This window comes from Balaenoptera musculus, chromosome 15 (assembly GCF_009873245.2).
Source record: "Balaenoptera musculus isolate JJ_BM4_2016_0621 chromosome 15, mBalMus1.pri.v3, whole genome shotgun sequence".
Taxonomy (NCBI): domain Eukaryota; kingdom Metazoa; phylum Chordata; class Mammalia; order Artiodactyla; family Balaenopteridae; genus Balaenoptera; species Balaenoptera musculus.
In genome coordinates, this window is record NC_045799.1 from 13152956 (window position 1) to 13364154 (window position 211199).

The 211199-nt window shown below is 47.5% G+C and overlaps 1 protein-coding gene across 6 annotated transcripts; it reads left to right on the plus strand.

Moving 5' to 3' along the window:
* The first annotated feature begins 60305 nt into the window (after window positions 1-60305).
* On the plus strand, window positions 60306-208943 carry SULF2 (sulfatase 2). Of its 6 annotated transcripts, none has more exons than XM_036825481.1 (21): window positions 60307-60884; window positions 90910-91185; window positions 106333-106572; window positions 158312-158463; window positions 170603-170772; window positions 175447-175597; window positions 176839-177014; window positions 181190-181318; window positions 182755-182811; window positions 184017-184146; window positions 186074-186266; window positions 201861-202077; window positions 202204-202300; window positions 202765-202859; window positions 203798-203857; window positions 204267-204436; window positions 204639-204781; window positions 205861-205984; window positions 206691-206724; window positions 206966-207019; window positions 207983-208943. In XM_036825481.1, exons 2-21 carry the CDS (start codon window positions 91011-91013, stop codon window positions 208011-208013), a joined length of 2598 nt encoding a protein of 865 aa, XP_036681376.1. In that variant the 5' UTR covers window positions 60307-60884; window positions 90910-91010; the 3' UTR covers window positions 208014-208943. The 6 variants fall into 6 exon arrangements, with proteins under 6 accessions (XP_036681379.1, XP_036681376.1, XP_036681377.1 ...); XM_036825482.1 differs by lacking the exon at window positions 60307-60884 and adding an exon at window positions 60978-61089; XM_036825480.1 differs by lacking the exon at window positions 60307-60884 and adding an exon at window positions 61494-61595.
* The last annotated feature ends 2256 nt before the right edge of the window (window positions 208944-211199 follow it).

Sequence of the window (211199 nt, forward strand, 5' to 3'; positions counted from 1 at the left end):
GGGGAAGAGGAGGACAAGAGTCCCTCAGGATGATGCAACCTCAGAAAGGAGCATCTAAAATACAGTCAGACCCACCACCTTCAACTGCCAGCAAACCGGCTCTGCCTGCTCAGTCTGCTTTCACACACGGCGTCCACTGCCTTCCCAGACTCTTGTCACCTGGATCTCAAGAGACCCCAGACCCCAGGAGGTGTCAGATCTGCCACATCTGTTTGACTGTTTGATCAAGAGCCTCCTTGTTCCCCTTGCTCCAGTTTGTTCATGTCACACTTGACACGTCTCAGGCCCTGAATGCATATTTTCCTGAAGGAATGACAGAAACTTTGTTTCGGGAAGGGGCTGCTGGATTTTGACTTCGGAGTGAGAATCACCTTCAATAATCAAGAGATCTTCCGTTTTAATTCATTCATCGAAGATATTTTTTCTTTCTGAGATGTTGATTTGGTCCCTTTCTCAGTTTCTTTGTCCACGTGGGAAGCAGACAGCGAATTGCGTGAATGTGAAGTCATTAGCAGAGCTGCTGTGATTGGCTAATTTGCTTCTCTCTCTCCCGGAGCACAATCAGGGAGTGTCTTCACAGGATGCTGGTTATGCTGGTGAGCGTGTCCTTTCCTTCCATGGCTGCGGGTGGCCTGGAGCGGGGGCGGGGCCGGGGAAGGGTGGAGCATATCCCCACCGTTCACCCCAAACAAAACAGCCTAATTCTCATGCACCAGCCACTACACTGTAATACAGTAGGAAGCAGAGACCTGCGTGAGTCCTAACAGTCTTAGGAGCTTTTCAAATGGAGGAGGAAGCATCTTAGTTTTCCTGGACTTGCCCTCTGGGCCCAAGGTTTAGCCTAGGTGAGAGGTCAAGGTGTCTTTACCGATGTTTTAGCCTAAAGGACGCAATTCTTCCTGCTACAAAGCCTAAAGGACGCAATTCTTCCTGCTACAAAGCTTTCTTTTAAAAAACAATAAACCATGGTCAGGATTTTAGAAATCTCTATGTTCATATAACCTTTGGCCCTCTCTTCTTATGACTAATTGGTTTAATCGTATTTCTTTACTGGACATCATCATCTGAGATGACCAGTTTTTATTTTGTGGCCAAGGGACAGGTTTTTGACTTCTCTAAGCCTCAATTTTCTGGTCTTTTAAAGGTTATTGTTAGAAGCAGATGAATAATGTAGACGGATCTATCGGAGGGCCTGCCTCAGATGTGCTGGTCAATAAATTCCTGCCTTCCATCCTTCCTGCCTTCCTTCCATCTCTCCTTCATTCCATCCTTTTTTTTCCTTCCCTCTCTCCCTCTTTGCCTTACTGTCGTTCTCCTGAATGATAGGGAAACAATTGCTCTTCAAATCCGTCTAGACCTATCCTTTGGTTGGTAAAAGCAAACGGTGTGTGATTCCTCATGTCACACAGAGGCAGCTGCGATAGGAGCTATTTTTACAGGGCAGGCAGAGTGCCAAAGGCTTGTCCCCAACCACAATTCCTGTTCTCTGTCTGATTTGTTTGATTTGATTTTATTTTCCCCAACTTATTATTCTGAAAGATGTCAAAGCTCCAGAAAAGTTTCAAGAGTAGCACAATGGACACCCACATATCATACCCTCTTTATCTCAGTCACCAGCTGGTAACACTGTGCCATGCTTCCTTCAGTCTCTGTGTGTATTATTTATAATATGTGTCTGGATTTTCTTTCCTTTTTTTTTTTTGCCTAAATCATTTGAGAGTATGGTACAAACAACACGGTATTTCATGCCCAAACACTTCAGTGTAGATGTCATTAAAAAAATGATCTCCTGCAAAGTGTCTAATTATTTTTACCCTCATAATATTTAATGTTGATGCAGAAATATAGTTTAATATACAGTCCAAATTTAGAGCTTTTTACCTTAATTCTGTAATCCTATAAACAACTGTACCTTGCCTTTGGTAGTCATGACTCATCTCCTAGAACAATGAACCCTCCTTTCTTGTCTTTCATGATTTTGACATTTTTAAAAGATTTTTGTCTTGTACCAGAAAGCTAGGAAGTACTCAAAGGAGGATGGGGATAAATCAAGGAAACAGAAGCTGGAATAAAGGGGCTCCTGAAACAGCGCATAAAACATGGACCAGCTTAAACTGGTTTTGCCTCCTTAAGTAGGTTGATTGATTAATCAAACCTTGAGTTATTTTACAGAGACAGCACTGCGCATGTGCAAGATAGGAACCCATGTCTCCAGGATGACCCCAGAACCAAGAATCTTCAGTCTACAGAACTCAAAGAATAGAAATGTTGCCACCTGAGCCATTTACAAAGTAAGAAGTCCTTCAATAAGGAAAATCTGGCTTCCAGCAGCATGAGTAGCTTATACAGATTGATTCAAGACTAGCGAATCAGCTTCCAAGTTTGAAATTCCCCTAAACCCTTAAATTTCCCCCTGAACCCAGGATCACAGAGATATTTGAGAGTCTTGCTTTCCGTTTCCTTGCTAGTCAATCTCATAAAAAAAACTTTATTTTCCCAAAAGCTGGTGCCATAGTATTGGCTTCTATGTGTGTCGGGCAGCAAGCCGTTGCTCGGTAACAATTTTGGCAACAATTTTGGCAGGTCTTGTGACTACCTGCCCAAGGCACTATAGCCCCCAGCAGAGTGTGCGCCACTCACCAACCCTGAGTGGTCAATGATACTGAATTTGTCTAGAGGGTTGGCTTTTAGGTTCCTGCCTCCCCCACCTCCGCAGTACTCCAGGCTCCTTGGTGCTACTTTCAATTTTGAGAGAAGAAACAGCTCCTGCATCAAAGGTCTTTTGGGTGAGTAACCTCGTTAAAATGTGCCTGTGCCTAAGTTATTTAATAACCTCATCAGGATTGTGGGTTAGAGGCCCACCTTGGGGAGATTTTGTTCAAGTTAGAGGTCAAAACTTTGGGTTGGATTCCCAAGGCTAGGATCGTGGGTCAGTAGGCCCATCCCAAGAGAGACTATATGAAGGGTTTAGCTGCTGAGATATTCAAACCCTGGGTTAGACTCCCAGGCCTTTGGGGTTTTTGTCTAGGTTATCTACGTCTGATTGTTTTATTTGGTAGGAATTGGCTAATTGTGGTTAACTATTGGATGACAGCAGCAAAACTTTATTGAATCTGCTTTGTGTCATTTTGCTCTGGTCATCCTGAGAGAAAAACTTTCCAAAATGGGGAACGTCAACAGTACACCTTCTACTTTAACAGGAAGAGGAAAAAAGGAAGAAAAACGTGATTGTACCAGTCAATCTAAGGAATAGAGTAGCCACATTAAAAATAAATAGGAAGAAAAAAAAAGAAGGTACAATCTGTTTGCAGGACATATATTAAGTTAACCTTAAAAATGCATTACAATATACATTAGGTGCAGACAAATACTGTTTGATTCCACTTATACCAGGTACCGAGAATAGTCAAATTTATAGAGTCAGAAAGTACATTGGTAGATGCCAGGTACCAGGGGTGGCGAGGGGGAATGGGGAGTCAGCGTTTAATGGGGACAGAGTTTCAGTTCAGGAAGGTGAAAAATTCGGGAGATGGATGATGGTGAGAGTTGCACAACAATATGAATGTACTTAGTGCCACTGAACTGTACAGATAAATATGGTTAAAATAGTATGTTTTACATTATGTGACTTTTACCACAATAAAAAACATTTTAAAAAATAAATAAATGGGAAATAGAAGTAGAATCAGTGAAATGGGAGCTAGGAGAAATCCTCTATTTCCAAATGCGTGGTCAGCACGGATTAAAAAGCACAGCTGTGTGTCTTTAGAGTGATTTAACGAAAGGCAGAGATTAGAGAGAAACAAGACAGGTGGGGCAATGTTATTAGATGAACAGGTATTTAAGAAGGTTGTAATTAAGGCAGTAACAGGCCAGATTTTATGTAATTACTTGCAGTTTAAATAAGAAATATGGTAGTCAAACTTGGCCTACATTTAGGCAACTGTAAAGCAAAGCAAGAAGTCTTCCAAAATGCAAAGAAAACTTGGTAAGAATTTTAGTGGACTTGCTGAAAATAGCCCTTAAATGTTATACATCTAGAAAGTGGCCTGAGAAGGTCAAAGTGTTTTGAAGATGGAGATTATGTTTCTAATGCAGGTAGTATCTAACAATCATTTGGATATAGGACTCTATCAGCAAACTTGTGCTTTGTTCTGTTTGTACGTGTCCTTGCTGGTAACAACATGGTGGTTCTAGCTACGTGCTTTTATTCTGTAAATCTTAACATATTAAGTTCTTGGTGTTTTATGTGACTTCCTACTCTATATGGTATACTGGAGTTATGAAAAAGAAAATGGTTCTTTTGTAACACTGCCTAGTCCCAATGTCAGCTGGAGTTTGGGGGAAAATGGCCTGAAAATGGTTCTTGGAGTTACAATACTATTTTCCAATTAAATTTCTTTTGCAAAAGAGGAGAAAGGGGACAGAATTGATTTTTATCCCCATTTCTTGCAAGGGAAGATCCTTTATACAATTGGACACATTTTGGTTTTTCCTCACTGAGAATTTTAACCCTCTTTTATATGAGCCAAACTGGCAGGGAGTTAGCATTGAACTGCTTTTAGGGGTGTGTGTGTATATATATTAAAGGGGAAATCTTGCCAAGAGGGACACACATTGGTGGTGCTAAAGGCCATGGGCTCTATGGAGGCCTTGGGCTGAGTATATTCTACCTGGAAATTGCCCAGACATCTAGATTAGCTTGTCTGTGATCTCTGCTGGAGAGGCAAATGTTTTGGTCCTCTACCAGGAGGACCAAATTGATTAAAGAAGATCAACTTGCTCAGAAAGGAAGTGAAGGTTTGGGTATTTCAACCTCTATACTCTTGAATTCCTCTCTCAAGCTCAGCTGAGTCTAAGACTCCTCACTTTATTTTTCAAGGTGATGCAGTCACCTCTTCTACCCTCCTCCTCTTGGGGTAAGTTTTTCCAGGTGGCAAGTGAGAGTCTGGACTCTCATAGGCCCCTCTGCAATAAGCAAGCCTGCCTTAAGTACATGGGGGAAACTATTAGGAACCTCTGACCACATTGGCTACATTGGTAAATTGGCTCTTCATCTTGGAACTGCTGGGATAGATTCCTTGGCAGTTGGGTAACATGTGTGACTTTCAGGCCATGGTTCTCGACAACCATGTCTAATGGAAAGCTTCTCAGTGTTCCCTAAGTGAATCCTCAGACCCAAGCTGGTCTTCTTGGAGACTGTCCATTCTCCTTGGGGCTCCTACAGGGAATTCTTACAGCCAAGTTGTGAATAGTCGCTACTACATTTGCTTGCTTCTTTCCAGAAACCTAACTAGGAGATGGAATTGGTTCCAAAATCCTAAGTTTCTTGCTCTCACACCTCTTGAGGCTGTTTGATTTCCCCCTGCATTTGGGGGGAGTGAGGGAAGGCCATTTTCTAGAGACTTGCAATCCACAGACTATTCTCAGCTCTTGGGTTTGAAACCTAGGATCCTGACTAAGCCTTTGACCTAGGGGTTGCTAGCTCATGCTTTCTCCGAACCTCCATTCTCTGAGTGGCCAGCTAACCCCTCAGAACAAGCGCCAAGGTAGAAAGCACTTGAGGCGGAAGCGCGGGTGCTTCCTATAAGGGAATAAAATGTGCTCTGAGACATAGATTGGCAAACCCTGGTGCTTTCCTTCAGCTCCTATGAATTCAAGGGTTTTCCAGGTGACGCCAACTTTGCTGCATCACATGGGCAGTGAGTTTCTGGGAAGACTGCTGGTTGACATTGGGCCCAATTCATGAAGGCGAGGAAGAGACCCATGCTAAAGGCGGCTGTTCAGGCACTTCCGTGGTTTTGCTGGCCAAGAAGTAAATTCTCTTGAGCGCTGCAATGCAGGAAACCCACTCATCCAACTGCAAAGCTCAGACTCCACTAAGGGTGTGTTTTTCTTCAGAGGATGGACTCCCACAGAGAGAACTCCTGGCTGTCCTACCATCAGCTCCGCCTTGCACTGTGGTTATCCCTTTTCTAAGATCAAGAGAAGGCAGGTACAAGTAGTGGGCTTACAACGTTCGACCTCAACTTGTGTAAATTATTTTGGATGTTTTTCAGCAGCAAAATGAAACTGGCTCTTCATCAGAATAAGAATTTGCAGAAGGCACGTAGATCTATGGTTCAGGGGGAAGACCCTCAGAAAGAGCCTGGCTTCCCTGAGTCAGAGCCTAATGATCTCAACTTATTACATCTGGCTCCTCGTTGGGTGCCTCCTGCGGTTCCCCTACCGTGTGAAGGGGGATCCCTGCGAGTAGCTGAGGCTTCCAACAGCCCTATTCAGGCCACAGGTCCAGCCCGAGCCCTGAGCCCTTCCTTACCAGACAGGCAAAAGGGACCCGTCTCCCCTCCCCATACTGGCTGGGGTACTCAATTTAACCCAGGGAGCCCTCTGCCTCAAGCGGGGCAATATCTTTTGAGACCAATGCCTGCAGGTCTAGATAGTCAAGGTCAACCCAGGGGATTTGTATGTGTGCACTCCCCCTTTTCTACCTCTGAATCTACATAACTGGAAAAAAAAAAAAACATGTTTAAAGCACAGCTTTCTATATGTGCCCGAATGCCCTATTCCTTTGTTGGGGTAATACCTAACAAAATTAAATGACTTTTTCACCAGGGAAAAGTAGGCATTAAAGTACTCGCGGATCAAGCCTATGCTCTCTAAGCTGCGCTATTACAGTTGGGAGATGAGCCTCAACCGCAAGTCCCTAAAATTCTAGAAAAGGTACAGAGGCCAGGAAGAACCAAGACGGCTGACTGACCCAACAGTGGTAAAACTCCATCCAGGCACCAAAGCTCCAAATTTAAAGCAATAGCCTTTAAAGAGGCATGTAAAGAAAGGTATAAAGCCTCTGATAACCACATTTCTTAAATGCCAGTTAATCCAATCAGGTCAATCCCCATGTAACATTCCAATCCTGCCCGTACAAAATCCCGGACTGGAGATAATCGTTGTACACAGGATTTGAGAGCCATTAGCCAAATTGTAGAAGATATACATCCAGGGGTACCAAATCCTTACTCTTCGCTTACAGCTTTATCTGGAAAGTTTTGCTGATTTATAGTTCTGGACTTAAAAGATACCTTTTACTGTAAACCCTTAAGTCCTGAGTCTCAGGAACTATTTGCCTTTGAATGGAACGATCCAGAGACTAATATAAAACAATCTTTTTGGATGGGACTCCCACAGGCATTTAAGAATGCCCCCATCATCTTCAGGGGAAGCATTAGCCAAGGACTAAAGTTATCTCCAATTAAATTAGGGAGTCTTACTCTGATAAACTAATTGCTAGTAAAACTAAGGAAGCTTCAGACCAAAATATAATCCTCACTTTAAAGTTTCTGGCAGACCAGGGGTATAAAGTCTCCAAGGGAAAAAGCACAAATTTCTCAACCAAATGTAAACTATCCAGGATTTGGGTTATCAAAAGGACAAACTTACTGGTGGATCAAAAGGAAGCATTAGCTAGGGTGACTGTACCCACCACCAGAAGGCAATTGCGAGGATTCATAGGAATGGCTGGGTCTTGTTGTATTTGGATTCCTAACTTTGGACTCGTGGCTAAACCACTATGTGAGGCCCTTAAAGGAAATGACAGTGAGCCAACAAGCTGGATGGCAACATGCCATAAGGCGTTCAATATAATCAAAAAGGCAAATAATTGGAGTCTAGTCTAGCAGACCTGACCTGACTGATCAACCTGTAGAAAATCTACATATGGAAATGTTTATGAAAGGGAGCAGTTTCACGGATTGGGGACTTTAAGGCCAGGGATGCAATAGTAACTCATCAGGACGTTCTAGAAGCAGAAGCCCTCCCTCCAGTTATGTCTGCCCACAAGGCAGAGCACAGAGCCCTCACAAGAGCCCTGCACCTTGGAGCTGAGAAAAAGGTTATCATTTATACTGCTGCTAAGTATGCCTTCTCTGCCATGTATGCTCACGGGGCCGTATGGAAAGAGATCTGATATCAGGAAGGAAAGAAAAACACGCAGAGGAGATAACTAACCTTATTAGACTGTTATAATGCCAGAGGAAGTAGCTATAGTACATTGCCCAAGCCACCTAAAGACTGATAGTTATATAGCTAAAGGAAATTGGCTGATCAGACTGCAAAACAGGTGGCCAGAACCAAAACCCAGATCCTAAGGCCCTAGCTTTCATCCCAAGTGTGGATCTATCCCTGTTTAAGCCTCAGTATTCAGAAGTGTACTCCACAGACGGCAGACAGATGGGGGATTTCATGCTGACTGTCAACTTCAACGGTGAAAAGTACCAAACGACCAAAGAAGACTGGATTTATAAGATGTATAATAAACCGGGACTCGTGCTTATGCTCAAGCATTTAGCGGAAAGAATTACTACTCATCTGTATCAAGGAACCGTTCTTGGGAGGGATGCAACCTTACACTGGCTACAAAAGTTTATTGCTGGCCCACAAATGCAAAGGACCATCCAAAAGGTAGTACAAAATAGAGACAATCCTAAAACTGGGCCACCCCCAATAATCAAAGCGGTGTAAACCCGAGGGAAAAAAAACAGGAGATTGGTAAATACTTTACTGTTACACCATGAGCCACAGGAAGTTAGATATCTGCTTGTATTTGTGGCCATCTTTGCAGGTTGAGTCAAAGCTTTTCCATGCTGGATGGAGAAGGCTTCCAAGGGAACAGAGGCCTTACTAAGAGAAATCATCCCTTGTTTTGGGTTGTCTCCTTCAATTCAAAGTGACAGAGGAGCTTTTGTGGCCAAGGTACTCAAGGGGTGTCTGGGACACTCAGAATATAATGGAAGTGACATGTGTCATGGAGACCTCAGTCTACAGGAAAGACTGAAAAGATGGATCATATCTTACAGACAGTTGCCTAAATGTCAAGAAACCAACTTAACTTGGGATAAGGTCTTACCAGTTGCCCTGCTTAGAGTAAGAGCAACCCCTAGAAACAAACTCTAATTGAGCCCTTATGCAATGTTATATAGGAGACCCTAACTTAAGAGTAAGTAGTAGTGCAGTCTCGAATGATCATATTCTAAAAGAATTATTGTGACATGTTTGCATGGATTCCCAAAGAATAAGGTCTGTTTTTGAAGGACTGTTACAATTAGGCATCATAGTTCTGTGTATCTTAGTGTTAATCCTGTACTCATCAAATCTTGTACTTGGCTGTCTCCTACATTTAAAAAGCGTTCCCGCACTTGCATGATGATTGCCCAAGACCTAAGAGTTCAGGGTGGGACTCACAAATATTTACAATTACGTGCAAAACAACTTCATTTCTCTTATAAAAAGCCATACCTCCGGGACTTCCCTGGTGGCACAGTGGTTAAGAATCCGCCTGCCAATGCAGGGGACACGGGTTCGAGCCCTGGTCCGGGAAGATCCCACATGCCGTGGAGCAACTAAGCCCGTGTGCCACAACTACTGAGCCTGTGCTCTAGAGCCCACAAGCCACAACAACTGAAGGCTGCGTGCCACAACTACTGAAGCCCAGGTGCCTAGAGCCTAAGCCACCACAATGAGAAGCCGACACACTGCAACAAAGAGAACGCCTGCTCACCACAACTAGAGAAAGCCCGTGCACAGCAATGAAGACCCAATGCAGCCAAAAATAAATAAATAAAATAAATAAGTGTATTCTTTTTAAAAAATCCATGCCTCTAATCAGCAGGAAGCAGCTAGAGAAGTCATAGCCCTTATTTCCCTCAAGATTGAGGACTATACAAAGAAAAAGGGATTGAAACGGCTCATAAAACATTGACCAGCTTAAACTGGTTTTGCCTCCTTAAATAGGTTGATTAATCAAACTTTGAGTTATTTTACAGAGACAGCACTCTGCACATGTAACACAGGAATCCATGTCTCCAGGATGACCCCCAAACCAAGAATCTTCAGTCTGCAAAACTCAATAGAAATGTTGCCACCAGAGCCCTTTAGGAAGCAAGAAATCCTTCAATGAGGAAAATCTAGCTTCCAGCAGCACGAGTAATTTATATGGACTGATTTAAGACCAGCCAATCACCTTCCAAGTTTGAAATTCCCCTAACCCCTTAAATTTCACCCTGAGTCAGAGACAGAATTGAGCCTTGCCTCCTGTCTCCTTGCTGGTTGAACAAGCAGTAAAGCTCTTTCCTTTCTCAAAAGCCAGTGCCATAGTACTGGCTTCCATGTGTGTCTGGCAGTGAGCCCTTGCTGGGTAACACTCCCACTGGTGGCCAAATTTAGGAATATTTGCACATAAAACAATTATAGTAATGGATGTGAATCCATGGAGTAAAAAAATCCTGTCCATAGTGATCTGAAAATAGTGATTAGGAGAAGAGACCCTTCTCCTTCATGGAGGAAGGCCAGCTAATAAATGTACAAGGGTTGAAAGAGGTAGAAAATCATTATTTGCAACTATCAGTGTAATCAACCTTAGTGCAGACCATCAGTGAACCCCAAAACCATTGTGGGAAAGATTTGGGGAAATCCTTGGAGAGCCACAGGATCCCAAAGTATCATGTTACTTAAAAATTACAAAGGGAAAAGGATCACCTGAAACAAATCTGGCAAACACCACCTTTGCCAAGGACTCAAACCTGACATCCCAATGACAGATGAACAGACATTATGAGCCTCCCTCCCTGAGATGGGCTCGACAGAGCCTCCCTCTGCAGAAATCCCAGCCTTAATCTATCAGGAAACACTCACCCATTCTGTGGGACGTCCTACAGGCCAGTGGGCCGGCTCCTGTCTGACCTCACCTGGGCGGTCAACAGACACTCCCTGCTTTGAGCTCTGCCTCGTGCCAGGCCCTGTGCTGGTGCTGGAGATGCAGAGACGGAACCTTGTCCTTCAAGGATGGAGACGATTCTCAGGAGTCTGTGTCCGTGGGGTCTCAGGCATTTGGATGACCTTGAAGTGATTTCTAGATGACTGCAACTTCTCCACCAAAAGGAAGAAAGAAAAATACATATATTTGTTGTTTTCTTCTCCGGATCAAACCAGATGGGCTGGTTTCAGAATAATCTGTCACTAGAGAGGCGCACTCAGGAGAAATTTGTGGGCTCTTGGTCACCCCATCAAGCGAGATGGCTGGGGTAATTGGGACTATTACCATCACGGCTGCCATCAGGATCTGTGGCTGTGACATCATCAAAGGGCATCAGCCAAGCACCCGCTGGAACAGGAGCTTTTATCAGTGGGTCCGAGCCCCTCTGCAACGCCGCTGCTGTTGAGAAAGCAGACTTGGCCACAAATGGTGGCAGCTTCAGAACCAGCCAAGAAAGCAACGGGAGTAAGGTCTGCAAAATGACAGAGTCAGATCATTCAGTCTAGAACTGGGGATTTTTAAGGATTCTAAATATGGAGCTCAGCAGCCAAAGAGGTAGATGTCTAAGCCTTCACTCATTCCTTCTGCACATATGTCAGGAGGACCAGCTATGTGCCAGGCACAGCTGAGGTCCCTGGAGATGCAGCAGAGAACAGAACAGATAAAGACCCCAGCTCCAGGAGCTCATGATCTACAGAGGGAGACAGTCAACAACGAGTGACAGCCCAGGACAGTGAGCGCAGCACACAGCGGTGCTGCATGTCCCCTCCTTCCTCGCCATCTGCGTATACTGTTTCCTTTAGCTAGGATGCCCTTCCAGCATCTCTGCATGTCCAAATCCAACTCATCCTTCAAGGACAATTTAGCCTGCTCTTCTCACCCCTAGGATCCCCCATCACCACTTCCCAGTGAGCTTCCCAGCTGAAAATAAAATCTTTTCTCCGAACAACCAGAGAAGTCCCCTGGTATCTCTCTCCTCTCTTGTAGATTATAGTTGATTTGTGTAAAAGAGTCCTTGTCATCCAAATCGTTATCAACTGAGTCCCCAGAGTTATTACAAAGTTGTATAGAGCAACGAAGCCATCACAGTCCAAAAGTGCCCGCTCATGAACTGACCACTTATCAAACCTCAAGTCCACCCCTGCCAGTTGACACCAGCACGTCTCCCCCGTATCAGCCACAGCCATGTCCTCACAGGCCAGTGGCTCTGAGGATGACACAAAAACATCTGCCTACATAATGTAAGTAAATGAGCGCCAATTTCAAAGTGCAAAAGCAAATTTGCAAAGGCTGCAGCCTTACATGAATTTCATGAGTGTTGGTGAGAACAGCTTGTGAAGCCATGGATACATGGCAACAGGGCAGTTAGACCAGTTAACAATGCACCAGCCCATGAGTGCTTTCCAAGAGAGTTATTTGTGTTATGAAAGAATTAAGAGTCCTTTGGGGAAATCAATCAGCCCTGAAATATTTTGCAAAACTAAACTTCCTTTGTTCAAACTGACCATGAGATGTGAGGTGCAGGAAGGTTACAGGAAAATGGCACCTCCCAAATCAGTACTTCATCCTCTGTTCTAAGTATCAGTGGATGGTTGCAATTAAAGCATCAGTTTTGTTAAGTGTAAGAAAATATACTTCCTTTAAAACTTTCCATTTGACTTTTGAAGTTGAAGTCTGAATCACACACTCCTTCCCCTCATTTATTTTGAATTTTGGAGTCCCTGTCTTCAGTAAATTCACTTGAAGGGAATATTTTTCCTGGTTGACAAGGACCTCCCATGCTTATCTCCTATTCCACCAAAAAATACTGAACATAGAATGGACATTGTTCTTCAACCTGGAACATAGTGGATGCCAAGTAATGTGAAATGGACAAAAAAACCAACCTGAAGCATTCCAGTTCGCTCTGCTTACTCAAGCTGGTTAAAGAGAAGAAAGTTCATACCCAAGATTTACCATCCTGTGGAGAAAACAGAATTCAGGGCTCTGGCAGGGCTGCTTCTCTGGCTGAGCCCCCAAAAACTACCAGGAAACATAAGAGGACAGTTTGAATCCCTTGGAGGCTGAACTGTTTAATAAACGATGCCAGCAAAACAGGTTTCCCCCATGCAAGAGAATTAAAGTTAAATGGATCCCATCTCACGCCTCACACAAAGTTAAATTCTAATGAGTTAAAGATTTCATTGTAAAAAGTAAAAAATCTTAAAAGAAAAACTAGGATAACGCAAGTTACAATATAGAATCTGTAAAGGAGAACTTACAAATCAAGAATGGGAATCCAGAAGGTAGAAAAGAAAAAGACATATTTGAATAATAAATTTTTGGTTTTTTGTTTATTTTGTTTTTGTGGCTGCACCACGTGTCTTACAGGATCTTAGTTCCCCGACCATAGATGGAACCCATGCCCCCTGCAGTGGAAACGCAGAGTCCTAACCACTGGACAACCAGGGAATTCCCTTGAATAATAAATTTTGTACATCATATTATATAATCTACATATAAACTATACGTCTCAACTTATGTGCGAAGCAAATAATAAAGGATTAATTTCTGTAGTCTACAGGGCACTCTTAAGTTAATCAGAGAAAGGGGCAAGCTTTTTTGAAGTATAATTGCATGCAATAAAAGGCACCAATTTTAAGTGAAAATTTTGAGTTTTGACAAGTGAATGCAGTTATGCAACCACCATGACAATCGTGATATAGAACATCCCATTACCCCAAAAAAGATCCCCCCTGCCCTTTTACAATCAATCTCTTCCCCCTACTACTAGACTCAGGAAGCCATTACTCTTTGTCACTTTGATTTTGAGTTTTATAGAAATGCATGTAAATGGAATCATACAGTATATAGTTTTTGTATCTGGCTTCTTCACTTAGTACCTGTTAATGCGCATTTGTGTGTTTCAATTTGGGGTTATTATGAATAAAGCTGCTGTGAACATTTGATGACCAATCATTATGTGGACGTATGTTTTCATTTCTTTTGGATAAATACTGAGGAGTGAGAATTGAAGTCAAACGATATGTGTGTGTTTAGCTTTATAAGAAACTGAAACTATTTTTACATGGCAACAATACCATTCGAATTACCACCAGAACTGTAGGAGTGTTCCACATGCTCTTGCCCACGCTTGGTCTTGTCAATCTTTCTCACTTTAGCAATATAATTGGGTGCGTAGTGGTATCACATAGTGATTTTTGCTTTGCATCAACAAAGATGTTAAGCATCTTTTCATGTGCTTAGTCCCATTCATATATCATCTGTGGTGAAATGTCTGTTCAGATCTTTTGCCCTTTTATTATCAGGTGGTTTAGCATCTCAATATTGAGTTGGCCCCCATAGTTTCCACCATCTAATGTGACTTCCATTATAATGTCACACTGCATGGCAAAAGGGACTTTTATTTTAATTGTATTGGAGTAAGTTGTTACAATGTTGTGTTAGTTTTAGGTGTACAGCAAAGTGATTCAGTTATACATATACATATATTCATTCTTTTTTAGATTCTTTTCTCATATAGGTTATCACAGAATACTGAGTAGAGTTCCCTGTGCTATATAGTAGGTCCTTGTTGGTTATCTATCTTATATATAGTAGTGTGTGTATGTTCATCCCAAGCTCCTGATTTATCCTTCCCCCCAACATTTCCCCTTTGGTAACGATAAGTTTGTTTTCAATATCTGTAAGTCTTTTTCTGTTTTGTAAATAAGTTCATTTGTATCATTTTTTAAAATTAGATTCCACATGAGTGATATCATATGTTTGTCTTTGTCTGACTTACTTCAATTAGTATGATAATCTCTAGGTCCAAATTGCTGTAAATGGCATTATTTCATTCTTTTTTTAACGTCTGAGTAATATTCCATTGTATATATGCACCACGTCTTTTTTATCCATTCCTCTGTCGATGGACATTTAGGTTGCTTCCGTGTCTTGGCTATTGTAAATAGTGCTGCCGTGAACATAGGGATGCATGTATCTTTTCAGATTATGGTTTTCTCCGGACAAATGCCCAGGAGTGGGATTGCTGGATCATATGGTAGCTCTATTTTTAATTTTTTAAGGAACCTCCATACTGTTCTCCATAGTGGTTGTACCAATTTACACTCCCACCAGCAGTATAGGAGAGTTCCCTTTTCTCCATACCCTCTCCAGCACTTATTATTTGTAGACTTCTTGGTGATGGCCATTCTGACCAGTGTTAGGTGGTACCTCACTGTAGTTTTGATTTGCATTTCTCTGATAATTAGTAATGTTGACCATCTTTTCATGTAAAAGGGACTTTATAGATGTAATTAAGCTTACTAATCAGCTGACCTTAAAGGAGGGAGGTTGTCCTGGGTTATCCAGGTCGGTCCAACGTAATTACATGAGCCCTGAAAAGCAGAAGACGAAGGCATGGAGAGGCAAGCACGAGGAGGACCTCACCCACCACTGCCCGCTTGATGATGGTAAAGACCACATGCAAAGCATGAGGGGGAAATGAGTTCTGCCAGCAACACATGAACTTGAAAGAGGATCCCGAGTTCCAGATGAGAATCACAGCATCCGTCGATACCTAGATTATAGCTGGTACGACCTTTCACAGAGAACCCAACCACACCATGCTGGACTCCTGACTTCCAGAACTATGAGATCATAAATAGCTGTTGTTTTAAGCCATTGAATTAGTGGTAATTTATTTATTTATTTATTTATTTATTTTTAAATTAAGCTTCTTCCATTTTATTTTATTTTATTTATGTATTTATTTTTTAAATTTATTTATTTATTTTGGCTGCATTGGGTCTTTGTTGCTGCGCACGGGGCTTTCTCTAGTTGCAGTTAGCGGGGTCTACTCTTCATTGCGGTGCGCGGGCTTCTCATTGCAGTGGCTTCTCTTGTTGCATGCAGAGCACAGGCTCTAGGTGCGCGGGCTTCAGTAGTTGTGGCATGCGGGCTCAATAGTTGTGGTTCTCAGGCTCTAGAGAGCAGTCTCAGTAGTTGCGGCGCATGGGCTTAGTTGCTCCGAGGCATGTGGGATCTTCCCAGACCAGGGCTCGAACCCATGTCCCCTGCATTGGCAGGCAGATTCTTAACCACTGCGTCACCAGGGAAGCCCAAAATTAGTGGTAATTTATTAAATTACCGTCTCTCTACTAAAAGCAAAAAAACTCACAAAAGTTAAATTAAGAGATCCATATGTTTCAAGAAAAAACATAAGTTCACTTGTGTGTGTGGAATTGAAGGATTTACTGTGTATTTACTAAGCAAACAAAACGCACTTGTGTGAAAAACTACAGCCCACCCGCCATCTTCACACACACCTCCCGCCCGGCCCCAGAGGCATGTGAATGTGCGACTCCAGTTTCCAGAGTCTCTGGACACTAAATTCTCCTCTTCTCCGCGCTCATGATGAGACCAGGAATCTTGAGGCCCTTCATTCAGGGAAACCTACTCACAGGTTCCAAAAGACATCATCCCAGTGGGAGCCAAGTCTCTATTTGGAGGTGTTCTCTTCCATTCTTTGTTGCTTTTTCCTTCTTGGACCCAGGCAGCAACTCAAGCCTGCTTGCTTCCCCAACATGATAACACAAACAGCCTGCTTCCCAAACGAGAGAGGCACATGCTAGCTTAATTACAGTGAGGGAGACTCAGTTGCTATTGAAACAGTCGAGTGATAGACAAAACCCTTCATTTGGGAGGAAAATTAGTTGTACACAAACAGGAACACATTTCATCTTGAATTAAAAGCTGCGACACTCCCTTGGCAGAGAACTCTGGCTATTTCTTTTCTTTTCTGCATTCCGCCTCCTCCTCCCATGAGGGATTTTCTTGGCAATGGGCCGGGCTTTGAGGCCCCACGAGGGTCCCTCCTGTAATGTCCCTTCATCGGGCCGGCCGTTCTCTTGCCTTTGTCGAAGCTTCAGTTGCCCCAGCCCACCTGGAGCGGGACCCTCCCTCCCAGCCCTGTCCCTTCCTGTGCCCAGTCCCCTCCCCGCAGCCCCTGAAGAGTAAAAACTGTCAAGCCAGGGACAGCTGCTCCGCCCCAGGGCCCGGCTCCTGGAGGTGAACGAAGGGTTAAACGTGATGAATAACAGTGTGAGCAAAGGCGCAACGCGGGGAAAGTGCTCGCTTTAGCCCAAACTCCCAGATCGATGGAGAGGGCCACAAATAACGAAATCATCCGTCTTCCACCCACTAAAGAGGAGTCCGCTGCGGCCAGCTGGAAAAGGGCAGTGAGAAACGTCCCGCCTCCTCCCTGCAGTGATTCGTGCTCTGGGATGTCCCTGCTCCCGCTGGCCAGCTAATCCCCGGGCACCTGGGGACCGTGCCCAGCGGACGCCCCCCAGAGGTCTTCCCTGGGGAGGAGAGGGGTGGCCAACAGCCTAGCCCCACCCACAGGGGCCGGGTGGTCCCTGACCCCATAACCTGCTAACTCACTTATAGAGGGAAGGGAGGGTCTCAGGTCCCTCTGACCATGGGAAGATGTGTACCTGTGACAAGACCCACTCCACCAGAAGCATTCCCATCTCCTATCTGCTCCAAGCCCAGCATGAGTCACCGCACAGGACAAGGTAAAAATCTCAGCCTCCAAAATACGATACCCCGACCCAACCTGCGCTCTCCACCTCCATGACCATTGTCTGCTCCAGACCAGCATCAACTCCATCATTTCTCCAGCCTCTGAGTTCTCCCTGCTTGTGCCTTTGCGCTGCTCTTCACCCACTGCTGCTGCGGGGCTCCTGCCAGAACGTCAATCACATCGCATCCCTCCTTTACCAAAACACTCCTCCAGCTCCCAGCTCCCTGGAAGGAAAAGCCCTTGCCATCTCAACCCCCATCACCTCTCTGACCTCATCCCCGCATCTTCCCCTCACCCACCCGTTCCAGCCACCCTGGACTCAGGTTACTTGCTTTTCTTCAAACAAGCAAAGAACTCTTGTTGTTCAACAGAACAAATATTCAGTCTGTGTCATCCTCCTGAGAGAAAAGTAGCTGGTACAGCGTTTCCCAAATGCAGTACATGCATCTCCAAAGATGATTCGGATGCTTCTCAGATGAATATGCTTTTTTTTCCAACAGTGTAAGAGTGTTCAATGTGTATTAGACCATGACGTGTATGAATAAAAAGTTTAAGTGGATAGATTTAAAGATAAATAATAGAAGAGATGGTATAATGCAAATGATAAAAATCATGAAGGTAGCTTCGGGATGCCTGAAGTTTGGGAAACTCTGTTGCAGGAGAAAATTCAAAAGTCTGGGAACCTGTGGGCTTGGATACACACCCTCCCTCTGCCACTTGCTGGCCACACTGAATGGCTTCCTTGGACCTCCAGCCCCTCATCTGTAACACTAAGAGGTTGCAAAAGCTCTGTGGTTCCTTCCCCTACAAGTCCCAAGACTGAGGATGGTTGGGTCATGGATTCCAGAGGCAGTGCCTGGACCAGGGTGCCCCACTGTTGGTGCTGCTGAGACCTCCTGGGGGTGGCCCTGGAAGTGTCCTTTCCACACCTGGTCCGCAGCCCTCCCTGTGCCTGAGAACATCCCATGGAGCTGTCCCTTGAATCCCTGTTTGTGTTGAGGTGAGCGTCTGTCACTTGCAGCCAAATGGCCTTCATGGATTTAAGTGGCTCCAGGCTCTCACATCTTCCTGGATCATTATCCAGAACAAGTCCCTCCAGCCTTGCCAGCTGCACTTTTGCATGTCTTCTTTCTCCTTCTGGGATCCCCTTCCTCCTTTTTCCACCTTCCCCGTCCAGTTCAGCCCACATGTCTGCTCCTCTCTGGAGACCTCCTTGACCTCCCTTCTCTGGACCACATGGCATCTGCAATCCTGGACGGGCACACCTGAGCAACTCTGCCCAGCGAGGCTCTGCTTCCCCACGGAACTGACCGACTACAACTGCAGTCTGGGTGCTGTCACTGCGCCCAGCCAGGGGCTGGGGGCACGAGGCTCCTCCCTCCGTTGATGGGGGAGGCTAGACAACCTACGTTGGTTTACTCATCCCAAGACGCTCCATCTTCCTGTGTTACCATCCTGTCTCCCTGCTGACGCAGACGGTCTTCAGATTTGTAACAAAGAGTCTGGCCGGTTCCCAGCACATAAATAGCCAGAGGACAACTTCAGTGATTCACGTTCCATATTAAAGCACACATCTTATGGGTCAGAGGATGAACATCAGATGGGTGTGGGTCACACTCTAAGCTTTGTTTTTCATCTTTAGAACATTCTAAAGAATGCCTGGAAGCTTAAAGTATCTGCCAATATACTCAATTGCAAATTGATCATAGTTAATAAATTCTTATGTTTTGAGCACATCTCCATAGGAACTGTGTAGAATGACCTTGGATTTGTTCTTGATTCCTCTCTCTCACAGCATTTTCAACTGAGCAGCAAACACACCTCCTCACTGGTCCCCCTGTCTCCATCTCGCCCCCTACAGACCACTTTGCATATGGCAGCCACAGGGATCCTGTGAAAACCTCTGGAGCAGGTCCCTTCTCTGCTCAAAACCCCCAATGGCTCCAGTTCCAGTCACCCCCCCAGACTCCTCACAGTGGCCCACAAGTCCCTACACCTGGTCTGGAGTCTTTCTCATTTTCCGAATGTATCACCAGCCTCGCTGCTCACCGCTTACCCTGCCCAGGCTCACCGGCTCCTTTGTGACTATCTTCCTCACCCTCACGTCCACTCAGGTCCTGTCCTGGCTGGTCCACTGACCCCAGATGTCCCCACGACTGACTCCTTAGCTCAGCTGTGGCTTCACACAGTGGCCTTTCCTGACTGCCTTCTTGGGGTGACCCTCTGTTATTCACTCTCCCCTTATGCCATGTGCTGGTTACTTTCTCCTTGCTTTCCAGCCTCTCCACATGCCGCTGGGCCCCAGGAAACTGATCTCTAGGGACTGCCTAAAGACTCAGGGAAACAAAACAGACATTTACATGAGGCAGAGTCTGCAGAGGTTTGAGATGTAATATGACCCATCGGGTGGAGTTTTTTATAGAGATTTTTTTTTTCACTTTGACGTGAACAGACATAAACCCTCTTCTTCATCTGAATTTTCCAGACTGAGAAGGGGACAGGTGTAATTCTTAATTCCCCCACATGTAATCAGGGGCCCCTGTGAGGAAATGAAAGTTCCCTTATGTGTCGGTGAATGAAGTGGTTGCTAAGCCATTATTCAACCTGCACAGGCCGAGGGAATGCCTGACGTCCCTTGCTGTCTGCCTGTCCCATCTTGACAAACGTAAACCAACAAGCAATGGCTTGATAAGAGCATAATGATCATCATCGTTTCAGTTTAAAAAAAAAGCATGACGGGTATAGTCAGGCTTTTAGTAGGAGAAGAAAAACGTGGGAATGGCGGTGGGCAGGGAAGTACGGACAGAATGCGAAACTAAGGCAAGGGACAGGGGAAGATGGGAAGCCTCAAGCAGAGCCGAGGATGGGGGCGGGTTGGTGATGGGGTCTTGGACGCTGGACCAGTGACAAGGAAATGCAAAGCTGCCGACAGATTTAAGATTGCCTGTGCTGGGAGACACACGAAGCATTTTTCAAGGATATAGAGAACAAGAGATCATTAAACTAAGTTACCAGGGCTTCCAAGAGACAGTGGGACTAATTTAATGAGAGAGGCCCCAACACTGCAAAAATCTAAATTAATTCTTTGCTCGGCTGTCCACAGGGGAGGATGAGAAAGCGGTTACCTTCAGAAACGGTAATCCATTTTCTTACTGAGGCAGAATAGAGAGAAAGAGAAAGAGGAAGGGAGGGGAAAGAAGCAGCTGGGATGATGGGATGTGGGGTTTATTGTCCTTGATGTCATGGTGGGAGTTTCTCTGACACAGATAAACTTTAATACCATCTCAGACCCGTCCCTTGAGCCCTCACCGGCCCCCTCCACAGGTCCCAGCCCATTCAGGGCTTCCAGGAAGCAGCTCCCAGGCCACAGTGGCCATCCTGGGACCTGTGAGTCCTTTGTCCCCACTGTTGGTCGACTGTCCCTCTAATCATGAGAGCTGAGCTCCTGCTTCAGTTGCACAACTCTCTGGGCAGCTTTTCTTCCGGTGGTTAAAACAAATATCTCAATCTTTTCCAGATTTCCAGTATAACATTCTGTGATTTGGAGTATTGGTTGCCCAGCGGGGTGGAATCAAGATGAAAACTGCGACCTGAAAACACCAGGTTCATTTCCGGAAATCCGGTATGTAAAAATCTGCACATAGGATACTCATGTGAAACAGCTGGGAGAGACTGAGGCTCTTTGGGATCCAACCTCGCTTATGTTGAAGATGATGATGTGCCCCCTCCCCCCAAGAGTGTATCCTGATGGCCTTTGTTTACTGGTGATGCTGTCTCGTGACCTGAGGACTGGCTGCAGGTGTGCCCACCTCACCTCATGATGATTCGTCAAGATTGCATTTGTGATCTGGGTACTTTTCTCATGTAGGTTATACTCCAATAAATGTTTACACCCAGTGAGATTTTGATTGAGGAAGACAAAGACATTTATTAAAGGTGAGACACCAACCCCCCAAGGGTGTTTGAGCCAATCAGACAGAAACCACTCTTGGCCTTCTCCCAAGGGGATTTGCTCCAGCCCCTAATGCTCCAAGATTCCATACTTGGCTCTCCTCTCGCCTTCCTGCCTTGTCATGTCCCATCAAGGGCAGTTGGACCGTCAAGGTCCTCCAGGGACCTGGCTGGGCTGGTCCTTCCCATCCCACAGTTCCCTGCAGCCCTCCCTGTACTTGCTCTGGGAAACTCCTTTCCCGTCATGGAGAATCCAGACAGGCTTGTCCTGGCCACTCCACCTGCGTCCCCTGGACAGTATACAAGTTCATCGCGGACCCCACCAAATCACCAATGTCTTTAGTTATGATGGGGCTTTAGGAAGATGAATCCACCCTCTCACAATTTCATTTCTGGTTCGTGCATCCCAGAGGCAGGACAGAGCTGGCACCCAAACTCTCCGTCATAGTTCAGAAAAGGACAAGAGATGCTTAGAGCCCAGGAGAAGGAGGAGGGAGGGGCCATACAGATTCTCTAACTCAGCTTCTAGTTTCCCCTGCCTCGGGCCTCTTCCCTTCCTGCAGTTAGAGCCATCTCCGCTCCAGACACATCACTCTCCTACCTCAAAGCCTTCCAGCTCCTGAAATGGAAAAATACTTTCCGTAACCTGTGTTCTCACATCGCTAGCTCCCCTCAAAACCTCGTCTTCTAGACCCAACCGCCTGCATATTTGATTTGGGTTCTCATCTTTATTAATTCCCTCTCCCAGTTTATCTTCATTTACTTTATTCTTCCTCCCTACCCTTTTTTTTTTTTTAATTATTAGATGAAGAAGGTTAGTAGCTTTATTTATTTATTTATTCATTTATTTTTGGTTGTGTTGGGTCTTCGTTTCTGTGCGAGGGCTTTCTCTAGTTGCGGCAAGTGGGGGCCACTCCTCATCGCGGTGTGCGGGCCTCTCATTATCGCGGCCTCTCTTGTTGCGGAGCACAGGCTCCAGACGCGCAGGCTCAGTAGTTGTGGCTCACGGGCCTAGTTGCTCCGCGGCATGTGGGATCTTCCCAGACCAGGGCTCGAACCCATGTCCCCTGCATTGGCAGGCAGATTCTCAACCACTGCGCCCCCAGGGAAGCCCCCTACCCTATTTGTTAAGCATGAAGTGCCTTTCCCATTGCTCTTTCCTCTGGAAGAATGCAAGTGTTTAAAAACAAGAATTTTCTTCCAAGTCCAGCTTAGCCATTTCCTCAGGCCTGGGTGTGAACTCTTCTCTTTTTCATTCTTTCCTACAAATGTTTTAGTTTTGATTTCTACTTTGATCTGGGAGTTATTCGGGAGCGGATTCTCTCCAATAAAATGCACCCACTTTAAGCGTCTGGCTCAGTGAGTTTGGACAAATGTGTCCGCTGGGGTAAACATCACCACAATCAAAACATAGAACACTTCCAGCCTGAATATCTTTTTATGGTTTGCTTTAATGTTGTTTGATTATGATCAGAGCATAACCTGTAAAAAGTCTTTATTTTTTAAATTTCGTTAAGGTTTCCTTTGTACCCAAAGAAACAACAGCAAAAAAAAAAAAAAAAGGAATGATTAGGAAAAAATATTTAAATATCAAATATTCTGTCCCTGGCGATCTGTCCCTAGATCATCTTCACTCTGCTCCTAAGGCAGTCGAGTCATCCTTTTATTAAGCCATAATCATGCTGCAGTGTTGCAAGGCCTTTCTGTGTCTACCCAACCCCCTTCGCTAGAGATGAGCTCCCTGAAGGTCAGGGCCACATCATCACTGAGCCCCTAGGGCTACAATGGGACTCAGTGTGATAAAGATGCTTGATCAATAATCATACCTAGAGTTGAATTAAGTACACCTTTCCTGTGTCCTGGAGAACTCACCTGGGTGGAAGGTGGTTTAGGGACCCCCAATCACTACCCCAGGCCCTCTATCTCCAGTGGCTAATTTATGTTAAAATATCACCCCTGTTCTTTAGAGAGCCTGAATAATTGAGGGAAATCATTCTAACACACACCTATTGACTTCTCTGCCCTGACCCAGGGGCTTGAAATAAGTAAATCATTGAAACCATCACATCCTGCCTGTTTCAGGGAAGGCATTGATAGAAGGGGTATCAGTGGATTCGATCATGGCAGCAGCAGGTGGGCAGGGAGAGGTCCCTGGCCCAGGCATCAGTGCGGTCCTCAGGGCTTGGTGAGGTCTCAGAAATCCAGCCCAGGGTACTTCACAGGGAGTGGCAGGTGCTGCTGCAGCCTGTCGTTGCATCCTTTCCCTGAGCTGGCCAAGGGGAGACTGACACGTGGGCTCAGGAAATGAGATTCAAAGTCTCCACTTATCCCTCAGCTCAGCCTCTTGGGGATGCAGTGGGCACCTGCTGGAGAGGGGTGTCTGGGAGCTGGGAGGGAGAGGCGGGTGACAATCTGGGGATGGCACATGGGTCGGATGTGGCCCCATCTGGCTGGAGGTCTCCATCCTCTTCCTCTCCCAGGGCCACCTGGACTTCAGCAGCACCCGCCTGAGCCCTCCACGCCCTGGCTTTGCAGCCCTCGCATGGCTTACCCATTGCCACCCTCAGAACTCTTGACCCTGGCCTCCAGGCCCCTCCTGCAGCCTCCTCTGCCCTCTCTCTGCACTGCCTTCTCTCTGCTGCCCATTTGGGCTCCTCCCTTTTCTCCGGTCTGGGCAATGCTGTTCCCCCTGCCCGGAAGGCTCTTCTTCTGCCCCTCCCAACCCCCTCTGTCCAGCTCAAGGTCTCCCAAATGGCAAACGTGAGATGATTCGATAGAGCCAGTGCACGCGGCATCCAGTAACACTGAATCCTATCATGATTCTTCTTTCCTTTTTCCAGTTACCACAAAGACAATATCTTGATTTGGTGCTTTAGCACCTCTCTAAGCCTTGCTCATCATCCTTTGAAACAAAGAAAGAACAGGCCCCGGCTTCGTGCAGAATGCAGCCCCTCTGTTTAGGTGTATTGTTTTTATTTCTATGGTTACCATCCTCTTGCAGCAAGACATGCTGGTTTTCCATTTACACTGCTGATAGAGTTTTCCTTTCAAATAAAAGTTTCCTAGTAAAAACAAAAATAGATTTAATTAAAGAAAAATATTAAACAAAGGATTATTCTGGTGGTGTGTGGATGTGGGGAAAATGGAGACAGTGGCCTTTGAATGAATAAAACTGGGTAAACAGTTTGGGGGGGCAAAATGGGTGAAGGTGGTTAAGAGGTACAAACTTCCAGTTAACAGATAAATAAGTCCCGGGGATGTAATGTACAGCATGGTGACTATAGTTAACAATACTGTATTGTATATTTGAAAGTTGCTAAGAGTAGATCCTAAAACTTCTCAACACAAGAAAAAAATTTTTGTAAATATGTGTGGTGATGGATGTTAACTTATCGTGGTGATCATTTTATAATATATACAAATATCAAACCATTATGTTACACACCTAATACAATGTTATCGTCAATTACATCTCAATAAAAATAAAATAGAGAAAGCAGTGAGCAATGGCTAGGAGCTTGGACAGGGTGAGACAGCCCTGGGCAAATCCCAACTCCATCACTTACCATCAAGGCCCTTCTCCTGACCTCTCCTTAGCTTCCTCATCTGTAAAATGGGAAAACAGACCCCACCTCATAGGGGCTCTTGTGCAGAATAATGAGAGAATGTAGGAAAGCCACAGGCCCAATGCCTGACATAGAGCACACAGTCCAGATATGGCCACGATAATTATCACGAGTGTTGATGGGAAGAAAACACATCTCTTACCAGCTGGGATGAGTTCTGCTCAGAGGAGAGGAACTTTCATAGTGCGGGGAAATAATCTGAAGGTGTGGACTGTGTGGTCCTAAGGTTGGAAGGAGTCCACAGAGCAATAGCTGAGAAGCTACACAAGGGATGTGAGCAGCATGGGGCGGGGGGCAGTAGCAGGGTCCAGAAGAAGCCATGGAAGGGACTGCAGTGTTGCTAAGCAACACATCCTGATGCTGGAGTTGGCAGAAATGCAAAGGGACCGAGACATCAATAAAATCAGCTTCCTCTGTGCTGCTCCAGAATCATGAATAAAATGTGCCCATCACAGCTGCCATCGGGATACGGAATCTGGGAAGGTAAAAAACAAGAAGGAGTCCATGCCATGTGGAAGATGGACCCCTGCAGAAGTGGGAAGGGCAATGCTGAGATGCAGAGAGGAGAATAGTAGCTCAGTGGAGGGTGGAAATGAGAGTGGGAGGAGCAAGAGATACTTCAGCTCGGTGAATGGCAGAAATCTTGAGGATGGCGTCCTTGCACTTCCCCTAAACGCAGGATTTGAGCACATCTACCAGCCAACACCTGGGTTACAATGAGATTCTGTCGTCCTTTCAAGGCAGAATTGTTTGTGACCCTAACAAATTTGCTGTGAAAATAACAGGTGCAGGTAAGATACGCTTGGGTCCCCAGGCCAAGGGTAAACAGCCAAGCCTCTTTGTTAAACTTTTTTTTCCACTTAGCTGAGCCGATAAATCCCCCTTGGCCTTTGAATACTTGAGGTTGAATTTCCAGTTACTTAGCAGAAGAAAGAATTCTAATTTATAGAAAACAGAGGCATAATTACTCTCCCATTTTACAGGTGAGGAAACTGAAGCTCCACCTCCTTCTATCTCTTTACTCTGATTTCTGAGGCTGTAGCCATCCTCCTTACCTGAGACATTCCTCCTCTGTTCTCTCTCAGCCAATGGAAAGAGAAAGAGACGATGCTCACACCCCATTGGCTACTTTTTGTCACAAGGGAGTCTGGGAAATGTAGTTTTTCTTCTAGGCAGCCAGATTCCTGGCTTTTATGAGAGACCTGAGAGGGATGGGGGTGGGGGGGGGACACCCCACAGCCTCTGCTGCAGCTCAGCTTCCCTTGCCCTGTCCCCCACCAGGACAGATGGGAGACAGATGACCCTCAAGCCCGACACCAGTGTGACAAGGCATCTTGATCACAATGGCCTGGCTGGGTCGTTCCTGCAGGAGGACAGCACTCGATCTGGGCCGGGTCATGCATTCTGCAAACAACAGGCCAGAAGGGGAAAGGCAGGGAGCAAAGAAGAGCACCACCCGCAAAGGACTTCGCCCCCTTCCTGGGACTCCAGGGGAGTCCAGGTCTTCCCTCCATGCAGCTGGCTCCGTCCCACATCAGACACCAGAGACGGATCCTGAGCTGAGGGGACCCTCCCTTCCCCCACCCAGGGCAGTCACTCTCTGCATTGGGCTGGAAACTCCACCCTTTGGACGAGATGCTAATTATAGTTCCCTGTGTGCCCTCTGTCACCTGCTAAAAATAGGCTGTCTTGTGTTTTCATCTCCACAGGTGCAGCTGAGTTTGGGGAAATAACGACGATTTTAGCACTGGTGCAAGTAGATGACTGACTCCCGGACTCAGGGAACCAGGTCTGTCTGTGCGGGAACTTGTTTACAGGAGTAAGACCCATGGCAGCGGGCCAATCAGAAGAGGTTCTGCAACCCCACGGGCTCAGCGGGGGGTGAGTGATGGTGGGAGGACAGTGCTCCTGGGTCAGCCTCGCACGTGGAGGTGGCCTGCAGAGCTGGGGGCATCAGCGATCGGCTGCCGAGGCTGAGAGTCATTTGTCATCCAGGCAGGAGGGAGGCAGTTAAAGCAGGGCCCTGGCAGTGCACGGGGGCCCCAAATCCCTGATGAAGGCCAGGAAACAGGGATGTTGGAATGAGATGGGGAGGGGGTCCTGAAGGCGATAGAGGTGTGGGGGGAGGGGGGAAAGGGGATTGAGAAGTTTCATCCATTCATTCACTTATTTATCTGACACATATTTATTGAGTCCTACTGCGTGCCAGGCTCTCTGCTAGGTGCTGGGTTGAAAGGGACAGATAGGATCCCTCATTCATTTATTAATTTAATAGTCCAACAAACACATACTGAACCAGACACTGCCCTGGGGATACAACAATGAACAAAATCCCTTCCCTCCTGGAGCTAAAATTCTACTGGGGGTGGGGTGGGGTCCAATACCCTCTTCCCCCAAAAGCAAATGGATATCATGAAATATCATGATCCAGCGATTTTAGCAAAGGAAAACACCCACTTCCCAGGAGACCAGAGCCCACCAGGCGCTAAGAAAGGGGGTGGGAGTTGGAGGAACAGGTGTAGCCTTTATGACAAGGAACCTTCTTCTCGGTCTTCAGGGGAATGCAGTGTTGGCTGCAGCCTGAGAGAGGGACCCATGGCTCCAGGGCCCCAAGTTCCCCTCAGATGAGCCCCTCCCAGCACCCGGGGAGATGCCCCAGACAAAGAAAACTCCCCCACTGGCCCACCAGGCCCCTGTGTGCAGCAAAGCCCCGAAGCCAGAAGAGTCTCAGCACAGGACGTGGGCTTCTGAGGGTCTGACCCAGGATGTATGACATTGTGAATGCAGCAGAAGAGGAGGATCCCACAGTTATAAATTCCTCAGAATTTCAAGGAGGACCCAGCTCTCCTGCCAGCTCAGTGTCGGGGAGCTACTGCTGGGCTCTATGTGGTCGGAAGGGTTTGCCAGGCTGTGTAGACACACCGTGTGTAGACACTGCAGTGTCCAGACTGCAGGATTCCGCTCAGCAAAGAGCGCCCAGGTACAGAGTTCACCTGAATATTTAATGGCCTGGTCCCTGGAAACTGTGTTTCCATCTTTACTGCTCCAGGACTGAATCACCGCCAAGCTCCTCCTGTCCCTGGCAGGCATTTCTGTGAGCAGGTCGGAGACAAGCCTTAGGAAGCTGCTCCAGCCCAGTGGGGGTGGGGCTGTCTCCACGGCACAGAATGGGGCTCAGGTTCAGCTACTCTCTGGCCCCCTGGGAGGGGCCATCGTTGCTGTCATCTCTGGTTTTACGGTCTCACGAGAGAGATGAGAAACCTCTCAATCCAGGAATAACAGCTCAAAGCCCCTCGCTCTCCCCGCTGCAGGTGGGTCCCAGCGTGTAGCATGAACTTGATTGCAGTCCATCTCGGGTCATAAAGCTACGGACCCTGCTCATTCTCCCCTGGAGGCGAGGGCCCAGACCCCGCCCGCCGGCTCTGCAGCCCCGCTGTGCAGGCACTGGGGACTCAGGGTTTGCCTATTCTTAGCAGGGGCAGTGGATGAGACAGGAGCAGAGAGCGGGAGGTCACAGAAGGGGCGGATGGAGTCTGGAAAAGAGGAAACACCTGGGTGAAGTATTTCCATGTTGCCTTTTTGGAGGCCAGATGTTGGAATGCCAAGAAATGTGACCTACAAAGGTCACAGAGTGAAACCGTTCCTGAATGTCTTCTGTGCAGGAAGACAGCACATCACAACAGTTAGCTTCCCGAGAGCACGGCCTCTGGAGGAGGACTCTCTGGGTCCAAATCCCAGCCAGTCACACCACTTACTAGCTGTGTGACCTCGGGCAAGTTATGTAACCTCTCTGTGCCTCAGTTTCCTCACCTGAAAAACGAGGATAATGAGAGTCCCTGTTGCATAGGATCATGGGACAGATTAGAGCAGAAAGTAGCAATGAAGTGCTCAGCAGGGCCTGCCCATAGGACGCAGGGCTTAAAATGTTAGATGACATCATCGTCACCATCACCATCATCATCACAATTGCATTTGATGACACTCTGGTGACCTTCATTCCTGGCCTTATCAGCTCCATGTGGTTTTTTGCTGGGACCAGTTCCATCCCCTGGTTCAGACCTTTATCCTGTAGAATAGCAGGCTGAGAAGGATGCTCTGAGGTCACCCCCCTCATCGCCATCACCATCAACAGCCTCAGACGTCACTGAGCCCACGGCAGATGCTAGCCCATCGTCCCTCAGATGGCGGCACTCTACAGTTTGCAGAGCACGTGATTTCTCATTCACCTTCCCAGCGTCCGCTGATCCTGGACGCACAGAGATTCCTTGGTAAATGTTTATTGAATGAACTGATCAAAGTTGAGACTGAGGCACCGGCAGATGTAGGCTCCCAGGCTCCTGGTGATGCTTCTTTCTCTCTAGAGCTTTCTTCTCTGCCTGCCCATAAAAGATCTTCGTCCAACTAGGTCGATCCTGTGCTGTCCTCTGTAATTGTTTGGAGTGGCTGGAGTTGGTCATCTTAGAGGGGCTGCATCACAGTGGTCCAGCACTGGGACAGGCAAGAAGCATGACGTTATCATCATGGACATTCATAATAATAACACCATCACATTTACAACCTGCTTTACAGACTTCAAGGAATTAAGCATCCATCGCCCTTGAAAGAGAAAGATAAACACTTAGCCAGAAAGAGAGGGAGGAAGGAGAGATTTAAGAATGAGCCAGGGATGCATTTTCCAGCATTCAGTGAGAACACGTGTTTCTTCCTGGTCTCAAGATCAAAGAGGATACCCAGAGGACAAAAGCACTCGAGAAAGACTATGCTTTATCCTGAAGATTAGCCCACAACAGAGAGTCAGGGAATCTGTAGTAATGGAGGCGTTGGGATTTTTTTTTTTTTTTAATTAAGAAGCAGGAGGACAGAGAGCAGCGGGCCGCGAGGCCAGAGCTTTGGAAGGTGCGTCTGCGTCTGGCCGCCTGGCAGCAGCTCAGGGTGGGTGCACCCCGGGGAGCCAGCCCGCCGTTCCTCCCCACAGCCCTTTCTGCTCTCGGCTTAAGGATAAGCAACCTTTTCTGGCTTGTCTCTCGAGAGCTATTGGAAGCAAAGCCACCAATTACAGGCTAAATCTCCAAGCATCCCTACAGAAATCTCTCTTCCTAAACCCAAAGCCCTGATTCTGGGGCAGCCTCTTGACCAGACTCATCCGTGAGCCTGATTAGCGATCCGCTGACGACAATGGGCTGACCTCACAGGCACTTACAGCATGGGGCCTGGGTCCTGAGCGCTCCTGTGCATTAACTCGCTTAATCCTCACCTGGACGCAGTCACACGGCCCCATCGGGAGCCTCAGGTCACAGGGGCAGAGTCAGGCTGGGCAGGGCTGACACCCCCTGGGGCCCGTGGCTGCAGGGCTACAGAGCGGGAGTCCCAGCCCGCAGCACTGACCCTGGACCGCCGGCCGAGCACTGACTGTGTCCTCGCTGGTGGAAGAGGGGCTTCAGTGACAGCCCCAGACACCAGTATTGCTCCCGATGCCTCTTTCCAGGAAAAGGTCCTTCTCTCCTGAGACAGTGAATCCAGTGCAACTGGACCCTGAAGGAGACTTTCCTGGAGGACTTGGAATTTTTGCTGAAGTCCCAAAGCTAGAGGCGTTGGAACCCACTCATTCTAAAGAGGGTTCTGGAAACATCCATGGGAGCCGGTGACCACCACCCACACGTGAGAGAAGAGGGACATATAGAAGGAGAGTCCCAGGAGGGAACTCACAACAGGTGAATTTGAACAGCTCAGATTGTTGTGAGATTGAACGTTGACATATCCTGCGCTGGACTCCTTAGTTCTTAAAAGATGCACCTGTTCTTAGGGCTGAGCGAGTCTGAGAGGCTTCAAGATCTACCCAAGATGTCAACCAGGGCACAAGAGAGGAACCATAGAGTCTTAGGGGGCTCAGGCTGCTGTAACGAATTACCATAGACTGGGCAGCTTCAACAACAAACATTTATTTCTCACAGTTCTGGAGGCTGGGAAGTCCAAGATCAAGGTGCTGGCCAATTCGGCTCCTGGTGAGCACCCACTTGCTGGCTGGTAGACAAGCCACCTTCTCGCTGTCCCCTCACATGGCAGAGCAGGGAGAACAGGAGCAAGCTCTCTTGTTACAGGAGTCTCTTCTTATAAGGGCACTAATCCCACCCTGAGGGCTCCACCCTCATGACCTCATTGCTTCCCAAAGGCCCCACCTCCTAATACCCTCACATTGGGATTAAGGCTTCAACATATGAAGCGAGTGATGGACACACATGACATCCATCACATGGCACACAGTTAAAGCCACCAAAGGAAGCATGCACTCCATTCAATGAGTATTTCTGCTTTAGGATGACAACCCAGGAGTCCCAGAAAATCAGCCCTGGTCTCCTTGAAAGCCTTCAGGTTAGAGAGACTGATGAAATCCCCAAGGTAAGTTATAATTGGTTTATTCCACTTGTAACCAGAGCACCATGTCCAGGACACCAGCAGTGTCGGGGGGGAGGGGGGAAGGTGAAAGCCTGGGGTGATGTCAGGTAGCTCGGGACTCGAGTCCTCCTTGTGCCTGGACTCCCTGTCTGAGGGACCCTCAGCACATTGTTCTCCCTTCCTGAGCCGCAGTTTCTCCCATCTCTAACATGGGAATCATCATACCTGCCCTGACCCCCAAGGGTGGCTGTAAAACCCAGGAGGAGCCCTCTTATTCAGAACAACTAGGACCATCAGAGGGTCCACTAGTAAAACTAAATTGACTAAAGTGAGGAATTTTTTAGAAAGGTACAGTCACATCCTTACACAGGTTAACAGAAAACACATACGTGTCCATTAATTAGTGAAGATTTTCACAACAGAGACAATGAGTTGGTTTTTTTTAAACATCTTTATTGGAGTATAATTGCTTTACAATGGTGTGTTAGTTTCTGCTTTATAACAAAGTGAATCAGTTATACACATACATATGTTCCCATATCTCTTCCCTCTTGCATCTCCCTCCCTCCCGCCCTCCCTATCCCACCCCTCTAGGTGGTCAGAAAACACAGAGCTGATCGCCCTGTGTTATGTGGTTGCTTCCCACAGAGCTGATCTCCCTGTGCTATGCGGTTGCTTCCCACTAGCTATCTGTTTTACGTTTAGTAGTGAATATATGTCCATGCCATTCTCTTTGTCACATCTTACCCTTCCCCCTCCCCATATCCTCAAGTCCATTCTCTAGTAGGTCTGTGTCTTTATTCCCGTCTTGCCACTAGGTTCTTCATGACCCTTTTTTTTTTTCCCTTAGATTCCATATATATGTGTTAGCATAGAGAGACAATGAGTTTTAATGTGAGTCTGCTGTTGGAGTCTCCCATTGTCTCCTTTCTTTCATATCATCATACAGTGTTCAGTTTTAGTTTCTTGATAGCGGGATCACGACTTAAAGATGCTTGCAAAGCAATCTGAGTGCAGAATCTTCTAGACCAGAAGAAGGTGAACCACATATGTAATTTTTAAATTTCTAGTAGCCACATTTGAAAAAAAAACTTTAAAAAAACAGATGACGTTAATTTTAATGATGTATTTTATTTAACCAAACATATCTGAAACATTATCAGTTCAACATATCATAAATATAAAAATCAAGATATTTGACATGTTTTTCATATAAATCTTCAAAATCTGGTGTGTATTTTACACTCAGTGCCTCTCTATGTTTATCAGAGACAGTTGATCTGCATTTAGATTTCAGGAAATTTAAAGTTGAAAAAGTAGATTCATATAAAGAACTTGTCCCAAATACATTGAAAAGTTTTTCAGTAACTGAATCACGTATCTGTCTTTAATCATGTGAATCGATTACAATGAAACAAAATCAAAACCTGTTTTTCAGCCACTCCAGCCACATGTCAAGTGCTCCATAGCCACGTATGGCAAGTGACTATTTTATTAGGCAGTGCACTGCTAGTGGTATTATATCTCATCTATTTTTCCAATCTATACTTAAGCTTTTTTCCCTCATCAAATCTTTCTCAACAATTCAACTTGGTTTGCATAGAAGCAGCTTCTCCCTCTCCTTTTGTATTCCTAGTTATCCATTTGCTATATTTATTTAAGCTATGTAATTACAATCTCAGGTACATCTGGACTGAACAGGTTTGGGAACAAAAACAATGACTTTCAGTAAACAGGCAACTCAGTGTGCGTTTCAGACAGGAGCCGATGGCCCCAAGCTGTAGGCTTATCCACATACATGTTTACAGAGGAATGGCGAGCTTCAGATAAACAGGTGAGTCAGGTAAGAGAGGTTGGATAAGAGAGGTCCTGCTCTGCATTTAAAGCCCTACATGCCATGAATGGATTGCAAAAAGTGCTCAAAACTACTGCTTATTATTATTATTGTTAAATTATGATTGTTGTTATCTCTGCTAGTATAAAAGCCCAACAATCCACCAATGCCCTGCTCAGATGACTACCCAACCAATATCCTTTCCCGCATTCCTCTTTTCAAACACAAGCCCAACTTTGCCTTTTTTTCTGTTTTGGGTTTTTTTTTTTAACTGCAGTTTTACTGAGGTGTAATTCACACACCAAACAACTCACCTATTTAAATCGAGACATGCTGATGGTGGCCCAACTTTGCCTTGGTGGCCACCTGTGCCCGTGCAGCCCCTCGGCTCAGGGGATGCTGACCGGATCCTCTGCTCCAGGGTCACCCCTATTAGTCAACGGTAATTAGTCTACAGCCATCCCCTAGAGATTGTTAGTGGTCCAAGGTGGGCACATGGCCCAACATGGCCAGTTGTATCAGAGAGAAGAGTGTATATCCCACACTCCAAGGAGAGGTTTCTCTCTCAATGCCGGTAAACCTTGACAAGGAGACACGTGGTCCCAGTTGCCGATGGCTGTTATCTCGTGACCAAGAGGGGAATTGACTTAAGTATGAAACCAGAACCGCGGCTGGCAAAGCAGAGAGGCTAGTGGTGGCGTATAGCCGCTGAATCCCTGGATTCAGCTGCTGGACCCACCCTGAAGTCCTCCTGACTGGTAGCCTCCCTTACAGGAGATAAATTCCTTTGCGGTGTAAATCAGATTCATTACGGATTTCAGTTACATGCTGGCAAATGCAAGTAAATGGACACACCATCCCTTCCAAAAAGCCTACTCTGACCCCCCAGCACCCAGCAATCCCTCCCCCTTCTGAACCTCAGGAACTTTCTCACTGCACTAACCCACTCCACCCTGTGTGCTATTTATGTCCCCCACCAGGCATGAACCTGCTGAGAAAAAGATCTGATTCATCTCTCTCCCCTCCTTAGCCCAGGGCTCTGCACTTAGTAGGTGCTTTGTAAATTTTATTGCACAAATAAACGTATATTTGTATTGCAGTTGCTTTAGAAAGCCAGATAGAAGGGTGAAAGCACTGCTTTGTTTTTTGTTTTTAAGAAACTCATCACTGAGATGTAAACTGTTCCGTTAGACAACGCTGCAGTACTTTGATGCCAGTAAAGACAGGTTTTAAGATGTTTTATTGTATTGGGACAAACTGCACATCCATAAAAGCTTCATCCGTCTTTTTCTCAGTTGATGGCATTTAAAGACTCAGTAATTTCCTTCCTACAACTGATATCCCTCTTTAACATTCAAACTCCCTTTAACAGATGTAGCACTTTCCAACCAACCCATCTGGACAGGTGGCAGGCACGCTAAATCTCCTCCGTGCGTCTGGGGCATTCTGGGCACTAATGGAATGTTCATCCATTTATTCTTTAACTGTGGGGGCTGCCCGTCCTTAGGGGGAATGAACCCCAGCCATTAGAATAAAATGCAGGCTGAGTCTTTAAAAGAGAAAGTCAGAAGTGCCCTGGAAACTTTAGAGATGGTATTTCAGGAGGGCAATGTTGGTTCCAGGTTAAATCCAAGGTTACTGTTCCAGGGCCCTCCTGCAGATGGGCAGAGGCCACAGGGACCAAGGGTGAGGACACCCTCAGCATCAGGGCCCAAGGTGCAGATTTCCAATGCCCCCATTTCCACCCAAGCTGGTCATTCCCGTAGTAAAAGGCAACTCCATCCTTCCAGGCGATCAGGCCAAATCTTGAGGTTGGTCTTAATGCTTCTCTTCCTCTTGTTCCCCCACATCCAATCTAACAACCAATCCTTTTGGCTTTACCTTTAAACTATGGCTGGAATTTGATCAACTCCCACCTCCACCACGAATGGTCCGAGCAGTCATCCTCTCTCACTGGACTGTTGCAGTTGCCTCCTCACTGGTCTCCCTGCATTGACTCTCGCCACCACCCCCCCCCCACCCCGGCAGTTCATCCTCCACAGGCAGTCAGAGGAATCCTTTCAAATAACATGTCAAAACCTACAAAGTCCTCTGCACAAAACTCTCAAATCACATTCCATGACCCTTAAAATGTGACACAAATTTCTTTGCCATGGTCTAGAAAGCCATATCTAATCTCAGCTGTGGCTCTTCTCCCCCTTGCTCCCTCATGCCAGGCACACTCCCACCACAGGGCCTTTGCACATGTTGTTCCCTCTGTCTGTAACATTCTTCCTCCAGATGTGCACATGGAAGACACTCTTCATTCCTCAGGCCTCTGCCCAAATGGCACACCTCAGAGGGGACTTCCAGGACCTCCAGTCTAAAGTAGCCCCCCAAGACCTCTCTATCCCAATACCTTGTCTGATTTAATAGCATCTATTACTACCTAGAATAACACACAGTTAAATATGTATATGTACATGTGTATAAGTGTGTGTGCATGTATGTGTGCACACATATATATGTTTATAAGATTGTACTTGTGGGGGGGAGACCTTCAAGATGGAAGAGGAGTGGGACGTGGAGATCACCTTCCTCCTCACAAATACATCAAAAATACATCTGCATGTGGAACAACTCCTACAGAACACCCACTGAATGCCAGCAGAAGACGTCAGACTTCCCAAAAGGCAAGAAACTGCCCATGTACCTGGGTAGGGCAAAAGAAAAAAGAAAAAACAGAGACAAAAGAATAGGGATGGGACCTGCACCTCTGGGAGGGAGCTGTGAAGGAGGAAAAGTTTCCACACACTAGGAAGCCCCTTCACTGGCAGAGACAGGGGTGGTGGGTGGAAGCTTCGGAGCCACGGAGGAGAGCGCAGCAACAGGGGTGCGGAGGGCAAAGCGGAGAGATTCCCGCACGGAGGAGCGGCGCCGAGCAGCACTCACCAGCCCGAGAGGCTTGTCTGCTCACCTGCCGGGGCGGGCGGGGGCTGGGAGCTGAGGCTCAGGCTTCTCAGGTCAGATCCCAGGGAGAGGACTGGGGTTGGCTGCGTGATCACAGCCTGAAGGGGGCTAGTGCGCCACAGCTAGCCGGGAGGGAGTCCGGGAAAAAGTCTGGACCTGCAGAAGAGGCAAGAGACCATTGTTTCCAGGTGCGCGAGGAGAGGGGTTTCAGAGCGCCGCCTAAACGAGTTCCAGAGACAGGCGCGAGCCACGGCTATCAGCGTGGACCCCAGAGACGGGCATAAGATGCTAAGGCTGCTGCTGCAGCCACCAAGAAGCCTGTGTGCGAGCACAGGTCACTCTCCACACCTCCCCTCCTGGGAGCCTGTGCAGCCCACCACGGCCAGGGTCCCGTGATCCGGGGACAACTTCCCCAGGGGAACACATAGCGTGCCTCAGGCTGTTACAACGTCACGCCGGCCTCTGCCGCTGCAGGCTCGCCCCACATCCGTACCCCTCCCTCCCCCCGCCTGAGTGAGCCAGAGCCCCGTCACCAGCCACTGCTTTAACCCCCTCCTGTCTGGGCGGGGAACAGATGCCTGAGGACAACCTACATGCAGAGGCGGGGCCAAATCCAAAGCTGAACCCCAGGAGCTGTGCAAACAAAGAAGAGAAAGGGAAATTTCTCCCAGCAGCCTCAGGAGCAGCAGATTAAATCCCCACAATCAACCTGATGTACCCTGCATCTGTGGAATACCTGAATAGACAACAAATCATCCCAAAATTGAGGCGGTGGACTTTAGGAGCAACTGTAGACTTGGGGTCTGCTGTCTGCAACTGATTTCTTTCTGATATTTATGTTTATCTTAGTTTAGTTTTTAGTGCTTCTTATCATTGGTGGATTTCTTTATTGGTTTGGTTGCTCTCTTATTTTTTTTAATTACTTTTTTTTATGTTAATAATTTTTTTAATTTTTTATTTATTTATTTTTCTTTCTTTTTTTCTCCCTTCTGAGCCGCGTGGCTGACAGGGTCTTGGTGCTCTGGCCTGGTGTCAGGCCTGAGCCTCTGAGGTGGGAGAGCTGAGTTCAGGACACTGGACCACCAGAGACCTCCCAGCCCCACATAATATCAATCGGCGAGAGCTCTCCCAGAGATCTCTGTCTCAACGCTAAGACCCAGCTCCACCCAACAGCCAGCAAGCTCTAGTGCTGGATGCCCCATGCCAAACAACAAGCAAGACAGGAACACGACCCCACCCATTAGCAGAGAGGCTGCCTAAAATCATACTAAGTTCACAGACACCCCAAAACACACCACCGGACACAGCCCTGCCCACCAGAAAGACAAGATCCAGCCCCACCCGCCAGAACACAGGCACCAGTCCCCTCTACCAGGAAGCCTACACAAGCCACTGAACCAATCTCATCCACTGGGGGCAGACACCAAAAACAATGGGAACTACGAACATGCAGCCTGTGAAAAGGAGACCCCAAACACAGTAAGTTAAACAAAATAAGAAGACAGAGAAATATGCAGCAGATGAAGGAGCAAGGTGAAAACCTACCAGACCAAACAAATGAAGAGGAAATAGCCAGTCTACCTGAAAAAGAATTCAGAGTAATGATAGTAAAGATGATCCAAAATCTTGGAAATAGAATGGAGAAAATACAAGAAACGTTTAACAAGGACCTAGAAGAACTAAAGAGCAAACAAACAATGATGAACAACACAATAAATGAAATTAAAAATTCTCTAGAAGGAATCAATACCAGAATAACTGAGACAGAAGAACGGGTAAGTGACCTGGAAGATAAAATAGTGGAAATAACTACTGCAGAGCAGAATAAAAAAGAATGAAAAGAATTGAGGACAGTCTCAGAGACCACTGGGACAACATTAAATGCAGCAACATTCAAATTATAGGGGTCCCAGAGAAGAAGAGAAAAACAAAGGGTCTGAGAAAATATTTGAAGAGATTATAGTTGAAAACTTCCCTAACATGGGAAAGGAAATAAGCAATCAAGTCCAGGAAGCACAGAGAGCCCCACACAGGATAAATCCAAGGAGAAACATGCCAAGACACATATTAATCAAACTATCAAAAAATTAAATACAAAGAAAAAATTTTAAAAGCAGCAAGGGAAAAACAACATATAACATACAAGGGAATCCCCATAAGGTTAACAACTGATCTTTCAGCAGAAACTCTGCAAGCCAGAAGGGAGTGGCAAGACATATTTAAAGTGATGAAAGGGAAAAACCTACAACAAAGATTACTCTACTGGCAAGGATCTCATTCAGATTCAATGGAGAAATTAAAACCTTTACAGATAAGCAAAAGTTAAGAGAATTCAGCACCAGCAAACCAGCTTTACAACAAATGCTAAAGGAACTTCTCTAGGCAGGAAACACAAGAGAAGGAAAAGACCTACAAAAACAAACCCAAGGGCTTCCCTGGTGGTGAGGTGGTTAAGAATCCGCCTGCCAATGCAGGGGACACAGGTTCAAGCCCTGGTCCAGGAAGATCCCACATGCCATGGAGCAACTACGCCCGTGTACCACAACTACTGAGCCTGCGCTCTAGAGCCCACGTGCCACAACTACTGAGCCCACGTGCCACAGCTACTGAAGCCTGCACACCTAGAGCCCGTGCTCCGCAACAAGAGAAGCTGCCGCAATGAGAAACCCGCGCACCGCAATGAAGAGTAGCCCCCACTTGACACAGCTAAAGAAAACCCGTGCGCAGCAACGAAGGCCTAATGCAGCCAAAAATAAATAAATAAATAAATAAATTTTTTTTTAAAAAACAACACAAGTAAGAAAATGGTAATAGGAACATACATATTTATAATTACCTTAAATATAAATGGATTAAATGCTCCAACCAAAAGACACAGACTGGCTGAATGCATACAAAAACAAGACCCATATATATGCTGTCTACAAGAGACCCACTTCAGACCTAGAGACACGTACAGACTGAAAGTGAGGGGATGGAAAAAGATATTCCATGCAATGGAAATCAAAAGAAAGCTGGAGTAGCAATTCTCATATTAGACAAAATTGACTTTAAATAGAGACTATTACAAGAGACAAAAGAGGACACTACATAATGATCAAGGGATCAATCCAAGAAGAAGATATAACAATTGTAAATATTTATGCACCCAACATAGGAGCACCTCAATACGTAAGGCAAATGCTAACAGTCATAAAAGGCAAAATCGACAGTAACACAATAATAGTAGGGGACTTTTAACACCCCACCAATGGACAGATCATCCAGAATGAAAATAAATAAAGAAACACAAGCTTTAAATGACACATTAGGCAAGATGGATTTAATTGATATTTATAGGACATTCCATCAAAAACAACAGAATACACTTTCTTCTCAAGTGCTCATGGAACATTCTCCAGGATAGATCATATCTTGGATCACAAATCAAGCCTTGGTAAATTTAAGAAAATTGAAATCATGTTAAGTATCTTTTCCAACCACAACGCTATAAGACTAGATATCAATTACAGGAAAACAACTGTAAAAAATGCAAACACATGGAGGCTAAACAATACACTACTAAATAACCAAGAGATCACTGAAGAAATCAAAGAGGAAATCAAAAAATATCTAGAAACAAATGACAATGAAAACATGATGGCCCAAAACCTATGGGAAGCAGCAAAAGCAGTTCTAAGAGGAAAATTTATAGCAATACAATCCTACCTCAAGAAACAAGAAAAATCTCAAATAAACAACCTAAACTTACACCTAAAGCAATTAGAGAAAGAAGAACGAAAAAACCCCAAAGTTAGCAGAAGGAAGGAAATCATAAAGATCAGATCAGAAATAAATGAAAAAGAAATGAAGGAAACGATAGCAAAGATCAATAAGACTAAAAGCTGGTTCTTTGAGAAGATAAACAAAATTGATAAACCATTAGCCAGACTCATCAAGAAAAAAAGGGAGAAGACTCAAATCAACAGAATTAGAAATGAAAAAGAAGAATTAACAACTGACACTGCAGAAATAGAAAGGAACATGAGAGATTACTACAAGCAACTGCATGCCAATAAAATGGACAACCTGGAAGAAACAAACAAATTCTTAGAAAAGCACAACCTTCCAAGACTGAACCAGGAAGAAATAGAAAATACAAACAGACCAATCACAAGCACTGAAATTGAAACTGTGATTAAAAATCTTCCAACAAAGAAAAGCCCAGGACCAGATGGCTTCACAGGCAAATTCTATCAAACATTTAGTGAAGAGCTAACACCTATCCTTCTCAAACTCTTCCAAAATATAGCAGAGGGAGGAACACTCCCAAACTCATTCTATGAGGCCACCATCGCCCTGATACCAAAACCAGACAAAACTGTCACAAAAAAAGAAAACTACAGGCCAATACCACTGATGAACATAGATGCAAAAATCCTCAGCAAAATACTAGCAAACAGAATCCAACAGCACATTAAAAGGATCATACACCATGATCAAGTGGGGTTTATCCCAGGAATGCAAGGATTCTTCACTATACGCAAATCAATCAATGTGATACACCATATTAACAAATTGAAGGAGAGAAACCATACGATCATCTCAGTAGATGCAGAGAAAGCTATTGACAAAATTCAACACCCATTTATGATAAAAACCCTCCAGAAAATAGGCATAGAGAGAACTTTCCTCAACATAATAAAGGCCATATATGACAAACCCACAGCCAACATCGTTCTTAATGGTGAAAAACTGAAACCATTTCCTCTAAGATCAGGAACAAGACAAGGTTGCCCACCCTCACCACTATTATTCAACATAGTTTTGGAAGTTTTAGCCACAGCGGTCAGAAAAGAAAAAGAAATAAAAGGAATCTAAATCAGAAAAGAAGTAAAACTGTCACTGTTTGCAGATGACATGATACTATACACAGAGAATCCTAAAGATGCTACGAGAAAACTACTACAGCTAATCAATGAATTTGGTAAAGTAGCAGGATACAAAATTAATGCACAGAAATCTCTTGCATTCCCATACACTAATGATGAAAAATCTGAGAGAGAAATTAAGGAAATACTCCCATTTACCATTGCAACAAAAAGAATAACATACCTAGGGATAAACCTACCTAAGGAGACAAAAGACCTGTATGTAGAAAACTATAAGACACTGATGAAAGAAATTAAAAACGATACAAACAGATGGAGAGATATACCATGTTCTTGGATTGGAAGAATCAACATTGTGAAAATGACTATACCCAAAGCAATCTACAGATTCAGTGCAACCCCTATCAAATTACCAATGGCATTTTTCACAGAACTAGAACAAAAGATTTCACAATTTGTATGGAAACACAAAAGACTGACCCAGAATAGCCAAGGCAATCTTGAGAAAGAAAAACGGAGCTGGAGGAATCAGGCTCCCTGACTTCAGACTCTACTACAAAGCTACAGTAATCAAGACAGTATGGTACTGGCACAAAAACAGAAATATAGATCAATGGAACAGGATAGAAAGCCCAGAGATAAACCCATGCACATATGGTCACCTTATTTTTGATAAACGATATCTTTATCTTTTGAGAAAGAATATACAATGGAGAAAAGACAGCCTCTTCAATAAGTGGTGCTGGGAAAACTGGACAGCTATATGTAAAAGAATGAAATTAGAACACTTCCTAACACCATACACAAAAATAAACTCAAAATGGATTAAAGACCTAAATGTAAGGCCAGAAACTACAAAACTCTTAGAGGAAAATATAGGCAGAACACTCTATGACATAAATCACAGCAAGATCCTTTTTGACCCACCTCCTAGAGAAATGGAAATAAAAACAAAAATAAACAAATGAGACCTAATGAAACTTAAAAGCTTTTGTACAACAAAGGAAACCATAAACAAGATGAAAAGACAACCCTCAGAATAGGAGAAAATATTTGCAAATGAAACAACTGACAAAGGATTAATCTCCAAAATTTACAAGCAGCTCATGCAGCTCAATATCAAAAAAACAGACAACCCAATCCAAAAATGGGCAGAAGACCTAAATAGATGTTTCTCAAAAGAAGATATACAGATTGCCAACAGACACATGAAATGATGCTCAATATCACTAATCATTAGAAAAATGCAAATCAAAACTGCAATGAGGTATCACCCCACAGCAGTCAGAATGGCCATCATCAAAAAATCTACAAACAATAAATGCTGGAGAGGGTGTGGAGAAAAGGGAACCCTCTTACACTGTTGGTGGGAATGTAAATTGATACAGCCACTATGGAGAACAGTATAGAGGTTCCTTAAACAACTAAAAATAGAACTACCATATGACCCAGCATTCCTACTACTGGGCATATACCCTGAGAAAACCATAATTCAAAAGGAGTCATGTACCACAATGTTCATTGCAGCTCTATTTACAATAGCCAGGACATGGAAGCAACCTAAGTGTCCATCGACAGTTGAATGGATAAAGAAGACGTGGCACATATATACAATGGAATATTACTCAGCCATAACAAGAAATGAAATTGAGTTATTTTTAGTGAGGTGGATGGACCTAGAATCTGTCATACAGAGTGAAGTAAGTCAGAAAGAGAAAAACAAATACCGTATGCTAACACATATATATGGAATCTAAAAAAAAAGTGGTTCTGATGAACCTAGGGGCAGGACAGGAATAAAGACGCAGCTTTAGGGAATGGACTTGAGGACATAGGGAGGCGGAAGGGTAAGCTGGGACGAAGTGAGAGAGTGGCATGGACATATATAAACTACCAAATCTAAAATAGATAGCTAGTGGGAAGCAGCCACATAGCACAGGGAGATCAGCTCGGTGCTTTGTGACCACCTAGAAGGGTGGGACAGGGAGGGTGGGAGGGAGACGCAAGAGGGAGGGGATATGGTGATATATGTATACATAGAGCTGATTCACTTTGTTATACAGCAGAAACTAACACAACATTGTAAAGCAGCTATACTCCAACAAAGATGTTAAAAAAAAAAAAAGATTGTACTTGTGTTGGGGGGTGTGCCTTACTGTTCACTGTCCCCTCTCCCCCCTCCACTGGACTGTCAGCTCTGTGAGAACTGGGCCTTGGTTTGTTTCATTCACAGCTGTCTGCCTGGTGCCTGGCACACAAGAGTCGCTCAGTGAAGAGCTGTTGAATGAATGAACGGGATGCATGAATGATGGACTCTTCTGAGAGCACTGCCTCCACGGAGAGCTCGGGGGAGACCGACAGGAGCTGGCCTGGCCCAGAGCATCTGACCCCGGCACTGGACCCCTTGTCCAGCGTCCCTGCAGGAGGAGTCTCTAAGGGCCTGGGCTCCGCTTATGTTTGTGACTTCTCAGCACAAAGGATCGCTCTGCAATTATGTAGCCACGGGGATCATTGTGGAAGCCAGAGCCCAGCCCGGCCTCGCTGAATGCGCTTTCCTAGAACAAAGAATCTCAGATCGGCGGGTCTGCTCTCCAGAGATCCAATTCCTGGAGACTCACCACTGCAGCCCCACTGTCCACCAGGACACAGCCGGACAGTCAGGGGCATGTGGAGAGCTTGATGAACCTGAGATTCCATCTCAGGCCACCCACACTCCAAGTAAGGAAACTGCAGGCCAACAAGGAGACGTAACTGAACACAGACTCAGGGTGCTGGGACAGACCTGGCCAAGACCACCTTCCTCCCAGGTCAGGGCTCCTTCCTGATGGAAGTTTCTGGGAGCCTTGGCCCTAAGCCCTTCCCTCACTACTCCTGGTGAGTCAGTAGGACAGGATTACTAGAGCCCAACTTGGCAAATGAGGAAACTGAGGCACGGCCAAGGCAAGTGACTCACCTTTCTTCAAAGGGTTCATTACCAAGGGGTGATTACAGGTGGTTACAGTGTGGGCCTGAGCCAGCAGCCTGGGCTGGGTCCTGGCTCAGCCACTTTCAAGCTGAGAAATTGCTAACCTCTGTGTGCCTCAGTTTTTCCATCTGTAAAATGGGTAATAAGCATAACTGACCTGTGGCTTTTTATGAGCGTGAGGAAACCCAGGCATCACCACGGGGAGGACCCAACTCTGGAACCAGATGGCAGGTCAACCCACCAGCCCCTCCACCCGCTCCCTCTAAGACCCCGGTTGCGTCACAAATCACCGTCTGCAGATGGAAACGATGGCAGCACCTCCGCACAGGGTTCTTGTGAAGATTAATTAGGATTTGTAGGGGGTTTTTTTTTATTATTTTATAAAATTTTCTTGCAGTGCCTCCACAGAGCAAGCACAAAGTAAGTATTTGTTAAATAAATACATTCATAGAGTGCTTGAAAAGTACTCTGTGAAGTTTAGCTGCTCTGATTTTTACTGACAATGTAAGACCAGACCCGGAAGCCGCCCTAACCGATCCACTCCCTCGCGTTCACATCACGCCCCTGGGCCCCCGTGTCCAGGCTCCTCTGTCCACCTGGACCGTCTCTCCTCTGAGGCCACCTCTGCTCTCTCTGTTCCCATCTCCCCACCCCCGATCTCCTCAAGACCCTCTCTCCCCCTCACACATACACACTCTCACACACACGCACACACATGCATGCACATGCACAGCCCCTGAGATGCACGCAGACCTCAGCTTTCGCCGTGAGGGTCTGAATCCCAGGCACCTCCCCAAACTCTGCCCCTGGCCTCCTCCAGGCTCCCACCTGCCCACCTGCCCAGCTCAGGAGCAGCCATGCCTGCCAGTACATGCGAGGGGAACCTGCTGGGACCCGCTCCTCCACTCAGGACAAAGGGGCTGGACGCGGTCCTCACACGTCCCCCTCCTGCCCACCCCAGCTCTGTCCCCTTCACAGCAACATAACTCTGGGCAGCGCTGTCACCCCATGACGGGCGCCCGGCAGCCATGGCCACCAACACAGGTTGTTCTCTGGTCTCACCTGGGACTGGAAACAAGAATGCCATGGGCTCCACGTGGTCACAGATAGGAAGAGCTCAGAGAGGCGAGCCCCACGTGGACGGCCTGAGCAGGGAGATCAACACCCAGCTGTGGGGGGGCACGGTTACACCCCATGATTATCCATCCTTGGCTGAGCGCCCTGGTTGTCCAGAGACCCAAGGATGTCAAGGGGACACAGAGGACACAGCTGTGGTCACTCTTTTCCCTCTTTCACTCGCTTATCAGCCGACCAGAGAGAAGCAGTCTCTGTTCTCACCACACGCCTGGCCGGTAGGGGACCCACCTGTCACCAGTCAACACACGCGGCTGGATGAAATAATCCTGGGGGAGGCGACTCCAGCAGGAAGCACTGAGCTCCAAGGTGGAGCAGAGTCAGGGGTCCCAGGGCAGGGGTCTGGGAGGAGGGATGTGGAGCTGGGCATTGAAAAGAGGAAGGAGGTAGGGGCTGCGGTGGTGGGAACAGCTTAGACCTTGACGGAGACAAGAACATACTTGGTGGGAGCGAGAAGGGGGTTTCGGTGGACGGAGGGCCAGTGAGAAATGAGAGTCGGATCCGCAGAGGCGGCTGGACACCAGAAGGTAGGGCCTGAGACAGCCATGCAGTGGGGACCTTATGCCTCGGGCCAGTGCCCCCCTTGCTCCAGCCACAACCTGCCACCTGTCTGAGGCAGCGCAACGTGTGTTGTACTTAATGTTCTCTTAAATCAGATGTCTTAATTACATAAATTTATTTTAACAGCAAACCTTATATACTCGACTTACTTGGAAAAATAAATTAGAACCCAGAGCAACATTATAAATTGTAGTGAGGTCCAATTGCACAGGTAGGCTTGAAGCCCAAGGCTGGCTTGGCTCTCTCTTGGTTCAAAAGAGAGATGATCAAGTGTGAGAAAGAAGTTAAGACATATTAGCACGAAGTGAGACTTTTCAGCTTGAGGGAAAGGAGGATTTGAAAAGACCAACTTTCTAACTGTGTGTCTCCATGTTATGTCAGGAAGGTCTGAGTCACTTGGTAAACGTCACCTGTCATCACCCCCCGGGGGGGAGCAGGCACTGTCTGTGCCCTGCGTGTTGCCCTGGAACCCTCCGATGGGCTCAGACCACTTCCAACCGCTGATATCTGCTTCTCGATGCCTAAAGGTGTTTATCCACAACCTCAGCAGATCACTTTGCCTACACGGGGCAGATCGAAGGTGCCAGAGGACTGACACTCCCTCCAGCAACCCCCAAGAATGGCATGCAGGAGTTTGGGGCTCCCTCGATCCTGGGGTAACTTGTCCAGCTGGGAGACTCCATCTCCCAGACTTTCTCCCTGGGGTTGCACTCCAGCCATCCTCTGTACCAGCAGGCTTAATAACTCAGCCCAAATTGTCATCCTCCCTTCCCTCTCTCACTTCCTGCTCCCAGCCAGTGTTTCCTGGAATCACCTCCCCAGTAAACAACTTGCTCATGAATTCTTATCTCAGAGTCTGTACCCGGAACATCCCAAACTAAGGGAGTGATCATCAGTGACAGTTGTCCCACCCCTGCCACCCAGTGTCAGACCTGGAATCTGAGAGACTCAGTCCAAAGAGACCCAGAAGACAGCTTGGCTCTTACAACTGGATGTGAAATCAACTCAAGGAGAAACCTGCATGGTAATTGACTCTGGGAGGGGCTGGATTTTTCTTCGAAATGTTTTCATGTGGCATTGATTACTGAGAGTGAAACTAGAATGGGGTCAATCAGATCAGCAGCTGGAAAAACTCACGCTGTCTCTGCCCTGAAACATGGGTTTGGATGGTGCCAGGGCATGCATGAGGAGCCCAGTCGGGCCCCACTGCTGTGGTCAGAGGTGATACTGGAGGAGATCAGAAGGGGTGGCCACCCGCCCTTGGCAGGCATTTAAGAAGGGCGATCGCCAGGAACTTGCAGTGGATTAGGCTGGGGGGAGGAGGTTGAGGAAGAGGGTGATTTCTGACTTATAATGAATGGTATTGTCAGTCACCCCAAAGACAAGCATGGCAGGAGGAGCTGGTTCAGGGAGGGAGGTCACGGGTTCAGACTCAGACATGTTGAACTTGAGCTGCCGTCCAGAGATCCAGGTGAAGGTGTCAAGAAGTCTGCTGGATATATGGTATCAGAACCCAGAGAAGAGGCAAGAGCAACCGGGACCGCCTGCCAGCAGATGTGAGGGAGAGGGTGGATTTTAAGAGGTGTGTGGGGGTGGGGTGGGTGTTATTTTCTTCTTTAATTTTTATAGCTACTTTTATTTTTATTTATTTATTTATTTTTTGGCTGTGCTGTGTCTTCAGTTCGTGCGAGGGCTTTCTCTAGTTGCGGCAAGTGGGGGCCACTCTTCATCGCGGTGCGGGGACCGCTCTTCATCGCGGTGCGCGGGCCTTTCACTATCGCGGCCCCTCCCATTGCGGGGCACAGGCTCCAGACGCGCAGGCTCAGTAGTTGTGGCTCACGGGCCCAGCTGCTCCGCGGCATGTGGGATCTTCCCAGACCAGGGCTCGAACCCGTGTCCCCTGCATTGACAGGCAGATTCTCAACCACTGCGCCACCAGGGAAGCCCTATTTTCTTCTTAATTGTGGTAAAATACAACATAAAACTTACCGTCTTAACTGTCCATCAATAGACACTTGGCTTGCTTCCACCTTTTGGCTATTGTGAATAATGCTGCTATAAATATGGGTGTACAAACACCACTTTGAGACCCTCTTTTCAATTCTTTGGGGCATATACCCAGAAGTAGAATTGCTGGATCATGTGAATTCTATTTTTAATTTTTTGAGGAACCCCCATACTATTTTCTGTGGCAGCTGCACCATTTTACATCCCTACCAACAGGGCACAGACGTTCCAGTTTCTCCACATCTTTACCAACACGTTATTTTCTGGGTTTTTTGACACTAGCCATCCTAATGGGTGTGAGGTAGTAAAGAGCTGTTAAATTACAGATGTGGAAAAGGCACAGAGGAAGAAAGGGACTTGAGCAACGTTATAAGGCAGGGATACCTTCATGGCAGTACTTAGATTATCATCAGCCTCGCGAACCTGGATCTGCTGGGGATGCTCTTGGCTACAAGCTGCAATGCCGTGAGGGCAACACTGCCCTCTTCTTCATACGAGGCCCCAAGTGGTTGGGCAGTTCAGGCTCTTTTCTGCTCTGCCATCCTGAGCCGATCGATGACATCGCCTCCTCCTGGCCATGCGATGCCTCTCTCTCTCTCTCTCTCTCTCTTAACACCAGGCATACGTACAGACACCACCACCTCCAGAGCAAAGGAATGGGGCGTGAGGCAGGAGCTCCACCTTCTAAGACTCCGACCTTTTGAAGAGAAAGAAAACTATTTCCCCAAAGCCCCCAGCAGATACCTCCTTACATCTCATGGGCAAGAACTGGCCATGTGCCACGCGTTAAGACTGACTGGGCGAGTGTAAAACAAAGATTGCTGGCTCCACCCCCCGGAGCTTCTGATTCAGTAGGTCTAGGGTGGAGCCGAAGAATTTGCATGTCTAACGAGTTCCCTGGTGATGCAGATGGTGCTGATTCAGGGACCACACTCCGAGAACACCCCAGCTTAACACAATCCTGAGCCACCCCTTGAGTGGGGTATATTGCCACCCAAACAAGATCAAGTTTCTATTGGCAAGGGAAAAGAAGAAGCAGAAGAGGGTAAGAACCACGATGTTCTGCCACAAGGGCTCTGTCAAACTTGGTGTTGTATATTTTTCACCTACTAGACTCTAAGCCGCTGGGAGCTGGAGTCATGAAAATCATCTTTTGGGTCCTGGGGTCTGTGACTTAGTTACTGAGCCTTAGTAGCAAATTTAAACAGATTTGTTAAATGAATGAATAAAGGAGCATCTCACCGAAGCCGCGCAAGGCAGCTGTGTGCTCTGATAACCCTGATCAAAGCACCTTCCTCAGCAGCTCCAAGGCACAGGGCCAGCCCCTCCCACACCAGGCTCAGCCATATGGCTTCCCCCAAAGCAGCTCACATGGCTTCCCTCTCAATATCCAGGCTGAGGCAGACAGCCTATGGCCTTCAGTCCCAAATAGAGCCTGTTAATGGCTCACAGGCCTATGGTCCCTTTTCGAGGCAAAGAACAAAGCCCTCAACCTACTTACGGTCTTTTTTTTTTTTCATTCTGCTTAAAAGATATAATTATTACACATGTATGGGTATCAAACTTCTGAAATGTTAAATACTTTGTTATTGAAAAGAGCAGACATTTCACTTACATAGAGGCTTTTCTTTTGGTATGTTTTGCTTGTAAACTGAAGGACATAAGATTTTTAAATGCTAGGGAATACATTTTAGTCCATTTCAAATATTAGAACAAGTATGTGAATGCTTTAGAAAAGTGCTCTCTATTTTGACAGATAAATGATAACTTACACAAAGTACTGAAAATGAAAGCAAAAATCCCTTTTAAAGAAGCAAATTCTTTTAAACATCTTTATTGGAGTATAATTGCTTTACAATGGTGTGTTAGTTTCTGCTTTATAACAAAGTGAATCAGCTATACATATACATATATCCCCATATCTCCTCCCTCTTGCGTGTCCCTCCCACCCTCCCTATCCCACCCCTCTAGGTGCTCACAAAGCACCAAGCTGATCTCCCTGTGCTATGCGGCTGCTTCCCACTAGCTATCTATTTTACATTTGGTACTGTATATATGTCCATACCACTCTCTCACTTCGTCCCAGCTTACCCTTCTGCCTCCCTATGTCCTCAAGTCCATTCTCTACGTCAGCATCTTTATTCCTGTCCTGCCCCTAGGTTCTTCAGATCCTTTTTTTTTTTTTTTAGATTCCATATATATGTGTTAGCATATGGTATTTGTTTTTCTCTTTTTGACTTACTTCACTCTGTATGACAGACTCTAGGTCCATCCACCTCACTACAAATAACTCAATTTCATTTATGGCTGAGTAATATTCCATTGTATATATGTGTCACATCTTCTTTATCCATTCATCTGTCAATGGACACTTAGGTTGCTTCCATGTCCTGGCTATTGTAAATAGAGCTGCAGTGAACATTGTGGTACATGACTCTTTTTGAATTATGGTTTTCTCAGGGTATATGCCCAGTAGTGGGATTGCTGGGTCATATGGTAATTCTATTTTTAGTTTTTTAAAGAACCTCTATACTGTTCTCCATAGTGGCTGTATCAATTTACATTCCCACCAACAGTGCAAGAGGGTTCCCTTTTCTCCACACCCTCTCCAGCATTTATTGTTTGTAGATTTTTTGATGATGGCCATTCTGACTGCTGTGGGGTGATACCTCATCGCAGTTTTGATTTGCATTTTTCTAATGATTAGTGATATTGAGCATCATTTCATGTGTCTGTTGGCAATCTGTATATCTTCCTTTGAGAAATGTCTATTTAGGTCTTCTGCCCATTTTTGGATTGGGTTGTCTGTTTTTTTGATATTGAGCTGTATGAGCTGCTTGTAAATTTTGGAGATTAATCCTTTGTCAGTTGTTTCATTTGCAAATATTTTCTCCTATTCTGAGGGTTGTCTTTTCATCTTGTTTATGTTTTCCTTTGCTGTGCAAAAGCTTTTAAGTTTCATTAGGTCTCATTTGTTTATTTTTGTTTTTATTTCCATTTATCTAGGAGGTGGGTCAAAAAGGATCTTGCTGTGATTTATGTCATGGAGTGTTCTGCCTATGTTTTCCTCTAAGAGTTTTATAGTGTCTGGCCTTATATTTAGGTCTTTAATCCATTTTGAGTTTATTTTTGTGTATGGTGTTAGAAAGTGTTCTAATTTCATTCTTTTACATGTAGCTGTCCAGTTTTCCCAGCACCACTTATTGAAGAGGCTGTCTTTTCTCCATTGTATATTCTTTATCAAAAGATAAAGATATCCTTTATCAAAAATAAGGTGACCATATGTGCATGGGTTTATCTCTGGGCTTTCTATCCTGTTCCATTGATCTATAATTCCGTTTTTGTGCCAGTACCATACTGTCTTGGTTGCTGTAGTTTTGTAGTATAGTCTGAAGTCAGGGAGCCTGATTCCTCCAGCTCCGTTTTTCTTTCTCAAGTTTGCTTTGGCTATTCGGGGTCTTTTGTGTTTCCATACAAATTGTGAAATTTTTTGTTCTAGTTCTGTGAAAAATGCCATTGGTAGTTTGATAGGGATTGCATTGAATCTGTAGATTGCTTTGGGTAGTATAGTCATTTTCACAATGTTGATTCTTCCAATCCAAGAACATGGCATATTTCTCCATCTGTTTGTATCATCTTTAATTTCTTTTATCAATGCCTTATAGTTTCCTGCATACAGGTCTTCACTTACTGTCTAAACAGAAAGCACCTATTGCCCAGCTTATGATTCCTTATGAGCCCCAGTGAATGCAGCTATACTCAGACCATACAGATTCCTTATCCACAGTTTGCTGATGTGGAACAAGATCAAGGAAGAAGAGAACTGTCCTGCATAGAGTTTATCCCTTGATTCCAGCTCACATTCACATTTTAACATTTGAATGATAATCATGGAGGGAGTGAAGTGGGGTGAGATTTTGGTGCCCATTTAACAGATGAGCAAACAGAGGCTCAAGGTCATGCAACAGGAAGTCAGAATCAGAGCCCAAGTCTTCTGACCTGGGGCACCCAGATGAATTTTACATGATCTGGCTGTTCACAAATGGACGAAATGTAAGTAGTTTCCTGCTTCAATCAGGACTCAGTGAGCAAAGGTGCAGAGCCTGTCCTGTGACTGCACTGGCCACACGAAATTGGTTAATTTGTGGCTGAGGCCCCAGGCCAGCATTAGGGCATCCAGATGGCTGGGGTCTGGAGAACTCTGTGCCATTTTCCATCTAATCCTGCCTTTGGAGGTTTGGTGAAGGTTCTGGAGTCTGAGCTCCCTGAGACCTTGGACAAGTCACTTCCCCTCTCTGATCCTTGGTTCCCTAACTATAAGGAGGAGGATTAAATGAGAGGCATTGAGCACTCAGCCCACCTGCTGGCATGCTACAGGTGGAGCAGGTGTTTGTCTTTTTTGGCCATCCAATTCCCTCTCTCCATTTTGCTAACATCCCACAAACGAGTCCTGCCTTCCCAAGCCAACTGCAGAAACTCCAATTCCCGCACCTCTTTGTGGCTGGGATACGGTCACATGGCCCACACTCTCTCTACCAATCAGACACACCCGTGGGGGACAAAAATTCAGAATGGTTCTTTGTGGGGTGGCCGCTGTGCCCAAGGGATCTGAGCTTCTAGAAAATACTGTGGCAAGGCTATCAGTTCTTCTGGGGCCTCAGCAGTGGCTGGGACTTCCAAGTCTGGGCCCAATTTCATCAGGACAGACACGGCAGCCTTGGTGTGTTACCAAAGCAGCTCCCACGGTGTGGTTGAAGTCTTTTCCTGCTGCCTAGCTTGCAGACCGCATTCTGACACTCCCCTCAACCTACACGAGGATCTGGGAACACTTAATATCTTTCAACAAATCCCTTTCTTGCTTTAACTGGCCAAAGTGGGTCTATTGTTTGCAGCCGAGCCCAGACAGCGTTCTCTAAATGGCAGGTATTATACTCCGAAGTCCTCCCTCCAAGGTGAAGAGGACGGAGGATAAACCAGCTCTTCGCAGAGGCCTCTGCTTGCAGTCTTGGTCGGCAGCCCAGCCCTGGTGGGCGCTAGCGCCTGCCAGAGCCTCAGACGACTGGATACCAACACAAACAGATGAGTCACCAGCAGCAAGCACAGGGTGTCGATAAACTTGAGTGCCAAGTGGCAGAGATTCTGCCTGGCCGGGGCAGGGGACGGCGCTGCGGCTAGAAGGAGGCACCTCTCAGGGCAGAGCGGCAGGCAAGGTCCTGATGGAAGGAAGGTAAGGGGACACTTTGGGGGTCCCTGGACACTGAGCTGGACGGAGCTGGTCCAGCTGCGCTGCAGAGTCCTCCCAGGCTCAGGGAGCTGCACCAAGATGGAAAGAGCAGGACCCCTGGGTCCTTTCCTCTCCTCTGTTTTTGCCCCTCGTGTGTCCTCGGGGATGGTGCTTCACCCCCCGGCAACAGTGACCACAGTGGGCCTGGCTCTGGGCCAAGCAGGGGGTCCTGCAGGCTCCTCCACACCCACCCCTGTTCCCAGCCACCATTCCCCCCTCCTAACTTCCAGGGGAGGTATGATGTGTGGACTGGGGAGTGGACACAGGCCTCTCCTTCCAGGTGGAAATGTGGAGTGTCCCCCACTCCACTCCCCACCGCCAGTGCTACCTGCGGCCCAGGTGGACCTTTCTAGACCAAGGTCTGGGCTTCCACCGAACCATCTCAGCAGCCCAGCCTCCATCCACACCCACCCCATCCTCCCCACAACCATAACTGCTCCTGTGGCTGTTCATTTACATTCATTTTTTTAAATTTTTATTTTATATTGGAGTATAGTTGATTTACAATGTTGTGTTAGTTTTAGGTGTACAGCAAAGTGATTCTGTTATACATATACCTATTCATTTACATTCTTTTAAATTAAGTACATTCATTATTTCAGTGTCAGCCAGGTGCCTCAGCACTCTCTGGGCCACCTTATGCCACTCTCCTCTGGTTCCCAAGACCCCACCCCTGAGCAGGGCTCTCAGCCTGGCCGCAGGTGAGAATCACCTGGAGGGCTTTAAAATGACCCATGCCCATGAGGGATCCTATTATGAGAGGTGATGAGAAAATTCTAGAACTGGATTATGGTGATGGTTGCACAACTCTGGAGATTTAGTGGTACACTCAAAATGGATGAATTTTATGGTATGTGAATTATACCTCTGTAAAGTTTGTTTTTTTAAAAAAAATACCCATGTCTTTTCCTGATTTCCTAACTCATTTGTTATTGCAACTTTAGCTGAAAAACATGTATTTACCTATGTTCCCCTGCATATTAGACATCCAGCACTGAATACTCTTTGTAAAAAATGTACAGGCCAGTGATAAGGTAAAATTCATAACAGAGCCTACCTACCCGAGGGGAGTTGGTGGGGGGGACCCACTGAGTCAGAGCCTAGCCCACTGGGTTCACTCTCCTCCAGCAGGGAGAGGGGTCTCCTTTTGTCCCCTCCTCCCCGGGTTCCCATGCCCCCATCCTGTGTGAGCCTCCAAGGGCTGGTCTCAAGGGTGAGAGTCAAAATATTTAACCATGGGCCAGGACCATCAGCCCAGATGCCCACTGTAAACAATCAGGGCCTTTTTTCAGGCCAAATGTTGACCTGGCTGGCCTCTCACAGGGCAGCATGTGGCCCATGGTGCATCAGCCCTCCCAAGAAGTTTTCCCCAGGGCTTTCTGTTTGGAGACCGGTTCTATGTGAGCCTGTGAGTGGCCAATGGAGCTTAAAATCATGGGGCCTCTTATAAGTACACAAGGAAGGTTGGTTGTTATGTGCTGGGCACTGTTCTAAGCACCTTGTAGATAAACTCATTAATAACTCACAACAACCCTAGGAAGCAGAGATGATCATCATTATCCCCATTTGGCAGAGGAGTTTAAAAAGGGACAGAGGCCCATAGTAACACAGAGCTGGTGAGTGGTAGCACTGTGGTTGAGCCCCTATGGATTTGTCTCTACACACTGGTATCCCAATGCTTCTATTTACCACTTCTTCTGTTTGAAAACATCACACACAGGGATATTCACTCCTTCATTTAACAGATATCTACTGAATATCGACTGTGTGCTAGACACTGTTCTAGGCACTGGAGCTACAACAGTGAGCAAACCAGACACAGCCCCTGCTCTCCCACAGCTAGTGTAGGGTGGAGGTGGGGAGCAGGGAATAGACCATGGTCACAGACACAAAATAAATACAGAATTTCATACAGTGGCATGCTATAGGAAGACAATAAAATGGGGAGGGAAGATGGAGAGTGAGGGAGATCAGGGAACACCTTTAGGTGAAACAGGAGAGAACTCTCAGGGAGGTGACATTTAAGCTGAGATCTGAATGATGACAAGGAGATGATAGAGCAAAATCTGGGGAAAGAGTATTCCAGGCAGAGGGCACAGCAAGTGCAAAGGCCCTGAGGCAGGCAAAGGTTTAAGGAACAAAGAGAAAGAAACCCTTGGGGCTCCATTAATGTGAGCAAGCCGGGGAGTGATTATGGAATTACTGTCCATTTCCTTAGGTGTGATAATGATGGGGAGGTCATCTGAAAGAACAGTTTATTCTTAGGAGATGCCCACTCAAGTCCTGAGCGGTGATTTGCCATGATGTCCTCAACTTCCTTTCAAAGCATTCAGCAACGTATCAGGGCACGTGGCAAAATGTTAACAACCGTTGATTCCAGGTGGCGGGTATAGCATATCCACTGTACTATTCTTTCAATTTTTCATTTGAAATTTTCATAATAAAGAGAGAAGTAAGTGAGCAGAGAAAGATGTTGGGAGGTGGCCAGGGTTGGGACCATGTAGATCTTGTGGTCCTGCTCAGGAATTTGGATTTTCATCTAAGCGGAAGGGATTTTAAGCCTGGGAGTGGCATGAGCTGGTTTGCTTTGGCATCACAGCAGCTGCCTTGGATTTTCACAGTCAGGTTTTGCAGATGATAGAGGAGTCTCTCTAGAGGCCCATGGTAGCACATTTCTGATTCTTTTTTTTTCTTTTTAATAAATTTATTTATTTATTTACTTTTGGCTGCGTTGGGTCTTTGTTGCTGTGCGTGGGCTTTCTCTAGTTGTGGCGAGCGGGAGCTACTCTTCATTGCGGTGCACGGGCTTCTCTTGCTGCAGAGCATGGGCTCTAGGTGCGCAGGCTTCAGTAGTGGTGGCACGTGGGCTCAATAGCTGTGGCTCGCGGGCTCTAGAGCGCAGGCTCAGTAGTTGTGGCGCACGGGCTTAGTTGCTCTGCGGCATGTGGGATCTTCCCGGGCCAGGGCTCGAACCCATGTCCCACATTTCCGATTCTGATTCAACAAACACTCCCAGCCAGGCATCGTGCGTGCATTTACCTTCATTAATCTCACTTAGACCACATGAAAACCTGCAATGTCCTCAGTATTATTCTCGTTCTTAAAATGAGGAAACTGAGACCCGAGGTGATCTCAGTGGGGGCAGAGTCCAGGTTAGTTAGAACTTCAGCCCTGGGGCAGCGCTGAGGCATTATTTCACTTTTCCTAAATCAGCCACTAGCATTAATCATAATTGATAAATTGATTAATTACAATCAAAGTTCCAAAGTGATTTTTCTAGAAAGCAATTGGAAAAAGGAGGTGTGCTGTCACAGAGAGAGACTAAATTGAATTGCACTTATGGTCAAATGGACCCAGCTTTTCCCCTTTAGAAAACCATGGTCCACCACAGACGCACAAGCTCTGCCTTGTCCAAGGAGATCTGCAGCTGTGTTGCCTGGGGCTGCAGTACTCATTTTAATACACAATTACACGAGGACTAACACTGTTTGTGTGTCTGTTTCATCCCATCACAACTTACATGAAATTCACGTATTTAATCTTTCTTGATCACTTATCCAAAAGAGAACTATTGGTGTATTGTTAAGCAACCAGACAAATCATCACTGTTATCTGTGTTCTTAACTGGAGGCAGCCTGTCTTTCATTAGCAAGAATTCAGAATAAACATCATTGCTCTTTGAGATCACTCATATGCAGCCCCCAGGAGACTGCAATTATACCCGTTCATAAATCTCCTACCTCCCAATCTAACCCTTGATTCATGAATGTGCACTTTTAGGCGTCGGGCGTTAGAATAAATTAGACTATACAATTACGTGTAATTAAGGAGGGAAATGGGTACCTCATTGCAAAGATGAGCCCTGTTTTGCTGAAGTAAAGCATGTCTGTGTGAGCTGCCAGCCCAGGGAGGCAGCATGAAATATACAATTAATGTTCTTTTGACTTAATGGGAGTTGATGGTGCTGTTTTTCATTATCACAGTATCTCAAGAAATGTAAACAGTGTTTCTCTAATGCAATTGCAGTTCTACAGACGAGACAGCTTGGGTCTAAGTGAAAACTCAGCAGAATTAACCGCAAATTCTCCATGTTATGGATGATGCTGGGATTTGTATTTGAAACCCCATGCAAAACTGTCCCCACTGAGGAGCTGAGAAGTTGGATCCCAACTCCCCGGGGGTGACTCTGCCGCCTCTTCGGCTTTGTAGAAGCAAATTACAGCCAAACTTGTGTGGATTCTTGAAGCCACCTGTGCCCCACTTCGGAGGCTCACTCACATTCCCAAGCCTCCCCTCTGCGGCCCTGTTTCTACTCTCAACGTTTCTCCTTGACACGCAAATTTGTTCGAGAGAGTTAAAACTCGATTTTTACAATCTCATAAAATCCCATCTACTCCAACCCAAATGCAGCCAGAAGCGCTTGGACAATCAGATTGAGTTCCAGCCTCTTGATGGAGATAAACACACGGCAGGAATGATTTTTTTTTTTTTTAATTGTTGCATAGGAGTCCCAGAAATAGAAGAGCATTCTGGCTGAGCCAGGTCGATAGAACCAGACGGGCGTTCTGCACAAAGGGAACACATGGGAGGAGGAAAGGGGACTTGTGGGTGTCAAGGGAAAGGTCCCCTGAGGTTAAACCAACAAGGAGGTGGGGAGTGGCATGAGAAGCCTGAAAAGCCCGATTATCCAACCAGGACCAGGACGATCACGGCGAGAGATGCCACCAGAGTGAGGAGGGACACGGAGGAGAAAGGCCGTCCCAGATGGTGTGGTTGGAGACCAGCAGGGGCTGCAGAATCAGGAGGTGGAAGGACCTGAGACTTACACTGAGGCCCCACCCAGGTCCCCGCCCAGTCATGGCTGAGTGACTTCCCAGGCTGGTGGGCATCTGAGCCTCTGAGGCCCCTCGTGTCTCCCAGGCAGACCCTGAGCTCCCAAATGGGGCCAGGAGTCCCCACCTGCCTGGAGGGAACATGGAAAACTTAGGCCGAGGCCTCGGACCGAGAGGACCATGGGTTTGCTGAGAATTATAGGACATAGAACGTGGCCGGCGGGCACTTTGCAGACCTGTGAGTGTCTGAGCTGGCGAGTGAAGTCCTGACCTGAAGCCCGATCCACGGCATCTGCCTACAATGGACACACGTACGTGGCTGCACACATACACGGGCATGTGTACACACACATGAAGAGGCACTCATACACAAGATCCATCTCCTTCCTAATAAAGGATAAGGGGTAAGTCACAGGCATCACCATGTTTGGTCTTTGAACAGCAACAGCGGAAAGAATAAATATCCAAAAAAGATAATCAAATGACACCATCTCAGCCCCACCTATAGCCCCACAAAGGCGATTGTGAGCTGCCCCTCCACTACTGGGGTTCCCTGATGAGGAGACAAGGATGGAGGAGAAAACTGCAGGCACAGACCATTTAGGGAAGGGAGAGCCGTTCATCAAGATGTGAGGCTTACCTCTTCACCATCACCGACGAAAAATGGTGGGACACCCCCCCCCCACAACCTTTTGGCCTCATCTTTGCGGAAGGGACACATTTGCTGCAGAGCCTCTGTTACCGTGCTATCCGGGAGAAGTATAAAGCTGGCTATGTATGTAACTTGTTTTCTTTTTCTTTTTTTTTTTTTTTTTGTTTTGGCCGCACCCTGCAGCATATGGGATCTTAGGTCCCCAACCAGGGATCCCCAACCAGTCCTCATGAATGTGAGGCCTGAAGGAAGGCAGTGTGTTTTTGAACTTGTTTTCAGTGGAATTCCCCTCTACCTCTGCAATATTCTCCAGAACCCAACATAACAAGTAGGCAAAAGGCAGATCTCACTTCCCTCGTCCACCCCAGGCCCCTGAGACACCCCCATGGGGCTCTGAGGTCCCAGTTAGAAAATTGCTGCCACAGGGAAAACATGTCCCAAAGCCAGGCACAGCTTCAAGTGGGTCAAAATCCCATTTGTCAACTTTGTGACCTTGATTAAGACCCTTTACCTTTCTGAGCATCAGTTTTCTTGAAAGATGAAGAGGATTACATGAGGTAACCTGGTGAAAACACTCGGCCGTGGACCACAGAACCTACTAGAGCTACACTGTCCAATATGGGGTTCCCTAGCCCCATGTGGTTGGTCTGAATTGAGAGCTGCTGTAAGTGTAAAATCCATACTGGATTCCAAAGACTTAGTAAGAAAAAAGAATGTAAGATATCTCATTAATAATTTGTATATTGATTATATGTTGAAGTGATAATATTTTGGATATACTAGGTTAAATAAACTATTATTAAAGTTAATTTCACCTGTTGCTTTTTTTTTTTCCAAGGCAGCTACCAGAAAATGTTAAATTACATACATAGCTAGGACTTCCCCGGTGGTCCAGTGGTCCAGACTGCCTTCCAATGCAGGAGGTGTGGGTTCCATCCCTGGTTGGGGAACTAAGATCCCACATGCCACAGGGTGCGGCCAAAACAAAAAAAAAAAAGGAAAAAACTTACATACTTAGCCGGCTTTATACTTCTCCCCGATAGCACGGTAATAGAGGCTCTGCAGCAAATGTGACCCTTCTGCAAAGATGAGGCCGAAAGGGTAGGGGTCCCCACTACTTTTCATTGCTGATGGTGAAGAGGTAAGCCTCACATTTTGATTCAAGGCAAAAAGAGGGCAGAGGATCAGCAACCTCAGTGGTCCCAAAAGGTGGGCACCAGAATCTGATTTGGAAAAGCAAGTTCCAGGTTTTTCTGATTTACTTAGACTGTAAATTGATCTGGGGTAGCTAAGGGAGATTATGGCGGGGAGAGCCTAGAGCCCCCAAAGGAGTCAGGACACTCAATTTGAATTTCCGATAAACAATGAAGAATTTTTTAGTATAAGTATATCCTCATGGACCTTCTGTATTTTTATTTACTAAATATGACAACCCCAGCTAGCATGAAAGACAACTGCGGCAGAGAAAGGAGATGCTGTGTTGGAAAGTAACAATGGCCTGGGATTTAAAACAACATAACTCTGAAGCCAAATGTGTTGGGTTCAAATCCTGGGTCCACTACTTACAATTGTGTAATATTGGTATAATAATACCTCGTAAGAGTGTTACCAGGTTTACCTCAGTTACTACTGCCTGCAAGTATACCTATCTACAGCTGAGTCTTTTTTCCCTTAGCAGCTCAGCTGGGCTTTCTGCAGCTACTAGTCGGTTCTCTACCGGCTCATTGCCCATCCCTGTCAGCCCGGTCCCCCTCTGGCCTCTTCTGCGACGCTGGGGACAGTGGAAAGCGCGGTAGACAGCACCACCTTGAGTCGAATTCCTCCCCTTTCGGAGGAAGCCACTTTCTCCTCCTTTCTTTCCTATTCCCGGACCATTTCTGGGCAACGGCAGCTATTTTCACGTGAGCTCAATTAATGTCTCGGGGAGATTCCTGGGAGCGTGGGCAGTTCACCCTGCGATCCAGCCGCGGGTCACGGCTCGAGCCGGCGTCTCCAAAAGCTAACGTGTGTGGTTCGAGGCGAGCGCGGGGCTTTCAGCGCAGACTGTCGGGTGTTTGCAGGCCGGGGCGAGCCCTTGTGAAAGCAGATAAAAGAAAACATTTATTAACGTGTCATTACGAGGGGAGCGCCCGGCCGGGACTGTCGCACGTCCCGAGGAACGCTTGGCTCCTTCCAGCTCAGAGGGAGGAGAAAAAGAAAGCGGAAAAGAGGCAAGGATTCTTTCTCTTCGCTTCCAGCCAAGTGGACCTGATCGATGGCCCTCCTGACTTTATTGCAATATTTGAGTTATTAGAGATGCCCTCCTCGTGTGTGTGTGTGTCAACACACACACACCCCCTCGCACGCACGGCTCCGGCCCGCGTCCCTCCCTCATTTCCAGCTCCTGGGCGAATCCCACAGCTGTTTCAACTCTCCGCCGAGGGCGAGCTGGAGCGAGTGTGTGTCGGGTGAGTGTGCGTCTGTGGCCCGGCGAGGGTGCGCGCTCGGCGCCGGGAGCGCGGCCAGCGGGGTCCCGAGGCATCAGGAGGCAGAGGGCTGCTCGGACCCCCGCTCTCCGCCGTTGCGCCGTCCGGGGCCGGACTTCGGGGCCGGGGCCGGACGCCGGGGACAGCAGGGCCGGGCCGTCCGGGCCGCCCGTCCTTCCAGCCAGAGGTAAAGAGCTCGCGCGCGCTGGGGCACCGGGAGGGCGCCGCGGCGGGGGCCCCCGCTGCTGCTGGCCCGCCGCTCCCCTCCTCGGCGCGCGCTCGCCTCCCCCGCGCGGAGCTGGGCTGCAGGCAGGCAGTCGGGGGGCCGGGCCGCACGGTGCCAAGGGGCTGGCTCGGGCGGCGCGGCCGGCCAAGCTGGGGCGATGCGAGAGCGGCCCGGGCAGGGCCCGGACCCGGACTTTGGCGAAGGCGGCTCGCCGGGGCGGGGGCCGGGGGGCGGTGGCGGCGGAGCCAGAGGGCGGAGAGGCGGGAGGAGGCGGAGGGAGGGGAGGAGGAGCGGCAGCGGCAGCGGCAGCAGCACTCACTGGGGATGCAGCAGCGGCGGCGGCGGCGGCAGCAGCAGCGGCAGCGGCGGCGGCGGCGCGGACTCCCCTGCGCCCCGCGGCCCGACCGGGCTGCGGTAGAGGCGGCGGCGCCCCGCGCGCGGTGAGGCCGCCGGGGCCGTGCGCGCTGGTGAGTGGGGCGCGGGCGCCAGGTGGGCGGGGCGGGGGCTCCCCGCGGCCTGAGTCGGCCCCGGGGCGTGCGCGGCCGCGAGTGCTTCCCAGGTGAGCTTGGGGCCAGTCCCCACCGCCCGGCTCCGGCCCCAGCGCAGAGCGCGGGCTGCAGGGTGGCTCCGGCGCCGGCGGGCTGCGGGAGGACGACCCGTTTGACCCCTCTGGCGGGTTGGGCGAGCGGGCGAGGACTTTCCACCGCGCCCCTGACCCGCCGACGCGCCTCGCGGAGCCTTGGAGACCTCGGGGGCAGCGCTCCTGGACTCGCCGGCCGCAGGGGGATGGCCTCCTTGACCCCTTTGAGTTTAGACCCAACGGACCGGCTAGAAGCCAGACCACGTGGGGCTTGTCCGGGCAGGACACGGGAAAGCAGTGGACCGGATCTTCAGAGTGATAGGGAACTCGCACATACTGAAAGCAAATGGGATTATAAAGACAAATTTCCTCCCAGGCTGGGTCAGAACCAGTTCTCATCTCCTTGTAGAGAGATGCTCGCGTCCAGCCGCCCGAGGATTTCGGAAGTGTGGCAGTGAAGCTGCAGCGATTTCTAGGAGTGTACTTTTTTTTTTTTTTTTTAATATTCTTTATAGTAGTTCATTCATTCGTTCGGCAAGCCTTTATGGAGCACCTCCTGGTGCCGGGCACCGCGTTATGATCCAGAGAAAAGCGATGAACAGACTCGAGTTCTGAGCACCACCAGCTTTCAGTTCACTTTGAGGGCAGCTAGGGAAAGAGATGCGGTCTAAGGGTGGGAAACAGTAAGGCGACACCCGCAAATCCTAGTTTTGCCCAGTGACCTCTGTCCGCAACTCCCCGTGTAGAGACTGAAGACCATGGCCTCTGCACACAGTAGGACAAGCCCAGACATTCATTTTGACAGACCTCTTCTTCCTTTTCCTCTTCGCCCTTCCTGAAAGTTCTGAATCATTCCCTGCTCCCTCTCCTCTCTGGACAGCCTTTCCTGCAGCTTGTTTTAATCACTTTTTGAGTTAAAAGTCAATATTTAATTAACCAAGTCATTACATTTAGCTTACATTTGAATCTGGGTATTTGCACATCTGTGCATGTCGGGACACCCTCCCGCGTGCCCCTCCATCTGTCCCCTGCCTCTTTCCCACAGTGCCGCTCTCCCTTCCTTTGGGGTGGAGAAGGGAGGCTGCTCTTGAGCGGATTCTCTGGGGGCCAGAGAAGCAGGGAGGATGGGCTTTCCCTGGAGGACACCCAGTGTCTCTCCCTGGAGCAGGAACAGTTACTCTCATCTTGTAGTTAATAGTGAAGGAGCTTTGCTATTGCTGCATCTCCACTACCCATTGCGGAGCCACTGGAGGGTTTTAATTAAATTAAAGGCATTCATTCCATGTAGAAAGGGGGTGGGGAGGACAGACTGAAGACCACTCACCTGGTGAGAGAGGTTCTCCCAGCTGTGCTTGTCCCACGTGTGGAGGAGAGAACTCATCACAACAGCCTGTCCAGGTGTGTAATTTAGTGTCCTCATAAGCAGCTCGAGGGGAGATAGTGGCAGGCTTGGCTGATGGCAGTTGGACGTTTGCTCATGAAAGATCTTCCTTGGGCCAAGTTTATGCACATAAATGCATGATGTCGGCATGGCTGCCATGGCTGAGAGTCAGTGTGGGTTTGGGCTTTGGGCTTTGTGTATATTTATTGGGTTTTTTTATTTGAATTTATGGCTTTGTCTGAAACCTTAATAACATGTTAAGTTTTCAAGCTTGAGGGTTGAGTGATGAGTTAATTGTAAAAAGCCTCCGCCTGGAGGAGGGCCATGCGGCTGTGTGTGAGACTGTGTGGTGTATGTACATGTGTGTGTCCCCTGCCCAACAACTCCCTTTAGCCGCCATCCCTAGGACCTAGCTGGTGTGCGGTCGCACACCCTCACACTTGAAGATCCTTTGGATTTGGGAATAATATTTCCCTCTTCCTTTCCCTGGATATGTTCACTTTATCTGTTTGGACCTGCCTCAAGGGGGGCAGCTTCTGGTCTCCTGAGTTAGCCAGACAGGGAATCTGGCCCAACTCCATCCAATCTGTTCTTAGACTTCCTTCCCTCAGAAAGAGACTGAAAGCCTTGTCCTGCAGAAGAATATCATCATTTCTGACCATTTTGTATTTAAAAGAAAGGGTTTAGTCTAGACTTGACATGATAGTTAACACTTATGTAGTGTTTCATGGACCAAGCACTGTTCTAAATCCTTAGGCATAATAACTCATTTCATTCACTCAAAACCCCTGGGAGGTAGGTCCTGTGATTGTCATCGTGTTAAAGAGGAGGAAACTAAGGCACTGAGAGGATCGTGACTTTCCAACAGCTGGTCAGTGGTAGAGCTGGGATTGGCGAGACCCTGGGCCTCCGGGGTCCACTCTGACCCACTGTACTCTCTTCCCTCCTTGGCCTTTATTCCAAGTGTAGAAGAAACATGTGCAGTGGGAAAAAAAAAACCCCACAATTAGACGATCAAACTTTGAAAGGCAGAAGCCCCTCAGTAATCCCACTTCTTTCCAAAAACCTCCAGTGTATGGGGGAGGCTGGGGTTTGTATTTTGGTTTCAGGGGTGAGGGATGCCTTGAGGAAAATACGTGATTGCCTGGCCACGTTCCCTTCTCCCTGCAAGTACACACACACTCTCCCTGAGTCAGGATGCAAAGGGATATATCACGCGGACTGACAGCCAAAAGCCGTGAGATCTGAGGGGAGGGTTTGTGCCCAGTGAAGGCACAATGGCAAGAGGGTGAAAATTCTCCAAGAGGTGTGGCCCTCTTGTGGTTGGTGATGGAGTCGCATCGGCCTGTCCCTGGAGGGGTGGGGGAGGGGGGGGGGACGGGGGTCCAGGGCCCTTTGTTTCAGGCCTGGGCCCTTTGTGACCAGTGGGTGTGGAAGGTAGGGCCTCCTCTCAGTGCTGACCTCCAGGTGAGGGAGGCCTCACCCTGGCCTACCTTCCATGCACCTCCTTGTGATGGGCCCTGGCGGGGAATCTGCAGTGCCCCTGATCCAGATGCAAGGCGCTGCCTAATTGGAAGATCATTAAGATCATTATAATTAATTGGCATCCTGATAAATGGCGTGTTTGCCTAACTGGGGTGGTTGCTAGGGAACCAGGCCTCACTCGGAGAGGAAAGGGGAAGTGGCGTTGGGCTGGCTGCTGGTGGGTGTCAGGGTTACAGACCCAGCGGGTTAACGGGTGGGAAGCGAGAGCCGTCCTTGCCCGCATCTGCTGGTGTCTACTGGGCAGCTGCTGTGTGCAAGTCGCAAGTGGATTATCAGTTAGGGGTACTTTCCTAGAAGGACTGGGAAGTAACCGGGATCTTTTCTCTTGTAAGCAACAGAAAGTAGGGGGGAAAAAATCTCAAATCAATTTAAGAAGAGAAAGGGACTTACTGGCTTTTATGACCAAAAAATGCTAAGGTAACAGCTTCAGGCGCAGCTGAGTCAGGGCTCAGATTTTGGCCTGAGAATCTGTTCCTCTCCATCTCTGCTCTTTCTTCCATGGGGCTGGTTTCTCTCTCCAGCTCTGAGAGGCGGGCAGGCTGTAGCACCGTGGTCGGGAGAGCCCCGCTGCGTGGCTACCTGCCCAGTTATGTGATCCACGGCACATTACTTAACCTTTCTACGCCTCAGTGTTCTCATCCAGCAAATGACGATGATCATAGCGCCTCTCTCCTGGCTGGTAGGAAAGGCTAAAATGAGATCATCAATGTCAAGTGCTTATCATGGTGTCTGACACAGGCAAGCCCTGGGGAAACATCGGCTGTTCTCATGATTAAGGAGTTGAGCTCAAGAGCTGTCCTCTCATCCTCTCTGGTTCGAGCCCGCCAGAAAAGAACAAGCCCCTTTTCTGGTAATGCCCACCCAAGCCCCAAGCGTCCCTCCGATTAGACTGTTTTATGTCACGTGCTCACTCCACATCAGTCACTGGCCATGGAAATGAGTCAATGACCAGGGGCTTAGGCCAGGCTCCCAGGCCCCACCCTGGAGCTGGGGGAAGACCAACTAAGACCCCAGAGCCCCAGAGGACACCAGGGAAAGGGAGCCTGGTTGCTGCGGAGACAGACCGCCAATGCCTATGATGAGGGGGGGACATGAATGTGAGACATGATGGCCAGATGAACCTGCTTCCAATTTGGTCGAGGGGGTACCACAGAAACAGCTGCTGAGTTGGCAGCTCCCTGCCCCTCCACTGAGGTTAACAGGCACTGGAGGCTGGACTTTTCTGCCTTAGTGTCTGACAGGTGCTACCTGGCCTGAATTCTGTGATTTCTTTTTTTTTTTTTGCAGGTAAGGCTTTATTGGGGCCCCTGCCGCTGCAGGGGGTAGCAAGAACAAATAACAGGTTCCCTGGCTAGCTCGCTCCCTCAGGGTGGTGTGAGCTGATTCCTTATATGGGGTGAAGGTAGGGGTGTGTCCAGGGGTCGGGCAGGAGGCGGGGCTTAGATGGTCTGCCCGCCCCTCAGGGGGTGTTGTGTGCAGGGGGCATGCGCAGTACCCTGCTTTTGCTCCGGGCTCTTTAGAAGTGGCGGTTGGGCTTTTTGGTCTCTTTGTATCTTGTTGTCCAGAATTTGCCCCAACTGTGCATGCACACAGTTATTTTTAATCCCTTATAGTTTCTTTGTATTTTGTCGCTCGAGGAGGCGTTTGAGCAGGTGCGAGAACTGCGGCACTGCAGCAGAGGGTCCCAGGTCCCAGCCTGTCTCATTTCCCGCGAGAGACTTTACACCTTTATTCTTAAAGGGTAAGGGGCTGAAGGTCTCTTCTTCTGAAACTCTTCCTCCTGGATGGGCTGCAGACCCTAGTGTCTTCTAGGCTCCAACAGTTTGAAGTAAGGCTCATGACGGCTTAAGGCATTCAACCCATTCCAGCGGAGAGTGGCCCAGGTCCCTACAGGTCCTTGAAACAGTCAGCGAGGGACTTCTACGATTCTGTGATTTCTGGTGGGGCAGTGTTTGCCCAACCTTCCACCACGAGAGTCGTCCGGAGGTATTTGTTAAAAAGCTCAAATTCCAGACCCTGCTGAATCAAACTCCCAGGGAGGGCCCTGGCTGCTGGAGGGGAACCAGAGTGCCCTGTGTGTGTGTGTGTGTGTGTGTGTGTGTGTGTGTGCGCGTGTGTGTGTGTTCCGCATCAGCAAAGAGGTGGAAAGAGGGCCCTCGAGTGTGCATATCTTGTACTCCTGTCTGATGCAGGGGTAGCCGGAAGGCAGAGGAAATGCTCTAAGTGAGATCGGGCATATAAAGGTGTCCTGGAAACTGCAATACAGATTAAGAGGTCATTCCTCTTATTTGTCAGTGCACACGTGTTTATTGAGCGGCTGTTGTGTGCCAGGCACTGTGTTAGGCGTTAGGATGAACAAGAGAGAACCCTGCTCTCATGGATTACATTCCAGAGGGTGAGAAAGCAGATAATACACAAGCAAACAAGTCCGAGGCTCTTTCAGAAAGTGACAGGCTCTACGGTAGAAACAAGATAGTGATGTGATGGGAAATGATGGGGAGTGGGGGAGGGCAACTTTTGGCAGGTGGTCAAGGGAGGCCTCTCTGAGGATGTGACTTTTGAGTTTTGACCTAAATTTTGAGATGAGCCAACCTGGGGAAGATCTAGAGGAAGAGCATTCCAGGTAGAAGGAACAGCCAGTGCAAAGGCCTGGAGGTGGAGAGGAGTGGCCTGTTCAAGACACCTGTTTAAAACACAAATAGAAGTCCAGTGGGGTGAAGGGTAGTGAGTAACCGGGGTGGGGGGGGAGGGATGAGGTCAGTGGTGAGAAATGGGGGCCAGGGTGAGAAATTTAGATTTTATTTCAAAGGAAATGGAAAACCACTGCAGAGTTTTAAGTCAGGGAATGACAGGATTGGTGTTTTAAAAAGATCTCAGTGGCTACCATGAGAGGGATGCTTTGCAGGTGGAAGCAGAGACATGAGGATGGTGAGCTGATATTGGCCAGGATTTTGGTGGTAGTAATGGAGATGGAGTGAAATGGGTGGATTGGAGATATATTTTGGGGGCAAAGCCAGTGGAACTTTCTGGTGGATTGGATACTCAAAATGAGGGAAGAGCTGTAGTGTTCAACCAAGGACAACTTTGCCCCCCAGGAGACGTTTAGCAATGTCTGGAGATGTTTTTGGTTGTCACAACTAGGGAGAAGCTACTGGTATCTGGTGGGCGGAAGCCAGGGATGCTGTTAAACACCCTACTATGTGCAGGACACGCCCCACAGCAAAGAATGACTCAGCCCCAAATACCTCTAGGGCCGAGGATCAAAGATGACTGGGCAGCTTGGTGTATGGTGATTCCTAAATAGGGGAGACGAGGAGAGAAGGTTTGGAGGAGGGGGGATGATCCAGAATGTAGTTGTGGAAATGTTGGGTTTGAGATGACACTCGACCTGGGTGGCGGAAAGCTCACTGGGTGCTGATACACGAGTCTGGAGCTGGTTGGTACTGGCAAGTGAAATTTGAGAGTCATCAGTACATCCATGTTATTTTAAGCCCTGGGACTGGACACGATCATCTAGGGAGAATGTATTTTGTTCCCTGGTGGGCTTTCCTCCCTCCTCCCCCGCTCCAGTGCCTGTCATGCATCAACTGGATGAATATTTTTAGCACATCCCACATGCTCACCTCTTTATGATGCTCCTGAGAAATTCCCAAAGGCTCAGGCTGAGCGCCTTCACCCCACCTTGTCCATCTACTCATTGCTCAGTGATTAGCAGACAGAGCTAAATAGTCATTACTCTGCAACAGATGCCCTCGGGAAACTGCTTAAGTTCATATGGGATCCTGGGCCTTACAGGCAGCACAGTGCCTCCTTGGTAGAACAGCTGGTCGCATGGTCTTCAGAGCTTCTCCTCCAGCCCAGACCCAGACTTCGTGGAATTTTCTCTAACCAGCATCCGCTACTGTTTTGAATTTTCCACAGTCTCTTAATATGATTCCAAAACACATGCTGCCCAGTGGCCCTGGCCTCTGGCATGTAGCTTCATCTTACGAAAGGCCTGTATCCACTGCTTTATACACCTGGGCCTTGCTTGAAACTTGGATAAGTTCTATCCCAAACTCAGAGTCGTTATGAGCAGGGCTTGTGTGTGTGAGTTGATGGACAGGGCCATCCCCGGGGACCATGAACAGTACCCGAGATGTGTTTGGCCAGGTGGAAGCCAGATGTGTTAGGAGAAGAATGCTGCCAACAGCTTTTCTTATTGGCTGGAGACCAGGGTCCCAGCGGGTGACTTGACCCACCTCAGCAGCCAGAAAAAGGGAGTGTTTTTAGCCACAAAAGTCCAGGAGATGTTCATGCTCTAGTGAAAATCAGATCATCCAAAAGCAGCATTTCTGGCCTGTTCTAGAGACGGGCACTGTCCACAGACTTCTGATTGCAGGCTACTTACCTTGATATTTCAGAGAGGAGGAAAGCCTACTAGAGTCTTAGTGGTTTGGAGTCCTAATCATTTGAGTGTGAATCAAGATGTGTTCACTGCAAGTAATAGAATTCCTGGCTGAGAGTGGCTTATGCAGTAGCAACACTTAATTCTCACATAATGAGAATCCAAAGCAGGGGGGCCCAAGGGCCAATTTGTTGGTAAAAAATAATGTCATCAAGGACCCAGGATGTTCCTAGCCTGTTCCTCTGTCCTCAGCTTCATGGTCTTTGTTGCTTCATGATCTCAAGATGGCTGCCACAGCTCCAGACATCACATCCCCCTACAAAATGGGAATAAAGAGCAGGATTCCTTGCCATCTGTCTTTTAATTAGAGAGCAAAATCCTTCCAAGAACACCCCCACCCCAGCAGACTTAGCTTTAGCTTCATTGGCCTGGGGTTGGGTTTTGTACTAGCCTCTAAGCCAAACACTGACAAAGGGAAATAGGGTTTTTATGTTCGGTCTAGCTTAGTGGTTCCCCAAATTAGCAGGTTCAACACTCTCTTCTTATAACAAACATATTTTGCCAAGTTTACCTGAAGTAAATTCATAGATAATATAATCTGTCTACACATATATTTTAATCAATAAAGTACCCTGACTGTAATTTAAAGAAAAGCTAAAAAGGAAAGTGATTTCTAATGAAACATATCTATTGCAGCCTATGAACACTTAGACACAACTACATTAGAAGGTGTAATGAAGCAGTCAGATGCTCACACTAGTGCAGAATCACATAAATCTGACAGCTACAAATGCAGTGGGATACAGATGTTTGGTTTTGGCAACTTGAAGACCACAAGTGCTATGGCCATAAGTAATATGATTTTCCAAAATAGAACAATTTACCAAAATTTCCAAATGGAACAAACTACAGTCTTCCCTCAGTTTACTTAGTGATTGCATTCCTGGAAAATTCAGCGTAGGGTAGAACCACACAAATACATCTTTGGTGTTTATATGTGAAGTGGAGTTCATGTCTAAGGTCAGGCAATGTAAAAGCTTTTTCACCTACATGAATGTCTGGTGGGATGTCCAAAAGTCATGCTGGAAATGGGGCGATTCTTCACTGCGTGGAGCATTGCGTTATCCACCATCCCTGCAACCCCACTAGACACCAGAAGTATCCCCCAGTCATGTGACAACCAAAACCTCACAAATTCCAGAGAAACACCTCTTCGGGGAATGATTTCACCCCCTTGAGAACCACTGGCTTAGACTAATGCTGGTTTGTTGCCAGGGTGGGGGAAGATCCACCCCCTGAAAAAAATTGGGGTCCTGTAGACCAGGGAATGACCGGAAGGGGAGGCACCCACAGTTTCTGCCTCAGAGTTGTCCCCAAGCCCCTCTTTCTGCCCCTCACCCTCCTGTTGACATGTTCCTAAAATGTCCCAGTCCAGCTAATGAAATAAACCCATGTGGTTGGCGTGGACCAGCCTCTCCAGTGAATGGGGTGATGAGTTCTTGGGTTAATCTGGGTATCAGTGGTTTCCACCTGGGCAGGAGATGAAGATGGTACAGAGGATTGAACATAACTCCCTGAGAATCCAAGTGTCGTAATGGTTAAGGATGTAGACTCCAGAACCAGACTTCCTGGTTCAGATCCCAGCTTGGCCACTCAGAAGCTGGGTGGAGCTGGGCAAGTCACTTGACCTCTCTGAGCCTGAGATCCCTCTTCTGTAAAATGGGGGCAATCCCAGTAGACTCCTCCTAGAGTTACTGTGAAACACTAGAACAGTGTGTGGGTGCATGGAAATTGCCTCAACAGGCAGATGTTATTGCTGTCATAGTTATTATTGCTTATATTTGTAGATACTTTTTAGCTTTTTTAAATTGAGATATAATTGATATGTAACATTGTATTCATTTTAGGTATACAACGTAATGATTTGATACATGTACACATTGCAAAATGGTTACCCAGTAAGTGTAAACATCCATTGCCACACATAGTTGCAGTTTTTCCTTGGGATGAGAACTTTTAAGATCTACTCTCTTAGCAGCTTTCAAATATACAGTACAGTATAGTTAACTGCAGTCACCATGCTGTACATTATATCCCCAAGACTTATTTATTTTATATCTGGAAGTTTATATCTTTGACCACCTTCACCCATTTCGCTCATCCCCCACCCCCCGCCTTTGGCAACCACCAATGTGTTCTCTGTAGCTATGAGTTCAGTTATGGGTTTGTTTTTTGTTTTTAGATTTAGATCATGCAGTATTTGTCTTTCTCTGATTTATTTCACTTAGCGTAATGCCCTTGAGGTCCATCCATGTTGTCGCAAATGGCAAGAGTTCCTTCTTTTGTATGGCTGAATAATCCATTATAGACATATACCACATTTTCTTTACCCATTCATCCATCAGTGGACACTTAGATTGTTTCCATATCATGGCTACTGTAAGTAATGCTTCAGTGAACATGACGGGGTGGGGGGTGGTCAGTGCAGATAGCTTTTCGAGTGATTTGATTTCCTTGGGATAAATACCCAGAAGTGGAATTGCTGGATCATGTGGTAGTTTTTTGGTTTTTTGTTTTGTTTTTTTGGCTGCGTTGGGTCTTCATTGCTGCGCACGGGCTTTCTCTAGTTGAGGCGAGCGAGGGCTACTCTTTGTTGTGGTGCACGGGCTTCTCATTGCGGTGGCTTCTCTTGTTGCAGAGCACGGGCTCTAGGCGCATGGGCTTCAGTAGCTGCAGTGCATGGGCTCAGTAGTTGCGGCTAGCGGGCTCTAGAGAGCACAGACATCAGTAGTTGTGGCTCGCGGGCTCTAGAGCGCAGGCTCAGTAGTTGTGGCGCACGGGCTTAGTTGCTCCACGGCATGTGGGATCTCCCCGGACCAGGGCTCAAACCCGTGTCCCCTGCATTGGCAGGCGGATTGTTAACCACTGTGCCACCAGGGAAGTCCCTCGTGTGGTAGTTCTATTTTTAATTTTTTGAGGAACCTCCACACTGTTTTCTATAGTGGCTGCGTCAGTTCTTTTTAGCTTTTGAAGTGCGTTTACACCTAGCATCCCGTATGGTCTTTTCAGCCACTCCGTTCATAAGAAAAGCCACTGGCTTCCCTCCTGCTGATGAGGAACGTCCAGCTCTGAGAGACAGGAGCAGGCTGAAGGCATAACTGGGCTTAGAGATTGATTCTGTGGCTTCCTGAGCTGATGAGCTACGTCATGTCCACCCCCAACCCTGCCCCGCCCACCTCCTCTTTTAGGCCTCAGTGAGTCCATCTCAGGAAAGGAGCTGACCTGTAGGGGAAGGACCTATAGGACAGGGCCCTGAGGGTGTCCTAGGAGCCCAGGATGGGGCTTCTCCCCATGTGCACAGGGAGATGCTTGTGAGTGGAGCCGGGGTTCCTAACAGAATCTCCGGGGGAGCTCTTAAGTTCCAGTGCCCAGGCCATACCCAGACCAATTAAATCAGCACCCCTGGGTGGGGGGAGGGGCAGGCATCAGGCTATTTTACAGCTCCCAGATGATTCCAATGTGCAACTGAAGCTGAGAGCTGCTGAAGCAGGAGAGTAGGTGCTAGAAAGGGTGCATTTCTGCAAAACCCCAAAAGGGCTTGTAGGAGCTGGCAGCTCCTCGAATAAAACCCTCCCTCCAGGGGCCCGCTGCACCCATAATAAAGTCTACTTTGCCCTGCACCACCTGGCCTCCACCTCCGTCTCACTCCACTCAGCATATTACGCCCAGTCACACTGGCCTCCTCTCTGTTCCTAGGCTGCATCAATGCTTGTTCCAACCTCAGGGCCTTTGCTCTTCCTGTTCCCACTGCCTGGACCGCTCTTCATAGCATCACAGGTCTGGCTCCTCTTGATCCTTCAGGTCTCAGCTCAAATGCCACCTCCTCAGAACTTCAAGAATGCCTCCTCGGTTTATGTTTATAGCACTTTTCACTCTCTGGAATTACCTGGATTTACTTATTTGCTTCTCTGTCCTTTGTCCTCTTGCTAAAAAGTATGCCTCATGCTTGTGGGGACCTTGTTTGTATCCTGGCACCTAGAACAAGGCCTGGCTCTCTGAGTGCTCAGGAAATATTTTGGGGAAGAAAGAATCAAGGAAGGAGGCTTGGAGATGTGCTGGTGGATCTGAATCTAGTGTTTGGGGATCCTTGCTCAAGGCAAGGGAGTCGAAACCTGTTTGTCATCTGCCAAAAGCACGGGTAAGAGTGGAGAGGGTTGCTCTCACCTAGTCACCAGTCCCTGTCCCCTCCCAGTACCCAGCCCAGTGGAGGAGCCAGGCTTTGTGCTAACATCCTTTTCACAGCAGCAGATACCTCCCTCATACCACAGCAGGGACATCAGGCTCTGCAGAAGGGCTGGTGGAATGTTCTACTTCTGACCAGTCTCAGACCACATGGGATATGTAAGTTAATCCGTGAGATCAGTGGCATGACATTCTAATGAGGGATCGGTGACATGACCTTGTAATGAGGGCTCTTAGATCGAAGATTTCTGCCCTGGGCCCTGGGAATGACAACTACCCCCCTTTCCCCAAGTTGTCCCCTCCTGAAAGAAGCTATCACCGTGCAGGAGACCTGCCTCTCTCACCTCCTTTCCGGGACCCACACACAACTGAGAAAGTTCTGCATGCCAGGTGGTGTTCTAAGTGCTTGCTCAGGGTGTCTTAGTCCATTCTGGCTGCTGTACTAGAAAACCAGAGACTGGGTGGCTTATGAACAACAAAAATTTATTTCTCACAGTTCTGGAGGCTGTGAAGTCCAAGATCAAGGTGCCAACAGTTTCAGTGTCTGGTGAGAGCCTGCTTCCTGGTTCATGGACAGGCACCACCTTCTCTCTGTGTCCTCACATGGCAGAAGGGGCGAGGGAGCTCTCTGGGGTCTTTTATTAGGGCACTAATCCCATTCCTGAGGGCTCCACCCTCGTGACCTAATCACCTTCCAAAGGTCACAACTTCAGATACCATGACATTGAGGATTAGGTTTCAACACAGGGATTTGGGGAGGATGCAAACATTCAGTCTGTAGCACAGGGATATTCTAATCCCCGTTTTACAGATGAACAAAGTGAGAGGTCTCCTTGCTCCGCCATCCTTAGTAATAGGACATCACAGGCTGGCTGACCAGTGCGCATATTCCGCTCACAGAAATGTTTTGTTTGACTTACACACTATTTTTAACATTTTTTGAAGTTGGCAGATTTGTAACAACTGTGAGACTTCACATTTTAAAAATGAGAGTCTCCAGCTTCTGAAAAATAGACATGGGCCATATGTGGCCGCACTGGGCTCCTGTCCCCACTGATGGTATACTTTCCACTTTGCCACAGTCCTCCTCACCCCCATTCCCTATTGTCTGAAGGTACAACCAAGTTCATTTGCCATTTATCATTGCACTTGCCCTGCTGTTCCTCTCTCATGGAGCAATATTTCTGCGTTCGAATGCCTGTATCAAAAGTGGTAAAGTGAGAGATGCAGAGAAGGAGGCGTGCGGGTTTCAAGTTTTTCTTATACTTGGTTACGTTACCTGCCTGGCCCACGTGGGCATTTGAGTTTTTCCTTTGCTGTAACACTTTGTTCATACCAAATGGCCACCCTTCTAGGGACAATGCATTGGAACTTCAATTTATTATAATAATAACAAAATCTAGTATCTAATGGGTACTTGTTGCCAAGCATTTAATCTTCATGACAATCCTCTTAATCAGGACCTGTTATCATCTCCATTTCATAACTGAGGAAACTGAGGCAGTGTGTGTGATGCCCCCACCAGAATAGGAGCTCCTTAAGCTTGTTCATCTTTGTGCCAGCTTACTGCTGTTTGAAACAGTGATTGAACGCATGAATGAATGAATGATGTTCTCCTCTAAGTGTTCATCTGATGGGCCCCAGGAGACCAAAATGTTGACTCATCATAGGTCATTGGAAACCTTCCCGTTGGAGGGACAGGCTCTAATCAATGTCATTGCGGATTCTTTAGCTGTGTGTCTGCTGTGTAATGGATCACCCCCAGCTCAGTGGCTTAAAGCAATGATTATTTACTTCTGACGAGTTTGTGAGTTGCCAGGTGGTTCTCCTGCTTCAAATGATATCAGCTGGAAGGTCCAAAATGGCTCCACCCAAACGGCTGGCAGCTAGTGTTGATCAAGAGATGGGAGCTCCTTTGGGGCCATCAGCTGAACGGCTCCATCCTCCTCCACAGGGCCTTTGCCCATAGCTGCTTGTACTTGCTCACGGTATGGTGGTCTCAGGATAGCCTGACTTCTAAGAGCGCACATGAAAAGGCTGCCAGGCCTTCTTAAGGCTTTAGCTTCAGAAGTGCTAGGGGCCTAGGAGCAGGAGAGGCTGGCAGCCTCTTGAAGGAGGGGTTCCAGTGAGATAAATGCACCCCTGCTTTTTTTTTTTTTTTTCTGCTCTTGACATTCTATTTGAGTGTCAGGGGCCCAGTGAGAGAGTCTGATTGGCCAACTTTTGTCATAGGATCACCCTTTGGTTACATGGCAGGAGAGGGCGGGGCATCTTGGCAGGGGAGAGAGAATCCTCAAAAGGAAATTGGGGTACTGTTGTCAAGAGAAGGGGACCAGATGCTGGACAGAAAAAAAGAGTTAGAAACCTCTGCACAGCCCCTGAGTAAGTGGCTCTGCCCCAGGATGAGCAGTTAACATTTTTGAATGAATGAGTGAATGAATGGAGGATGGATGGATGGATAGATGAATTTTTTTTTAAGTCTGGTATAAGTAGAATGCCCAAATCTGTGTAGCAGCTCTTCCAGGGCAGGGGCCCCATAGTTCAGGCACTGCTGCGGGTTTGGGAGCCCCCCCTCATTTTATGGGCCAAAGCCAGCTCCCAGCATATGCTCAGCATCCTCACCCCAAAGATGGGGCTGATTGGAGCTGGCCCCGGAAGGGAGAGCGTGCACGGTAATAAGGGACCGGCCTGCGCAGTGGGTGGGCTCCTGCCTCCCCAGACCCCGGCCCTCACTCCCTTTCTTCCAGCCACTGGGCACCTGGACACACAGTAACACCTGGTGACACCCAGTGAGTCCCCCAGAGAAACTGATCCCAGCTCAGAGAACACCTGTGACCCAGGCTGTCCCGCCACGTGACAGTCTATTTCCAGCTGCTAATTAGACAGCACAGCACTCCAGGGTTGGAAACAGACCTGTCATTCGAAATTCTCTCTGACTCCCATCTCTAAATTTAGTGGGTTATTTGGTAAAAGTTGCTTCAGACTCCCTCCCCTGCCTGTGAGTACAATCTTCTCAAATAATTGCTAAGTGTCAGGCCATTTCCAAGGTGAGCTAATGAGACATGCCTCTCCTAATAGCAGGGGCCTGACGGGTGAGCATGGTGCCCATGGCTGTGGATTGGGTGAAAGGGAAGAAATAATTGGATTATTAATACCGAGCAGTCAAAATAGCCTTTCATCCCTTTTATGTTCTTCTCGAAGGAGACTACAGTCTCTGGAAACCTAAATCTGGGTTCTATGGGGGTAAACAGTGCTGAGAACGTGTGGGGTTAACAAGTGGGAGGGGGAGTGACTGGCATTGCCAGCCCTGGCCAGGCAGCCGATGCCGAGAACCAGCCCGCAATTAGGCGTGAATAATGACTCTGTCACGGTCAGACTTTATTGCTTTTGGCCAAAAGCCCTTTGCAGAAATAACTTTGTAGCTTGCTGCCAGGGAAGCTTTTGTCCGTGGCCAAGACAAAACAACAAAGAACAGAGGTGGGAAGAACTGTATCTGATTCCCGTTTCCCCTAAACACCCGGGAAGGGCAGCAGGTGTGGCCTACCCGGAAGGCGTGGGCGGGGGGGCAAGTGACGTCCAACCTCAGGTATGCCAGGCTGCCACTCCTGCTCCCTTCTCCTGCCATTCTGGTCTTTATTACGGTCTTCAAACCGACCCAGCTCATTCCCACCACAGGGCCTTTGCACTTGCTTTTTCCCCTTGCTTAGAAAGCATTGCGCCTGCAACTGGCTTCTCACCCACCTTCTGGTGTTAGCACAGACATCACCTCCTAGAGGCCTCCCCTGATTTACTCTACCCTGTCATCCTGACAACTCCCTTCAAAGCACTTAAGATCATCTGAAATTCATCTTCATTTGTTAAATATGTGTCTCCCCCACCAGAATATCAGCTCCTCCAGGACAGAGGCCTGGCCTGCCTGGTGTTCACAGCTGTTTCCCAGCATTCCACACAGCACCTAGCACAAAGTAGGTGCTCAGAAAAGATCAGGTAGCTTCGAAGGGTTGCAAATGGGCCCCCAGCCAAGCTCCAGAGGAGCTTTGTTTGGCCCGCTCAGTGTTTAAAATGTATTGACTGTTTTTACTCTGAAAATGGCATCCCCACTCACTTCTCTTGCCTGGGCCCTGCAGGCATTTGAGTCTGTGTCCCCACTTTAGACAAAGGCCACTGCACACAGGTGTCTCTCCACAGGTGACCAATCAGCATCCAGAATTCCTGTGAGCCCAGGCGGTGGGGCAGTCCACTAGCCTCCCGCCCAGCCAGTCGCATTGACCGGATTGAGGCATGGTTCCCAGTGGGCAGGACCCAGTGGTCCTCATCTTAGGAGTCCGTGCCCAGGCCATTAATGGCATTGAACTTCATCGTGCTCTCTCTTGAGCCTTCTGAGTCATCAAGGAGGGAATTCCATTAATCCCTCTGTTGTGGTCTTCAAAGGGGCCTGCTCCCCTTGCAAGAAAATGTTCAGTGCCCTTGGCAAGCAGGAATTTAACCGTAATGTCACTACATTTGTTTCTTTGTGCTGCTATCCATTTATGGCAGGGGTTCTCACCTGGAGGCAATTTTGTACACCCCCCCCCCCAGGGGACATTAGGCAAGACTTGGAGACTTTTTTTTGGCTGCGTCAGGTCTTAGTTGCGGCACGCGGGATCTTCATTGTGGCATGCGGGATCTTTCGTTGCAGCACACAGGCTCTTCCTTGTGGCACACAGGCTTCTCTCTAGTTGTGGTGTGTGGGCTCTGTAGTTTGCGGCACATGGGCTTCTCTCTACTTGAGGCGCGAGGGCTCAGTAGTTGTGGCGCGCAGGCTTAGTTGCCCCGCAGCATGTGGGATCTTAGTTCCCCAACCAGGATTGGACCCGTGTCCCCTGCATTGGAAGGTGGATTCTTTACCCCTGGACCACCAGGGAAGTCCCTGGAGACATTTTTATTGTCATCGTTGGGGGTGGTTGCTACTTGCCTCTAACGGGTAGAGGCCAAGGATGCCGCTAAACACCCTACAGTGCACACAACTGCAGAGAATGACGCAGCCCCAGATGTCAGCAGTGCCCAAGCTGAAAGACCCTGGTTTAGGGCCACTGATGCTCATTCCCCGTGGAGGGAGAAAACTGCCTTTGTAACTAAATTTACTGAAATAAGAAAGGGAGTGGACAGAAAGCTGTATCTGGCACAAACAAGGGTGCAGGTGACAAGCAGAACTTCCGAGACCCTGACATGTGGGATGCTGGGGTCAAGGTCAGTCATGTCATCCCTTTTGGGGAGCAGAGCAGACTGTTGGCTTCACACCAGAAGCCCCGGCCCTGGAAGCTGCCCATCTCGCCAGAAAATTCCTGGGAGCTGCCTATCAGACTCCAGCGGTTGATTCTGGGAGAAGCTTCATGTCTCAGGCTGAGTGCTAGAAGGTTGGAGCTGTTTGCAGCTCTCCTGCCCAGCCAGGCTATGTTAACGTTCCTCCCAAACCCAGCCCGGCACCCCCGAGTCGAAGTCTCCCCCCAGGACAAGCCAGCGGCCACCCAACGAGACCAGGGACGGCGACCTCCCGGCCCAGGCAGCTTCCTGGTGGACGGTGGCCCTGAGCTCCTGGGGCCAAAGGGCTGACCCTGCGGAGGGTCACTGCTCACGTCAGCAGGAGGAAAGGACTGGGGGAAGTGAGGGCCAGTTCCCCAAAATCAGGTCACCCAGTTCTGTTTGGGTTTCTGCACGTATGAGGTGGCTTCCTCTTCTGCTTAAAAAGACGGGACTTTTTAAAAAGTGAAAATAAATCGATGTTTTCAATGCAGATGTAACTGGGGCGCCTCCGTTCTCTGCAGCGGGGAAGAGAGGCTGTCACTGTGCCTTCACATCCAGGGCAAGCTTGCGTTCTGCCTCGTCTGCTCCCTTCAGATCCGCCTAAGCACGGGCCCCACTGATGTAACCCCTTTGGGTCATTCAAGAAAGAGGAGTGGGCATGGGGGAGGCTTCTGGTCACCCCAGGGCTTCCTGAGGCTCAGGGATCTTTGAGATGGGCCTGGGCACAGACTCCAAAGCTTGGCAGATACAGACGGACGGAATCTGACTCAGATCAAGTTTCACTTCCTAGAAGGGGTGACGTGTGCAGGCGAGAGGCTCTCACCCGCTGCCGAGCCCAGGCCTCCATGACTTGGCAGGGCCCCCCCTGTGTTTTCCAGGGGCCACAAGATAACACCCCGCATGCTCATCTCCAGCGCGATCTTCTCACCCCTCCGTCTAGAGGTGGGGCATCCCTGGTGTCCCGTCCGTGAATCTGGCCAGGCATGTGTATCGCTGGTAACCAATAGCATGGCGGGGTTAATGCTGGGGACAGCAGAAAAGATGAGGTTTATTCACAAAAGAGGAAGCAGCTCCCCTTTGATTGCTGGGATGCTCACTTTTGGACCCCTAAGCCGCTGCATGAGAAATCAGCCCCCAGCCTGAGGCCTCCATGCTGTGAGGAAGCCCAGGCCACATGGCAAGGCCCCCCTGAGGCCCCGGCTGACTGCCAGCAACAGCCGCCAGACTGGGGATTCAAGTCCCCGGCTCTTGAGTCTTTTCAGCTGTGGCCTCAGACGTGATAGAGCAGAGACCAGCCATTCCTGTGTGTCCCGGTGGAATTCCTGAACCCAAGTCCCTGAGCACAAAAAAAAAAAAAAAAAAAATATTTCCACTGCTAAGTTTGGGGGTAAACTGTTACAGAGAAATAGTCATTGGAACACTTGGCCTGTGCCAGTCTTCCCTCTGTTCAATAAGTTATTCATTTATTCAACAATATCCGGAATCTCCCTTCTCACCCCTTCACTGCCCCCACCCTGGTCCAGGCACTGTCCATGGCAGTCATCTCACTGGCCTCCGTTGTGTCCACCTCACTGCCTACAGTCTGTTCTCCACACACAGCCAGAAGGATCCTGTTAAAATCTACAACCAATCACGGCACTCCTGGGCTAGAACATTCCAGGTCCCACTCCCACTCAACTCCACTCCAGCCGTACTTGCCCACTTCATGTTCCTCAAACACCCCAGCCACATTCCTACCTCAGGACATTTGCACTTGTCCCTCTGCCTGGAATACTGTTCCCCTGAATATCCACAAGGCACATTCCTTCACCTCCCTGAGGGCTCTGCCCAAGTGTCATCTCTCAGAGAGGCCTTTGCCACCCTCCTATTTAAGGATGCAAGCTCCCCCCACCAGCACTTCCAGCCTCCCGCTCCTCACCTTAGGACTCATCACCTCATGTGCCCGTCATTTATTTTGGTGTCTGCTCCATGACAGAGTATTGGTTTCTGAATCTGCAGCACGTAGAATAGGGCCTGGTGCATAGTAAGTGCTCAGTAAATATTTGCTGACTAACTCAAAGAATTAGCACCCAGGCTGTGCCAGGGGCTGGGGCTATGGAGTGAGGAAGAGACAGCGCCTACCTGTGCAGAGCTTCCAGCAGGGAAAATGACCCCCTACAAGATACAAACTCGAACAGAAGAGTGCAGCAAGGAATCAGAAGTTGTGATGAGTGCTCTGAAGAGAACAAACCTTGGATGAGGCCAGGAATAACAGAGGGAGGCCTGCCGCAGGGAGGGAGGCGAGGGAGGGCTCCCTCCCCACCTGTCAGACTCCACCCATCCCAGAGTTCCAGGCCGTGCCCAGGGAACAGTCTGTTTTTCTTGGCAGGTGAGGAAAACTGAGGCCGAATCAGGACCAGAAGTCAGGACTCCCACGCCCACATTTCTTCCCCCTTTCTGCACCATCTTTCTCTTATCAGCTGGCAAATACGGATGAGGAAGGTTTGCCTGTGATAAGGCAGAGTTGGGCCCAGGCCAAGGGTTAGCAGCCGTGTCATCAGATCTCTCTATAGATGGAGGCAGACGGTGTCTGGGAAGCCACCTGGGTCAACACTCTGCCCCCAGCTTGCTCTGCCAGTTGGGCTCATTCGGTCGCAAGTGACAGAGAAAGCAACTCCAAGTGATCTAAGAGAAAAAGAGAATTTGATTCATATCCTTAAAGAGTCAAAGTATGAGAAAGGGACCTGAAAGAAAATATCTCAAAGCAGTTGAAGGACATGGAAGAATCTACAGGGTCCTGAAACAAAGAACCCAGAAGTATATCTTCCTCCTTCAGGCTTAGCTGGATCCAGGTCTCGAATGTTGGCAAAAACCCAAGAATGTTCCATCTCAAAGCTCTGTTCTCTTCTGTGTGTTGGCTTCATTCCAACTCCGTATGAGGCAAAATGAGGTCAGAGTCTTCCCTCATCCTCATGGTGGACTGACATGGACCGAGTTAGCCAGCTGGAAAGAGGAGGCGCCTCTTCCTAGTTGGACCAAAGTGCCTGAATTACTCTGATTGGCCAGTCACTGAGGCAGGGGGATTGGAAGGCTCTGATTGGCTCAGGTCTAGATGCCGTGGCCCAGTCTTGGAGCTCTGAAGCTAGGGCCTAATTTGAACTTTATGGACCAATAACTGGGAGAAGAGGATCCCCAAAGGAAAACTGAGTGCTGTTACAGAAAGGAGGGTGGCCCAAACTCAACAAATAACACTAAGCAACATTTATCAGGCACTTACTGTATACAGCTCTGTTCTAAGGACTTCACAGACATTAAGCCACTTCATCCTCGTAACTCTGTAAGTGCTATTATTGGCCCCACTTCGCAGATAAAGACACTGAGGCCAAAAGAGGTTAAATTACTTGCCCACAAGCTAGTAAGTAGTGGAGCCGAGACTCGAACCCAGGCATTCTGTCTCTAGTTCCCATCTCCACCCCTTCTCCAGCCTGTTCCCTGCTGCATTTCCCCCCAGCACTTAGCAGTCTATCTGCGTGCCTTTCTTCACTCTCTTTGTCATCTCCGTGAGAACAGGGACTTGTCTGCTTTTTTTTTCCCCCCCACTGATCATGATACAGTACCTGGTACATAGCATCTGCTCAGATATTTGAGTGTGTGAATTATATGGTCGCGCACTTGACATGCAAAGCATTGTGATACTCAGCTTCCCAAGACTTCAGATGTATCTTTTCTAAGCTTTCTCTGAGCTCTAACTATAATCCATGACCCCATTCTAAGAGTTCGCTCGTGGTTTACCATTACTTCCAATCCTGTTTTCTGACTCTTCTCACCTTTAGCGGGAGTCTTTCAACTCCAGCTTCTTATATGTTGACTCTTTAGAATGTCAGCTCCATGAGGGCAGGTACTTTTTTTTTCACTGTTTTATCTACAGTGCCAAGAACTAAGCCTGGCACATAGCAAGCCTTCAAGAATTTCTTGTCACGTGAATAGTTAGGCAGGCAACTAGATTCTTACGTTCTTCTCTTTATGCCCTAATTTCCTTTCCAGATCCTGAGCCCTTGTCTTGAAACCTGACCTTTCTCTCCAACCCCTAAGGACCCCTCTCTTGTCCCCTGTCCTGCTGGCTTGGTCCTCTGCCTCCAGCTGAAATTCCAGGAACAGGCACAGAGAGCCACCTGATGCCCTTGGACTTGGGTAGCGGAGACAGGGAGGGTCTGTGGACTGTAGGTTCCAGGAGCTCCTGTCCTTTCTTTGACAGCCCTGGAGAGGAGGAGAGAGGCTGGCAAAACCTGTTGGCCAGGAAGAAGAGGAGATACCAAGGGAGTGTAAGGTTTAACAGATGTGCATGTGTCATCCTCTGTCTAGACAGCTTCTAGGCTTGTGAGGCTCGGGACCACACATTTCCACTCCTCCACTCTGCCTGCTACTTGCTAAAGCTATTTCCCCTGCCTGAGGCACCCTGTCCTCCACGCCTTCTTCAGAGCCTACCCAAATCCTGTGGATTTTTCAGAACTTTGTTCCTCTTAGGCTTCTCAAACTTTTCTCTGTAAGGACTCCTCCACGCAGCCCTCCCTGAATGCCCGCAGACCAGCAGTTCCCCCCCCCCTTTTGCTTCCTGTGCGTACCACACGCTTAACCTCAGCCTCTTGTATCATTTCTCAGTTTCCAAGTAGGCATGGGAGTCAAGAGAGGACTCGTGGGATCAGAATATCTGGGTGCAAATCTCGGGCATGCTATCTGCTTGCTGTATCAGTATAGGGGCCCTGCAGGAAACAGATGGCGCCTCCAACAGAGATATGAGCAGAGTGTAAGAAAATGAATAGTACAGATCTCTAGGGCTGGGAACAGTGGGGAGCATTTGCTGGAACCTGGCAAGGGCCACCCACAGGAGCTGTGGCCTTCAGTAGAGCAATAGAGGGATATGGTCAGTTCCTAGCAACTGGGCAGAGAAGGCGCCTGGAAAGTACCCAGGCCTCTCTCTCTTCCCATACTGCCTTCCCTGGGCAGTGTCTCCCTGAGCCAAATCCAGCCAGGAGCCAGAGAGCACAGAGCCCATTGATGTGGTCCATCCAAGCGACGATATTCAGCACCCAAGCAGCGCAACCCTGGGGAAATTCTCGAACCTCCCCATGCCTCAGCTTCCTCACCGGCAAATGGAGCATCCTAACTCATAATGTTGTTGTAAGGGTGACCTGAGTTGACACAGGAAAACTGCTTAGAATTTAGAAAAGTGCCCAGGGTCCGTGATAAGCACATCATATAAATTTTAGTTATTTCTTCATTGTTCTTGTAGGGTATTTACCGTGTTGGTCTGGGCATTTCCTGTTGCAAATGACAACCCCAATTCAGATTAGCTTCAGCAACAAAGGGCGCTTGTTTGAGCCTGTAACTGGCTACAAGGTGGAACTTGTTTCAGTCCAGTGTCAGGAACATCCTCTCTCAGGGGCCAATTGGTAGCTGGGCTGGGCTTACCCCTTCCCAGTACCCACCCAACTGTTTCTTACTTCTCTCTCATTGGCCAGGCTTGGGTCACATGTCTGTCTCTGGGCCAATCACTGGAGCTAGAGAGATGCGATGTGCTGATTGGCTACACTTGGGTCACATCTTCTGTCCTGCATTCACACTGCACGTAAGCAGAAAAAAAGGAGTTGTCAGTGCCCCCAAGCAGGGTTGGAGTACGAGTACTGTTACCAGGAGGGAGAAAATTCTTTGCCAAGTCAGTAGTGTTTTCAATGTCTGCTATGTCCGAAGCACCGTTTTAGGTGTTAGGATACAGATGTGAACAAAGGTGACAAAAATCCATACCCTCAGATTATGAACTGACTTTCTAGTGGGGGAGACCGACAAAGAAACAGGTAAAACATCTAGCTGTCAGAGGTGGTAGGTGCTACTGGGGAGGAAAGAGATTTCCGTTTTAACCTGCAAAGGCGAAATCTGAGCAAAGACCTGAAGGAGGTGAGGAAAGGGCCGTGAAGAGATCTGGATGAAGGCTCCAGGCAGAGGGAACAGCACGTGCAAAGGCCCTGGGGTGGGGACATGCCTGGCATGTGCAAGGAGCAGCACAGACACCGTGTGGCCAGAGCCAAGTGGGCCAGGGGGAAAGTGGAAGGTGATGAGGTCAGGAAGGGATGGGCAGACTGCGTAGGGTCTTGTAGGTCCTTTGGAGGGTTTGGAGGTTTTTATTTGGCATTAGGTGGGAGCTCTTCAGGACTTTTCAGTAGAGGAAAACAGACTCTTGTTTTAACAGGATCCTTCTGCCTGCTTGATAGAAGGAGGTGAAGGTAGAAGCAGGGAAATCAATTACGAGGCTGTTATAATCCAGGCAGGATTATCCTATTACCTAACCCTGTGACATAGTAGGCCCTAAATACATATTTGTAAAGTAAATGAAGGAAGACATAAGTGGTCTGGCTCTCTAGACCACCTAGGAAGGTCCACAGGTCTGGTGCAGGGGCTCTGGCCCCAGCACAGGGCATCTTCACACCCCACAATTTCCTTTCTTCTCACCTCCCAGGGAACTTCTCCCGCCTGATCAATGCCTTGTTCTGACCACTTCTTCCTCTCCCACTCCCTCTCCCTGGGCTGCCTGATCACTCCCAAACTCCTCTCAGCTACTCTTGTTGGATTTGGGGCTCCTCAGAGGAAAATAGCCATCTGGATCTCTCTGGACAGACCTGGGTGAGGTCCCAGGCATTTCCCCAAAGCTGTGGTGCACAGTCCGCCTGAGACCCACTCCTCTCTGCAGGTCAGATAAATCCAGAAGCAGGAGTGATGTTTCTGAATGCTCAGGATACTAGGCGTTTCCAGTGATGTCTTCCTGGGCTGGGAGGGCTTTGCCAAGGTCTGTGAGAAAGACACAGGACGAAGAGAGGAGCGGGATGGACCTTTCATCAAGCTGGTGGGAATAAGTGGTGGTGTCCGCGGGATGAACAGAGCATCGCTCAGCTAGCGCTGCACAGATTCACCAGATACTCTCGCGGTTCAGCCACTTTGAATCTTTGCTAAGAAGGAGGAAAATGGAGGCAGAATCCCTTGTGTCATTTTTAATTGATTTCTCCAGCATACAGAGAGGGGCTGGCACAAGTCCAGGGAAAGTGGGAGCTGGGGGAATTCATCAAAAATCGACCTACTGATGACTTGAGCTGATGAACTAATTAGCTCCTATTATTCTCCAGTCTCTGGTCATGGAGATTTGACTTCCATCCAGAGGAGCGGCATCCTGGCTGAAGGGTTACAGCTGCCTGGGAATGGAGGGGGGAGCATTGCTAAGAAGACCAACATGGGTGCCAGGAAGAGTCCAGTCGACCATATCCCCCAGCTCCACCCACCATCTGGCCCGGCCCCCCTGTACCTCTGCATCACAGGCCCAGAGCCAAAAAGGCCCTCCAAGGGCACCTGGCCTCCTACTGTTTCAGAGGCAAATGAGGAAACTGAGGTTGGGAGACTCAGGAACTTACCTGGAGATCTGCTTCCAGGAGGTTCTGGTTGAGCAGCTGACTCAAGCCAGAATGGGTTTGAACCCAGTCTCTGCCCCTTATTTGCCCATGTGATCATGGGAAAGTGCTTTTAATTCTCTGTGGCTCAGCTTCCTCATCCATAAAATGGGTATACTATCGATAGGTGGATATGCAGATTAGACAAGTTGATATATCAATACATAAAATGCTTAGAGCAGGAACTGGAGCGTTGCAGGCCCTCAATAAGCATTTGCTGTTACTATTTCTGGTATAAGAGAGTTGCTGTTTGTAGGGCATCCGTCGGAAATTTGCTATTATTTTATCACTCGATGTCTATCTGAAGGAACATGAACGTGTATCTTTTTTTATTTAACTGTAGTTGGTTTACAATATGGTGTTAGTTTCAGGTGTACAGCTTCGGATTCTTTTCCATTATAGGTTATTACAAGATACTGAATATAGTTCCCTGTACTATACAGTAAATCCTTATTGTTTATCTACTTTATATATAGTGATGTGTATCCGTTAATTCTATACTCCTAATTTATCCCTCGCCCCTCCCCTTTTCCCTTGGGTAACCATAAGTTTTCTGTCTGTGAGTCTATTTCTGTTTTGTAAATGAGTTCATTTGTATCAGTTTTTTAGGTTCCACATGTGCTAGCATATGATATTTGCCTTTCTCTTTCTGACTTATTTCACTTAGTATGATAATCTCTAGGTCCATCCATGTTGCTGCAAATGGCAATGTTTCATTCCTTTTTATAGCTGAATAGTACTCCATTGTATATATATCCCACATCTTCTTTATCCATTCATCTGTTGATGGACATTTAGGTTGTTTCCATGGCTTGGCTATTGTAAATAGTGCTGCAGTGAACATTGGGGTGCATGTATCTTTTTGAATTAGACTTTTCATCTTTTCCAGATATATGCCCAGGAGTGGGATTGCTGGGTCATATGGTAGCTCTATTTTTGGTTTTTTAAGGAAACTCCATACTGTTCACCAATTTACATTCCCACCAACAGTGTAGGAGGATTCTCTTTTCTCCACACCCTCTCCAGCATTTATTATTTGTCAAATTTTGATGATGGCCATTCTGACCAGTGTGAGGTGATACCTCATTGTAGTTTTGATTTGCATTTCTCTAATAATTAGTGATGTGGAGCAGCTTTTCATGTGCCTATTGGCCATCTGTATGTCTTCTTTAGAGAAATGTCTATTTAGGTCTTCTGCCTGTTTTTCGATTGGGAAGTTTGTTTTATGAATGGGCTGGCTGGAGTGTCAGTCAAGCTCACGGTTTCAATTGCAAAGCACAAAGCATCCCAGTGTGTTTCCCAAGGTAGGGAGACATGGACTGATAAACAACATGATTCAAGGATCCCCCCCTCCCATGATCTGGGATAATTCAGGGACCCATTAGAGTCTAGGGCATGTCTCCTTTTCAACCCTCTCAAGCCTCCCATTACCTCCAGCAGAAAGTCTCTGGATCGGGCTAACGTGCTTCGTTGCCTTTCAACACCTGCTAATTTCCCTTAAACAGAGAGACTGTGCAAGTATGAGAGCTGCCAGCCCAGAGCTCAGCTTAGAGTCTTAAATGTGAACTAGAAGCTGTTAGACGGACGGAGTAACACAGTTTCTGCTCTGTTTGACTTTATTTGTGTGATTAGTTCTACAGGAAAGGGACGCTGCTTTTCCATTTATTCTTGGATATTAAGTCGTCTTTTTCAAAACCATGTGTTTATGTCTTTATTTTTAAATGAGGCTATTTAAAGGAGCATGTGAACCAAATGATAGCGGAAAGGTTGTGCAGAGCCGGCAGAAATTGGGGCTATGGCCCCTGAATATGAGAAGCTGGGAAACATGAGTTCAGTGGTGAGAGGCCCTCACCAAGCTGTCAGGGAGAACAGAGGTCAAACCCTGTCCCTGCTGTTTTCTCTCCAGGTGACCGTAGGACAGTGATTATGCCTCAGTTGTTCTCAGTTTTGTTTTGTTTTTTTAATTAATTTATTTGTTTGCTTTTATTTTTGGCTGCATTGGGTCTTCGTTGCTGCGCGTGGGCTTTCTCTAGTTGCGGTGAGCGGGGACTACTCTTCGTTGCTGTGCGCAGGCTTCTCATTGTGGTGGCTTCTCTTGTCGCAGAGCACAGGCTCTAGGCGCAAGGGCTTCAGTAGTTGTGGCACACAGGCTCAGTAGTTGTGGCTCGCAGGCTCAGTAGTTGTGGCTCGCAGGCTCAGTAGTTGCGGCGCACGGGCTTAGTTGCTCCATGGCATGTGGGATCTTCCCGGGCCAGGGCTTGAACCCGTGTCCCCTGCATTGGCAGGCAGATTCTTAACCACTGCACCACCAGGGAAGCCCTGTTCTCAGTTTTTAAGTGGGGATAATAGTAGTACCTGTGTGAAAGGGTTGTTGGGGAGACTGAGGGAGAGGCTGCAGAGTGCCTGATGCTGGACCCAGCTGCAGTGGTGCTGATAATAATCTAATGATGGTTTTCACTGTGAATGATGTGTTCCAGTCAGTACACACCATGTGCCAGGCTCTGGACTCAGCATTCTGCCTTAACTCATTTAATCCTTCACGCCCATTTTATAGGTGGGGAAACTGAGGCATAGAAGGGTTAAGTTACTTGCCCAGGGACACCCAGCAAGTAACTTTAAAGTCCATGAATTAAGTATCATATAACATGGGCACAAAGCAGCTGCCCCAACACATGTCACTGCAGCCACCCTGGCTATTGCGAGATGTGGGCTTTAGCAGATGAGGAGATGGAGGTGGAAGTCGATGCTTGTCCGCCAGTCCCATGAAACTCACAGTTCCCAGGTCAGCTCCCCGATAATGTGGCCTTCATCTCATCTCTCTGCACAGATGTCCTTTCAGAGGCCCCTGGGGTGGGAAGCCCTGTGTGGAGCTTGCTCTCTATTCTCAGCCTTCCCTCCCTCTGTAGAACACAGAGAACCTCACCAAAATCTCCATTCCTTTATTTATCTGAATATTTATTTGGCACTCTTCTGTGCCAGGCATGGTACTAGGTGCTGGGGACAGAGCTGTGAGCAACACAAAGCCAGCCTCTGCCCTCGTGGAGCTGACCCTCCCATGGGAAGAACTGGGCAATAAATAAGATAATTGCAGGTGTAGTAGGGACTATGAGGGAAATAAAACAGGTTATAAAATACAGAGAGTGCCTGGGGCGGGGGCACCACCTCAGATAGGGCAGTTAGGGCAGGCCTCTCCAAGGAGGTGACATTTGTGCCAAGACCTGGTAGAGGAGAAGGAGCCCATCAAACAGAATCTGGGGAAACATTCTTTCAGGTTTAAGGAAGAGTAAGTGCAAAGGCCTTGGGGCAGGAACAAGCTTGACTTGTCTAAGTGACAGAAAGAAGCCACGGGCCTGAGAGCAATTGAGAGGACCGGGGAGAGGTGGGCAGGGGTCGGATCACACCCGCCCCGTAGGGCTTGGTGGGGAGTCTGCATCTTGTACCCCAAGCCATGAGAAGTCAGGGGAGGGTCTGAGCAGGTGAATGACAGGTCTGGGACTCAGGTGAGCTGAGTGCCTTGCGCCTGTCCACCTGGAGTGGGTGCCCCTTCAAACCTGTGCCCTGAGCACCTCCCTGGTCTCACCTAGTCCAGGCCCTGTGAGTTGTATGTTTGGATTTGAATTTTAGAACGATCCTGCTGGCTGCCCCCGGGGGGCATGGAGGGTGGGGGCAGGGGAGGAAGTGGGAGACCCCTTAGGCGGCTGGTGCTGTCCCTGGGAGAGACGATACAGGCAGCACATCCCCCTGTGCGGAACCTGGGGTCCATGATGAGTCCCCTGAGCTGTGGCTTGGGGTGGGGTGGGGTTCCCCATGACAGCAGGGGCAAAGGGAGTCGTTCAAGGTCACGGGAACAGTGACTCAGCCCGACTCCGACGACCTTGGTTTCCTCCCAACACGTCTGCTTGCTTGCTGCTCTTTCTTTCCTTTTAGATAAATGAGACCAAAAGTCTATATCTGGACAGGACTTGAAGGCTCATTTCCTCAGGAAGTAGAAAAATGACCGCAGAGAGCAAAGAGTAGAGCGAGACCTGAGACCCGCCTGAGCCAAGATTAGCTGGCCCGCCTCCCCTCCCCTACCTTTGCTTGCGACCCCATCTGACCCGGGGTCAAGGGGGTGACCAAGGTTGCAGTCAAATGTGACAATTCTTCTCCCTCAGCTTTTTGGCTCTCAGTTTTCTCTGTTGTCATTTTGTTTATATTGCAACGTAAAACCAATATGAGTAACTTGCCCAGTTACAGGATCTGTTGGCGGGGGGACCTTTGCGAACATCCCCGTTGGAGTGAGTTCTTACAAGAGTCATGTATCCCCATTTTATTCATGGGGAAACTGAGGTTCCTCGCTGGCTTATTGATGGGGAGACCCAGCTGGTGAGTGACGGAGCCAGGACTGAAACACAGAGTCGTCCAGACCCGTCCCCGAATCGCACACTACCGGAGAGCTGGGGCTCCGTCCACTCAGCTCTGCATCCTCCATGGTGCTGGCAGAGAACAGATGACCAGAAGTGTCTGCTCCTCCAGATTGGGCTTTTTCCTTTCCTTTCGCTGGGAGGCGATTTGTCTTGCATTGGTTGGATGGTTCAGAGGCAGGCTGACTACCTGACTTGGGACTTGGGCTGCCACCAACAAACACATCCAGAGGATCGCTGGGTCCAAGAGAGGAATTCTGTCTGCAGAAGTGGTCTCCGAAGGCTTTCCTGCCAGTCTATTCTCTGAGCCAGTTGCAAATACTTTTCTTGTAACTTCAGCCAAATTGGGTTTTTGTTCTGCTGTAGCTGTCCCTGATCAAAGAAACTCTCACTGTCACTGACAGAAGCCATCGTAGAAATCATTATGCAAGCCTGAGCAGTTGGGCAGCCTTTACAAAAAGATTGACCTGATTCTTTTCCTCTTACTTTAGATCCGTGAGTAGAGAGGGAGGAGAGAAAAGAAACAAATCCACAAAACACAACTCCAGACTCCTGCATCCTGCCAGAAGCAAGGGATCAGCGGAAACGTAAAATGGCACCCCCCGGTGTCCTGCTTTGCTTGCTCTCTGCCACTGTCTTCTCTCTCCTGGATGGAAGTGTGGCGTTCCTGTCCCACCACCGCCTGAAAGGCAGGTTTCAGAGGGACCGCAGAAACATCCGTCCCAACATCATCCTGGTGCTGACGGACGACCAGGATGTGGAGCTCGGTAAGACCCTGGCCGCTGGCAGGCGGTATCTACCAAGCTCGCCACGCTGGGTCTCAGGATCCTGATGCAGGATGCTCGGGTAGACCCTGCAGAGTTCATGTCCAATCGATTGAACCAAGTCCTGGGGTGGTCCCACACGCGTGAATGCACAGCTGGGTCCTCGAGGTTAGGGGTCTCCAACCTTTTTCTAATGCGGAACCATTCCTAGATTCCTCCAAAGTCTTAAGGAGAAGAGATGTTAAGACCAATTCATTATTTCTGTCCAATTTCTATCGAGAACCTACTACATTCCAGGCAATATTCTAGGGCCTGGAACTTCAGTAATGAGTCAGGCAGGCACAGTCTCTACTCTCATGGAATGAGGGAGACAGATAATCAGAATCATTGCTAGTTCACATGGAAGATAATTTCAAGAAGGGAGAAATGCTCTGGGGTAACTGAAGAGGGTGCTGGATGAGGGGGAGGGATGGTCAGAGCTACTTTGGATTAGTTATCAGGGAGGGCTCCTCAGAGGAGGTGATATTTGAGCTGACGCTGAACAGAAAGAAGAAACCAGCCTGGGGCATGTGTGTGCGTTGTGTGTGTGTGTGTGTGTGTGTGTGTGTGTGTGTGTGTGTGTATGTATGTATGTACGTACCCCTGCTCCACCAATCTTAACAGGTTTGGGTGGGCTCAGCCTTCCTTGGTGGCATCTAGGGACAGGGCAGGTGGGCCCTATTGCTAGTGACCCGACTTAATTCACAGATTTGGTGCTTCAGGAGGGTGAGGGCAGCCGCCTCTCGTCCTGAGCTGCTTCCCCTCTTAGCGCTGTGGGCTCCAGGTAGAGCGGGTGAGGACAGGGGCCCTTGCCAAGATGTAGTTCATTTACACGGACGGCAAGCAGGAAAAGGGCACACTCCCTTTATCGCCCACACAGCCTCCTACCTGAGCCGTATCCTCGCTTCACTGTGTAAACCATCCTGGACTCCTCCCCCTCCCTGCTAAGCAAGGCCCTGGGCTCCTCCACCCAGCTGGGCGTCTTCATTTACATGAGGCATTTCTCACCACATTTTCATTCGCCTGAGAAGAAGTCCCCATAAATGAGGCCACCAGGAAAGAGGCCCCCAGAGTCAATCTCAGCTGGACCTTCTGTTCCCCGGGGTCAAACTCTACCTATATTTCCAGCTCACCTTTGGGGGATCTCTCTCAATGTCAGTCTTCTTTCTCCTTTTCTTGTGTCTTCTCCCCCTTCGATTTCACTGATTTTACCGGTTCCATTTCTCCACATTAAACCCTACACAGCGCTGCCCTAGAGATGCATCTAGGGGACGAGCCACAAATGCAAATCACATAAGTAATTCTAAATCTTTTATACTTTTTTAAAAAGTAAAAAGAAACTGGGGAAATTAATTTTAAAGACATATTTTGCTGAACCCAATATATCCAAATTATTGTCATCTTAACATGTAATCAATATAAAAAATCATTAATGAGATAGTTTACATTTTTTATATTGCTTTTGAAATCTGGCATGTACTTTACCCTTAGAGGACATCTCAGGACCAGCTACCTTTCAAGTGCTCAGTAGCCACTTATGGCTACCGTACTGGACAGCATACAAGCCCCTCTGCATTTTCCTTCTCCTATAAGTTAGATTTCCCTTCTCATCATCGGTGATGATGATAGACATACTACTGGGTATTGTGAAGATCTGGGGAAAAGCCTTCCAAGCAGAGGGAACAGCGTGTGCAAAGGCCCTGAGGCAGGACCAAGGAGACAGATGTGGCTGGAGCCTGAGGAAGGGTCACAGCCTGACCCTGGAGAGAAGGAAGGGAGCCAGATCTTGGAGGTTCTCGCGGGTTGTGGTAAGGCGTGCAAGTAGTTGACCAGGTGAGCGGTGGGCCTTTAGCCTCTGTCCACTATCAAAGGGCAACTGACTGTTGTTGGTGGCAACAAATTTAAAGGTTTACCGGAAAAGCCTTTGCAGCCAAACATAAGATTGTGGTGAAGATCCAACTGCAAGTCTGCACCCTTTTTGGATCCATTATTAAAAATACGAATCAGTCTTTTAAGCACCAAGTAAAGGTGATTTATATACATCCAAGCCATTCCTTATAGTGATTTGTATTAATGATCACAAGTATAGATGTTTCTCGGGGAATTTATCTGTGCAAAAAGAATTTGCAGCCGGGAAGCAATCAAAGCCCAGGGCTTTTATTGACAGTTTGACACATGTGATACCTATCTCACAGGCGGCATGTAGAATGAGCCGCATTCGATAACCATGCGGAGCCTACAGAAAGTGTCCATAGGACTGTGAGTTTTGTCTCTGGCAGAATTTTGCAAAGAGTGCTCACAGGCAGCACCTGACCTCAGGGCACCTTGGTCTTGCCTCATGGGGCCCCTCAAGCTGTTTCCATCGTAGTTCTGCCTGGGACCCCCCCCCCCGGACATTTATTCATGCATTCAACAGATACTGATTAAGCATCTACTCTGTGCAGCGCACTGTGCTGGGAGCGGGAGGACTGGGGAAGGATCCCTCCAGCTGGAGAGAACAGGAAAGGCAAAGACAGTTAGAAATGAGCTTGGTGGGTCGGGACAGAAAGAATGCTTGTGAGCCAGGTGGAGGGACCCAGGGTGTAAGTGGAGCGAGATGAGGCCAGGTCGTGCGGGGCCTTGTGGCCATGGTGAGGGTTTTGAGTTTTATTCTTAGTGAAACAGACATGAGTGAAGATGGGCCTTGAGCAAAGGAGGGGCTGTGACCTGACTTAGGTTCCAGTAGGATCCCTCTGGCTTTTATGTTGAAATTAAATGACATTAGGAGGACAGGACCATAACGGGGCAGGCGAGGATGGAAGCTTGGACCAGAGCAGGAACAGTGGAACCCGAAAGACATGCATGAACGGGTTGGATGGGGGGTGTGGGTGGTGAGGAAAGGAGGAGCATTAGTGGCGACTCCTGGATTTTTGGCTGGAACCAAGGTGAATGATTGAACATGCACTCTTAGGAGCGCCGCATTTTTGCCGCAGCTACGTGATCTAACTAAGCCTCATGTCAGAATCTGATTATAAGTTTGCACCTGTGACTCGAATAAAGCCAGCAGCGTATGCAAATATAAGGAAAGGGCCTCCGGGTGTGATGAGGACGTGGGAGAGAGGAAAGCAGAGAAAACCAGGGCTAACTTACAACACCTAGATCCATCCTCTTCATTTTAGATGGAGAGACTGAGGCCCAGAGAAATGAAGTCACTTGTCCAAGGTCCCACAGCTAGAACATGGCTAAATAAGATTTGAACCCAGAGCCTGTGGTCTTAACCACTACTCTACTTAACCAGTCTCCTGGGATGGCTATTCAGTTGTTTCCAGATTGAGTGTGTTTGTTAGTAGTTTCCACTATTACCAATACCGTTGCTGAGAACGTCTTTATACGTGCATCTCTGCATAGGTGAGCGAGGATTTCTGAAAGATAAATTCTGGGAAGTGGATGCAGTAGGTTTGGAGCCCTCGTGTTCGGTGGCATCTGGCACTTTCCCGCCCCGCAGCACTCACTTGCACAGATCGGTGCCTACAAGTCTTCCCTTCTGCGAAGGAGCCGGCCCCTCCAACAGCATTTGGAAGAGGCTGTGCTTCTTTTAGGAGGTGAGGGATGATGGCAAGGTGGTAGTGGGGGGAGGGTGGGATTTTTATAAACCACCAGACAGACCCAGATCAATAATGCATGTTCCCCAAAAGGCCAGCACATTATCTCACAGTCAGCAACAACTGGCGCACAGAGGGTAGTCCTAAAAAATTTATCATCTGCTATTTTCTGCTCATCCAGGCGGCAGTTCTGATGGTTCTTGGGGCTGGAGACTTCTCGACTAAGATGATTGCAGGCTCCCTTCCAGTCCCGGGGCGGAGAACAGCCATCCATCCTAATTAGGGTCTGGATGAGAGAGCTGGTGTGGGACACAGCACAGAAGAGGAGCTCTTTCTGTTTCCTAATTGTGAGGGGGCGGGGGTGCATTTAACATGCCTCCCTGAGTTGTCATCTGGAAGTGTCCAGTGCCCAGGGGAACAGGTTCCAGGGCATATTGGTCAGTAAGTGGCCTCCATTATTAATATATTTTTCAGAGCGATTGGGAAAATCCCTGTGTTTGGATGACCCTTGGAGACCGGCAGGGTCTTGGCTGCCCTCTTCACCAGGAGGGTAGAAGAGGGAGAAGACTACAGAAGCCAAGGTCTCGTTTGCATGTGTCCTTCAAATAGGCCTTGAAACCAGTGGACTCTGCCAGGTTTACTAGTTTAATTCAGTCCAGGCAAACCCTTGGTGAGCCTCCAGGGCTGGAACAGGCTCTGAGACACCAAGATGAGTTGGACGTGGTCCTTGCCTGGAGCAAGAGAATATTTGCGACATCCCAGGACCGTCTGTTCTATTACTTGAACTGGACTTACCTTTTGAAGCTTAAGTATTATTTTAACAGGAAGCTTTAATTATGACTGTATATGAAACACTAGTATCCACTAGTTTTTCACTAGTGGATACTAGTGGAGGTCACTGCAAGACCAAGTCTAATGAGAACAGCAGTGCTTTCACCTTTCAGCAAGATGCTGCCTCCCATGGGGCCGAGGCCTGGATGGCTTTGTTATAAAAGGTGATGGGCAGTTTTGAGAGAGGCGTTAAAGGTGAAGCAGCCCCTCCCTGAGACTTTCTCCTTGACATAATCAGCAGGATGGAGACTAGAAAAGGGAAGGACTTTCTCGAGTGTGAGTCACGGGCTTTGAATGTTGGGGCCACGCTTATGTGGTACCACCTGGCAGTAACTCTTGTGTCTGAGGGTTAAGGAGACCCTGCCGGTCTCCAAGCGTCATCCAAACACAGGGATTTTCCCAATCGCTCTGAAAAATATATTAAAAAAGAAAGGAAGGGAAGTCAGCAAGGAGGGGAGGGGAAAGGGAGAGTTGTGATTTTATGTAGGGTGGCCTCACTGAGAAAGGGAAATTTGGGCAAAGAAGGGAAGGGAATGAGTCAAGAAGACTCCCCCAGGAAGAGCATTCCAGGCAGAGGGAACAGTGGGTGCAAAGGCCCTGAAGGCCCTGAAGCAGAAGCAGTCCCGGCAGGCTCCCAGAGCAGCAGATGGCCCACAATGGCAGAGCAGTGTGAGCAAAAGAGACGGGAAGAGGTGAGGTCTGAGAGGCAATGGGGTGGCGGAGAATCATGCAGGGCCTTTGAACCAGAGGGAGGACTGTGGCTTTCTAAATGAGATGGACACGAGCAAGGACATTGACATCAGCTGACTTACGTGTTAATGTGACCCCTTTGGCTATTTTATGGAGAATAGACTGAAGAGATGTAATAGGAGAAGTGAGGGATCTACTGCAATGGTCCAAGCACAAGATGATGGTGGTTCAGACCAGAGTGGAAAAAGTAGTCAGACTCTGCCCAGAGGCAGAGGGTGGAGATGATAAGATGTGCTCATGGATCTGATGTGGAGTGGGAGAGAAGAGTCCAGAATAACTCCAAGGTTTTGGTCTGAACAACTGCAAGGAGGGATTTTCTGTTTACAGAGATGGGGAAAAGCTATGGTCTGGAGCTCAGTTCTGGACCTGGTAAGTTGCAGATGCCCGTGAAAAGCCAAGAGGAGCTGTCCAAGGCAGCCAGCCTTCAGAGTCAGAAGCTCAGGCGGGAGGCCCAGGCCTGGACGGGCCTGGAGTGGGAGAGGGTGGGAATTATATGCAGATCGTGTGCCTGTTTGTGCTTTCCTGGGTCGGAGACCCTCACTGGATTCTCAGAGGGGCCTGTGATCCTGAAAACGGCAGGCCTTCAGCCTGGAGGGCTGTCTTGTAGGAGAGGCTGGCTCTTGAGAGAGAGGCTTGGGAGGGCTTCTGGCCAGGCATTTGTTTGCCTCTTTCCATCTGTGAACACAAGGAAACCACACCCTGTGCTGCAGACCGATATCCAGAAATCAATTCTAAATTGCAGGCTTGGGTGCTCTGCAGGGGCCAAATGGCTGGAAGCCGAGGATAGTGTGCCCAGATTCTGGACGCCAGATCGGTGGTAACTTCCAATGTAGCCTCTCTGAGATACCAACTCCTGACATTCCTGCCGCTGCTCACTGGAGTTAGAAAAACATGTGGATGCAGGTTATCTCAGGAAGAAGAGAGGCTCATTTGGACCCACCCTAGTGTTCAACTTGCCAAGCACATTCCTGCAAGATTTTTTTTTTTTTTAATTCAGCAACACTTAGGAGATTACTTAAATTCTGGAAGCTAAGTGTATCAGCATTAGGTTTGGCTGCATGTAAAAGAAAATATAACAGTGGCTTAAACAAGACAGAGTTTTGCTTCTTACTCACATAAAAACGTCTGGAAGTTGGCAGTTCAGGGCCAGCCTGGTGGCTTCAAGGTTATGAGGGACCCAAGCTCCTTCTCTCCTTTTGTATTCTACTATGCTTATTGTGTGGCTTCCATCTTTAAGATCACCTTCATCACTCAGAATAGCTGCTGGAGCTCCAGCTATCACAGCCACATTCCAGGCAGCAAGGAGGAGGAGGAAACAGAAAGGCAAAAAGGATGGACCTTCAAGTTAAGTCAGCTCCCTTTAAGAACCGCATCCCAGACATCACCTACAACACGGACAGAACTTATTTAATTAGCCACACAATCTCAGCAGGAAATACAAGACCCATTCAAACTTGAGTTATTCAAGGAGGGTTTAACTTTTTTGCTGAGGTATGAGCAAGTGTGGGGAAATCACCAGTGATAGTGCAGCACTCAAGGCTAGTTAGTAACAGTGGGGTCATCCCCACTCCGAGACCAAGAGAGTGAGGGCAGCAAATGATTACTGGAAACTCATGACACAGGGCCATTCAGTAGGAGCTGTCACCCTCTGTTGACACCACAGGGAGCAAGATGGAGGAATCCATACCCGAACTTCAGTTCTTCCTTTTGCTGATGTCCTGCCAGGGCCCCCCATTAGCCAAACCTAGTCCAAAGCCAGAGTATAAAGCCACTTGTGGGTACAGCCCATCCAGGTCAGCTCCCTGGGCTGGAGAACGAGGCAGACAGTGGATCTGGAAGGTTAAAGGAAAGACCACTCCCACGTGTAGCTACAAGAGAGTCTGGGAAATGCAGTTTCCTAGCTGGGTGTGTTGAAGATTAAAATCAGGGCCTGTTAATAAGGAAGAAGGGGAAGTAGTTATTGGTGAGCAACCTGGGATCTCAGCCACACCAGAGATCAGGAGCAAGGGTACCCCGAAGGGGCAGCACCCCCAGCAGGGGGTGTGTGGTTAAATGATGGGCACCATGAGGTGGTATAGGGCACACGTGCTTCCCCACCGTGCTCACGGCCCCCACCCCCTGCCTGTCCTGATCAAGGCTGTGTACCAGCCTTTACCCAAACCCACAACCCCTCTTCGCTCCCTTAAAGCCTGATCTCTGTGGGTCTCCAGGCCACAGTGTTACTTTGCGAGTTTACTTAGCTGGTCAGTTCAGCTGGAATAGAATCAGCTACGGGTTGCAAACCCAGTGACTGCAGGGCCAGGCTGGTACCACAGACGAGGGAAGTGGGCCTGATGGGGGCCATGCAGAACCGGAGGGGAGCCCTTCTAAAGCCAGCCTTTGCTACTCAGATCCACCCACCTGTGGGCCCATCAGGCCCAGGTCTGTGTATTTTCATGCAAAGCCTGAAATCGGGATTGATGTGAAATCTCCCAAATAAAAGTTAGCAATTAATTCAGATTTTTAAACACTTCTGAGCAGACCTAAATCCAACACACTCAGACAAGAGTCTGTCCGGAGGCACTTGATTTGTGAACTCTGTGTTACACCATATATAGTTGGAAGCTACTGTAATTTAAATTTTTAAAAGCTAACATGTTTTGAGTCCTTTCTGTATGCCAAGCATTGAACTAAAGGCTTTGCATATACTTTTCTCAATTAAAATTCTGCAATGGTCTAGGTAAGAAAAAGCGATGGTTAAACATAGATTTAAGTCAAGGCCCTGGGTTTGCTAATCGTGTCCCATCTCCCACTACTTCCCAAGGAGGGTTGGACATCACAGACTCTAATTATTTACCTATAATTTTAAGAAAACAAACATCAGAAAATATCATCTCTTTAGTTATCCATCAAAACCAATGCCTCCTATGTAATGCCACCCAAGTTGGGGGCCGCAGGACTTTGTCTTGGGGGGGGGGTGGCATGTAGGGTGCATCTTCTCCTAGTTGACACAGAGCTCTAGGACAGAAAGTAGATGTGAGCCACCTAAGTCCCAGGAATGGCCAAAATTGGGTCATATTTTGAATCTTGAGAGCCCCCAGCACCTGCTAAGTCCCCAGAGATAGCAGTTGCCCTGACCCAAACCTTTAGAAGAGCACATTAAATCAGGATCTCCCAAAATGCCTTTTTAGGACACAGGTCGTGCATGAAATCATCTTGTGTGACAGGTCAACAAACATTGATTTTACTACTTACAAACTTCTTTCGATATGCATCCCCCCAAAAAAAATCTAAGTAGCACAGCAAATCCAGAGTTTCACATAGTTACTTAGGTTGAGATGAAAGTTTATTTTTTTAAACTCACATTAGAGAAAAATATCAAATCAAATAAATAGTAACCCAGGTGGTACACTGAGAGCCCCCCGCAAAAGCAGTCAGAAAGGGGACGGGCAAATGAGTATGCAGAGGAAGCACTGTGTTTCTGGCAGGTGAGTGGTTTGGGCACCAGAATTTAAGTCCCCATCATCAGGGTGGCGGTGAGGCCTCCCCAGTCTATTAGAGGCACCGAGGAAGGTGTCAGGGTGACCTCACCCTGGCCCAGCAAGGGCGGAAGGTTTGATCACGGAAAGAAGCCGGGTCTGTTTTTGTCTGCGTGTCCCCAGGCTTGTGTTGGACGGCAGAAGTTTTGGTTGGCTGGCCTTTTTATTTCTGTGTGGCCTGGTCTTCCAGGCCCTTCCCTCCCCTCAGAGCTGCCCATCTGCATTAGGGCTGTGCTGGGCAAGGAGATTAGATCATATGTTTTCCTGTTCCAGATGTGGATTTATCGAGCCTCGTCACTGTGGCAGCTTTAATAAAACAGGTTACGGTCCCCAAGGGGAGGCTTAACATGTCGTGCTGCTTACGCACAGGTGCGGCTGTCATTTCAGGGCACCGTTAAATTGTGCTTTAATAGTGGATTGACACAGCTCCCCTTCAGCCGGCTTATTTGGGCCGGGGTGAGCGCCCCGAGCAGACAGGTGCGGGGACCTGCTGGAAAGAGTGGGCCATCACTCATTTGCCTTGAAATGAGGAGGAGGGCGGTGCAAGGGCTTTGAGGCCCTGGTTTGGAGCCCATTAAAAGAAAGAAACGGTTCCTCTGGCAATTTGCCTTTGGCCAACGCAGCATTCGAGGCTGCTGACTGCAGGTGAATTATTCACCAGGTGGCGGCCCCCCTGCCTTCCAGAAGGGTCTGACAGGTCGGGTGGACGGCCAGCTTTGTCCTTTCTGCAGTCTCTGGAGCCCGAGCAGGGCCAAGTCCTCACTACCAGCTGCTTCCTTCTTTCTCTTCAGTCTGTGAACAGCAGGCAAGGGCTTGATTCTGCCTGGAGCGCCCTAGATTCATGCTTTCGAGAAATATTTATTGAACACCTACTATGTGCCGGGCACTGTTCTAGGCTTCAGGGCTGTGAGGTGTGGTCAGTGGCCCTAGCTCTCATGGCTGTGACATCTAGGGCTGCAGGGGGGTGACTAGCAAGATAAATATGTAAATGTGCCAAAGTGTATAACGTGTTAGAGCAACACATGCAGAGTTGAAAACATAAAACAAGGAAGAGGATGTGAAATATCAAGGGCAGGGGAGTAAAATTGTGGATGTGGTGGGCAGGGCGGGCCTCACTAAGAAGAGAACTTTTATTCTTTTAATTGAAGTACAGTTGCTGTACCGTATTAAGTTACAGGCATACTAGGTAGTGATTCGCAATTTTTAAAGATTATACTGCATCTACAGTAATTGTAAAATGTGGGCTATATTTCCCCGTGTTGTACAATATATCCTTGTAGTTTATTTTATACCTGATAGTTTGTACCTCTCAATCCCCTACCCATATATCCCCCTTCCCCCCAAGAAGAGACCTTTTGAGTAGAGACAAGAAGGGGGTGAGGGCACAGACCCTGCAGGTGCTGGGGAAAGGCGTTCCCAGCAGGAGGAACAGCACGGGCAAAGGCTCTGAGGCGGGAGTGAGCCTGGCAAGTGTGAGGAGAGACGAGGCCGCCGTGGCTGCGGAGACGGGGTGCGGAAGGTGGCCCGGATCCCGCAGGGCCTGCGGACAACCACGGGGACTCCGCTCTCCAAGCGAGTGGCATCCACGGAGAGCGCCGAGGAGAGGAGGCTTTCAGGCTGCTCCTCGGGGAATAAACGGCCGGGGTCCAGGCAGGAAGCAGCCGACCTAATTCAGAGGAAAGAGGATGGATGACCGCTGCCCGGCGAGGAGGCGACAGGACTCTGAGTCTGGATGTTCTTTGAAGAAAGAACGCCGGGCTTTGCTGATGGATTGGATGTGGGAACAGAAAGATGGGACCAAGGAGTAGCCAAGATCATCGCCTGTGTAACCGGAGGAGAGGGGAGGAGCTCAGGGTATACCCGAGGTGTCTCTTAGCCAGCAACATCGCCGGGTAGACAGTTGCAGATTGTGCCAAATGCCAGCCATCCCCTCACCTTTCCGCCTTGCCGCCTGTACTACTATTTACTTTTTTTAAACAGACGTGATTGTTTTTTAAGAACAGGATTCCACTGCTCTAAATGAGAGAAGCTAGCATCACTTGCCCTAAGTCACAGGAAATTAAACCAGGCAATCCAGTATAAGCTAACACAGCTGCCCGCCCAGAGCTCCAGCCGGGTGGCCGGGGCTCTTCCTGTTGAAATAGGAGGTGTGAGGGTGTTAAGGACGTGACCACGTGACCTTACCCACCCGAGACACTCTCCTGGAGTTGATCAGAAGGAGTGAACGGGAATCACTTTCCCACCGCTGGGGTCCCTGGCATTTGGCGATGTGACCCTGTGCCAGTCTAACTGCTGGTGTGCCAGCTAAAGTCACCTCTGGGATGACGAGGGGACCTGAGAGACAGTCCAGGGGACGATTGTGAGCCTCATTGAAGCCGAGAGTTGACCAAGTGTTTGGGGACCTCTGTGCCCTTCCTGGGTTCATTATCACCACCTCCTGCGTGCTATAAACTGGACGTTTCCTGAACGTGACACCCCGCACCCACCTCTGCTGTCAGACAAGCTTGGGCTGGAGTCCTCACATCCCACTTCCCCAGTTCTGTGGCTGTGACCAGTCATTTAACTTCCTGTGCTCAGTTCCCTTTTCTGTTAAATGGTTTGTTGGGAGGATTAAGTAACACGATGCACATTGTGTGCCCAGCACAGTGCATACAGCAAACATTCAGCCAGTGACACTCACCACATTAATGATAATGATTGTTACTGACATGGAACACTGCCCTCTACCCCAGGGACAAGTCGGAGCTGTCTCAACAGCTAAGTTATATTAAGAGTTGCCAAACTAGGGCCTTCAGGGACCAGGCAAGTAATGTGAATGGGCAAAGTTGGTGTAAGACTATAGGGAGGGGTGGGGAGTGTGGTACAGTAGAGAGCACATCATCTGTTTGGTGCTATTTAAAGTGAAATTTTTTAAATCCACTGCACACGACACAGACACACACACGTGCATATCATGGACACAAACCAGCTTGGGCTCCTGAATTATATGGAAACGCAAAGAGTGAGAGAATTTGTTGCTGTTAATTTAGCAGACATTTGTTGAGCAGTCACTATGTGCCAGGCACTGTTCTGGGCTTGGGAGGACAACAGTGAACAAAGTAGGCCTAGATCCCTGCCCCCGTGGAGCTGTCCGGTGGGAGCAGTGGGCAACATGCAAATAAGAGAACTGTCCGAGGGCAGTAAGTGCTGGGGAGCAAGTGAAGCAGGGAGGGGGCGTAGGGGTGCTGGAAGGAGGGGCGGCAGTTTCAGTGTGAGGCCAGGGAAGGCCTCTCAGATATGTGACATTTTTTTTTCACTGGAGTATAATTGCTTTACAATGTTGTGTTAGTTTCTGCTGTACAACAAAGGGAATCAGCTCTACATATATCCCCTCCCTCTTGGACCTCCCTCCCACCCCACCCCCATCCCACCCATCTACATTATCACAGAGCACCGAGCTGAGCTCCCTGGGCGATGCAGCAGGTTCCCGCTAGCTATCTATTTTACACATGGTAGCATATATATGTAAATCCTAACCTCCCAATTCATCCAGCCTCCCCTTCCCCCTCTGTGTCCACCCGTCCATTCTCTACATCTGTGTGTCTATTTCTGCCCTGCAAATAGGTTCATCTGTACCATTTTTCTAGATTCCACATATATGTGGAATCGGATCTGTGACATTTGATGGATAACCTGACGGAGGCTAGAAGGATGCGCCCCAACGCCAGTGGGGCCCGTGGCTCTGCTGGACACTGAGGCCATGGCCCGCTCCCTCTGCAGGTTCTGGCGAGTTCGCACCAGCTGGTGGAGGGAGGCCTTGGAAAGCTCACCTCCTCCATCCCCTCCAGAGGGAGACTTCACACCTGGTAGAAACCCTATAATTGCCACCAGTTACAGATGGGACCCTTGGGGACTTCTCGGGAGGGCATGTGACCTTGACAACAGATGTTCATGTAGTTCCAGGCCTGACGATTCCTGTTGAGACAAAAAGCCAGTTCTTTCCTCTATCCACTGGGCTGACCTCGGCCAAGAGCCTCAGGGAACACAGCTGGCTCTAGGTGGGCGTCCCTTATAAAACTGCCTCAGCACTGGGCTCGAAAGGGCAGGCTTTGCTCTGTTTCCGTCGGTCGTTCAGTGAGACGTTACAGAGCATCATCTATGTGTTCCTGGGGGTAGGGTGGACAGGGCCCTGGATCACCCAGAACTCTCAGTCCAGAAGCAGAGGCAGATCATAAACAAGTGAACTTGTAAAGAAGACCGTTTCAGAAGGAACATACATTGGTGTGATAGCAAGTACATAGGGGGCTCCTTCTGATGGGGAGGTCGGCCAGGCCTTGTTGAGGAGGTGACCTCTAAGTTGAGATCTGAATAATGGGACAAGCCAGCAAAATGAAGTCTCAGAGAGAGAGTCCCAGGCAGAGGCAAGAGCAAGTGCAAAGATCCTGGGGCAGGGATGAGCTTGGAGCCCTTGAGAAACAAAGAAGAAGCCAGTGTAGCCAAGTGAGCAAGGGGGAGGGAAGAGATGAGGTCAAAGAAACACGGGAGGTGGGTTGGCAGGGAGGGCTGGTCTGGAAGAGTCTTAGGCCACAGTAAAGAATTGGGGTTTTCTTCTGAGTGTGATGGGAAGCTGCCAGGTGGTTTGAAGCAGTGAAGAAATATGATCTATGTTTGCCTCAGGGAAGCTCTAGCTGTTTCCTTCCCTGTTTGGTGGAAAGATGGGTTAAAAGAATCATGTAAATCTCCATTTCACTCTGAGCCTTTAGGGACAGAGTGCCAAGGTGGGTCTGATTTGTTGTTTTCAGGTCACTAGGGGGTGACCTAGTTGCTGATTGGGATCAGCAGCTCCCTGGCAAGAACTTCAAATGCCTGGTGGACCCTGGATTGGTTTCCTACTGCTGTCCTAACAAATGGCCATAAACCAGGTGGCTTAAAACAACAGAAATTTGCTCCCTCGCAGTTGTGGAGACAGAAGTCTGAAATTAAGGTGTTGGCAGGGCTCTGATTCCTCCAAAGGCTCAGGGGTGAATCCTTCTCAGTTCACCCAGCTCCTGGAGGCCCAAGGAGTTCCTTGGCTTGTGGCAGCATCCCTCCAATCTCTGCCTCCATCTTCACATGGCCTTCCCCTCCGTGTCTGTGTGTCTTCTTCCTTCTGTCTCTTGGAAGGACACTTGTCATTGGATTTAGGGCCCACCCAGGTAATCCAGAATGATCTCACCTCAGGATCCTTTAGTACCTCTGCAAGGACCCTTGTCCAAATTAGGTCCTATTCACAGGTGCCAGGACTTGGGACAGGGGCTTATCTTTGGAGGGTGGGCCGTCATTCAACCCACTATAGACCCTAAGAACTGCAAGGAAAAGAAAAAAACAGAGGATGGCCTTAGAAGGAAAAGAAAAAGGATTTCCATTGAATATTTCTGTTAAACCTACTAAGTGTCTGGGTACCAGCCGTGGTATACGATTTCACATCCATCCTTCACACATTTATTGAGTACCTACTGTGTGTCACACACCATAGGGGCGTTGAGGATTCAGCACTGAGCAAGGCACACAGTCTTTGAGCTCCTGGAGCCCTCAGTGGAGCAGACATTGTGCAGGCACCAGCGCACAGTAGGGTTTCCACACAAATTCCTTTCCTTCCTATACCTTGCTCTGCTCACAGCTTCATTGAGAAACAAGAATAGGCATGAGTGAAATCACCATACCTAGTGGTTTATCATTAAGTCCTAATAATACATGCGTGATAAGAGCTCAAGGGAATCAGAAGCCAGAGTGATCCCAGAGAGCAATGAGAAGAGGTGCGACTATACTGATGGGTCAGATTTGGGGGGGGGAGGGGGGAGATGGGAAGTGGGCTCCACGCTGGAAGGACCATGTGGACAAAGGCGGCGACGGTGGGTTACCACTGATGCAGAGCACATCAGCTGAGAAGTATTCAGAGAGAAGGCGGAGGGGGGGAGGGGTTGCCAGGTTGACGTGATCGGATTTCATTAAGAGGGAACAATTCTTGGGGAAGTTCCAAATGAAACAAAGTATAATCTTCTCTCTGTTTACATAGTGGTTGCTTTCCCAAAAAAAAGTCAGCATATATTAATACCCTGCAAAAAAAGATGTTCTGTTTATATGCAAGACAAGAGTTCTTTACTAGGCTCAGATAACTTATAAACAGGTTTTTACCTACCCGCCCCCACGAATGTCTAGTGTAACTGGGGACCCAGGGTACTTCCTCATTGCACAGGACCATCCAATAGTGCATTGCTGGCCGCTGCCCAGAAATGCCAGGGGTGCCCCCCAATCCGTCCCTGGAGATTTCCAACATACACTCCCCTCCCCCGGCATGGGGGCGCTGCCCTGTTGAGGACCACTCAGCAGCCGTCTCTAATTGTTTGGTGCCCGACTGGGGCACACTCGTTGGAAATCTGCTGGCCCACATCTCACCTCCGCTCTGGTTGCAGGTTCCATGCAGGTGATGAACAAGACGCGGCGCATCATGGAGCAGGGCGGGGCGCACTTCGTCAATGCCTTCGTGACCACGCCCATGTGCTGCCCCTCGCGCTCCTCCATCCTCACCGGGAAGTACGTCCACAACCACAACACCTACACCAACAATGAGAATTGCTCCTCGCCCTCCTGGCAGGCACAGCACGAGAGCCGCACCTTTGCCGTGTACCTCAACAGCACGGGCTACCGGACAGGTGAGGGGGCCAGGCTGCCACGGGCGGGCACGTGAGTGGGCTGGGAACCTCCGACGTGGTACCCGGTGTCCTGCCTCGCACCACTGTCTTTCCCACTGTGGTCCCTGTACTGCGAGGGGTCCCTGTAGTGCGTGAACAACTTTCTTTTAATTTAAAAGTTGTGCACTGACTTCTAGATGTGTTCGAAAAATACAGATTTATTTGCCTACAGGAGTGATAGAAAGTGACCTTTCCAAAGGAATTTGAGTAAAAAAAAAAAAAAAGTGAGTCCATTTAAAATATGAAATATACTACAGAGAGGCCATGAAGTACTCGGGCAGGAGTGTGAGTTCTCTGTGAATTGTGCTATTTAAGCCGTTGGGGGACTACTTCGTTAACTTGAGGCCATCAGCATGGAGTAAGCTTCCAGAAGAACATTGGGGTGGGGGATGGAGAGGAGTGTTATGTGGGGACTGTGGCCACTCTACAGATGGCAAGGGACTGTTTGTCTACACTTGATCGTCTACACTGCCCAAGGTGCTGCATCCCTCCTGCAGTTGGTGCCCGCAGTGTTGGTTGCATCCTGGGTGGAGAGCGAGCGAGGTGTCCTGTCTCTTTATCCTGCAGGAGGTACTTTGGTGCGTTCTGAAGACTCACCTGCCAGGCTGGTTGCCTGAGGCAGAGGTACAATTGCAGTCACTTATCTGCAGCACCATTGCAAAATCCTCCAAACTCAATTAAATTTGCTTTAATTTAGAAAAATAAACAAACACTCCTCACCTTGGGTAAGGAGCCAAGGCAGTTGTGAAATTAGATACTGTGGCTTGAATGTTGTAACCCTGGGAAGTTGTGTTCAAGTGACAAGGGGCTTGTTTGGGTAGGAGTGACACGAGAGAAGGACAGATACCTCCCTCAGCTGGGTTCACGGCACTGAAGCCGTCCTGGAAGCTGGACAGCTGCCCCTCACGTACACAGTGTGGCTGGCGTGAGCGCATCGGGGTGGGGAGCAAGCTGGTGAGGTGTGTCGTCTTGCAGACTGTTTCCACTGCCGGAATCACCCAGCGAGCGGGTCCTGCTGAGAGAACTAGGAAGGCCTCGGTCCTATACACATAACCCTGTTGGTTCCGGGATCTCTGCAGAAAGCCACATGGCTCAGAGTTTACCGCAGGCCACCACCCATCTGGTTGCAGAGACCTGGATATAGATGGAGGAAGCAGGACAGACCAGGGCACCTACTGAAAGCGGCATCTGCCACTCAGGTCCAGGTAATTATAGCCATTCGTGCTCAGGGTTGCCAACCTTCAAATATTTCTAATCTGAATTTTTGGCCAAAATCTGCTGATTTTAAAAAATATTGGCAAAACCCAGTTTGTTTTGTTTTGTTTTTTTAATATACAATGTGGACTCACAAAGAAAACATGTCTGAGGGCTGTGAGACCCACTTTTAGAACCTCTAGCTGAAAGGTCTGTGTAGAAACCTTTAGCTTTGGATGCCAAAGGAACAGTAAGTACCCTAAAAGTGTACTCATCAACCCCCCACATTTGACAGCTAGGGCAACTGCAGCCCAGAAAAGAGACTTGCTCATAGTCATAAAAGCAGGTGCTTGTGGCATAATCAAAATGGAAACCAAGACCGTAGGACTTCAAAGGGAATATGGATGTTGTTACATCCATCAGACTGAAAGGAAACATATATACTGCAATATCTTAGAGGTTCACGATAGGGGCCAAAGCCTGATGTTTCAGAATCACGTAGCTGGCACAGGGAAGGAGCCATCTCTCAGGATTTAACATTTCTTCAAAATTGATTTCTGCAAACTTTGCCCTTGAATTTAAACAAATCACCAAAAAGCACTTTCCCCAAAGAACTGCTTTCATCCAACTATGCTTAACTATTATACCCTCAATGAAGACTGGGAGTGTAATGCCAAGTATAAATTGCCATACCTAAAACATATATGTTTTTTGTAAAACTGTTCTGAGAATTTTATTCGTTATGTTTAGAATGGCCCTCTCTACAAGGAACTCTGTTCTAACCTGACTTTGAGAACTCAGGACCCTGAAAATGTCTGTTTACTGTGATGAACTTATGTGCTCTTGTCATTAAAGAACAAGAGCTGTGTACCCTGTATACTTTCCCTTTTTGCCCTGGTAGTTAGGAAGCTCAGATTTGAGTTTTATTTCATTCTTTTTTATGGCTGAGTAATATTCCATTGTGTGTGTGTGTGTGTGTATACACACACCACATCTTCTTTATCCATTCATCTGTCAATGGAAATTTGAGTTTTATATTAAGCCACTGCTTAAAGTGAAAACATGACCAGTTATGCTGGTCATTGTAGGTTGATTGAGAAAAATAACAGAAAACTATAATGAATTCAAAATCCCTTTTAGATTAACTTGATTTGTATGACTCACATTAGAATAATTAGACTCATATTAGAATAATAACTTTTTAGCTCCCCAGGGAACAATGGTCAACTGTTCTTACCAGGTCTTTGGACACATTCAACCCTTCATTCTCATAAGTGTCTAGGGCAACTGATTGAATTGGATTTAAGTTTTTTGGCTGTGTGTGAGAGACCCAAGACAGCAGTCATTTAGTACTCTCTCAACTAAAAGTCTGTGCTGCTTTGATGGACCTGCCCATGAATTGATCAGAGACTCAACCATTTTCTTTTCTTTTTTCTTTTTTTCTGAGGCATAACTGGCATATAACATTATAGTAGTTTCAGATGTACGACATGATGAGTCAATATTTGTATATATTGCAGAAGGATAACCACAATAAGTCTAGTTAACATCTGTCATCATACATAGTTAAAAAGGTCTGTGTGTGTGTGATGAGGATTTTTAAGATCTACTCTCTTAGCAACTTTCAAATATACAGCATAATATTATTAACTCTAGTCACTAGGCTGTACATTATAGCCCCATGACTTATTTATTTCATAACTGGAAGTTTGTACCTTTTGACCCTCTTCACTCATTTCACCCACCCACTACCTCCCACCTCTGGCAACCACCAATCTGTTCTGTGTATCTATGAACTCGACTTTGTTTTAGATTCCATATATAAGTGATATCATATGGTAATTGTCTTCCTCTGGCTGACTTATTTCATTTAGCATGATACCGTCAAGGTCCATCCATGTTGTTGCACATGGCAAGATTTCCTTCTTTTTCATGGCTGAATAGTATTCCAGTGTGTGTATACCACATTTTCTTTATTCTTGCATCCATTGAGGACACTTAGGTTGTTTCCGTATCTTGGCTATTGTAAATAATGCTGCAGTTAACATGGGGGTGCCGATATCTTTTCAAGTTAGTGTTTTCATTTTCTTCAGATAGATACTCAAGAGGTGGAATTGCGGGATCATATGGTAGTTTTATTTTTAATCTTTGAGGAACCTCCATACTGTTTTCCATAATGGCTGTACCAATTTACCTTCCCACCAACAGTGAACAAAGGTTTCCTTTTCTCTAAATCTTTGCCAACGTTGTTATTCTTTGCCTTTTTGATAATAGGCATTCTAACAGGTGTGAGGTGGTATCTCATTGTGGTTTTGATTTGCATCTCCCTGATGATTAATGATGTGAAGCATCTTTTGATGTACCTGTTGACCATCTGTATATCTTCTTTGGAAAAATGCCTATGCAGATCTGTTGCCCATTTTTTTAATTGTATCCTTTGGTTTTTTTCTATTGAGTTGCATCAGTTTTTTATATATTTTGGAAATAAATTCCTTATCAGATGTATGAGCTGCAAGTATTTTCTCTCATTCGGTAGGTTTTCTTTTCGTTTTGTTGTGCACAATGTTCCTTTACTGTGCAGAAGCTTTTTAGTCATCCCATTTATTTCCTTTTGCTTTTATTTCCTTTGTTTTTGGTATCAAATCAAAAAAAAATCATTGCCAAGATCCATGTCAAATGATGATTTCAGGTCTTATGTTCAAGTCTGTAATCTGTTTTGAGTTAACCTTTGTCTATGGTGTAAGATAGTGGTTCAGTTTAATTCTTTCACATGTGGCTGCCCAGTTTTCCCAGTTCCATTTATTCCTTTCCCCATCATACATTCTTAGCTCCTCTGTCATAAATTAATTGACCATATATGTGTGGGTTTATTTCTGGGCTCTCTATTCTGTTTCATTGATCTATGTCTGTTTTTATGCCAACACCATACTGTTTTGATTACTACTGCTTTGTAATACAGTTTGAAATCAGAGAGCATGATGCCTCCAGCTTTGTTCTTCTTTCTCAAGATTGCTTTGGCTCTCTGAGGTCTTTTGTGGTTCCATACAAATTTTAGGATTGTTTTTTTCTGTTTCTGTGAAAAATGCCATTGGAAATTTAATAAGGATTGCACTGAATCTGTAGATTGCTTTAGATAGTATGGACATTTTAACAGTATTAATTCTTCCAGTCCATGAACATGGAATACCTTTCCATTTATTTGTGTCTTCCTAATCACTTCTCGGCCTTTTGGCTAAGATCAAGTGTATTTGTGTCTTCTTCTATTTGTTTCATTAATTAATGTCTTATAGTTTTCAGTGTACAAGTCTTTCACTACCTTGGTTAAGTTTATTCCAGATATTTTATTCTTTTTGATGCAGTTGTACATGGGACTGTTTTCTTAATTTATCTTCCTGATAGTTTGTTTTTAGTGTATAAAAACACAACAGATTTTTGTGTATTGATTTTGTATCCTGCAGCTTTACTGAATTAATTTATTAGTTCTAACAGTTTTTTGGTGGAGTCTTTAGGGTTTTCTATGTACAATGTCATGTCACCTGCAAATAGTTACAGTTTTACGTCTTCCTTTATGATTTGGATGCTTTTTCTTTCTTTTTCTTGCCTAATTGCTCTGGCGAGGACTTCCAATACTATGTCAAATAAAAGTGTTGAGAGTGGGCACCCTTCTCTTGTTCCTGATTTAGAGGAAAAGTTTTCAGCTTATCACTTGAACATGATGTTAGCTATGGGCTTGTCATGTATGGCCTTTATTATGTTGAGGTATGTTCCCTCTACAGTCACTTTTTTGAGAGTTTTCCTCATAAATGGATGTGGAATTTTGTCAAATGCTTTTTCTGCATCTGTTGAGATGATGTTTATCTTTCATTTTTTTAATGTGCTGTATACATTGATTGATTGGGGGATGGTGAACCATCCTTGCATTCCTAGAATAAATCCCATCTGAAGATGGTATATGATCCTTTTACTGTATTGTTGAATTCAGTTTGCCAATATTTTGTTGAAGATTTTTGCATTCTGTGTTCATCAGAGATATTGGCCTATAATTTTCTTTACTTGTGGTATCCTTGACTGGTTTTGGTATCAGGGTAACGCTGACCTCATAAGATGAGTATGGAGGTATTCCCCCTTGTTCTATTTTTTGGAAGAGTTTGAGAAGGATTGATATTAATTCTTCTTTGAACGTTTGATAGAATTCACCTGTAAAACTGTCTAGTACTGGACATTTATATTTGGGGAAGTTTTTGATTATTGAGTCAGTCTTCTTTCTAGTAATTGGTCTGTTCATATTTTCTCTTTCTTCATCAGTCAGTGTTGGTAGGTTGTATGTTTTTAGGAATTTATCCATTTCTCTAGCTTGTCAAACTTATTGGCATGTAATTGTTCGTAGTAGTCTCTTATGATCCTTTGTATTTCTGTGGTATCACTTGTAACGTCTCCCTTTTTATTTCTGATTTTATTTGAGTCCTTTCCCTTTTTTTCCTGGTTGAGTCTAGCTAAAGGTTTATCAATTTTGTTTATCTTTTCAAAGAACCAGTTTGTAGTTTCATTGATCTTTTCCATTGTCTTTTTAGTCTCTGCATTTCATTTATTTCTGCTCTGATCTCTATTATTTTTTTCCTTCTACTAACTTTGGGCTTTGTTCTTTTTCTGGTTCCTTGAAGTGTAATGTTAGGTTATTTATTTGAGATTTTTCTTGTTTCTTGATGTAGGCATTTGTTGCAAGGAACTTCCCTCTTAGAACTTCTTTTGCTGCATCCTATATGTTTTGGTGTGTTGTATTTCCATTTTCATTTGCCTCAAGTTTTTTTTTTCTCTTTTGATTTCTTTGACCAATTGGTTGTCCAGTAGCATGTTGTTAATCTCCACGTATTTGTGTATTTTCCAGTTTTCTTCTTGTAATTGATTTCTAGTTTCATACCATTGTAGTTGGAAAAGATGCTTGATATGATTTCAGTTTTCTTAAATTTATTAAGACTTGTTTTGTGGCCTAACATATGATCTATCCTGGAGAATATTTCATGTGCACTTGTAAAGAATGTATATTCTGTTGCTTTTGGATGGAATGTTCTGTACATTTGTGCTAAGTCTATCTGATCAACGTATAGTTTAAGACCTATGTTTCCTTATTGATTTTCTGCCTGGATGATCTATCCATTGATGAAAGTGGGGTACTAAAGTCCCCTACTATTATTCTATTGCTATTTCTCCCTTTGGGTCTATTAATATTTGCTTTATATGTTTAGGTGCTCTTAAATTGGTCAGAGACTCAACTGCTTTCTTTTTTTTTTTTTTTTTAACATCTTTATTGAAGTATAATTGCCTTACAATGGTGTGTTAGCTTCTGTTTTATAACAAAGTGAATCAGTTATACATATACAATATGTTCCCATTTCTCTTCCCTCTTGCATCTCCCTCCCTCCCACCCTCCCCATCCCACCCCTCTAGGTGGTCACAAAGCACCGAGCTGATCTCCCTGTGCTATGCGGCTGCTTCCCACTAGTTATCTATTTTACATTTGGTAGTGTATATATGTCCATGACACTCTCTTACCCTGTCACATCTCACCCCACCCCCTCCCCATATCCTCAAGTCCATTCTCTAGTAGGTCTGTGTCTTTATTCCCGTCTTGCCACTAGGTTCTTCATGGCCTTTTTTTTTTTTTTTCCCCTTAGATTCCGTATATATGTGTTAGCATACTGTATTTGTTTTTCTCTTTCTGACTTACTTCACTCTGTATGACAGACTCTAACTCCATCCACCTCATTACAAATACCTCCATTTCATTTCTTTTTATGGCTGAGTAATATTCCATTGTATATATGTGCCACATCTTCTTTATCCATTCATCTGTCGATGGACATTTAGGTTGCTTCCATGTCCTGGCTATTGTAAATAGAGCTGCAATGAACATTTTGGTACATGACTCTTTTTGACCTATGGTTTTCTCAGGGTATATGCCCAGTATTGGGATTGCTGGGTCGTATGGTAGTTCTATTTGTAGTTTTTTAAGGAACCTCCATACTGTTCTCCATAGTGGCTGTATCAATTTACATTCCCACCAACAGTGCAAGAGTGTTCCCTTTCCTCCACACCCTCTCCAGCATTTATTGTTTCTAGATTTTTTGATGATGGCCATTCTGACCAGTGTGAGATGATATCTCATTGTAGTTTTGATTTGCATTTCTCTAATGATTAATGATGTTGAGCATTCCTTCATGTGTCTGTAGGCCATCTGTATATCTTCTTTGGAGAAATGTCTGTTTAGGTCTTCTGCCCATTTTTGGATTGGGTTGTTCTTTTTTTTGTTATTGAGCTGCATGAGCTGCTTGTAAATCTTGGAGATTAATCCTTTGTCAGTTGCTTCATTTGCAAATATTTTCTCCCATTCTGATGGTTGTCTTTTGGTCTTGTTTATGGTTTCCTTTGCTGTGCAAAAGCTTTTAAGTTTCATTAGGTCCCATTTGTTTATTTGTGTTCTTATTTCCATTTCTCTGGGAGCTGGGTCAAAAAGAATCTTGCTGTGATGTATGTCATAGAGTGTTCTGCCTATGTTTTCCTCTAAGAGTTTGATAGTGTCTGCCCTTACACTTAGGTCTTTAATCCATTTTGAGTTTATTTTTGTGCATGGTGTCAGGGAGTGTTCTAATTTCATACTTTTACATGTAGCTGTCCAATTTTCCCAGCACCACTTATTGAAGAGGCTGTCTTTTCTCCACTGTATATGCTTGCCTCCTTTATCAAAGATAAGGTGACCATATGTGTGTGGGTTTATCTCTGGGCTTTCTATCCTGTTCCATTGATCTATATTTCTGTTTTTGTGCCAGTACCAAACTGTCTTGATTACTGAAGCTTTGTAATATAGTCTGAAGTCAGGGAGCCTGATTCCCCCAGCTCCATTTTTCGTTCTCAAGATTGCTTTGGCTATTCGGGGTCTTTTGTGTTTCCATACAAATTGTGAAATTTTTTGTTCTAGTCCTGTGAAAAATGCCAGTGGTAGTTTGATAGGGATTGCATTGAATCTGTAGATTGCTTTGGGTAGTAGAGTCATTTTCACAATGTTGATTCTTCCAATCCAAGAACATGGTATATCTCTCCATCTATTTGTATCATCTTTAATTTCTTTCATCAGTGTCTTATAATTTTCTGCATACAGGTCTTTTGTCTCCTTAGGTAGGTTTATTCCTAGATATTTTATTCTTTTTGTTGCAATGGTAAATGGGAGTGTTTTCTTAATTTCACTTTCAGATTTTTCGTCATTAGTGTATAGAAATGCAAGAGATTTCTGTGCATTAATTTTGTATCCTGCTACTTTACCAAATTCATTGATTAGCTCTAGGAGTTTTCTGGTAGCATCTTTAGGATTCTCTATGTATAGTATCATGTCATCTGCAAACAGTGACAGCTTTACTTCTTCTTTTCCGATTTGGATTCCTTTTATTTCTTTGTCTTCTCTGATTGCTGTGGCTAACACTTCCAAAACTATGTTGAATAATAGTGGTGAGAGTGGGCAACGTTGTCTTGTTCCTGATCTTAGTGGAAATGGTTTCAGTTTTTCACCATTGAGGACAATGTTGGCTGTGGGTTTGTCATATATGGCCTTTATTATGTTGAGGAAAGTTCCCTCTATGCCTACTTTCTGCAGGGCTTTTATCATAAATGGGGTTGAATTTTGTCGAAAGCTTTCTCTGCATCTATTGAGATGATCATATGGTTTCTCTCCTTCAATTTGTTAATATGGTGTATCACATTGATTGATTTGCGTATATTGAAGAATCCTTGCATTCCTGGGATAAACCCCACTTGATCATGGTGTATGATCCTTTTAATGTGCTGTTGGATTCTGTTTGCTAGTATTTTGTTGAGGATTTTTGCATCTATGTTCATCAGTGATATTGGCCTGTAGTTTTCTTTCTTTGTGACATCTTTGTCTGGTTTTGGTATCAGGGTGATGGTGGCCTCATAGAATGAGTTTGGGAGTGTTCCTCCCTCTGCAATATTTTGGAAGAGTTTGAGAAGGATAGGTGTTAGCTCTTCTCTAAATGTTTGATAGAATTCACCTGTGAAGCCGTCTGGTCCTGGGCTTTTGTTTGTTGGAAGATTTTTGATCACAGTTTCAATTTCAGTGCTTGTGATTGGTCTGTTCATATTTTCTATTTCTTCCTGGTTCAGTCTCGGCAGTTTGTGCATTTCTAAGAATCTGTCCATTTCTTCCAGGTTGTCCATTTTATTGGCATAGAGTTGCTTGTAGTAATCTCTCATGATCTTTTGTATTTCTGCAGTGTCAGTGGTTACTTCTCCTTTTTCATTTCTAATTCTATTGATTTGAGTCTTCTCCCTTTTTCTCTTGATGAGTCTGGCTAATGGTTTATCAATTTTGTTTATCTTCTCAAAGAACCAGCTTTTAGTTTCATTGATTTTTGCTATTGTTTCCTTCATTTCTTTTTCATTTATTTGTGACCTGATCTTTATAATTTCTTTCCTTCTGCTGGCTTTGGGGTTTTTTTGTTCTTCTTTCTCTAATTGCTTTAGGTGCAAGGTTAGGTTGTTTATTCGAGATGTTTCCTGTTTCTTGAGGTAGGCTTGTATTGCTATAAACTTCCCTCTTAGCACTGCTTTTGCTGCGTCCCATAGGTTATGGGTCGTCGTATCTCCATTGTCATTTGCTTCTAGGTATTTTTTGATTTCCCCTTTGACTTCTTCAGTAATCACTTCGTTATTAAGTAACGTATTGTGTAGCCTCCATGTGTTTGTATTTTTTACAGATCTTTTCCTGTAATTGATATCTAGTCTCATAGCGTTGTGGTCGGAAAAGATACTTGATACGATTTCAATTTTCTTAAATTTACCAAGGCTTGATTTGTGACCCAAGATATGATCTATCCTGGAGAATGTTCCATGAGCACTTGAGAAAAATGTGTATTCTGTTGTTTTTGGGTGGAATGTCCTATAAATATCAATTAAGTCCATATTGTTTAATGTATCATTTAAAGCTTGTGTTTCCTTATTTATTTTCATTTTGGATGATCTGTCCATTGGTGAAAGTGGGGTGTTAAAGTCCCCTACTATGATTGTGTTGCTGTCGATTTCCCCTTTTATGGCTGTTAGTATTTGCCTTATGTATTGAGGTGCTCCTATGTTGGGTGCATAAATATTTACAATTGTTATACCTTCCTCTTGGATCGATCCCTTGATCATTATATAGTGTCCTTCTTTGTCTCTTGTAATAGTCTTTATTTTAAAGTCTATTTTGTCTGATATGAGAATTGCTACTCCAGCTTTCTTTTGATTTCCATTTGCATGGAATATCTTCTTCCATCCCCTCACTTTCAGTCTGTATGTGTCTCTAGGTCTGAAGTGGGTCTCTTGTAGACAGCATATATATGGGTCTTGTTTTTGTATCCATTCAGCCAGCCTGTGTCTTTTGGTGGGAGCATTTAATCCATTTACATTCAAGGTAATTATCGATATGTATGTTCCTATTCCCATTTTCTTAAATGTTTTGGGTTTGTTATTGTAGGTGTTTTCCTTCTCTTGTGTTTCTTGCCTAGAGAAGTTCCTTTAGCATTTGTTGTAAAGCTGGTTTGGTGGTGCTGAACTCTCTCAGCTTTTGCTTGTCTGTAAAAGTTTTAATTTCTCCATCGAATCTGAATGAGATCCTTGCTGGGTAGAGTAATCTTGGTTGTAGGTTTTTCTCCTTCATCACTTTAAGTATATCCTGCCACTCCCTTCTGGCTTGCAGAGTTTCTGCTGAAAGATCAGATGTTAACCTTATGGGGATTCCCTTGTGTGTTATTTGTTGTTTTTCCCTTGCTGCCTTTAATATGTTTTCCTTATATTTAATTTTTGACAGTTTGATTAATATGTGTCTTGGCGTGTTTCTCCTTGGGTTTATCCTGTATGGGACTCTCTGTGCTTCCAGGACTTGATTAACTATTTCCTTTCCCATATTAGGGAAGTTTTCAACTATAATCTCTTCAAATATTTTCTCAGTCCCTTTCTTTTTCTCTTGTTCTTCTGGGACCCCTATAATTCGAATGTTGGTGCGTTTAATGTTGTCCCAGAGGTCTCTGAGACTGTCCTCAGTTCTTTTCATTCTTTTTTCTTTATCCTGCTCTGCAGTAGTTATTTCCACCATTTTATCTTCCAGGTCACTTATCCTTTCTTCTGCCTCAGTTATTCTGCTATTGATCCCATCTAGAGTATTTTTAATTTCATTTATTGTGTTTTTCATCATTGCTTGGTTCCTCTTTAGTTCTTCTACGTCCTTGTTAAATGTTTCTTGCATTTTGTCTATTCTATTTCCAAGATTTTGGATCATCCTTACTATCATTATTCTGAATTCTTTTTCAGGTAGACTACCTATTTCCTCTTCATTTGTTAAGTCTACTGTGTTTTGACCCTGCTCCTTCATCTGCTATGTGTTTTTCTGTCGTCTCATTTTGCTTATCTTACTGTGTTTGGGGTCTCCTTTTCACAGGCTGCAGGTTTGTAGTTCCCGTTGTTTTTGGTATCTGTCCCCAGTGGCTAAGGTTGGTTCAGTGGGTTGTGTAGGCTTCCTGGTGGAGGGAACTAGTGCCTGAGCTCTGGTGGATGAGGCTGGATCTTGTCTTTCTGGTGGGCACGTCCACGTCTGGTGGTGTATTTTGGGGTGTCTGTGGCCTTATTATGATTTTAGGCAGCCTCTCTGCTAATGGATGGGGCTGTGTTCCTGTCTTGCTAGTTGTTTGGCATAGGGTGTCCAGCACTGTAGCTTGCTGGTCGTTGAGTGGAGCTGGGTCTTGATGTTGAGATGGAGATCTCTGAGAGATTTTTGCCGTTTGGTATTACGTGGAGCTGGGAGGTCTCTTGTGGACCAGTGTCCTGAAGTTGGCTCTCCCACCTCAGAGGCACGGCCCTGATGCCTGGCTGGAGCACCAAGAGCCTTTCGTCCACACGGCTGTTTCTCTCCTTAGGCAAGGAGCCAAACGTTGTTGCCCTCAGAGGTGTTGCATTTCCACATTTTGCACATTCTTCAAAGACCCCTACTTGGGCGGCCCAGGCCGAGGCCAAGGATGAGGAGGGAACTTTCTTCCCCACGGCCAGCAGCGGCTCTTTCCGGCGTCCACGCTTCTGCTTCTCCAGGCGAGGGGCACGCAGACTTCGAGACGTAGGAGATTAGGGCCGGGCCTGTTGGCCACCCTGACCGAGGCACCACCAGGTCTGGGCGAAACCAACCCAAACCACATCTATTGTTCCCGAAGCCCGCGGCAGCGTCGCAAAGGGCGGCTGGGGCCTCGGTGCACTTGAGCCTCGGAGACCCTTCTTCCCCCACTGGCGTCCGGGGGCAGCAACAGCCCAGGGCGTCCACCTGCAACTCAACTGCTTTCTATTTCTCCTTACTTTCCACTGATGAGAAACAAGTCACATGAGCACACATGATTGCAGAGGAACATAGGGAATGTAGTCTTTATTCTGGGTAGCCATTTGCCCAGCTAAAAATTCTGCTACTGTGGGAGAAGAAGAAATGGATACTGAGGGAAGATTAAAGTCACAACCTCAATAATGGTTCTTAGTCTGTTTGTGTATGTGATACCCTTTTGAATACAGGAGGTTAGCTGGAACTGTGGAAGACTGGAACCAGAAAACTGTTCCTTAAGTGGACCAACAGTTCATGTAAATAGAGCTTTTAATGTATTTAATTAGGTATTTTATCTTGAAAAAGTGAAACTACACAGTTTTGAAAATAACTTTATTCTGTGTTATATTCTAATAGTATTTAACAAAGGTTAGGTTATAACTGTGCGGAATGGATTGATTCTTTAATCAAATGAATTGATGAAGTGTCAGTTAAAGGCAGTGGGGGGGATAACTTGTTCAACAAATTTAAATGATAGCACAATATGATATCCTTTACTTCACCTTCAGTTTTCACAGCAAAATCGTAAAGGGTCATTTTTGCAAACGTATTTGAGGATTTGATCAGTTTTCCCAAGGGCCTCTCCTAATCCTTTGACATCTGAATCTTCCCTGTGAAGTGCTGATTCCCTCATCATCATTTTCAGTGGTCTCTTCTTCAGTTATCTCATAGACCAGATTATTGTTTGTCAGTGGATTTGCACATACTTTAAGCTGTCCTCCCGCATCACTTTAATTTCACAAAACCTTGCATCTTTCATAAGATTTGCCATTTCATTTTGCCATCATCTTGCTCTGTGCTTCCCCGTGTTTGCAGTAGAGATTGACAGAGGATGAAGTGAGAGGTGCTAAGTTTAAGCAGGATAAATATCAATTTGTTCATGGGTATTTCTGTGTGTTGGCTTCGTCTCACTTCAGGGACTCAGATCTCAAATATAAATACCCCTGAAAGGATAAATTGTATCCTAAGTTTTTACAAAATGTGCTTAGCCATCTTTTAGCACATTTCAGCTGCCCTGACTGTGCTCCCTTATATACCCACAAATTAAAGTTATATCATCCGTGGAAATGAGATGCTTCCAGGTCTTTGCAAAGCAGTTGAGAGCAAGAACTCTGACTGGGTTCAAATCTGGGCTCCACCACTTACTAGCTGAGTGAATTTGAACAAGTTATTTAACTTCCGTGCCTTGGTTACTTCACCTAGGAATAATAATGTTACTTAGCTTGTAGGGTTTTCTGAGGATTAAATATGTTAGAACAGTGATACCTAGTAAGCACTTAAGAAACATTAGCAATGATAGACACAGCACCGCACCAGCGTTCAGATGAATGTCACAACATGTAGCGTCATGTGATGAAAATAAGTTATACCCACGGATCAAAAGGTAGCAGCATGTGCTCAACCTCTCCGGTAATTAGTGAAACGCAGATTCAGCCAACAGTGCACTATCACCTCTCGCCCATCACCACAGCAAGTATTCAGAGGTCCTGTCACCCCAAATGATGGTGAGGACGTGAGAAAACAGGAAGACCAGCAGTGGGAATGCACATTAGCACCTCTACTTTGAAGAGCAATTTGGCAGTTTCTGGCAAAGCTGAAAACATGCATCTCTTTCCATTCAGCAGTTCTCTGGCTCTGCACCCCTCAGTTCTGAGGAGGTGATACGTAGTTCTGCTTAAGCAAGGAGAGGGTATTTCTTGGTAATGCTCGTGGCTGGTAGATAACCTTCAGATCCAATTGACAGAAATCCCAGTTCCCAAGTGGTTCTGACAAGAGACTGAATTCTTTGCTCCCTAAACCAAAAAGATACAGGCGAGCTTTATACAGGGACAGATTCTGTGGTTTGACAGTGTCACGATTTTATTATAAGGCCTGAGGTCTCAAGAGGATGACCGGCACTGGGACGGGCCCCATGCCTCTTCCTTTGTATGATACCTTAGCATTCAGCAGGGTTTTTTCCCAGAATGCCCAAGTGGTGAGAGTCTTTCTGACTGGACCAGCTTGAGTCACATGCCAACCCCTGAACCAGTCACCACGGAGAGCAGACGGTATGTGCCAATTAGCTTAGCCCATGTCACCTGTTCCTGAAGCAGCAGACGGAGTCATTTTCCCCCAGCACCTGGGTCCCCAAATAGAAATCAAGAGCTGTTGGAAAGGATAAAGAAGAAATACATACTACAGTGACATTCACAGATTTCCACTACCTTGCCGTGGGCAAAACAACCACCACCAAAGGGGGAAAAAAAATACACCTCTTCTGGCCCTTCCTGATGAATTAGACAGGAGTACCCATTTTCTTCTCGTTAGGGTACTGCTTCCTCATTCCACGTTGCCGTCTGAGTCTGGCATTTCGGAAGCTGTTTCCCCACCCAGCTCCTGCCATCTGGTGCAGACTTTTGTAGAGGTGTGAGCACTGGGGGTGAGCCTCCTCCCTTTCCCTCATCGTGTTCTAGAATGCACCGTGGGAGGAGGGGAGCACGCCCCTCATTACAGGCCCCAGGTGTGCCAGGGCTCCCGGTCAGAGCTGTTTTGAAATCAGGCCCTGAGCACCCCAGTTATTTTCACTCTTCTCCTCTTACAGAGGGGGGAGGGGAGGTCAGCTGAGGACCTAGACTACTTGGCTGTCAACGTTGGGCAGCCATCCTTACTTAGGGGGTGGGGAACCTCTGTGCCATGACACCTCCTGTGGCAGGATGCCTGGGGCATTGGTGGAGTCTGGGGCATCCCCCTGATGTAGGAGGGTGGAAAGGAATCTGCTTGGCATTTGGGCATCCCTGACAAAGATTTGCTGCTGGCGTGTAAAGGGGTGTGCGGGTGTGCGCGCGCGCGTGTGACTTATTTTTTCCCCAAAGTGGTTTTAGGACCACAAAGACGTTAGAGCTGGTGTTTTTCTATGAGATAATCCTCACCCCTCCCTCTTTCCACCAGTCGGTTTTGATCTGCTTTTAGCCTCTTGCCCTGAAACCCACACACCAGCCTCCAGCTGCCTCAACATCTGCCTTTGGATGTCTCCCTGGCATTTCGAACCTGGCATGTCCAAACTGACTTCCTGACCCTGTTCCTCCCCCTCCCAGGCACCTCTCACAGTCTTCCCCTTGGCAGTTCCAGTGTCCCAGCCGCTCAGACCAAAACCTTAGTGTTATTCTTGTTTGTTTGTTTTTTCTCCCTTTCACACTCTACATTCAATCCATCAGCAAACCCCATCAATTCTCCCTTCAAAATATACCAGAACCCTCTCTGGTGCCACCATCCTTATCTAAACCTCCATCATCTCTTGCCTGGGCTGCCCCAGCTTTCTCATCTCTGGCCTCCCTGCCTCCGCCCTCACCCCGCTAGGGTCTGTTCTCACCACAGCAGCCAGAGGGATGCTGTCAACCTACGTCAGATCCTGTTTCTCCTCTGCCCACAGCCCTCCTGAGGCTCCCCCCTCACTCAGGGTAGAGGCTCCCACAGTCACCTCAGGGTCCTGATGATCTGCCCCCCTGTCCCTCACCTCTTGACCACCTCACCTCTTGTCCTCCACCTTAGTCACTCCCCTCCTTCCTGTTCCTCAAACCATCCAATAATTCCTGGCCCATTCCCATCTCAGGGCCTTGGCACTTACTCTTTCCTTTTCTGGAGACTTCTTCCCCTCACATCTGCATGGCCATCACTCACTTTCCTCAGACCTTTGTTCAAATACCACCTCCTCAGGGAAGCCCTCCTTGACTATCCATCCGAAGGAGGCTCCCCTTCCCCCTTTTTCCCCTCACCCTGCTTTTTTAAGTCAGAGCCCTTCTTGCCACATAACATATATTGGAATGTTGTCTGTCCAATTTCCCATGTTAAGTTACATCCCCTGACCCCTCTGGTTCTCCCTGCCCTGGTTCCTGCCTTATCCGCCTCCCTGGCCCTTTCACCGCTGATGATACACTTTGCCACGTATCTTGTTGGTTATCTCCCTTCTAAACTGTCAGCTCCATGGAAGCAGAGATATGTGGTCTGTCCTCTCCAGCATCCCTGTGCTGGAAGGGGGCCTGCCCCGTAGTAGCTGCTCATTGAATGGTTGCAGGATGAGCGGATGAATCTGTATTCTGTCCAGAACTGGCAGCGCCCCCCGACCCTCCCCCGTCTTGTCTGTGCTCCTTTCTCCTCTCCCGTTTCTCTCCTCCCCACCCCCAGTCCCGCCGTCTCAGCCGGTCCTCCTCTTTCTCCTTGGCCCTTCTGCCTGCACAGAGGAGAAAGGACTTAGACTCTTCCTGGGACGAAGCCTCCGGGCCCCCGTGCAGCTGTCCCGCCTTTACAATGGCAGCCTTCTCTTTGCTTGGCCTTTCTCCTGTTTTTGCTCCCCGCTCTCTTCCTCTCCCCTGAGTGTACACACAGCTCCCTTCTTCCCTCTGTCCAGCTGCCCCCCTCCAGCGCCCTGCCCACCCCCTCTCCAGCCTGTGGTGGGACACTAGAGCGTCTGCATTTGCCCCAGGAAGTAGGCCCACCTCAAGAAGCGGGGGGCTTTTCCTCTCCTGGCACCACGACCCCGCCTTCCCCACCATGAAAGTCAGGCTCGGTGGTGGTGTAGCAGCCCCTTCCAGGGCCCAGGGCATCCTTAGGGGGTACACATTTGTCCCTTCCACATACACCTTCAAGCTGCATTTCTTTAAACTCCAGTGTAATAGTCACTCCCTTCCTCCAAGACCTTCAGGCTTCAAAACAAGTAAAACATTGGTGCAGGAGCTCAGAGAATTAGGCTCTGCTTCTAACTTCTTTGTAATCTTGAGCTGAGACCTGCCCCCTCTGGGCCTCAGTTTCCCCATCAGTGCAGTGGAGTTGCACTGTCTGTGTGTAAATTACCCGATGCCTCTTTGCTATGATTCTATCCTCAGGGTCATGGGACCAGTGCCCACAATCTTGGGAGGAGAGCCACCCGGGAGCCACAAGAGGAAAGAGGAAGCAGGTGGTCATGCTTCTCCTCGACTTTTCAGAAACTGGGTGTGAGGCTGATGGGACAAGATTTATACACTTTCGAGCACCCTCTGTCCCAGCCCCTTAGCTAGTATATTCCTTTCCTACGGCTGCTGTAACAAAAGTGCCACAAACTGGGTGGCTTAAAATAAGAGAAATGTATTCTCTCACAGTTCTGAGGGGCAGAAGCCCAAGAACAAGTGTCAGCAGGGCCGTGCTCTTTCCAAAGGCTCCCTGGGAGAATCCTTCCTTGCCTCTTCCAGCTTCCAGTGGGTGCCAGCAAACCCTGGCGTTCCTTGGCCTGTAGCTGCCTCACTCCCATCTCTGCCGCCGTGTTCACACGGCCACCTCCCTGTGTGTCCTCTCTTCACATGGCCTTCTCCTCTCTGTGTGTCTGCATCCAGATTTCCCTCTTCTCTAAGGACACCAGTCACCAGATGAGAGCCCACCCTAATCCAGTATGACCTCATCTTAACTTGATTACATCTACAATAGACCCTATTTCCAAATAAAGTCACCTTCACAAGTACTCGGGGTTAGAACTCGAACATATATTTTGGGGGCCACGATCCAACCCACACCAGCTGGGCTCTTTCCCACACACCACTTTATTTAATCCTCGGTGATGCATTAACCCCCATTTAAGCTGCAGGGACATCCAGCTGGAGCAAACCCTGCAGGCGAGCGGGGATGCTCAGAAACCAGCTGTCTCCCCGTCACCGCCAGGGCTGTGGGCCTAAGTGCGGGGCACTGTGGCCACCCAGCCGGTCAGCTCCGTGCTTCGGTTTTGCTCACGGAGGTCATTCAAATGACCTTAGAAGTCAGAACAGAAGTGAGAGGAAGGACGACTGTGGTGGGTGAATATATATCCTTGTCCACATAGAGCCTCAAGAGGCTATGAGGGAGTTTTCAGGGTAAGTGTGACCTTTTGCAGGCCCTTCCCCAGCGCAAACTGCGATTCCCCTGAACACTCTGGAAGGGTTTAGACTAGAGCCCAATACGGTAGCCACTAGCCACCGGGAGCTACTTAACTTTCAATTAATTAAAAATAAATCAGACTTTAAATTCCATTTCTCAGTCGCACTAGCCACGTTTCAAGTGCCCCCGTAGACACACGTAGGTGCCAGGTGGGATGGTGCAGATATAGAGCGTCTCCATCACTGCAAAGTGTTCTGTTTATTTGGACAGCCTTGGAGTAGTGTAATTCAAGCAAAATCTTCTTGGAAAGGGGCACAAACCTTTGGGAATATGATCATTACAACAACAATACTAAAAAAAAAAAAAAAAAAAAATGCAGGTTGTTATTATGCAGCGTTTACCATGCTCAGACCTTGTGGCAGGTGCTTTACATAATTCATTCTACTGAATCCTCACACAAACCTTTGAAGTAGCTGTGCCCCCTCCTATTCCCGTAGCGCCCCCCTCGGGTCCTGAGCCCGGGGATCCAGTTCCTGTACCTGCCTCTCCAGGCCTTCCCAGGCCATCCTATGGCTGTGTCATGGGTCAGGGTCAGGGCCACGGGCAGCCACAAAGGAGCCCTCCATCCTGGGGCCTCTGGGTCCCACCTGTCCGTAGACAGGTTCTTGTTCTCTGAGCACCCGGCAGATCCCACCCTTTGGGCAGCAGGTCGCTTCCAGCACACACGTCCAGCCCTTTCACAATGCATCTGTGGTTTTGTGGCAGGGATCAGAGTAGAAGGAGAGAGGGCTTTCAGCAGAGGAGGGGAGCTGGGCACCGCAGGCGTCAGCCCTCCCAGCACCAAGGAGAGGTCTGCTCGCTGCCGTGTCTGCGTGAACCCTTTCTACCTGGGAAAGATGAACTCTAAGGCATCAAGGGGCCGGGGCGGGGAAGGGGGCAGCACCGTACAGCCCACCCAGGTGTGCCCATTAGACGATGAATGGACCCAAAGTTCCCAGATCTGATTTTGTCGGAAGTGTGATATCCAGATTTTTATTGAAATTGCCCAGATTTCTAATGTGGATTATTTGCTCTACTTTCTAAAAAATCAATAAAAGCACCAGGCAGGTCCAAAGCAAACATAATTGTGGGATGGATTTGGCCCACAGGCCACCATGTTTGCAAACTCTTTTCTAACCTGGTAGTTCTCAAGAGAGCACACCTCCCCCTAAGGCTTAACATCTATGAAGGCATTTCCGGTGGTTATAAAAGTTGAGGGGTGCTACTGGGGGCAGGGACCAGGGACCTTTGTGCCCTGCTCTGCACAGGAAAGCTCCACACAGCCCCCAAATTGTCTTGCATTCCACATGGCTTCTGAGTCTTCTACCAGATCATTATATGAGTGGATCATTTGATGTTTATTGTTAGCCTTGACCATAAGTCCATTTTATATATAAACACTGAAGGGGGTTTTGCACTCTTTTAATACACTCTGAATTTTCCAGGAACATAAGGATAAGTAAATGGAAGGTATATTATACTTGAATGCAGAACTTTTCCCAGAGTTATTCCCTATTGCTGACAATCTCCTCACTGATGGCAGGGCCACCTGAAGCATTCAACATGCAGCCACGCCCACTCTGTGTTTGTAGCTGTCACACTCCCCGTGAATCTAAGTGCACGCATCCGACTACTCCATCCTGTCTCCTTGATGGATGTGCTTGAAAGTTCATGCTGAAATTTTTCGTTATTATAAATTGCCTTCCTTTTTTTTTTCTTGTAGGTTGCAGTTAGAGCATTATATTGATTTCTTGGAAATGATGTGCATACGTAGCTTTTTACCTATAAGTTTCCCCGCAGGAAAATAAAGGAGCATTACACAATATTTGTCACAGAAATGGGGCGTCAGTCTAATGGCGATGAGAACAGCTCTTTGAAGGATCAGCTTAGTGTCACATTCCTCCAAGGTGATAATTAAATATCCATTGATTGATGGTCTTCCGGGCCTTGTTCTAAGGGTCTCTTGTGGATTTTCTACCCTTCTTTTGTCCCATCCTTCTGGACAAAACCATAATTTTTTTTTTGAAGTATAGTTGATTAACAATGTTGTGTTAATTTCTTCTGTACAGCAAAGTGACTCAGTTATACATATATTTTTTTCACATTATTTTCCATTATGGGTTTTTTTTGTGAATTTTATTTATTTTTTTATTACAGCAGGTTCTTAATAGTTATCCATTTTACACATATTAGTGTATACATGTCAATCCCAATCTCCCAGTTCATCCCACCACCACCACCACCACCACCCCCCACCACTTTCTCCCCTTGGTGTCCATACATTTGTTCTCTACATCTGTGTCTCAATTTCTGCCCTGCAAACCGGTTCATCTGTACCATTTTTATAGGTTCCACATATATGCGTTAATATATATTTGTTTTTCTCTTTCTGACTTACTTCACTCTGTGTGACAGTCTCTAGATCCATCCACGTCTCTACAAATGACCCAATTTGGTTCCTTTTTATGGCTGAGTAATATTCCATTGTATATGTGTACCACATCTTTATCCATTCGCCTGTCAATGGGCATTTAGGTTGCTTCCATGTCCTGGCTATTGTAAATAGAGCTGCAGTGAACACTGTGGTACATGACTCTTTTTGAATTATGGTTTTCTCAGGGTTTATGCCCAGTAGTGGGATTGCTGTGTCGTATGGTAGTTCTATTTTCAGTTTTTTAAGGAACCTCCATACTGTTCTCCATAGTGGCTGTACCAATTTACATTCCCACCAACAGTGCAAGAGGGTTCCCTTTTCTCCACACCCTCTACAGCGTTTATTGTTTGTAGATTTTTTGATGATGGCCATTCTGACCGGTATGAGATGATATCTCATTGTAGTTTTGATTTGCATTTCTCTAATGATTAATGATGTTGAGCATTCTTTCGTGTGTTTGTTGGCAATCTGTATATCTTCTATGCAGAAATGTCTATTTAGATCTTCTGCCCATTTTTGGATTGGGTTGTTTGTTTTTTTGATATTGAGCTGCATGAGCTGCTTGTAAATTTTGGAGATTAATCCTTTCTCAGTTGCTTCATTTGCAAATATTTTCTCCCATTCTGAGGGTTGTCTTTTCGTCTTGTTTATGGTTTCCTTTGCTGTGTAAAAGCTTTTAAGTTTCATTAGGTCCCATTTGTTTATTTTTGCTTTTATTTCCATTTCTCTAGGAGGTGGGTCAAAAAGGATCTTGTTGTGATTTATGTCATGGAGTGTTCTGCCTATGTTTTCCTCTAAGAGTTTTATAGTGTCTGGCCTTACATTTAGGTCTTTAATCCATTTTGAGTTTATTTTTGTGTATGGTGTTAGGGAGTGTTCTAATTTCATTCTTTTACATGTAGCTGTCCAGTTTTCCCAGCAACACTTATTGAAGAGGCTGTCTTTTTTCCACTGTATATTCTTACCTCCTTCATCAAAGATGAGGTGTGGGTTTACCTCTGGGCTTTCTATCCTGTTCCATTGATCTATATTTCTGCTTTTGTGCCAGTACCATACTGTCTTGATTACTGTAGCTTTGTAGTATAGTCTGAAGTCAGGGAGCCTGATTCCTCCAGCTCCGTTTTTCTTTCTCAAGATTGCTTTGGCTATTCGGGGTCTTTTGTGTTTCCATACAAATTGTGAAATTTTTTGTTCTACTTCTATGAAAAATGCCATTGGTAGTTTGATAGGGATTGCATTGAATCCGTAGATTGCTTTGGGTAGTAGAGTCATTATCACAGTGTTGATTCTTCCAATCCAAGAACATGGTATAACTCTCCATCTATTTGTATCGTCTTTAATTTCTTTCATCAGTGTCTTATAATTTTCTGCATACAGGTCTTTTGTCTCCTTAGGTAGGTGTATTCCTAGATATTTTATTCTTTTTGTTGCAGTGGTAAATGGGAATGTTTTCTTAATTTCACTTTCAGGTTTTTCATCATTAGTGTATATGAATGCAAGAGATTTCTGTGCATTAATTTTGTATCCTGCTACTTTATCAAATTCATTGATTAGCTCTAGTAGTTTTCTGGTAGCATCTTTAGGATTCTCTATGTATAGTATCATGTCATCTGCAAACAGTGACAGCTTTACTTCTTCTTTTCTGATTTGGATTCCTTTTATTTCTTTTCCTTCTCTGATTGCTGTGGCTAAAACTTCCAAAACTATGTTGAATAATAGTGGTAAGAGTGGGCAACCTTGTCTTGTTCCTGATCTTAGTGGAAATGGTTTCAGTTTTTCACCGTTGAGGACGATGTTGGCTGTGGGTTTGTCATATATGGCCTTTATTATGTTGAGGAAAGTTCCTGCTATGCCTACTTTCTGCAGGGTTTTTATCATAAATGGGTGTTGAATTTTGTCAAAAGCTTTCTCTGCATCTACTGAGATGATCATATGGTTTTTCTCCTTCAATTTGTTAATATGGTGTATCACATTGATTGATTTGCATATATTGAAGAATTCTTGCATTCCTGGAATAAATGCCACTTGATCATGGTGTATGATCCTTTTAATGTGCTGTTGGATTCTGTTTGCTAGTATTTTGCTGAGGATTTTTGCATCTATGTTCATCAGTGGTATTGGCCTGTAGTTTTCTTTCTTTGTGACATCTTTGTCTGGTTTTGGTATCAGGGTGATGGTGGCCTCGTAGAATGAGTTTGGGAGTGTTCCTCCCTCTGCTATATTTTGGAAGAGTTTGAGAAGGATAGGTGTTAGCTCTTCTCTAAATGTTTGGTAGAATTCGCCTGTGAAGCCATCTGGTCCTGGGCTTTTGTTTGTTGGAAGATTTTTGATCACAGTTTCAATTTCAGTGCTTGTGATTGGTCTGTTCATATTTTCTATTTCCTCCTGGTTCAGTCTCGGAAGGTTGTGCATTTCTAAGAATTTGTTTGTTTCTTCCAGGTTGTCCATTTTATTGGCATATAGTTGCTTGGAGTAATCTCTCATGATCCTTTGTATTTCTGCAGTGTCAGTTGTTACTTCTCCTTTTTCATTTCTAATTCTATTGATTTGAGTCTTCTCCCTTTCTTTCTTGATAAGTCTGGCTAATGGTTTATCAATTTTGTTTATCTTCTCAAAGATCAAGCTTTTAGTGTTATTGATCTTTGCTATCATTTCCTTCATTTCTTTTTCATTTATTTCTGATCTGATCTTGATGATTTCTTTCCTTCTGCTAACTTTGGGGGTTTTTTGTTCTTCTTTCTCTAATTGCTTTAGGTGTAAGGTTAGGTTGTTTATTTTAGATGTTTCTTGTTTCTTAAGGTAGGATTGTATTGCTATAAACTTCCCTCTTAGAACTGCTTTTGCTGCATCCCGTAGGTTTTGGCTTGTCGTGTTTTCATTGTCATTTGTTTCTAGGTAATTTTTGATTTCCTCTTTGATTTCTTCAGTGATCTCTTGGTTATTAAGTAGTGTGTTGTTTAGCCTCCATGTATTTGTATTTTTTACAGATTTTTTCCTGTAATTGATACCTAGTCTCATAGCATTGTGGTCGGAAAAGATACTTGATACGATTTCAGTTTTCTTAAATTTGCCAAGGCTTGATTTGTGACCCAAGATATGATCTATCCTGGAGAATGTTCCATGAGCACTTGAAAAGAATGTGTATTCTGTTGTTTTTGGATGGAATGTCCTATAAATATCAATCAAGTCCATCTTGTTTAATGTATCATTTAAAGCTTGTGTTTCCTTATTTATTTTCATTTTGGATCATCTGTCCATCAGTGAAAGTGGGGTGTTAAAGTTCCCTACTATGATTGTGTTACTGTCGATCTCCCCTTTTATGGCTGTTAGTATTTGCCTTATGTACTGAGGTGCTCCTATGTTGGGTGCATAAATATTTACAATTGTTATATCTTCTTCTTGGATTGATCCCTTGATCATTATGTAGTGTCCTTCTTTGACTCTTGTAATAGTCTTTGTTTTAAAGTCTATTTTGTCTGATATGAGAATTGCTACTCCAGCTTTCTTTTGAGTTCCATTTGCATGGAATATCTTTTTCCATCCCCTCACTTTCAGTCTGTATGTGTCCCTAGGTCTGAAGTGGGTCTCTTGTAGACAGCATATATACAGGTCTTGTTTTTGTATCCATTCAGCCAATCTGTGTATTTTGGTTGGAGCATTTAATCCATTTACATTTAAGGTAATTATCAATATGTATGTTCCTATTACCATTTTCTTAATTGTTTTGGGTTTGTTATTGTAGGTCTTTTCCTTCTCTTATGTTTGCTGCCTAGAGAAGTTCCTTTAGCATTTGTTGTAAAGCTGGTTTGGTGGTGCTGAATTCTCTTAGCTTTTGCTTGTCTGTAAAGGTTTTAATTTCTCCGTCAAATCTGAATGAGATCCTTGCTGGGTAGAGTAATCTTGGTTGTAGGTTTTTCTCCTTCATCACTTTAAATACGTCCTGCCACTCCCTTCTGGCTTGTGGAGTTTCTGCTGAAAGATCAGCTGTTAACCTTATGGGGATTCCCTTGTGTGTTATTTGTTGTTTTTCCCTTGCTGCTTTTAATATTTTTTCCTTGTATTTAATTTTTGTTAGTTTGATTAATATGTGTCTTGGCGTGTTTCTCCTTGGATTTATCCTGTATGGGATTCTCTGTGTTTCCTGGACTTGGGTGGCTATTTCCTTTCCCATGTTAGGGAAGTTTTCGACTATAATCTCTTCAAATATTTTCTCGGGTCCTTTCTCCCTCTCTTCTCCTTCTGAGACCCCTATAATGCGAATGTTGTTGCGTTTAATGTTGTCCCAGAGGTCTCTTAGGCTGTCTTCATTTCTTTTCATTCTTTTTTCTTTAGTCTGTTCCACAGTAGTGAATTCCACCATTCTGTCTTCCAGGTCACTTATCCGTTCTTCTGCCTCAGTTATTCTGCTATTGATTCCTTCTAGTGTATTTTTCATTTCAGTTATTGTATTGCTCATCTCTGTTTGTTTGTTCTTTAATTCTTCTAGGTCTTTGTTAAACATTTCTTGCATCTTCTCGATCTTTGCCTCCTTTTCTTTTTCTGAGGTCCTGGATCATCTTCGCTGTCATTATTCTGAATTCTTTTTCTGGAAGGTTGCCTATCTCCATTTCATTTAGTTGTTTTTCTGGGGGTTTATCTTGTTCCTTCATCTGGTACATAGCCCTCTGCCTTTTCATCTTGTCTATCTTTCTGTGAACGTGGCTTTTGTTCCACAGTCTGCAGGATTATAGTTCTTGCTTCTGCTGTCTGTCCTCTGGTGGATGAGGCTATCTAGGAGGCTTGTGCAAGTTTCCTGATGGGAGGGACTTGTGGGTAGAGCTGGCTGTTGCTCTGATGGGCAGAGCTCAGTAAAACTTTAATCTGCTTGTCTGCTGATGGGTGGGGCTGGGTTCCCTCCCTGTTGATTGTTTGACCTGAGGCGACCCAACACTGGAGCCTACCGAGCTCTTTGGTGGGGCTAATGGCGGACTCTGGGAGGGCTCACGCCAAGGAGTACTTTCCAGAACTTCTGCTGCCAGTGTCCTTGTCCTCGCGGTGAGACACAGCCACCTCCCGCCTCTGCAGGAGACCCTCCAACACTAGCAGGTAGGTCTGGTTCAGCCTCCTATGGGATCACTGCTCCTTCCCCTGGGTCCCAATGCACACACTACTTCGTGTGTGCCCTCCAAGAGTGGAGTCTCTGTTTCCCCCAGTCCTGTTGAAGTCCTGCAGTGAAATCCCGCTAGCCTTCAAAGTCTGATTCTCTAGGAATTCCTTCTCCCGTTGCCGGACCCCCAGGTTGGGAAGCCTGACGTGGGGCTCAGAACCTTCACTCCAGTGGGTGGACTTTTGTGGTATAAGTGTTCTCCAGTTTGTGAGTCACCCACCCACCAGTTATGGGATTTGATTTTATTGTGATTGCACCCCTCCTACCGTCTCACTGGGACTTCTCCTTTGTCTTTGGATGTGGGGTATCTTTTTTGGTGAGTTCCAGTGTCTTCCTGTCAATGATTGTTCAGCAGTTAATTGTGATTCCAGTGCTCTTGCAAGAGGGAGTGAGAGCACGTCCTTCTACTCCGCCATCTTCTGCTTATCTCCATTATGGTTTATCACAGGATATTGAATATAGTTCCCTGTGCTATACAGCAGGACCTTATTGTTTATCCATCCTATGTATAATAGTTTGCCTCTGCTAATCCCAAACTCCCATTCCTTCCCTCCCCTACCCCCCAACCCTTGGCAACCACAAGTCCATTCTCTATATCTGTGAGTCTGTTTTTGTTTCATAGATGTGTTGATTTGCATCATATTTTAGATTCCACCTATAAGTGGTATCATATGGTATTTGTCTTTCTCTTTCTGACTGACCGCTTAGTATGATAGTCTCTAGGTCCATCCATGTTGCTGCAAATGGCATTATTTCATTCTTTTTGATGGCTGAGTAATATTCCATTGTATATACGTACCACCTGTTCTTTATCCATTCATCTGCCAATGGACATTTAGGTTGTTTCCATGTTTTGGCTATTGTAAATAGTGCTGCTATGAACATAGGTGTGCATGTGTCTTCTCGAATTATAGTTTTGTCTGTGTATATGCCCGGGAGTGAGATTGCTGGATCATATGGCAACTCTATTTTTAATTTTTTGAGGAACCTCCATACTATTTTCCATAGCAGTTGCACCAATTTACATTCCCGCCAACAGTGTAAGAGGGTTCCCTTTTCTCCACACCTCCAGCATTTGTCATTTGTAGACTTGTTAAGGATAGCCATTCTGACTGGTGTGAGGTGATACCTCATTGCAGTTTTGATTTTCACTTCTCTAATAATTAGCGATGTTGAGCATCTTTTCATGTGCCTATTGGCCATCTGTATGTCTTCTTTGGAGAAATGTCTATTTAGGTCTTCTGCCCATTTTTGATTGGGTTGTTTGGTTTTATTTGTTGAGTTATATGAGCTGTTTGTATATTTTGGAAATTAAGCCCTTGTCGGTCACATCATTTGCAAACATTTTCTCCCATTCCATAGGTTGTCTTTTCATTTTGTTTATGGTTTCCTTTGCTGTGCAAAAGCTTATAAGTTTGATTAGGTCCCATTTGTTTATTTTTGTTTCTATATCTATTGCCTTGGGAGACTGACCTAAGAAAACATTGGTATGATTTACGTCAGAGAATGTGGGCAAAATCATACTGTGAAAGGACCAAAAAGGGACTTCCCTGGCGGTCCAGTGGTTAAGACTCCACGCTTCCACTGCAGGGGGCACAGGTTTGATCCCTGGTCTGGGAACTAAGATTCTGAATGCTGTGCGGTGCGGCCAAAATAAATAAATAAAAGGATCAAAAAGAGTTTTAGATACAGCTCTTCCCAACGAGGGCAGGTGTGGGGGAGGGGTCCACTCCCCACTAATCGAGTTTCCAGGGAACGGATGGGCCCCGGTCCTCATTTACTGAAGCTGCATGACCCTCCCAGGGAGTGGGTGGCTGAGGCCAGCATTAATTAGAGGCCCAAGCAGCCCACCCTCCATGCCTCCAACACGACAGCTCGGCCAGGGCCTCAGTGTCATCTACAGCCCAGCCTTCCTGGATAGCAACGACCTTGCCAAAAGCAGCAGGGAGAACACAGGGGCTGGTGAAGGGGCATGCAAGCAGCAGGCCCACCCTTCCCTCTGGGTATTTGCTTGTCCTGCTTCTCCCCAGCGGTTAGCCGTTCCTCCTCCCTACTCAGCAGCTAGACGAGGCTTTGAAAAATGGACATATAATCATGTCACTCCCTGCTTCCAACCCTCTACTGGCTGCCCACTACTTTAAGAATAAACTCACAGCTCCTTGCATGGCCTCGGCCTCCTCACTTCTCTGTCCACATCTCCTACCCCTCTTTCTTCTTTCTGACAACACTCAGACCACCTGGCCTCTTTGCTGTTCCTCAAACATTCCCAGGTCAGACCTGCCCCACGGCCTTTGCACTTTCGGTTGCCGCTGCCTAGAGCACTGCTCACACAGCTTGTTCCTTGTCATCCCTCAACTTCCGTCTTAGCCTCCCTGCTGCTTCCCTGTGTCAATGAGTCCTCCCCACCCCCGTCACTCTCTACCATGATACCCTGCTTATGTTCTTCGTAGGACTTGTCACTCACCTTGAAATTATCTCAGGTGTTCTTTTGTTGTTGTTATTGTTGCTTTCTCATGAGAAAATAGAAATATTCATTTTCCTGATACGTGGTTGTGTTTTGAACAATAATACAAAATGTGAATTATATACCACTTGTGACATATGTTTTTCAAGAATAATTTACATGCTCAAATGTGCTTTAAGAGTCCTTGCTAAACATTCCTCAACACTGTGCCGATTTCAGTGAAGCGTTTCTCAGGCTTTCATGGAGATCTGAGTAAAATGCAAACATCAAATAATCCCCTAGAGACTCTATGTCAGATTGCTCTATGTTACTACAAGAAGCACTATGAAAATGTGTGTAATGCCTTTGTGTGAAGCTGTGATATAACTTTCTGGTGCTTTACACAACAATATAGGTATAAGAAGTTTTATATTTGCTTAAGGGAGGGAAAAAATTACTCTTTTTTTTTTCTCAGATCAGGGTAGGATTTTGGTTGGCTTTGTTGTTGGTGTTTTATAAAGCAGAATAAGTCTTTATCATCCGAGTCTTGAAAACTAGATCAACATAAAAAGGTGCTTCTTTGAGTGCATTCATGGTGAAAGAAATGAAGTAAAATAAAACGATGTTGTCCTCAAACTGACAATTGTTTGTGACCTATATCTCAGGTGTTTTGAACTTATTTCTTGCCTGTTATGTTCATTACATACATCCCCAGATCCAAGAACAGTTCCTGGCAGGTGCTGGGTACCCAATAAAAATTTGAATGAATGGATGACTCTTAGACGTTAGGCTTGAAGCAAGCAGAAAATGAAAACAAAATGGAATTTGGGTTACTCTCTGACTTTCCCGGCCTTAAGAAATATAATTGAAATTAGTTCAGGCAAATTTGGCTGAGTCCCAGCGCTCAAATATTGTCATCAGAACCCAGTCTTTCTGCTTCTTGGATTTTCTTTCATTTGGGTTGGCTTTATTCTTAGGAAAGTTCACCTTTGTGATGTTAATGTGGCCCCACACATCCCATCTTACCAGGGTAGTGACCCTGGCTGAAAGAGAGAGCTTCTTTCTGATGCTCCAGCAAAAGTCTCAGGGGAGGCTTTCATTGGCTCAGCTAGAGTCATATGTCCCTCCCTCACCCAATCACAGAAGCCAAGGGAGGTGGGATACCCTGATTGGCCAGGCCCAGATCATGTGCCTAGCCCAGGAGCTGGGAGCTAGATGCAGCCTCACCTGAACAGGTAACACTGAGAGAGGGGAAATGTTGTTTCCTTCAGAAGCACAGTTACCAAAAGACAGGAGAATTGATGCTGGGCAGATAAATAAAACAGATGTCTACTACAGAAACCCAAATTCAGCTTCCGCCTCAAGAGGCAAGTGGAAAGAAGGCCTTTCTCCAGCCCCCAGCTCTCTCTGCTTCCAGCCCAAGATGCCTCCTTCATGCATAATCATGCCCCCGCCTTCCTCATTCGTTTTCCCACAGTTCTCAGTTCAGCACGATCCCATCTCTGGCATCCAGAACTTTTACAGCATTGATTTATCACTTCATGCAGCAATCTGCGTTTGGTGTCTTTTCAAAAGCGGAAGAAAGAGATTCATGTTACCTTGTAAGCAGCCCAAAGTTAAAAGGATCCAGTTACAGAAGATCAGAAATGCTCCAGTCCTAAGAGCTTTGGGGCTCTGGGTTTATTTAATGTATTTCTTCCCAGCCCTGCTTCCTCAGCCAATTTGTCTGCCACAAAAACAAAAGACTTCAGCCCTGTGGCATTTTGCATCTAATATCTATAGCGTTCTGGAGTTTGCCAAAGTGCTTCCTTCTCATTTATCACTTGTTCCTCAGGAGACCCCAGCTCTACCCCCAGAAAGTTAGTGAGATTGTTCTATTCTGCTCCGACCAGGAGCTCCGAAAGCCAAATGACAGGTGGCTATGGTCTCCCAGCTCAGGGCCCTTCTACTGGCAGCAGGGGTGGGATGGGAATGTGGCCTGGGCCAGCTCAGTTTCAATTCTGCACCCTTAGGACCAAATTTGGGTCTTGCAAAGTGGCAGCCAGCAGCCTGGGTCCACACTTCAACGCTAAATATATTCTGTTTGAGTTACAAGGTGTTTTTTAAAACCTGGAAATTTCACTCAAAAATTCAGATTCCAAGCTCTTTAAAAAAAAAAAAATGATGATGATGATCTTGCCAATATTGGCAACATTCCTGAATGGTAGGGGTCAGCAGACTACAGCTCACAGGGATCTGTCAGCTGTTTTTATAAATAAAGTTTTATTGAAACACAGCCATGCCCATCCATTTATGTATTGCCTGTGGCTGCTTTTGCTCTACAGTGGTAGAGTTGATTTTGTAACAGGGACCATATGGCCGCAAAGCTGAAAATATTTTCAGTTCGACCCTTTGCAGAAAAGGTTTGCTGACCCCCGCTGTATCTGTATCACAGCTACCCCCAGTATTTTTAGAATATAGGTACAGCTGAGGGCACATCAGTCCCCAAATAGCAGTGGTTTAGGGATGATAGATGCTTATTTCTCTCTCTCATTTGACAGTTTGTGCATCACAGCCCGGGTGTGATATGGCACACACGGGATTGGTACCCAGGCTCCTGTCACATTGCTCCACCCTCCTGGGGGACTGCCCTTGTCCAAAATGGCTGACCACGTCCACATCCAGCCAGCACAAAGTAGAAGATACAGAGGAGGCACACCCACTTCCAGTAGGGCCATTATGAGAATTCACATACCACAGCTATCCACATCTCCACCGAAAGTTGGTCATGGCCACATCCAGCTGCAAGCGAGGCTGAGCCTGTAAGCTCCGTTCTGGCAGCCTTGTGCCCAGCTGGTAGTTCTCTTTCTGTGGAGAAGGAACACGTAGACACTGGGTGACACAGCAGATTCTATGGCACTTCATCAGCAGGGCCCAGATCTCTGTTCACAGCACACCTCTCCTTCTCTTGTTCTTGGTCCATTTCATTCATTCATGGGAGCACCTGAATCTTGTTTACATTTGCCCTGTTGTAAATTACATACATTCTCTCCCAGGGGAGAGGAAGAAAGGGAGCCGATGAACTCCAAGGGCAGAGGAAAGGTTGCAGGCATGGAATCATGCACAGTGTGTCCCCTTGTTATATAAACTAGTGACTGGGAAATAGTTGGGCTGAATACACTCTCAGATCTAATGCTCAAAGCTCTGGGGCTGGGCAGAGGAAGAGGTGATGCATTCTGGAAGCTATGATACATGGTGGGGATTTTGGTCAGTATTCTCACTCATCCTGGGGAAGGAAAGGCCATCATCCCGAGCAGCATGGAGCTGAGTTGATAGCTTCCTACATCTGGCTTCTCACCTGGTTCTCCTCCTATGCCACCCGCAGCTCCTCCCAAGTCTAGGGCTGGTGTCTCATCATCCTGACCCCTTACTCCAGAGCCCCAGGACCTGGGCCCTCTTCTAGCTACCCTCATTCCCTAACTGAGGATTTTACCCCTTTTAGTGCCATGGGACCCCCTTGGGGTCTGATGAAGGCTATGGATCCTTTTCAGAATAATATTTTCAAATTAAATGCATAGAAGAAAATACACAGAATTACGAAGGAAACCAGTTATGTCAAAATACATTCACCAAAATACTTTTTAAGCTGTGATAGGTATTCTTCTTTACACACTGAATAACACGACGGAGTAGTTATTTAGCTGATAACTGATAAGTGTGATAAGTTTGTGATTTGGAAGTAGTGCTGGCTTAAATGATATTTCAAGATGTCTGCATTCACTGTACTGTGATATGAAAATATCTGTCTTGTGTGGGTAACAAAGGCACAGGGACTACTGTTACTACGACTTCTTGCCTTCATTCATAATTGAAGGCAATGCCAGTTAGAGGATCATGAAAATAAATAAAGATGTAGTTTTCCCATCCAAGTTCATGGACCTCAGATTAAGAACCCCTTCCTTAGGTGATCTCACTCTCATTAGTCCTGTGGCATTAACTGCCGTCTAAATGCTGACAACTCCCCAATTTCTACCCCAGCCCAGACTTTCCCCTCAACCTGGACTCAGATCTCCAGTTGCCGCCCTGACTCCACCTCAACGTCTGTCGGGCACCTCGAGGTTAACGGGTCTGACCTTGAGCTCTTTATCACCCCCACTGTGGAACCTGCCCCTCCCATGGCAGCCCCTTCCTAGATGATGACGGATCTGTCCTTGATGCTCCGGCCGAAAACCTTGAAATATCCTTGACTCCTCACTTCTTTCCTCCACCACATCTAATCCATCTGCAAATCCTGTTTGTTCTGCCTTCAGAAATAGCCTGAAACGAACCAACCCCTCTGAGCCCACCTGGTTAGAACCATCCCAGTCTCTCTCCTGCATTACTAGGACAGCCTCCTAGAATCACAGTTCCCCACTTCGGACTGTTCCCAACCGTAGAATGTACGTTCCAGGAGGGTGCAATTTGGGGTTGTTTGTTTCTTAATTTCTTCTGTTTTGTTCAGTGGTATCCTCAGTTCCTAGAACCATGCCTGGTACGTAAGAGTGCTCTTCTAATATTTATTGACTGACTGAATGAATGAATGAATATGTAACATCTTGATAAATCATAGTTTTATAATAAAAAACAGTAATCAGGGACTTGCCTGGTGGCGCAGTGGCTAAGAATCTGCCTGCCAATGCAGGGGACATGGGTTCAAGCCCTCGTCTGGGAAGATCCCACACACCGCAGAGCAACTAAGCCCATGTGCCACAACTATGGAACCTGCGCTCTAAAGCCCATGAGCCACAACTACTGAAGCCTGCGCACCTAGAGCCCATGCTCCACAGCAAGAGAAGCCACCGCAATGAGAAGCCCGCGCACCACAACGAAGAGTTGCCCTCGCTCGCCGCAACTAGAGAAAGCCCATGCGCAGCAATGAAGACCCAATGCAGCCAAAAAACAAAATAACAAAATAACAGTACTCATCACGTGGGAACAGTTTCCCTGCATTTTCTCCCTAAATCCTTCCCAGCAACTTGGTCAGGTAGGCATATCATTATCTCCATTTTACAGATGGGAACACTGAGGCTGGCAGGTGGAACTAGCTGGATTTAAACCCAGGATGTCCGTTCCAGAGCTCATGCTCAGCCTTCACGCCTGACTGCCTCCCAGGATAAAAATTCTCCCTCCAACCCCATACGTCTGGAAACACTGATCTTGATGATGTGTGGTTCCCTCCTGGATTCCCAAGCCTGTGCTTCAAGAAAGGCAAAGAGCTCAGGCTCTGGGAATGGCCGTCCCTCCAGCCCACGGCCAGATGAATCCTGGAAGGATGGAGCGACCTCAGTGTGGACTCTCTCTTCTGCCTGCACTTCTGGCAGGAAGCACTTTGGAGGGTAGTCTGAGCCCATCAAGGAGCAGGATCTCTCGGATAACGAGGTCCATTTATCCTTCCTGCCTCTGGCCGTTGAGCTGTCCACTGGCTGTTTCCTTTTTCCCTCAAGGGTTTCCCTGCCTCTCCCCACCCCATCGGATGTGAAATGCTGCAATCTGCAGGGACTGGATGGCTGCCCTGCCCAGATGCAGGATGAGGTATAGTAGCCAAAAGTCAGGCTGGAGACGGACCACCTGGGTTTGAGTCTCAGCTCTGCCACCCGCCAGCTGGGGGATGTTGGGCCGAAGGGGACTTCACCTCTCTGTGCCTCCATTTCTCCAATTGTAAAATGGGGACAGAAATAGTATCTGCCTTGTTGGGTTGTTGTGGTATGTCATCACCTTCTAACCCAGTGGTTCTCAAAGTGTGCCCCAGGAACCCTGGACCCCAGACCATTTGCACGATAATACCAACACATCATTTGCCTTTTGACCCTCATTTTCTTCATGGTGTTTCTCATGGGTACAGAGCATACCCACAACCATCTAAAAAGGGTATGAAAAGACTCCCCCACTTTCTGTGTGCATGTCTACGTGAGGTTGGATTTTTCACAAAACACACCCTGAACAACGAATCACGACAGATCAAATTCAGAAGTAGATATGAGAATTCAGCTGTCTCCTGTTAAACCAGACACTTAAAGATATTTGCTAAACTGTAAAACAGTCCAGGTCTTCTCACTAATGTTATTTTGTTGGGGGAAAATATATTTATTTATCCTTTTGAAATACATATATTAATACTAACAAGTAGGTTTATTATTACTATTTTTAAATGAACTCATATGTTTTAAATTTCTCAGTGTTCATTTCTAATATGGTAAGTGTCGCTAGACATAACCAACTCCTTCACATCCTCAGTAACGGTTAAGAGTCTGAAGGGACCCTGATACTGAAACACTTGAGAGTGATTGCTATTGACGAACACTGGCCTGGGGCCCTTCATTTTTTTTTTTTTTTGTTTAATCAGTCATCAGTTTTATACACATCAGTGTATACATGTCAATCCCAATCGCCCAATTCAGCACACCACCATCCCCACCCCACCGCGGTTTTCCCCTCGTTGGTGTCCATACGTTTGTTCTCTACATCTGTGTCTCAACTTCTGCCCTGCAAAACGGTTCATCTGTACCATTTTTCTAGGTTCCACATACATGCGTTAATATACGATATTTGTTTTTCTCTTTCTGGCTTACTTCACTCTGTATGACAGTCTCTAGATCCATCCACGTCTCTACAAATGACTCAATTTCGTTCCTTTTTGTGGCTGAGTAATCTTCCATTGTATACATGTACCACATCTTCTTTATCCATTCGTCTGTCGATGGGCATTTAGGTCGCTTCCATGACCTGGCTATTGTAAATAGTGCTGCCATGAACATTGGGGTGCATGTGTCTTTTTGAATTACGGTTTTCTCTGGGTATATGCCTAGTAGTGGGATTGCTGGATCATATGGTAATTCTATTTTTAGTTTTGTTTTTTTTTTTTTTTAAATGGTCACACTCTTTTTTTTTTTTTTTTTTTTTTTGACCAGTATTCTTTATTTATTTATGGCTGTGATGGGTCTTCGTTTCTGTGCGAGGGCTTTTTCTAGTTGCGGCAAGTGGGGACCACTCTTCATCGCGGTGCGCGGGCCTCTCACTATCGCGGTCTCTCCTGTTGCGGAGCACAGGCTCCAGACGCGCAGGCTCAGTAATTGTGGCTCACGGGCCTAGTTGCTCCACGGCATGTGGGATCTTCCCAGACCAGGGCTCGAACCCGTGTCCCCTGCATTGGCAGGCAGATTCTCAACCACTGCGCCACCAAGGAAGCCCTATTTTTAGTTTTTTAAGGAACCTCCATACTGTTCTCCATAGTGACTGTATCAATTTACATTCCCACCAACAGTGCAAGAGGGTTCCCTTTTCTCCACACCCTCTCCAGCATTTGTTGTTTGTAGATTTTCTGATGATGCCCATTCTAACTGGTGTGAGGTGATACCTCATTGTAGTTTTGATTTGCATTTCTCTAATAATTAGTGATGTTGAGCATCTTTTCATGTGCTTCTTGGCCATCTGTATGTCTTCTTTGGAGAAATGTCTGTTTAGGTCTTCTGCCCATTTTTGGATTGGGTTGTTTGTTTCTTTAATATTGAGCTGAATGAGCTGTTTATATATTTTGGAGATTAATCCTTTGTCCGTTGATTCGTTTGCAAATATTTTCTCCCATTCTGAGGGTTGTCTTTTCGTCTTGTTTATGGTTTCCTTTGCTGTGCAAAAGCTTTGAAGTTTCATTAGGTCCCATTTGTTTATTTTTGTTTTTATTTCCATTACTCTAGGAGGTGGATCAAAAAAGATCTTGCTGTGATTTATGTCAAAGAGTGTTCTTCCTATGTTTTCCTCTAAGAGTTTTATAGTGTCCGGTCTTACATTTAGGTCTCTAATCCATTTTGAGTTTATTTTTGTGTATGGTGTTAGGGAGTGTTCTAATTTCATTCTTTTACATGTAGCTGTCCAGTTTTCCCAGCACCACTTATTGAAGAGACTGTCTTTTCTCCATTGTATATCTTTGCCTCCTTTGTCATAGATTAGTTGACCATAGGTGCGTAGGTTTATCTCTGGGCTTTCTATCTTGTTCCATTGATCTATGTTTCTGTTTTTGTGCCAGTACCATATTGCCTTGATTACTGTAGCTTTGTAGTATAGTCTGAAGTCAGGGAGTCTGATTCCTCCAGCTCTGTTTTTTTCCCTCAAGACTGCTTTGGCTATTCGGGGTCTTTTGTGTCTCCATACAAATTTTAAGATGATTTGTTCTAGTTCCGTAAAAAATGCCATTGGTAATTTGATAGGGATTGCATTGAATCTGTAGATTGCTTTGGGTAGTATAGTCATTTTCACAATGTTGATTCTTCCAGTCCAAGAACATGGTATATCTCTCCATCTGTTGGTATCATCTTTAATTTCTTTCATCAGTGTCTTATAGTTTTCTGCATACAGGTCTTTTGTCTCCCTAGGTAGGTTTATTCCTAGGTATTTTATTCTTTTTGTTGCAATGGTAAATGGGAGTGTTTCCATAATTTCTCTTTCAGGTTTTTCATCATTAGTGTATAGGAATGCAAGAGATTTCTGTGCATTAATTTTGTATCCTGCAACTTTACCAAATTCATTGATTAGCTCTAGTAGTTTTCTGGTGGCATTTTCAGGATTCTCTATGTGTAGTATCATGTCATCTGCAAACAGTGACAGTTTTACTTCTTCTTTTCCAATTTGTATTCCTATTATTTCTTTTTCTTCTCTGATTGCTGTGGCTAGGACTTCCAAAACTATGTTGAATAATAGTGGTGAGAGTGGACATCCTTGTCTTGTTCCTGATCTTAGAGGAAATGCTTTCAGTTTTTCACCATTGAGAATGATGTTTGCTGTGGGTCTGTCATATATGGCCTTTATTATGTTGAGGTAGGTTCCCTCTATGCCCACTTTCTGGAGTGTTTTTATCATAAATGGGTGTTGAATTTTGTCAAAAGCTTTTTCTGCATCTATTGAGATGACCATATGGTTTTTATTCTTCAATTTGTTAATATGGTGTATCACGCTGATTGATTTGCGTATATTGAAGAATCCTTGCATCCCTGGGATAAATCCCACTTGGTCATGGTGTATGATCCTTTTAATGTGTTGTTGGATTCTGTTTGCTAGTATTTTGTTGAGGATTTTTGCATCTATATTCATCAGTGATATTGGTCTGTAATTTTCTTTTTTTGTAGTATCCTTGTCTGGTTTTGGTATCAGGGTGATGGTGGCCTCATAGAATGAGTTTGGGAGTGTTCCTTCCTCCATAATTTTTTGGAAGACTTTGAGAAGGATGGGTGTTAGCTCTTCTCTAAATGTTTGATAGAATTCACCTGTGAAGCCATCTGGTCCTGGACTTTTGTTTGTTGGAAGATTTTTAATCACAGTTTCAATTTCATTACTTGTGATTGGTCTGTTCATATTTTCTGTTTCTTCCTGGTTCAGTCTTGGAATGTTATACCTTTGTAAGAATTTGTCCATTTCTTCCAGGTTGTCCATTTTATTGGCATAGAGTTGCTTGTAGTAGTCTCTTAGGATGCTTTGTATTTCTGAGGTGTCTGTTGTAACTTCTCCTTTTTCATTTCTAATTTTATTGATTTGAGTCCTCTCCCTCTTGATGAGTCTGGCTAATGGCTTATCAATTTTGATTATCTTCTCAAAGGACCAGCTTTTAGTTTTATTGATCTTTGCTATTGTTTTCTTTGTTTCTATTTCATTTATTTCCGCTCTGATCTTTATGATTTCTTTCCTTCTGCTAACTTTGGGTTTTGTTTGTTCTTCTTTGTCTAGTTCCTTTTGGTGCAAGGTTAGATTGTTTACTTGAGATTTTTCTTGTTTCTTTAGGTAGGCTTGTATAGATATAAACTTCCCTCTTAGAACTGCTTTTGCTGCATCCCATAGGTTTTGGATCGTCATGTTTTCATTGTCATTTGTCTCTAGGTATTTTTTGATTTCCTCTTTGATTTCTTCAGTGATCTTTTGGTTATTTAGTAATGTATTGTTTAGCCTCCATGTGTTTGTGTTTTTTACGTTTTTTTCCCTGTAATTCATTTCTAATCTCATAGTGTTGTGGTCAGAAAAAATGCTTGATATGATTTCAATTTTCTTTTTTTTTTTTAATTTATTTATTTATTTATTTATGGATGTGTTGGGTCTTCGTTTCTGTGCGAGGGCTTTCTCTAGTTGTGGCAAGCAGGGGCCACTCTTCATGGCAGTGCACGGGCCTCTCACTATCGCGGCCTCTCTTGTTGCGGAGCACAGGCTCCAGACGCGCAGGCGCAGTAATTGTGGCTCATGGGCCCAGTTGCTCCGCAGCATGTGGGATCTTCCCAGACCAGGGCTTGAACCTGTGTCCCCTGCATTGGCAGGCAGATTCTCAACCACTGCGCCACCAGGGAAGCCCTGATTTCAATTTTCTTAAATTTACTGAGGCTTGATTTGTGACCCAAGATGTGATCTATCCTGGAGAATGTTCCATATGCACTTGAGAAGAAAGTGTAATCTGCTGTTTTTGGATGGAATGTCCTATAAATATCAATTAAATCTTTCTGGTCTATTGTGTCATTTAAAGCTTCTGTTTCCTTATTTATTTTCATTTTGGATGATCTGTCCATTGATGTAAGTGAGGTGTTAAAGTCCCCCACTATTATTGTGTTACTGTCGATTTCCTCTTTTATAGCTGTTAGCAGTTGCCTTATGTATTGAGGTGCTCCTATGTTGGGTGCATATATATTTATATTTGTTATATCTTCTTCTTGGATTGATCCCTTGATCATTATGTAGTGTCCTTCCTTGTCTCTTGTAACATTCTTTATTTTAAAGTCTATTTTATCTGATATGAGTATAGCTACTCCAGCTTTCTTTTGATTTCCATTTGCATGGAATATCTTTTTCCATCCCCTCACTTTCAGTCTGTATGTGTCCCTAGGTCTGAAGTGGGTCTCTTGTAGACAGCATATGTATGGGTCTTGTTTTTGTATCCATTCAGCAAGCCTTTGTCTTCTGGTTGGAGCATTTAATCCATTCACGTTTAAGGTAATTATCGATATGTATGTTCCTATGACCATTTTCTTAATTGTTTTGGGTTTGTTTTTGTAGGTCCTTTTCTTCTCTTGTGTTTCCCACTTAGAGAAGTTCCTTTAGCATTTGTTGTAGAGCTGGTTTGGTGGTGCTGAATTCTCTTAGCTTTTGCTTGTCTGTAAAGCTTTTGATTTCTCCATCAAATCTAAATGAGATCCTTGCCGGGTAGAGTAATCTTGGTTGTAGGTTCTTCCCTTTCATCACTTTAAGTATATCATGCCACTCCCTTCTGGCTTGTAGAGGTTCTGCTGATAAATCAGCTGTTAACCTTATGGGAGTTCCCTTGTATGTTATTTGTCATTTTTCTGGGGCCCTTCTTCAGTTGTGCAGGACCCCCACACACAGGGAAGCCCTGCCCCATGTGGATGGAAGAGATCCCGATTCAGCCCACCAGACGCCACAAAATCAAATAGAAAGACGACAATTTAACAATTCCACCTGCTCTTCTGCTCTAAGACGGTGCACCCTGGGTGCTGGGCAACAGGAATCTGCTAGTCCCTCAGTTGGACAGGATTCCCACAGGCCTCCCATCACCTGGGCATTCGTAGGTTCCATCATTTCATCATTTATCCCACAAATATCTATTGAGGCCTTCGTGCTTGCTGGGCTGTGTCCTAGATGTAGAGATACAGTGGGAACAAGGCAGGCAGAAACCCCTTCCCTCATGGAGCAGGTGTTCCAATTGGGCAGGCAGGTGGGAAAAGCCACAAGACAAATTTGTCAGGTGGTGCTAAATATTGTGGAGAAACAAAGTCAGAAGAGGGAGAGCCAGGGACGGGGAGAGGCCATTTTAATAGGATGCTTAGGGATGTAACCCAATAAGGTAACATTTGACCAAATACCTGGGAAAGGTGAGGAAGTGGTCCATGCAGGTGTCTGAGGAAGATGCTTCCTTCAGCGGGAACAGTAGGGGCAAATGCCCTGAGGCAGAAACGAGCCTCAGGGGCTGGGAGGACAGAAGGAGGCCACTGCGGCGGGAACAGAATGGGCAAACCGGGGAGACGAGGTCCAGGAGGGAGCAGGAGACAGATCACGTGGGATCTTGTGGGACACGACAAGGACTCTGGATCTTAGTTCAAGTGTGACACGTAGCCGTTGAAGGGTTTGAATTTGGGCTTGATCTGTGACTTAACAGAATCCTTCTGGTGACTGTGGAGGTTGGATGGGAGGCTGGAGCTTAGAGGTTGGGGCAGGGAAGCATCAGGACCAGGGAGGAGGCCCCAGCAAGGTCCAGGCGAGAGAAGGCAGGGGCTTGGACCACGCTGGTCCCAATGAGATGTAGGAGGTGCTCAGTCCTGAGTCTGTTCTGAACACGGAGCTACTGTGATGTATCATCAATATATATCAATGAGGGGGAGAGGGTAACTGAAGACCCCTTTGGGGTGTGTGGCCTGAGCAGCTGGCATTTACCAGACTGTGGGGAGAGAAGCAACTTTAGGGGAACCAATCAAAAGTCCAGTTTGAAATGCCTGTTTGGCATCAAATGAATTGATCTGAAGGCAAAGATTAAGTTTTGTTAACCATCCAAACGATTCATAAAAATGGCCAAATGTTATCATCTCACTGGGAGATGGATAAACATGAAACAATCCGGAACTGGAAAGTTTGTCTGTCTTGTTCACCATTTCACCCCTAAGACATAGAACAGTACCTGGTATATAGTAGATGTTCAATAAATATTTAATTAAAAAATGGCAAGATGTGTGAAAGAGGCACTGGCCAACTGGAATTTGGAAGAGGTCATGGAGGGTGAAGACCCCTTTGTGTTTTCCCAAACTCCTTGCCTGTGAAACGGGGTGGTTTATCCTGGGAAAGATGGACTTTTCCAGCGTTCTACTTCATTTTTCACTGACCTTTCCGAATCGCTTTGGCAAACATTGTTTATTGTCATTGGCTCGGCTCCGCGCTCTGACCCATCTCTGCTAATAGATGTGTGTCATGCTCAGCCGGTTTCTTTGTGCAGTGTAAACATCCTTCCCTGAGCTCATTACTGGAGTCTCCAAGGAGCCTTGTCATTTTCCAAGATGCCGTCGAATCTGGTTTCTAACAACCATTTTCATTTCTCCAGAGACCTGAGTTCTCATCACACACACACACCCCCTGCCCCCGTAAAGGAAAGCGGGCTATATTTTGGGAACTCACAGTTCCTTTTTTTGGAGTTCTTACTCTTTGACAGACATGATCTCATTTGCTGTGGCCCCATTTTATAGATGAAGTCACTGAGGCTCAGAGAGGAACACTCATCTGCCCAAGGAGGCAGGGCTCAAACCCTGGCCCTCCAGATTCTGGAACCCAAGTTCCTCAAAGCCACACCGCACCCCCGTCTCCATCACCAGAGACCCACGTAACTTTTGAAACTGTATACCCAGCACAGAGTTTCTTGACCTCGGCACCACTGATGCTTTGAAGTCAGATCATTCTTTGCTGTGGGGCTGTCCCGTGCCCTGGACGGTGTTTAGCAGCATCCCTGGCCTCTACCCACTAGATGCCAGTAGCACCCCCCTTCCCTAGTTGTGACAAACAGAAAAGACTCCAGACATCGCCAGTGTCCGCTGGGGTTGCAGATCGCCCCAGTTGGTCTGATACGTGTTCCCTGTGCTTTGCACACAGACAGGCTTCGGAGTGACATCTCCACCACTTCCCTGTAGCCTTTTTCCAACGTGTAGCATTCCCTCCTGCAGATGTTGTGATAGAAATCCCTTCTAATAAAACATTTGGCTGCCGCTTCTCCAGCCCTCCTGCCCTCCCAGGGAGGGTGTGAGGCTTAAGACACTGGACTGGGGCAGTCTTGCACTGTCCTACCTGTGTGCCTTCCTAAAGTCCGTCGACCCAGGCACCCTGTCAGCAGCTATCAGTGTGTGCCCCCTTTTAGCCAGGTACTGGGCTGGGGCTACAGCACAGGATAATTTCAGAGAGTGCTGACTGCTATGGAGAAGATAAATAGCCTGGTGAGAGGGCTGGGTGGCCTTAGGCAAGGTGATCAGAGACACCTTCTCAGAAGAGGTGACATCTAATCTGAGACGTCACAGTGAGAAGGAGCCAGTCCATGTGAGAAGGGAGAAGGCAAGTGTCTGAGGCCGAGGGAAGAGCAGGTACAAATGCCCTGAGATGGCAGTGAGTTTGGAACGTTTTAAGGAACAAGAGGCTGAGAGTGGCCAGAACAGTGAGCAGAGAGGTGAGTGATGGGAGATGTGGGCGGAGGTAGCTGGACAGGCGGGGAGTCACTGAAGGGGAATGACAAGAAGGGTGTTGGGTTCAGAAGGGTCCTTCTGGCCATTTGGGGGTGGGGTCTGGGTTATGGGGACAAAAGGGGAGGCACCAAGTCCAGGTGGAGGCCATTTCCTCTGTACGCAAAGAAATGAGGATGGAGGAGCAAGACACGTTTCTCTTTGGGGACTACATCATCCTGACGGCCTTGCCTCTTTCATTTGGATTCCCACACACTGGATCTGAGGATTCAGATTGCAGGTTTTGAGCAACTGTCTCATGAGGAGTGTTACAGAAATCCAACCCTTTCTTCCACTTTTGAGTCTCCTAGCTCAAGATTCAAAGTCCCAGGGCAGAGTCTGATTGGCCAAGTTCAGACATATACCTGCCCCTTGGGTGGGGAAGGACACCTTGATGGACACTTGGGACCTTTGTATTTAAGAGGAACCAGGGGTGTAGTGGCTATGGCTTTTCAGGGGTCACCTGAAAGAGAGAGAGAGGGAGAGAGAGGGAGAGTGTGTGTGTGTGTGTGTGTGTGTGTGTGTGCACGTGCGCACATGTGCACACGTGAGTATTCATGCATGTGTGTATATATTGGTATATTGGCTCCAAATTACGGGGGAAGCTACCCATTCAAAATGAGTAGATATTTAATGAAATGTTTATATTTGGATATAAATAGTGAAATGTAGCATGATCAACCAGTCCATTCCGGAATATTTTGACTCAGTTATTTATCGATTCTCTCTAATGTAGGACGTGGGTGAAGATGGTGTGGGCTGAATGTGTGCTCGGAGACGCCAGTGTCCTCGAAACAGCCCTGTTGACAGTTCCATCCAGATGTCCCACAGTGGGGGGGGAGGGGAGGGTCCCAAAGGTGGAGGTGTTGTCAGTGCCTCTCACCGCCACTTGCCAGGTTCTTGGGATGTGCCAGGTACACCTTTCTGTTCCGTGCACATGTTGGGCCCTCCACGTGACAGCAGGCAGTGGCGTACTATCATCCTTGTCCCCTGAGGCACAGAGGGGTGAAGTCACTTGCCTGGGGTGAGTGTTAGGAGGTAGCAGACCAGACGGTTTGGCACGCCTGGCTGCTCTCCTGTACCACCTCCCATGTGATACAGTCACCACCCAGACTAAGGGGAATTACTGCCTGGAGGTGCAAAACAATAGTGCCCCCAACCCTGGCCCGATCTGACCCGCTGTCCAGCACAGACAATGACCCGGGATGCCTGTTTTACTCCAGCTGCCGAAACCCTCTGTCTCCCCCGTATCCAAAGTGATGGCTCCGTCTGCCCTCCTGTGCCAGGTTTACTGCCAGCTAATATCAGTCTCCAGTCGCCGCAAGACACAGTTTTTACAGACCACAAATGCAATCATTACAAGGCAATTTCAGTTAGAATCAGGGCTAGGAGAGATAACAGAAGGGCCTGGTTCTCCCATCAGACTCTGAATGGTTCCCCAGCAGCACTTAAACTCAGACAAATGAAGAAAGCAGCAGTCAGGAGGGGAAGCAGGCGCTCAGCTTTCCGACAAGAGCTGCCTGCCCGGGCCAGCAGGACCAGGAGAGAGTGATAGGGCAGGACTTGGGGGATGAGAATCCCCTCTGTGTGGGGAGGGGGAGAGGCTGGATTCTGACATCTGTCTCTGCAGGGCTTCCATTAGACATGGTATTAACGGAGCAAGAAGTTGGCCAAAAAGGGGGATGCATTGGTGCTAATGAAACTATAACACTTAGTGGGCACTTGTCATGTGCCGTTTCTAAGCAATATGCATATATTAGTTCTCACGACCACCCCAGGAGGTAGATACTGTTGTTATCCCCATTTTATAAATGGAGAAACTGAGGCATGGAGAGATTAAACAACCTACTGAAGGTCGCACAGCTTTCAGTGTTGCAAAATGCCTCCAAGAGTCCCTTTAACATCCCTTCCCCTGGGATATCTTCCTCCTTGTCATCACAACCACTTTTCCTCATTTACATCGATGATTAAGTTCACCTTTGGCTAAGTTCGTTCAGCCGCTTGTCTAGAGTTTCCCAAACAGTGAGTGTCAACATTCCCACGGTCAGCTCCACCTCCTCTATGACTCCATTAGCATTCAACTCAAGTTTCAATTTCAGCGTTCAAACTTTTCATTTCTTTGCTGCACTTTCGCCTCTGGTGGCCAGCTGTCTCCTTTTGATAATTCACTTTTGTAAAATGTCTTGTAGGTGTATCCCTGGGAGACAGGGAGGCAACACAACTACTTGCGTTGCTGTCTGCACGTGAACTGAACAACAGGTGGGCAGTGACCAGTCACTGATAGACCTCGCAAGAGGTGATGTGACTGATCGTGATGAGCGTCTGTTATTTACACAGTGATTTGTGGACAGAGGAGCTAGTAGTGAAATTTGTACTTCATGCAACTACAGTTAGTATGCTGCCATAGCCAAATTTGAACCATGCTGTGGGAGACTGGTATTATTTAACCAAAGTGTAGAACCTGACATGTGTGCGTATCAGGACCACGCACGGGCGAGGACAGCCTGTAACTGGCGGCTCCTGTTCTGTTGTCATGGCCATCCCCCTTGTTGTGTCACTCCTTTGCACTCTGGTGCCCACACCACCCTGGCCCAGTTCAGAGTCTACTTCTGCTGCACTGGCATCACCACTCCAGGTCACCACAGCCGTGTTTCAGATCCCAGAGGGATCCTTCACCCCATGCAGGGAATTTTGCTCTACACCCAGGGTGAGAAAACTTTTCCTGCAAAGGGCCAGATAGTAAATATTTGGGACTTGCAGCCACATGGTCTCTGTTGCAGCTACCCAACTCTGCCATTGTAGTGTGCAGGCAGCCATAAAGGCACGTAAACCAGTGGGCGTGGCTGTGTTCCAGTGAAACTATTTACAGAAACAGGTGGCGGGCCAGATCTGGTTTGCCAAAACCCTGCTCTGCACTGAGCAGCTCACTGTCTTCTCCTTGGGTCTTTTAATTGCAGGTGAAAGACCTCAACCCAAAGTGAATTAAGCAAACGAAATAACAACATAAGTGGAGTGGTGGGATTTATTGGTTTACATAACTCAGGGTTTCTCACCCTTGGCACTACTGACGTCTTGGGCCAGATAATTCTTTTTCCTGGGGAGCCATCCTGTGCATTATAGGATGCTTACCAGCATCCCTTGCTTCTACCCACTTGATGCTGGTTGTGACAACTAAAAATGTCCCCATTGTCCAATGTCCCCTAAAATTGGGAAACACTGTAACTGAAAATGCTAGCATTAAAGGTGGCTTCAGGTAAGAGTGGACACAGGGACTCAAACCAGCATATTTCTCTCTCTTTCCACCTCTCTCTCTCTCCATGTCTCCATCACTCACCTCTGCTGCTTTCTTCCATGTTGCTTCACCTTCAAACAGACCTCCCCCCTTCTTGGTGGCAAGATGGCTGCCAGCAGTTTCAAACTTATATCCCACCAGCTTCAAGCCCCATGAAAGAAAAACTTCTTCCCAGTAGCTCCCTAAAATCCCAGGGCTGACTCTCATTGGCCCAGCTTGGGTCACATGCCTATCCCTGAACCAATGGCAGTAGCCAGAGGAATGTAGAGCTCTGATTGGTCAGGCTGAGATTATGCATGCAGCCCTGGAGTCAGGAGTTAAGAGCAGCCATGCATACTTACATAAGGAAGCGGTGGTACCCAAAGAATCATAGTCAGGACCAGGCAGGCAAAACAAAAGTCTCTGTTGCCAGGTGTAAATTTCTACCCAGTGCCTGGTACACAGGAGCCAGTAAGTGCTCTGTCCTTCAGTTGATGCCAGCCCTGCATCCTAGGGGCAGCCATCAGCCAGCACATTGTCAGTGGTCTTTCCTGGCCTGGCATTTAATTCCTCTTAATCTGCCTGCCAAGTTTTTACACCCCCGCAGCAGCCCCCAATTTGCTCTTCCTTTATACCATCCCAGCAGCGAAGGCTCAGCGACTCCAGGCTCCAACCATGACATGGGCTGTATTTTTAATCTTGATTTTAATTCCAGCTCATTCTCCTGCCTGTATCTCCCAGTCCCAGTGCCCCAGGGCCCATGCTAATTTGCTTCTCCCACCACAACTGGTGCCAGAGTAACCATTTTAAAAACTGCCTTGGTGAAATCTAATCAAATGAGAGCAAAATCTAATTTGGCACTAAAAGCCTTTGACTGAAGCCCTGTTTTTTAGGGCCTTGTGGAGGCTGAATAATAAACTCTGGAGTTTTGAAGTATTGGGGGTTAGAAAGAGGAGGGAGATGTGAAAGAAAAGATTCTAGCAGAGGAAGCAGCTCCGGATGTGTTGACACCCATGGCATTGGACAATAATAGGCAGGGGTGGGCTTCCAAAGTCACCCCACCTCCCACCCCCAAGAAATATCTATCCCACCAGCAGGGCCAAGAATTAGGCCTTTAGCATTTCAAGTTGCACATTCATCAGAAAGACCTTAGCCCAGATCTTCAGGGACAAACCAGTAGGATCATGAGCTGGGGACTGGAGAGACCTGGGAGGGAACCTTGTTCCCCCAGTGGGGAATTCAGTGAGCCTCCTTCTCTGGGCTTTCGTTCACTCTTCTGCAAACCAAGAGAGTGAAGTTCTGTGCTTCTGAAATGACTTGTGGTCCTGTCTTCCCTTCAAAATATGTCAAAAGCTGTGTTTCCAGGAAAATGCACAGAAAATGAAAAATCTGGCATGTAATATTTCAGGGGATGTGTGCCCCCAAGCTTGTTCCTGCCTCAGAACCTTTGCACTTGCTGTTCTTTCAGCCTGGAGAAGTTTTCCTTATATTCCCATATTCCCTCTGACTCATTCTCATCGTTCCTCAACCCTGACTACCCAGCCCAGTGGTACCTCCCGTGGTCCATCTCTGGCCACTTTGTTGCATCATCATCCTTCATTTTCTTCATCACTGTTGTCACCAACACCACCATCTTTATTTGTCACAGTCCTCCTCCCTAGAATGTGAGCCCCATGAAGTCAGGGATCCTGAGGGTCTTCTTTACTGCTGTGTTTCCAGTGACTAGAACAGCTCCTGGCATACCTTAGGTGTTTAATAAATAGTTGTTAAATGGATATATTGATCTTTACATGCCTGGGACACTGATTCTATTATTAATATTTTTCTCTCGATTGTTTTACCTTTTTACTTAAGTTGTTTCAAAAGAAAACGTTTACACCACCGCCAATATTATTTATCATGAGAAAATGTTGGGGAGCTTTGAGGGGATGCTTATTAAGATCACCTTCTTCCTTGTTGAAGTTTTGAACCAAATGAGAAATAAAATTAAGGAGTCAGCAGATGGAAGCCAAAATAGTACTTTGAGGAATCTGATAAAGGCCAAGTTTGAGGATCTGGCTTCCTTCTGAGGGCATTTGGGCTTCCTGATGCTAAACTCCAGAGTCAGACAGACTTCTCACTGAGCCAAGCCCCCTTGAACTAGCAGTGCCTGAGGGTAGATCACTCCCCACAGGAAGGCAACGGAAGGATTGGGTTACGTGTGTCCAAATTGTCCCACCAAACTCACCAGACACATATGCTAAGGGTCAGCAAACTGCAGCCCACGAGCCAGATCCGGCCCTCCATCTGCCTTTATAAATAAAGTTTTATTGAAACACAGCCACACCCATTTGTCTATGGATTGTCTGTGACTGTTTCCCACAACAGCAGAGTTGAACAGTTGCAATAGAGGCTGTCTGGCCTATGAAGCCTAAAATATTTACTCTCTGGGCCTTTACAGGAAAGGTTTGCTACCCCTGCTGTGTCAGTCTTCCCCAAGGTAGAACAGGAGAGAAGGGAAGAGGCTAGGCGTGTTATCAGAGTAGAGCTCCCTACCTATGGAAAGAAGCATCAGAAGTGGGGAGTAAGGTTATTGAGGTTTGGTAGATCTTGTTTCCTGGACTGTGCTTGGTCTCCAGGGGCCTTCTCAGCTCTCACAGTGTGGTTCTTTTACTGATGGGGAGGAGATGCTGAGGGCCAGGTGGAGTTACTTAAATCAGGGTTTTTCTCAACTCCAGGGTATTGACGTTCCGTGCCGGATGATTCTCTGTAGTGGAGGCTGTCCTGAGCGCTGTCAAATGCTTAACATTCTCCCGGGCCTCTGCCCGCTAGATGCATCCTCTTCCCCAAGTTGTGACAAACCTAAAATGTCTGCAGACACTGCCAAGTGTCTAAGGGGCAAAACTGCCTCTGGCTGAGAGCCACTGCTTTACGGGGGCGGATGGAGCAAGTGTCTGTGCCACGTTCTAGAGAAAGATGCTCAAGCCTTCAGCTTACCTGATGCCTTTATGCTGCCTCTTACCTCCAGCCGGCATCTCCATCCTTGATGCCCCAGCACCCAGCCAGGACATGCAGTTGCTGTTGAACTGGGCACCCATCACCTGATTATGTTTCACTCTGTAAATATTGGATGTTACCCAGGACTCAGAGCCGGGGCAGCCGGTTTCCCAGCTCCCCTGCTGCCCAGGGCTCCTTTCCATTTATTTTTGCACTGTCCTACCACGTGAAGGGATGCTCCACCCTGGGCCTTCCCCCGAGGCTGCTGGGGGTCTTCCCTTCCTATTTTCACCTCCTCCTCATGCCCACATCCTTCTAGGAAGCAGTTCATCAGCTCCTCCGTCAGGAGCACTCACTTCCTGGTCCTGTGTGCCAGGGGAGGATTTCATGGAAATGCTTGCCTTTGCCTAGAGCCTGGGGGATTCTGGAATCTGGCTGCTTGGGGTCTGAGGGGTCTTCCCACCCCTGGGCAGTGCCAGCCATCTGCCAGGTCTCCAGGAAAACCCCACAGAGGGCTCCGGCTCCATGGCAGCCTCTCCTGGCCCAAGCTTCTCTTCTCTGGACCAACAGGTCTCAAGCAGCCCTTCATGCTTTCTAGAAGGTTCTAAGTGGAAGGACCCATCTTACCCCTGCTGGCATCATAGCAACCCTGGCCCACTCCTCCTTCCTCTATGCATGTTCACCTCCCCTGTCTGTCTCTTCTCATCTTGGGCTCTGAATTGACACCCACTAGACCCTCACTTTTTGCCAGGAATGGCGCTAAGCACTCTGCTTGCGGGATCTCTTCCAATCCCTTCCATAGCCCCGCTCTCTCGGCAGTGGTTCTCTGAGTGTCTCGGAGCCCCAGTGTCCTCATCTGGAAGAGAGGGCTGGCCTAGCGCCTCTGTCTCTAGAAAAACTCTCACAGATTTTTCCATTGCTAAAAAATGGCTTTAGAGGTTATAATTATTAAAAATCACACTTGCTCATTGAGGAGAAGAAAAAGAACAAAAAAGTATCGCAAAGATCTTGTGTTACCTCACCACCCACAGAAAGTTCGGGGGTGTATCCCCGTCCAGATGAAGTAGGGTGATTCTTTTTTTAAGTAAGCTTTGCTGGTGGTGTAAAGCACGCCTGCAGAGACGTGCACTTTAGCTGCTCTAAATGCCCAGCTCTGTGGAGTTTCACCAACGGAACCACCCGTGTTCCAGCAAGAAATGGAACAAGACCATCATCACCCGAGAAGTCCCGTGCCCCTTCCATCCCCCTTTCCCCCACGTCCAGCAATAACCACGGCTTTTCTTCTCAAAACCATAGATTCCTTTTGCCTGTTTTTGAACTTCATGTAAATGGGATCATACAGTGATACTTTTATATCTCCTTTATTCCTCTTAACACTGTTTGGTTGTTGTGATGTGTTCGTGTTAGTGAACGTGGCACTAGTCCTTTCCTTCTTATTTCTATGTCATATTCGGGTATACAGACATGCGGTGTATTTCTCCATTCTTGTGTGGGTGGACATCTGTTTCGTTTCTAGTTATTTGCTATTGTGAATAGTGCTGCTATGAGCCTGTCCTGCCTGTGACTTTTGGTGAACCTAGGAATGCATTTCTGCTGGGTAAATACCCAGGATGCTGGGTCAGAAGGTGTGACTATGGTCAAGTTTAGCAGACGCTGCCGAACAGTTTTCCACCGTGCCTGGATCGGTCTGCACGTGCCCCGGCAGCGTGTGCGAGCTCCAGATGCCCCGTGCCCCCACGAGCAATCGGTCTTGGTCCTTTTTTTTTTTTTTTTTTTTAATTATTAGCCCTTTAATTCTTATTTATTTATTTATTTATTTATTTATTTGGCTGTGTTGGGTCTTCGTTTCTGTGCGAGGGCTTTCTCTAGTTGTGGCAAGTGGGGGCCACTCTTCATCGCGGTGCGCGGGCCTCTCACTATCGCGGCCCCTCCCGTTGCGGAGCACAGGCTCCAGACGCGCAGGCTCAGTAGTTGTGGCTCACGGGCCTAGTTGCTCCGCGGCATGTGGGATCTTCCCAGACCAGGGCTCGAACCCATGTCCCCTGCATTGGCAGGCAGATTCTCAACCACTGCGCCACCAGGGAAGCCCTTGGTCCATTTTGTTAAATGTTAGCCCTTCTAGACACCATGTAGTAGATAGAATCCAAGGGGGTCCATAAACTTGAGTGGGAAAAATTGATGCTCTGGCTTTCACTGACCTACAGCTGACACTTGGCATTTGCTTCAGTTCTGAATGTAGGCCCCTAACCACGGTGCATCGGCAGAATCTATACCGTTGTCATCGTAGAAATCGCTGATGTTTCAGTATTCCGTTGCAGTTGCTGTAGGTGTCGCGAAATCAAATATTCTCACTCATCACTACTTTGAACTGATCATTCCTTGCAAGGTCTTGCATTTAATCTTCGTTTTTTTTAAGGACACGTTACTATATGGCAAATTCTCCTAATATTTTGATAACTGTATTTCAAAATAATTGATTTTCTCTGTAATCTTATATATTTTATTTTCTGCACATGAAAACATTTGAGAAGGGGGGTCATAGGCTGCACTTGCCTGCCAAAGGGCTCCGTGGCTCAGAGGGCAGGGCTGTCGCCGGGCTCTGGGCCTGCCATGGTTTAGAAATTGCTGTCGGGTGACGGACAGAGAAGGCTTTTGCTCTCTGTGTGCTCATGTGGCCTCCTGGTCCTTCTCCCCCTCCAGCTTTCTTTGGGAAGTACCTTAATGAATACAACGGCTCCTACGTACCGCCTGGCTGGAAGGAGTGGGTCGGCCTCCTTAAAAACTCCCGCTTTTATAACTACACACTGTGTCGGAACGGAGTGAAGGAGAAGCACGGCTTTGACTACTCCAAGGTGAGTGCCCCTTCCTGGCTGGGAGAGGCGGTGGGGCTCGGCCCTGAGGGTCACGACACTGGAGCCCGACTACCTGGGCTCAGATGGCGACACTTACTTACATGTGTGACCTTGAGCAGCTTACTTACATCCTCTGCTTCCGTCTTCTCATTTCTCAAACGATAGTCTCTGTTTCTAAGAGTATTGTTTTATGTTTCATTTTTTTAAATTGAAGTATAGTTGATTTACAATATTGTGTTAGTTTCAGGGGTACAGCAAAGTGATTCAGTTATATTTTTCCAGATTACTTTCCATTATAGGTTATTTCAAGGTATTTCATATAATTCCCTGTGCTATGCGGTAAATCCTCGTTGCTTATCTGTTTTATGTGTAGTGTTTGTTAATCCCCGTGCTCCTCATTTATCCCTCCCCCATCCCCCCATCCCGTTCCCCTTGGTAACCATAAGTTTGTTTTTCTGTGTCTGTGAGTCTGTTTCTGTTTTGTATTAGATTCATTTGTTTTATTTTTAGATTCCACATATAAGTGATATCACATCATATTTGTCTCTCTCTGACTTACTTCACTAAGTGTAATGCTAGGTTTATCTCTGTTGCTGCAAATGGCAATGTAAGAGTGTTGGGTTTTTTCAGTTGAGGTATATTTGACATATAACATTGTGTAAGTTTAACACGTACAACATGCTGGTTCGATACATGTGTATAACGCAGTGTTATTGCCGTTGTCATGTTAGCTAAACCTTTATCACGTTGCGTAATCTTTTCCTTTTTGTGGTGAGAATAATTAAGACCTAGTCTCTCTTAGCAAGTCTGATGTTTATAATACAATACTGTTGCCTAGAATCACTATGCTGTGCATTAGATCTCCAGGACTTACTTATTTACTAGTTGTTAAGTTTGTCCCCTTAAACAACATCTCCCCACTTCTCCCACCCCCCGCCCCTGGTAACACCCATTCTACTTTCTGTTTTTATGAGTTCAGCTCTTTTGGATTCCATATACAAGTGATATCACACAGTATTTGTCTTTCTCTGACTTACGTCACTTAGCATAATGTCCTCAAAGTATGTCCATGTTGATGCAAATGGCAGGATTTCCTTCTTTCTCAGGACGGAATAATGTTCCATTGTGTGTGTGTGGGGGGGGGGGGGTGTGGTGTGTATATACACCACATCTTCTTTATCCATTCATCATTGAGGACACTTAGGCTGTTTACATATCCGGGCTTCTGAGACTAATGCTGCAATAAACATGAGAGTGCAGCTCTCCCTGCAAGATCCAGTTTTCATTTCCTTTGAATAAGTACCCAGAAGTGGAATCCCTAGATCATAGGGTAGCTCTATTTTTAATGTTTTGAGGAACCTCCATGCTGTTTTCTGTAGTAGCTGCATCAATTTACATCCTACCAACAGTGCACGAAGTTTCCCTTTTCTCCACATCCTCACCAACACTTGTTATCTCTTGTCTTCTTGATGCTCACCATTCTAACACGTGCCAGGTAATGTGAGGGTATTATTTTATAACATTTTGTCAAAGCAGAACTTTCTTACAGCAAGTGTGCATATAGAGTGTACAGTTCAATGAATCTTCAAAAACTGAGCAGACACATGTAACCAGCACTCACGTAGGTCAAGAAGTTCCCCCCATGTAGCTCCCAGCAACCACCCCTCCCAAAAGGACACCCATTACTCAGACTTCCAGCATTGTAGACTAATTCTGTATCCAGCTTTTGTTGCTTAACACTCTGTTGAAATTCCCATGTTGTCACGTGTGAGTGTAGATCCTTCATTCTTGTTGTATAGCATCCCATTGTGTGGTTATACCTTAATCTATTTGTTCCCTAGGACATACTTTTTCTAGTTCTGATTTGTTGAACTGAGATAAGGTAAGGAGCATAGATCCTCAGTGAATTTGCAGGGAGTTTTCACACATCTGTGCATCTGTGTAAGTGCCGCCCAGGTCAAGCTGTGGAGCATTTCCAGCCCCCAGCAGGTTCCTTCCTACGCCTTTCCAGCCAAAACTGCCACCACCTCTTATTTTGACTTTTATCACCATGGATTGGTTTTGCCTGTTCAAGAACTTCACATAAATGGGATCATATCACATGTGCTCTTTATATCTGGCTTGTTTCACTCAACGTCACGTCTGTGAGATTCATCCACATGGTCATGTGTATCAGCCATGTGTCCTTTTCATTGCTACATAGTATTCTCTTGTATAAATAGATGACAGATATTCATCTATTCAACGACTGATGGATATTTTCGTTGTCTCTGGTTGGGTCTGTTATGCACTAAGCTGCCGTGAGCATCCTTACACATGGCTTTTGGTAGACATATGAACCCACTTCTTTGGCTTATACACCTGGGAGTAGAATTGCTGGGATATAGGATGTGTTACATGGTTGAACCACTTTACACACCCAGCCAGAAATTTTTAAGCTTTCCAGTTGCTTCACATTCCTCAACACATGCATTGTCTTTTTTATTATAGCCATTTGGCTCGGTGTATAGTGGTATTTCATTGTGGTTTTTCCACAAATGTTTTTGAAGATCACATGAGTTAATACATGTAGAGCATGAGAGGAGACCATTGCATATATAGTAAATATTCAGAACATATTAGTTCAGATCACGACACCAAACTTGCTCTGTAAAGGGCCAAATACTAAATATTTTAGACTTTACAAGCCATAGTCTCTATTGCAACTGCTCAAGTCTACCCTTGCAGTGCAAAAGCAGCCATGGGTGATATGTAAACAGATAAGCATGGCTGTGTTTCAATAAAACTTTATTTACAAAAACAGGCAGGGGGCCTGACCTGGCCAGTGGGCGGTAGTCTCCTGACCCCCAGCTTAGATAATGATGATGATGGTGATGATGATGATGAGGAGGAGAGACTAACACTGATGGTTCATCCAAACTTACCATTAAAAAAAAAAATCTGGAGACTAACAAATATTCCTGCCCCAACTAAATCTTCAGAATCAGCTCCGGCATCCCGCCACAGCAGATACATTATTTCTCCGGTCTGTCAAATCCACCTCTTTCTCTTCCCCATTCCCGCGCCACTAGCCCTGGGCCTGACTTACCTGGTCGTAACCAGGGCTCTCTGATGACGATTCCTTGGGGCCTCCCTCTCTAGTTGTCTCTAAAAAGCCACACAAGGCTCCGAGGCAGAAGTCACCAGGGAACAGGCAGTCATGCAAACAGGAGAGCAGGCTGGGAGTAGGTGAGACAATATGGAGTGGTGGGGACTGTGGAGGACTTAGCTGTCTAAAACGGGGCAGCAAACTCTCAGATCAGGCCTGTCCGTCCCACGTAGCATTGTGGGCCCGAGATGGCCAGGTTTTCTGACTTTTCAACAGAAGCCACAAATTTGTGTATTTTTGTCCTGTGAAGTCTGATTTTTAAGTATTGGCAGCTAATTCAGACATTTCTAAAATCCGGCATGAATCAAGGTCACCTGAGGGCCAGACCTGACCCATGGATTTGCAGCCCATTGTATTGTTCTGCTGCCCATTGCCCTCCAGGGGCTGTGCAGTGAACTGGGGGTTCAGAGCCCGACTCTGAACATATTATGTGCTGTTGGATATGCTACCTATTCCTAAGAGCCTCAATTCCCAAATCTGGAAAATGGGCACATCCTAGCATCTTAATAATGCACATTTCTATTTACTGAGCACCTACTATGGTCCAGGCACTATGCTGGGTGTTTTATGTACAATATATCTAATTTCACAACAACCATATCAAGTGAGTGAACTAGTGGGAGGTGATTACATTAGTCATTTATTCCCTCAACAAGTATTTATTAAGAGCCTACTATGTGCCAGGTGCTGGGTATCCAAGGGTGAACAAAAACAGACCCAGGTACCGTCCTCTTGAAGTTTGTGGTCTAGCGTGTGGAGGTGTGTTATAAACTGTGAAGTGATGGCACCTGTATTAAAGTCAGAACACCACACACAGTGTAGAAGTGCACACATACACACACACACACACACACATATACACACACAAGCACATCAGCCCAATCTCCTATTTTGTCATCCCCGGTATGAGCCATTTCAGCCAGACCAGCCTTGTCGGTTATTACAACCATCTCAAAACCTTTACTAGTGCTTCCCTGCCCTGAATTTATCCAAGTTTTGTCTGTCTTCTCTTTCATGAAGCGTTTCTGGATTACTCTAAACTATAGGAGTTATCCTTTTTTGAATTAGACTGGCCTCTTTCAGTTGTTTGTGAGCAGAAATGAACAAAAACTCAAATCAAAATGGCTTAATTGAAGAGGAAACATATTAACCTTTTTAACTGATCCAGCAGTAATGGCATCAGACATGGCTGGATTAGGCAGTGGTTTCTCACTCCTTTGTATTCTGTTTTCTTCTCTTCGACCTCATTCACAGACTGTATGTCTGTCTCTCTTCTCCTGGTACCAATATGGCCATCCTTGCATCCTCTCAGCTTCCTGCCCAGCTGCAAGCATGGGAGTCTCCTTCCCAGGATTCCTAGCTAGCTTCATTGGCTCTGGATCAGTCACATGTCTGTCCCTGAACCAACCAGTGTGGCCAGGGGAACGCAGTGTTCTGATGGGCTGTAAATCACATGCTCACTCCTGATCCAGAGGAGGGGGTCGCGAGAGCCCTACCATTGAGCTCAACCCTGGAACATCAGCTGAGAATAGATCCCCAAATAAAAATGGAGAGTTTCCACTGGAAAGAGGCTGACTAGATTCTCAACAGCCAAAACACACCCTATCCCACTCCCCTTCTGGGAACACCAGCACATCTGGGGAGCCCTCCCCCCTTTGACAGGTAATCACCGCCCACGTGTCCCCTTCCTGAGTATAAGTCTGATCAGTCCAGGCCCCAAGTGGCAGACACCACACGTGACATCACCTGGCCAGTGCCCTCTCCCTGACCCTGTGTCTCACTCTGCACATAGTAGGCCTGCCTTCAGGACCTCCCGAGTGAATTGATTCCAGAGTCCTGGTTGGGGGGGATTTAGCAACTCTGCTGGACTCCTTGGAAATACAAAGCACAGTCTCTCAATGCAGAACACACCTTTTCTCTCCTCCCAGCCTCAGTGCAGGCAGATTCTCCAAATACCCAGAAAAATCCACTCCCTCCTTTTTAAAATTCCTCACCACGTGCACGCCTGGCCTCAGCACAGCCCAATAATGAAGTTATCCAGGGATACTCCATCCCCTTGGCGCTGAGGATGGGACATGCGGTGGCTGCTTTGTCACCCCATTTCCTACCATCCATACATCTCGACCTGTGAATGAGAGGAGCCCCTGTGACAAAGGTGGGAGAATTCCTGGAGCCCCAGTTACCAGAGGCCTGGAAACGGAGGGGTGGGGGGCCCCTGTGGGGTCAGAGCTGGCTCAGGTCCAGAGTTCAACTCCCAAGGGCAGCGGTGGGCAGCAGGGGCCGGAGCGCCGGGAGGGAACAGGAGGGAGCTTGGAGTTTCCAGCTGGCGCAGAGCTGGGGAGCGGGAGCCCCACACTCTGGGAGGCCCAGGGCCTGTGTCAGGTCAGAGCATCACGCTGACACTGACCTTGGGGGCCTCGGCGGGAAGCCCAAGTCGGGAGGAAGTGGCAGCCCTTCCCAAGAGCCCCTCAAAAGGCCCTCTGAGCATTCTGTCCCACATCGCTAATCCCAAACGTGGGTGGATGCCACCGAAGGGGTCCTCATGGCAGAGTGGAAAGAGAGGCAGTGATGATGAGAAAAGAATGATGTAGAGCCAGCACTAATGGTCGAAGAGGGCTGGAGAAGGCAGCGGAAGGGAGATAGGCGTGACCAGGTCGGGAGATGGAGGAGGGTCCAGGTGAGTCCCGGGGGCTCTGCAGAAACGGCGGTCACCAGGAACCTGAGTGCACCCACCCCTCAGCCCAGCATGTGCACTTCTCTGTCTCTCTCTGTCCTGGAGAAGCCTTCCGTGTGTGCAGAGGGGGTATAGCCAAGCTGTTGGCTGCAACTTTGTCATGGAAAGAAATCAACCAAGAAAGCCCACTAATGCGGGAAGTGACTGAATGACCATGGAGGAGTCTGGAAAAAGACAAGGGGGATCTGTGCCTAAAGCCATCAGAAAAACTTAGGACATAAGGCTGAGTGGGAAAAGCAAGTTGCAGGACTCCTTCAGGTCCCTAGTCAGATGTTACCCTCTTAGACCACCCTGTACACAGGGTAACCCCCCGGACCCCCCCATCACCACTGATGCGCCAGACCTGTATATATCATGGATTCACGTGTTCATTGTCCTCTCATTCGAATACAAGGCTCATGAAGACAGGAATGTGCGTTAGTCTTGTTCACTGCTGTGTGTTGGATGAATGAATGAATGTACACGGTGTGATAGGATTAATGTAAAAAGATGCATGAAGCAATATACTCTAGCATATGTAATAACACATCTGGAAAGACACTTCTTTCTCAGTAGAGGACAAAAGAGGCCAAGATTGGGAGTGGGGATGAGAGGAAATCAAAGGGAACTTCAGCTTTGTTTGTACTGTTTTAATTTTCATGAGGAAAATGCAGGCGTTGTGATTCCTGAGGAATAATGGCTAACACTCCTTTAGAGGGTATCACGCACCAGATACCGCTGGAATCGTTGTACACCCATGCATTTCTCACCAGAGCCTATGAGGTGTCTGCTGTTACTATTTCCAATCACCAGATGAGGAAACTGAGGCCCAGAGAGGCTAAGTAACCAGGCCACACAGCTAGTAAGGGGTTCGTTCAGGGTTCGAACCCAGGCCATCTGGCTTCAAAATCCATTCTCTAAACTACAGCCCATGGGCCAGCCTGCCAACTGTTTTGCTACAACCCTTGAGCTTAGAATGGTTTTTACATTTCTACCTAACTGAAAAAAATCAAAAGAACAGCGATTTTCATGACACGTGAAAATTACATGAAATTCAAATTTTAGTGTGCGTGGACAAAGTTTTACTGCAGCCAGACGTGCCCATTCATTTATGCAGTTGCTGCTTTTGAGCTTTAATGGCAGTAATGAGTGATTGTAACTAAGACTTCTGGCCCGCAAAGCCTCAAATATTTATCATCTGGCCTTTTACAGAAAAGGTTTGTTGAGACCTGCTGTAAACCACCATCTACTCCTCCCATTAATATTTTCGTTTGTGGGGGGGAAAAAAAGAGAGAAACCAGACAAAAAACACAAAGGCCTGAGCTGTAGCTCTGAATAAATTGCTTATTAGTTTTGTGGCCTCAGTTTCCCCATCTGTAAAATGGGCATGGTGTCCACTTCGCAATGTTGCTATGAAGGTCAGTCGAGCAAACACCTGATAACAGTAAGAGCCAGTGTCCATCATGGGTTCCCTCAGTACCAGCCTCCTTGTTAAATGCTTTATTCACTTAGCAAGTCCATGTCAAGTGCTCATGTCACCATCTGAAGAAGGGACTGTTATTGGGCCCATTTTCAAGATGCAGAAACTGAGGTGCAGGAAGGCATTGTTTGCCCACAGCTAGCAGGTATAAAGCTGGAACTTGAACCCAGTGTTTCTGACTCCAGAGCCCTCACCCTTCGTAAAATGATTGCTCCTTAGAGATGTGAATCTCTTTTAAACACAAACTGCTGTAGAGGCTTCCGAAGGTGAGGGATCAGCATCATGATTGGGAATGAAAGTTGGACAAACCTGCTGCCCAGGGAAGCCAAGGGCTCGGGAAAGGAGACCCTCTGTCACGCAAGGTTGACTTGCCAAGTGAAGAAAATACGAAGAGGTGGGCTTGGGAGCTGCCACCTGAAGCCGAGTCAGCCTCCCCTCCTTGCTCCCCTCCCCACCCAGCCTTCCACCAGCTGTCTGAGAGTAAAGCCACAGGTTTCCTGGCACAGCCCTAAAGCCACCCAGTGGTGCTCGGGTGGGGCTTCCCAAGCGGAAAATTTAGTCCTGGGAGCCAGGGGACTCTGATGTGGGGAGATGTCCTGTGACATATCGGGTGAACTGGCTTATCTCACCCAAGTTCAAACAAGAGGCAGAAACTCGGGCTTCCATGGGGCAAAGTGTGAGCAACTCCCACCAGCACCCACAGAAGACACGTTTCTCCCCACACCCGGATCCAGACAGAAGGAGGGGCTTCCTGCCAGCCACGCCCCCCTCTTGTCCTTGCAGTCTCTGTGCCCCGCCTCCACCCCTCCCCAGCCCCCCTGATTCCTTCTCCCCTCTCTTAACGGCAGAGCCTTTCCGCACCCTGCACGGGACTGTACCCTGGGGACAGGGACCCGCGGCCACACACCCACACTTAACAGGGAGCCCAGCACCCCGGGAATAGGCACCCAACATCTAAGTGAGCTCAGAAATCATCGCTTCAGCAACAGAAACGGTGGCAAAGGCCGAGCCTGGGAAGGAGGCAGGGAGACTCGCAAGCCCACCTGTCACTGGGGTCCCCAGTCCCCAGGAGCGCCCCACACGCTCCCCTCTTCCTTCCCGAGAAATCCTACTGGTAAATGACTGCTTGAGGAAGACAGCCCAGAGCCACAGGCTAGCAGTCTCCTCGGATGTACTGCAGTTCCTCTTGGCTAACTGAGCAAATTGTCGCAGAAGGTCAGGATGGAGGGGGAGGGGGGGATACACCCTCCTGGGTGTCCGGCAGGGTGTCCTTGTCCCTGGATGTCTGCCAGCTGTGGTTGTGAAACTCTGAGCAGGAGCAAAGTCCCCAGGACCCTGGCATCACTGCCACCCTGCACAGGTGTGGCCAGGAGTACGGAGGTGGGGAGGGGAGATCTAGCTCCCGAATACCCAGGTGTGCCCGCCTCACCTGGGAGGCGGAGTGCGCCTGGCCCAGAGCCAAAGGGAGGCAGGGGGTGACTTCCTCATGGTCTATCGGCCAGTCTCCAGCTTCTAGAAAGTTCACCTTTTGACCTGCATCATCCTCTCACCTGTCTCCCCCCTTTCTGTGAATAACTCTGAATTTCTGACTGATCCCAGGCACCCCAGACTCAACCTGTTCAAGGCTGAACTCTGCATTTCCACCCTCGCCCCAACATTCTCCTGGCCCCACATCTCTGCACCCTTCACCTAAACCAGAAAGCAGTGACGGGGGAGCCTGACCGCCCCCTTTCACGCACCCCACACATCCAGTCAGTGGACATGACCTATCTGTAGGGTCCACACCCAGCCGTCACTGGGCAGTGCCAACCCCGCCCTGGCCCAGGCCCCCTCGGCCCTCCCTCTGAGCCTGGACTCAGCTCACGTAATGCGACCAAGGGCTGCTTCTCACTGGCCAGCCCAGGCTCACGCCCACCCCCAGAGTCAGGATGGTGTGGTCCCCTCCGGTCTACATGGGTGGATGGGGGTGCAGGCACCAGTGTCAGATGTCATTGTAGACGCCCTAATGCAGCCAGAGGGGACCAGCAAAGGCTTAGCATAGGAGTGGCTCTGAGGAGGACCAGGAAAGATAGGAGGCTCGTAGACGTGCAGAAAATCGGCCCCCCCCCAAGAGGGCCGTAATGTTCACTGACTCCTGCCGAGAGCTGGCTGCGTGCAGGACACCGTGTCGTGAGCTTTAGTATCTCAGCACTTGAAGCCCCTTCACACCAGCCTTGAGGGGCAGACACAGTCATCAGCCCACACGCTTCCAAGTGTACAATGTCACAGAGACTGTTGGAGCCCCTCCATCACCCTTCCGGCTCTCATTCCTGTCCCGCTGCCCCCTCTCAGGGAGGTCCTGAGGTGGCCACTTCTTCCCACACATGCATTTATTCTTTTATTCCATATGCAGACATCTCAAACAATATAAAATGTTGTTTTGTGTTTTTAGACTTTATATCAATAGTATCATATCGTACATAGCCCTCTACATATCAGGTCTGTGAGATAGATCCATGTTGATGCGTGTAGCTCTAGTTTATTCTTTTTCACTGCTCCATCATTGCATTGCCCTGGTGATGGATATTATTGGTGACTTTAAAAAAAAACGTGTTTAATCACAGCCAAACAAGCACATATATGGTTCTAAAAGCGAATAGTGAAAATGGGTTTATTATGAAGAACAGCAGCTCTCTTCCCGCCCCTCCCCACCCAGGGTCCCAACCCCTCCTTTTCACCTAAGAGAGCTTTGCACCATTTTTAGATCCACTACTAGTTACAGGATATTTCTAACACCTTTAGATCATGTTCCACAGCTATAGCAGCAGCTCTTTGATTTATGTCACATAGAATATTATTTTTAGGTAATAGGTTCTACAGGACCCCCTTATAAAGCCTTTTTTTACTCCCCAAAATTATTCATAAAAAGTATTCAAGGAAAAGTATATAAAGTAGCAAGTGACTTTCTCTCTCCCCTTACCCTGGTCCCCAGTTAGCACTTTGGGATATGTCCTGGATTTTCCCTTGCTGCTCAAAAGCATATGAAGGTAGGGGTTTGGTTTCTCCTCTCTACCCTGCCTCCTACTCTCTCCCACAAAAAAAAAAAGTAGAATCTTCCAGAGTTTGACTCTGTAGCTTGCTCTTTCCCTTAACAGTGTATCTTGGACAACTTTCTACCTCAGTAACTACAGACCTACTGCCCTTTTAATGTGTGCACAGCGCTGCACAGTATGAAAGCAGTGCAAGTTCATTAATCATCTTCCCATTACTGGTCACTGTGATGCAGCGACTGTCCTTGTGCACATAGACATAGAGCACGAATGTCCCTGGAGGCATGTACCTCTAGAGACACAAGTACACCTGGAGTATGTATGTGTTTGGTACAGTTCACTTCAGGGTGGAAGCTGTAGCCACTTCTTCACCTTTCTCTTTTCTTTAAAATAATATCTCTTTTTGAAAGTTATCATTTTGGACAGAGCTGCTTCTGGAGAAGCAGAAGGTAAATTTTTAAGAACTCATTACCTTCAAAAGAAATCAGCAGCTAAAGATTTACCAAATTCAAGAAGAGTTTAAGCAAATCTCAACTTCTTAGCTGAGCTTTTAAAGCCCTCGTTTCCTGTCCATCACTTTTCCTCCCACTTTTCTCTCCTCCTGCCCAGTATCTAAGTGGGTCTCACTTTTCTGGAGACACTACTGCATGCCTGTGTTTGTGCTGCTCCTTTGATTGTCCCAGCATTGTACCTGATGATTGTTCACCCTCTTTCTATTCCTCAAACACAAGGCAAGTTCATTCCTGCCTCAGAGGCCTTGCATTTTCTGTTCCCTCTGCCTGGAACACTTCCTCTAGATCAGTGATTCTCACTCCTGGCTGCACATTGGAATCTTCTGGTGAGCTTTTAAAAAGTCCAGTACCCAGACTGAACTACAGACCAATTAAACCAGAATCTCTGGAAGAGAGCCCAGCCATCAGTAAAGCTCCCCTGAGGATTCCAGCAAGCAGCTGAAAGTGAACTCCAGTGATATAACAATAGATTTTCCCAGGCCCAGCTCCTCATCACTCAGGTCTCAGCTCAAATGTCACCTCCTCAGAGAGGCCCTCCCTGATTGCCCCAGCTAAAGTATTCCTCCCACCCCAGGTCCCAGTTACTCTTTGCCACATTTTGTCTTATTTCCTTCTTCTGTCACACCTCGTCACTATCTTGGCTCTTCGTTTATATGTTCGTCTGCTCCCGCCCCCAGTACAGACCCTCCAAGATTGTAGGGATGTATCCACCCTGCATGATGGTATCTCTGGAGCCTTGAAAAGACTTCAGGCTTAGGGACCAAGACTCAGGAGGCCTGGCTGCAACATTTATCAGCTGTGTGACATTAGGCAATTCACTTAACTTTTCTGGGCCTTCATTTCCTGTTCTGGAAAACAGGGTTTATCATCAGACCTACATTCTAGGGCTATATAAGAGTTAAACAAGCTAATAGATGTAAACACAGAACAATTCCTGGAGCACCATAAGCACTCAATAGTGTTAGCTATTATTATTTTAAGATCTATCACGAATGAATGACAAATTGTAATTCCTCTCCCATCCTCCCTAACCCCTTCTCTGCTTTTCTTTTCTGTTGTGCATAACATCATTTGACATTCCCTGTTTTACTTGCTTATTTATTGTCTGTTTGCCCCTAGACCGTCGGCTCCGCGAGGGATTGTCTATTTTGGTCACTGCTGTGTCCCCGATGCCTGGCATGGTGCCTGGCACATGGCAGGCACTCAGCGCGGATGCCCAGCTCCTCACACCTTCTCCTGTCTCTCCCCACCCCCCAGGACTACCTGACAGACCTGATCACCAACGACAGCGTGAGCTTCTTCCGTACATCCAAGAAGATGTACCCGCACAGGCCCGTTCTCATGGTCATCAGCCACGCAGCCCCTCACGGCCCCGAGGACTCGGCCCCCCAGTACTCAAGCCTCTTCCCCAACGCGTCTCAGCACATGTAAGCTTCGGGGTGCTGCCTGCAGAGCTGCTGGGTGGCACGAAGGTGGGAGGGTCAGGCTTGGTCACAGTGATGTAATGACAGAGACAAGGCTGCCTCTTGTCTCTAATCCTCCCGGTTTAAAGAAGCCAGGGACACACAGCTGATCTCTGAGGAAACTGGGATACAGACCCAGTAACAACAACCCAAAGCAGGCAACAAGAGTTTTTATAACTTGGGACCCACATCCTCCCACCGAGAGGTCTGTGGATAGAACAGCACTTCAGGTGTATACCCGTATAATAGTTTTCCTTTGCAATCTGTGTATTTTATTTTGCACATTTTAAAACACTTTTGAGAAGGGGTCCTTAGCTTCATCAGACTACTAATATATTCACAGCCTTTATATAAGCTGTTGACTCCATGGCAGGCTCTGTGCTAAGCCCTGTGCGTTGCACTGAATCCCTGAATATTCCCAGTGACCCTTGGTGTATCAGTTATCTATTGCTGCATAACAAGTCACCCCAAAGTTGAGCAGCTTAAAACACCAACGCATATTACCACACAGTGTCTGTGAGTCAGGAATCTGGGAGTGGCCTATCTGGAAGGTTCTAGCTCAGGGTCTCCCGAGGTTGTGAAAAAGGTGTCAGCTGGGGCTGCTGCCACCTGAGGCTTGCCTGGGGCTCACTCACACGGCTGCCCTTCAACCAGCAGATCTCGCCATAGGGCTGATGCAGTCTTTTATAACCTAATCTCGAAGTGACACACCATCTCTCCCACATTCTATTGGTTACACAGACCAGTGCTCCTACAGTATGGGAGGGGTACAGGTGTGTGATTACCAGGAAGTGGGGGCTATTGAGGGCTCTCTTGGAGGCTGCTTGTCACACTTGGTATTCCCATTTTACCAATGGGAAAACCGAGGCACAGAGAGGTAAGGTAACTTCCCTAAGGTCACCCAGCTGGTAAATGGCAGAGCTCGAATTCAAATCCGGCACCCATTCCTGCCTCCCATCTCTCTGCCCACCCCTCCAGTCCTCCTCCCTCCAGCTGGCTAGTAAATCTTTCTGGAAAGTTCTTCTGCTTTTCTCTGCCTCAGACCGCCTCCTGCTTAGCAGCGATACTCAGCAGCCCTTGCTGTGACATTGGGGCGACAAGGACTGGGCAATTTGGAGTCCACCTGAATATTCCGGGTGTTTAACTTTCATTGCAATCAGAATGCGTTGCCCTCCTCAACCCCCTTGCCGTGATTACTCTCTGACGGCGCCCAGAGTGGCTCCGAGAGGATGAGGCAGTGTGTTCACCTGCTGATCCCCTGGTCTTTGGAGAGCAGGATTTGACAGATGGTGGAGAACCGCATTCCAGGGACTGCGGCACTGCCTCTCTGCACATCTGCCGTGGCTGCACCCCACCCCAGCCCACTCCTCCTGCCTGAGAGGCCAGCCTCCCACCCTCACCCACAGCCCACCTTTGAGGGAGGGGGCATGTGGCCAACTCGGTCCCCCTAAGGGAGGAGCCGCGGAGTGGGGGAAGGTACACTTTGCTTCTGCAACGTCTCCTCTAAAAGGGGTGCTGGCACCCCGCCCCCCAGCAGCCCTGGAGTTGCATGATGAGATGGTTTGACATTGCCTGCTCATTTATTTTCCCTTTGAAATGAAAATTATAGAAATTGAACGTGAGCAACGCCTGCTGCCATTACTTACCCAGAGCACCCCCTGTGCCTTATTAGGGGTGTGTTTGAAAGGCTCTCTTATCTCTGGGGTATAATCATTTTCAAAACAAAACCCAAAACCAGAAAGTTCTGCAGCTGGGATGTTTAATTATGACAGTCAGGGGGCTGAGGAGGGGACAGAGTTCCAGATCTTTCTATCACGAGACTCCTGTCAGAGACTCTCACCCCATCAAGCCTTGTGCCATGTTCTCAGGCTGGGCTTGTGGGTTCTGAAAAATGCTGCTCGTTGCGATGTGGTCCCACTCCACCAGCCCAGGGCCCCATCCACCCCCCAGCCATCTCCGTACACACACAAAGATGCAAACAGATGCACGCAGACACACACAAACACATACACACACAGATACAGACACAAGTACGCAAAGATACAAATAGATACATACAGATATATACACAGATAACACAAATGCACACAAACACAGACACACAGAACACAGATACAGACACAAACACAAAGATACAAATAAATACACAGATACACAGACATATATAGACACACAAATGCACATACAAACACAGGCATATACATGCAAGCACATATACGGACACACAGATACAGACACATACACACAGATATGCAGACATACACAGAAACACACAAACACACATAGATACAAAGATACAAGCACATATGCACACACACAGATACACAAACGCACGTAAAGATAAACACAGGTGCAAACACAGATACACACAAACATGAAGATATACAACCATACAGACACGCACGCACAGAAACATACACAGACACACAAACGTACACAGAGACACACACAGACAAAAGACACATAGGCACACACACCCACAGCCCCCAGAGCTTCCTCTGAAGCGTGGCATCTGAATGGGTTCACGGGCCTCTCCCTTTATCACGCCTGGGAGCCAGGCCCGAGCTCACATCCTTGGGGTGGGGCTGGGAGCCAGGGTTCCTGCCCTCGGCCTCCAGACACACGGCGGGAGGGGCCGGAAGGGCCCCCAGCCCAAGAGGGGATGTTATCCTTCAGGCCGGTTGTGAACGAGCAGACATTCCTCGGATTCTTGAGGAGGTGAGGGTTTCAACTCTTTGTTCAGCAGGCATCTGGGTTCACGAGAAAATGTGACACCATCCGGGGGTAGCAGGGAGAGGCTGGCCTCAAGCAGGGGACCAGCAGGCCGGCCTCGGCCCCGAGCAGGACCCCAGGCTCCGCAGCCTGCTGGCCTCCAGATCGTGCTCGAAAGACGCCTCCAGAGAAAAGGCCTCCGAAATCAGACTCTTGACAGACTCACCCCTCCCTGTTCTCAAGGGCAGACACCAGCCCAGGAGAATCTAAGAGATTCAGGGATGATTGCTCAAAATTACATCCTGAATCCGGGCCCCTGGGGCCACGGGAGCAATTTTCCCAAAACCCCCAACAGCCCCGAGGGCATCTCTTTGTGCAGCCCCTGGCCCAGCAGCACCCCTCCAGCTCCTCGGTGGGGGAGGGCGGCGAGGGGGCGTGGCCCTGCTCCTGGGATGTTCTACACGAGGGTCAGGCCCTAAGCCGGCCCACAGGAGAGAGCGGCGTTTCTCATAATCAAAGGAGGCCGCGGGCCAGGCTTGGATTTAGCGGCAGGAGACCAGCCAGAAACTCAAAGCAAAGTCCAGAAGGAATCTTATGACTCACCCCCGCTCTACATAGCAACGGTCTCCATAGCTATCAGGCTGCACCACAAGCTGCAGTGTCCTTCCTTCTACCCTGGGGAGGGAGGGGCTGAGGTCCTGATGAAGGAAGGGAGTCTGGGGCCCTTCTACCCTCCCCCATGCCCCGCAGCCCTTGCCCTGTGAAGAGCCATCTCGAAAAGCTTTTTGTCTTCAAGCAGTGGAAACTTCCTCTCTTTGCAGCTTTGCCTGGGGAGGGGGTGGGTAAGACCTGAGGGGAACCTGACCCTCGAGGATCATCAGACCCAGTGCGAGGGACGCCCATGCTTTGTGAAGTTTCCCACTCCTGGAGCTCAAACCCCAGCTCTGCCTTTGGCAAGTCTGTCCCCTCACTGAGCCTCCGTGTCCCCATTTCTCACGCAAGGAGAAGGAAAGCACCAGCTCCTAGTTCTGTTCTGAGTATTAAATGAGACGATGTAGGCAAACCCTTCTGGGTGTGGCCAGCGCGTGGTCAGTGCTCATTCGGGGCTGGTCGAAGATTACCACGTATTTGTTCGTTTATCATTAGGCATCACAGCTGACCCCACAGCAGAAGTCACGGAGGCCAGTGGCTCCACCGTCCACTCAGTGAGACCATGGGCAGGTCTCGGAACTCCTCTGACCCCCTGTTTCCTCTTTTGTAAATGGGAAATTAAACCACGCGGGAAGAATAGCTGTGACAGCAAAGTCAGAGAATGTGGCGTGTCCCAAATGGTCACATTCAGGCACCATCCTCACAGTTTTGCCTATTATGAACCTAATTTTTAACCAGTTTCCTTTTTTTTTAACCAAAATCTATTGCAAAAGGAAATTCGGTAGTCACTCCTTAATTAACCACGATAACTGTCACTTGCCATCTACCCAAGGTAACTGGCAAGTAAATGCAATGCTATTAAATCAGAGTTGGGTGCTGTGCCCACAGGAGGCCCTCTCCTTCTTTCAAAAGGGAGGCGAGCAAATTCTAGAGAGGTGCTGAGGAGAGCCCAGCACAGACTGAGACTTTGGCCTTGATGTGATGGGTGTGCTGACCGGGCTTAAATGGGAGGGACGTTCTCCCTTTGGGGCTCCAGGTTATCTACGGCTGTGCCCCCCAGTCTTCCCACGTTCATGCCCTGCATGTGGAGAGATGCTGACCTAACGTGGGGCAGAGCCCCCGACGCGCTGGCTTCCAGATGGGGGCGGTTTCACCCTGAGCTGCAGCCCCCGCGCTGGGAGGCTGCTCCCCTGAGGTGTGGGGGGACCTGGGGGTGGGGCCCAGGCACCCCCCCGCCCCGGCCTGACCTGATCTCTGTGCCTGTCTGCCCGCCAGCACCCCGAGCTACAACTATGCACCCAACCCCGACAAGCACTGGATCATGCGCTACACGGGGCCCATGAAGCCCGTCCACATGCAGTTCACCAACATGCTGCAGCGGAAGCGCCTGCAGACCCTCCTGTCCGTGGATGACTCCATGGAGACGGTAGGCTGGCCCCCTTCCTGAGCATTCTCCCAGCCACGCCAGGCCCGCAGCCTCCCTGCCCTTCCCCCCCCCCCCCCCCCCCCCCCCCCCCCCCCCCCGCCCCGAGCATCATGAGCTGGAGAGGAATGGAAACAGAGGCAGAGGGAAAAGACACCGTTCAAGGCCAGGGAAACAGCTCTGAGCAATCCAGACGAAACCCCTGCCCTCGGGGAACTTGTATTCCAGCTCTGATCTGTTCACTATAGTAGCCACGTGCAGCTACGCACATTTTTTAACAGCTTTATGGGGATATGATTGACATACCACAGAGCTCACCCAATTCAAGTGTATGTTTCAGTGCTTCTCATATGTTTGCAGGGTTGTACGATCATCACCACAGTCGATTTTAGAAGTTTCATCACCCCAGAGAGAAACCCCGCAGCCCTTAGCCATTACCCCAAACTCCCCTCACCCCTCCGCCTTAGCCAACTGCTCATGTACTTTGCGTCTCTGTGGATTCTGGACATTTCATATAAGAGGAGTCCTACAATATGTGGTTTTTTGGATCTGACTTCTTTCACTCAGTATGATGATTTCAAGGTTCATCCAGGTGGTAGCATGTTCAGTGCTTCATTTTTTTTTTTAATTGCTAAATAATACTCCATTGCATGGATATATTTTTTAAATTTTATCCATGACCATTTAAATTCAGTAAAATACAATGAAATTTCAAATTTAGTTTCTCAGGTGCACTGGCCACGTTTGAAGTGCTGAATAACCAAGTGTGGCTGGTGCCATAGGTGTCAACGTTGCCAGCATGGCAGAAAGTTCTGTTGGACAGCACTGTTGTAGATCACAGACTCCTGCCCCCGGCCATTCATTCATTCACTAATTCACTCATTCACCCAACAGCATTTGTTGAGTGCCAGCACACATGGGACACAGCAGGGAACAAAAATGACAGAAGTCCCTGCCCTGCTGGGGCGTACATTCTAATGCAGGGACACAGCCCACGAATAAGTAGAAGAGAGAGAGGTGAGAAGAGCTGGGAAGACAAGTAAAGGGGGACAGGAGGTGGGGAGGCTACGGTGATGCATGGGTCAGCCCCAGGGGCCCCGCCGAGAGGTGACAGTTGAGCGAAGACCCGAAGCGGGAGGGACAGGGGCCTGAGACCCCAGCACAGCATCGTGTTTTGGGACAGTGGGCCGGGCGCACTGCCCGCCTTCCCTCCGCATGTCCTCACCACCCCGCCTGCGTTTCAGATTTACAACATGCTGGTGGAGACGGGTGAGCTGGACAACACGTATATCGTGTACACCGCCGACCACGGCTACCACATCGGCCAGTTCGGCCTGGTGAAAGGGAAGTCCATGCCCTACGAGTTCGACATCAGGGTCCCGTTCTACGTTAGGGGCCCCAACGTGGAGGCTGGCTCGCTGTAAGTGCATCACCCACCCCTCCCCGGCGCCCCAAAGTCCCAGGGAGGCCTCCAGGCTCCGCTGGCACCCGGACGGGCCAGCAGCAGGCAGCTCAGCGGGCGGCCCCGAGCCACTCCCCGGGGCGGCACACGATTCAGGCAGGTGGACCTCGGTGCCGAGCGAAATGGTGATGATGTCACCTGGGGAGGACTGCATACCCCTCTACTGGGGAAGGAGAGGCCAGGAGCTGTTAGCACCTGTGAAAACAGACTGTCCGTGGTGGGCACTGTGCCAGGGAATCGGGGACCTGGACTGTGCATGTGTCACCGCCAGGGCATGGGGGTGCCACCTCGACTTCTGTCTGGCCCGAGCGGTCTTTGGGTCTGGGGGTTGTCAGGGAGGAGCCCGGCCACCTCGGCCCCGGGCGGCGTCATCCGCTGAGATCAGCTGAGCCAGCTCGGCCACAGCGCTAAGGGAAGCAGCCTCCCCCATCCTTCCTCGAGGGCCACGTGGGCCCTTGGCCAGCACTGTCCTTGGGTTAACCTTTGAAATGACATGTTCTGGCAGCAAAAATGCCATGTCTGGGGCAGGGAGAGGTAGAAAGGCCAGGAATCGTAGCAGCAGCAGCCTCGGATCAGCCCAGACGTGATGGAGACCAACTCGAAGGTGTTTTGAAATGCAGATAAATCACCGTTCAGGTGCTCCTCAGGTCTGACTTCCATCTGAGCCGAGAACACACACAGGCACTGACTCAGCTTGCTTCAGAATTCCTCCCGAAAGGGCATTGGTGGTGCCGTCTTAGGACCAAGATGTTCCCACCGCCTGGGATGTTTGGTGGAAATTCCAGAAGGCAGACGGTGTGAGCTCTAGCCCAGCCTCATCACTGTTCCGCTGCCAACCTCATCAAATCCCTGCCTGTCTGGATTTCAGGGTCCCCGCCTATAATAATAGCTATTATAAGGATAGCTGTGCTGATATAGTGCTTATTCTTCAGGCTTTGGTCTAAGCACTTATATCCAGGTAATCCACTTACGCATGACAACAACCCTGTAAGGTAGATGCTAGTATTGTCCCTGTTTTAAACGCAAGGAAACAGAGGCACAGGTTAAGTTGCCTGAGGTTACATGGCACAGGAGGGAAGGAGCTGGAATTCATCTCAAAACTGGGACTTTGATATTTGTAAATGTTTTTCCTTTTTAGGTAAGAATATATATGACAATTAAAGTCACTGGGATTATTTGCTTTTGAAAAACGAAGGTGGACAGAACTATAATCCCGCATCTTTTATTGTATTGGTCAGCCTCAGAGTCTGTGATCTGGTTCTTAGGACCCAAAACCACAGAGAAAGAGAGTACTAATGTCAGACTTGGGGCTGACAGCCAGGACTCCTTGAGTTGTGAACGGAAATGACTCTCAAAATGAACAAGGCAAATAAAATAAGATATGAGGAATGCAGTCACTAAAGTAACTGGAAAGTCTAAGGTTAGTGCTGGCTTCAGGTACGGCGGGATCCAGCAGTCACACAGTGACAACAGGAAGCTCTCATTTTCCATCTCAGTCCTGCATCCTCTGAATTGGCTTCATTCTCAGGCCAGCTTTTCTCTCATGGTGGCAGGGTCACCACAGCCCCAGACTTTTAGGCCATTCAGCTTGGGAAACCAAACAGTGGTTTGAACAGAAGCCCTGAGGCTGACTCTCACTGCCCTGACTGGTCACGTGTCCATCCCCGAGCCAGTCACTGTAGCCAGGGTAATAGAAAACCTTGTGTGACCAGGCTGAGTACATCAGGTGGTGAAATCTGAATGGGGCCAGGTAGTTCCTGCAGAACTGGAAACTGTTCCCACCAAGCAAGGTGTGGGTGCTGGGTGGGAAAAGCAGTCCTGTCCATCCCACCCAGCCTGGGGGCAGCAGGACCCGTGGACGACCTCAGGTCAATCCAGCTGCTAGTTGCCAACATTCATCCTGGTGCCCCCTCAACCAATGGACTTTTCCAGCTCCCTCCTCCTGCCTGATTAAGTGGTCATGCCTCTTGCTAGCTTCAAGCCCCTCCACCAGGCAGTTTCACCTACCTTCCCCAGCCTCACCCCCATGACCACCCCAGTGTCGCAGGAATGGGGACCCCTTCCAGAACCCAAGAGTGGGCTCTTGTCTAACACTCAGAAATGAATTGTCTAAGGAGACACAGGTGCTGACAAAGCAAGAGACTTTATTGGAAACTGGCGCCCAGGCAGAGAGCATCAGGGTCAGGGACTCCAGGAGAACTGCTCTGCCACGTGGCTCACAGTCTGGGGTTGTATGGTAATGGGGTTAGTTTCCGGGTTGTCTCTGGCCAATCATTCTGACTCAGGGGGTCCTTCCTGGTGGCCCGCACATTGCTCAGCCAAGGTAGATTCTAGCGAGAAGGATTCTGGGAGGTTGGTAGGACACATGGACTGGCGTCTCCTCTCTCCTTTTGACCTTTCCCAAATTCTTCTGATTGGTGGTAGCTTGTCAGTTCCGCGTTCCTTACCAGGACGTCCTGCTGTAAGATAACTCATGCAAGTGGTTACTACCGTGCCTGGCCAGGACGGGCGGTTTCAGTCAGTGGTTCCCCTGAAACCAGCACACCTGACTACCTGTCCAGTGTTCACAAGGTGCTGGGCTAGGGAGAGAGAGGAAGTGAAAGACATCCGAAACCCTCGGACCCAGGCCCTGACCCCCAACCCCAGGGAACCAGACAGGGACAGGGAGGGCACTGTGCCACCTTGATGGACAATGTGTCCATGCGGCCATGATCCATCCAACCGGTGCAGGCCCCGTGCCGGGCACAGCCTTAAAGTCACTTACTACCATGTCGGGAACACCCCAGGTGGAAACAGGACACAGGAAAAGTAACAGATGTGCGGCAGCGGTAAATAACAAAACTCACTTGACTAACACTTACTGAGCACCTACTGTGTTCTCTAAGTGTAAAAGTACTACAGATAGAGAAGTGAACAAGACAGACAAAAGCTTCTGCCTTCCCATTAGATTCTAATTGGGCAATAGGCAATCAACCAGATAAATGAGTAAAATATATAGTAAAATGCGAGGGTGACAAGGCTTCAGGAGCAAGACAGAGCAAAGAAGGGGTAGAGCATGGGGAGGGATGCAGTTCTAAATGGGGTCCTCAGGAAGGGCCTTGTGTCAGTAATCTGTGCTGTGTAACAAATTACTAGAAACTTAGCAACTGAAAGCAACACACATGCTTTATCTCAGAGTTTCTGTGGGTCAGAAGTCTAGGCGTAGCTTAGGTTGGTCCTCTGCTTAGGCTGAAATCAAGGCATCAGCCAGGGCTGCTGTCTCACCTGGAGGCTCAACTGGGGAAGGACCTGTTTCCCCACTCCAGGGGCTGTTCAAGTGCAAACAGAGGACTTGAACTCACACAGCCTGCCTCTCGGAGTATTCAGCAGGCGTCCTTGCTGGGGTGAATTTATGGCAGCTTTCTTCTTCAAAGCCAGCCAGGGGAGACAAAGAAATGAGGCAGGGACAGCTAACAAGACAGAGTCGTCTGTCACGTGACATCACCTTGGTCTGACATCCCATCACCTTTGCCATGTTCTAGAAGTTTGGCCCACCTTCAAGAGGAGGGGATCACAGGGGGGTGTGAACCCCAGAGCATGGGGATCTTGGGGCCACTTGGTAATCGTTGAGGGAAGAACTAAAGGTGGTGAGTGAGAGTGCTCACTGGAGTCTGGAAGAAGAACATTCAGGGCAGAGGGGACACAAGGACAAAGGCCCTGAGGCCAGACTATTCTTGGCCTTCTAGGAACAGCAAGGGGGCCAGTGTTTGCCTCAGAGTTTCAGAGAAGGGTCAGGGGGAAGATCCAGGATTTGGGGTGTCTCTTGAAGGTGTCCTTTGTTCAGAGAGTGGGGTCAGAGAGGGCATTCCTGGCAGAAGAAACAGACAAGCAGAAGCCAGCTGGGGCCTGTGAAGTGCAGCCCCTGTGGTGGTGTGGAGGGCACAGAAGGTTAGGGGTGGGGTTTAGCTGAATTGGGGGCGCAGAGGGGAGCTTTGAGGGCCGAGGTGCAGGAGAGTGACACGATCAATGGCAGCTTTCCCACCTTCAGGGCGTCAGCCCCTGGTGATCTCCATCCCTCCGGCTGCCCCTCTCCCGAGGGAGGCTGGGTCATCACTGCCCAGGTGACTAAGTCCTGCTCTCCATGCCTCCCTCAGGAATCCCCACATTGTCCTCAACATTGACCTGGCCCCCACCATCCTGGACATCGCAGGACTGGACATCCCCTCGGATATGGACGGGAAATCCATCCTCAAGCTGCTGGACACAGAGCGGCCGGCAAATCGGTGAGGGGCCGGGGTGGGTGCTGGGGTACCAGGCATCCCAACTATATGAACTCATGGCCAAGACGTGTGGGTCTGAGAGGGGGGTATTTCCAAGGTCAGGAGCTGGGGTTCTAGAGCCCCCCATCCTGACCACTTAACCTGCTGTGGGAGAGAAGGAAGCCCCCTCTCTAAGAGTCCACCTTCCCAGCTGGAATGTGGCCACGGTGACCAGTCGAGGACCCTCCAGAGCAAAAACTGTATAAAACTTGAAAAAATAACAACAGCGGTTAACACTAATTAAGCACGTACTTTATGCCAGGCCTTTGCTATGCTTTGTAGGGGATTTTATCGTTTTGATCTTCACAGTAACACAGTGAGGTAGGCATTATTATGATCCCATCTTAACCAATTTGGAAATTGAATCCAGAGAAGTCAAGTGACTTGTCAGAGGTCTCTTGGCAGGTCTGGACCCAACTCCGGGCATTCAGCCTCTAGGCTACAGGCTAGAGTCTCTTAATCACCATGCTCTAAGGCCGGATGGTATGATGGGAACATATTCCTAGGTGTCCTGGAGGCAGAAAAACGAACAGTGATGGTGAGCAAAAACTAGGTGGGAAGGTGAGTTGAGTCTGGCTGGGACAAGAAAGGAAAAGGACACTGTCACTGCTGTGGCAGCAGCGACATCTAGTGGCCACCAGTGTTACTGCCCACTGAGTTAGCCTCACAGCACTGATGCCGCCTCCAGCGTGCATCTCCTGCAGCTCAGCGGGTCCAGCCCTGATGGGCACTGTCTGTCCACATCCGATTGTCCTGTAGGGGAACCACCTCTGTTGAGCCTCCTCCCTCTGACTAGAAGGTGTTATGAGCTGTAAGAGTACAAAATGGGCATGTTTTGGGGGGCGGGGGCACTGGGTTGGGAGCCAGGACACCTGGGAGTCAGGTGCAGGATGGACGCTTCCTCTCTCAGCCTGAGGCCCCATCCGGGAAATGGAAATGATAGAGTGAAACTACGTGAAACGCACACTTAAATTACACAAATCCAACTACAAAGGATCAAAGGGAAAAAAAATCCTGCCAAAACACAATGTAATTAACCTGAAGTCAGGACAAGTTGCATCTGGTGCTGAACTAAAGAGGAAGCAATCTCTTCCAGCACCGGGGAACTGTTGGACTTCCTGGGAGGCACGGAGACAACACACACACGACTATGTGTGACTTAGAGCAACTGTGACCTGGGTCATTTCTGCCCCATGTACCTTCAGACCCAAGTCTCTGGGGAAATACAGCTCTGCCCTGGGGGGTGTGAGCATCCCCTGCTCGCCCCAACTGCCCCCCGGGTCTGTGCTGATTGTGAATCAAGGCTGGCTCTGAGCACCATCCCTGCCTCTGGGAGGACAGAGGGACACATGAGCCCCCCACATTGATGAGGAGATGGAAGTGTGCTTTTTTTCCCCCAGGTTTCACTTGAAAAAGAAGATGAGGGTCTGGCGGGACTCCTTCCTGGTGGAGAGAGGGTGAGTGCCAGGGCCTGGAGGAGCCGCCCCAGGACATTTGAGCTGAGCAGCACTCGGGCAACCCCCATCAGCCCCGTCCCAGGAAGCGCCTGGCAGCCCCACCAGCCCCACCTGATACTAAAGATCTCACTGTCGAGGGCAGGAGGGATCCCACTGCTATGATGACACCTTCCACCAGGGGCTGGGAGTCTGTGTCCACAGCCTCCTGTACACAGGGAAGCCCGTTCGCTCTTCCTGTGGTTGACATAGAACTTGCATCTGGAGGCCACCTGTGTCCTTCAGACACGTTTTGTCCTGTCTGTATAACGTCTCACGTGCTTTTTAACTTCTTGCCAACTCATGTAATTTGGGAGGAATTTTATAAAATCCCCATTTCCTTTTATTTCTTTTTTTGAATTTTTGAATTTTATTTTATTTATTTTTTTATACAGCAGGTTCTTATTAGTCATCCGTTTTATACACATCAGTGTATACATGTCAATCCCAATCTCCTAATTCATCACACACACACCCCCGCCGCTTTCCCCCCTTGGTGTCCATACGTTTGTTCTCTGCATCTGTGTCTCAATTTCTGCCCTGCAAACTGGTTCATCTGTACCATTTTTCTAGGTTCCACATATATGCGTTAATATACGATATCTGTTTTTCTCTTTCTGACTTACTTCGCTCTGTATGACAGTCTCTAGATCCATCCACGTCTCTACAAATGACCCAGTTTCGTTCCTTTTTCTGGCTGAGTAATATTCCATTGTATATATGTACCACAACTTCTTTATCCATTCGTCTGTCGATAGGCATTTAGGTTGCTTCCATGACCTTGCTATTGTAAATAGTGCTGCAATGAACATTGGGGTGCATGTGTCTTTTTGAATTATGGTTTTCTCTGGGTATATGCCCAGTAGTGGGATTGCTGGGTCGTACGGTAATTCTGTTTTTAGTTTTTTAAGGAACCTCCATACTGTTCTCCATAGTGGCTGTATCAGTTTACATTCCCACCAACAGTGCAAGAGGGTTCCCTTTCCTCCACACCCTCTCCAGCATTTGTTGTTTGTAGAAAATCCCCATTTCTTAAGTCTGTTGACAATCAGAAGATGTGGCCCGGCTGGACCTGCATCCTCCATGGTGACCCTACACCAGGGCTGAGCGGGGCCGTGCACTCCTCCGGAGCTGGGCGGCCAGCCCCACTTCCGCTCTCTGCCCCACAGCAAACTGCTCCACAAGAGGGACAGTGACAAGGTGGATGCCCCGGAGGAGAACTTTCTGCCCAAGTACCAGCGCGTGAAAGACCTGTGTCAGCGGGCCGAGTACCAGACCGCATGTGAGCAGCTGGGGCAGGTGAGGATGGTCGGCTGGTGCCCTGGGGCTGGGGCTGGGGATGGTACCCCTCCCATCCCTTCCTCCCTCCCAGTGACCACCCCGGCTAACCATGACCCAGGCCTGCTCCTCGGCCTTCAGACCAGCGGAGCCAGTGGGGCCAGTGCCCCTGCCGATGTGTGAGACACAGGGTGATGCCAGGTGGTACAGGCGACACTCAGAAAGTTCTTCCAATCCTGCTCACATTAGAGGCAAAGTCTCCTGTGGGTGCACGTGTGTCTTTAGCTGCTGTGACTCATGCCCGATCCCTCTTGAACAAAGACATAGCCAACCTCTGCACAATATTTATAAAGTTAAATAACCATTTCCATTGTATTCACTCTCCCAGAGTATCATTGTGGCTGGTTTTCCGCTTATATAGGAATAATAGGGAATTACCTTTTTAAGTAAATAAGTTTAAGTTTTAAAAATGTGAATTGATTTCAAGAGAAATATTAAGGAAATTATAATCCAAATAGTATTTAGAGGTAGCAGAAACTGGGACTGATGTTTCGGAGAGTCTGAACTAGGATCTTCTGAGGCCTGGGAGGCCAAGGTGGGCTCTGGAGAGGAGAGGGGAGGGGTGGGGGCAGAGCCTTGCAAAGAGGGACCCAAGCAGGAGGCACGGTTCGGAGGTTGCGGGGAGGGGAGGGCCGACGAGCAAGCAGGGCAGACAGGAGATGCTTCCCTGCCTCGGTCTGTGAGCTGGGACTTTGAGCTCATCCACGGTGGCACAGGCCTGAAGATGCATGCCCGTTTCACCAGTAAGAATAAGTAAAACCAGGGCCTCCACATTCCATTTCTCATTAACAGACCAAGGCTGCCAAGGCCAGGGCATGAGCTGGGTGGGTCTCACAGGCTGCATCCAGGCAGCTCTGTCTTATCACTAGACTCAGAATTAGCACCCGACTGTCCTCGTGGCTGTGCCCCCGGCCGCCCAGCATTTGTTCACAACCCCCGACCCCTCCCCATGCTCTGGAGGGCATCTTGTCTGGGAAGTACCCGTCTGTGCCACTGAGCGAGAGCTTTGGGTTACATTAGAGCAGCGTTCAGTGCTGCCTCTGTAGCCGGGCACAATTCCAGGCACTGGGGCAGCAACAGCCTCAGACTCCCTGGACAGAAAGCCCTGCCCTCCTGGAGCTGATGATCTGGGCAGATCCCCGAAGTGGTTCCGATTTCAGTGCTGAGCTACAAGAAATGAGCCGACGAGACCAAAGGGCCCTTTGTCCCCCTGGGATTCTTGTCGAATCCCCCTGCTGGCCCATCCCCCACCCTCCCTGCAGATTGAGGGTCTGGCCGTCCCAGGAAGGGGAGAGGGCAAGTATCAGCATCTTCAGAACAGATTATCTGAGCGCACTGCTTAACCCAAAGGAAAGGAGCACCGGGGGTGGGTTGGGGGCCTAGACTGGCAGCGGAGGCATCGAGCCATGGCCCCCACACTTATAGCTCTAGGTCCTCCAGGACCCCAGCCCAGCCCAGACATTCACCCGCCGGCGGATGCAGTCACGGCCCTGCTCAGCTGCCCTCCCTCCCCCAGCCCCCCAGCCCCAGTGCCACTGCCCGTCTCATGCTGCACCTTCCAGGAAGGCCCTTCCCTGCACACGAGCCATGCCCTCCGGCCCCGGAGCTGCTCTCGGAGGGGCCTCCCTGTGACTGGGCTCACCCTCACCCTCAGCCACAGCGCATCACCCTGGGTACCGTTTCTGTGCTCCTCCCACGGTGGACAGGTGTCCATCCGTGATGGAGCAGCTCGTTCCAATCACAGAGCCCGTTTGAGCCCGCGTCCAGCTAAGGCCGCTAGAGGGAGGTCTCGGGGTGGGCGGGCACGGTGGGGCAGCCGCCAGTTAGGAGAAGCGGCCGAGCGGGCTGGCCCAGGCCCGGGAGGCTGAGGCCCCGGTGTGTCTTGCAGAAGTGGCAGTGCGTGGAGGACGCCTCGGGGAAGCTGAAGCTGCACAAGTGCAAGGGCCCCGCGCGGCCCGGGGGCAGGGCCCTCTCCAACCTGGTGCCCAAGTACTACGCACAGGGCGGCGAGGCCTGCGTCTGCGACAGCGGGGATGAGCAGCTGAGCCTGTCCGGACGCCGGAAGAAGCTCTTCAAGAAGAGTACGCAGGACGGGAGGGGAGGGGATCGGATCGGAGGGGAGGGACCCGCACCGGGGCAGCCCGATTAGTTCATTCAGACAAATCCACATCCACCCCTCTTGATGCACCCATCCCAGGGGGCAGAGAGTAATAAAGAAGGAAGGTAAGCTGACTGTGTCCAGGGCCAAGAAGAGCAGGACCATAAAGTGAGGAGAGAGGGATGCGGCCCCGGGCCAGGGGGTGGGGCCCCTCTGGGACCAGAAGGAAGCCCCCGGAGGGTTTTGAGCAGAGGAGCCAGGGTCAGATCTGTGTTTTCAAAGGATCCCTCCAGCTGCACTCCAGGCACTGGACCGGTTCACTTGCAAAGTGGCACAAAATTTCGAGTCACCCAACATGCAGGCTCCCAGCTGAGGTCGAGCCAAGGTGACGCTCTGCCTTCTCCTTTCAGCCCTCGTGTCTATTTAGTGTCATGTTTGTGGTATTTCATATCTTTTTGCGGTGACTTCACTATCTAAAATGGCCCCAAGGTGGCACTGACATCCTGTGTTGGGACCCCAAGCCCAAGGCGGCTGTGATGTGCTTTATGGAGGGGAACATGTAAGTGAGAAAGCTTCGTTCAGGCACGAGTCTTCGTGCTGCTGCCGTGAGTTCAATGTCGGTGAATCAACACGTGCGTTAAATTGGGTGTCTTTATTTTTTTTTTTAATTTATTTACTTATTTATTTATTTATTTTTGGCTGCATTGGGTCTTCGTTGCTGTGTGTGGGCTTTCTCTAGTTGTGGCAAGCAGGGGCTACTCTTCGTTGCAGTGCACAGGCCTATCACTGGCCATGTGATGGCTTCTCTTGTTGCGGAGCACAGGCTCTAGGCGCATGGGCTCAGTAGTTGTGGCACGTGGGCTCAGTAGTTGTGGCGCTCAGGCTCAGTAGTTGTGGCACACGGGCTTAGTTGCTCCGCACCATGTGGGATCTTCCCAGGCCAGGGCTCAAACCCGTGTCCCTTGCATTGGCAGGCAGATTCTTAACCACTGCGCCACCAGGGAAGCCCAAATCGGGTGTCTTTAAACAGACATGACAAAGACACACATGCAGTAAGGCCCGGTACTGATGGTGGACAAGCGTGTTGTGACCCGAAGCTCGCAGGAATCTTACCCCGTATTTCCCCCAGGAGCACTGGTTCCATACTCGCTAGTTCAGCAGCAAGGTGATGCTATAGAACAGGACCACCGCGAATAACGGAATCGACTATACAGTTGACCCCGAACAACGCGGGTTTGAAATCCACAGGTCCGCTTGCACATGGATTTTCTTTAATAGTAAATACTATAGTTCTCCACTGTCTCTGGTTGGTTGAATCCACAGATGCAGAGAAACCACGGATACGGGGGGCTGACTATAAGTTATACACAGATGAACCCCACGTTGTTCAAGGGTCAACTGTACTTTGGAGGGAGGAAGAGCCCCCCATTCCAACTGGAGAAGCTGCCTTAACCTTCACCCCTCCCCCCAGCAGGGGCTGAAGAAGGACAGAAAGTTAGAAAACCAGCAAGCAGAGGAGGGGAAGGAGGAAGTCCTCTGGACCTGGCTGCAAGACTCAGCTGTCACACTGGGTAGTCATGACCCCGTTCTGAGGGTCAGCTCCCCTGGGAAGCACGCTCCCTGCCGAACGTTCAAATAAGGATGCGCCTGGGCTTTGAGGATGCTTGGCAGGTTTCTGGGTGCCAAGGGCTCGGTGTCAGTGAGATCCAGTCCCCTGGCTAGAATGTCTTGCTCCCTCACCTAATGGGAGCCAAAGCCTAATTCGAGATTTTAGTTCTGTTTTCTTTCATTGTGGTACAGTATGCATTATCTAACGTTTACCGTCTTAACCGTTTCTAACTGTAGAGTTCAGTGGCTTTAAGTACATTGACATCGTTGTGCAACCATCACCACCGTCCATCTCCAGAGCTCTCTTTATCTGGCAAAACTGAAACTCAGTACCCATTAAACAACAACTCCCCATCATCCCTCCCCTGGCAACCACCCCTCTGCTTTCTCTGAATTTGACTGTTCTAGGTACTTCATGTAAGCAGAATCATGCACCATTTGTCCTCTTGTGACTGCCTTACTTCACATGGCATAATGTCCTCAAGGTTCATCCTTGTTGTAGCCTGTGTCAGAATTCCCTTCCTTTTTCAGGCTGAATCAGATTCCCTTGTAGCCTAATTAGAGACTGGGTGTCTGGCGACAGGCTGAGGTCTCTTCCTGTCTTTGCAGAGGACACCTTCGTTACAGAGCAGGTGTGTCTCCATAACAAGCCGGCTGCTGCCTCAAGTGGTGCATCCCAACTGATGGTCCCCCATTATGATTCCTCACAAGCTGATTAGTAACTACTAAGCTAATCTTTTTTTAGCGGATAAAATGATTGGTTGAATTACACAGCTAACATCTTGCTTCAGCACATGGCACACTTGGTAATGTTTAAGTTAAGACAAGAACTTGTGACTCAGTTAAGCCTTTTTGTTTTTCCTATTAATTCTTAGAGGAGAGAAAAATGCACCTAAATAACTGAGACTCGGCTCAACCCAGGCCCTCCTGTGAGGACGGTGTGACATCACAGCCCCGTCTGATATGCCCCTCACAGCATCCTGGGAGCAAGGCGAGGGTGTTTCCTTACAGCAGACAGGAAAGATCAGCTCACACGGCCGCCTGGGGGACTTGGGCCCCGTCGCCTGGCCCAACATTCTTCCTCCTGCGCGTGCCTGCCAGCAAGATGGTCTCCGTCACTCCTTTCTGAGCAGCCAGCCTAGAGCAGGGGTTTTCAACGGGGGGCGAGTTTGCCCCCCAGGGACACTTGGCCGCGTGGTGACATTTCTGCCTGTCGTAATCGTGTGTGATGGGCAGCGGGAGGGGTGCCCCTGGCATCCCGGGAGTGGAAGCTGTGGGCGCTGCTAAGCATCCTGGGAGGTACAGGTCAGCCTCCCGCAGCCGAGATTTATCCGGCCCCAGAGTGTTGCCAGTTGTGAGGTTGAGACGCCCTGGCCCAGAGCCGCTCAGACCCCGGCTCAGCCTAACCCACTGGGGTGTGGGCTGTGGGGTGAGGATGCAGGTAGAGCAGCCAACCCAGAACAGAGGGGAGACCCAGGACCCAGGGGGAGGAGATGAGGACCCGGGGATGGGTCCACGTGGCCGGTGTTTATTCATTTCTTCTCCCAACAAATCCGCAAGCCCTGCCATATGCCAGCTGCTGAGGTTACAGAGGTGAACTTGAGAGACATGGATTGGACCTCATGGGTGAGGCCAGGTGTCAGCAAGTTAACAAAGTGGGAAGATCACTTCCCTGGGTGCAAAATGCATGGAGGAAATGAAACAGTGGTGTGACCAGGTAGAGAGGGGCGGCAGCTGTAGGATGGGTGGTCGGTTGACATTTAAACGAGAGCCAAGTATGTAGAAGGAACAGGCCATGTGACTAGCAGAGGGGAAGTGCTCTAAGTCAGGGGAAGAGGAAGCACAAAGTTCCTGTGGGTCCCACCCCAGAGAGCAGGCCACACTGCCTTGGGCTTCCCAGGCCTGGGGAGGTGGGAGGGCCCAGCTGTGACCTTGGGCGAGGATGTCACAGCTGCAGTGTCCCTAACTAGCAGAGCAGCTGCTGGATGCCAGCTTCCATGTGCTGAAATATTTAGCAGGTCTGTTTCATGTCAAAATCCAAAGAGCCCTGGAAGGTAGGTATCTCATGAGAACACAGCTGCTTGGAAATTAACTCACTTGCCTGTGCGTTGGCTCAGGGTTTGCACTCAGGCAATCAGAGTCCAGAGCCTCAGCTCTTTTTTTTTTTTTTTTAATAAATTTATTTATTTATTTTTGGCTGCATTGGGTCCTCGTTGCTGCACACGGGCTTTCTCTAGTTGCGGCGAGCGGGGACTACTCTTCATTGAGGTGTGCAGGCTTCTCATTGCGGTGGCTTCTCTTGTTGCGGAGCACGGATTCTGGGCGCACAGGCTTCAGTAGTTGTGGCACATGGGCTCAGTAGTTGTGGCTCACGGGCTCTAGAGCACAGGCTCAGTAGTTGTGGCGCACAGGCTTAGTTGCTCCGCGGCATGTGGGATCTTCCCGGACCAGGGCTCAAACCCGTGTCCCCTGCATTGGCAGGAGGATTCTTAACCACTGCGCCACCAGGGAAGCCCCCAGAGCCTCAGCTCTTGGCCACTGCGTTAGGAAGTGCCCCGTTCCCAGTACATGTGGTAGGGAGGGCATCTCCAGGACCCTGGAAACAAAGACACGTAGGGTGACAAGGAGAGCAAGTGGTGTGGCTTCAGTCCCGGAAAAGGTGTACACCAGGGCTGGCAGGCTTTTGCTGTAAAGGGCCAGATAGTAAATATTTGAGGCTGTGGGAGCTAAACAATCTTTGTGTCAAATGCGCCATTCCATCACTGTGGCAAGAAAAGAGCCAAGGACTCTGCAAATGGTTGAGAGTAACTTATGTACAAAATCAGGCAGAGGGCAGGATTGGGCCTGGAGGCCATAATTTGGGGACCCCTGGGTGCCTGGCTGGGGGGGTGGAGAACTCCAGAGCAAGCAACACAAAGGAGTGGAAAGAACCCGCTGGGCCTGCTTCCTGGCCCCCTTGGGCAGGGGTGACCTCCTCCCGCAGGGAGATCAGCTCAGTACTGTGTGCGTTTCGGGCCCGGGCACTGTGGCTTCACGGAGACTGAACTCAGGGAGGAAAAAGCCAAGGAAAAAGCTGCCCAGAGTCAGAAAAGGCCCAAGGCTTTGTCAGAGAAATGCCTCTCCTGGACCTGGACCCCCAGATCCTTTGGCGCATGAGACTTTGATACAAGGAGGAAAGGTACAAGCAACCGCCCCGGGGTCGGGGGGTTGGGGGATGTGGAGCAAGGCCAGATCCTGGAGCCCTGGCCTGGGCCATGCGGAAGAGGGAACCCCTTCCTCCCTTCTTGGGCCCCACCACCCGGCCTCCAGCCAGTCCTCGACCTTTGGTCGCCACCTGGTGGTCATTAGGAGCCCAGCAGAAACCCGGGTCGGGCCTGGCTCCAGGCCTTGCTCCGAGAACAGATGGATGTTTCAGGGCAGCGGGGTTACAGACTTGAGGCAGGCCTGGGTCAGACCTAAAATGGAAGGAGGAGCGGGGACTGTGGCCAAACAGGAAACACTCTGCCCCGTCGGAAGAGGCAGCACATCAGCTCCTGCCCCGCCATCCACGCTGCCTGTGGGCCCGGTGTAGGCGGCGCATCTCCCGTTTTCTCTTCAGAAGCTAGAAATCTGTGCTCCTCCGTGACCACCCTCCCCCAACCCCATTTTTCTGAAGTGTTAGCAACTTGATCAACTTTGTCTTTTCATATACAGAAGATACAAGAGATCTGGGCTCTGACTTGAGCCTGTGTTGAGAGGGGGAAATTTACCCCCTGCCCCTCTCGAGTTCTCTTGGCTGGTCAGATAATTAACTTGACACAAGACAGATGAACAGGAGAACAAAATTAATTCATACACACAGAGGTCTCATAGAAATGGGACCCCAGAGCGACCAAAGCAGGTTGTTTACACATCATTTTTAGACAAGGAAACAATTATTTGTGAAGATTTAAGAACAAAGGGGCCGGTACTTGGGGCAGCAGACTAATGAAGGAGTAAAGTTAGTTTATACAGCTTTCTTAGCCTTGAATTCCCTGACTCTGGTGATAAGGATGCTTTCTCTTCTCCTGGTATAGGGAAGGGACCTTCACGTGGGAGATTTATTTCCCACTTTTAGGGGGGAAAGAGGAGGGTCAGTGTTTTTTTATGTTTTCTTTGGCCACCAGCTGTTTCTTAAGTAACTTTAACTCAAAAGAACCAATATGCCATTGTGGCGCATCTTGGGGTGACCTGCTCTGAGCCTCAACCATTCCCTCCTCTAAAACTGACCAGGAAGTTTCACATTTTAAAAGGAGGGTTGGTGGCCATGGAGAGAAAAGTCAGGTTAGGAGCTGAGTGCTAAGAGCTCTGCGAAGGGAGAAAAGAACAGAGATTAGAATGAGGATGAACAAACTAAAGAACAAACCGAAGCCCCTTCTCCACCCCCATTAAACCAGTCCCCAGTCCTGGGTGTAGGTCAGTCCAATAACATGGCCGCGCTTCCCTCCACTGATGGAAAGAGTTAACCTTCTCTTTTACTAGAGGTAAGGTGGACACTCCTTGTCCCGTTCGGGTTACACAGGAGCAGTGTTTTCACCAGTGGTACACAGGCTCCTTGCTGAGCTCCTTTAAAGCTCGGTTCTGTCACTGAGCCAAGGAAGTCCAGATTTCTGGTCCACCCATATATATAGTGTGGTATTGGGCAGCTTAATCAGGGGAGCAGCTGTAATACCCCAAGTTGTACAAGGGTGGCTGGTGAGCCACCCAGGACACTTGGTGAGTTGGCAGATGTTTATACTAAAAAGGGTAGTGCCAGGGTCACCTCCAGTCTCCATGAGAGGTTTGAAGATGCCACCTGTGGAATCAAACCCCTGAGTCTGACTGCAGTACTGTCCTGGCCTGTCACCCAGGAAAGGTCCAGTGTTTGTTTTCAATGCAAAGGGAAATTTTTCACCTATTGTTTTTAGCCTGGGCGAGGGACAGCCCTTGAGCTTCTATAGAGGTTTTCCGGGGCCCCGATAACCCCCCAGAAGAAGAGACAGAGCGATGTTTTTCGGTCGTGGAGACCATTCCCTGTCATTGAACCAACTTCTGTACCGAGTCCACGGTGCGCACATTGGCAGGAACGCAGACCAGCTCAGGGGCACTTGTACCGCCTAGATGTTGACACAACCAACAGTCAGATTGATTGATTGACGTGGCCAGGCGTTGGTAAACCAGCACAACGGGGTGTTTGGTTTATGCCTGACCTGTTGACAAAGTAAAGGTTACTAAGCAAGACACAGGTTGAAAAGGAGCCCATAGTGGAGACTGTTAGAGGGGAGGTAGGCTAGATAGACAAGCACTCTCCGTTCAGCCTCCTGATAATGATAATGACTGCGGGAAAGTGGTCATTAGTAAGAGAATGTGACTGTTTGTTTGTTTAGCGTGTGAATATGTAGGGAGTCTTAAAGGGGGGGGGGATAGGTAAAAACGAAGTTTTTTAAATTTATTTTATTGAAGTATAATTGATTTACAATGTTGTGTTAATTTCTGCTGTACGGGAAAGTGATTCAGTTACACACACACACACATATATATATATATATATATATATATACATGTTTTTTCATACTCTTTTCCATTATGGTTTATCTCAGGATATTGAATATAGTTCCCTGTGTTATACAGTAGGACCTTGTTGTTTATCCATTCTGTATATAACAGTTTGCATCTACCAACCCCAAACTCCCAATCCTTCCCTCCCCCACCCCCTCTCCCCCTTGGCAACCACGAGTCTGTCCTCCATGTCTATGAGTCTGTTTCTGTTTCATAGATATGTTCATTTGTGTCGTGTTCTAGATTCCGCGTATAAGTGATATCATATGGTATTTGTCTCTTTCTGACTTACTTCGCTTAGTATGACAATCTCTAGGTCCATCCATGTTGCTGCAAATGGCATTATTTCATTCTTTTTTATGGCTGAGTAATATTCCATTGTATATATGTACCACAGTTTCTTTATCCATTCATCTGTCCATGGACATTAAGGTTGCTTCCATGTCTTAGCTATTGTAAATAGTGCTGGTGTACGTAGGGGTGCATGTATGTTTTCGAATTAGAGTTTTCCGCAGATATACACCCAGGAGTGGGATTGCAGGCGAAGTTTCTTGATCCGTGATCTTGGGAAAAGCTATCATGATGCCAGCTGCTTCCAGGCCTGGGAAGTGGCCCTGGAAATCCTTACTCTGAGGTCACCTGTGGGGACTGTCTCCCAGCTGTCTTGAGAGTGATGGTCTAGGCCAATTTGGCATGGCTTGCACGAACCCAAGAGGATTTTCCCTTTATTTTGGTGGTAACATAGGGAGTGTAGGTAGGTAGCAGTACCTCATAACGTCCTTCCCAGAGAGGTGACAATGCATGTTTTCTTCTAAAGTCCTTGATGTAAACCTGGTCTGGTCAAAAGGGATGTCAGGGTGTCAGGGAGGCCACGCCCCTTTTCCCTCTTGGCAATAAGCTTCAGGTACACTAGTCAGTTCTTGTAGGCAGCTGGTCAGAGCATCACATTATTCACTTATGTTCCCACAAGGTCCACTTAATCCAGAAATAGAAAGTTTAGAGATGCCAGTAGGCATGGGTTATCCAAGCACTATTTCAGAAGAGGTTAATCCATGTCTCCTATTGGAGTATTCCTGATCCTTATACAGGCCAAGGGCAAAGCTTCTGACCATTTAAGCCCAGTTACTTGCCAGAGCTTTTCCTAAAGTCCTTTTATATCTAGATTTTTATGTTCCACTTGCCCTGATGGTGGAGTTATGGTACAGAGTATGGAATTTTAATGAGTACCCCAGAGTTTTTGCAAGCAGATGGTTTATCTCTGCTATAAAATGAGTTCCTTGGTCTGATTCAATCCATAAAGGAATGTCAAAATTAGGAATAACCTCAGTTATTAATTTCATTACCACTGTGTGGCATCACCACATCTAGTCGGATGGCATTCAGTCCCTCCACTAACCATGTAAAAGATAACCAAACAGCAAGAATAGCCTAAAGCTGGGGGCGAATCTATAAGATCTGTTTGGAGTGCCACAAAGGGCAGTGTGGGCCTGGTAAGACTTCCTAGGGCACACCGATTTCTCCCAGAAGTTAGGTGCAATTCACTAGTAGTGCACTGGGAAATAATTTGGTCAGAAATTCCATGGCTGCCAGGGCAAAACCACTCTCCTGTCTGCACAGTACATCTCATTTGATGGGAGGTAAGCTCAAGCCACAAGGTCAAAGGAAAAGGAGCTACCTGAAGTACACGTGGCCCAATGTCTAATTTATCTGATCATTGTTTCGTACCTTTTTTGTGTCCATTTGTCCTTTTTAGATTGTGGGGCATTTGCCTGATAGTTAATATCAGTCAGGGATAAAGGCAGGTTTAAAAATTGGGTGGAGGAAGGATAAAGGGGGCATTTTGAGCTGCAATTTTAGCAGCTTTTTCCACCCTATCATTTCCTAAAGATAAAGTATCAGTCTCCTGAGCAGTGAACAACAGCAGCGTTAGAAGCGAGGTGACTAGATTATAACAGGGCAGCAATTATATACCCGTTAGCACTAGGAGAACCTGCAGAAGTCAGGAATCCACGGGATCTCCAAATCGTACCAACACCATGGCAGACTCCAAAAGCATCTTTGGAGTCTGTGTAAATGGTGGCAGTTTCCCCTTTGCTCGTGTGCGTGCTCCAGGAAGAGCGATGAGTTCAGCCGCGTGGGCTGGTCTCACAGTGGGCACAGAATATGCCTCAAGTGGTTCACGTGGGGAGCCACAGCATAACCAGTTATTATGTTTCCCTGGAAACTTCGTTTACTGGAGCCATCACAAAATCGAAGTAAGTCTGGGTTGTCTAAAGGGATGTCTGAGAGAGCATCTCGTGGCTTTGAGACCGTTCCTGTAGTTGCGAGGCACTCGTGTGGTGTGGAGTGGGGCTCTCCACCATCAGGGAGGGGGGTAAAGGAGCCAGATTTAGAGTATTAATGATGGACGGTGATGGGTAGGTTAAGAGCTGCTCACAGGTGGTCTCTCGCCACGCAGAGAAGTGCTGCATCCTGTGAACTTGTAACATAGCAGACACAGCATGGGAAACAGAGGTGACTGGGGGAGCCTATGGTTAGAGCACTGGCTTTGTAGTCAGCATGGCCACGTACATAAGGGGGGCGTACCTGGTGCCGTAGAGTCTAACTGACATGAGAAATACGCTGTAGGACTTAACTGAGGCAAAAGGCTGTCCTAGAATGCCAACAGTAATCCCATCATTTTCATGGCCATGTAGATGAAAAGGTTTATCACGATCAGGTAAGCCAAGAACCAGAGGTGTGGACAGAACTAATGTAAGGCTTCGTAGGGGAGCAGAATTTGCTACCCTAAAATACATCTCTTTGGCATATTATCTTGAGCTGGTTATTTTCTAGGAAACAGCAGACACAGGGGAAACTGAAAACCTAGTGGGAGTTGCCCTTTTGCAAGAAACACTGACGTCTGTAAGGGAAATCTCCATTTGTAACGCTGTCTCCCTCTCTGTCCCTGGAAGAGGAGGTTGACCAAATCTCTGGAAACTCTTCTCCGCGGAGAGGGCCAGGGCTTAAATCTGTGTCACAGTCACCCTTGTTTACTGTGCTTTTCCTGGTCGCCTTCCCTGACTGGATCTCCCACCCTCTACATCCTCTTTCGTCTTTGGCTGAGGGTGTGTTTCAGGTGAGGGCTTCCAGGTTTTTCCGGGTTTCTCCCATGGATACGTTATTAAACTTTTTTTGATTTTCTCCTGTTAACCTGTCTCAAGTCAACTTAATTCTTAGACCAGCCAGAAGAACCTAGAAGGGTAGAAGGAAAACTTCTCCCCGACGGCTATGCCAGTCCTTGTTACCGGTCTCCCTTGAGAGGTAAATGCAGAGAAGGTGTGCGTCAGGTGCATGGGATTGAAGAGGAATCTGAGCAGAGCTCAGTTACCTTAACCAGGCTGGGTCAGCAGGAGTCGAAGTGAGGGTAACAGCTGGGTTAGGGACCACAGGGTGCCCGGGAATTACAAGAGTTTATGGCTCTTAGGGCTTGTGCAAATCGAGAGATTTGATTCCCGTCTGGGCCAAATTTACCTTCTTTCATTACAAATTTACCTACTTTCATTTGGAGTGTGACAGGGTGAGGAAGTAAAAACAAGCACACCCAGCTCTACGAGAGTCTATCATAGGGTTAATTCCTCGCTTTGTATCTCTTTGCAGAGAAGGGACCTGTTTATTTTTCTTCCAGGTCATGCATACAGGCTCAGCACTTAGTAGCAATCCAACTTCCTTGGCATGTGTGGCCCAGGGACTAATTGGGACATCTGTTAAAGACTCACCCTCTTCAGAGGAATTTAAATCAGGACGAGTTTCTAATAAGGAAAGTAGGAGATTTGGGGCTTGGTCTGAGGGCAAGGAAATAAAAACGCCCTTCTCATTACATTGTAGAGTAGCATTAAATTTACGTAACAAATCTCTATCAAGAAGGTTTGCTGGTGAGCAGTTGGAAATTAGATATGATGGGTGTTAAGAGGCCCTAAAAGATATTAGGGTGGGCTGAGATGTGGGTAATGTAGTAGGTTGTCCAGAGACTCTGACTGCTTGGATAGAATCAGCAGTGACAGGTTGAGATAAATCCTCTGAGCGATGGTAGAGAAAGGCACACTGGTGTCAATTAAGAAATCCAGTTCCCGATCCTCTATTTTAAGTAGCCTCTGGGGTGCAACTGAGGATTGGCTGACCCTGTCATTTGAGAAGGAATTGTCCCTCAGAAGGAGAAGAATGAACTTTCTGGGCATGCTGGGGCCTAGGGGGATTGTTTCTTAAACTTTCCTTTCTCTTGAGTGTAGGACAAATTTCTCTTCCATTGTCCTGATTTCTTATAATATCTGCAGTTGTCTGGAGGCAAACAGGAAGAGCTCTGAGTGAGCCTGGAGTTACTCTCAGAGTCATGCTTTTGTTTTCTTTTTTTTATTGAAGTATAATTTACAATGTTGTGTTAGCGTCTGGTGTACAGCATAGTGATTCAGTTTTATACATATATTCTATTTAGTTCCCTGTGCTATATAGTAAGACCGTGTTATTTATCTGTTTTATATATAGTAGTGTGTTTCTGCTAATCCCAAACTCCTAATTTATCCCTCCCCCACCCCCTTTCCCCTTTGGTAACCATAAGTTTGTTTTCTCTGTCTGTGAGTCTGTTTTGTAAATAAGTTCATTTGTGTCATATTTTAGATTCCACATATAAGTGATATCGTGTGGTATTTGTCTTTGTCTGACTTACTTCACTTAGTATGATAATTTCTAGGTCTATCCATGTTGCTGCAAATGGCATTATTTCATTCTTTTTATGGGTGAATGTTATTCCATTGTATATATATACCACATCTTCTTTATCCATTCCTCTGCCAGTGGACATTTACGTTGCTTCCATGTCTTGGCTATTGTAAATAGTGCTGCTATGAACATAGGTGTGCACGTATCTTCTCGAATTATAGTTTTGTCTGGGTATATGCCCAGGAGTGAGATTACTGAATGATATGGCAACTCTATTTTTAGTTTTTTAAGGAACCTCCATAATGTTTTCCGTAGTGGCTGCACCAATTTACATTCCCACCAACGGTGTAGGAGGGTTCCCTTTTCTCCACACCCTCTCGAGCATTTGTTATTTGCAGACTTTTTTTTTTTTTTTAAACTACACTTGCCATTCATCTTCTTTTTAATTTAATTTTTTTTTTTATTTTATGGCTGTGTTGGGTCTTCGTTTCTGTGCGAGGGACTTCCCTAGTTGCGGCGAGCAGGGGCCACTCTTCATCGCAGTGCGCGGGCCTCTCACCATCGCGGCCTCTCTTGTTGCGGAGCACAGGCTCCAGACGCGCAGGCTCAGTAATTGTGGCTCACGGGCCCAGTTGCTCCGCGGCATGTGGAATCTTCCCAGACCAGGGCTCGAACCCGTGTCCCCTGCATTGGCAGGCAGATTCTCAACCACTGCGCCACCAGGGAAGCCCTGCAGACTTTTTAATGATGGCCATTCTGACTGGTGTGAGGTGGTACTCATTGTAGTTCTGATTTGCAGTTCTCTAATAATTAGGGATATTGAGCATCTTTTCATGTGCCTATTGGCCATCTGTATGTTTTCTTTGGAGAAATGTCTATTTAGGTCTTCTGCCCATTTTTCAATCGGGTTGTTTGGTTTTTTGTCACTGAGTTGTATGAGCTGTTTGTATATTTTGGAAATTAATCCCTTGTCAGTAGCATCGTTTGCAAATATTTTCTCCCAGTCCCTAGGTTGTCTTTTTGTTTTGTTTATGGTTTCCTTTGCTGTGCAAAAGCTTATACGTTTGATTAGGTCCCATTTATTTATTTTTGCTTTCATTTCTATTGCCTTGGGAGACTGACCTAAGACAACCTTGGTACGATTTGTCAGAGAATGTTTTGCCTGTGTTCTCTTCTAGGAGTTTTATGGTATCATGTCTTATATTTAAGTCTTAATTAAGCCGTTTCGAATTTATTTTTGTGGATGGTGAGAGGGTGTTGATTTACAAGCAGCCGTCCAGCTTTCCCAACACCACTTGCTAAAGAGACTGTCTTTTCTCCATTGTATACTCTTGCCTCCTTTGTTGAAGATTCATTGACCGTAGGTGTGATGCTTTTGTTTTCCTAAAGGTTCAAATTGCAAAGCAAGAATTGTCGCTTTTAATTCTTTTTTCTGCATTCCTGGAAACTATTTGCGAAGAATCAAGCTCCAGCCTCCATTATTACAATTAGCGGTGGCCTAGACCAACCAACCACACTATTGTGAATTTGCTTTCTGATATCAGGGAGACAATTTCCCATTAGAGCAGATATGAAGAGATTCCCGTGCACTGGGGCTTCCAAGTTAAAGGCAGTGTGCCTTTGAAAAGTTTGCATGAAATGTTCAAAAAGGCTTTGGGATGCTTTCCTCCCGAGTACAGAATTCAACCTTAAACTAATTAACTTTAAGAGGAAAGGCCTCAAATATCGCTCCTGTCAAATCTTGACTGTCAGCCTCCAGCTGAGCCTCTTCCTGGTCATTTGCAGGCCTAGGAGAGGTTCCCGCATTCAGGGGGTAAGAGGTGGAGTCAGAGTGTTTTTTAATATCATTTTTTTCCCCACCAGCTGTGTTTCAAAGAACTTTAATTCAAAATAATCAATATGCCATTGTGGCATCTTGGGGTGGCCTGCTCTGAGCCCCAACACCTGCACGCCCTCAGTTCTCCATAGGTGACTTAGAGCTTAGAAAAAAACACCTCTCAGCCCCACCTCACTGCCCACCCTGTGGAGAGCATCCAACTCACTGCTGGGGAAATAGACTCGGAGAAGATCAGTGACCTCCCCAAGCCCCCCCTCCCTTTTCTGTCTGGGAGAATGTGCTGCTTGGCTCTTTTTTCCCCAGTTCAAATTAATGGGTTTTTTAATCTTGTTTTGTGGGGTTTTACTGCTGTGTAATTAACATATTACATTAGTTTCAGGTGTACAACATTGTGATTCGATATTTGTATATATTGCAAAATGATCACGCCAACAAGTCCACTTAACATAGTTACAAAAATTTTTTTTCTGGTGATGAGAAGTATTAAGACCTATTCTCTCAGCAACTTTCAAATATGCAATACGGTATTATTATTAACTATAGCCACCATGCTGTACATTACATCCCCAGGACTGACTGACTTTGTAACTGGAAGTTTGTACCTTTTGACCCCCTTTGCCCATTTCGCCCACCATTCCTACCCCCCACCCCCCCCCATTTGGCAACCACTAATCTGTTCTCTATGAGCTTGGTTGGTTGGTTGGGTTTAGATTCCACAGATAAGTGAGATCATATGCTATTAATCGTTCTCTGACTTATTTTGCTTAGCATAATCCCCTCAAGGTCCACCTCTGTGGTCGCAAACAGCGAGATTTCCTTCTATTTGATGGCTGAGTAATATTCCAGTGTGTGTGTGTATGTGCCACATCTTCTGTATCCATTCATCCATCAGTGGACACTTAGGTTATTTCCATATCTTGGCTATTGTAAATAATGCAGTGAACATGGGGGTGCAGATGTCTTTGAGTTAGTGTTTTTGTTTTCTTCAGATAAATATCCAGAAGTGGAATTGCTGGATCATACGGTTTTCTATCTTTAACTTTTTGAGGAACTTCCATACTGTTTTCCAAAGTGGCTGCAACAATTTACATTCCCACCAACAGTGCACAATTGCTCCCTTTTCTCCACATCCTCGCCAACATTTGTTATTTCGTATTTTTTTGATAATAGCCATTCTGACGGGTGTGAGATGGTATCTCACTGTGGTTTTGATTTGCATTTCCCTGATGATTAGTGATGTGGAGCAGCTTTTCATGTACCTGTTGGCCATCTGTATGTCTTCTTTGGAAAAGTGTCTATTCTGATCCTCTGCCTGTTTTTCAATTGATTGTTTAGGGGTTTTGCTATTCAATTATATGAGTCTTTATATTTTGGATATTAATGGCTTATCAGTTTTTATCATAAATGGATGTTGAATTTCATAAAATGCTTTTTCTGCATATATTGAGATGACCATATGATTTTTATCCTTCATTTGTTAATGTGGTATATCCCATTGATTTGCAGATAGTAAACCATCCTTGCATCCCTGGAATAAATCCCAGTTGATTATGGTATATGATCCTTTTAATGTATTGTTCTATTTGGTTTGCTAATATTTTGTTGAGGATTTTTGCGTCTATGTTCATCAGAGATAACTAGCCTGTACTTTTCTTGTGGCATCCTTGTGTGGTTTTGGTATCAGAGTAATACTGGCCTTGTAAAAATAAGTTTGGAAGTGTTCCCTCCTTTGCTATTTTTGGAAGCATTTGAGAAGGATTGGTATTCATTCTTCTTTAAATGTTCGGTGGAATTCACCAGTGAAGCTGTCTGGTCCTAGACTTTTTGTTTGTTGGAAGGTTTCTGATTACTGCCAGCCCAGCCACCCCTCTGACCCCACAGAGTACAAGGCCAGCTACGTCCGGAATCGCTCCATCCGCTCAGTGGCCGTCGAGGGGCACCACGTCGGCCTGGACGACTGGTCCCAGCCCCGCAACCTCACCAAGCGGCACTGGCCAGGCGCCCCTGAGGACCAAGACGACAGGGACGGCGGGGACTTCAGTGGCACCGGGGGCCTTCTGGACTACTCAGCCCCCAACCCCATTAAAGTCACACATCGGTGAGAGTCTAGGGTGGGGGTCGGGAGGGGGGGCTGGACCTTGGCAGGGGCGCCCACACCTCTCGGGCCCCTGCCTGGGCCCCTTCAACGCCCCGAGGGCCCCACGTGACCCCTTCTCTCAAACAGGTGCTACATCCTGGAGAACGACACGGTCCAGTGCGACCTGGACCTGTACAAGTCCCTGCAGGCCTGGAAGGACCACAAGCTGCACATTGACCACGAGGTGACGGGAGTCTGGGCCAGGAGGGTTCTCACGACCCCGAGCTCGGCGGGGCCACCAGCCACAGCCAGAGGCAGGGAAGCCAGGCCCAGGGGAGGGAGGCCCCGCGGAATCCTTCACCAGGGCCAGCAGTGTCGGTCCTGGCCTCAGACAGACAGCTCCTGCCGGATTAGGGTGGGGGGAACAGCACAGCCACGTCGTACCCCTTTGTGATCTACAAGATGCTCACACCACACTCAGCCCAACAGGCCTCGGGGGAGACCTTGAAGTCCCCCATGGGCTCAGCTGGTTCTCGGGCAGGACAAGACAGGAGAATGACCCATAGTTCCTTCAGCAGGTGGAACCAAGGACCCCCCCCCCCTCAGCATCCACAGACGCGCACAGTGGCTGGGAGGCCCCGCCAGGCCAGCCCTGCTGACCCAGCCCCCCCAGAGGCTCACGGCCTCCTCTCCTGCTCCCTCCCTCAGATCGAGACCCTGCAGAACAAAATTAAGAACCTGAGGGAAGTCCGAGGTCACCTGAAGAAAAAGCGGCCAGAAGAATGTGACTGTCACAAAATCAGGTGAGGAGGTAGCAGAAAGCCCGCGGGAAGGCCCCGAGTGCTCTTGGGGGATCACTCCTAGGGATACAGCATCCCCTCCTCTGTGACTCCTTTCATTATTTTTATATCCCTGTCTCCTTGCTTAGGGTAAACATAATTAGTAATAATTCACATCCCCGTTGTCAGCCACTGGGCAGAAAGCACCGCCCCTCGGGTACCAGCCAGATGCCCAGATTCATGCACTGCTGACAGGCAGGCCCTTGACTGTGGAGCCGGTTCCCAGGAGGGAAAAGTGCCTCTGCTGACTGCCCTTCTGGGAACAGCCCACGTGGCCCAAGGCCCACGTTACCAGCTCAGGGAACCCCCAGCCCAAGGGTCTGAACTCGCGAGCAGCGCCGTCCAACAGAACCTCTCTGGTGATGGAAGCAGCTGTATCTGTGCTGCCCCATATGGTGGCCACCAACCAACCACATGTGGCTACTGAGCTCTGAACTGCGGCCACTGGAGCTGAGGAACCGAATTGGTAGTTTAATTAAAATTGAAATAGCCACATGTGGTTAGTGGCTACTGTAGTCACTGCTGCCTTTCCAGAAAGGGCTTACAAAATATGGGTTCCCCCAGGGCTGGCCCTGACCAAGCGTGAGGTGGGCGGGGGCGGGGGGCAACCCGCCTGGAGATGCTGAGGCTAAAACCACGCAGAGCCAGGCCCAGCCTCCAGACTTGGCTAACTCGCCTCTACCCCGACCTTCTATGTGTGGCTGAGGCCTTCAGCGGGGGGCTCCCAGGTCACGTATGGAGGAAGGAGCTGAGCAGGCAGGGAGCTGCCACGCAGGGCTAGTACCTCCCCAGCCCCGCCCCAGGAGGAGAAACAGGGATCCCAGAGAAGCGCAGTTCGCAGCCACCCCCACGGTGTGGCGCTGTGCATAGTGTCTGAAAGCCAGGCTGGGGGTCTGTTGCAGTTACCACGCCCAGCACAAAGGCCGCCTCAAGCACAAAGGCTCCAGCCTGCATCCGTTCAGGTAAGGGCAGAGGCGGCCCTCCCTTAAGCCAAAACAAATGAGGACAAGCCAAGTCCTGGCCTTTCCCTGGGAGGCGCAGCAGTCCCTGCAGAGGCCCGACTGCCAGATCAACAACGAGCAGGGGTCCGGGTGCCCCTCTGTGGCCGGAGCGGGTTACTGCAGGGCAGGGCAGGGCAGGGCAGGGCAGGGCAGGGCACAGGCCCCAGGGACGGGTGTGAGCAGGAGGCCCCACACACCCTAACCCTGTGCTGCCTCGGGAGCTAACGTCGGATGACAGGAGCCAAGGACCTGGGCAAGGGGCCTTCCCTTTGGGAACCCTCCAGGGCCACGACCCTGGCTCCCTGGGCAGGAAGAGGCTCCAGGGTGGGGCCGGGGCAGGTGTGAGGGGTGCGGCCCTGTGTGCCCCTAGGAAGGGCTTGCAGGAGAAGGACAAGGTGTGGCTGTTGCGGGAGCAGAAGCGCAAGAAGAAACTCCGCAAGCTGCTCAGGCGCCTGCGGAACAACGACACGTGCAGCATGCCCGGCCTCACGTGCTTCACCCACGACAACCAGCACTGGCAGACGGCGCCCCTCTGGACGCGTGAGCCAGCCGGGCCCAGGGCGGGGGCTCCTCCCGGGGGTCCCAGCGCCCCCCAGCTTGTGAGCGCTTCCTGGCCAGACCCTGAGGGTCTTTCGGGAACAGGTCCCCCAGCAACCTCAGGGGTCAAGTGCTCCGGCAGGAAGGGGCTGGGGGCTGGCAGCCAGGGCCTCCTCGGCTCAGGGCGTGCTCTCTCCCCTGGCAGTGGGGCCCTTCTGCGCCTGCACCAGCGCCAACAACAACACGTACTGGTGCATGAGGACCATCAATGAGACCCACAACTTCCTCTTCTGTGAATTTGCAACCGGCTTCCTGGAGTACTTTGATCTCAACACAGACCCCTACCAGGTACGAGCAACACAGGCTGGAGAAATGGGGCCCCTGCCAGGTAGCCCCCCACCCCAGGAAGTGATAACCGGTTTTTCAAGTCCCACTGAGTCCCTAAGACAGCAGAAGTGAGCTGAAGCCACCAGGAAGGCTGGGACTCTGTGTGCCATCCGCCTTTCCTGCCTCCGTCTTCCTGCGTCCGGGTACAGCCTCTTCCCTCCAACTTACGCACCTGGCACGGTTCCAGCAGGCTTTGTGGGATCTTGGGAAGACGCCTAGAACTTTGGAGGCTCAGGGGTCCTTAGGGTCAGGCCAAACCCTACAGATGATAGGCCGGTAACTAACACTCAGGCAGCCCTTACTCCGCGCTTCCCCTGTATTAACCCAACTGAACACATGCGGGACTGAAGCGGCCACGGGGCCTGGTGACTGGAACGTGCGTGTCCCTTCTGAAACAGATGGTCACGACCCACCTTCAGCACTAGAGCTGCTCAGTAGCATGGCCTTGGCATTGCCCAGTCTTCCATGTTTCAAGAAAAGCCTGAAAGTAATCTTTTACATGATTTGTAAGTGCAAGCAACTCGATTGTCTTGTTTTGCTCTAATTACCATACAGGCCACCAGTCTTTCTCCTTTGATAGGTCATCCCTGTATTTTACAAAAGGGGGTGACAGAGCTGGTAGGTTAGTGGGTCACCAGCGATTCCCGGACCAGGTAAGGACAAGGTCACTCACCCAGCCCTTCGCCAGATGGCTGCTTTTCCATCAAGAGGACCTGAGGGGCTGTGAAGGAAGGCTGCTTAAAAATACAGGGCTGGGAAGGGCTTCTTTCCAAGCTTGGTAAATTTCCTGACCAGTGGCTCCAGGAGTTCAATGTGACGTACACAGAGGTGGTTTTATTTTGAGATTTCATGCATGTGGGGCTAGAGGCAAAAGGTAGTTCTAACTGTTCCAAACCCCAGCTCTTGTGGAAGTAGAGGTCACCATCCCTTCACACCTTGTACTCCCCACCTGCCTGAAGTCCCCCAGCTGGTAGAAGGGGGTGGGGGGGGGGTGGGTCCCTGTCTTCACCTTGTTGATAACCTACCTTTTTTCCAACCAGTTGATGAATGCAGTGAACACCCTGGACAGGGACGTCCTCAATCAGCTACACGTGCAGCTCATGGAGCTGAGGAGCTGCAAGGGTTACAAGCAGTGTAACCCCCGGACCCGGAACATGGACCTGGGTGAGCAGGTGCCCCAGCGTGGTGCAGGGTGACCACAGGAGGGGATTGAGGAGGTCCTGTCTGAAGAGTGAACCCAGAATCGCCAGGAGTTGGTGAATTCTCACCAGTAGCTATAATATCACCTTCCTAACATTCACCAACCACGTGCTCCTTTTACAATAAGTGCCATCACTTACCCATCACTATAAGCCCGCCAGGGTGCTAAGTGTTTTACATGCATAAACTGACAGGCCTTCTGACAACCCTCTGAGGTGAATCTGCTTGTCCTCGTTTTATGGATGAGTAACGTGACTGGGTCCAGAGCCCACGCACTTGGTCACACTACCACATCCTCTGGGAAACTTGCCGAGAGCCCACACTCGGGATCTCCCCGCTGCCCTCGGCTGTCTGTCCTCTGTAGCATAGGTGTTCCGTGCCCACGTGTGGCTCCCCCACTGTGACCAAGGTCAGTGCTGAATGACTGCAACAGAAGCCTGAAACCGATAAGAGGCCACGAGAGTGTAGGCGACCTACCAAGAGTCTTAGGGACAGATCACCTGGTAATTCAGTCCCCTGTCTAGGAGCCACTACCAACATCATGGGTTTGTGACAAAAAACCTGAAGTGTTTTAAAGAAGAAAAAGAGGCAGTTATAAAATTTGTCCTTGCTTGTGCCACTTTTGCCCTAATTTACCTGTTTCCATGTTGTGCATTTCTTTCTCCTTTAGGACTGAAAGATGGAGGAAGCTATGAGCAATACAGGTATTGCTTTTGCTTTTAAAACCGGACAATTGCCCCATATGGTGGCCCATCCTGTAGTCTAACCTCGAGGTTGCACGTGTGAGGTTGGGATGCTACCTTTCTCTGGTCTGCCAGGGGCCTAGCTCACCCACCAGCGATAGGTGTCCACTAAGAGACCTTCTTTGTCTAGTTCTTTGGGGGTCACTTTTTCTTTCTTGGTGATGGTTAACACTCTTTCTCCTTTTGACACTCGAAAACTTAGGCAGTTTCAGCGTCGAAAGTGGCCAGAAATGAAGAGACCTTCTTCCAAATCACTGTGAGTTGAGGAACCAGTTTACCAATAGAGATCTGGCCTGATCCGCTTCGTTTTGCCGAGGCTGTTCTGCATGCGTGCCCTTTCTCACTTACTCCTCTCATCTGTTCCCATAAGAGGGGAAGCAGTCATATCAGTCTTTCCCATAAAATAACATACTTGGATACATTTCATGTTCTAGATTAATACTTTGTCTAATACACCGTTGTTCTCCACATCATCATCTGTGCTTGGCAAGCTCAAGGCCTTCCTGAGAGGCTGAGAACCATGTCAGTCGGCTAAGTGCCAGGCGTCTTGAAGGCTGTGGCTGCAGAGGTGCTACCTGGTCCACAGTGTCAGCGGCAAGGTGGCCTCACTGAATAGTTTCCAAAACATCCGTGCTACGAACTCCAGGGCCAACAGAGGCTGGTAGGGGCCAGGAGGCTGTGGCAACCTGCAGAGGTCGCTTTGGTCTAAAGAGAACGGAATGGGATGCAATTTGAATCCTCTGCTTCATCGAGAAAATCCAGAAACGTAGATATGTGTGAGAATTTGTTAATGCTGGCAACTAATTTAACATGAAGTTACCATGCAGGCCAACCAGCCCCCTTGGTGAGCTGCCATTTGCAACCTCTGGCCTATTCATTTCTGTCTTTATATGCATATAAACCTGTGTGGCTTTAACAGGAAAAATAATGAGCCAGTTAAGCATTTCTTTGGTGCTACCAGAATGAAAGCACTTGATCTTTACATCTCACTTTCTCCTTAGCCACTATCCTATCCAGATCTTTAAATGACATCTTTGCCAGCCACTGAATGTGTAAGCCAACAACTGACAATCTAGATGATTAGGTGATAGCGAGCCCTGAGGGACCTAGAAATAATCCTCCTCCGCAGCCACATCCTTGAAGCAAAGCTTACTCAGCTGTAGGACCAATGAAGAAATCCATAAGCAGCGTGATACATGAGTCTGCTTTTGTTCTACAGGGGACAACTGTGGGAAGGCTGGGAAGGTTAAGAAGCACGAGCTGGACCTCCAAAAACAGAGGCATCACCTGCACAATGAAAAACTCTGATTTCCAGCAGACCTATGATGTTAGCCAAGAAGCCTGAGACACACAGAATTCGCTTTCAGTCAACATGGCAGATTCTGGAAGAGAACCATCAGGAGTAGTGAGACTTCTGGAAGTCCATTTTTGCCCTGCTTTTGCTTTGGATTATACCTCACCAGCTGCACAAAATGCATTTTCATATCAAAAAGTCACCACTAACCCTCTCTGAGAGGCTCACAAGGGAAGAACAGCAGAGAGATCTTCTTGGAAATTTTCCCCAAGGGTGAAAGTCACTGGAATTTTTTTAAATCACAGGGTAAGAATCACCCTGTTTTGGGAAGAACCACCCTGTTTTAAATCCTCTTATTCTTTTGGTCCTTCACAAAGAAGGAACTAGGAAGCAGGACAGAGGCAGGAAATGCTGACCGAGTTTCACAATGAGTCAACAGCACAGAAGTCATAAATTTATACTTCACACGATAACCCTGGTTGCCTCTGAAGAAACTGACTTCACTGTATATATGTGACGATTTACATGTAACCAGCTCGGGAACTTTTAGGGGAGTTTGACTAATAAGAAAACCCAATTTTCAAGAGTGGTGGTGTCAATAAACGCTGTGGCCCATGTAAAAGAAAACCCCGTGCAGTTGTAGACTTTCCTCTTCCTGACCAGATGCCATTTCTCCCAGGATTCCTTTGTTATCTGTCCCAGAACTGATGTTTTTTAAAGTCCTGCAAAGACATGAAGTTGATGTATGTCCCAAGTTTTAATAAAATTGTATTTGTAAAGAAATTTTGTAGTCTAAGTATTGTCAAACAATGTTGAAAACCCCAGCCAGTGACCAGCAGTTGGTATGAGAGAACCTTTGACATTTTCTAAAAGGCCATTCTTAGGAGTCTTTTTGGTGTGTTTGGTTTTTTTTTGTTAAAAAGCATTCAAGATACCACCAGTCAACACCTTTTTGGAAGGACACCATGGGTTTAGATGGTTTTTTAAAAGGGAATACATGGTTATAAATTGACTAGAATTTACCAGACTTCAGGGACCTCAAAGGTAAGTCTCATATCACACCAGCTTTAGGACCTCACTTTTTAAAAGTATTAACCAACTGCAAAGCAACTCACCTTATCCAGCCCTTCGTCGTGTACCGGGGTAGTCCCACGGGTAAAGGTAGCTGTCGGAACACTAGACTGGGAGGAGGAGGAACTTCAGCCATCACCTGGCCCAGCACGTTTCTCCCTGACACACGACCCCTAAGCAATTACCTCGTGTAAGAACAGGACCATGCTTTCAAGATTTCTTTTAACCTCACAGAAACTACTATCATCTGAAATAGGATTCCTTAGCCTTATCTCTTACCCTTTATCCAATCGGGATTTAAAAAAAAAAAAAGTGGCACACTCTCAGCCTTCAATTTTAAATAGAAACCTTTATTTACAATGACGTCCAAAATGATCAACAAAGGAGTCACAGCTTACCACTCAACCATCTCATAAGTTATCCCATGTGGTTTGGATTCTTTGCAGTGTGATTTATATTTTTTAAAAACAACATTTAATGTAAACTTGATTGAAAGTGAATTCATTCTCAATACTGTAAGTCAATTCCTGAGAATTTAAATATTGCTCTCAGAATGACATGTCCATCTTCTTCAAAATTCCATATATTGTAAAGAGAGAAAGAAAGAGAAGGAAAGAAAAAGAGAGCACCCTGCTCATGATTAAACAGTCTGCCTTGGAGCCACGTAACAGCTCCTGCTCCTCTGCAGCAGGGGAAAGTTCATCTACCCAAGAGGTTTTACTCCTATGAATTTCCCACTTGTGAACAAATGCACGGATTCTGCAAATAAAAAGGGAACTGGACAGGCATATGGGTAGCTGGCAATCCATTCTGTTTACTTTCCAGCTGCATCTGTCTATGGATCAAGGAACTTATAGGACAGCAAGCCAGCTATGTTCTGTAGTACCCCGCCCCTATACACCCCCGACTCACCTTAGATATTAAATACTGAATAACTAAGCAGTCCTAGTGATTGATATTTACACCTTTCCATCAAGATGCACAGTTTAGAAAAGTGGCATCATAATATGATGGATTTCAACAATGGATTTCTCTTTGTTTTTTTAAAGGAAGAAACGTATCTCCTTTATATCATTTTGATCTTTATAAAATATATATATATTTATATTTATATATCTTTGGATTCAGCAAAAAAGTAGGTACTGGAAATATCTCACATTCTAAAAGCAGATGAAAACATTACTTACATTGTTCACCCAACAGATACTAAGGTTTAAAAAAGTGGTGGGGGTGAGGGAAGGGGTGAGGAGAGGTAGAGGAGTACAAAGAGAATTATCCGAAAAAGATAAAACAGGAATAAAGGTAAAAACAACAAATTATCTCAAAGACTGCATCTATTAAAAGGAAACAAAATCTCAAATTTGCACCAATAAAATGAACAAGTAGAAAATATAAAAACTTATAATAAACTTCATTTTTCTTCCATATAAAAAGGGGCTGCTGCCTTCCACTTAGCCTGGAGTCAGGACTGACTGAGGAAAAGAATCACAAAACTTTTTGTTTTTAATTAAAAGTCAAGAAAGGGTAAGAGCACCATTCTATTTCTCCCACACACGTGTGACTTCAACGAGAAAGGTTCAGATACATCTGATACAACTGTGTCTAAAAAGACAGAGACTCTTATTCAGCTCTGCCTCTGTCTCCAGACCAGAGGATGTGTTATCTAAAAAGTACAGGCCACTCGGATGGAAGCTGATGGATTTATAATCTTAGATTTGTTTTTAACCAGGTGGGGGGAGTGTGAAACTCAAATCCACTCTAGTGGTGGTTCTGGAAACAGGTTTCACTTACCCATAAGTCAAAGAAATTAGATGATCTCACTTTCAGAGACACCTAGAAATATTGGCTAAATGTGTGAAAAATTTTTAACTGGCTCCCAGTTATTGCTAGGAAATGACACCAAGGCTAACAGACATTTGAAATTCATAGATAGTCCAAAAACCCAATTTCATTCAACTGTTTGAACCTGATAAAGTAAACCAGGTAAAGGGAATTAAACTTGACTTTCTTCCCTATTCCCAACTGACAAGTGGCAGCAGCAGAAAGGGGTGGGGGCAGAGCAGGGAGGGAA

What these genes read in the sequence shown, in the direction of transcription:
- SULF2 (XM_036825481.1), top strand. Translation starts at nt 91,011, where the DNA reads ATGGCACCCCCCGGTGTCCTGCTTTGCTTGCTCTCTGCCACTGTCTTC. An exon ending in TCCTTCCTGGTGGAGAGAGG is followed by an intron (nt 182,812 to 184,016) that starts GTGAGTGCCAGG and finishes TCTGCCCCACAG; the next exon opens with CAAACTGCTCCACAAGAGGG. An exon ending in GGAAGCTATGAGCAATACAG is followed by an intron (nt 206,725 to 206,965) that starts GTATTGCTTTTG and finishes TCGAAAACTTAG; the next exon opens with GCAGTTTCAGCGTCGAAAGT.